Source organism: Zootoca vivipara, chromosome 15 (assembly GCF_965207765.1).
Source record: "Zootoca vivipara chromosome 15, rZooViv2.hap1.1, whole genome shotgun sequence".
NCBI lineage: Eukaryota > Metazoa > Chordata > Lepidosauria > Squamata > Lacertidae > Zootoca > Zootoca vivipara.
The window spans coordinates 23,880,000-24,168,357 of NC_142598.1; the positions used below are offsets into that span (position 1 = coordinate 23,880,000).

General features: G+C 41.6%; 2 protein-coding genes across 12 annotated transcripts; both read right to left on the reverse strand.

The window, feature by feature from the left end:
* Positions 1-25,904: 25,904 nt before the first annotated feature.
* Positions 25,905-209,663, reverse strand: NRG1 (neuregulin 1). Of its 11 annotated transcripts, XM_088658479.1 has the most exons (13): positions 209,003-209,663; positions 169,570-169,753; positions 161,968-162,092; positions 149,825-149,875; positions 147,993-148,043; positions 53,745-53,871; positions 47,667-47,725; positions 40,892-40,915; positions 35,827-35,929; positions 32,669-32,795; positions 30,685-30,815; positions 28,755-28,962; positions 25,905-26,756 (listed from the first exon to the last, which is right to left on the reverse strand). In XM_088658479.1, exons 1-13 carry the CDS (start codon positions 209,148-209,150, stop codon positions 26,106-26,108), a joined length of 1,989 nt encoding a protein of 662 aa, XP_088514605.1. In that variant the 5' UTR covers positions 209,151-209,663; the 3' UTR covers positions 25,905-26,105. The 11 variants fall into 11 exon arrangements, with proteins under 11 accessions (XP_088514605.1, XP_088514608.1, XP_088514607.1 ...); XM_088658482.1 differs by lacking the exon at positions 149,825-149,875; XM_088658481.1 differs by lacking the exon at positions 40,892-40,915.
* Positions 122,896-123,338, reverse strand: LOC148683420 (uncharacterized). The gene has a single exon (XM_088658490.1). The coding sequence runs from the start codon at positions 123,208-123,210 to the stop codon at positions 123,025-123,027; it is 186 nt and encodes a 61-aa protein (XP_088514616.1). The 5' UTR covers positions 123,211-123,338; the 3' UTR covers positions 122,896-123,024.
* Positions 209,664-288,358: the final 78,695 nt, after the last annotated feature.

Below are 288,358 nucleotides of genomic sequence, written 5' to 3' on the forward strand. Positions count from 1 at the left end.
AGCAAGCCCTAGACTCTGTGGTTTAACCCACAGCGCCACCTGGGTCCCTTAAAACCACTGCTAAACATTAGTAAATACACCTTGCGTTTTGCAAACACATGTTCTGGACTTCCACCCCTCCCTTCTCTGATGATTGTCAAATCAAGTGAAGGAGGAGATTGCCATCTTCTCGCCTGCCCCCTGTTCTGTCATGTTCGTCCTATTTTCAGATTTATATTCTTGACTGTTGCTGCAAATCCTCCTCCCTTTAATCTGGCACCAGTATGGCTTCTCCTAGGTCACCCAGTAAGCTTCATGACTGAGTGGAAACTAGGACCCTGGTCTCCCAGATCTTAGTCCAACACTCTTAACCACTATACCACACTGTCTCCTATAGAAGTATAGCTGGATAGGGAGCAGTGTATGCTTGGGTGTCAGAGAGAAGGAGAGAATTTTATGGAATTATAAAATGTTTGTGTTCTTTTTTTTTTTAAATACATTTTTATTCCATTTTCCAAATTCAAAAAATTAACAAAACCAATCTTTTATACAAAATCTTATATTCACATCTTTTACCTTGCTCCGCCGAGCTATGACTCCCCCCCCCTCCCTTCATACGGGTTTCTTATTAATTCCCTTTTTTGCAGTTCCTTTTTTTGACATATTGGTCAGTTCGTAAGGTTTATTTTAATCCTGCGAGAGTTTTTAACGATCTACAGTTTTTCTCCATATAGTCCACATATTTACTCCAGTCCTTTTGAAACCTTGTCTCCCCCTGGTCACGAATCTTGCATGTCAATCTAGCAAGTTCAGCATAGTCCATCATTTTTGTCTGCCACTCCACAATTGTAGGTAATTCCTGTAATTTCCATTTTTGGGCTAACAAAGTCCTAGCCGCGGTTGTTGCGTACATAAACAGTGTTTGATCTTCTTTTCTAATCTCTCCTCCCATAAAAAAATGTTTGTGTTCAGTGTGCAAGGGAGCTGTCCATATGTATGGATGGATGGATGTTTGAGGATCATAGCTTGCAGGCCTGGACAGATTGCAAATAGGTGATCAGCTCCCATAAATGAACGATGATGCGAGAGGAGCGTGGGGTAGATGAGATACAAAGCATCTGTGCTTCTAACCATATCATCCTACCGCTGTCGACAGAGCCATTTTTAACATTTCCTGCATGGATCAAAGTAAGCATTTTCCCTTCACTTGGTCATTGCTAAGGGAAGGTGGGAATTATTCAGCCTGTCATCTTTCATTGGCATTTTCCAGCCTGCCACCTCAGCTAGATGGGAAAACAACAGGCTGGCAAATGACAGGTTCTGGCTCCAGGATGCCCTAGACGCCACCTGCTTTTGCAAGTGACAGGTGACTCCCCTGCCAAAATGTATGCTACAGCTGCTAGAAGCAATGATCTTTGAATGGTACCCAGTCTCGCCATCAAACCATTGCAAGTTTCATCAAGGCCAGTGAAAGGAGGGTGCTTGTCAACTAATGCTGGAGGAAAAAAAACTTGCCTCCAGATTAATTATATGCGTTCCCAGACTCTTCCCCCCCCCCGCTGTTTTACAGACCGCCAAAATTCCATGAAAAATGAGTGTTTGGGTCAAATCAGGCCACAACTTTTATTGACTACAGATATGACAGGTTTAGCATAGGCATTGGATAGAACCAACCATTTCTGGCCTGCCTGCTGGAAGAACTTGAATTTTTGGGGTCAACCGGAAATGAGGGTGTTCCTGACCTACATCAAAGAGTAACACAACCCCCCCCCCCCAACTGAATTGCACCTGGGTAGTGTTGCGGCCTCCAGATTAATCATGTGCAGAGATTTCCCTTTTTAAATAACAAAGGAAGATTTCAGGAACAAATCTTCCACCCAGGAGTAGCCCTGGCTTCTTGTGATTCTGCAACCCTATCATTCTGGTACTCGGAGGTACAGTATATTGCATCTGTATGTGCAGGCTCCATGTAGCTACTATGGCTAATGGCCATTATTAGACCTGTACTCCATTAATTTTCCAGCTCTTAAAAAAGAAGAAGAGGCTAAGCTAATGGCCATCATCATAACTTTGGCCTTGGCCCAGTACAGTATACCTGAAGGAGCGTCTCCACCCCCATCGTTCATCCCGGACACTGAGGTCCAGCGCCGAGGGCCTTCTGGTGGTTCCTTCCCTGCGAGATGCAAAGCTACAGGGAACCAGGCAGAGGGCCTTCTTGGTAGTGGTGCCCGCCCTGTGGAATGCCCTCCCATCAGATGTCAAAGAAATAAACAAATACACAAGTTTTAGAAAGCAGCCCTGTTTTTAATTTTTTGTGTTCTAACATGTTTTTAATATTCTATTGGGAGCCACCCAGAGTGGCTGGGGAGTCCTGGCCAGATTGGGGTGTGTGTGTAAAAGTAATAAATTATTAATATATTATTATTATTATGAAGAATCATGGGACGAAAGAGAAGCATTTATCTCCATTCAGGAAGCAACGTCCCTTAATTCTCATAACTCAAACTGCTTAACTCTGAGGTGGGGTGGGGGCTCTTTCAAAATTAAGTGAAATAATAATAATAATAATAATAATAATAATAATAATAATAATAAATTTATTATTTATACCCCGCCCATCTGGCTGGGTTTCCCCAGCCACTCTGGGCGGCTTCCAACCGAATATTAAAAACAGTACAGCATCAAACATTAAAAACTTCCCTAAACAGGTCCACCTTCAGTTGTCTTCTAAAAGTAAAATAGTTACTTATTGCCTTGACATCTGCTGGGAGGGCGTTCCACAGGGCGGGTGCCACTACTGAGAAGGCCCTCTGTCTGGTTCCCTGCAACTTGGCTTCTCGCAACAAGGGAACCACCAGAAGGCCCTCGGCACTGGACCTCAGTGTATACAAATGGCATTGTATACGTTCATTATTCCTTAGCTGGTTCTCCTCCATCATACACACACCTTTATTGGCTAGAGCTGCTCTTTATGAAGAGTTGGGTTTTTGCCATTTGCTGCAGTACTAATGCAACATGTTCTTATTACAGCCTTATGTTAGAGTGGACTCTGAGTGCATGGGGGTACTGGGCCTAAAGCCTGCAGCATATATGAGGTCTTAGCAAAGATTAAAAATCCTGACAGCATGGATGAAACTGAACAAGATGATCTCATCCCAATCCCTGAGTGGATATTCATCCACCACGCAGAATGAACCATACCACTTGGCAGCGTTGCAAATTCCTCCTTGGGGAATGTCTAAGAATAGCAGGTGTGTGTGTGTGTTGTGGAGGGAGGGGGTGGGAAAGGAGCCTGCAGGTGTACTGGCAAAAGTACAGCTCCCTGTACTAAAGCCGATTCGATGAATAATCCCTTTACTTGTCATCGGATTAACCCCTCCAAATGGGGATTGTAGGTGTGTGGCGGGGAGGGGGAAGTTTAGAAAATGTACAAGCAACCTTCGAGAGACTCTTCGCTTTCCTAGCCGGTAGTCCCTTGAGAGCAGGATTTGAGCTAGAGCTTGCCAATAGATGAAACGGCTCGTTCCTGTTTCAGCACTGAAGTGTCACCCAGAAATGCAGTGTAGAATCCTAAAAGACGCAGATTTGAGGTTTTCCCGTCAGGCCCCTATCATGCCTTTTTGGCATGCAGAGCTGGCTGCTAAAAAGCACACTATTGATACTATTGTTGAGGTTCATTGGGTTGCCTTTATGTAGGTGGAGGAAGCTGCTTGCCCAACTCATCCTTGTGTTCTGCAGGTGAGCAGTGCCTCTGGATGTTGATTCATTGAAAGGTCCTTTCCACACAATATAGGAATCGGGCCTTTAGCGTTGTGGAAGTCCCTCCCCTTGAATAGTAGACAGTTGAATTATTGTCTTTTCAGTGTCTGCTGGAGAGTGTTATTGGTCTGCTTTGTTTTTATTCTTGTTTTTATTGTGTAATTTTTTTAATCTTGTATTTTTAATGCCGTGACGTCTTTGGAAGAAGGGTGGCATACAAATTTAATAAATGAAATGAAATACAGTCGTACCTTGGAAGTTGAACGGAATCCATTCTGGAAGTCCGTTCAACTTCCGAAACGTTCGGAAACCAAAGCACGGCTTCTGATTGGCTGCAGGAAGCTTCTGCCGCATAGCTGTCAAGTTCTCCCTTTTTTAAAGGGAAATTCCCTTATGCCGAATAGGATTCCTCGCGAGAAAAGGGAAAACTTGACAGCTATGTTCTGCAGTCAGTTGGAAGCCACAGAAGCCCGGTCGGACATTCGGCTTCCAAAAGTAGCTTGCAAACCGGAACGCTCACTTTCGGGTTTGCGACAAGCTGTTCGAATACCAAGGTACAGCTGTATAAATAAACAAAATAAAGTATTGAAGACCTTCCTCTTTCAACAAGCCTTCTAAGATGAGATTTATATATCAGATTTGCCTAATATAACCTTGAGTCTAATTAATGCACAAAGGGGTTAAAACCATAGAGTAAACTGTCCTGTTTTAGGAGGTGTCTTCATGTTGCTGTCACTTCTAGCACCAGGGTCTAGAAACACCCACAGTGAGCTTCATATCAGAACAGGGAACTGAGCCAAAGTTTCCCTACACACAACCTCAGCACACTTGCTTAAACTCATGTTGTTTGGATTTTTAAATAATCAGCACTGATTATTTAAGAATACGGTACAGCCCATGTGTACTGTATGTACCTGGCTGAAAGGAATGCTGCAGGACTACCTACAGCCTGTTCTTGTGCATGGAAGGAAGTCCCATAGAGCACAATGTACCTTATTCTTCTGCAACTGAGCATAGAATTCCAGCCTTCCTGAAGATCCCTAAGCAAGTTTACTCGGAAGTCGCATTCAGTTCAATAGGATTTGCTGCTAGCATGTTTAGGATTGCAGTCTGGATCAGTTATAAAACCATTACAGTATTTGCACGGCGCTTGCCTGGAGGTCCTAAACATTGTTTTTTACATCATTGACCTCAGACAAATTAGTGGATAATTTATATTTTTTCTCCCCTACATTGACGGTTTGTTATCAGAGGAAATGTCCTTGGAATCAGGGCTGGCTGTTGTTTGAGAGCTTTATCTGTGCGACAAATTCCATTCTGTAGGCTCTTATGCCAAAAATGGTTAGATGTGCATTCTTAGGGAATGACTGTTTGGGGCACTGAGTATGAACTCATTGGATAGTTTAAATAATAACAAAATTCTTTCAGATTGTCCAAAGTGTTCAGAGCACCCATACATGCTATCTTATTTCATGCTCACAACAACCAGCTGAGGTAGGTTAGGCTAAGACAGGGGTCAGCAAACTTTTTCAGCAGGGGATCAAGTCCACTGTCCCTCAGACCTTGTGGGGGGCCGGACTATATTTTGAAAAAAAAATATGAACGAATTCCTATGTCCCACAAATAACCCAGAGATGTATTTTAAATAAAAGGACACATTTTACTCATGTAAAAACACCAGGCAGGCCCCACAAATAACCCAGAGATGCATTTTAAATAAAAGGACACATTCTACTCATGTAAAAACATGCTGATTCCCGGACCGTCCGCGGGCCGGATTTAGAAGGCGATTGGGCCGCATCCGGCCCTTGGGCCTTAGTTTGGGGAAAGTTGCTAGCCGAAAGTCACGCAGACACAAACTCTTAGCAGATTGAGTGTTTAGACTTGGACTGGAAAGACCCAACTGAAACCCTCTTGCCTGCTGTACTGAATGTGGTTAAGATGTGTAGTCCACTTTTCAGGGATCAGCTCACTAAACAATTTGAGGCCAAGATATTTGAAGGGCTGGCTTCTTCTGCATGAACTGTCCTTTACAGTCACCTCCATGTCTAGTTGGCTGGGAAATGGGACATGGGACAGAGCCTTCTTAGTAGTGGCTCCAAGGTTGTAGAATGCCCTTCCATGGGAAGTTGGGGTTCCCATACAGTGGTACCTCTACTTATGAATGACTCAACTTACGAATGTTTCTACTTACGAATGGAGCTCCGTCCGCCATCTTGGATGCTGTTTAGATGGGATTTTTTCTACTTACGAATTTTTAGATAGGGTTGCTTCGACTTACGAATTTTTTTCTCCCAATTCATTCCTATGGGATTCGACTTGCAATTTTTTTCGACTTATGAATGTGTGTTCAGAACGCATTAAATTCATAAGTAGAGGTGCCACTGTATTTGGAAGCTGTGAGGCAGGCATGGGGAGGAGAGGGAGAGGAAGTTCTGTTGTGCAAGCGGAAGTCACATATTGTGAAGTGACTTAATTGGATACAATCCACTGTCACAGAATATGTCAGATTTGTCAAGTTGCTTTGTTGCTCAAATTTGGGTATTATGGATTAGATTCCACCTACTAATCCAGAATGCAGCAGCTAGACTGGTGACTGGGAGCGGCCGCCGAGACCACATAACACCAGTCTTGAAAGATCTACATTGGCTCCCAGTACGTTTCCGAGCGCAGTTCAAAGTGTTGGTGCTGACCTTTAAAGCCCTAAATGGCCTCGGTGCAGTATACCTGAAGGAGCGTCTCCACCTCCATCGTTCTGCCCGGACACTGAGGTCCAGTACCAAGGGCCTTCTGGTGGTTCCCTCGTTGCGAGAAGCCAAGTTGCAGGGAACCAGGCCGAGGGCCTTCTCGGTGGTGTCACCTGCCCTGTGGAACGCCCTCCCATCAGATGTCAAAGAGAAAAACAGCTACCAGATTTTTAGAAGACATCTGAAGGCAGCCCTGTTTAGGGAGGCTTTTAATGTTTAATAGATTATTTTATTTCATTTTTCTGTTGGAAGCCGCCCAGAGTGGCTGGGGAAACCCAGCCAGATGGGCGGGGTATAAATAAATTGTTGTTGTTGTTGTTGTTGTTGTTGTTGTTATTACTGTTTTACCCAACCAAGGTGTTTTTTCAGTGAAAGCTACCCATTACTGCCAGCATGTCTATAATTCTACTAAGGTCATAAGTCTATAAAAACAATTTAGTTTAGTTCCTCAATATGGTACCAACCACCCCATTTTAAATTGGAATTGTGCTGACGACAGATGAAAGTAGAATATTGTTTTCCGCTAGCAATGTTTTCTCAATAAAGAGATGTTTAATCGCTCGTAAGTGTTGGAAAGCAGGCTAAGTGAGGAACATTTTGCTGTATTAAATGCAGAAGACAGTTCAATTTTATCCATAAGTGAAATATAAAGAATAAGATTTTTCCATCACATTCTTTACAGCGTTTACACTTTTCATTCTGCATTCTTTTCAGTGAAGCTCCACAAAATTATTGCCCTCTGGGGCAAAAGGCATACAACACTTGAATACAGTGGTACCTCAGGTTAAGAACTTAATTCGTTCTGGAGGTCTGTTCTTAACCTGAAACTGTTCTTAACCTGAGGTACCACTTTAGCTAATGGGGCCTCCTGCCGCCACCACGCGATTTCTGTTCTCATCCTGAAGCAAAGTTCTTAACCCGAGGTACTATTTCTGGGTTAGCAGAGTCTGTAACCTGAAGCGTCTGTAACCCGAGGTACCACTGTATTAGATTTTTAAAAATTATCTATTATTGACTTTTTTTTTTAAAAAAAAAACACAATTAAGGCTGTGATCGTTTGGATGCTGACCTGGGAGTAATTTAACAGATTGAGAGCTACTTCTGAGTAGGTATGTATAGGATTACATTGTATTGTGGTGTCCCCCCCGGTGAAAGCTACTCATTTTCAACGGCCAACATGGCTCGTCATTTTATTAGACTCATAGACTGACAAAAAAGGGGCTACCTTATTTTTTTTCACTCCAGATAGTAACACTAAGGGATTCTGCACCATTAATGTCAGTAGATGGGCGAATCTGGGCAGGAGTAGTTTCTCAAATCCCTTCAGCCCTGTGGCGTGACAAACTCCACTTGCAGAAATCCCTCTCCTGCACGGCTACTAATGATACAACTGCTCTGCGCTCTCTCTCATGTTGTACCTCATGAAAATTGCATGGGGGAGAATATACTCCATTTAAATTGAAACAGCTTTGGATAAAAGAAGAGAATAGAACACTCAAATCATGTAGGAGTTTTTTTTTTTTTTTTAGGGTAGCGTAGGGTGATATTGTTTCCTTCTAATCCAAAGAAGAAGGGATCTTTCATCTGTTATTAAAGTTGACTTGCTAAACAGGCAAGAACATAAGAAAATAGAGTTGAAAGGGACCACGATGGTCATCTAGTCCAGGCATCACCAAACTGTGGCCCTCCAGGTGTTTTGGCCTACAACTCCCATGATCCCTAGCTAACAGGACCAGTGGTCAGGGATGATGGGAATTGTAGTCCAAAACATCTGGAGGGCTGAAGTTTGGGGATGCCTGATCTAGTCCATCTAGATCTTTGGCCCAATGTGGGGACCCTGAGATTAAGTGTATCATGCTCTACTAACTGAGCTATCTCTCTGCTGCTCTCAAATATCAGGCCAATGGCCCATCTTACTCCCACATCCTGTTCCCACAGTGGCCAACCAGGGATGCTATGGCTGCAGTCCTACACCCACTTACCTAGGGATTTACTTCTAAGGAGGCATGCATAGGATTGTGCTGTAAGCGGGCTTTGGGCTCTTGCAGCAGATATTAAAATGCCAGCCACGTGGAAAGGGGCAGTGATGTTTGCTTGCTTGCTTGCTTGCTTGTTCCATGTGGCTTTTAAAATGGCTTTTTTAATCTCTCCAGGCGGCTTCTCTGCTTCTTACACAATCCAATCAGCTGTGCTGCACTTTGAATATGGTCTGCCTGGGAACAGTTAGCTGCTGCTCAGAAAAAGCGAGTGTTTGCTGGCTGCTCTGTTTGATTGAATGAACACAACTGCTGTAGAACAGCCCAGCTCTGTTCCCAGCTATGTTTTGTTGTTTACGAACTTGGTTCATACTTTTGCCATTAGCTTTTTCATGGGTCATGCATGCAACCATTTCCACTCCATCATCAAACAAGCATTCTGGGCTACGAACCGACCTTCTTGGATCTAGCTGGGTGTTCAGCTGCCTTTGCTAATTGCTGGAGAGGTAAGGGAGGGAAAAGCTGTACAATTCTAAAGCAATGCGCAGAGAGTTGAGCTGTTCCAAATTCCCTCCCTCTTTCACACAAACAGAAACAAAGATGTTACATCAAGACAGAGAGATTTCCCACACATCCCAGAGGAAAGGATTCCTCTCTCTGTAATTACTGAGTAGCACCCTTGCCGACAAAGGTCCATATAGTTAAAGCTATGGTTTCCCCAGTAGTGATGTATGGAAGTGAGAGCTGGACCATAAAGAAGGCTGATCACCGAAGAATTGATGCTTGTGAATTATGGTGGTGGAGGAGACTCTTGAGAGTCCCATGGACTGCAAGAAGATCAAACCTATCCATTCTGAAGGAAATCAGCCCTGAGTGCTCACTGGAAGGACAGATCCTGAAGCTGAGGCTCCAATACTTTGGCCACCTCATGAGACGAGAAGACTCCCTGGAAAAGACCCTGATGCTGGGAAAGATTGAGGGCACAAGGAGAAGGGGACAACAGAGGATGAGATGGTTGGACAGTGTTCTTGAAGCTACGAACATGAGTTTGACCAAACTGCGGGAGGCAGTGGAAGACAGGAGTGCTTGGCGTGCTCTGGTCCATGGGGTCACGAAGAGTCGGGCACGACTAAACGACTAAACAACAACAACCCTGGATTTGTATGGGAACTTGTGCCGTTTCAGTAATTATTCGACTCCAGCTCCTATCATTCCCAGGCATCAAGGTCAGGGATGATGAAAGTTATCATAAAGCAACATCTATAAGACTGCAAGTTCCCCATCTTTGATGTAAACAAGATGCAATGGGGTTGTTTCTGCTTAGGCATGCATAGGATTTCACTGTAAATCCCACCGAGTCAAACTTTACCTATTTATTGCAAGTAAATGTGTATAAGACTTCGACACCAGCCCGCAATAAGGCTTGTCTAGTGGAAAGTCAGAAGCTGCAGAAGTGACTGTAGAATTTGTCTATTCATCAGACAACTCTGTGTCTTTACCTGGCTCCATGAACAAAAGAAGCAGAACTGGAAAAAAGAGTAAAATTAATAAGTAATAAAAATGTCTTTGTTTTGCATACTGGGTTCAGTTTGCAGCACTTTGCCTTTCTTGACTCAGAATATGTGAGCACACTAAGCTCTGCATATAAACTATCCATTATACAGAAGAACAGTGCAGAAGATGCTGGACTCAAATGTGAATCGCAGAGAAACTGCAGGAAGTGCTCTTACTTGGAACATAAAAGGCAGCTGTTCTAGCTATTTAATGGCCCTTTTGCTGTGTCACCAGAAGATGCTGCGCCACAGCTACAGATGGAACTAATTGACCTGAACGACTCACAGATGTTGACAAACAAAAGAGAAAATATCCAGCGTATTGCCATTGTCTGAGCCAACAAAGCCGGGGGAACTTAACGAAGCACTGATTAAGATTTCCCTCTATTTTAAAATAAAATCCCCCAATCTGATGTTCTCCATCTTCAGTGTAATCCTGAGAAACATATTCTTATTTTGAAATGGCATTAAAAAAAGCCCTAATCCCCACCTCCAGAAGAAGAGGAGGAGTATGGATTTGATATCCCACTTTATCACTACCCTAAGAAGTTTCAAAGCAGCTCACAATCTCCTTTCCCTTCCTCCCCCACAACAAACACTCTGTGAGGTGAGTGGGGCTGAGAGACTTCAGAGAAGTGTGACTAGCCCAAGGTCACCCAACAGCTGCATATGGAGGAGTGGGGAAGCGAACCCGGTTCACCAGGTTACGAGTCCACTGCTCTTAACCACTACACCACATTGCACAGCAGGGCCTTACAGTAAAAGTACTTCGTATCACAGGGACGCGGGTGGCGCTGTGGGTTAAACCACAGAGCCTAGGGCTTGCCGATCAGAAGGACGGTGGTTCGAATCCCCGCAACGGGGTGAGCTCCCGTTGCTCGGTCCCAGCTCCTGCCAACCTAGCAGTTCGAAAGCACGTCAAAGTGCAAGTAGATAAATAGGTACCGCTACAGCGGGAAGGTAAACGGTGTTTCCATGTGCTGCTCTGGTTCGCCAGAAGCGGCTTTGTCATGCTGGCCACAAGCTGTACGCTGGCTCCCTTGGCCAATAACGCGAGATGAGTGCCACAACCCCAGAGTAGGTCACGACTGGACCTAATGGTCAGGGGTCCCTTTACCTTTACTTCGTATCACATACCCTCCAACATTTCTCTGATGAAAATAGGGACGTCCTAAGGAAAAGCAGGACATTCCGGGATCAAAGCAGAAACTGGAATGGCGTCTGCAAATCTGGGACTGTTCTTGTACTGGAAAATAGGGGCATTTGGAAAGTCTGATTTCAATTAATCCTGACAACAACTCTACAATATCTTCATGGTGTAGTGTCGGGGGGAGTTTCATTGACAGCGTGGTGGCTTACCTAATACTACCCAGTGAGTTCATCTTGTGAGGAATTCCTAAGACCACAAGATGAGCTCTGCTCCGACAGTGGTCACCCAGATGCCTGCAGGAAAGCTTGAAGCAGGACATGCGTACCAGAGCTCTCTCCCCTCCTGTAGCTTCCAGCAACTGGTTTGCAGAAACTTGACTGCCTCCATAGCCACCGATTTCCCATCTCTTGAGCTGTAATCCTATGCAGTGGTACCTTCGTTCTCAAACTTAATCTGTTCTGGAAATCTGTTCCAAAACCAAAGTGTTCCAAAACCAAGGCACGCTTTCCCATAGAAAGTAATGCAAAATGGATTAATCCATTCCAGACTTTTAAAAACAACCCCTAAAACAGCAATTTAACATGAATTTTGCTATCTAACGAGGCCATTGATCCATAAAATGAAAGCAATAATCAATGTACTGCAGTCACACAATAAATCAATCTGTAGCTGAACTGGGTTCCACACAGTCACAAAAACAAAAAAGAGCTGCAAAAAAAAACCAACACAAAATACTGTAAATAGCAAAAACTGACAGACCTCTGTGTAACGCTCAAATTGGAAGTGTGGCACTCAAAATGGAAGCGTAACACTCAAACTGGAGCACGTTCGGTTTCCAAAAAAAGTTTGCAAGCCAGAACACTTACTTCCAGGTTTGCAGTGTGTGGGTTCCAAGTTGTTTGAGTACCAAGGCGTTTACGAAAGTAGAGCAGCAGAGCATACCATCTGGAGAACCTCAGCTTTTGCTGCTACTTTTTAAACTTGAAGTACAGTACGTTGCTATAGTGCCTGATGCAAACTCAAAAGCCAGAGGGGAGCCAGAGCAGGATTTTCATATTTAGGAATTAGAACTTCACTGTCCCTGGCTAACAAAACCATAAATGTTTTGCTGTGCAAAAGTTTCACTGCGGTGTGTAAACAAGTGTTGGGAACTTGGCTTTGTTAGTGCAGCAGCACTCACTTTTTTCTTTTCTTTTCTTGGCTAAATGTGAAAATAGTTTTTCCAGGCCCCTTCATGGCTTTGTCAGCATCTGCCCCATCCTTTATAGTTAGTATAAAGCTGAGAGAGCTTATCAGCACAGCTCTTGCGGGGGAGTTCGTATTTTTTAAAGCAATTTGTGTGAAGGATTTGTCGTTTCCCTGTTGCTGCGGGGAAACTGGAGCTTGCTATCATGAAATTAACCTCCCCGCCTTCTCTCTTGTTTTTCTGGCTGCAGCAGTTTTCCGAATCGGAAGGGGGCACATCCAGTGTTCCTTGTCAGTAGGCTTTCCCTTGGATGGAGTGGTACCCGCAGGCCACCATCCATTTCATGCTGCTTTGTCCTCCAATTGGACTCACACCGGGCTAATTTCTCAGTAAGTACGTTTCAAGCAGCCCTTCACAATCGCCTGAATTGGAAGAGTAAATACAGTTTGTTTTCCCCCCAACATCACTCCATTGCCTTATTGATTGAGAGAATTTAGAGAGATGCAGTTGAGGTTTCTCTCTCTCTCTTTTCTGTATAGTAATTGAAATTGTTATCCTTGTTAAATGGATTGAGTGGGGTTGGGGGGGGGGAGAGAATGACTGTGATTTTTCAGGCTTGGATCTGAAGTTGGAGTAGCAAATCTATAGTTAGAAGGGGAGAGAGATTGAAATTAAAGCATCCCCTCTCTTTTTTGGAGATACTTCTGAGCAAGGACATTTTAGACACAATGGCATAGGAATGTCACAGTCGCAAAAATTGGGAGCCACATTCTGGTAGAGGCGGGGAAGCTAATTCTTCCAACAGGAGCTTTCTGGCATGGCTTCTGTCGTGTGCATTTAACAAGGTCTCCGTAAGTGGAGCTTTCCCCTCCCTGCATCATCTGCCAAATGTCTGCTTGTCTAAAGCGGGCTTCCCTGATATTTCTGAGCCTGGGGAGTCATTTGGAAAGCTGCAAGTCTGCTGTGAGCAGCACAAAATATCCATTTCTGAGAAGGAAAACTGGTAATTCTGAGAAGCAATACCCCATGAAAAGCAATTTACCTACCTGCAACAAAAAACAAACAGAACACAGACTAAAACAAAAACAAAAATACCCACCCCCCAACCAGGCAGCCCTTCTTTACCAAACCATCAAAATAAAAAGCAAAATCCCCCGCCCCCCAAAAAAACCTTATTTTAAAGAAATTGTGAGGGGAGTGGGCCTTGGGGGCTGCTAAGGAGAGTGCTTGGGGGAATCAGGGCACACCACATTGGGCACCCTAAGGCTAAATAGCACAGGAGCTTTGCCCCCCCCCCAAAAGCAAAAAGCTGGCAACTCTAACTATAGGCTGTGGCAGCCTGCTGATAGGTTGTGCCAGCAGTCTCCTCCTGCTAAACGCCCTATCAGAGTTCAGCTGGTTGTCCCTCAGCTCCCGCCCCCACCCTCAACATGTCCTTGAAATCTATCCACTAAGCTTTTGTAAAGGTCAGAAGACAAATGGGGCCCTTCAGCATTTTGCAATTAGCGTGCTCTCTATTTGCATATGCTAATCGGGCTCTGCATAAGCCCAATTGGCCGAACAGATTAACATTTTGTTTCCTATTAGATAAGAGGCACTTCTCTAATAAAGCAAGCTGCGAGGTCTGTAGTAGCTGACATTTATAGAACTGTTTGGGTCAGTGCCAACCAGTAACATGAAGATTAAATAGCAGAACAGAATCCCACTAACACTGTTAAAATGGAAAGGAATAGCAGCCTTATATAAAGGTAAAGGGACCCCTGACCATTAGGTCCAGTCGTGACCGACTCTGGGGTTGCGCACTCATCTCGCATTATTGGCCGAGGGAGCCGACGTACAGCTTCCAGGTCATGTGGCCAGCATGACAAAGCTGCTTCTGGCAATCCAGAGCAGCACATGGAAACGCCGTTTACCTTCCCGCTGTAGCGGTTCCTATTTATCTACTTGCATTTTGACGTGCTTTCGAACTGCTAGGTTGGCAGGAGCTGGGACCAAGCAACGGGAGCTCACCCCGTCACAGGGATTCAAACCGCCGACCTTCTGATCAGCAAGCCCTAGGCTCAGTGGTTTAACCCACAGCGCCACCTGGGTCCCCAGCAGCCTTATATAGTGCCACCCTAACCTCCTTGCTTCTCATGCTTCACATCTCAACCTGCATTTGCCTATATTATATCTCTAATCTGAAAAAGAGATGTCTTGCCTTATTTTTGCTATACAGGGCAGGCTGCAGTCTCATTTTCTAAGGCTGTAGGACCAAGCAGCTGTCTTGTAATATACGGGTCTGGGCTTCTCTTGAGTGCTGTGTAGGACAGGGCAGGAAGGTGATGAACAGCAAAACGCTCCCCCCTCCCTTTGTGCGCATGAACCCGAGAAGCACTTGCATCTTTATCACAGTAATTTCCATTCCAGAGGCAGTGTGAAGGATAAATGGCAAAGTGCCAGGGGCAAAAATGAGGCTATCAGCAATTCCGCTTAGCCTAACAGAGCTGCTCAGACTGTAAGTTCTCCTCTTGGGTCAGCCAAGAGCTGTCCATTCTGGGCATCTACATCCTTACTCTTCTGTTAAATCTGGGAGTTCCCAGCTGTAGCAAGGGGATCGAACAAGAGGCCTGGACACTTGTTCTTTGTATCTACAGGCAATGCGCATGAGCCTAGGGCAGGTGGAATTGTACCTGTATGCTCGGTTAGAAATGGGCACACCAGTCAATTTCAGTTTCTAGCCTTCCAGGCTTGTTTCCACCACATTTCCACATCAGTTTCCGTGGGTGTATTTTTCAAAGGCCGAACAAGCATTTGCCAACATTTTATTGTTCGTTACTCCCAACATACAATTTTGTATGCAAATTTGCCTACTGTGCCCAAGCATTTACAAGCGATTTCTCCTAGCAAAATGCATTTTTAATGCTATTTTTCACTCTGCATTTTAATACAAACTTTTCCCTAATATGTATTAGCAGGCGACAATGTTTATCTCCTTCTTGAGAAAAGCTATAGCTGTTGAATCCCCACCCCCAGGCCAAGCTGCCCCCCCCCCCCGACCACTTAGCAGATCCTATTCAAGCATGTGAGCGGATCAATCTGATTTGCTAATTAAATCTTCTGCTTCTGTGCTCACTCCCATTGCTTCCCAGGCAAATGCAGTATTGGCTGATGTGCATAAACAATAGCTTTTAGTGTTCCTGAATCATACCACTTGTTGCAGGTGTGTACATGTGCTGGGGAAGAGACATGTTTGCCTGAATGTTTCTCCCCTGAAAGAAAATCCCCACACAAAGAAAATTAGCATGTCAGGGAGTTTAGGTGAGAACTCTTCTCCCTGACCATTGTTTTCAATCTACATATGGTTACAGGCTTACACTTGGTTACATGATTAAAGGTAAAGGGACCCCTGACCATTAGGTCCAGTTGTGACCGACTCTGGGGTTGCGCGCTCATCTCGCATTATTGGCCGAGGGAGCCGGCGTATAGCTTCCAGGTCATGTGGCCAGCATGACAAAGCCGCTTCTGGCAAACCAGAGCAGCACATGGAAACGCCGTTTACCTTCCCGCTGTAGCGGTTCCTATTTATCTACTTGCACTTTGATGTGCTTTCGAACTGGTAGGTTGGCAGGAGCTGGGACCAAGCAACGGGAGCTCACCCCGTCGCAGGGATTCGAACCACCGACCTACTGATCAGCAAGCCCTAGACTCAGTGGTTTAACCACAGCGCCACCTGGGTCCCGGTTACATGATTACAGGCACATTTTCTTGGATTCATGTGACTGTGCGTGAAGAGTGTGCAATCTCTGTGCATTGATGAGAAAATAAAAATAAAAAAATCCTTCCAGTAGCATCTTAGCGACCAACTAAGTTTGTCATTGGTATGAGTTTTTGTGTGCACGCACACTTCTTCAGATACACTGAAACAGAATTCACCAGATCCCCACATATAGTGAGAAGGTGGGGAGGGGCACCACTCAAAGGGTGGTGGGAAACCGGACTGTTTATGGCTGCATTTGGTCTTACAGGAAGAATTTCTGACTGTTTACTACTGCAATTGGTTCCACAGGAAAAGCAAGGGGTGAGATGGCTAAAGATAGCTTTATCATGTATAATGAGATAAGAATCCAATGTCTTTATTTAGATCAGGTTTCTGTGTGGTTGTAAGTTTGGTGATAAATTGCAGTTCAGCAACTTCTCTTTCCAGTCTATTTCTGAAATTCTTTTGTAATAAGACAGCTACTTTGAGATCTTGTATAGAATGCCCTGGGAGATTGAAGTGTTCTCCTACTGGTTTCTCTGTCTTGTGATTCCTGATGTCAGATTTATGTCCATTTGGCGCTGTGGTTAAACCACTGAGCCTAGGGCTTGCTGATCAGAAGGTCGGTGGTTCGAATCCCTTTGACGGGGTGAGCTCCTGTTGCTTGGTCCCAGCTCCTGCCAACCTAGCAGTTCAAAAGCACGTCAAAATGCAAGTAGATAAATAGGAACCGCTACAGCGGGAAGGTAAACGGCGTTTCCGTGTGCTGCTCTGGTTTGCCAGAAGCGGCTTTGTCATGCTGGCCACATGACCTGGAAGCTATACGCTGGCTCCCTCGGCCAATAATGCGAGATGAGCGCGCAACCCCAGAGTCGGTCACGACTGGACCTAATGGTCAGGGGTCCCTTTACCTTTACCTTTATCCTTTGGCGTAGGGTTTGGCTTTTTTGTCCTATATAGAGAGCTGAAGGGCACTGTTGGCATTTGATGGCATACACAATGTTAGAAGATGAGGAATTAAATAGTCCTGAGATGGTATGTGCCATGCACACAAAAGCTCATACCAATGACAAACTTAGTTGGTCTCTAAGGTGCTACTGGAAGGAATTTTTTTATTTTGTTTTGACTACACCAGACCAACACGGCTACCTACCTGTAACTATGGCTGTTTGTGTATATTTTACACATATCTGAGTGCAGATATGTGTTTGCGCATAGTGCATACTTATTGGGTTCAATGAGAAGAAGTTCATGAACATGGTTTGGGGCTTTTTAAGACAAAATGCCATTTACTGTTGTACAGCCAATCAGAAGTCGTGAAAGCCCCATCGGACGTTCGGGTTCCAAAGTACATTCATAAACTGGAACACACACTTCTGGGTTTGTGGCGTTCGAGAGCCAAGGCATTTGGGATCCAAGGTACAACTGTATTTAATGAATAGATCTTAAGCTTGAATAACGTACTGTCATGTCACCACATCTAAGAAGAAGAAGAGTTTGGATTTGATATCCCACTTTATCACTACCCGAAGGAGTCTCAAAGCGGCTAACAATCTCCTTTCCCTTCCTCCCCCACAACAAACACTCTGTGAGGTGAGTGGGGCTGAGAGACTTCAGAGAAGTGTGACTAGCCCAAGGTCACCCAGCAGCTGCATGTGGAGGAGCGGGGAAGCGAACCCGGTTCACCAGGTTACGAGTCCACTGCTCTTAACCACAATACCACACTGGCTCTCTAACTCTATTTAATCTGCTCTGGGGCCTGTTCTTTCCTGATTTCGTTTGCTCTCCATTGGAATCAGAATTGTAGAGTTGGAAGGGACCACAAGAGTCATCTAGTCCAACCTACTCTTTCATCCAATGTGAGTTTGAAGCCACAACCCTGAGATAAAGAGCCTCATACTCTACCGATCCCAGCCAATAATGCCATGTTCCCTATTTTTCAGCCAGGTGGGTTGAGCAAATGCCTTTGTCTCCTGTGTGTAATTGTGATGCCAATCTACCACAAGAGCATGTCATAAATATGCTGTTTCTATGGGATAGTTATGAATAACTGTGTCTCCCAAGAGGGCTTTTCCTTTAAATCACTGGGTTTTTGAAAAATGCACACTTTCCCTGACCAGCCCTGATGTGTGTGGATATTTGTGGAGAAAATATACCCTGGGTCGAATAATAGAATGATGATGGTCTGGATGGGCAGCATCTTGTCAGCCAATTATCTGAACCAGGGTAATGTGTAGCAATGAGTGGCTCACAAGCATTGTTAAGTAACCTACTGTATAGTGCATATGGACCCGGTGCTGGAATTAAGCTTCACAAAGGGATGCTGTTGTCATAGTGAGAATTGGTTCCGTTGCTTTTCAGGATATGAACCGGTTTGCAATTATGTGACAGTCTTCTTCACCCCTCTCCTTTCAAGGTGCACAGCTATTATTTTTGACAATGTAAAAGTGAATTATGTAGGTGTATACAAATGTGAGAAGCAGGTACAGTCATACCTCGGTTTAAGTACGCTTCGGTTTGAGTACTTCCAGTTTAAGTACTCCGCGGACCCGTCTGGAACGGATTAATCCACTTTCCATTACTTTCAATGGGAAAGTTCACTTCAAGTTAAGTACGCTTCAGGTTAAGTACAGATTTCCAGAACCAATTGTGTCCTTAAACTGAGGTACCACTGTATTTGAAAAGGAGCATGCACACAGGTGCACTTGTCAGGAAGATGGGATTGGCTGTAGCTTCTTGAAATGTGCCTTTGTTACCATGAAATGGTCGCACTTAGCCATGTAAACACAACACTGCAGTTTGTGGGTTCTTGTTCTCCCTTTCCACATTCCTACCACCGCCGCTATTATTTTTGCGCTCTTTCCGCTAGTGACATTAAGGGCATGTCAGACATGTCACTGAATTATTGTTAATTGTTTTATTGAACCCTGATTAATGCCAAACTGCTTAGCAGCAATCAGACATGTGATCTCTAAGAACACAGGCAACAAGTAACAGACTTGGATGGTCAACTCTACTCCAGAAATAAGGACAGAGGAAACTGGGAAGGGGAGGGGGAACTGATAACAAAGAATCAAACTTTTTTTTTTCTCAAACAGATGTCTGAACATAGATGACATTAGAACTCTGCCATTATATTTGGACACAAGTGCCAGGAACTAGAGAAGCAAGTGGTGTTGGGAGAACTCTCATGGACTGAAATGGTCTACAGAGCAACTGTGCCAATACTGCACAGTAGCAATTTATTCCAGCACCTCTTTACTGAAAATAAACAACAAAACGTTAAATAAATCAACAATTGCTTATTGCTTAATATTTGGGATTATAGATTCTTTAGTTTATCAGTACCTTTCGGCCTTCCACTGTGCATTCCTTGTACATTTTCCATTACAGATACATTCTCTCCAAACCAATAAATTATATATATACATATATGAAAATTATATATAATTTTCACATATATATGAAAATTAATGGATACATTATAGGGTTTTTTGGGGAGGGGGGGGGAGAAGGTATAACCAAACATTTTTTTGACATTTATCTTAAAATAAAAGACTTCCTCTTTTCTTTCTCTTAAATGCCTAAATATAAATAATAAAGAACATTGTTATTTACAGTGATATAACTGATTTATAACTCATAAAGACAACAAAGACAATAAATGATTGTGGGGGAACATCCACGTATGTACAAGATGTATTTACAGAAAAAAAAAAGAATATATACTTAAAATGGTATGTGGCCATTTCATTGTCTACATTTCTCTGCAGCATTTCGTATATATGTTTGATTTGTTGGATATTGCCACGGCTGGTAGGAATTCAGCCAGTGCTGGAAAAGGGTGAGAACAGCCTTTGCTATGTCTCCAAGTGAAAGATGTGCACTTTTAGCCAGGCATCAAGTTAAGCTTTCTAAATGCTTAAGGTGCCACTCTTTAGCTGGATTAAGATGCAGGAGCCGAGGGAAAATATGGACATGGCGGCGGCTTTGGGATCAAGAAATAAGAGGTAAAGGAAACACGTAAGAGTAGACCCACTGAAACAAATGAACTTAGGCCAATTGATTTCAATGGGTATACTCCAATGTTGGACATCACCTATATTGTTGGTTGTGCATTAATGGCGGGGGTGAGATGGGATACAAAACAAGGATGCAGACGAATTATCAGTTGGCAGATATTTACTTGTGCGGAGGACTCTGATGCCCCATAGCAGCTGCAGAGCTGTGTCTGCCATGCTCTTTCTTACGAGATAGGGTACTATTTGCCACAGGGGGGCATGAACTACATTCAGAATAGGAGTTCTTTTATTTTGACTGCTGTTTCGTTCAGGACAAGTTTTTAGCAAACATTAAGTGGGAGACAGGAGACTATACACTTAATCAACACAGGGAAATGTTGCAAAGGTTGAACGCATTAGAACAGAGTGCCCTGAGAATTGATGTTGCTAATAATAATAATAATAATAATAATAATAATAATAATAGCAGCTTTTTTCTAGAGCTTGCTTTGATGGGTCAGAAATTCTTGCTCATAACCACAGCGGTTGTCTAAGTGTTTGATTTATTTCCTCATGTTTCTCTGTCATGGGTGCAGCATTGCTGCAAATGTGCAAATGTGCCGTTGCCGATTAATAACCCAGATGGAATGTTCCTGTCATCCAAAATAAACTCTTTTAACATAATACATTTAACAAGTAACGAGAGACCAAACTATTAACAAGAGACCAAAGTTCATGTATATATGAACGAACGGGAAGCTTTATGCTGATCAGAATGTTTTGTTACCCTCTCTTTGTGCCCTCTGTTCTTACACACTTCCTCTAGCATCTGCATGACTGTCACTGGTCACTGGCCAGTGGTCAGCGATGATTAGATTAGAAGTTCCATGACTCCTGGATGGTTGCAAGATCCCCATTCCTGTCTTAAGCCAGTCTGTATACAGTGGGACCTCGGTTTTCAAACATAATCTGTTCCGGAAGACCGTTCGACTTCCGAAACGTTCGAAAACCGAAAACTCGATGCAGAAGCCTCAATACAATAGGGGAACTCAAAACGGAAACCGCCTTGGAATTTTGCCTTCCTAGGCTTCTACGGAAGCATTTACTTCTGGGTTTTTGGCGTTCAGGTTACGAAATGTTCGTCAACAGATACGTTTGAAACCCGAGGTTCTGCTGTATTGTCTCAGGGTTGTAATGCTGAGATTTTTTTTAAAAGTCTAAAAGGCCTTAAAACCAGTTTTTCATTGAACTTAAGCTACTTCAAAAAATTGTGCCTAAATTTTAAACCACTAGAATCAGCTTAGCACTGCAGGCTTTTCTCTTTTTTTAGATTTCAATGGCTGTGGGCCCCTTAGCAAACACAACCTGGGAAAAAGCTGTTTTAAAACAGATTCTTTTGTACTGTTCCCATTTTGGAAATTTATGTTCCCATTTTGGAAATTTATGACCTCATGTGCTTCAGAGAACAGAACAGAGAGAGGCTACTACATTTCAGAGGACTATTGTTAACGTACAGCACATTCCAGGTATTTTTTAAGCAAAGGTATGTGGTGATACATAGGTAACCCATTTTTACTTAGGTGCATGGAAGTATTACCAATCCCCTTGTCGTCTAACCACTTAAAATCAGATGTAGTACTTTGTACACAAGACTGTCTTCAGAAGAAAGACACCTAATTCTCTGCAGCCTTTCTGTGATTCGGTTATAAACATCCGCTTCACAAATATTTTACTCATCCATAGGTGTTTGCTCTCATTAACTAACTGATCGTTCCAAAATGCAAAATAATAGTAAATGAAAGGGCCACCTTAAAATGCATAGATACTCCCCCCCCCCCCATTTTACCTACTGACTTTCTCACCTCTTTAGTCCATTCTTTTCAGAATTTATCTAGTAACTTTTAATTAATTATATTATTGCACAGCAACTAATGACAGATGCTTGAGCATAGCTGAGGGTATATTGTCAATATAGAAACAATGATAAAACTGGCGCATAAAAATGAGTCCTACTTTCTATATTGTAGTTGCAGATAGAATGAACAACAAAATGCATTTGCTCTGACATTTCAAATTGATAATTCCTCTACCATGGCATTCAAATCCATGGTAGTGCATACAGACCTTGGAAATGCTGACCTCATCTGTAGCAAAGAACTTTTTGTTTTATTTTACATCAATAAAATGTCAGCATAAGTGATGCAATAACCGTTCTGAATGCTTGCTACTTTTGGTGGAACTCTTTAACTTTTATCACCTTGCCAGGGGAAAGTCACATTTAGCTTTTACTTTAAAATATCCTTTGGTAATATATCACCAAATATATTTTTTATATCGTATATACTCACGATTTACCCTCCAAGATATTATTACAATACTGTACTGGGATAATATTAAGCCCTTAAACTCTTTCCCCACTTTTATGATTTTAACAGGCAGTTTCTAGTGGCGACTTGTCAGCTGCAGCGGGGTGCTAAATGGAGAAAAGTGACAGCTCCTTGCCTAGATACGAGCTTAACAGAGCAGTTTGAGATCCTGCAGCCCTTACCAACAATGACACTAGCTAGCAGAAAGGGACAAAGGAAATAAAAGTATGTGCTTTTTCTTCTTCGGTTTTTGGATGGGCTGATGTACCACATTCAGTTTTCACCTTGCAGTAGTCTGCACAACATATTTCGAGAAATCGTGATGCTCAGCGTTAAAGGGGATGGGCAGGTACACAAAACATCATGTAACTGGTAATATTTTCTGGACTTGCAGGTGTGCACTGCAGCACAGAATAATGGTAAAATTCTGTACAATCATGCACTAAGAGTTTTTCTGATTGCCCTGCCCTTTTCCCTGGGAAAATTCACTATTTAGTGCTGAATTGTCAATCACCGGAAAACCTGATGAGGTTTACTCCATTTCAGAGGTAAAGATTGGGTGGGGGTGGGAAGTGGCAAGACAAGCAAAAGTCTGCCATGAGTCCTAGGTTAGGAAGGGTGAATTTAGTTAGCATCAGAACTGACATGGGTGAAGAGCGAGGTCCAGTGATTTCCCTTTCTGTCATGTGTCAAAATGGAGCAAAACAAACACAGCTGAAAGGAAGACATGTACAACGAAGAAATCTATTGGGAATATTAATGGAAAGTTTGCAGCTTCTATTGATGCCTTTTTAACTGCAAAGTATTGTACTCATTCCAAACATTGTGGTTTGACATCAGCTGCTCTGTAAAGTGGATTAAAGCTGATCCGTTTTCAGTTTAAACTCTCTTCTCTCAGATCCACACAGTAGCAGGGCCTAACTCTCACTAGAGCTCAAAACTGAAGTAGTAGCTCACCTTGATACATGTGAAACCTTAGTAAGTGGAATAAAGATGAATGCGCAAGGTATGCATTTCCAAGGCCAGTGGCAGAGTTTAGGTTTAATGTTGGGGATTGGTAAAGAATCATCTTGCTTCTGCCTTCTTACTGTTACACTGCATTGGCCAAATTAGTCACAAAAGTATAACTTTTATAGCCATGTAATGTTTTGAGCTGGCTTAGGAGACTGTGTAGGTTTTCTGGGTAACAGAGCAATGCTTTCTCTTGCCTTGAGAAAACAAGATTTTCACCAGTAAAGGAAGACAATACTGCTGAATCCCAGGGTGCCAGGAAGCTAATGCTAGAAAACATTCCCTTGTTAGGTTCTGAACTGGCAGCCAATACTCAGCAAAGCACTTAAACATGCACTTGAAGTTGGAAACTTCAAGCTTGTGTTCATGTAAATTACATTGCAGGAAACTTGTTTCAATGTGTGCCCCCCCCCCCCGGTAATATAACTTAATCAACAGTTACAACATGGTTCTAAATAGCTTTATGCAGAAGTAAATCCTACTGATTAAGTTTCTCCTGGTACATAGGATTAGGACTGCAGCTTTAAGACTATGGTGCACTCAAGTTGCATGGGAGTTGCAAACATCTCAGCCTCATACATCAGTGTTAACTGAACTCAAAGGACTAGTTATGAACTGTGAACAGATTTGTTTTTCCTAACCCTCTCATGAGAGTCAATGTCAGCACAACCAATCTTATTTTTTCATTCATAAAAATGAATGAAAATACCACCTTCGGTCACAAGCCTGTGCTGCATAAACTGAGATGTATAAAGGCCAGGACTCTCATTCTGGCCCAAACTCAGGTCCAACAGGGGGCTGTTGGCTTGTAAAGTGAGAAGTTGAAATAACTCTATTCCTGGTGCCTAAGGACCAAACTAGGTGGGGTAACTATTTGTTTAAACCAGAGACTGCCTCACTCACACATTAAAATCAGGCCCACACTTTAAGGATACAATGGAGGAGAGGGCTACCTCCAGCATATCTCCATACAGCCTCCCCTACCCCCAGCTCTTTGATCCTCAGTTGAGCTCTAAGGAATAAGTTTGGCTAGGTGAAAAGTGATGTGGGGAGACGATCCCCTTTTGCACTCTCCTTTTCTCTAAACATAGGGTCTCGTGTAGCTCACCTTCTAGGTGACTGGGGCAAAAAAGTCATTAGATTAGTGGCATTATCTATCTAACAAAATGCATGCTTGACAAATGTACCATTTTTTTGCCTTACAGATACTTAGAAGAAAACCAATATAGATCAACATTTTCTTTCTGTTTAACTAAATGTTTAGCCTTTCCCCACCAGACCTCTCATTCTAGCTCATTTGGGTTTCATCTTGTATGTAAGTTGTATTGGCAATGGCAGTTTTGGGCTCAATCCAAATCTAACCCAAATTAAGCATGTTTAAGTCCCAATGATTGCAAAGGAAGAGATATCCCGCCCCCCTCCGGTAGAATAGACATTTGTTTTCCAGTTTGAACGTAAAAAAAAGTTACCTGTTTGAAGTGCACCACATTTCACTCCATGGTAGGGGTACAAATACAGGTTCAAAATGAATGTGGTTTTATCATTGGCATTTTAATTCCCCGCACTATGAGTCCCCCTTTTTCTGTTTGGTTACAAAAGCTGCTCTAATATTTTACCCAGGAACTTCAAGCAACTTACCTTGGGCACAATGCAAACAGGGTGTTCTCCTGCATAAACCACACCGAAATAAATAGGAGTTGGTCAAAAGGGCTATGACATAGATCCCATTTATTTCAAAGTTGATTGCACAGGAGGACTTCCCTGCTCCCGGATTATGACGCATTTACTTTTTCTGATCAAGCAAGCCTAAACTTGTGTTTCAAAGAAACACGATTACAAAAAAATTTTTATAGAGGTTCAGGGAGATTCTTGGTTAATTATATTAAACTTAAAGCCCACAGTATTTCTGTCAAATATTCAATATAGCTTTACGTCTTTTGTTATCTTTTGGTATTGGCCTGTCGTAAACAATGGCATAACGGTTGGATCTACCATTTTCTTCAAGGCTCCCAAAGCAAACCGTGGTCCTGTGAGAGAGCAGACAAAACCCAGCTCATACAAGGTAAGGATATAACCACCTCTTATAAAAGAAAGGCATGTGCTCTGTTCTTTAGGTAGCTATGCCAGTACAGAACGTTTTTGATCAGGGGCTACAGCAAGCAAACACAGGGACTGTTGCAATTCTTGCAGGTTGTACAGCCAGTCGCCACTAATGCAATGCACGAAGGAGAAAAAAAGGGGCCGGGTTGTGGGCAGAGGTTGTGGGGGAAGATAATAACCCAGAATGTTAGAGACTTCTGCGAAATACTGTGGAACAGCAATCACTTGTAACTTTTACAAAACTTGCTCTCAACATAACATAACAAAAAAGGCACCATTGATATCGTTCTCATTTTTGAAATACTGTAAAAAAAATGCTACATATGGCACATAACACTTTTTGTATATACATTATATATTTAATTTATAAAAGTTTTTTTTCCTGTTTTGTCATTTTTAATCCTAATAGCGGAACTGCTAAAATAAAATAAATTGTTTTTAATTTAAAGGTGGAGTACTTCAATATATAAAATAAAGTTTTACATGTGAATCTATGTGGGTTTTTTTTTTTTAAAGTGTTTCTTTCTCTCTCTCTCTCTTATACAGCGATGGGATCTTGGTTAGCTATCACACTGGACAATCTTGCTTGCAATTCTTCCTGTGTTGAGAACCGACTGTTTTGGGTAGTCCTGCTGTCAGCCAGTCGATATGCAGTAGCTGATTCCAGGTTGACTGTTATGGGGTTTTGTATGCTCAGAAAAGGTGTATCCTCCCCTATCCTTTCATCTTCTGTTTCACTCTCTGAGCTACTGTTCTCACAGCTTGTGTCGGTGTTCATTTCCAACCTATTGGAGATATGGCCATTGGGCTTTGTTCTTTTTGCCCTCCGACTGTTGACTAGTTTTTTGGGGGGCTCTTGCGTCGGTTCATACTCTTGTGTGGTTTCGTATTCCTCGTCCTCCACTATCCTCAGCGGACTTGGTGGCAGGCTGCCGCTTTCATGCGCGGGGTTATGGTGGTAAGAGGAGTTGAACTGTTGTATGTGATGCTCATATTTTTCCCGTAACCGGGGTGGTGTCACCAGAAGGAGAGGCCTCTCCTCTTCTATAAACGGGCTGACTGCCACAGAAGGGACAGACATTGTTAAACTGGAGACCTGTGGAGACATTTCTGAGGCAGGCGACTTTGGAGAACTTGGAGTATGGAAATCTACAGGTGACATGCGAGCTGGTGTTGTCATTGCAGATACGTACCTAAAGAAGTACAGATAAAATTGAGCTGGAGAAGAATTAAGTGAAAGAACAAAAACGTGACAGCATTAAGAAAAATAAATTTCTTGGAGGTTCCCAAGCCATTTGGATTCTGACGCACAGCCTGCCAAATTGCCACTACAGTGGATGCTCGGGTTGCGAACACTGCGGGTTGCAAACGTGCCTCCCACACGCGTCTCTGCAGGTCGCGATTTGGTGCTTCTGCGCATGTGCAAAGCGCGATTTAGTGCTTCTGCGCATGTGCCGAAACCCGGAAGTAACCCGTTCCGGTACTTCCGGGTTCGGCGCGGAGCACAACCCGAAAAGACACAACCTGAAGCAGCTATAACCCAAGGTATGACTGTAATACTGAATTAAATTAGTGGGGCTGCAGTGATACAACTTCTTCATTTTCTAAAATAAAATACTTGCATTCCTAAACTCCAAATCTGTACAACCAAATTGGCTTGAGACAAAACCGATTAGCAAGTATAATTAAATTTTATATATTAATGTTCCTCAGTTTCACAAGTTTTCATGAAAATTAATAGCAACCCCTTGATGAAATATAGATAAGATCTCCAGCGATATTCATTTCCATCGGATTCAGAGAAGAGAAAATTTAATCTTTAGCGCCGAAAGATTTCAAGGCTGGGAAGTGCAAATTGGTTGTCTGGATGTCAAAGGAATGACAAGGTTTTACACCAAGGATCTTCATCATGGTTCTCATTTACATATGAATTCGGAAGGATTCAAGGCTAAGTTTAAGAATAGAAGCACAATGGGAGCACTCTTCCCAGTTAATTAATCTACTGTAAGGCCCCTCAGCATTTCAGAAATCTCTATATGACCACATGCAAATAATACTGCAAAGGTTATTCAGAGGTGCGTGTCTCACATTTATATGATTTAGTTAGGTATCTATCATTACTATTGATTTATTTCCTCCATGTGTGTCTTCCATTTGCTGTGCCATGCTGGGTATGAGTCATGGGAGCATATTCCAGATACAGTGGTACCTCGCGCAACGAAAAACTCGCTAGACGAAAGCGCCTAGCGATTCTTTGTTGCCTCGCAAGACGAAGCTTTTTATGGCCGCGTCTCGCAAGACGATTCCCCCCCGTTTTTCTTTTTTTGCTGTCTGCCGTTTGTTTCTGCAAGACAAAATTTTTCGTAAGATGCCACGACCCGCGGAACGAATTATTTTCGTCTTGCGAGGTACCACTGTATCTGCTTTCCAGAAAGGAAGTTAATAGAGACCTCCTGGAGAAGAACCAAGTGGGCCCTACTCTGATAATAAATAGTCACATAAACAATAATTCAGTGATGCTTATTCTATATTCCGGATTTCTCTTAATAGGAATTGATGCACATTAAATATATGGTTGAATTGCGGCAATTTTGACTACGACATCAATTAGTGGCATCTTAAAGTGAGTGGAGTTTTCTTCTCAACTGAGGGAAGGGATCTTTTGCTCTTTGAAAGAGGTTGAGAATAAATCAACCGAAATTTCTTATTAAAATAAGGAGAAGGCTGTGTATTTCTGTTACAGTTTAAGCACACCTCTCTCACACACATGGTGCATCAAGCTGGAGGTTGGAAAAAGCAGACCAGACTTTCATAATTCCTAGTAGGAACCTTTTCCTGGTTATTCTGATCACCTGCTTTATTCACAGTCTACTTAGGCTGCATTTGCACTGAAGCTGCACTTTCCTCCAAAAGACATTGTGCCATGGGAGGGATCAACATCTTTGGCTAATAATTCAGAAGATCATAAAATCCCCTTATAAAGAAGTCTGCTCTCAACTTAGAATTTCTCTCTCCCCCTCCCCAACTCCCATCTATGAATGAGTTTTGAATTTGAGGTGAATAAACAAACATACAATCAAAAAAACCTAAGGATTTCTTGAAAGACTGAAAAAGCAGTTTTAAAAATGAACTCATTTATGCCTGCTTGTATCCCAGATAGTCACACCTTTCGAATTATTGGCTGTAGGTACCTCTCACTGTGTGGTGAATCGCGGTAGGAGTCGGGTGTCTCTCGGGCGTGCCTGAGAAAACTATTACATTCCCGTGGCCCTCCAATGCCATTGAGACGCCCTCGGGGGCCTGACGGACTTGCATGCCGGCTGTTCTCAACTGAGGAGCTCACAAGCACAGAATGGCTTTCAGAGATTATGCTTTCGGTCCGACCGTTGCTCCAACTAATAAAAAGCCGTTGGGAAGAAGGGAAGAGAATATTTTAAAATTTAACACTGGAAAGAGAAAACTAAGCAATGCATGATCCAGGAATGTGCATAGAGGTAAAGTTCTAATGCTGCTGAACAAGAAGATAATTTTTTTAAATAAAAAAACCTACTTATGTACATAAAATGGGGGGGGGGGAAGTACCCTGAAACTTTCAGCCTTCAACTGACATAGTCTTCAAGATTTTACTGTTATACAAAGGAACAAATGGTACTGCTCTGTGTCAAGGAAAGCCAAATTATATGAACAAATAAGAAATTATATGCTCTGAATAAATCATGATGTTCACTAAAAGCATATTTACTTGGAATTTATTCGGAATATCAGTACACGCATGACCCCCACCATATTTAGCTTTTCACCAACGGTCTTGCACATCCTCATTAAAACCTAATTGTTGGATAAACAGCCCACAGATAAGAGGGGAAAGGGTTGCTGTGGGAGAGAGGGGGGATACTGTAGCTTACCTCTTATCAAATAAAACCACTGGAGAGGAATACACACATTTAAAAAACAGTAAATTAAACAAAATAAGAGCAAATGGTTTTTAAAATAGGCTACGGAGCTGAATAGCCTGGCTAGCGTCCACCAGATTTTTAAAATTTCTTTAAAGGCAAGATGAAGACACTTGGACGTGAGTGTGATCATCTAGCCTTGAGTGGTAAACTGTGGTAACACCTTACAGTATCTATACAGGGTTACGCAGAAGTAAAGTGCACAGGGCTTATTCCCAGGTAAGTGGGCTTTGCCATCATGCAAAGGAATAAATGGCCAGATCTTCGCAACCAGTGACCCACCAAGCTGAACTGCCTGCCCCCACCCATGTATGGAAGTGTCCAAGGGGATTTGGGGGCCACTAATAGTTTTCTGTAAGAAAACTGGGTTGTCAAGCACATGGCAAGAAGCTAAATATGGTTGGTGGGAAATGTTCAGTTCTGCGGGTCACACATCGGGCAGGAATTACGCTGCTCTACATTGCTCTCATTGGAAGCATCACTGAGAAGGTGATATCTGCATATCCTAATTTCGCACAACAACTTAATAGCAATTAATCTATTATTCAAAAGAAGAATTGTAACATCCCAGGAACAAAAAATTGATTTATCTTGTTACTTTGATTACCTTGTTACTCATATGATGTATTAGTCATTAACAATAATAGTGTGATCAAGGTGTGAGATTACTGCAGCACAGAGCTTTCCGAACTTTTCACATTGGTGACACACTTTTTAGACATGCATCATTTTGAGATACAGTAATTCAGTTTTACTAGCAAACCAGAGGTTAAACTAACCCCTTTCCAGCCCTGGGACGAGCGTAGGGAGCGTTTGTGTGAAACACCTACGCACTCCGGCCGACACGTTAACCTGTAACGACACACAGTTTGGAAAGCTCTTCTGCAACAGACATGGACTCTAAAATCATGGAAGGTTGATGCTTGCTTTAGGCCTTCCCCATAGCCAACAAAAGCTGCTTTTTAATATGGTTTAGACTAAGGAATATGTGAACATTTCAGCAACCGGTAAAAGTCTCTGTGATAAAAGATTTGTTGCAATCACAGGAAAGATCCATCATGGTTATAAGTTTATCAAGATGCACCTTTTCTTTTTAAAAAAACAAAAACCCTTTTTTTGCTTTGATAGAACAGAGAGAATGTAGGTTTTATTTCAGCCTCCTACCTGTGACTAGGTGTCTGGGTGACCGTCGTGGAATGGTGAGTCGTTGAGGTATAATGGCTTGTAGAAAATGATGTCTCTGTTTCTCTCTCAACAGCATGCTCACTGGATATTACATTTTTTGATACATATTGCTAAATAAAAGGGAGACATAACTCATATTTGTAAGCACAACTCATACATCATGGATGGGATTCACCCAATGTGTCCTTTAAATGGAAGGGCTTCTACTTGTGTAACTGGCCTTTCTCCCCTCCCTCTTGGCCCCCCCCACCAGTGGCTGGTTTGCGTGTCAGGTGAACCCTATGTACAAGATGGGGGGATCATTTGGTCTGCCAAGTTAATGTGCTTGAATATTCCCACTGAGACCTCAGGAGGTCTTTAATAAAGAATGGGGAAAGTTTATGATTTATTAGAAAAGCTATTGTAAACCATTACACACATTGGTAAAGGTGAAGGGACCCCTGACTATTAGGTCCAGTCATGACTGACTCTGGGGTTGCGGCGCTCATCTTGCATTATTGGCCGAGGGAGCCGGCATACAGCTTCCAGGTCATGTGGCCAGCATGACGAAGCCACTTCTAGCGAACCAGAGCAGCACACAGAAATGCCGTTTACCTTCCCGCCAGAGCGGTACCTATTTATCTACTTGCAATTTGACGTGCTTTTGAAATGCTAGGTTGGCAGGAGCTGGGACCGAGCAATGGGAGCTCACCCCATCGCGGGTATTTGAACTGCTGGCCTTCTGATCGGCAAGCCCTAGGCGTTTAACCCACAGCGCCACCCGCATCCACACACATTAGTAGGATTGACAGAAAACTTCTAGTAAAATTTTGAACTATGACAAAGGATTTATAAAAATAAGAGTTATGAAAGAGATGCAGAGGGGAAAATCATTACATTAAGATCCAAAATTGGGTGTGTGTGTGTGTGTGTCAAAAAGGATTATATATTTATGTATTTAATTTGTTTATGTAGAATAGAAATGCAAAATTAAAATTTATGAATACGCCAACTGAAACTCCATCTTACAAACTAGTCAATAAGAGTTTTGCTGCCAATTCCAGTGGACAAAGGATTTCACCTGTTCTGTGTGTTTAAACAATGCAGATATTTATCATATTACATCATTCCCTGAGAGAGCCAATTTGTAGACAAACTATGCCTGTTACTTAGGCACCACACAGGCAAACTATTTCTTCTGCCAATTGCTTTTTTGAGCCATTAGGAAAGAATATTCCAGAATTCAGACTCTATTGTTCCTATATAAGTCCCCAAATGATGGCCAAACTAAATATTTTGTAAAAATACAAGAAATTTATGCTGCCCCTAACACACTTCACAAAGAACTTAAGAACAGATTGCCTCCTCACCACTAAAATTCAGGGGACCAGCTTTTTTTTTTTTAAAGTTATGGGTGTAGAGAGAAAGTATTTGAAAAGGGAAGTCAAAATATATCCATAGCCCCTACTCAGAAGTCTACCCTTGGTTGGCCAGAGCGTTAGGAGAAAGCCAGTCCATATTCTGGCCTGATGTGCTGTTATCGGAGAAGGATGCTTTAGAAAAAACGAGGAGAAATCACCTTTGGTGTTGTAATTATAGAAAGCTAAACCTTTCTCCCTGACAAAGAGCCTTAGGATTACCCCCAAGGTCCCCATAAAATATTTGAGGGGGCTGAGCCAAAAGTTAATGGGCATTGTTATTCAAATGGTGTGCATGTGCCACATCTTGTGATCGATTATACGGGGTGGGGCTTACCTAGCCTCCCCCCATATTTTACTCAGGTTGGCACACCAGTTACATTGGAAAACGTTCAACACTCTTACAATTGCTTTTTTAGGCAGTCGTGGTAGAGTAACAAGTTATTTGGGGGGAGAGGGAAGCATGCTTATCATTTCTATCTGATAACTGATTAAATGGCTGTCAAGTAAAAAGTGGTGATGAAGTGATGAGCGACACTTCGCGGTGCCACTTGTGTAAAACTTACATTCACCAGCTGGACGTTTTCTGGCGGCGGGTGAGGATGGTGAGGCCCATTTGCCATATTGACTCTATGGTTGCGCTCAGATCGAAGGCCTTGCCGGAGGCGGTCGTGCAACTTTTTCCGCTGTTTCCTGCGTTTCAAATAAAGAACAGCTTTAATAGTCTAACGGACGAAGCTGTTCTGCTGTGCAACCATATCTGACCAGCACAATCCCATACATGGATTATCTGAACGACAAGAAACTGCAAGAGCTATAGGACGTGAAGGGTTCAGGACTTCCAGAACTCTGTCATGCTTATGAGGAGACAAGATTTATCGGAAAACCTTCCAAAATGAATTGCCATTCTGAAACTTTCACAGTCTGTTGCTCTTTTGAGATCAAAGGGGGGGGCAGCTATGGATTTTAATTCAAAAGCAAGACCCTATGACATATACATTATCTATTCACATTCACCCTTGTTTCTTCGTCTCTATCCAAAATGTGCACTTCATATGTTTTGGAAGGTGCTTGGCATAATGCACAAGGACTTTCTATGGAGTATGATCATGTTTCTCCCCTTGTCAGTGTGCCTATGACTTTAATAGGTGGGCTCTAGGAAACTCAGGTGGCAGATTGGGTCAGTGCATCTGGTTGTTAACCCACCCAGGGATCGGCAGGATTCCTGCACTGCGGGGAGTTGGGCTAGATGCCCCTCTGGGTCCCTTACAATCCAGTGAAAACAATGCTCTTATCCAGGCATCTCCAAACTTCGGCCCTCCAGATGTTTTGGACTACAATTCCCATCTTCCCTGACCACTGGTCCTGGTAGCTAGGGATCATGGGAGTTGAAGGCCAAAACATCTGGAGGGCCGCAGTTTGGGGATGCCTGCTCTTATCACTTATCTTTACAGGACAGCACCATTTGCAGCAGCTAGTTTGTTGCACAGGCTTTATTCTGAATTATTGTGCATCTTATCATTTTTCTGAAATAACCTGGTTAAACTGATTCCAGCCTACAATGCAATGCAATGCAATGCAATGTACAGCTGTGGACTTGTACTCACTTTAGCTGTGCAAGGAAAAGAAAAGAAAGTCTTTTTGCACACCAGTCATATATTTTAAAAATTTAAGCTGTTTAGAAATGCTTTTAAAGTAAATATCAATAAAGTAAAATCAAAAGGTTGTAATTCTTATGGTTTTAAGGCATGAACTCCATTCAGAAAGATGCAACTGTTTTTTTACTGAGTTTTTCCCCAAGCTCTGCTGTCACAGAAAATGCTGAATCACTCGCTGGCCTGTGGGGAGGAGGATTCTGCATCAATTGCAAATTCACCTGAGTCAAGGGATACAGCTGCAGCGAAGAAATCTGCTTTATGTTAGCACCAGAACAAATAATATTATAGTGTATATTTATATTGGTTTGACTCTGTGCACGAAGGTTAACGCTGACATTCCCTTGATTAAGAATAGGTATTCTCATAGCAGGAAATGACTGAATGATCCCTTACTAAAACCTTTACTAGCTGCAAGATAAGTGTATGCGTTTTTCTTACTTAAATTTCATTAAATAGGAAAGCGGTGGTGGCATTTCCAGTGGCAATGTTAATAAAGCGATAAGGTGACATCCCAGAACCCCGACTCTTCCAAAATGTTCCATCTGTACAGCAGTTAATTCAATGACGAGGCACTGATGCAAGGAACAGAATGCGCATTTAGTTTTTGCAATACTTTTTTCTTTTCTGTTTCCCTTTAGTGATTTGCTTTTGTGTTTCTTTTTGTTAGTGAGTGCCCTTCATGTGCAGAAAAAAAAATGGCCCATTTCCAGTACAGAGATGAAACAGAATTACCTACCCTCAGCAAGTAAACACAAGGATGGGCTGCTCTAAGAATAAGCAATTCTTATTCCTATATGCTTTAAATTCCTATATTTTTCTAAGAACGAAGTGCACCTCCACTTTCAGTTTGCAAAGAAGTGCGGCTCTGTCATCAGATTAGGAAACACTGCAATTAGATTACGACCCATTCTGCATGTAAAATTTAGCCAGCCCATGGCTTAGCATGAGCAAATGTGCAGGTTCCCAGAATGACGTTCACACCCCAGTGCTCTTCCCCTAGTCCAGCTGCTGCCATGCAATTTAGGCTGAGGGTTATGTTCAGACTGGTTATATGTATTTCAGAATGTCAAGAGCAGGCATCCCCAGACTTCGGCCCTCCAGATGTTTTGGACTACAAATCCCATCTTCCCCGACCACTGATCCTGTTAGCTAGGGATCATGGGAGTTGTAGGCCAAAACATCTGGAGGGCCGCAGTTTTGGGGGGGATGCCTGGTCAAGAGGCACAAAAATAGATCAGAGTTTAACTATGGGTCAGGTGTACAACACAGCTTTGAAGCCATTTTTGTTTGAAGTAATCAATCTTAAGTAATAAGACTTTTGTGGTTCAACTGAATATTTAAGTCTGGCAGTTCATGGGGTGGCAGATCAATTACCTATTGACATGCATTTTGACATTCATTATTAACATACTGAGCTAGTATAGTTTGGATGAGATTTTTGAATTTAAACCTGGTTCGGGAGTCATCCTACAGTAGGATTAAGAACTTTCTAACTTAATGAATTTTAATTCTGAAGCCCTTCAGAACAAATGGGACAAATGGGAAATTAGGCAGTTATCTCAGTGGGTCATGAGTTAGATTAATCTAAGAAAAATCTAAGGGATCATCTCCTTATGGACAAACAATCCCAGTAAACTACCTGCCTTGTTGGTAGTAGCAACTGCCCTGTGGAATGCCCTCCCATCAGACGTCAAGGAAATAAGGAAATAAACAACTATCTGACTTTCAGAAGACATCTGAAGGCAGCATTCTGCCCAGAGTGGCTCATTCAGATGGGTGGCATAATAATAATAATAATAATAATAATAATAATAATAATAATAATAACAATAACAATAATAGCAACAACAGTCTTCTGAGGGGTCATCTCCATAGGAATTTGTTTATACAATATATACAATATAGCACACTCTAGCTTCACTATAAGGCTGCAAATAAATTCTTGAGTTTATTTAGCTGCTTAACTTGCATCAACAGTTGCAAGGACATTTCTTAGCCTTTTGTTTTGACAGGGGCCCGATCCCTCAGTGATAAACACAAATATAGAAAGGAAGAGGAAAGTTTACTTGGTTTTGCAGTAGGCCACAACACACATGATTCCAACTACTAGGAGAGCAATGCAGATGCCAGTTATTGTCAACACTCTTTTCTGGTAGAGTTCCTCAGCTTCTAGAAAGGGGCAAAAAGGAGGTGGTTACAAAATGTACACTAGATAATAAAAGACCGAGCAACCAATGCCACAAACCGTTATTTTACAATCTCACACAGTGAAATCAATCTCACAATCACCATACAAAATTTAAGTGTAGAAATTAAGATCTAAATGCAATACTAGGGAATGGAGGAATATGAAGTTTAAAATAAATATAATTCAAATTAATTTGTACTTGTAGTTCAAAAATTCTGCTTTTAAACATAATTTTAATTAAAATTTACAAAACTATGAAAAGTAAAATGCACTGATAGAGCAACAATGCATGTAGTGTAGAAACAGGTTTTTTCTCCTTGCAAAGACAGCTGGATGAAGATAGCTTTACAGCAATCTCTCCCCCGAACCCAGCAATTTTCTCCCCACTTTCTTATTTGGCATTTTAAAACACACTGCTGCTTTTCCAGTATTGACTTAGATCACAGCAATCTTTACATGAGAAAAGTTACCATTGTCCTTTTGAGTTTGGCTTGCAATTTTGCCACCGGTGAAAATTGCACCGCTTTTAGAGGATTGCTAATGCTGTTTATTTGCTAACCCCAATTCTTTCCACTGGCCTCAGAGTGGCTGCTGCAATAGGCAGCAATGCATTGTATCACATAGATATTGCTGTGCTTACTCAAATGTCATAACTGTAGCAAAAGGAACAGTTGCGTGAAGATCTGTTCCACTGCAATGATCTCACTCAAATGGTATTTTATCACTATTAAGTAATTTTTAGGGCAAACAAAATGTTTGGTTTGGGAAAAACCCACCACATTCCATTGTCTGTCACCCTCGGCAAAACATCATTTTGTATGTTGAACAAAGGAAACCTTACAATTAGAACATTGATACTAACTGTACACTGGCCTCATGTAGCTAGTATGGGCCCGAACGTTTTGTTTCCTTTACTGTACTCCTTTTGTGGTTTATATGTTCAGTACAAAATTGTGAAACTGTTACATCATCCTGATAGAACAAAATTAATGTAACCAAGGTGTGAGGATCTAACAAGGAGTTGCACCCAACTCCCACTAGGTTCAGCCAGTCAGGAATGCTGTAGTCCAACAACCTCTGGAAAATCACAGGTTCCCTATCCCTGAATGAATGGAGCACTGCTGATAAACATGAATGCTTAATTTTTTTGGGGGGGGGGAAATAACTTCGTTTTCTTTGGGAAATGAGGTTACCATCAATGGGACAGAATCTGAAAGTCTGCAACTTTTATGCTTAAGAGTCTGTTAGTGTTTGGCAATTTCCTGGTCTGCTGATCTTTGTATGTTTGCAGATAAGACATCTGCTAGGACTTGCTTTGCCTTAGTCTGTTCTCTCCAACTGATTTCTGGCACTAGCCTGTTAGGTCCCAAATTCTTCACCTCTGCCGTCACTGTTGCTCCCAAGAGCATAAATATTTGCTTAGACATTGACCCAGCATATAGTTTGATTACATCATAGTGGGCACTGACCAATTGGCAGCATGCGCTGATATGCTGTGGAGTATCAGTTTGGGAGGAAGGAACTTCCATGAAGTGCTGACTGTGCCTGGAAGAAATTTTGCTTTCCTTTCATGGCATTTTGGGAAATGTAGAGTTTGGCTTCTACATGTGCACTGGTGTTTTTGCATAGATAGTTTTGTTTTTCATGGCACATCTTTCTAAGTGATTTTTTTTCTCTGCCCATTTCTTTCGAGACAAATAGATTAAATGAAGATTTTTTTTTCTTGCACTTATCTTTTATCCTCAGGCTTTGCCTGTGTGGACTTTTATTTGTATCATAGATTAAACAACAGTTACCAAAATGTTTAATGGATAATTGAGATTTCTAGGCTCTCTAGCAAGACTGCTTCATTTTTTATTAGATTTGGTATTGCCCCTTTTGCTGTGATCTCTTACGTTCCTTAAAATGAATTAAATTCAATGGGATTTAGTCATTGAGGACTGCACAGAGGATCACGGGCATACTCTCTCTCCCTTCCCACAACCATAACCCCTCTGAAAATAGTTTTTCTAATTAAAAAAAAAAGCCATGAGAGCCATTACACACACTTTGTGGATATCGTCTAGTTTGTTTCTGAGAGATACTTCGAAGAAATAGTGCAGCTTGAAATTCACTATGAACAAAGACTGGATTTTTTTTTTTTAAAAAAACCCCTTTCATCTCTATGATACAATGCATCCTATTGTCGGAGGAGTTATTTCCTACAAGCCAATCCCAATGTAAACATCAGTTAACAGGCTTCTGGACATATTCAGACAAAAATTAATAGCACTACTTATTAAAAGAGGGAAGGAAGGGTCAGTTTTGTGAGAAAAGGAAAACTAGAACATTGAACTGATTATACAAATAAAAATCCAAGGAAAGGAAGTTAAGGTAGGGAAGCAATCACAAATATATGGGAGAGATGAAAAAGAGAGGAAGTGAAGGGAAAGAGAAAGTTAAAAGTTTGAGAAGTCAACTACAAGCCTGGCACAGCATGCTTGATAACTGGAAAAAAGAGTGAAGGAAAATGCTTGAAAATAAGATTGAAGCAGAGTTTGAAGGGATTTCACATACAGCATAACTCCTAACCTATGCTCACCTGTAAGCACTGATTGAGCAGCCAAGCACCTGGAGTCTTATAATGTTACAATACAACAAGAGACAGAAAGGTCATGCTAAATGCAATCCGGTTAATTAGTGCAGTTCAGAAAGGGTTAACATAGAATTCTGTTTGTAGTTATCAGTTATTAACTTGTGAAAATAGTGTTTTCTCCTCCCTCCTGCCCACGACAGACCAGGGTTACGGTTACACCAACGCCAGGGATACCATCGCCAATGGCATCACCTATGGCAATCTCTCCCTGCAATAATGTGTTGCATGATGCAGAACTGCCATGTGGCAAGTACTCCTAGATATTACTGCATGCAGAGGCTGTTTCATGGGGATGCTGGCTTTGGTGGCAATCCCATGTCCAGCTTAAGATATAACATGGCTGTGACTATGGAAAAGACTGGAAAACATTTGTAAAAACTTAAACCGTTTTGCTACTGTTTCAAGTCAGCCTCTGTCTTATTAAGAAGAAGTCTCTCAGGCTGTGTGGCATTCTCAAGGCATACAACATGCTACGTGTGGTGAACTGTGTATCTTCTTGTGATATTTTCTGGAAAGCTTTTATTATTACTTAAAAGCCAGTAATCTGAACAAATGTGTTACAAACGTCCTTCCTGGTGGATCTGCGCTCCCCTTCCTTGTCCTTTCACTTCCTCTTGCAATGTCCTCGACAATTTACAAGTTTATAACCATGCAGCTCATTCTCACACCTGCCCACTCTCTCTTGGTGCCAAAATGGAGGAAATGTTTTGCAAACCCTCCTAGGGTTGCCAGGCTCAACAGAGGACAGGACTGGTGTGCCTTTAATTGCCCTGCTCTCTTTTGAGTCTGGAAACCTTAAAGAGAAACCAGCAGACCCGTTGCTTGGAAATTAAACAAAGGGTCTGCTGGTTTCTCTTTAAGGTTTCCAGACTCAAAAGAGAGCAGGGGCGATTAAAGGCACAGAAGTCCTGTCCTCTATTGAGTCTGGCAACCCTAAACCCTCCATAAAACCATTCCCCCACTTTTTGAACCCTTTTAGAAAGAGTCACAAAATCACCAATCAGCTTTGCAAGGAGTGGGTGCCATGAGGAAGAACGCTTACTTGCCCCCATTCCAGCTGTACGTGTTACAGGTTGATTGTAGTAGACTTTGGATGGGGATGTAAATCTGAATATACATCACCCAGCTGATAATGAGGAACAGATGGACCTCATCTACATTCTGCTGCATCTGATTAGCGCTGTGCTGAAAACTCCTCCTGCAGCATTACTACTACTACTACTACACTGGGGTGGCCAGTGTAAGGCTTTTATTGTCCTTATCCTACTTTCAAAATCATCAAGCAGGTGCGTCCTTTCATGCTACAAATAATCTCTCCTGCGGTTTGCACGCTCCAGTAGTCTGGAATTCTCTTTAAGCGTTGGTGCTTCCAATACTACATTATGGGCTGGTGCTCAGAAACACAAGCAGTGCAGCACACACAACATGTATATTCATTATCACAGAGAACATTATCTTGTTTTAATGACATCAGGATCTGAGCCCACAGAGGGCCCCGACGTGGAGCAAGAAGAATGTCAAGTAGGCTGTTTGTGCACAGTCACCAAGCTGTTGGAAAAAACAGGGGACCCAAGGATAGCATACGTATCCTGCAAAAAGCCTTTTGGCAAAGCAATAGGCCACAGCAAGTCACGTGAAAAGGCTTCAAATTGAGGTCTCTGGTCTGTACTAAAACTGCTGCAGATGTTCCTTGCTTTAGGCCTGCTCCACTTTCCCTGTGCTTTGCCTCACATTGCCTGTGTTTTACCTGGTTTTGCTTCACATGCTAGGCATTGCCCACGCCTGCCAAATACATGGAAGAAGTTAAGTCCACAAGTGCTTCAATCTGCAATCCTCAAATCCTCTAGTAAAGCGTTCACTTCAGCAGGATTTGTGGTGGTAGAATGGTGCAAGCTTCAAAGTTTTTCCTAACAAAACAGCTTTCCTATGCCCTAAATAGGGGCACAGTAATCCTGCCATTCTACAGAATGGCCATTCTTTCTCGTTTTCCGAAAGGTTTTCCATCAACCAATGTGACAGATGGAAATGGCACAGCAGCAATACTAGATTGTAGCAAAAGCAAGTTAGCCAAGCACTCGAACAGGAAAAGTAAATTTCCAGTCTTTTATGGCGACCTCAAGAACAACCCACAGTTTATACGTGTTTATGTTAAGTGCAGATAGGGAGCTGGCAAAAACTGTTATAGCTGTATGATCCCTTCTAAAGCATAAGGAAGTTGGTTAGGAATTGAAAGGGGGGGGGAAATAAAAAGGTTTTCAATCTCTCAGGGTCTAAAATCTGCAAGCTAAAAGGAATGATTGGTCCATACCCATAAATTCAATCCCAAGATGCTCTGCCAATGCAGAAAGTTGACATAAAAAGAAAGAAAAAGGAAAAGAGTTTCAGAAAAGAGCAATTCACTGTGCTGAAAAAAACAAGTTACACATGGATATTATATCTATTTGGTGTTTGCACACGGAGACAGGACAAATGGCATGAGGTTAGTGTGGCAAGGTTCATGTAAGCTTTGGCAGGCTCTTGTGTCCATTTGTGAAATGATTGTTTACAGCAAATACACACTGGCATCCGTATATAATCTGGAAGAACATTGGTGAATACACCAGTATATGTGAACCCTTAAATATATTTCTGATATATTATGGTGATGGACTATTTGAACTGTTTGTTGTAACGCCTGGCTATTGTACCATCTGCCCATCACGTGGATCTAAAAACCATACCTGCCAAGTTCCGGACGTAAAGATCCGGGATCGGCAGTGCGCGCAGAAAATGGCGGCGGCAGCACCGGAAGTCGCTTCCGCGCATGACCGGAAACACGTAAAAGCGACTTCCGGAGCCGCCGCCGCCATTTTCTGATGCCCATAGAAGGGCAAACCGCAACCGGAAGTCGCGTCACGCAACTTCCGGTCATGCGCGGAAGCGACTTCCGGCGCCGGCGCCGCCATTTTCTGGTGCCCATAGAAGGGCAAAGCGGCACCAGAAAAATGGCCGCCGGGCCGAAGCTGATTTAAGGGACAATACCGGGATTTTAACCTAAACGGGAGACCGCCGGGAAACGGTAAGAAAAAAGGGGTTTTCCCGGCGGATACGGGATACTTGGCAGCTATGAAAAACATCTACCGTATATGTGAAATCTGTTAGTCTGTATGCCTGTAACTCATAGTGGGCATTTAAAATAGTGACTCTAGCAGGGCAACATCTTCCTGCTTATATTTCTATATTTCCTTCTTACACTGGGCTGTATCAAATTGACTTTCAGTCTATTACACAGAGTGATAATTTGAACACGGGGAGTTTACTAGTTAAAATAGAACCAAGTTACATTTTCACAGTGGGTACGTCTGAAAGGAAAGTGCCATCTTCCTTGTCCATTGCCTTGTGGAGCTAATTGGTTTCACATGCTGGTCAACTAGGTAGATTTATATTTTAAAGGCACAAATGTGAAAAACACTACTTTATCTTATCGTCTGGGGTGGAAGCCTCAGAAGAGGAATAAGGAACAGAGGAAACTGCCTGAATAGGAATAGAGTTGCTAGGATCTCATTTTAAAAACAGCATTCCTCATTGCAAAACATTATGGCACCAGAACATTTCGACTGTGCTGAAAATTACTGGCGATACAACTCATTTTCCCGTGTTCTTTACATTTTATTATAAACTGGAAATGTAAAGAACACGGGAAAATGAGTTGTATCCCCAGTAATTTTCAGCACAGTCGAAATGTTCTGGTGTTTGTGACAAGATTAGGCAGAGCAAATTTTGGAGTGGGAGTGAATTAGACAGAGCAAATTTTGGAGTGCTTAGGTCTATCACACTGGTACTCTGGCTAATCAATGAAGCAACACCTAAATAATAGTACCCATGGTGTTAGTTTATATGGATCCTTTGAAATTGTCTTTGACCAGTGCTTTTTTTCTGGGGGTATGCAGGGGTACGCATACCCCTAAACATTTTGTGAATCTAAGTTTGACCACACTGAGGGGCAGTATTTCAATATGAGTAGGAAAAGGAAAGTACCCCTAAACATTTTTTAAAAGAAAAAAAGCACTTCGACAGGCTGATACAGTCTGGAAGGCTAACAATAGTTACATGTGTGTGTAGCGTGCACAAGAGCATATTTTAATAAAACATATGGTTGCCCACATTACATTTAATCCTTATTTCCTGCACCAAAATTTTACTACTCTGCTTACCTCTGGATCCCCACTATACATCTTTAAAAACAACCACCTATTCTGTCCCTCTGTGTTTAAATAAGACCAACATTTATTTACCCTGTTTTAGAAACCTACGGTAAAAAATTATACATGGTAAGGGAGTGGGGGGGGCAGAGATCATTTGCCCTCCCAGCAATCAGTAACATTTTAAGGGTTAAACGAATCTGAATTCATAGATTTCCCCCTACAGAGCCAGTATTACATGCCTACATGAACACTACTAACAATATATATTAGTTGCATAGAAAGCTTGGTTGAGTCTTCAATAGAATTAGTGACATGCTCATGCATATATATTACTGCATTTACACTAGTTTGTAGGCAAGGTGGGCAGGCTGAATGGAAATTAATTCCAGTGAAAGTAACTCATTTCAGACAGCTTCTATTTGAAATAATTCAATGGGAGATCGGTACTTAAAGAAAATATATTCTGGCAGGTAAACCATGGCCAAAAAGCATGCAAACAAAACATGCACCGCTCATTCTGACTCCAGAATAATATGTGTAGCATTCCAATTTATATTTTATATTCATGGTAACATTCCCCTGATTTTAGAAAAGGAACCCAGACAGCCATGCTTTGTTATATATGTATTCTAATTTACTCTGCTCCTGTTCTCTTATATTTCATCATTTGTGATACATTAGCAACAAAACATTACTTTAAATACAGTGAACAAAATCCATCACCACGAGGGGTACAGCACCCAATGCATGCAAGGGTTGAATGTAGATTCAACTGAGCACTTTTTGCACGTTTCTGGCAGCACACACACAACTATCAGTTTCTGAAGTCAGCTGTGCCCATGTGGTGATGGCTCATTGTCCAACAGCTTTCAATCATGTTGACTGTGATAATAAGGATAATTATAATAAATGATGATGATAATAATAAAAATCCAGCTATGATTAAAACTAGGAAATACTGGTATAATAATAATAATAATTTATACCCCACCCATCTGGCTGGGTTTCCCCAGCCACTCTGGGCGGCTTCCAACAGAAATATTAAAATACACTAATTTCTTAAAGATTAAAAGCTTCCCTAAACAGGGCTGCCTTCAGATGTCCTCTAAAAGTCTGGTAGTTATTTTTCTTTTTGACATCTGGTAGGAGGGCGTTCCACAGGGCGGGTGCCACTGCTGAGAAGGCCCTCTGCCTGGTTCCCTGTAACTTGGCTTCTTGCAGCGAGGGAACCACCAGAAGGCCCTCGGCCCTGGACCTCAGTGTCCGTGCAGAGCGATGGAGGTGGAGACGCTCCTTCAGGTATACTGGACCGAGGCCGTTTAGGGCTTTAAAGGTCAGCACCAACACTTTGAATTGTGCTCGGAAACGTACTGGGAGCCAATGCAGGTCTTTCAAGACCGGTGTTATGTGGTCTCGGCGGCTGCTCCCAATCACCAGTCTAGCTGCTGCATTCTGGATTATACCATCTATGTACGTTCATATTTAACATAATAAAGTCTTAACTTTGAATGTCAAATGCAATATTTAAGACATTTGCAACAAAGTGCTGCCTCTTTTTGAAACACCCTATTTCATATACCAAAATTATGTAAATTTAAACCAAATAATGATCAACATGTTCATAGTTTTGCTGGCTCTCTGGCCATGGGTTTAGGATTCATGGCTAGCTACCGTGTTTCTCATATTATAAGACACGTCTTATATTTATTTTTTCCTCAAAAAAACACACTATGGCTTATTTTCAAGGGATGTCTTATTTTTTTCCTCCTCCTCCTGCCGTGGCCGGCATTGCTGCTGCGCTTATCACTATGTCTTATTTTCGGGGTATGGCTTATATTCCTTGAATGCTTAAAAATCCTGCTATGGCTTATTTTATGGGTATGCCTTAAAATATGAGAAACAGGGTAACACTGATGATGGAATTCTCTATGCCAACAAAATAAAAATTGCTATTCATATATTTTCAACCCAGTTGAAGATAGAACATCTAGCACATGAATGGCATCCATCTCTATTTAATATCCATATTTGAACTACATTAGGTTGAATAAAAATATAGAGAATATGGATTGGCCACATCAGTTAATACTGTTTCTGGGCTCTGCCCTTTGCAGTTTATAGTAACATAGCGCACTTTTTAGTTCTTGTTGTAAATTTGTTTCTAAATTATGCTTTAGTTGAGATTTCTGCATTGCAGGGGGTTGGGGTCTCTTCCAGCTCTAATATTCTATGGTTCTCCGATTGTTCAAACTTCTCAGAATTTGAGGGAGCTAAGAAGTAGGAGTAGGTGTGGCTTTGAAAATATCTTAAGACATTTCATAGCAGAGCATCTTAGAAACAAAAACCCAAAACGTAGCACTGTATATCCGTCAAAATGGGTCAGTGTTGACCACCATGTGTTTTATAGTGGGAGGATTTCACTATGAGATTCACTGTAACATACAAAAAGGAAATGTATGTTTGTATTAAAAGGTAAAGGTAAAGGGACCCCTGACCATTAGGTCCAGTCGGGACGACTCTGGGGTTGCGGAACTCATCTCGCTTTACTGGCCGAGGGAGCCGGCGTACAGCTTCCGGGTCATGTGGCCAGCATGACTAAGCCACTTCTGGCGAACCAGAGCAGCGCACGGAAACGCCGTTTACCTTCCTGCTGGAGTGGTACCTATTTATCTACTTGCACTTTGAGGTGCTTTCGAACTGCTAGGTGGGCAGGAGCTGGGACCGAGCAATGGGAGCTCACCCCGTCACGGGGATTCGAACCGCCGACCTTCTGATCAGCAAGCCCTAGGCTCTGGGGTTTAACCCACAGCGCCACCCGCGTCCCATATGTTTGTATTACAAAGCATTATCAATAAAGTTGTGTGGTGCATGCATTCTATGTAAATATAAAGGGTGGAATCCTATGTAGCATGAGCAAGTGACCCCTTCATGCAACAGGGGTTCTCCTTCATCTCCTCCCCCAAAGAGGCTGACCTGGACCCTTCATTACATATCTTTAGGCACCAGGCAAAAACTTTTCTCTGTAACCAGGCCTTTGGCTGATTAACACAGTGTTTCTCAACCAGTGTGCCTCCAGATGTTTTGGGACTACAACTCCCATCATTCCTGACCACTGGTCTTGCTAGCCAGGGATGATGGGAGCTGTAGTCCCAAAACATCTGGAGGCACACTGGTTGAGAAACACTGGATTAACATTTGATAGCCTTTTAAAATGTGTTTGTGGAAGAGGGATTATTTGGTTTGTTTTTGTTTTATCATTATGTATTTTGTGTTCTCATTTTGTATTTTTATGTTTTGAATCGCCCCTGTGGTCTTCAGATGAATGGCAGGAAAGCAATTTAACAAATTGATAAATTGCTCTGGAGAAGATTTTGAGGGATATGCAGGTGACGGGAGTAGAGTAAAGAGAAGACAAATCAGGGGTTCTGTTGGGCAAGAGGATTTCTGTTGCGCAAGTGAGTGGACATTGTTCATTGTTGTCCACAGTAACTGTGATCTGGAATTCAAAAGAAGTAATGGTCTACGTAAGTAGAACTATTTAGGTCTATATTTTAGGAGAGCAACACTCAAGTCAAAATCAATTATTTTAATGGCTAACACATAAAATGCAGCAAATGAATAAAATATTCAATCTTTTAATCTAATTAGGCAAACAACTCTATTTTAATATTATGTCTTCATATACTCTTGACCATCAAAATACTTTTTTTAAAAAAAAGCAATAGAAAATAAATTAGAAAATAGTTTCATATTATTTGGGGAATACAATTGTCAAGAAAACTTTTAAAGCACTATGACATAGAGTCTATAGAAATGAGCTTTTTAGTACTTAAGATAAACATCTGGCCAATGTGGAATCTAACTACCTCCATTCCCAACAGAAAACTTGAAATACGTGAGAGGCAATACTTAGGAGGGTTACTGTAGATTATTCATATACATTTTTGTTCATAGATGAGGAAGTTGGAACTGTATGTCCACACTGTATTAGTGCACGCTGTACACTAATGGAAATTAAACTGAACTAGCATACAGTATATTAGTTGGTTCCATCTTTTCTAGTTAGTTTTAGGGGGGAAAACTGTACAACTTAGCACAAACATAGGACACTCACTCCATGAGTGGATCCAGTATTTTATAAGAACATATAAAATTATATTTCTATTGACATTCAAGGGGTTTTCTCAGTCTCAGCTTTATATGAGGGTGTTTTTTTTAATCCTTGTTAGGATAAAAAATTGTCTGGCATCTAAGGCGGTACTTTAAATGCTTAGTGAGATTTTGAGGGACACTGCAGAGCTCTTGATATTTTCATACCTTTTTTGATACATTATTTGAAGCTAAACACCCTTTGAGAAAAAAGACTAGTGTGATATAAAATATCTTTATGTATCTCAGCTTACATGCTTTTTCACATGGTCATGGCTGATAAAATCGGACCACCTAAATTCACCTTTCAAAACGTGCTTGCTACATGGTTATTTTTTTGGATAACTACTATGGTTGAAATCTAATTTGCTCAAGCTAACTGGTTTCAGTGGGCTTAAGTTTGCCTAGCTCTGTGTTGGATTTGGCATATGGGTGTGGCTCCATTAGCGCAGTGCTACATTTTATTTATTATTTAGGCTTATTTCATATTGCAGCAGCTGAGTTCAACTGTTGAGGTACCATTACAATTTGCCTAATCTTGCCAACTCAAATCTAGTTGAATTCTTGAAATTTCTTGTGCCGTCACTTTTCCATGCAAACAAGGCAGAGGCAAATCTACACCAGAGTTTGTGTAATCCATTTGGTTAACAGATTAAAAAAAAAAATCTGAGGAAAGATGAAGCGATAAGAAAAGCAGCACCGACTGAGCATGCTCCTATTCAAGCAGAGACAGAAAGGAAGTGGACGTACTGTAGAAGCTTGCCATTACGTAGTTTTGACAGCGATCACCAGTAAATTCATTTGGGCACCTGAGAGTAAAAACAAAAACAAAAAGGTAGAGAAAACAGAGAAAAAGAGAAGAGGTGAATACACGCTAAGAGAGAAGCTTCTTTAGTGTGCACGGCCTGGACTTGGTGTGTTCATCTCCAGCAACCGATTCTGTTTATCGCTGCCATCAAAGCTCAAAAGTGAAGTGAACTGAGGTGAACATTCCAAATGAAAACATCACTTTTGTTATACACTTACAGCAAAAATGAGATCAGTCCACACCAGCAAGCTTTCTTTTTATGTCAAAGTTTCAGAACACATATAGGATAGCTTGCAGTTTTAATAATGGGGAAAAATTGCATTGAAGAGGGGAAAAAATATTGCACTGATTTATAATGTACATATGACAATGTACAGCCCAAGGCAGAAGAAAAAGAACCCAGTTCAAACTGAAGGATGAAAACACCAAGTGACACTGATTTTGACTGCTGCAGTTGGAGGAGAAAGCAGATTCCATATTATTTTACAACATACGTTCTGGGTTCTGGCTTCTCATGGGCACAACGTCAGTACATCTTTTCCCAGTGTATCCATGTAGGCACCTAAAGGGCAAAAGCGGGGTCAGCAATCGAAAAACAGCAAAACCCAGAAAAAAACAGAGAGAATGCTGCTCTGTTTCCTATGGAACATAAAAACTCCTCGCAAAGACATCTGGGGGAGAAAAAAACAATAATGGAAAAAGACAAAATATCCAAGTCTGTTTTATAGACACTCTATATCAGGCATAGGAAACCTTGGCTCTCCAGATGTTTTGGAACTACAACTCCCATGATCCCTGACCACTGGCCCTGTTAGCTAGGGATCATGGGAGTTGTAGTTCCAAAACATCTGGAGAGCCAAGGTTGTCTATGCCTGCTCTATATTCAAGTAGGTAGCCATCTTGGTCTGACGCAGTCTAAATAAATGAATGAATGAATGAAATTGTCCAGTAGCACCTTATAGACCAACTAAGTTTGTTCTGGGTATAAGTTTTTGTGTGCATGCATGAAAGGAGAAGAAAAAGTCTGCATGCACACGAAAGCTTATACCCAGAACAAACTTAGTTGGTCTCTAAGGTGCCACTGGACAATTTATTTATTTATTTTTATTTATTATAGATACTCTGATTGCATAGATTTAATTTGCAATTTTATTACAAAAAATCTACATCATGAAAAAAAGCACCATATATTCAGAATGGACCATCTCATCACTTGCTGATTAGTTAATTTATTATTAGATCACATTTCCTCTTTGCATTAGTTTCCAACAACAAATTCATAATCTTGACATTGCAATGTAAATGATAAACAACGACAAAAAAATTCTGTCAATTCATTTGAGTTCATTTTTTTAAAAAGTAAAGTAAGTTGAGGTTTATTTAAATGCCACGTTAAACAGGGGACATACTTAGAAGCACCTCTGTCATGTTTGGATTAAATCTCAGTTTGTTAGCTCACATTTAGCCTATCACAGCCTCCAGACACTGGTTATGGGTTTTCACTGCCTCTTCAGAATCTTAATGGAAAAGGAAGGCAGTGTCATCTACATACTGATGGCACCATACCCCAAGACCTACAGATAACCTCTCCCAGTGGTTTCATGTAGAAACTCCCTCTGGAACCTTTAAGTAACCAGAATGGGCATGTGTTAAGCACAAAGTCACCCTTAAACTTCCAAATCAGATGCAATGGTGTTATTTTTTTTCTTTTCTTTTGCTATTACTGCCATGGGGTAGACGCAAAGATAAGCACTAGCCAGTGTTTGGTTGGATTTATCATTTACATTCAGTACTATGTTGAACCCAAGACAGAAATAATGTCTTGGAAGAAGTACAGAAAAAGTCAAATGGATGTCTTGATTCAAACTATGAAAGAACCCCCTTCTGGACAGCCTCAGTGGGCCATTGGCCTGATCCAGCAAGCTTTTCTTATGTGCTTATCCGGTGCTTTTTTACTGGGGGGTACGCATACCCCTAAACATTTTGTGAATCTAAGTTTGGTCTCATTGAGAGGCAGTATTTCAATATGAGTAGGAAAATGAGAGTACCCCTAAACATTTTTTTTAAAGAAAAAAAGCACTGCTCTTATCTATAGTCATGCTGATGCTAATTAAACTCTCCTATGAGATTGAAAGCTTCCCACACAATTACGGTAGTGAAAAACCACTAACTCCCAACATGTTTCCAACATGTAAATAAGGTACGTATTGTGACCTTTCCATTCAATTACATTGTATAAATAAATGATAAAAAGAAAAGCTATCTTAACCTGTTGCAGCAAACAGACAAAATTTCATGTGGTACCATCAGATTTGTAGGCTTCTTGTTTATACGGTAGAACACGTGTCATATTTTGCAAAGGGCACGAAGCAACTTGCAGCATGAAACGCATAAAGAATCCTGAGTGGTGCAACAAACACTAACATAGTTGTAGTGTTGCAGGCGTTCATTGGCTGGAATTCAGTTCATCAGATACATCGTAAAGGTGCATAACTGGACTCTTGGTTATTTTTGCTGCAACAGGCTAATTTTATAATATAATGTTTATTGTGACATGAATACTACTTTACCAGATGCAAAAAGTGGACAGAAATGGTTTTAGATATAAAATATACATCCATAGAAACTTTGGAGACAAGTTCAAGTTCAACAACAACACAGAGGTTTTTCCATGTGCCTCCATATTTTGTAATGCATACAGTTGTTCTTTTATTATTAGCACTATTGCCAATTTATTGACACAAGTATATATGTAGCAAACACAGAAGTAATACTTAAAGGAAGAAATAGCAAGCAATTAAAATCAAATGTCAGTTTGCCGTTCATTCCAAGGGGGTTGTGCAACATTTGGTTAACTTTTCCACCTCACATACTACTCAAAAAGACCCGGCTGCTTCCCATGGTACGCTATAGGTCTGTCTCTGCAGCAACCAAAATAATTTATCCGTATCTGTTTCACTCTGACCCAATAGAAATTGTGATATCACATAGGAAACCCAAACCGTATTGTGCTATTGATATAATTGCTTCCATTAAATAAAAGATGTGTATTTAATAATCCATCAATTAACACACTCATTGAAATTTTAAATAATTTGCTTATATCTGAAGGGTTGCTTCTCAGATTGAGTGAGTGGGGGCCAGGGGCAAAATTGGATGAAGCAATGGATGCAAATTGCAACTCTGAAGCATTCACACAACCTTGACTGTAATCCATCCATCCATGAAGCATTATCAGAGTGCTAGGGAAGAGTCTAGCTAGGCAAGAAAACTCAGGGCGTGAAAAGGGCCCAGTGAAGGGTGTGGCTGGAGATGGGTTCTAAAGACCTGATAGAGTACTCTAGAGACTAAGGTTCCCTACCTCTGCTCTAGAGGATTCCCTGCCCTGGTCATTGAAGGGTCTCACCTACTTACTCAAAAAACTCGTCTCTTTCCTAGTAATCAATGCATGTTTAGAGGAGATGCTCACAAACCAACTGCTTCTACAATTCTGCCTGATATTTGTGTCAGCTTGTTTGATCTGCCTTCCCCCGCTTTTTGAAGACAAGCAGAAGCTGACCCTGCCTTCAGTCTTCCAGCAGTTCACCCATTATCCTCAGTCATTACAGAAATAACACTTGCAAGTGTCTTCAGCACCCTGAGGCATAATCAGTGTCCCCCCCCCCCTGGGGGTACGCATACCTCTAAACGTTTTGTGAATCTAACGGGAGAGGAAACTATTAATTTTTTTAAAAGTTTTTTTAGTTTCTTCTCTAGCTCGGTGAATCGTCAGTTCTGTTGCTACCCCCGATGGCGGCCTCATTTCCTGTCACACAGTGTTTCCTGAGTCTCAGATGGAAGTGAGCATTTAATGTGTGAAGGAGTGTGGAATGTGGATGTGTGGTGTTTTACTGATGAAAGTTTTGCCTTGTTGAGGGACAGTATTTCAATATGAGTAGGAAGATGTTAGTGCCCACAATCTCATGCAAATATGGAAGTTACTGTAACCTGTCAGCTGTGTAATATGAGGTAATGCATGTTCTTTGTACTTTTGTCCATTTTCTGTATTTATTTTCCCCGATTTGAACTATAAAATGGTTATTTTCCAGAGTCAAAACGAGAGTACCCCTAAACATTTTTTTTAAAAAAAAGCACTGGACATAATTCATCTTGTCCTGGAGACCTGAACTAATTCCCAGTGTCTAGCTGTTCTCTAACCATCTCCTTCGCGATTCTAGGCTGCAAGTTTCTCCTTTTATCATTTGTTCTACTTTTCCTAGGTAGAAGAATTCCCACTGCAGGAAATGACTGAGACAAAATAGACATTCAAGTAGTTTTGCCATCTTCCTCAAGTTGCAGTCCTTCCATGCTCCTTTTCTTGCTCCAAACATAAGCAAGTTGGTTGTTGTTGTTTTCCATCCCCTGTAAGCCTTAGCTAATTATTCCTGACACTGCATTTAGACGTTCAGCCTACTCCACTGAGCTCATATTTGGCGATCTGTTCCTCTTGCTATTCTTCCACACATGCCTCCTTTAAGTCTCTTGTTGGAGAGCTCCTTGTGAGGAATCACAAGCTTCTTTAACTGCCTTCCATTTTCCCTTCTCAATGGAACAGTTTGTGATAGTGCCGTCCACAACTTACTTTTCAGAATCTCTCATCCCCTTTGAACTATTTCCTCATTCAAGTATTTCTAGCCCAACTTTTCTCTGAGCCTTTTGAATATTGGCTTTCCCAAAGTCCACGGCAGATGTCCACTTATGCTCATTTTTCACCTCCCTTCCCCTTATGAATTCCAAGGTGACATGGTCACTTTCCCTCAGAGTTTCCTCTGCTCTCAATTCATCAACCAGTTCTCCCCTGTTCATCAGGATTAAATCCAGAATTGCAGACACCCTTGTTACTCTTTCCACTTTCTGAAATATGAAGTTGTCGTCAGCAAGGCATGGCAAGACTCTATTGGATAGTTCATTCTTAGCAGAACTAGGCTGATATCAGATGTCAGGATGGTTGAAATACCCCGGTATTACTATGACTCTTCTCTGTGAAAGTTTTGTAACCTGTTTTAGGAAAGCATCGTCCATGTCTTCTGGTTGGCTGGACATAATACACTGACATAGCAATATCAGTTTTGTTCCTCAGTCCTCATATCTTTAATCAGATGCATTTGGCAGGGTTTTCAATCTCAGATTCACAGCTATCTTTACATATAATGCTAATCCAAATCCTCCCCTTTCTGAAGAGAAATCTATAATTTGACTGGGAAACCTGCCAATATCACTGCAGCGTTGTGACCTGGCAACATTAAGGGGACGGTGTGGCCAAGAGGTAGGAAGGAACAGCGGATGTGAATTTCATCTATTGATTTCAGCTAATGAGATAATACTTTGCTTGCAGACTTCCATTTTCTAAAGGTCATCTTTTAAGGAACATGATTAGATACATTTTAATTTTCTTCTAGGTATTGTTTATGTTGGTTTTGGGATGAACTTTAATTGTGTTTATTACAGGGACAGGAATACTATGTCTGATAAGAATTCATTATCAGTTAAACTGTTTTCGGTCAGCTCTGTTATTAAATGCTAATATGGATAGCCATAAAACGAAAAAGAAGATGCATTTCTTAAAGACTGCAAGGTGTTCCTGCTGACAAGTTTACTGGATAGTTCAGTTTGAAATGGAAGCAAAACAGATCTTGTATTTTACACTTCCTGGTTTATTAAGCATCATTTCAGTAGCAATTGCATTCAAAACCTTTTATGTAAGTGTCACTCCTGATACATCATTCCCAATAATGCACATGATTGTTGCCAAACCAACCCTGGGTCTAACAATAGATCTAAGGTTAATATTAGTAAATTGTTGAGATGACTCTGGGAACCAGACCATAATATAATGTGTTTTGGAGGTTAAATAAATGCAGTGACTCTGCTGTTCATTTGCGAAGTAAATTATCCATGTTGAACAATTTACCAGGTAACACAGAAAAATGTTTGTCAATAGATGCTGCAACTCTACTAAAGAAAAGTTTTGGTTTTTTTACCTGCACAAATATCGTGGATTTGGGAGATCTGTGACCATGAAGCACTCGCCTCCATTTACACAGAAGTCTTTCTTATTCACACCACACTTTGTGAGATGACTTGTCCCAGTGGTAGATGTAGATGTGGCTGGAATAAACACAGGGGGGATGTTAATACTGTTGCACACTTTATAGAACAGCAGCTGTCTTATTACAAAAGAATTTCAGAAGCAGACTTGAAAGAGAAGTTGCTGAATTACAACTTATCACTAAACTGAAAACTATGGAGACACCTGGTCTTAATAGAGATATTGGATTCCTGTCTCATTACATATGCTAATCATCTGCATACTGTCCCTTGCTTTCTCCTGTAGGACTAATTGCAGTCGTTAACAGTCATCAACAGAATTCCTTCCATTAGCACCTTAGAGACCAACTAATTTTGTTATTGGTATGAGCTTTCATGTGCATGCACACGAAAGCTCATACCAATGACAAACTTAGTTGGTCTCTAAGGTGCTAATGGAAGGAATCTTTTTATTTCGTTTCGACTACAGCAGACCAACATGGCTACCTACCTGTAACTAGTCATCAACAGGTTTACCATATCCATTGAGTCAATCACCTATCTCCTACTACCTTCCTGAGAAAAACCCCACCCCACCCTCCCACTATAGGGTCTGGTGACTTCTGTTTCAGTATATCTGAAGAAGTGTGCATGCACACGAAAGCTTCTACCAAGAACAAACTTAGTTGGTCTCTAAGGTGCTACTGGACAATTTTTTAAAAAGTTTTTTTATAGAACAGCGTCAAACTAGAATGACAGCACTTGCATTTTAGTGTTTGAAATATTACTGCAATAAACATTCAGCTTCTTGATTACAAAGAAAAACAACTATGACCCTGTCCAGAATATTTTTGGATACTCCTATGATCTCTACATCCTCACTTACACCCGCTGTACACGTTGCAATCATGTCACCTAGCCTGGGTTTAAATATAGAACTGAACCAGTCACAAAGAAAGAGGAAGTGGTGTGATCAGATTTTTCTCCCAACTAAGTTCACCTCCATGAGTTCTGCAGAAGGCGAAAATGATCACCTGTGTGTTTAAATGAATCCCCACCTCACTCTCTTGAGGAGAGTGGGGCAGCTCAGGCACAAAAACACACCCAGTGGCACATTGCATTAGTTTTAAAAGCCCCAAAGGAAAGCACTCCAGCTGGGAATGTTTAAAGAAAAGACGAACTATATCGTACTATAGTTCAGCTATAATATATACACAGCAATAAAATGGATTGATTTATTTTAAAAAAAAACAAATAACAGTGAAATTAAAGCAATTGGTAAACTTATGCTTTGCATGTAACAAAGTCACTGTACAAATTTGCAAATGTATATACTGTACAATGTAAAGCCAAAAAACAGAGTTCTATTACACATGAGCTGGGTCTACAATGATCTGTAAAACATCATTAAAAACAATGTTATAAAACGCTCAATGCATTTTCACTGCTGAAGGCTCACTGCTCTACAGCGCCCTCTGGTGTCACATTTTAATAACACATTTTAAATAATATAAACGGGTGTGGATGAGCCCATGGTATCTTGCATGTCTCCTTTCTTTGCAAAACAACAACAACAACAAAACACCCAACTATCCTGATCCTGGATCTAGCAGTGACCAGGGCATTAAATTGGAGACTATGCACTGGCTAAGGAACCAGCCTGAGAACTTGCTGGTGATCCACTGAACTATAGACTGCCAAGTAGGAACCAACTGAATCTGATGTCACAACCCCCTGGCACACAGAACCAGAATGAGGAGGCTCACAGTCCTCTTCCCCTTGGTTCAAGTGCCTCACCACCTCACCAGTTCAGCCCTGCAGGCCAAAAGGCCCTGAATATAGGAGAATTGTCCATTTTCAGGCTGACAGGTTGGCCCTTCAAGATATCCTAGTTTTGAAACAGGCCTCAGTTCATGGGAGCAAAGTGTTCACTAGGAGCTCTCCTTGGTGCTGCCTTGCTCCATTGGTTCTCATGCATAAGCAGAACAAGATATTAATAGCCTGGCAACCTCTTGGCCTCACATACATTTCACCGGTTGTAAAGGAAAACAATCAAATACAGAATTATGTTGGTGATCCTGCAAATAGGCTCATTGCAATTATTTTGCTATTGTCAGACACTACAGTGTGAAAAATACATCGCCAACACTCCAATGAAGAATTTAGTTGAGTCTGCAATCCTATGCACACTGCCCTGGAAGTTTGCTCCACTGAACATGTGCACTTCTGAGTAAATAGGAATAGCTTTGCTGCCATTGTATGAGACAATTTTATAGAGGGGCAAAGCAGGCAGAGAAGGCTGGTGAAGGAAAAGGAAGGAACAGAAGTGAAGATGGTTGTATTATTTTGAAATGGCTGAATATTTTGCTTGAGGCCTCTAATAATTTTTTATTTATAATGCTGTAAGAGGATCACCTGGGAAGGAAGCTAATAATACCATACCACCAATGCTATAACCATTAATTTTATAACTGACCTTCAAAGTGCTCACACATGTATGATCTTAACACTGGTACTTGTTCAGTGTTCTCTTAGCTAGGTGGGAGCTGCTTCATAATGAGGAAATTCCATGTAGCTTGGAGAATGTAAGCTTACGTGCCAATCCCATACAAAAGACTTGGGTGACCTGACTCGTTCCATGCAGCTGGGACACTGAAATGTCTTCCCAGGAAAGCAGCAGGAATTGTTCATAGATAGGTGGCCCCCACATGGCTAGGATAATGTCTAGATGGCACCCACCACATGAGAAATAACAGGTAGTAGGAGAGCCATTATTCACCATCTCAGCTCTCTGTCTCTCTCTCATATGTGAACTGCTAGTTGCTCTACTCCCAATTCCAAGGCGTCTGCCAATTCTCCAGATCGCTGGACTACTGATTTCCAAGGTTTAGCAATCTGGGGGCTGGCATGGTTTCTGCGTAGTTCTGCAGAATCGCTCAGCAAGCATATGGTTAAGCCTTTAGGAGGGAGAGGCTCCAGGAGGTCTTCCCTGACTCAAAGTCCTCTAAGGAACTCCACATCTTATCTTCAATATGTGGAAGAGATGTTGTTAAGTAACTCCAGGTTGGAAAGCAATTTCTCCTAATATAATCTTCTTTCTCCTTTTACTTAGACATCGGTTTAATAATCCACAGGCTGTGTTAAGAAGTCTGAGCATGTCAAAATATTTATTGCATATGCCTACCTAGAATCACATGTGAATTCCATTTCCCACTCCTCCCACTTTAACCCTCTAAAATGTTTCCTCCCGAAAGCAGACTACAGGTATTACTCTGGAGACGCCCTGCAGTTCAGAAAGTGAATGCATTAATTTGAAAAAGAAAAGCAATATTGTCTGCTTGAGCTCCTGCAGACAAAGCTTATTACTGCCACAAAGGCTAATGGAATGCTTTAAATTGAATTACAAGGATGGTTGTAGAGGAGTCAAGCCTAAAGCTATCTATAATTGCTGCGGCCTTCTTGCTTTGCACTTTTTCTCCCAGCAGCTGTGAGATCAGAACTGATCACCCTGGGAGTTTCAGAGTAACAATTAGCTCTTAGCTGATACAAACTTGTGGACAAATCTAGGCTGCAGACGAAACTGGTTTAACAGCCATTTCCTCTCTTTAGGGAATCCTGGGAACTGTGGTGCAAGCCAAGGGCCTCCATCAGAGAATTTTCAGCATCCCCACCAAAGTACAATTCCCACGATATATGGGAGAAGCCATGTTTGTTAAAGTGGTACAAAATCTATGCAAGTTTATAGTGTAAACCTGTGCTAAGTGGTTGCCTTGTTGTCTTCAGACTTAAATCCTCCACAGACATACACCTAAATTAATCTGCACCAACTCTGATACATTACCAAGTTCAATACTTCCTAACATGGCTAATAAAGCAGAAATCCTTCTATGTAACATCAATGCATCACCTCTATGCAATTCTTTTTTATTTTATTTTTACTAATGCCCCCTTAATGCTGATTCTTTTAACCTCATTAGTCTGACTTCAACTGCTAACACCCCCAAAACAGTATCCATAAAACAATACTGAGTGATAAAAACACATCCTTCTAAATTAGAACGAATAATTTCATTCCAAACAGGAATTGAGTAAATAGCACTGATCTTGACTTCAGTTCGATAGTCTTGGCTATTATATTCCATGAATCTATGCAAAGCAGTCATATTCACTCCAAAAGAAGAAAACTTAAGTTCTAAATATTTAGAAATACAGAATTACTAACTAGTTGTCTTAAGTGTCACAGGATGAAATGTCACAAGCAACAATTTTACTTTTACTCAGTTCTTTCTCTGTCTCTTTAGATTTTCAAAGTATAATATTTTAAGGCAGCCAGAAAATCCCAGAAGGATTTGTACTTTACCAAAAGGAAATAAAAAGAGCTCTCATCTCTGAGAATATTCATCTATTCTTCTAAATATTTCTTTACCTCTGCGTTTAACAGAGCACCTAACAATTCTCCGAATAAAACCAATTTAATAATTCATCATAATACATTCTCTGCAAAAAAAGGTGAATTTTTGCTTACCTGAAGCATTGTCGACCTTTTTGTGCCTTAACTTAGGGAAATACATTCTATATTCAATTATTTCTCTTAAAAAAAAACAAAAAAAAAACCGCACTGCACCGCAAGTCCCTTTTGAGTATCTTTTATACTGCCTTAATCGTCTTTGAAAAGTCCCATGTTCCCTAGGCTACTTGTGTGAACTCAAGTACAAGATCTACTTGTACGTATTTTAGTAGGATTTCTGCCGATATCAGGTGTAATTTCAAGTGGATACACGATCAGACCCATAAGGTACGATGTCATTGCTCAGTGAAAAGAAAATGTGCAAGTCTCAGAACTTATGGGTCATGAACAAGACTCCTTTGCTGAATTGTAAGTAGACAAGGGTGTCTCCTTTGGCAAAAAAAGAGATGACTGAAAGAAGAAAGAGCTCACTCTATCACATGTTTCAGTGAATAAGTACTGCTGTCACTGCTGTCAGCAAACGCCTCGCTGTAACTCACTCCACTTCAAGAGGTGCAGGCAGAGATGCAAGGAAGCAGTAAGAGGAGGAGAATAACATAATGAGAAATCACGACACCTTATTTCCATATGCTTACTTTCTCCACAACATCTCCCATTTATCAGCTTCCTAAATCACAGAATAAACCATTGTGCGACAGAATCCATATATAAAAGCCCTTCCGGCATCACCGGAGAGGGAGGTTGCAGGCAGTCACGGCCCTTTCATGTGCCGGGGGGATGGCTGCCATCCCTCCGGCTATAGGGCGGGTCCCGGACGCGTCACCCCCGGCGCGTCCAATCCGGACGCTTCAGGGGCGTGGCTTGCGTCCTTAAATGCAAGCGCGCGGCCGGGGCCTGGTCTCTTTGGTTCCTGCCCCCAGCCGCTTCAGATCTTCTGTTTAGCAGCTGCCTCCTTCGCTCGCCTCCTTGCCTTCTGCTTGGAAGGTGAGGGCCAAAGGCACGCCCTCTACCGGTGACCCCAGGGTGAGTTCCTAGTGGATCCGCATTGCAGGTCTCACCCAACGGTGGTTAACCCTTCTCAGACTGCCAGCACAACGGGCTGGAGTCAGGTATAGTCAGTTAGATCCAATGCCTAATGCCAATACCTCTCTACAATCTGTAATCAATAAAGTTGTGGCCTTTTTATGCCCATTAACCTTATATCATTGTGTCCTGCGTTTTTATTCATTCGGGGAAGGTCGGGGTTTCGCCACACAATGGGCTTTCTGGAGAAACCAACATGCAATGGATTGGGCTTCACTACTTTGATTCTTTCAAGAAGCGGTATTTAGAACCTTGAGAACTGCCAATTTTCTAGAAAATGGAAAAAAACACCAAGAAACAACTTTGAATCAGGTAACAACTTAGATGGGTGGGAGTCCACCTGTTAATTCCTTAGCATGAAAACAATAACCCCACTGCAAAGGGTTCCTCATCCACCATAGATGTTTCCAGCACAGAGATAATGGCACATTATTCTAGCTTCGTTAAGGAGCTTTGCGTGGGTACGAAGTACAGCTTATGCCTGTTGGTTATCTAGGACAGGTGTGGAGAACCTCAGAGCCAATGGCCAACTGCAGCCCTCCACTTCCTTCTAACTGTACCTTGAGATTCTCCCTAGACCACACACCCCTACTTCATATCCTTCTTGAGTATTTTTGCAAGGGTGTAATGTGTGCTTTCTGTGATCATGCTGCTTGGATGCCTAGATGGGAGAGGTGTGAATGTAGAAACTGTGGTAGTCTACAAAAGTAAAATTCACACCTGCTGTTCTGCCATGTTTACCTCTGGAAAAAAGATCAACCCCTATTTCTTATTCCGAAAGAAACTGATTGTTGAACTGGGATAATACAGGTGGCACTGTGGGTTAAACCACAGAGCCTAGTGCTTGCTGATCGGGTGGTCAGCGGTTCGAATCCCTGCGATGGGATGAGCTCCCATTGCTCGGTCCCAGCTCCTGCCAACCTAGCAGTTCAAAAGCATGTCAAAGTGCAAGTAGATAAATAGGTACCGCTACGGCGATTCCGTGTGCTGCTCTGGTTCGCCAGAAGCGGCTTTGTCATGCTGGCCACATGACCTCGAAGCTGTACGCCGGCTCCCTTGGCCAATAGAGCAAGATGAGCGCCGCAACCCCAGAGTCGGTCACTACTAGACCTAATGGTCAGGGGCCCCTTTACCTTTCAATACAGGTTTACAATACAGTTTTAGCATATGAACATTAGACGTCTCTTTTTAAAGATTCCATTCAACTCCTAAGGAAAACAGGAAATCACTGGGGCTGGAAGATAGACACCTCAGGAAAAAGCAAGGGTATGTAAACTTGTTGAAACAACTTCATGTGTCTTATTGCAGAACATGACTCAAAGTCAGGACTGATTTCCTTTCAAAGTTCAATCTGGAAAAAGGAAAGGAAATACAAAAGACAAACACTTTGTTTTAGTGTGCCAGATTGCCTTCTCACTGATAGACTTGAGACTGACCCATTTGGCAGCAGTGCTGGCTCTGCAAAGCATCTAAACCTGCAGAAGAGGCCGGCTAGGTTAATTTATGGTGTAGGCAGCACGACCAGAAACATTTGGGTTGTGTTGGCTTTTGAGATGAGAGGGGGCAGATAATGGAGCAGAGGCTGTTTTGAAAGGAAGTTGAGCAATGTTTAAGGTTGAATCCTGACAAGACAGAAGTACTGTTTTTGGGAGACAGAGGGCGGGTGGGTGTGGGTGACTCCCTGGTCCGGAATGGGGCAACTGTGCCCCTGAAGTACCAGGTGCCCAGCCTGGGAGTCATTTTGGACTCACAGCTGCCCATGGAGGCGCAGGTTAATTCTGTGTCCAGGGCAGCTGTCTATCAGCTCCATCTGCTATGCAGGCTGAGTCCCTACCTGCCCGCGGACTGTCTCGCCAGAGTGGTGCATGCTCTAGTTATCTCTCGCTTGGACTACTGCAATGCACTCTACGTGGTGCTACCTTTGAAGGTGACCCGGAAACTACAACTAATCCAGAATGTGGCAGCTAGACTGGTGACTGGGAGCGGCCGCCAAGACCACATAACACCGGTCTTGAAAGATCTGCATTGGCTTCCAGTACGTTTCCAAGCACAATTCAAAGTGTTGGTGCTGACCTTTAAAGCCCTAAATGGCCTTGGTCCAGTATACCTGAAGGAGCATCTCCACCCCCATCATTCTGCCTGGACACTGAGGTCAAGCTCTGAAGGCCTACTGGTGGTTCCCTCAATGTGAGAAGTGAAGTTACAGGGAATCAGGCAGAGGGCCTTCTTGGTAGTGGCACCCACCCTGTGGAATGCCCTCCCATCAGATGTCAAAGAAATAAACAACAATCTGATGTTTAGAAGACATCTGAAGACAGCCCTGTTTAAGGGAGTTTTTAATGACTGGTGTTTTAATGTATTTTTAATCTTTTGTTGGAAGCCGCCCAGAGTGGCTGGGGAAACCCCGCCAGATGGCCAGGGTATAAATAAAATATTATTATTATTATTATTATTATTATTATTATTATTATTATTATGTACCAAAGACACAGTTTATTTGGGAATTCATTCACCTCCACCAAATGTGAACAGCAAGCAAAATGGAAAAAGTGGTGCTTCACTTTACTGGATAGCACCCACATCTGTATCACTATTATGCTACTACTATTCCTTCCAGCAAGCTTACAATCTGTTTGATATGGTATAAAAAGAAAAAGGGAAGAGGGAAGCAGATTCAGGCCTTCATTCTTAATGTTGCTCTGAAGTTAGTGTGGAAGAAGCAATTCTGAAATCTCAAATGTAATCTGAGGCATAGAACCATTCAAGAAATTTTAGTTATTTCTAGGCTTATATTTTAAACCTAGTTTGCCCCTGATCTTGATGCATGGTGACCTCTCACTGAACTCAGTGGGGCACTGGAGCCAAAGACTAAAATAATGCAATTTATTATTAATATTATTATTCTAAGAAATGTATGTCCTCATAACTTAAATACTCCTAAGGGCAGCTGAACACACGAAATAAATAAAACATACAATTTTATCAGTAAATATTTTACATATGAAAACAGAAATACCATCGTCATGATAAAAAAGGCAATCGTAAAGCTTTCCTCTAACACACTAATGTCTGGATTTTGTTTTTATGTTCGCTAAAATAAATGGCATTCACTAGCTTCAATAAGAGTATAATCAGGGTCTTTGGGGGGCAGCGAGCCCCACTGAACGCAATCCAACATGCTTGGTAGACTATTACAACTGCCACATCTATGTGGTTAAAACGTTTTAAGAGCCTATAAGCAGAAAGGTTTTTAATATATCCCAATATAAGGAAAACCAGACTACCCTTCTGCACAGCATAAATAAGTAAGCTCTGTGGAAAAAAAGGAATGCAAGATATGGTGGCAATTGCATATGCTAAGACAATAAAGATTTTTTAAAAAACCCTAAACAACAATGAAATTAATGCTTCTCACTCTCACTTACACTAACATCCTGATCTTTATAATTTTTGCCGGCTTATGTTCCTGTAATAGCATGGTTACGTCATTGTCATGCCAGTTTAAGGCCCTGATTTGTGATACTGCATTGCCGCTGAAATGCTGCTTCTGTTCCATTTTTAAGCATCCGTGAGCTGGCACCGCAAGGCAGTCTTATCTATCCTATGGATGTACATACCAAGCTTCAACCAGATGGTTCCCCAGTCAGTTTACAAGAAGACAGAATCAACAATAAAAAAATAAGTATAAAAACAGACCAAAACAAGACCAAGCAGGTCCCGAATCACTGAGAAAAGACCCACCTGACAATCTCCTGAAGGTGCCATGGCGAGGCCAAATATTGATTTTTCTGCCATCAGTGGCACAAAGTAGGTGTGATTGCAATTTGCTCTTACTTGTGTTTCTGCCAGCATGATATTTTCTGCCACTTGGATTCAAGCCATTTCCCTTATCTGCTTCAATGCCCCCAGCTCTCTAGCAAATTAGGAGCAAGACTCTGTGCACTGTGTGTGTGGGGGGGGCGGCACTTGCAAGTAATTGTGAAACAACTGGAATCATTTCTGTATTCTGCAGAGTAACTTGGGCTTTGAGAGAGTGACAGCCATGCTAGGTGGAAACAAGACCCCAAAGAATCTATCAGATTCCATCAACCTTCAGGGACAAAGCATTTTAACTACCCGGGAAGAGCGGAAGTAGCTGCAAGCCTAAGTCTCACCAGGAAATGGTCTGACCATGACAATGGGGTCTAGAAAGATTTTCATACTTCCATTTCAACAGAACTGCAATACTGAAAGAAGACTCTTAGTACTACAGTCGTACCTTGGGTTACGACCACCTCGGTTTGCGAGCAGTTCGGGTTACGAACTGCGCAAACCCGGAAGTGTTTTCGCCGCACGCGCGTGCGCAGAAGCGTCGCGCGCGCGATCGCGCGATCTGCGCATGCGCAAAGCGCGAAAATCACGCTTTGCGCATGTGCAAAATGGCGGCGCCCATTGCGTTCGGTTTACGAACTATTCGGGTTACGAACTGCGTTCCGGAACGGATCGCGTTCGTAACCCGAGGTATTACTGTACGGTACATACCATATTGGCCTGAATATAAGCCTCACTTCCCCCCAAATTCTGACTGTGAAAAGTTAAAGTGCAGCTTATATTCGCGACCTTTACAGGTTGCAGCCAGGAGCGTGGGTTAAACAGCACCAGGAGCATGGCAAAGTAGCGCCTGCCCCACGCATAGTCCACCGTCCTCTCCCCCAAGGCCAGAAAGGGAGAGAGCGAGGAATGGAGTGGCTTATATTTGAGAATTTTTCTCTTTCCCCCCCCCTCCAGGTTTAAAGGTGCAGCTTATATTTGAGTGTGGCTTATATTTGGGCCAATACAGTATAACAAATGAGAAGCAAGTGTACATTTATAAAATGATTGTTCAGAAAAGACCATGATCTTTTATTTATTTAAACCACACACACACACACACACACACACACACACACACACACACACACACACACTACTACTACTACTACATCATCATCATCATCATCAGACAAGACATCCTTTACTGATTCTGAACGGAATCAAATCTTATCTCTTGAGTCTTAAAAAGCCCCTAATTCTAACAAGGTCAAACACAGCAGAAAAGAGAAACATTTTTCTCTCCTAAAGCTGGACATGAATCATTTCACTTGGGTTAAAAAACAAAAACAATCATCTGCAGATTTTGTATCATGTTCTAAGAAATAAATATAGAAATCATTCTATTACTAAAATTATTTGATGGTCAGCTCTACCTAAAATAACAATTTACATCTTCAGAGAGAACAACAGTGTGATATAATAATTCTTTATATGCTGTATGTGATGGGTGGCAGCAACATAAGAGGGGAAAAGAAAATTGGAAGGATGATAAGCATACATTTATCTCTCCGTAAGAAGATAATATCTCTCCGTAAGAAGGAGCTTTTGCCCCTTCATGGATCAATGCCTTGTCGTGGCGAAGGGGCTTGAATAACTCAGAGAAGCTATGAGCTAGGCCATGCAGGGCCACCCAAGATGGACAGGTCATAGTGGAGAGTTTTGACTAAACGTGATCCACCTGGAGAAGGAACTGGCAAGCCACTCCAGTATCCCTGCCAAGAAAACTCCATGGACAAAGACAACAGGCATATAAAAGTTATGACGCTGGAAGATGAGCCCCTCAGGTCGGAAGGCGTCCAACATGCTACTGAGGAAGAGCGGAGGACAAGTACAAATAGATTCAGAGCTGATGAAGCGGCTGGGCCAAAGCCGAAAGGACGCTCAGTTGCGGATATGCCTGGAAGCGAAAGGAAAGTCCGATGCTGTAAAGAAAAATATTGCATAGGAACCTGGAATGTAAGAACCATGAATAGAGGTAAGCTGGATGTGGTCAAAAATGAGATGACAAGAATAAATATCGACATCCTGGGCATCAGTGAACTAAAATGGAAGGGAATGGGTGAATTCAGTTCGGGTGACTATCATATCTACTACTGTGGGCAAGAATCCTGTAGAAGAAATGGAGTGGCCCTCATAGTCAACAAAAGAGTGGCAAAAGCTGTAATAGGATGCAATCTCAAAAATGACAGAATGATCTCGATACGAATCCAAGGCAGACCTTTTAACATCACAGTAATCCAAGTTTATGCACCAACTACTGGTGCTGAAGAAAGTGAAATTGACCAATTCTATGAAGACCTACAACACCTTCTAGAAATGACACCAAAGAAGGATGTTCTTCTCATTACAGGGGATTGGAATGCTAAAGTAGGGAATCAAGAGATAAAAGGAACAACTGGCAAGTTTGGCCTTGGAGTTCAAAATGAAGCAGGGCAAAGGCTAATAGAGTTCTGTCAAGAGAACAAGCTGGTCATCACAAACACTCTCTTCCAACAACACAAGAGACGACTCTACACATGGATATCACCAAATGGGCAGCATCGAAATCAGATTGATTATATTCTCTGCAGCCAAAGATGGAGAAGCTCTATACAGTCAGCAAAAACAAGACCTGGAGCTGACTGTAACTCAGATCATCAGCTTCTTATAGCAAAATTCCAGCTTAAACTGAAGAAAGTAGGAAAAACCACTGGGCCAGTAAGATACAATCTGAATCAAATCCCTTATGAATACACAGTGGAAGTGAGGAACAGGTTTAAGGATTTAGATTTGGTGGACAGAGTGCCTGAAGAACTATGGATGGAGGCTCGTAACATTATACAGGAGGCAGCAACGAAAACCATCCCAAGGAAAAGGAAATGCAAGAAGGCAAAATGGCTGTCCAACGAGGCCTTACGAATAGCGGAGGAGAGGAGGCAAGCAAAATGCAAGGGAGATAGGGAAAGATACAGGAAACTGAATGCAGATTTCCAAAAAACAGCAAGGAGAGATAAGAGGGTCTTCTTAAATGAGCAATGCAAAGAAATAGAGGAAAACAATAGAATGGGGAAAACCAGAGATCTGTTCAAGAAAATTGGAGATATGAAAGGAACATTTCGTACAAAGATTACCATAATCAAGGACAAAAGTGGTAAGGACCTAACAGAAGCAGAAGACATCAAGAAGAGGTGGCAAGAATACACAGAGGAATTATACCAGAAAGATATGGAGATCTCGTACACCCCAGGTAGTGTGGTTGCTGACCTTGAGCCAGACATCTTGGAGAGTGAAGTCAAATGGGCCTTAGAAAGCACTGCTAATAACAAAGCCAGTGGAAGTGATGATATTCCAGCTGAACTATTTAAAATTTTAAAAGATGATGCTGTTAAGGTGCTACACCCAATATGCCAGCAAGTTTGGAAAACTCAGCAATGGCCAGAGGATTGGAGAAGATCAGTCTACATCCCAATTCCAAAGAAGGGCAGTGCCAAAGAATGCTCCAACTACCGCACAATTGCGCTCATTTCACACGCTAGCAAGGTTATGCTTAAAATTCTACAAGGCAGGCTTAGGCAGTATGTGGACCGAGAACTCCCAGAAGTGCAAGCTGGATTTCGAAAGGGCAGAGGAACCAGAGACCAAATAGCAAACATGCGCTGGATTATGGAGAAAGCTAGAGAGTTCCAGAAAAACGTCTACTTCTGCTTCATTGACTATGCAAAAGCCTTTGACTGTGTCGACCACAGCAAACTATGGCAAGTTCTTAAAGAAATGGGAGTGCCTGATCACCTCATCTGTCTCCTGAGAAATCTCTATGTGGAACAAGGAGCTACAGTTAGAACTGGATATGGAACAACTGATTGGTTCAAAATTGGGAAAGGAGTACGACAAGGTTGTATATTGTCTCCCTGCTTATTTAACTTATATGCAGAATTCATCATGCGAAAGGCTGGACTAGATGAATCCCAAGCAGGAATTAAGATTGCCGGAAGAAATATCAACAACCTCAGATATGCAGATGACACAACCTTGATGGCAGAAAGTGAGGAGGAATTAAAGAACCTTTTAATGAGGGTGAAAGAGGAGAGCGCAAAATATGGTCTGAAGCTCAACATCAAAAAAACCAAGATCATGGCCACTGGTCCCATCACCTCCTGGCAAATAGAAGGGGAAGAAATGGAGGCAGTGAGAGATTTTACTTTCTTGGGCTCCTTGATCACTGCAGATGGTGACAGCAGTCACGAAATTAAAAGACGCCTGCTTCTTGGGAGAAAAGCAATGATAAACCTAGACAGCATCTTAAAAAGCAGAGACATCACCTTGCCGACAAAGGTCCGTATAGTTAAAGCTATGGTTTTCCCAGTAGTGATGTATGGAAGTGAGAGCTGGACCATAAAGAAGGCTGATCGCCGAAGAATTGATGCTTTTGAATTATGGTGCTGGAGGAGACTCTTGAGAGTCCCATGGACTGCTAGAAGATCAAACCTATCAATTCTTAAGGAAATCAGCCCTGAGTGCTCCCTGGAAGGACAGATCGTGAAGCTGAGGCTCCAATACTTTGGCCACCTCATGAGAAGAGAAGAATCCTTGGAAAAGACCCTGATGTTGGGAAAGATTGAGGGCACTAGGAGAAGGGGACGACAGAGGACAAGATGGTTGGACAGTGTTCTCGAAGCTACGAACATGAGTTTGACCAAACTACGGGAGGCAGTGCAAGACAGGAGTGCCTGGCGTGCTATGGTCCATGGGGTCACGAAGAGTCGGACACGACTAAACGACTAAACAACAACAACAAAGAAGATAAATACAGTGGTACCTTGGTTTACGAACTTGAGAAGTCCCTTCTCAAACCAAAGCATTCTTAAACCAAGGCATGCTTTCCCATAGCAGCGGGGGGACTCAATTTACACTCCAGGAAGTGGAACATGTTCTGCTTCCAAGGCAAAGTTAATAAACCAAAACACCTACTTCCAGGTTTGCAGCGTTCTTAATCCAAGTTGTTCATAAACTAAGCTGTTCTTAAACCAAGGTACCACTGCACTCATATTTGGATAGATCATTCTGAGTGCTCTAACTCCAAAATGTTTTTTTTAACTGCCTAGAGCACACATATTTCTCAGCTTGCCATAAGACCCAAAACAGCATGAATTTAAGACAGTCAAAATTCATATTTGTTAGCAGAAGCCATAACTGAAGCAGAAATGCCCTGTCCAAAGGAATGGTTCCAGTGCTACTTACACTGGATATATAAAAATCTAAATGGGAAAACAGAAAAACAGATACCAAAGAGCTCTGGACACCAAACTTTGGGAAACTCAGCCTCAGAATATTGTACTAGAATACAGCCCCATTAATGCAAACAAAACCATTGCATATTCAGCGTCTTTTGTAATATCAATTAAAGGCCAAAATATGGTGCTGAATGCTTTTTTGCATTTAATATGCAGATTTAAAAAGTACAAATAGCACGGGGGGGGGGCTCATATTCATAGGAACAGCAGCAGGTGTGGAGGAGGAATTTAACTCTTTACTCCCCTGCTCTGGTCCTGAGGAAGATAAGCTCTAGGAAGAAATTCCCCCCTTTGCTGCCTTGGTTTGGACCCCACTAGTTTGATTGGGTTTCTTCTTTTTCTTTATGGCATATATTTAGTAACACATTGCATTAAAACAGTAAGGCAAAAATGTCAGCAAGCTGTTCAACAGATAGGATAAGGAAAGAACACTTGGGAGAATCTGAGTTGTTGTACAAAAAACTGAAATGATAATTGTCAGGGGTTACACCAATAAATGCTGAATGAATGAATGAATGGACAGGGATAGATCCTGCTTTTTCTTAATATACTGTTGGCATCCATCTGTCAATGGAAGAGTGCGCCTTTGAGGGCCAGATCAAACCATTGGGAGAGTTACAGCGCCTGCTGTGGCTGTAGAAACCAATAGGCGAGAGACATGTTTTAATGCAGGGGGGACAGGTGAAGGTGTCTGGTTTTGGTGCTACAGGTGCTCCATGGCATTTCTTCTCTCTGCACTCCTCCCAGTGGGTTGTAATGACTATGTGTGTGTATAGTTCAATCTTAAAAGCAGTCACCTAAAAAGGAAATACAGATTCATCTAATTTCCTCATAGCATCTCTGCCCTATCACCCAAAGGGAAGAATTACTGGAGTCAGAAAGAGATTCCTCCTAGGAAAACTAAAAACTCTGACAATGCAGTTCCTAATCTGAGAATCACCCAGCAGTTCTCTGTGAGCTACTAATCATTTCAACAGTGAAATCAGATTTTCTGCATGGGCATGCTGCACATTGCAAACTCAAGAAGATGGACGGTCTCCCTCTTTTGAAAAAAAATGCACCCTTTTCATCTCAACCATCTTCCTCCAAATCTCATCACAGTTGCAGAATGGCATGATTGGGATTTTCCTTTCAGCCACATAAGGAACATTTACAATAAAATGTCACTGACACACTGAAGCTATTCATCAAATAGAATATTTTATATTTTAAAGCTACTTCTTTTCTCCTGCTTACTCTTACCCCCAAGCGTCTAACTGTAGGCAGAATTCTCTAGACTAGAGATCATGGAATAGTGAACATATATCGTTAACAGTCAGTGACACCACCTAGCTTTGTTGTTTAGTCGTGTCCGACTCTTCGTGACCCCATGGACCAGAGCATGCCAGGCACTCCTGTCTTCCACTGCCTCCCGCAGTATGGTCAGACTCATATTGGTCAGACCCTCAGCTAGCTATAGTATTAAGGAGGCTAGCAGTGGACAGTCTGGGGCAGGCTGACCTAATGGGGAAGCACTGCATTCTCCATAATGGATTAACCTCCCCTGTTGTGTGTGATGCTTTGAAATGTACAAAAAAAGAGAGAAAGAGATTCTTGTAACAGAAGAGTTACATTTAACAAACAGTGAATTCTTGGCTCTCTATTCTCTTTCTGTGGTTATCTTATTTCATCGACAGAAGTGATTCCATAGATATCTCTAGCAGAGACTAAATGATACTTTTCTGTTATTTAATATTTATAGAATGCATTTAGGTTGTCAAAAATAAGATTTATAATGAAATGCTAAAAAGTTCCCTCGCTGTAGTATTCCTAATGTAATGGTGCTGCAATAATAAATCTATATCCCTCCCTCCCTTACTTATTACTCACAGTAAACAAAATGAACAAGAATTCATTTAAATAATCTATTTAAATCTGTATTGGTCAATCATTGGCTACTCTGAGAATATTTATTTTACAAGGCAGATATAAAGCTTTGCCCTAAAGTATTAAAATCTAAGGCTGCTTACACATGACTGAAGTACAGTACTTGGTTTTTTCCCCTATGCAGTCCACACACTATCTAGATCAGGCACCCCCAAACTGCGGCCCTCCAGATGTTTTGGCCTACAACTCCCATGATCCCTAGCTAACAGGACAAGTAGTAAGGGATGATGGGAATTGTAGTCCAAAACATCTGGAGGGCCGAAGTTTGGGGGTGCCTGATCCAGATCTATTGCAGATTATTTGCTCCTGAAAGTACTTTTTGAGAAACTGGTTTCATTCCAAAAATAAAAGCTCATTGCAGATTGATTCCTTGCAGTGTGTCCATTTGAAAACAGATGTAGGCAGATCTGGCAATAGGGGAGAGTATATCCTCAACTGCCCAATAATGTTGCAGGTGAGTGTATACCAAGATGACAATCACTACTTCCTTCTTCATTCCCCTGGGGCATATTTAGGGAGTAGGAAGAAGTGTGGATAATCTAATCAAGGGGATGATTTTCAAGGATGGTAGGATCTAGAATTAATCTACAATGGTACCTCGACATCCGAACGATTCGACTTCCGAAGGTTTCGACTTCCGAAGTCGACAACCCCGGAAGTCTTTTTGCCATGTGCGTCCCGTGTGCACATTCTGCGCCTGCGCAAAGCGGCTCGCACAGTCGGCGCATGCGCAGAAGCGCAAAATCGCGCTTCGCGCATGCGCAGAAGCGGCACTTTGACAACCGAAGACTTCGACGAAGGCGGTTGCGGAACGGATTGTCTTCGTAAGTCGAGGTACCACTGTATATTGAAAGCATCTGAAGCAGAGCATGAATGATTTCAGTGTGAAAAAAACTACATTTTTGTGCTACAAACAGATTAGCATGTGCACAGCCTAAGTTATTTTGTGTGGGGTCTTTTTTGTCCTTTGGCTACGATAAAGATAGGAACAAGAGGAATGGAAATACTACAGCTAATAAAGGGAGTATGACTTCTCTGACCAGAGGGAGTCAACAGGATGACAAGAAAAAACAATATATACAAGTTCAAATGCATTGAAGGAACCTCATTAGCTGAGACTTAGCTCTACATATCTTCCCTTATTCAAATTTGGAGCAGCATTGCATTAAATTCCAGCTGAGGATAGGTTACCTAAGATATTTTGGTCTTAAGAACTTAAACTTTATTCTCCCGCATAGATTCCATGGGTAGTCAACTGATGGTGTTTTTTTTGGTAGAACATTTTTTTATAATGAAATTTTACGCTGCCAAAATAGAATTTGGGAATAAAATCCACAATACTTTTATTCAACAAGATCCATCACCCATGCCAATTTCTAAGATGGTTCCTTAGTATTCATTGATAAAAATTTTTATCATGGCTACGAATCCTCTTTATTGGGCCTTTGTAAATTTCCCCTGAGGAACGATTTCACTTTACTCAGCATTCAGTAAGTGCTATCTACAGCCAAGACAAGCATTTCCATATTATTCCATTTAACCTTCACCACTGAATCTTTGGAGCAGGTGAGGATGTCCCTCATGACATTTTTCATTGCTCTGTTTCCAAAGAGGTTCAGTTAAAGTTACTCAGCTACAGGTAAGATACACCCTTTGATAAAATAAAGACCAATTATAACACCTAATTGGAAACAGCAGTAAAAACATTGTATGGGTAGATGGTATTGTCTTACTGTGGTTATTATTATAGTTTGCTGTTGTTTGTATTAACCCCCTTTAAGGTAACAACTGCATTTTGTCATCTTAATAATATTTTATGGGGGAAATGAAAAATTTGTTGTACAAACCTCTCCTCATGAACTTCTCTAAGCAGCACTGCTTCTTCATTGTTTATCTTCACAAACTGGGAACTTCCTAGGCTGTCAGGGTTAACTTATTTTGACTGGGACACAATTGTGTGTCATAATGGACCAATCAAATGTATTTTGAAAAATTGTTTGTCAGAACATTTATACACAGTTTAATATATCCAACATGATGGTCATGGAGCATGGTTTAGTCTATTTTTGGATAACCTGGGTACCATTTTGAAACAAAAAACAACGTTTCAAAAATGCACATATTTGGAGAACTGTTAAGACATTGTAACCAAATTTGGCACAATAGCCACTGAAGTTGAGGAGCTGGTTTTGGTCTGCCAGACACTCCCTCCTAGTTAAAGTTAACACAATCTGTGACCCTCCAAATTTCACTGGATTCCAACTCTAAAAATTCCAGCTAGCATGGTCAATGGCCAGGGACATTAGGAACCAGTGTTTAATAACATCTGGAGTGCCACAAAAAGATGCCTACTCCTGGTATATACAGTCCTCTATAATGTTGGTGCTTTTTATTTAATACCCCAGGTTTAAAATGCCCAACCTTGACCGTCTGAAGTCAGAGTGCCCTTTTCTATAAGTATTGTAAGCTGCTGTATTATTGTAATAGAAAAGTGTAGTAAATTTTATCTAATCTAAAAAATAACCCCAATGAAGTTGTAACAGGATAAAGAGCTGCAACATAACTTTACAAACACGAGTAGTCTTGCATAGTCATGCTACAAAACAAATAACAATTCTTCTTTTTTCCCTGTTTTAACTACATAAAGTTTGAGGCAACTTCCTTGTCAACGCTTCTTTAGGAGGACCTGATAGCTGACTACATTGCAAAATTATATTTTTAGTCATGTAACATTATTTCCTGAGTTTCAGCTGCTAATTTAATAATGGACAAATGACACTCAAAGCCAGGATGAGAATCTTCTATTTTAACTCTGCTCAATTATAATTTTGGACTCGGACCAAATGCTGAAATTATCTCACATGCAATCATTATTAAGAGTGATTTGATTGTTTTTCATGTTGACTCTCATCCTATGAGGCAAGCCTGATTTCTAAAAGATCTAATGGGTAAGTTAAAGCTAGTGATATTATATCTGTAACAGGGAAGCAATAGATATTAGTCCATACGTGAAAACTAAAACATTTGTCAGGTTAGGGGGCTACTGGTCCATTTTGATATTTGATACAGAAAAAAAGGGAATATGATCTTTAAAAATGTATAGAAGTCTGCACAACATGATGTGCAGTGTCAGACACATTATGCTTCTGAATGCCAATTACATACAGCTGTTTATAAGCCTCCTATAGGTATCTGATTGGTCACTGTTCCTGGACTAGGTGTTTCCTTGGTCTGATCCAGCAGGGCTCTTAAGTCCTTAACAGAAACACAATGTGGATTTTGTTGATTGTGTAGGCCCAATTCCAGTTATGAGAAGATTGCTTTGTAGAACACCCATGCACATTCACGAGATTAATTGTGCCTCTCTGCTGCTCATTCTAGAAGCCAAACCCCCATCACCAGCCTCACTGAAATGAAGCTAACATACTATGTCCCCTCCCATCAGCTCACCTCTGAGCAGAGCTGTCCCAATACATTTTACTGAACATCTAGAGACCCTAAATGACTGAGACCTAGAACAATTTGTCATAAAGCTCACCAGAGGAGTGGTGACCCTGGAACTTGGGGTGGCACCTAAGAGCAGGAGCAAGATGTAAATGCTGTTGAATTGACTGTGAATAGTTATCAGAGTCAATATATATGTAAATGGACAGTTGCTAATAATATGAACACAAGTCACATTTCGATTCAAAAAGAAGAAACTTCTGGAGACTGGTAAATATGAAGTTGAAACACAAAGTCACACGGGTCAAATATCTCCAAAATGCTTGGAAATTCTTTAAAACCACAGTATTAGAAGCTCAGCTAGGATGTATACCACAGATCAAGAAAAGTATCATTGAGGAGAAGAGGATTCCTGTGTGGTTAATGAAGCAGAGTCAAAGAAGCTATTAGAGGCAAGAAGGCTTCCTTTAGAAAATGAAAGCCTTGTCAAAACAGGAGAGCAAAAAAGGAACTCAAACTTCGGCAAAAGAAATGCAAGCAGACAATTTGGGATGTTAAAAAAAAGAATCTGAGGTGCACATTACCAAAAACAGAGCAAGAGAGGAAAATGTTTTAAATACAGTACTAGAAGGAGATAGGCTAGTGAAGCCGTTGGACCATTGGGATCTACTTCAAAGCCAATATGTGCAATGTGTTAGGAGCATCCTACTCTCGTGTAGGATTCTGGCAGAGACACATGCCTGACTGGCATGTTCTCTCCCTCCTGGCCAAGTGTTCGGGAGCTTCAAAAGCTTTCTTCTGCCGAACATCACAGCGACTGATGCCAACAGACATCAGCACACTTAGGGATCCGCAGAGTGTTCGCAGTTCGCCTAACAGACCTCAGCAACTCAGCATTTGGCTAATCTACTTTATTTACATATAAGCACACACAGAGCACTGCAACATGGCTCCCTCTCTTTTTAGCATCAGACAGCAAAGAGAGAGAACAAAGGACAATAATCCCATTTCACAGAACACAGTAACACAAACATCCTGTCTCCGTCACTTCCCACTCTGTGGAATGAAAACATACACCGTTATGTGATAGACAACAATCCCATGACTCCAGACACGGGGAATGAATCTCCAACATGATACCAGATCAGTTCTTACACAGCATTCCAGCAGGACACCAGAGTGATGGCCAATGCTGGAGCTAGGATGGAGCTTTAAGCAGTGCTGATTCCATGCCATGCTTCTGTTCAAGGATATTCATACATTCATTACATCAATATCTCTGTTCAAGGATATTCATAAATTCATTACAGTTGTTGAAGTGGGAAGTGCAGTGAGAGCCCATAAAAATATTGTATGAATGAATCCATTACATAGGTGTGCTCCTGCCTTCATGGCACTCAATAAAAAGGTCATTGAGTTGAATTAAATCATATATGTTCAATTGATTAAATACGTGCTTGTGCTGATTTTCAGTATTTTTATCTGGACCTTACCACTCATGTTGATGCTTCTTACTACATAGGTTTGTTCAAGTGACTTAAGTGATTATATGCCATAAGAAATATAATATCATTGGCTGTTTTCACTCAGTGGGCCAAGCACGATTATATTTCTTCAGGAAAAAGTTTTGTCAAGGTCAGCTAAGATATAACCAAATTTGACTAGGTAAGGGCAAAATTGTAAGCAGAATCTTTCTCCGGGCTATTCCATTACAACTCAGCAGAGCTGACTTTAGGGCTTTCCTGGGAGCTATACATCTAGATCAATCATGTACATCTTAATCACAGCTGAGAAGGGTATGGCATCTCAGTGGTAAGGTCAACACAATTGCTGGCATTTCTCCGCAGGATTAGAGAAGAACTTTGTTGTTCCTTCCTGATACCAGAGCTATGCAATTTTAGACAAAACAAACTCCTCCAAAGAGTCAATCCATTATAGGAAATGCCTTGCTTGAAAAGTGATGGTGTGAATTAGTCAGTTGTGAAGATACTGCTGAAAGAATTATAAGAATGATCTGCCCACTTACATACACCATAACATCTTATCTCCGTAGCATGTAAAATGCTTACAGTGTGTGAAGGACACCAGGAGAGGATGCAAGCCACTTAATTCCTCTCACTGGCCCCCTGATCTTAATCATCTGTGCTGGCATATCTGCCTACTATACAAAAACTGTATGCTGCATTCTTGTGTCAGTGACTAAGTGCAACAATTCAGTCCAGTCTAAATTCTTATTTGTTGCTGCACCAAATCTTATGATTGCAGTGCAAGGTCATTTCTTCATGGTTGTTTCAAGCCTTAATTATTCAGATCACAAAAAAAGATATTATTCAGTGGATAGTAGCTGTGATTAAATGACTTCTCCCATAACCAAATTGGTGTAATAATAGACAATACAAAATGTACTTCCATTATATTCCACAATCTCCCAGATTCTTAATTCTCCTTCCTCTACTAAAAACCTTGTGCTAAGTCATTTGGAAATGCAAAACAAAAGAGGGTGTCTTTATTTATTTTGCTGATACCAAGTAAAAAGAAATTAGGATTTAAAATGGAACAGTACTACTAAATGAATCCATTTTCTGAAAGCAGTTAAGTTCACAAACGTGACTAAAATATTGGCAGAAAATTGTGTCTTTAAAAGCACAATTTACATCTTCTGTTTTTAAAGAAGGGTCCCACTAAGGCAGGCTTGAAATATCAAGAAATCAATGAAAAGTAATTAAGTTAAGTGCTCAATGACCTTGGAAAGACTGAAGGCAAACTAGGATGTGTAATAAATAAGGAAATATAAAGTAGCATAATATTACATTGTTTCAGCTTTCATGAAACATTTGGTATACTGGTATTTAACTTTAGTAAAACTAATTTTAAAGTCTTTTAAAAAATTTTTTAAGCAAAAATGATTTAGACACTGAAAAATACCTGTGGTCAACTTCAGCGAAGAATATTTGATAAATGTACCTTTTTATAACTATTAACATTTGTACTATCAATTCTTTGTTTTTTATTAGAACCTGTACAATAAATTATATTACAATAATTTATACTTAATGAATAAGAATCTAACAATCAAATCATCATTTAATATCATTCCTATGAGATGCTGAATTTTCTCAAGGGTCTTCAATACTTGCTCTTCATAGAAACTGCATATCCTGCTCTAATCTTCACTGCCTTTCTCCACTGTGGTCATGTCTTCTTGTCATCCTCCAGTCTTGATTGGCCACCTCCAGTGTTGGGCATGGCCAGGCATGCCAACTCTATGTGGCAGAAGTAACACCAGCTCCTTCAATAATCCTTAGGGCAGAGGAGGTCAAACAACTGAGCCGAGCGTGGCGTAACATCAAAGGCAGGCTCTTCCTAAGTGTGCGAGAGGAGGAACTGTGGCCACTGAAGCTGCGTGGCACTGGGCAAGGCCTCCCATCGACACACATGTGACATCACAGACATGTGCCACGTTTCTGGGCCCTACCAATCACTGGCCCAAGGCGGTGTCACTGGGCATGGCTAAAAGTAGCTCCCCTTCTCAGCAAGTCTGTGCAGACCAGGTGACGACAGGTGGTTATTGTAGATCAGGTGAGGACAAGCATTATTGTCTCCTCTCCTCTCATTAAATCATTGATTTGATGACTGGGGAGGGGGGTGATTTGCACCCCCCCATCATGGAGCTGGACTCTGCCTAACCCAGTGCTATGCCCACCTTAATTTTTGCTGCTGCTGTCAAAATTTGAGGTAGTATCTCATTTAGAATTGCCTTGTTGGGTTTGACCAAGAGCCATTTAGTTTAGTGTTCTGTTTCCTTCAGTGGCTAGTTAGATGCCCCTGGAAAGCTCACACATAGGGAAGCTGGAGAAGGCCTTCTTTTGTTGTTTGTCCCCAGGAAGTGAGATATTACTTTCTTTGTAAATGGTGGCAAGGGGTGGGGGTGGCGGCATTACTTGAGATGACAGTATAACCATGATCTCTCAGCCTATCCTAAGTCACAGGATGACTGTGAGCTTAAAATGAAAGAGGTAAAAGGTAAAGGTAAAGGGACCCCTGACCATTAGGTCCAGTCGTGACCGACTCTGGGGTTGCGGCGCTCATCTCGTGTTATTGGCCGAGGGAGCTGGCGTACAACTTCCAGGTCATGTGGCCAGCATGACAAAGCTGCTTCTGGCAAACCAGAGCAGCACATGGAAACGCCGTTTACCTTCCCGCTGTAGCGGTTCCTATTTATCTACTTGCACTTTGACGTGCTTTCGAACTGCTAGGTTGGCAGGAGCTGGGACCAAGCAACGGGAGCTCACCCCGTCACAGGGATTCGAACCGCCAACCTTCTGATCAGCAAGCCCTAGGCTCAGTGGTTTAACCACAGCGCCACCTGGGTCCCAGAATCACAAAGAACACGCTGAGTTCCTAGGGGGAAGGTGGGATACAAATTTAACAATCCATCAATGCATTCACTTAGTCAAAGTGGCTTAGAGGCAGGAGCTTATGAGAGTGGCAGATGAAGCATTCACACACACAGAGGAACCTACACACACAGATGACCTTGGGCCTATCTTGTGCCATTACATAGACTCCACCACTGTAGCAGACCAGCTCTGGTTAGGTAAAGTTAGGAACAGAGAAAGTGGAAAGCACCTCCTGGTTATTCAAATTATAGGCCTGAGCTGCAGAGTATGCACATAGTGTGTGTATACATATATACATATACATATACATATACGTGTGTGTGTGTGTGTGTGTGTGTGTGTGTGTGTGTGTGTTGCATGGTGGCAGAACCTTTTCTGACATTCTGAATATTCTACCAGTTGTTTCATGTAACACAATAGGGATCCCTCCCCCTCAAATTGACTGTCTCAGTGTGCTTCATAATTTTAACAGTCTCTGCCACCTCTTCCCCTTAGATTAAAGCAGCTAAATTTGCCCAAACCGCTGCTAAGTCTGCTCCAAAATATTGAGATTAATTTGAGAGCCATTCTACTGATTTTAGCAGAATTGTTATTGATTTATGCTCAGGTATATGAATTTTGCGCAAAGTCAATAGTTCACAAATTTCACCAAATGAGCCACAAAACAAATAACAAAAACTGTTCATTACCTTCCATCATCCACACATATTCTATGAATAGGTAAGTCACTGCCAAAACCGATAAAAAGATCATAAAATACAGTAGTAAGTAGCAAGGGAAAAGTTTCAATTGCAACTAATTACACTTAATAATTGAATCCCAAGTATGTACGGACCAAAAGTGTGGGAGTGGCTGGCCTGGCTTCCTCAGCCTCCATCCAAGAAATGCTTTAAGAATAAAACAACTGCAACTTGAAAAGAATATCCTTCCCAAGATCTAGCCTCCTTATGATCTTTGACAATATGCCTCTCTGGGAACTCACAGACTTTTGAGCAAGAGAGCAGGGAACAGGAGGCATATATACCACCTCTGTTCCCTTTGCTATCGGCCAAGGTCTATCAAAAGGCAAACACATGACCGCATCTGCTGAAGCCTCAAATAAACCCGCCAGCATTGCAAGGGCATCTCCTTCTAACATTTCAAAAGAGAAATGTTTAGAGCTCTTTTCAGAACTTGTTTCAACAACTGACAATCCCAGTTTAACATTCCTTTGTCAGTTCCAAGTCTTTCACCACAACTTCCTGCAGGACCAACACCCAATGACCTCTAATAGGTAGGGTGCATAGGAATTCGTTCATTTCCCCCCAAAAATGTATTCCAGTTCCCCACAAGGTCTGAGGGACCTTGCTGAAAAGGTTTGCTGACCCCTGATCTAAACTGTAGGGCTGCAACCAATGAGAACCTCGCCTTACCAAATAGTAAGAAACCACCTGAACAACTATACAATTATAAAATGTTAATGAATTTCATACAGTATATAAAGTATAGACAAAGTAACAAATAATGCTTGTAATGCTTGTCAAAACATAGATAATCACATATGAATTTACATCAGGTAGTCATACATTTCGATTCCGTATGTGACTGCTCTTTCAATATTGTACTCCAAAAATTAGAGGCATGACTAAATCAATGGCATTTATTCTGCATGTTAATTGTACCACTGGTCTGTTATTCCACAATCTAATATTGTGGATTTGGTTGCACTAATAAGTTTTTAAGGATCGATTTTTAAATGTTAAATCTATTATTATTATTATTATTATTATTATTATTATTATTATTATTAACATTTAAAAAAATCGATCCGTAAAAACGTCCCTAATCAGGGCTGCCCTGTTATGCTGAATGGTTATTTTGAATGTTTGTCCATGGCTTATAAAACTGTCCATGCTCATACAAACACATATTAAAGAAAAAACTTGTAGAAACTTGGTATGTCACACAAATCTGACACTCAATTGTTAATTAAAACCTGGAGCAGAAAACCCCATCAAAAATTTGTGAACGTGGGTCTTTTCCTCATTCCACATCCATTCCACAACTCCCTCTTTGATTTTTGTATGATGCATTATTCACCAAATTGTTAATATGCAGAAGCAAAAATCAGTCCTACTGTATTCCCTCTACTCTGAACAAATCCAGGCAGAGCTATCAGCCAAGAGACAGCAAAACTTAAATGACCTAGATTCAACCAAAGTTTAGAAAGGAAATTGTTTTTTTTTAATTCTTTTGATCCAAGTATTCAAGGAAAAAAAGATAGGAAGAAAAATGAAAAGATGAAAGTAAGCTAGTCATTGTCCTTGGAATTCATAACATGGTTGGCATATTATATTATCATTTTTAAGGGAATGTAGTGTGTGTGTGTGTAGTAGTAGTAGGAACAAGATGGAATTCTGTCTTGTTTCTCCATTACATTTTCTGTATGATAGATTCCCCAGTGGTATTGTATTACATTCTTTAGTTTAATAGCCAGGCTAAGATATAAAGAGCTGCATGTTTCTCGCATCTTTTTCTTATTGAAACACATTTGAAGGAAGGATGGCTACAAGAAAAGGAAATGGTGTACATGCTACACCAAATCTGTCATTAGCATGATAATTCTCTACCAATCAGTCTCATGTTGTGAATCATAAGGGAATAGGCTAAGTGAAAGAAGACCCTCCAATTTCCTTTTCCCATCATTGATTTTCTGATTTATCATATTCACCTTCCTGATATCCTCATTTTAGAAAGGAAAGGTTCCGGTATTGCTCTTATCGTCTCTACAGGTTTTATTTGCAGATGGCTACACTGTTCAGTATCAACTGCAGACAGCAAGGTTGGAAATGTGGGAACACCAGGGCCAGGAGATTAATTTTATGTATTTATTTATTTTTAAAACCCTTGGCAAGACAATCACAAAACATTTGAGATTTCTTGAAAATAGAATTGTGTATAGTCTCCCTCAATGGAGCTACAATAAATGACAGATACAACTGAGCTGGCCTAGGAAAACGTGACAGAGCTACCATTAAAAAAAATGACACATTTGTTCAGTATGTGTGTGGTTGTTGTTGTTTTTTGGTCTGATGTAGACAATGTTTAAAGTGTGCTTTAGGGTAGGGAAGATTTTGGAATGCATTATCTCCAGGCATTAATTAATTAATTACCTCCAGTACATTACCGGGACACGGGTGGCACTGTGGTCTAAACCACAGAGTCTAGGACAGGCATCCCCAAACTTTGGCCCTCTAGATGTTTTGGACTACAATTCCCATCTTCCCCGACCACTGGTTCTGTTAGCTAGGGATCATGGGAGTTGTAGGCCAAAACATCTAGAGGGCCGCAGTTTGGGGATGCCTGGTCTAGGACATGCCGATCAGAAGGTCGGTGGTTCAAATCCCCGCAATGGGGTGAGCTCCCGTTGCTCGGTCCCTGCTCCTGCCAACCTAGCAGTTCGAAAGCACGTCAAAGTGCAAGTAGATAAATAGGTGAAGGTAAACGGTGGGAAGGTAAACGGCGGGAAGGTAAACGGCGTTTCCGTGTGCTCTGGTTCGCCATGCTGGCCACATGACCACTGTCTGCGGACAAACGCCGGCTCCCTTGGCCTATAGAGCGAGATGAGCGCACAACCCCAGAGTCGTCTGCGACTGGACCTAACGGTCAGGGGTCCCTTTCCCTTTCCCTTCAGCCACGTTTCTACCCAGGATCTCAGAAACCCTATTTCACTTTGGCATTTAGTTGAGAAGCTGATCTCCCCTACTGTAATCTCAGTTGACACAGAAATGAGTCAAGGAACTAAGCTACCATTGGGCAGAAATCATAACTATTTTGGATTCTGAGTAAGAGACGAGATCAAATGATAGAAACAAACTCGAAATTAAATGTTTTTAATTAACGTCCATTTAGAATTCAAACAATGGGATCTTCTTTGGGTGTTGTACACTTTGCCCTGTTTGACCAATTATGAACATGAACATGCATAGGCAAGCTCTGGTCGAAAGGCAAGTGTCTACTGCTATAAGCTTGACTCTGCTCATTGGAAGAAGGTACCAAGTGCAACAAACAAACAAACAAACAAGAATTTGCAGCTTGGCTGGATGGCAACTCCAGTAGAGATCATCTAAGACTTCACCCCCTTATTTCAATTCCTGAAGTGATTGCTACAAATCATTCAGTGTTATGTGACAATAATGGACAACAACAACACAACGAAGGCTGTGTGTTCCCAAAATAAGATGCATTTTTATTGTTGTTGCAACATCTCCACATCTGTTTGTGCGCACACATTCTAATCACCATTCAGGCAACTCTCTCTTTTAAGGGGGGGGATCAGATCTGATTCTTGCAATCCCATTAATCACTAAGCAAAGCAAGCTGTTTAACTAATCAGGATAGAGGTCTTTACAAGTCCTTTAATTTAATGATTCAATTTCTGCACCATCATGGGCATGCTGGGCCCTTCCATCATTGTCACTTTCTGAACAAGAGGAAGTGAAAAGTGTTTCATTTTTAATGACTACTTAATTAAAGGCAAGGGTATAACAGTTACAGCAGTTTCTGTCACACCAAGTCACAGTGCCAGTGGTACCCAGGTTTAAAATCAAAGGACAAACTTGCTGCAATAGAAGTAGAGCAACAGACACTCCCAACAGTTCAGGGCAATTGATAATTATTCCTACTGGGTCAGAAAATAAAGACAAATGCTTGGCTATCATCTAATCCAGGCATCCCCAAACTTCGGCCCGCCTGATGTTTTGGACTACAATTCCCATCATCCCTGACCACTGGTCCTGTTAGCTAGGGATCATGGGAGTTGTAGGCCAAAACATCTGGAGGGCTGCAGTTTGGGGATGCCTGATCTAATCTATGAAAAAATTACAGATACAGAACTTTAAATTAAATTAAGAGAAATACATACCCGAGAATACTTCAGAACAATCACTTCAAATACTTCAAAACAAATGGGGTAGTATGTTTTGCTGTATACTTACAAGCTTAACTATTAATGACAAATTTTAATTTTGTGTTATCTGTGTTATATGGAACGGGGGGGGGGGGATGTCCAAGAACACCTTTTTCTCATCAACAGAAGCACAGGTCGTTGTTCACAGACAATCCTATACCTCTGCTCGCCCAATGACTCCACTGAACTATAACTCCATTTACATTCTATTTCTCATTAGTCTTAGGCTCATTTTAAGAGAAACATCCATTGTATACGGAGAAATGAAATGTACAGGATAGTCAGGTGATGAGTACTTTCAAAGACAGGCATGGAGATCTGACTGGCCTTTTTGCCACTATCTGCTCAAAAACCTATCTGTAACCACGAGCATTGTAAAAATGAAGGCTGCTATTTTCAGGATGCTAAACAAGAGCTCTTGCAGGTCTGGTTGTATGTACCGGTATGGTACACAGACTGTAAGACACTTTTAAGTGGACTTGATGAAGGGAAAAAAAGTGTGTGTGTGTGTGTGTGTGTGTGTGTGTGTGTGTGTTTTAAACAGAAGTATCTTTTAACTCTCAAATTTGATCTCAACAAGGATAGCACAATGTCTGTATGAGCAGTGTCAATTCCCCCTCCCCCCAAGCAAGGAGTTCCCTGGGAGTCTTCTTCATTGGAGGAGCAAGTATGTCAATTTTAAAACTGTATGTAAGAAGCTAAGGTAAAACATCAGACCTGACATTGTGCAGCTGATAAGATATCGAGCAAATTTACCTGATAAACACATTTCCCTGGTTTTACAGACGCCATACGTTTCACTCACTTGCTCTGATAAGAAAGATGAAATGCTAAAATTGAGAAAATTTCTCAATGGCAAAAGCTCATGACAGCATCAAAAGGTGCCGGAAGACTTTACACAAGACCTCTTTGTAGTTCTCACAGATGAGGAGTAATTTTTTTTAATAGAAAAAAAATGTCTACAAAAGGGGAAAGAAGAAGATAGTTTTTTAACAGACCTTTCGATCAGGCATAAAGATAACTAGGGAACTGTAGGCACCCTATTTTAAAATGCCTTTCGTGCTACTCATTTATTTCAAAGTGCTTGTGGAAATTCCAGAGGGAATTTCCTTTAATGGCGAACAAAACCAATCCCACGCCAATGCTATTCCACTTAACAACTCTGTGACTACCTTTACTTTGTGATGTATTTGAAGTTTATTATTTATGTCCTAGCTTCCCTTTGAAGGACTTTCATTTCCAGAGAACATCTCAATGCTGCAGTGAGCCTGCTTATCAAAGGAAGGCTAATCAAGGCAGCCCTGTTTAGGGAAGCTTTTAATTTTTGATGGATTTCTGTATTTTAGAATTTCTGTTTTTTTGGAAGCTGCCCAGAGTGGCTGGGGGAACCCGGCCAGATGGGCGGGGTATAAATAATAAATTATTATTAAATTATTATTATTATAATTTGGATTTCTAACTATCGTCCCAGCACTTATTATAACTTCTTCCACTTTTATCCTACCTTGGCCAACCTAGTTTTCAAACTGAACCAGAAATTGTATTTGTAAGCCCTGATCCATGAGAGTAAAAGTAATGTGGAGAGGGAGGATGAACTTATGACGGAATTTGCACCCTACCCCACCCCCACCCCCACCGATGGTTTACAGAGGAGCCCTGCTCTTCTATGTGGGCTAACCCATGACAAAGCTCCAAATTTCTTACTGGAAATGGAGAGTAAATCTGATTTAAATAAAGTAAATCAGACATACTTTCTTATAGAAGATATGGTGCTGTGAATGAGAGCTCAGAAAAGAGCAGAGTTTGGTGGTGCAGTGCAGCAGAATTCCACCACAGTGCTGAGCTGTAACCTCATTCTGATTTGCTTTGAGTACAGCTAACCAGAGTTTGGTGGATTTGGGGGGGGGGAGAGAAGCAGCACTTTAGAAGGGGAAAAGAGGAGAGCTGAGGTCCCCACCCAGGTTTAAAAATTAACTTTATTTCTTATTAAAAGCAAGAAGAAGAAGAAGAAGAAGAAGAAGAAGAAGAAGAAGAAGAAGAAGAAGAAGAAGAAGAAGAAGAGTAGTTTGGATTTGATATCCCGCTTTATCACTACCCGAAGGAGTCTCAAAGCGGCTAACATTCTCCTTTCCCTTCCTCCCCCACAACAAACACTCTGTGAGGTGAGTGGGGCTGAGAGACTTCAAAGAAGTGTGACTAGCCCAAGGTCACCCAGCAGCTGCATGTGGAGGAGCGGAGACGTGAACCCGGTTCCCCAGATTACAAGTCTATCGCTCTTAACCACTACACCACACTGGCTCTCAACAAATCAACAAATCATAACCACCAGACAAACACAAACCAAAAGGTAATTATAACAAATCATATCAAATCATATTAAATAACATCATAAAAAATTTCCCCAGATCATAACAAACAAACACATACAAAAAGCAAAATTCTAACAAATCATATCAGATCCAATCATAAGGAGAGAAGAAAAGAAAAAAAAGTGAGAAAAAAAAGAAAAAGAAAAGGGACAGAAAAAGAAAAGGGACAGAAAAGAAGAGAAAGAGAAATTTGAAAAGAAAAAAAAGGAAAAAAATCAACTTGTTGTTGGCTCAAAATTGGAAGGGGGGTAAAATACCATCAATTCAGGAGTGGCATATTAAATTGGCAGAATTCATGAAGTTAGCAAGAATGACGGCAGTAATTAGGAGGGTCCCAAAACAAAAATTGAAAGAAGAATGGAGATATGTAGAGGGTTATTTTCACAAGGAGGGTATAAATTCGAAATGGGTGATTTGCTTAGACAGATCCGCAAGAAGACAAATACATAGACATATAATGTAAGAAAAATATGAAAAGTTTTTTTAATTACATGCAATAAGGAAGAGGCATGGTAAATGTTATATATTGAAAGGGAACCGATATTAAAATGCTTGGAAGTTGAGGAGAGCTGAGGTTATTGGTGTTCAGCTTGTAAGGGGTATAGCTCATAAGCCTAAAGTACTCTGGGTGGTTTTTAAAATTATCTCTTCTTTTGTAACGCTAAATCTGTAATGCATACATGACTTAACAGATTATACGAAGAAATACATCCTTTGAGTTAAAATTATTATTTCGGCAGTACAAAATGCTTAGCAGATTCAATCAGAGCTCACCATGCAGAGGGTGACACGATCCTACTGTAGGCCTACTCATCCTTTATTCTCTCCATAAAAAACATCATTAAGGCTGAATCAAAAGTCTTGTCAAAAGTGAAACATGTCTTTAATATTCCCTTAGACATTAATCTTATCCATAGCCAGTGGGAATTATTTCCCCTTTGAACTGTTCTTTGAGAGCAGAAGTACCAAAAGTGACTGCAATAACTAATTTTCCTACAAGGCACTCACTAAATTATCTGTTCTGTTTCTGTCAATCTCTCTTCTCTTCAGTTGTAGTACCTCCGCCCCTCCTCCTTACTCAATGTGTACTGGCCTCCAGACTTAGGACATTGAGAATACCAAGCAACCACTAGGAGTCCAGCATTGAAACAAATAGCACACTATTTCACTTTGCCAAATGTCAGAGTAAAAAAGACTCTGTTGTGATATATTAAAATCTAGAATGCAGGAATCTATCCAGATAAGAACACAAGAAAGAGGCCATCCCAGTAGTGGAAGGAGGGCTGGCATTGACCTGACCTCCCAGTAGCAGTGTCACCGCTGCTTCCTGGGAGGGAGATTGGGAGAGGTAAAGTGGTGGGGAGGTTTGCAAACACACCAGCGTAGCCAACAAAGCACACTTGTCAGGATTCATCAATTACAGAGCTTTAGCAGACAGAACCAGGGCCGTCCCTAGGCCTGGGCTGGGTGGCGCCAGGGCGCCTGCCCATCAGGGGTGCGGAAGGGGCGCCGAATGCTGGTGTCTGCCTCCGTGTGCCTCTGCTGTTGAGCGGCTTCAGGCAGCTCTCTGGAGGCGCACGGGGAGCGTGAGCCTGGGGCCTCCTCCTCCACGCCTCTCAGTTTTTGAGCGGCTTCAGGCCGCTTTCCGGAGGCGCGCAGGGAGCACGAGCCTGGGGCTGCCTCCTCCGCGCCTCTCAGCTCCCCGCGCGCCCCTCCTGCCTGCCTCACTCACGGGGGGCGCCGGAGGGATCTTGGCACCAGGGTGCCAGATATGGTTAAGACAGCCCTGGACAGAACCATATAATGTCAGGGCCGCAAACTAGCCCAGTGAGCTAATGTGGACTGTATGTGACTTGGGGTGCTGGAACCTCCAGGCACAGAAGAAACCAGAAGTGTACAGTGGAACCTCAGGTTACGTACCGTCCTCCTTACGAACGCTTTGGGTAATGAGCTCCGCTAACCCGGAAGTAGATGCCCCTAGTTGCGAACTTTGCCCCGAGATATGAGCAGAAGTGGCGTGGCAGACCACATTAGCGAAAGCGTGCCTCATGTTAAGAATAGTTTCGGCTTAAGAACGGACCTCCGGAACGAATTCAGTTCATAACCGGAGGTACCACTGTACAATACTGCCTCTGAATGGTAGGTGGGAAGGCAGCCTCTGCATTAACTAACCAGGTTAAGTAATCTTCTGCCTTTGCGCCGTCAGCTGAGCAGTATTTTCTGCATGCTGGATGTCAGGTGGTGGAGGAAGAAATATTTTCTTTTTTGTTGTATGAGGAAGAGCAGGAAAAGGGGCCCATCTGCTGGGGATAATGTCAGACTGCCTGCCCTGGGATTGTTGTTCAGTACTTTCACATATTCATTGCAGTTTTCAGGCTGATGCTAATTTAGATCACAGTGAGCTTATGCAGTCAACAGACAAATATATATGTACCTCCTTCAGTTATGAAAAGGCTTATCTGCTTGAGAAAAGGCTAATATCTGCTTGAGAAATAGACACAGTTTACAAAAATCTATGAAGTAAAAAATGTTATCATGAAGGGGGGGAACCACACAGAGAAGGATTTGGATTAAAAACAACACCCGTTTTACAATTTGTGTGTTCACATTTCCTCATGCAACTAGAAGACTGGCTGTGCAGATGTTTTCCGTAACATCAAGTCCCTGTGTGTATTCAAGATACCATCTTGCTTATTTTGGCTGCTGTATCCTTTTCTGGAAGACATCTGGGACGCAAGGCATATGTTGTATTTAAGAGTGGGGTGTCAGAACGCCAGGATGGTGGAGGCAGTATTGGACAATAAGCTGCAAAGCAGAGTGAATGACAGAGCGGCTTTCCATTAAGGTTAAAAGCCAGCAAGTTCATCTCTTCTGTGTCAAGCTGTGTAGAGACATGGGCATTTACAGGCACAAATCTGTCGCTGCTCTAGATGTATTTGAAACCAAATTAACAAATGTGTATAATCTCCTTTGTATATGGGCCACTTTTAGCCACCTCACAGCCAACTATTGGCATTATTTGCTGCCAGTCTTTTAACCTTGATGTAACGTGCATTGGCGGGTGGCGCTGTGGTCTAAACCACAGAGCCTAGGGCTTGCCGATCAGAAGGTCGGCGGTTCAAATCCCTGCGGCGGGGTGAGCTCCCGTTGTTCGGTCCCAGCTCCTGCCAACCTAGCAGTTCAAAAGCACGTCAAAGTGCAAGTAGATAAATAGGTACCACTCCAGCGGGAAGGTAAACGGCGGTTCCGTGGGCTGCCCTGGTTTGCCAGAAGCGGCTTACTCATGCTGGCCACATGACCCGGAAGCTGTACACCGGCTCCCTCGGCCAGTAAAGCGAGATGAGCGCCGTAACCCCAGAGTTGTTCGCGACTGGACTTAACTGTCAGGGGTCCTTTACCTTTACCTTTACCATGCACTGGAAGCAACACCAAGCTGAACAGCTTTTACTACAGCTGCACTTCACCAACGAAGCAGAAGTGCTGCAAACATGCCTCTTCCTTTCATAGAAGTCTGAAGAATTAGATGCCAGCTGTCTCAAGCTAACTTAATGAATGGTGCCGCAGTAGCTTTCAATTTCTATACCCTAAAATGCTTTCTTAAGCTTGCTGTGCTCCCTAGTCTTCATCTATTCTTCACATTTATGTCAGCCGTACTTTGTCTTTTGGGGTTTATAAGGCCCCTTTACCAAGAAGGTTATTTTCTTATCTTATTGTCTAACTAAACAGGCTTATCCTTACTCACATTTCCAGGGTGTTCCAAATGTCTGTAATTACTATTATACCAGCTTAATGTTCTCTTACCCTTTAAATTGGTCTTCAAAGACATTCTGGATCTATAATTTCGGCGACTGACCTTTTCAAAAATAGTTGTATGTGTATATGTCTGCAGCTGCAAGGAGATTGAGAACATTTGCTTTCAGCTAACTACAGTACGTTTTTATGACTGAAACAGGAAACAAGTTAGTTGTAACAATTGTTTATTCAAACAAGCCAGGATCACAAACCATAGGGTGAAGTTGGCTTGTTCACACAAACCATTGCAAATACTAACTATAGTCCTTGTTTAAACGTAATGTTTGCCAGCATCCCAGATCATCAGCAATCTCTTCCAACAGCATATAGCACAATCTGGCGAGTATAGCTTTCTCCAGCCTTTTATACAAACTACACCTCTTGTGATACAAAAGAAAGCAAATGAACTTAACCTTTTTTTTTAACCTGTTCTAGAGAACTAGTGGAATACTTATTACTGTTATCAACGTAGCTGCCAAGTCTCGGTTATGTTTATGGTTAAGACTGTAACTTTGTTGCAATTTTATTATTTATTATCAGAAGTGTAGCTTTGGATCTTGGTTTTATTTTCATTTTCTGTGTCTGTTGAAAAGCTGTTGAATATCACCCAGGCTTAGAATTCTTACTGTAACCAAACCAGCATCATTGTGAGAGCGGTACTGAACATTTTGTCTACAATTTCAAAAATTCAATAAAATTATAATTAAAAAAGCACACTTAATGACAAACCAGAGAGGGCTAAAAACAGAAGCAAAGCACCTGATCTCTCCACAGGTAAATGCAGTCATTGTTTGTTACCTGTCAACCCTCTCTTTCCACCCAAACTTTCCTTACATTAAGTCGTGTTCCCTCCGTAAATCTAAATGACCAAGGCTGAAACCTGTACAACTATTCCTGGGGAGTAAATCTCATTGAATACCGTGGAACTGCTAGGTTGGCAGGAGCAGGGACCGAACAACGGGAGCTCATTCCATTGCCGGGATTCGAACCGCCGACCTTCTGATCGGCAAGCCCTAGGCTCAGTGGTTTAACCCACAGCGCCACCTGCATCCCTACTTTTACTATTACTGCAAAGTAATAGGCTGCAAATGGTTCCTCCTGCAGTTAAGCTGCCACTGCCAACAGTTAACTAATTTGAGAAACACAGTTGCTGCAGTTATATTAAAGGGTTGTCAAGTTTTTCTTCAACCCTATATATCTTCTGAGTCCCTGAGTTGTTTAGCACTCTTTGGGGATCCACTTTGACTTTCAGAGTCTCGAGCATGAACAGCCATACATGTTCTTTTGCCATTGAACTGGACATTGCTTTGTGGTAGGTATATTTAATATACCATGCTGCATGAATTCTGCTCTAGTATCTTTGTTCTATTGTTGCAACTCCCCCCCCCCCCCCAAATCTAATATGGACTTCAGTTTTTCTGATCCTGCCAGCTGGTCAAATCACTCTTTCTGAAATGATTTTCAGCATTTACCAAATGTCTCTATTGTACTTATATATTTCTAAAATTTGGTATCATTTCATCCAATGGTCAGAGATTTTGTTTATATATTTACAATGTGGGGGTGAATACTTCAATGGCCACTAATGATTTCTAATTTTGAAAACTTGGTGGCATTAACATAGGCAGTACCAGTCTATTTAACTTCACAATGCAGTTTTCCCTCAAGCTTTTCTCCTACGCTTCCGGAATATACAGCCTCTACATTTTGCTGTGAGATTGCAGTGCATATATATGGGGGCTGAATGTAGTTAATATTTAATTACTCTTTGTCTGCATAATGCTACAGCTAAGTAACTCAAGTAATTCTTCCATTTTACTCCTCACAACACAACTCACCCAGAAATATCCTCCCCCAAATTGGCACTCATCCCCTTGAAACCTATGAAAACTGTGCCAGCTTTTTAGTATATTTTTGCTTTCTTGGGTTTTGAATACAACCACTGCTTGTAACTGAAAATCAGTTCTATTCTTCACTGACTCCAATATCAACAGAACATATAATTGTTACAAGGTGGCAGTACACCTCGTAGCAATTATATTTTCTGTTTCTTTTTCGTGATAAGTTCCATATTCACTTACAATCTACAGCAAAGCCTATTTATAACATGTAGAAGGTAAACTATGCCTAATTTAGATTTGCTAAACAAAACAATCCCCCCCAAACAACACCACCCACAGTTGTCTGCTTTCAGCAATTGGGATTCAGAGAGATGTTTTCTCTAACACTGGAGGCATAGCATACTCATAATGGCTAGTAGGTAATGACAGCCTTATCCTCTATGACAGACAAAAGGAAAGACTTATTCCTTGGCACAAAGTTAAAACATGGAATTCACTATGAGATGTGGTGGTGGCCACCAAACTGGACAGCTTTAAAAGGAGTTTGGACAAATTCATGGAGAGGACAATGGCTTCTAGTCATCATGCCTCTACGCAACTTCCACTCACTAACGGAAAAGCAGCATGCTTCTGCATACCAGCCGTTGTGGGCACATCTGTGGAAGAGGGATGTTGTTTTCATGTCCCGCTTCTGCGTTTCCCATATGCCACCACAGTGAGAACGGGCGCTGGACTAGATGGGACTTTTGGTCTGATCTAGCGGGCCTCTACTTTGCAAATTTAGTGCAAAGTTCTGCATAACTTCCCTAAAACATTTCCAGCTCACAATCATCTTCATCGTCTTTTTTCCCCTTCCGTTTTATCTTATACTTTAGTAGCTGTATCTGATAGCTGAAGCTCTTCGTGGCAAAAGAGAGGAAGGAGATGGCTACTTTGCTGTTTAATGTTCTTGTTTCATAGCAAACCTTGAGACTCCATGAAGTCTCTACATTTCTCTGTATTGGAGAAACTGTAAGCTTTAATGCACCCGTTTGGTGTCGATAGGTTCTGAGCGTTCTCTCACACAGTGTTCTGCTAAGAATAAAAATGACAACTACTACAGAACAGGACTACACTGAAAAGTGCTAGACAGACAATAAAATGTGCCATTCCTTTCAGACATGGAAGTGCTTCCGTGGGTCATGCCATGTCTTAAAATCATAAGGGGGGGGGCCTTTCCTAAGACATGCAATAATGAGGAAGGCCCACAAAGCAGCATTTGAAATTATGACAGCTATAAGCACATGAAAAAAAGAGGTGGATGATTACACTACAAAGAAAGGCTTGCCTTTTGTTAAGAAGAATCTCTTCCTTTGGAGAGAGGAGTGGGACACCTTCTGTCAAATGCTTTAAAAGAAGAAATGCTGGTAATCAAAACCAAAGCATGATATCCCCAAGACATTTTATTCAGAGAAGTGCAAGGCAGCCAGACCCCATCTTTCATTCTCATTCCCATCCTGCTCTTACTTTCATTGCAGAATTTATTGGATGAAGTAGATGGGATGTCACTACAGCTTCCTATCACAGATTTCCCCCCCCCTTTTTTTCCTGCTGCTGTGGCTGCCAGCAGTGAGTCAGCAGCAGAGACTAAGGGCCAGATCCTGTGCCATTCGGCTAACTGCCGATGAAGCTGCTTTGATTTACACAGCCAGGCATCTATTGTTTATGAAATGTCATGTTCCTGACCTGCATTCACAGTGGCATCTCAGAAAAAGTATGCATGTTTTAAGTTAGTCTGATATTCATGGATGCAAAATCTCTATTACCATTGCCAGACAGGTGTGTGTGTGTGTGTGTGTGTGTGTGTAGAACCTACATATAAAATCCCAAGGATAATAATAATAATATCCTGCCATTTATAGTTATGCAGACATGTTAAAAATCAGAGGTGGTGGAGGGAAGAGAAACAGAGAAGGAAACCAAAAGGGCAATTCAAATACCTACATCTTACTGTTATAGGCATTCAAGCCATTCTTTTTCTTTTGCTGGTTTTTTGTAAAATCCACACAGAACCTCATTTCAAGTCAGCCTGAATATCTACTTCACACACACCTATTTTTGGCCCCAGTGATAGGCGCTACACCATATCTGTCACTCTGCAGTGTCAAAACATTTCTTTCTCTCCTCCTACGTATATGCCCTCATTATTTCTCTCTTACACATGTTCCTCAGCTCCCTTCTAGTTGAAGAAGACCCCCTTAAAAATACAGTTAAATTTTGCAATGACGTTCTACCCTTAATACTGTGGCAATGAATCACCCAGATAAAGGCTTCCTTGCTTTTACATTTTCACAACACTGAATTTCATTGGCAGTGCCCATGTTAAAATAGTTAAGCCTTGTGTCATAACTACAAGGCGTTGTTCAAACATTACATCAAATTTTTGTTGAAATGAGGAAATCAGCTCTTTTAAATTGCTTCTCCCTTATATACTGCTCCTAGTATCCCATTTTACATTTACCAACTGATGCTCAACACCTGCAAGTGTGAAACTAAGTATTTGACTATTGATATTTGGCTCCACGATTAGGACATATGCATATTCCATATTTTCTCAGGAATGGCATTTTAGTATCTATAATTCAGGTGGGGGGAAACAGGTATGGCTTGGGGGAATGGAATGGCACTGATCAGGATCCTAAAAGGCCCATGAGTTTTCCTGAGTGCCAACATTTATATGTACAGTTATGTACAACAAATATGCACAACAATTTTTTAAAAAACCCCTCTGAAAAATGAATTATTTCATGATCTTCCTAAGACTGCCAATCATATGCAGTAGCTAAGTAGTTAAGTGTGTAAACTACTCTGAATTAAATGTTGCACTTTCCAAGACCAGCAGTGGCATTTGTGGCTCCAACATGTTTTATTAGTACCCTCCATCCAGTTTTGTGGTAATGTTATAGAGATGTGAAAGAGGGTCAAAGAGTTTCGTGAAGTTAAGATACTCAGCATTCCATATGAATTATGCAATTCCACACCAATAACACAAAATGAGAAGGTCACAACACAAATTTTTACAGGTTTCTGCCCACTGCAATTCCTGTTGCAGACACAGAATGTTAGTTTTACAGAGTCTGACAAGTGCCATTGTTCAGAAAGGTTTTGTAGAGATTTGCCAAAGAAAGATATAGCAATTTCCTTCCTTTCCTTATCACTACACAACATTGCAAACCACTTCATTGCATTGTTCAGTGTCTCCCGATTCAAGGTTGTTTTTTTTAAAAAAAACTAAAATAAGAAGATTGACTCATGATATGCAGAAAGAAGGGGAAGATTTTCTAAGGTGGTAGCGTAAGGGAAGCTAGTTTGGGCAACTGAGAGGCAAATTATTATTTAATAAATAAATAAATAAATAAATAAATAAGATAAATGGCCACATTTTTGCTGAGTCAATTTTAGTCTTATATTTCATTGCTCTTGTAATTTATGTAAGTAAGAATTATTCTAACAATGCAATCTTAAAAACAATACAAGAAATTAACTGATGTTGAGGTACTCACACACATTTAAATCTGCCATTACGTACTAGTAAAGTAGTGTGATAACTTTTAGTAGATCTCCAAGCTGCATATGTATCTCTCTAAAGAATACTGATCTACTGTATTTTTCGCTCCATGAGATGCACTTTTTTCCTCCTAAAAAGTAAGAGGAAATGTCTGTGCATCTTATGGAGCGAATACATGGTCCCTGGAGCCGAATTGCTCAGGGGTGAAAAGCAGATCGTGTGTTTCTTTTTCTTTTAGAAAGAGCAAAAGGCTAACAAGAGAGAAAGAGAACCCGCTCAGCAGCTGATTGCAAGAGATCAGGAGGGAGATAAGAGAAGCTAGCTCCCTTCCCGGCCCCACCCCCTTGCCTAGGCCTCCATTGTTGTGTTTCCCCAGCGACATGTGACTGGCTGATTAGATTATCTGTTTGGAAACTGTAGAAATGGCTCCCCTCCCTTTCCTTTCCTAAAGAAGCTGCAGAACTGTGAGTTGAACTCCATAAAAACAGGTTTTTTTCCCTTTTGCAAGGTAAGCTGCACAACTGTGAGCTGATCCCCAAAAATGGAGCTTCCCTCCTTTGCAAAAAACAAAAACAAAAAACTGCACAACTGTGAGCGGATCCCCCAAAAATGGGGCTTTTACCATTTGCAAAAGAAGCTGCACAACTGTGAGCTGATCCCCCCCCCCAAAAAACAGGGCTTCCCCCCTTTCCTCCTCTAAAAATTAGGTGCGTTTTTTGGTCAAGTGCGTCTTATGGAGCAAAAAATACATAGTAAAAGGATACTATGTTTTCTGTAATGTCTTAGTTGAAATGCACCAACTACCTACAAAGGGTAGCAGTTTAAAAGTGCAGCCCTAAAGATGCCTACGCAAAAGTTCAATTGAATTCAATGGGGCTTTTTCCCAGATAAGTGGAGTTAGGATGACCACCAGTTCCAACCGAAATCAAGGGATATCCATTCAACTAATCACTCCAATGTTTTCAGAAAGTAGGTGTCACTTTCTAAACTGTTTTACATTTTCTGCTTTGAAGTTATTTGCTCCTGCTCTATTATTGCTTATAAGTAGGGATGAAAATATTTGTTAATGTTGGTTCTTTCCATTTCTCATTTTTTCCAATCTTAATTTGTTCAGTTTTCTACAGCAATTTGCAATTTTTATTTAAAAATTCTGTTAAAATTCCTCAGCATTTTAGTGTGAAATTTTCCTAATAAACACATTTCCATGTGCAGTTTTGACTAACATGTGCAGTTTTTGCCACAGAAGCTACAACATGATTTTGTAGGAAATAGCTCTTCAGGCTCAGGTTTAAAACTAACCTGGTCTTGTGATCTTTGTCTCCAGGCGCTTAGTGTTAATGGACTAAACACTAAAACTCCAGCTAGTGATAGGCTGTAAAATATTCTTAAAGACCATTTCTTAGAAGGGATTTTATTACAAAACAGATATTTCCCAAGGAGAGCAATCTTAATTATCATATGAGAGCACAGTTGGTCAATATTCATTAGTTTAGTATGTTGTGAAAAGAGATGAATAAATCAAGGGACACATTTATATATAGAGAGAGACAGTTTTGATGACACTATTGAGAACTGTAGGCACTTTGATCCATCACGGCTGAAGTTGAATGTAGGGAGCGGGGAGGAATTTGTTTAGTAGACTTTTGCAGTGGACCAACCTGATCTGATAGATGTTTCCTCTCAAACATGCAATTGAATTGGAACAAAATTCCCTATTGGATTATGAGAGAGAGAGAGAGAGAGAGAAGGCATTGAATGCCCTCACACCCAAAAAGTCATTTGAGTAGAGCAAAGCCTCAAACCAAATAAATATGCACATGCCTGTTTAGATGCATGCATAAGGATGATGGAGAGATGCCAAATAACAGCAATGGGGATAGGTGGAAATTAGAATTTTGGAAGTATTTTATGGTGAGCATATTTGGCCATTCTGGAAATATTTCTGCAGAGAAGTTATTTGCATTTCTTCAAATTGCATAAACATTACCATTTATTGACTTTATGGTTTAACTGGCAAAGAAAGTGGAATAATGAGATGATTTTAAAGGGTTGATTCTAAATTTATACTTAGTAAGTCTCACTGGGTAGGACCGATAAATATGCTTCAGACTGCATTAATGCTCCCAATGATACGCTTTTCCTTCTGTTTGCTCCCAGTTGATATGAGGCAGTAACCAACAGCATTCTATTTTATAGCAGTATGCCATTTTGGCCCTGTAAAAGCTCAGAAAACAAATCCACAATTGAAAGATGTTTTTTATTCATGTCCAGTGGCAATTGATAAAGATTCTCTACTACAAAGTGATTTTGTGCTAATATCAGATAACTTTAAGCATGATACAAGGCATACAGAATATCGCACAATAACCTTCTAATGTGCAAGTTACCACATGCCTCTTAGAAGTCTCATAAATCATACACAAATTATAGAACAGATGAAAGCAAGAAAAAGCTTTCATTTACCCCTGATATTTCAGGCTGCGATTGCAAAGCTGCTAGCTTTACAATGTTTATATGGTTGTCCCTGCCATTTAAACAATTTCTTTTAAGATCTACTTGTGATCGTCCAAAATCAGTTGGTAGGCAATATTCCTAACCAAATGTAGTTTTCAACTGTTTGGATTTAATGTACCCAGCAATCTTGTGCTAATTCTGGGGAACATATGAACACTGAAAATAGTAGGAGGTACTTGGAAGTTCCAAAAGGCTTGTTAATGGCTTTTCATCCTGATGTACAAACAATGGCTACATTAGATGGGCATTAACTTGTGAATACACACTGCTAGTAATAACCCCCAAGAGAGTACATATCATTATATTTTTAAAGCTATTTGATGATGTATTCCTTCCTCTGTGGTTCCATTTCACCCCAGTACCCCATTAATACATTCAGAATGTTAAATGTGGGTGGGGGGTTGCAGCAAAGTTGAAAACAACAGACATACTCCAGCTAAAGTGTTTTCCCCCCTTAAGCTTTCTGATTTCATTCAAGCATGTGCCTAACTCCCCCACTGAAATCAGTGAAATTAAAAGTGCTTAATTTTGATTGGATTGTATCCTACCTTTGCAACACCAAGTAAGAATAAGGGAGAGCAGATTGGCTGTGATGTGCTACTGGAAACATACTACAGTGGGACCTCGACTTACAAATTTAATCCGTTCCGAATGCACACTCGTAGGTCGAAAACTTCGTAAGTCGAGTTTCCCATAGGAAACGCTGTTTCCCATAGGAATGCATTGGAAACGGAAAAATTCGTAAGTCGAGGAAACCACATCTAAAAACTCGTAAGTCGAGGAAACCGCATCTAGCCACGAATGGGTTTTCCGTTCGGATGTCGAAAAAACTGTAAGCGCGCGGCCACTTTTCCCACTCGTAACTCGAAAACGTCGGATGTCGAATACCTCGTAAGTTGAGGTCCCACTGTATACAGTACTATTCTACACTGAATAGTGCATTGAAACACACCTTGATTACGGAAATTATATACAGGGTATGTTTGCAGAATGAGACAAGAGTTATTGTCAGAGCAACTGCAAAAAGAAAATGACCAGGAAGGGATCAAAACATTTTGCTAACAAGGGCTAACAGGTACATTATCATAGTACCTGAGGACACAGAATCGGCCAGTCATGTACCAATGTAAGTTTCTAGCTCCAATATTTAGATGTGAAAACAATACACAGACATGGGTGGCTACATATATATTATGACAAGCTTGACTTGTCTATCTCCTGATATCATTGCTTGGGTAAAAAGGACCCTCCTTATGCCTGTGACTAAGTTGTTTTAAACTGTTTTTTAATATTGTGCTTTAATTGTTGCAACTGGGACCGTAGAGTGGAGAGGTGGGCAAATAATAATAATAAGTAATAACAACAATAACATTTTGTTGGCACAACAGTTTATATACCCCACCCTAAACATTTATTTTTCAGATCAGCAATCTTTGTTATGCTTAAAAGGAGATAAAACCTTGCTCAGCTGAAGCAGTACAGTGCAGGAGGCCTGAAAATAAACACCAACTGGAGAGACAGTAGAAAATACATCAGCTGCATATAATTGGATTGTATATGTATGATGGTAATTCCTTTCCGTTTACTCCAAGGTCATCCAAAGGTTGAACAACTGAATGACTTATTATACTCAATATGTTTCTTATTGGTTAACATTTCCAAAACTCAAGAGACAGCAAATTAAGGATAGGTAGGATGCAACTGCTGAGATCTACCACAATCCAGAGACCAACCCTACTATTCTTGGTTCTGAAGGTGCAGGTAGGCCAAATGAACCAACACAATCTGTTTTTCATTTACAGTTTATGTTATCTATCTATATAAAAATGTAAAAGGGACATGTGGGTGTGTTTCCACTTTTCACCAAAACCGCTTGACCGATTGAGGTGAAATTTTGACACAACATCACATGCGAATGTCCGAAGGCTACAGGACAGTTTGCTAAGATGGATGGCACACCTGGGCTACGTAAAAAAAAACCAAACCCCATGTTTCAGGACACACAGATCAGATAAAAGTGCATGCTGAGAAATAGAATGGAGAATCTGTGTCTCCATTGGCTGCAGACCATTGGTGACATCACAAAATTCCACAGCAACCAACTGAAAACAAGGCCCAGCATTCCGCAGCCGACTGACTAGGCCGCAGCATAGCCTAGCCAGGATAGCTGACTACACCACAGGCAAGAATCAACTGAATACAGTGGAACCTCGGTTTACGAACACCTTGGTTTACGAATTTTCAGTTTACAAATGCTGCGGACTCATCTGGAACGGATTAATTCACTTTCCATTACTTTCAATGGGAAAGTTCACTTCAGTTTATGAACAGCCTTCCGGAACCAATTACACCCATGCTTCGGGTTAAGTACGCTTCAGGTTGAGTACTCCGCGGACCCATCTGGAACGGATTAATCCACTTTCCATTACTTTCAATGGGAAAGTTCGCTTCAGTTTATGAACGCTTCAGTTTATGAATGCTTCAGTTTATGAACAGACTTCTGGAACCAATTGTGTTCATAAACCGAGGTACCACTGTATGGGCCTTTTACAGGGCCGTGCCTTTGGGTAGGATAAATGTGTCTGGGCAGGGCGGGATGATTTCACAGAACACGCATGGGTAGGGGAGTCAGGGTTGGGACAGGGCAAAATTTAACAGAACACGCGTATTGGGAGGAATGATTGTGTGCAAAATGAAGGGGGACACTGAAGGTGATGGGACTCTGAAGGGAGACTCTGAAGGTCTACTTAACAGAAAAAGGTCCATTTAACACAAAAAGCCACTGCAACACATGGCATGGACAGCTAGTCATTAATATATCTCTTTGAATGTGTGACATCTTCAATAAGATATTTTGCTATGTCACAAAGTCGACGTCGACACACTGGAGGCAGATGAGGCCTTTAGAAATATGAGTCAGTGGGAACCCACGGATCCCAAAGCTGGCCCTCGTTTTACTCCAAGGAAGCTTGCTCTGTGCCCCCCAAAACAGAGGATTCACATTCTTCAGTTAGGTAACCAGAATTCACACCTCCATTATTTCTCTACCCTCATAATTGCATTCATTCGCAGTTGCTCTCAAGGAGTAGGTGAATAGGCAGGCACTGAATAGTCAGGCTATGCTATTTAGGTGCTCAAACCTATTCAATTAACAGCCTTCTTCTTTGTGAGATTGTACCAATAGTTCTCCCAGATCAGGGGTCCCCAAACTTACCCGGCTTCGGGCCAGATGCCCGCCGCGCCGAATTTGTGGTGGGCTGGAGCGTGGGGGAGCGGGGTGTGAGCGGATGTGTGCGCCCATGTGCATGCACAAACACTATTTCTGGCACACTCCCGACCTGGAAAGCGTCGGAAATAGCTTGTGCGCATGTGCAGAAGCCTCCTCTGACCCCGAAGTACACCGGAAATGATGCTTGCGCGTGCTTTTCCGGGTTGGAAGTCGGCAGCCATGCCGTCGGTAAGAGCGGGTGGCGGGGGTCCCCAGGGGCAACATAAAAGAGCCTCGGGGCTGTATGTGGCCCCCGGGCTGTAGTCTGGGGACCCCTGTCCCAGATGCTGTACAGTCTGACCTTGCCCTAGCCACCTGAAACTGCTGTACATTATTCACTGTAGGCTTCTAATCCCTGTTCAATCTTCTCCAAGCTCTGTGTAGACTCATACTCTGGCTTCAACAAGGGAAAGTGGCTATTTCTGCCAATAATTTTATAATCATGGAGACCAATGAATCATCCAGCTGTTGCCATCCCTATCTCTGCAATAGATGAATAGATGCTGACTACAGTGGATGGGAACTGGAGTCAAGCAACATGTAGAGGACACAGATTCGCCATCCTTGATCAATTGCCCCCTGTGCAAGCCTTCTATTTAGCATGAGAGATATACAGAAAACAACGATTTCTCTTGATTAGAAATACAATTCACAATCCATCCATATCTTTGAGCATGTCTGACACTTCTTACGGGGGTTGACAGACAGGGACTGAAAAAATACAGGACTAATTCAGAATTTTTTAAAAAAATCCCATTGAAAAGCAGCAACAATGGAAAATTATTGACCTTTCTTGATTAGTTAACTCTTATGTTGGAGCAGAGGGCTAAATGTGCAGGAAAAGCATACAGGGTGCATATAACATTTATAACTAGTCATACAGCACTTTCTCAACATGGCTGGAAGACTTAAGATTCCCTAGCTCGAATATACTATGATGTATTATTTCTGCGTTCCTGCAGCTGTCTTGGTAAATTGGAGCCCACAGTCCAGTGAGGAGTCTGGGCTAGAATGAGATTAATGGAATGCAGGATTCAGTGAAGATTAGAATTCCTGAAAGCAAGGGAGGTTGGTGATAGAATTTTCAGGACCCCGGACAGAGCTCAGCTTCAGGGCTCAACACTTTCGTTCTGGAGTGATCCATTTTATGTTCCCAGAGACTGACTACACACCTTTCATGTTCTACTTCCCTGCTGAGGTCGGAGCCTTCCTAACCTAGAGCCTAGCATTATGTCAACTTTCCACAAGCAGCAGCATTGCCTACATTGTCACACTAGCACTGCAGAGTGCAAAAGGTCCTTGGCAGGGAGTATTCTGGCTCTTTGATGGTAATGGGCTCAAGGACTGCAGTTTCTGCGGGCCTAGGGATGGAGGTCTTAGCAATGTCTAGTTCTTAAAACCTATGTCTCCTTGGGATCATGACAGAAGCCTAGAGGCAGCTTTTACAGCTTCTCTTCCTGACATCATATGGAATCCACACAGGGAAAGTCATGGTAATTTTATTGTCCCAAACCTTGTTGCAGCCTAGCGAAAGTGTGTTTCGATAGAGTACAAGCTTAATCAAATAAATCCTGAATTTCTAGCTGAGGCAAGTGTTTCGTGACTGTTTTTGCTCATGGCAGCCGAAACAATTAAATGGGATGCAATGGCATCTATGATTATTAAGAGGCAAACTGGCACAGGAAGAAAGGCTTATTTCTAGCTTCCTCTCCTCAATTTCTGCTTTAAAGGTAACATACTTGCAGTGCACCAGAGTTATTAAATGGACCAAAGCAATGACAACATCAGCCAAGGACAAAGCTAAGAGAGAGTGTTCTCGGTGTCTTCATGCCATGGAAACAGCCACCTTTTTCCACATTCCTAACTAATAGCTTCTCTGTCAAGCCAATATTGATGAAAAGGGAATATTTTTCTATGTTTTACACAGACTGATATTAGTCTCTCACTAAGATTGTTCGGATTAGGGATGGAGTAGAACTGCATTCGGTCTGATTTGAAGCATTCCTTCTATTCCCAGTGGTGCTGCTTCCCAGTATTTGGAAATTTGTTAAGTCTTTTCTGACCTGTACCAATCTGTGCAAACTAATAATGACAATAAAATGATGTCCAGAACATAAGATTATTTTCTTTGCATATGAAGGCAAAAACCTGCTGCTTCTAAAGCAAGGATAAACAAAAGCTCCTCAGCCGTTATACCATTTGGTGGTATACAGCTCACAAATATCTCAGGGAGAAGGAGAGACCAATCTCTCCAAGATCTCAGTCCCATTTAGCATGCAGCTCAAAGGGCTAACTCTGCAGTGACATTTCAATCACCAACACTATTTTTTCTCTGAGACTGAAGCCCATTAGTGTTCTAAACTGGACTACTTCCCAATGCTCGGTTGAAGCAACCACTTTGCTGACAGTTAGGGGCATAATAAATCTTACCACAAAACTCAGGCTGATATTCTTTTAGATGATTAAATAGTTAGGCCCAGGGAAAAAAATGACACAATTCAAGGGTTGCTTTTAACCCAGCTAACACATAAAAAATGAAAAGTGGCAGTATATCTCATACCTCCCCCTTCTTTCCACCATCACCCCCCAACAAGAATATGAAGTGCTGCCCCCATATTATAGCCTAATGCATAATTCAAAAAGCCAACTGTATTTAGGAGCAGACAGGCAGCCTCGCCTACCTTCAGAATGTCAAACAGCATATGTCTGATCTGAAGGCTTTTGAGTCACGTTTGTCTAGCACTGTTTGAAAAAAAAATTAAATAAAGCACAAATCCTGCAATACAGATTTATTCATTTTTATATCCCATCCTTCTTCCCAAACAGGATCACATAATGGCTAACATAAAACACTACACTAGTCTTGAAAAATAAAAATAAAACATCCTAAAAAACAACAGGAAAAAAAAAACCCCATAGCACCAATCTCTCCTCAAAGGACTGGGCAAATGGGTGAGTTTTCACATTGCACCTGAACATAGCTGGAGTGGGGGACCACCTGATTTTACCTGGGAGGGAGTTCCACAGGCAGCATCTCTCCCAATGATTTCAAAGTCTGGGTCAGAAGGTACTGGAGAAGTGCTGCTTCACGTAATTCATTCTATGTAACAAAACTGCGGTGACAGTTTACATTCCAAAACCATTTTAGCTTCCAGCTACTCCTAGTTGCATTACAGCATTGTTTTCATTGACTGTTACTCTTAATTGACACCTTTCCCATGAAAGTTCATCTGAAAAGATTTTTCCAGAACCCTTCAGTATTTCATTCATCTTCCTTGAATGCCTTTCTTAATCATAGTGCCACTAATTGTGCTTTAAAATTAACCAAGTCAAGTGAGACACTAGGAGGCTTGGGGAGAGAAGAACAATTGTGAGAACAATTACCCTTGTAGGCTGTGTATTAAAATTAAGCAGGATAAAACCATTTGAGCTCATTTTGCAGCTGGATTGCATGTTTCTCTCTCTCTAATAGTAAACTGGTAACAAATGAAGTGAAGGGGTGTTTATGCTGCTCTTCATGAATAGTGAATGTTTGTGATGGCGCTACTGTCAGTCACAGTACTGTCTCACTATTTAAGAAGGAAGTTGCATACTGTATTACAGTATTGACATGATGGCTAATACAAAACATTATGTTTTAGGACTCACATTTAATTGGACAATTGAGGACTAATGCAGAAAAAGCTGTTAATGCCTAAGGTGGAATCACTCATTCCAAAGTTCCCCATGGGGGGGGGGTCCCCTCATATTTTAAGGAGACTTTTTCGCTCCATAGGATGCACCTAGTTTTTAGAGTAGGGAAACAAGAATTTTTTTTTTGCTTTCTTCAATTGTCCTAGGCATGGCAGCCAACTCCTAGAGGCTTAGGTGCCTTTGCCCCCCCCCCCATTAAATATTTGAGGAAGCTTCTTTTGCAAAGTGGGAAAGCTCCATTTTTTGAGGATCAGTTCAAAGTTGTGCAGCTTTTTTTGCAAATGGGAAAAGCCTTGTTTTTTTGGGGGGGGGGTTCAGCAGTTGTGCATCTTTTTTTGCAAAGGGGGAAAGCTCCATTTTTGAGGATCAGCTCAAAGTTGTTGAGCTTACCTTGCAAAGGGAAAAAAATCCTGTTTTATGGGGTTCAACTCACAGTTCTGCAGCTTCTCTAGGAAAGGAAAGGGACCCATTTCTACAGTTTCCAGACAGATAATCTAATCAGCCAGTCACATGTCACTGGGGAAACAAGCAACCTCTCTCTGCAGACAACATTTGAGGCCTGGGCAAGGGGCCTGGGCAGGCGGGAAGGGAGCTAGCTCCCTTATCTCCCTCCCCGATCTCTTGCTATCAGCTGCTGAGCAGATCCTTTCAACACTCTCTTTCCCTCTTGTTAGCCTTTAGCTCTTTCTAAAAAAACACACACACAAAAACACGATCTGCCTTTCGCCTCTGGGCAATTCAGCTCCAGGGACCACACATTCGCGCCATAAGACGCACATACACTTCCTCTTACTTTTTAGGAGGAAAAAAAATGTGTCTTATGGAGCGAAAAATATGGTACACTGAGCTTTTTTAAAAAAATTAAAAAGTAGTAAGGGGGAACAGTCAAACTTGTAATTGCCCAGCCTCTAGTTCTCAAGCAGTGAAGTCCAAAATATATTGTTTGTGCAAAATAGCCCCGGGGTAGCTTAAATCGAGACGTGTACAATGTAAGGTTTGTGGGCAAACCTCTGGGATAATTCCAAGCGGAGAAATGGGGGTATAGGAAAAGTGTGATGTGAGCAAAGAGAAAACAGATTAGGTTAACAGATGGGAATGCGTAGGGACTGAGCACATTGGCTATATAGCATAGTGAAAAATGCTATGATCACAGAGAACCTAACCAAAAGAACCTGTGGTGGCACATGGACAGAAGGGAGGGGTAACAGAGCCTGAGCTAGAACCCAGACCAGTACTATTCTCTAAATGCCAAGCTCCAGCAGCATTCATCTAGTTTATAAAATGCAAGCCAACCCCCAGCCCAAATCAATAATCTCTGTATTTGAATGAAACATGGGAACATATAAAGCTGCTTTACAATGAGCGAGATCAATGGACCATCTAACACTATGCGGTTGACACTGAAGGGCGATTTTTTAAGCAGGACTCTCTTTCTAGAGATGCTGGGACTGCGTGAAAGGATGTGCTGTGCCACCGAGCTATGGGCCTCCCCTGAAATGTTTTCAAATTGTAGTCCTACTGATTGACACATAGGCTCTAAAATAGTGCAGATTATATATTTTATCCCTTCTTCCTTCCTTCAAACAGGAAATAACTTGGTGCAACCAAAATGATTCCTATCCTACCGTTATCAATACAGCTAAGAAATCCAATGAAAGTTATTTTTCAAATCTATTTTTGATTCAAAGAATTCTCTGATATCCAGCGTATCGTGCTACTTATCCCCCAATTAATAGTGGTAGTAATATATAGCTGCAGATGCAGAGAAACTGTCAGGAATCTTAACCATGGTTATTTAAGCAACTACATTACCTCCTGCCCTCTTTTTTTAGCATTGATGATCTATCTTTCCTTCTCATGAGAAAATGGCACAATGCATCATAATGTTAATGAAGTTCATAAGCTTAACTCTCCACTACGCAAATGCTGCTATATGTTCTGTTTTACGCCCCAGCATGCTCTCAACTGGGCACTTGATGCAGGAGGTGGTGTGGTGTGGGAAAAGCTTGATCAGATTGAAACCATCAAATTCCATGCCCTACTCTTGAAAATGGTTCCTGTTTTATCACTTTGGGCTTCAGCTACTGCAGTGTGAGGTGCTGAGATATATCATGTAACCTACTTAGTTAACTATGTCAATATTCAGCTCTGACTTTTGTTTGTTTGTTTGAACTGCATCCAACAAATCAATTTCTAAAACAGAGTCACAATAAAAATAAAAATTCTGAGAGTCAAATACCCTGGGGGAAATCGCAGATGACATCTAAAAGTAAAGGTGAGTCTTCTAGGTAGCAAGAAAACTTACTTTTCCACAAAGGTACAAAATGTTACTAGCCCACATCTGCCCCCCCGCACATCTGCCATCTTGCCTGTGTTGAGTATTTGTGGCTTAAACTAAAGTAAAACAACATGATAATCAATGATTAGGAAAAAGGTCATTTAAAAGCATGAATGGAGGTTTCAAACATGTTTGCTTCATGACGTTAATCTCTCTCTCTCTCTCTCTCTCTCTCTCTCTCTCTCTCTCTCTCTCTCACACACACACACACACACACACACGTTATAATGTAAAACAAGTTTTACCTCAATACATGTTAATTATATTCCATACCCCGATGACAGCAAAGAATTTCCAGATGCTTTTCTTTCTATCACATGGGTTATATTTTAAGCTGAAATAATATACAGCTGAAAAGGGCTATTGAATACACACACACACACACACACACACACAGAGAGAGAGAGAGAGAGAGAGAGAGAGAGAGAGAGAGAGAGAGAGAGAGACTGTGGCCTTTTAATGATGAAAATTACTAGCAATACTTTCGTGTTATTGTTCCCATTTTTATTAACACAAAGAGGGATCTATACATAAATTTTCAGTTAACTAGCATTGAAAAATACTCTTTGTGCTAACATATTGATTGCTTCTTTGATCCTGAAATACTGCTTCTCTTTAAACATAATGGAATATACCTATAGCCATAGATCACTAAAATTACACGGATGAAGTATCTACAAATTGGGAATATTGTTATTGATATCTTGCGAAATTCTATTAACAATGAAACAAAGTTGATTCCCTGCAAGATACTAAAGCAATGTCAGGGCTTGGAATGTTCTGACAGAGGAGATATGAAGGAAATATAATGACATAATGACAGAGGGGGATGGTCAGGGCCGGCTCTAAGGCAAGGCTGCGTGGCGCAAGGCGCCAGGCTGCCAGGGGGGCGCCGTGCTGGGAAACCGGGGGGGGGGCGCCGGACGGATCTTCGCACCATGGTGCCAGGGCGCCAGATTTGCTTAACACGGCCCTGGGGATTGTATAGTAATGGAGGGTGAATTCCTTTTTCTGGTGCTCAATAAATCATGTGTTATAGCTGGAACTTCATTAGTGATGGTGTGTGAGAAAAGAAAGTAAAGTTTATTTGGTAGTACAAAATGATTCTCTGTGCACCTTGCTGAATCTAGGCTAGAACAAAGAGACAGTGTTAGGTGATGCCTAATGGATGAGAGTTTTATCTTTCCCTCCACACAGCCAAAAAAAAAATGCATGGGAAACATAATATTATCACACACTATGCTGAGGATAAATTGTTTTGTTATTAAAATGCAGGCTTTAATATTCAATAAATAAAATAAATAAACATTGAATAGCTTGCCCTAATGTTATACAAAATTATATACATTCTCAAATAAATGTACATATACATAAGCTGCATATAATAGGCAGTAGCCCAAATGTGATGTGCATATATTAGCTTGGCTTCTGCTGCTGGGAATCTGCCCAATATCATCATATTTGAACATGTGTGACAGTCCACATGTTGGATTACCAAATGGTACCTAGAATGATTTGCTAAACGAACAGAATGTTTTAATTCATTCTGAATCTCTGATGCATTCACCAAATATGCCTTCTCTTTTCTAATGCTCTTTTAACTAAGTAATCAAACTAAATGTACATCATTCACAATTTATTCCTCCCCTGGAAGTCAGGCCTCTATAAAAAGCATCTCTTTGCACATCTGGTAAAGTCACCAGGACCTTATACTGTCTAATTGTGGTTAAAGGATATACAACAAGTTTGTGAAGCTAATAACACTAGTTTTGCATGAATGACAGTTAATTGAGAAAGGGTGGGGTGGGAAAGATTGATAGAAGTCTTACAAAGAAAAGTGAGGAATATCATTTCTTGGATGTTTAGCACAGAATAGAAATCACATTTCAAAAAGAAGTCGATTAACTCATGAGTTTTAAGGTCATAAATTATCTCTCTTTTATTGGCTTCTGCCTGAAGAGTCTGAGAGATGTAGCCAGGCTCAGGGAGTGCCGGGAGCCCTCCTTGGAACACCAAGTGTGTTGCCTGGGCTCTGTCCGTGGTCCTGAAAGTCCTACCCCCAACCTCCCTCACTTTCAGGATTTGGAATCTTGACTAAATTCTGCCTGTCTTCTCATTTTGGTCCAGATTTCCAAACTTCCGACCTGCCTATGAACTCCTGATTATCATTATGATTATCACCATCAGATTTCTTACCTACAATAAAGGTAAAGGACCCCTGACAGTTAAGTCCAGTCCCGAATGACTCTGGGGTTGTGGTGCTCATCTCGCTTTATAGGCCGAGGGAGCCGGTGTTTGTCCGCAGACAGTTTTCCCAGGTCATGTGGCCAGCATGACTAAGCCACTTCTTGTGAAACCAGAACAGCGCACGGAAACGCTGTTTACCTTCCCACCGGAGCGGGACCTATTTATCTACTTGCACTTTGACGTGCTTTCGAACTGCTAGGTTGGCAGGAGCTGGGACTGAGCAACAGGAGCTCACCCTGCCACGGGGATTCGAACTGCCAACCTTCCGGTCCAAGCCCTAGGCTCAGTGGTTTAGACCACAGCGCCACCTGCATCCCTCGCCCTTCACTATAAGGTGACAATAATGTAAAAAATTCAATACTAAAATTAATCAAAACAAATTATAGTCAAACTAATGGGGTGGGCTGTAAAATACAGCAATCCCTCATCTTATGCACATTTGACTTGCATCATTTCCACCACACATGTCTGAAGGCGGGCTGGTTGAAATTGTACAAGTCCCCAGCAAGGTGGAGAGCTTAAAAGCTCTTATCATGCCGGGTTTACCCAGCAAGGTGGAGAGCTTTTAAGCCCTCTACCTTGCTTGCTGGGCAAGGCCCACTCAGTGCACTGGATCTGTGAGTGCTGGGAATGCTCCCCCTCTTCCCTTCACCTGTTTGTCATGGGGAAGCTATAAGGGTTTGGGTATACACACTTTTCATGTAATACATGGAACCGAAACCCTGTGTAAGCTGTATATACATCTCAGAAGTTAAATGTGGCAAGTCTTCTGCATACGACAAAAACAGCATAAAGAGGATGCCAGTTGCACCTCTGTACAGAGGAATTCCACAGGTTAGGGACTGCCATTTTTTTTTTATGGGGAAAAAATCCCTCACTTTCAAAATACCATATTTGTCAGCAGTCTAACCTAGCTGTTGTGAAAAACTGTAAACATCACAGCAGAGACCTAGTTCTCGTACCTTCATGGAGGTTTCAGCTAACATCTTAGAAAAATCAAGCCATTTTAAGACTCTGGGTTTGTGTGGTTGAGAAACATTTGCATATACCTGGTGCCTTCTCTTCCCCTTTGATGTGTCTCATCGTCAGATTTAATTGACTGGTGAAAGAGTAACAGCAAAGACTCTAATCAGAGCTGGGATTTGTTTTGCATGTTGCCTGCCACAGCTTACTACATGAATGAGCCATTGCTGGTTTCTCTTTATCTCAAAAATGATCTGCTACCAAATTATTGAAAACCATATACCACGAAGCACCAATGTACAAATTGTTGAGGAAAAAGTCATATGCAGTTAGAAGAAGAGGGGAAAATATTATAAAGTATGAAAAATCATTAATGTAGTCCCAGTAAAACTGAAGATTAATGTCTGTCTATGCCTATTTCATGGGGCCTACATCACAAGGGGACATCAATTTCTTAGATGCTGTTTATCTAATGATGTCAATATGCCTTACTGGGCATTAATAACTTTGTCAACAAGTGTGCTAAGTTAAAATACTGTGAATTGTCAATGGTGAAATTTCCAGGATGAGATATGAGCCAATGTAAGGGACCCAGGTGGCACTGTGGTTAAACCACTGAGCCTAGGGCTTGCTGATCAGAAGGTCGGCGGTTCGAATCCCTGTGACGGGGTGAGCTCCCGTTGCTTGGTCCCAGCTCCTGCCAACCTAGCAGTTCGAAAGCACGTCAAAAATGCAAGTAGATAAATAGGAACTGCTACAGCGGGAAGGTAAACAGCGTTTCCATGTGCTGCTCTGGTTTGCCAGAAGCGGCTTTGAAATGCTGGCCACATGACCTGGAAGCTATACGCCGGCTCCCTCGGCCAATAATGCGAGATGAGCGCGCAACCCCAGAGTCGGTCATGACTGGACCTAATGGTCAGGGGTCCCTTTACCTTTACCATTATCAGTAACTAGCAAAATCTGCAGTCCTATCAAGGCCTATATTGTGTAACAATATTTTCCCCTCTCTCCCCATGCACACCGCTCACCCCCCCCCCATTATCTGCTCAAAAGTGTTGGGGAACCCAGATTTAAGGGGTGCATGGAGGGAGGGAGGGGGAGAACATTCTGTTGCACAAGCAGAACTCCATGTATTGATGAAATGTTGCCTTATTGCCACATTGGATTCCTCCCCTTGATAATGTGGTTGTCAGTGACATATCTGCACTCTATTTTGGCCTGTACTAGTGGATTATTTTTTTAGTAACTTATCATACAAGTGGGTTAGACACCCATCAAGAGTCTGCATCAGGGTTTTCCATACTTGGGGGGCATATTTGCCAACCAGATACTGTCCTGGGCATAACACCAACACCACAACCTATTCTACTGGCTTCCAAAGAAAGCTTCTTTCAAATAAAATTTCATGAACCCATGTACACCTGTGGGTATCACACTGGCGACCTACTTTTTGTGGAAAACAACAAGTCTTGGTCCCATTACTATGTATAAGAATTCATATGTAGGCTGGATGTGTCTGCATTGCTCTGCAAGTCAAGTGGCCGACTATTATGCATTACACACAAACTTTACACACAAGCCCATTCAAGATAATCCATCAGATAGCCTTTAGGAGTTTAGCAGCAGTCAAGAGCTAACTGGAGCATCAGTCAATATGCAATTAGCTTGTGAGAGCATAGGGAGTAAAACCAAAACCCCAAAACCAGGCTACTGCAGCACTGAGGATGATCATGGGATGGTGACAAAACTTGTGTGGGGACCCAGGTGGCGCTGTGGGTTAAACCACAGAGTCTAGGGCTTGCTGATCAGAAGGTCGGCGGTTCGAATCCCTGCATCGGGGTGAGCTCCCATTGTTCGGTCCCAGCTCCTGCCCACCTATCAGTTCGAAAGCACATCAAAGTGCAAGTAGATAAATAGGGACCGCTCCGGCGGGAAGGTAAACAGCATTTCCGTGTGCTCCTCTAGTTCGCCAGAAGCAGCTTTGTCATGCTGGCCACATGACCCGGAAGCTGTCTGCGGACAAACGCTGGCTCCCTCAGCCTATAGAGCGAGATGAGCACCGCAACCCCAGAGTTGGACATGACTGGACCTGATGGTCAGGGGCCCCTTTACCTATATATTTTATACAATTACATACATACATGGTTTGTGAACAAATATTTAACTTTTGCTGACCTCTGATATTCATTATTCATTATGCTGTGCTGGTGCTAGATATAGTATAGGAATAGTTGCAGGAAGGATAGAACATGGCAAGCACAATTACCAAAGCATTATCCAGCTGTATCCAGAAACTACATTGCTCCTAACGTCACATGCACTAACCCTCAGTGATTTATGGAATAGTGAAGTTATTTCCCCCTCAATTCCCACTCCTCCATTTCATCCATCAATGAGGCCATATGAAGGAATGGGTGGGGCCAAACCTGCTTCCCAAGCTTGGTTGAGCCTTGTTATCCCAAATTAATACGGACTCCATGAGCCTGTATAGCTGGGTTCTATCTCTTTCTATAGATACATGCTCCACTGCTGAACCAGCTGGTTCACTGCATCAGTATTGATTCCGAGTTAGGTTTCTGCAGCAAAATCTATTGCATTTCCATTAGCAAATGTTCAAAGCATAAAAGCTTCCATTTATATCTTTCTAGCTGCATACTGCAGAATAAATGCACAACTACACATCAACTTGAAACATTGCCCTATTGGAAACACCATTTTGTCTTGCTGTCAGCTGTTGGGAAAGACTCTTTTTTCCCTGTTCCAAAATAAAAATCTCTGTATTGCAAACTGAAAGGAAATTCATTCGTACATATCTGCAATGCACAAAAGCAAATAAAGCACCACCAAAACAGTGAAAAAGGATAATTGATGGCAGCTATTTCTAGTAAATTTCTAAATGGGAGTGGGGTACAATGACACTTTATGACACTTGCGTCTACAATATCGCCTAGTTATTCAAAATGGCATAGCACAATTTTATGCCACCAGCTGGTTAACTGCAGTATTATTAATTTACTCTGCTGCTACTAATTCAAGAAATTTAAGATACTTATTGTTCTGATATGTGACAGCTTCCTCCCAAATACTTGGCTATTTCACTCAAGGTCACACTCACATATATGATCTAGAAAGAGAGGATTCCAGTTTTCAAATGTGATTTAGATATGTTGAAGCCTTTCCATTTATAGAAAGGCTCACACAGAGGCTGTGTAGTTAGGCATTTGCTTACTTGACTTTTGCAGATTCAACTCTAATTTTGACTATATGCCTAAATTTGAAGTTTGTGTCTGCATCATAGTCTCTGCCTTTCCCGAATCTTGTGTGGAGGGTTAAGGAAGAGACAGTCAATGCACAACTTCCGAAACAGTATGGAAGGGAGATTCCTTTTTCTTCCTTCCTGACTTAAGGCTGTTCTCGGGGGACTTAGTGCAAGATGGAGAACAGCTGCCATTTGTTCTGTACAATGAAAAGGCAGAGAAATGATAATGACAGCTGCCCATTCTAATTCCCTCCTCGTCTTTTGGGAGTTGGGTGATGGGAACAGGGGTGTAGTTGGAGAGGCAAAAGGGGACTGTGCGTGATGGAGGATAAGCCCAGGGGAAATGGATGAAAGGACAACCATACCCTCCATTCATATTTACCAGGCTGCTTTTATTTCCACTTTTATGTTTTCATTTTTCACTCCCAGGAGATCAACTAGGCCCACATGCCACACCCCGCCTTTTTAAACAAATAAGCAATAGTAGAATTAAAATATATACATATATAAGATCACATACAGATGGTTGCAATGAAAATATCACAGCACCAGCCCTTGCCTTACCAATTCACTTGCATTTGACTTTTACTGCAGCAAAGATACTTGTGAAAGGATGGCAAGCAATGTAGGATGGCACACAGACACTGAACTATCAAGTGTTATTTCCCCACCTTTTAACAAAGTTTAAACTTTAAAGCAACTAACAACATTATTATACAACAGAACGGAACACACTGCATTATGCTAACCTGGACCTTGCTAGGTTGGCAGAACCATTAACTGCAGCAAACATCAAGCACAAAGTAGAGAAATATTTAAGGACCAAAGTGGATGAAAAGTTTCTGTGATACTATGTGTAGGTTTGCTGGAAGTTTGTGCTAGATGTCATTGACCACCATGTGAGACCTTGGCATCTTGGATGAGGATAAGACTAAAGATAACATAAAGATATGAGAAGAATGGAACAAGAGTGCCACAATGGACATGGAATTATAAACATTGTTGAAATGCTTCAAATGAATGTGATGGAAAAAACAGGGGTCCCAGTTATAATCTCTCCCCCCCCCCAACGGATTACAGCAATCCATAGCCAACAATTTCTGTAGGTTCACCTACGTAAGTAACAAAATCAATGGAAATGATGGAAAATTCCATCCTCCTTGTGCAGTTTCTTATTGATATATAATGTTGAGTAAATACCACAGTCTCTCCACTTGCTCTCTACCCAACTTGCTTTACTTGCTTTCACCCAGCGGAAAGCCAAAGGATCTTGACCCACAGCCCTAGATGGGCAACTATTAACTTGATTCCAGAATACTAGTATACTAGGAAACTTACAAATTCTGTTTTACAACTAGATAGAGGGGCTGGAGGAAGTTAGAATGCGATGTTAATTGCTCTAATTGATTGCTTTGTCAATGCAATTAGTACGGTACTAATGCAATTAGTACCTGTAGGCTTCTGAGCCCAATCCAAAGTGCTGGTTTTGACTTTTAAAGCTCTTCATGCCTCAGGACTCCAATATTTTTGAGCCATAGATCAACTTCTGAGACCCTTATCCAGGTCCCTACTCTGAGGGAAGCTTGAATGGTGATGTTAAAGGAGAGGGCTTTTCAGCTGTGGCTCTTCTTCTGTGGAATGTTCTCTCAATTGTGATCCACCTGGCACCTTCATGAACATCATTTCGGCAACAGGTAAAGGTTTACTTTCCCCCCCTGGTAATAGGGTTGCCAGACTCAATAGAGGACAGGACTTCTGTGCCTTTAATTGCCCTGCTCTCTTTTGAGTCTGGAAACCTTAAAGAGAAACCAGCAGACCCTTTGCTTGGAAATTAAAAATGTTTTTAAATGTAAGATGCTTAGAGGCCTTTCAGGTAACAAACAACTAATGCATTTACAGGTGAAACTCGGAAAATTAGAATATCGCCGAAAAGTGCATTCATTTCAGTAATGCAACTTATTATTTTTTTATTTTTATTTTAATTTTTACAAATGCTTTCTTTTGGAAATTGCACAGTAATAAAACAAATAGTTACAACAATGCAAAAATAAACAAAAATAAGCATCACTATTACATTTCATTAATTACATTCCATTTATAATTGACCCACCTAATGACAACTAATTACAATTACAACAAATAAAGGCTTGACATATCTTGCTTTGCATGTCATGCATCTATCTCATATATTGGTTTCACCTATTAAGTTGGTTTCACCTATTAAGTTGCATTACTGAAACAAATGCACTCTAATTTTCCAAGTTTCACCTGTAAGTAATACACTTAAACTTATGCCACTTTTAAACTCTACTATCTTCCGTAGGTACTTTAAATGCTTTACTTTATTTTTGTTTCTTAAAAAATCCTAATAAAATTATATTCTGTTTGAAGGGAACAATGCATCTTAAATGAAGCACTGAACTCCAATAAAGAATTTATTTGTTTCCTAGTACAATATTGAGTTTGCACTTTTTAATCACTGGTTATCACCTGTTTCACTGGGTTGCCAATGAATGAATACGAACACTCATTGGAGGACCCAGTGGACGCTGCCATGGATAAGCACTGACACTGATTGGTTTAGTAATAGGTGACATCCACTACTCTCAGACAGACTGGGTACATGTGAGTTCTAGGCAAGACAAAGAAAGAAAATTTCTAGATACTCTAAATCAGGCATCCCCAAACTGCGGCCCTCCAGATGTTTTGGCCTACAACTCCCATGATTACTAGCTAACAGGACCAGTGGTCAGGGATGATGGGAATTGTAGTCCAAAACATCAGGAGGGCCTAAGTTTGGGGATGCCTGCTCTAAATGATTGTGCCCTAGAACATTGGTCATGGAGCCAACCAGAGGGGTGGCGACCCTGAACTTAATCTTGAGTGGCACCCAGGACCAGGTGTGAGATGTAAGTGTTGCTGAACCACTTGGTAATAGTGACCATAGTGCTATCAAAAACTGATATTCAGTTAGAATGTATACTGCAGATCAAGAAATGTGGTGGTACCTAGCTGGTTAGTGAACAGAGTCACGTAAGCTGTTGGAGGCAAGATGGCTTCCTTTAGAAAATGTAAGTCTTATGCAAAGGAGAACAAAAAGGAACACAAACTTTGGCAAAAGAAATGCTAGTGGACAACAACAAGGGATGCTAAAAGAGCTTAAGGAGCATATTGCTAAAAGCACAAATACCCCAACCACTATAATTATTTAAATGCATTAGCCAGCAGGAGACTGCCTAGGGAGATGGTCCTTTGGATAATAATGGAGACAAAAAGAGATTGAATGCCACACAGAGGAAGATGCAAATTGAGGTCCCTTTTCCCGAACTAACTAACGTTCACAGGAAGGGAGTCTGAGGAACTGATGCAGATAGTGGTGATGAGAGACCAAGTTCTAGGCCTGATAGACAAAATTAAAAGCTGACGAATTGCTGGGTCTGGAAGGCATTCCCACATGAGTTCTTAAAGAACTCGAATGTGATATTGCTGATCTACTAATAAAAATGCATAGCTTATCTCTAAATTCAGCCCCTGCATTTATGCTAGAGGATAAAGCTATCAAGCTATCAATGGCTACTAGCCATAATGGGTAGGATCTGCCTTCACTGCCACAGGCAGTATATGCCTCTAAATATCAGTTGCTGGTATTGGCAGGTTGGTAGAGGGCAGTTGTGCTCTGGGTCCTGCTTTTGAGCTTCCCATAGGGTTGCTGCTGTGGGAATACTAGACCAGTGTTTCTAAACCTTTTTTGGGCCAAGGCACACTTGTTCCATGAAAAAAATCACGAGGCACACCACCATTAAAAAAGTTAAAAAATTTAACTCTGTGCCGCCCTATATTGACTATATAATTATGACTGTAAGAAACACTTGCCAATTGCTGTATTCACAAGCCGCTGATTTCTCTGCCAGCACAATCCTTTGCTCAGCAAGTTTCAGGTTGACCTCATCCAGCCAGCTTCTTTAAGTTTGTCTAAAACCACCCTCCCGTGGTGGTGGCTGTTGAGAGCTGCGCTCGCCCCGCGTCGTGACCCGGCCGGCTTCCTTTCCGGCGGGTTAGTGCTGTATATTGGCGGCCGCCAGGCACGTGACAATGCAAATAGCCCTTCTCGTCGCCGCACGTCGCGGCACACCAGCCAGCGTCTCGCGGCACACTAGTGTGCCGCGGAACAGCGGATGAAACATTGTACTAGACTATTGGCCTGACCCAACAAGTTCCTCTTATGGACATTTCAAAAAAGGGAAAGGGAAAAGGAAGTGCTTATTCTTCTTTTACTGGGGAGGATGAGTTTACGGTTGAAGACTCCACTTGCATCTACAAGGTGAAGTTGGTGTGCTGTTCAAAACAGCTCTATTAGTAGAAAAAGTTAAAATGAATTCTGAAGCAAAGTATTATCAGATGAAAAGCATTCCATCCCCAGAATTGAACACAACAAATTGCGGAAACAATATCTAAGTTGTGTTGTAGTATAATTAGGATGTAGCAGCAGGTACCCTAGTATGAAGCTTTATCATATATACTAATGCAGTTTTTGTCAAAGACCATCTCAGGGTGTGAGGAAGCAGATAGCAAAGTTGTGAAAACAGCAGTGGGCATTAGCTAAAATGAACCAAAGGATGCCAAGGTGCAGGGTATAACACACTTTATGGAGGTTGAGCCATTATTAAATTAAAGAGATTAATCTCACCCACTTTTGTCTATCTCGTATACCGAGACACAATGATTAAATTAATAAAGCTTGTAGTAGAGTTCTGTTCACAAATGAAAAGTTAATATGGCTACATTTCACACCTCCTTGGCTGGCTGTCTATTCTTAAGTTATCTGGGAGTAAGACTCACCGAAAATAAGTCACACTTGCTGCACAATGATTACCTTTAGTGTTGAGTGAGTTTTACTGCTCTCAAACTTTGTACGTTTGAGAAAAGTCATCCTTAGCATTGCAGTTTTGCCTGTGAATAAAATAGCTCTGTTCAAGATCCTAATTCAACTTTGGTTTCATCTTTACAATAAATAATCTATTTGCTTTAGATTTATTAAGTCTATTTCCCACCTACTCAAGAAGGTTCTAGATTTGCCTAGAGCCTAGATTGGAGCACAGCCATTGCTTCTTAAAACCATGTAAGGTTCTAGATTTGCCTAGAGCCTAGATTGGAGCACAGCCATTGCTTCTTAAAACCTTGCAAGCTTAGATTTAGTTAGGCCTTCCTCAATAGTAACTTAAATAGGACTGAAGGTACCACTTTAAAAAGCACTGCTTTGTCCTTCTGCTGATCACGTATCAAAGGGACTCTTTAAGTAGGGCCGTTCCTGCTGGCCAACAGGGACACGAAGTCTTCTGATAGAAATTATTGAGCTTTTTTATTTTATTTACTGTGCCTTTCTGTTATTCATTATGCACATGCAAAGAAACAAAGAGTCAGAATCTGGCAGGTAAAACCAGACAGGTAAAAAGTCACTATCAAATATTTGGGCTGTTTGAAGCTAGTGATCAAATGTTGCACAGGAACTCCTTACAGTTCATTCAAATAGAAAATGAAAAAAGCTCAAACCTCTAATAAGCTCTAATAACAGGGGGGAAATGTTGACGATATTAATACAATACAGCTAATACCACAAAAATGATTGCAGCGTCCTGAACATAACCATGATAGTAACGAAGGTGTTTTTGTGGGTTCTGTATAAAGCACTATTTCATCTGAGCATGATTAGTAATCATGAAACCGACACATCTTCACAGATAGATTGCAGGTTATGGCAAGAATATAATGTAAACCATAGATACATCATTCAGATGTATATATGAATATGCCCTATAGTTGATTGCATAAAACACTAGGTTTTATTTCCTATTTCAACAGAACCAGGGTGACATTTAATTTAGAATGAGAATGCATAGGGAAGAAAAGGGATTATTTCTATATTGAAAAAATACAAAGTGTATGGTACTAAAAGGTATGAGAGTTCTCGAGACAGCGGAGACAATTACTAGGATTGCTTCTCCCCCAGACTCCAGTACAGAGAAGAATCAATTAGCCGTTGTCAGACTACGACCTTGAAAGATAGAGCCCCAAACAGAATATGCTGAGTTGGATGAAAAGGAGAGGAGAAAATGGGATTCTGTAACCACAAAAAGTCTGGTTCAAAAATGACATGTCAGTCTCAAACTATGAACGATGACAGCACATATTTAGCCCTGAAGGAGTGCTGGTATGAAGCCTCACAATCTTACTAGGAATAAATATCTACTTGCTTAAGTGTCCACCCGGCTCTTACAACCCACCTAGAGGATTAAATAAATAAAATCTTCCCTTACCCAAATGACTTGCACTGCATGAAATAGGTAATGCACATGGTAAGTTCAGAGCCATGGCTAGTATCTTGCAGAATTGCTTCCCCCATACGAATTCTAGAGGGATCTTCATAGTTCTAAAGCTTTTACTGGCTTATTCTTCTAGGTAAATATTCTTACTCAACGCAAACTGAAGACAAATCAGTTACAAGTTCCTTACTCCTTCTGTAAATATCTATATGGAATTTTAAGACTTAAAGAACAAAACACTTGCTGCAATCCTCCAAAATTTCCTCCACTGCCTCCCTTCTGCAAATGTGAGCTGAGAGGAATGCAGACAATGATTTGCTGTTAGGCCACCTCCCCCCCCCACTCCTCTTAAGAAACCCACTAGATGGGTGGGCTATGAGCAAATTCTGTCTCAATTTCAAATTATTAAATTCATAAACTCTTCTCTGTTGTACAGAATTTTGCCGGCTGTGTATACATTTGGTTTTGCTTCATTACAGGTCTCTCCTACGGGAAGCCGCTTTTTGTAAATGATGTTCAGTTTGCCAACTGCAGAGAGATGGCAACATTCAAAGGAGACATCTCCCCCCCCAAAAAAAAGGCGAGAAAGAAGCTTGCTCTCCCCATGCCCCCCATCTACCTAAAATTGGTTAAGCTCAGTAAGTCAACATGGCAATTACATGACCAATCTTTGTTATACTAATCAACTTTACTTGCTCAGCAATCTGACAGACTATCAACTCAGGCAAGTTATGCTTCAGCCAGTATTTCTGTAATAGATTCTCATGCAAAGGATCTCTGAAGGAGCTGTAATGTTGTGCCTTTTGAACCCTGTCTCAGCAGAACTCACATATGGACTATTATAATAACTGGTCAAGATCCACAGCTCCTGCAGATGGGTGTAGCTGCACTGCTAGCAATGGAGATTTCTCATGATACCGTTCAAATCATCTGGTGCATGAAGACTCAATCCTGAACATACTTACTAGACAGAAAAGTCCAAATGAGCAAACATGCATAGGATCAGTCTGTAAATCAGTGGTATAACTGCTAATCTTTTTCCATTTGACATACACCTCCCAGATATGACCATGTGGTTGATTTAAGATGCTCTTGAAATAACATCTCAAAAGTATATTAGCCAAAAAGAGGGTGAAGAGATAGGGAATGAAGCTTATAATGTTTCAAGAACAAACAAATCAAAGGAAACAAATCAGTTTTCACCATTCACATCTCTGTTAAATATCATCACCCTCTCAAAACACACCCCCTTTGCATGTTTAATAGACGTTCACTATTTATGTGTCATTTCAGCGATTTGCATTTCAAAAAAATCTTGGCAATTTTATTTTCCAACATAGCATTTTATTCTCTTAAATATGTTAATAGCAAGAAATTCAAGTGAAAGCTAAAAACTTGTTCCTGCCCAGTCTCCTACATAGAGGAATAAAAGAAAAGGAAACTTTAGAGTTTAGATGTTCCAGTTTAAGCTATTTTGCGGAGCTTAGATGCAAGTCAGTAAAGGGTGGGGTGAATTTCAATAAATTTGTTGATGTATTATCTCGAACCTTTCAGAATGGGCAAGCTTATACATCTAAACAAATTGATAGATTTTTTTTTACTCCAATGCTCCCAGGGATTTTCTAAAAAACCGTAAGTTCTCAGGCTAAAAGCAACATCCTCCAAGCAGAAAATGGTTTGTCCTGATCCCAGATATTGGAACATGGCTGAAATTACTCAGTGGCAAAGGAAATGCACTCCACACATGCTTAGAGGCTATTTCATCTTTATCATTACACCACACTCTCCAAGACAGAGCTCCCAATATGAAGAGATTCCCAATATGAAGAGATTCTATGGCAAGCTATTGCTCAAATTTAGCCATGAATGGAGGGGTTATACACAATGGCAAGAGATACTGGGCCACAGAGACGCTGGTGATAGTAGCTCATATCTGTACAGGTTAGTACCAGGCTCTAACTGGAAATATAAATGATCAGAATTACTGACAAATTTCCAGAGGGATAGTCATGCTTGGCACCTCTGCTGTAACAGACTAAGAGTCTTGTGGTACCTTGAAGACCTAACTGATTTTATGGGCATAAGCTTTTATGGACTGGAGCCCAGTTCATCATATGCTAGGAGTGCAGGCTCACGTTCCATGCATCTGATGAAGCAGACTGTGGCCATGAAAGCTCATGCCATAATAAAATTGGTTAGACTTTAAAGTGCCACAGGACTTCATTGCTTTTGCCAAATTAACAGTGATTCCCCCCCCTCTTTGCACTAACCAGCTAACTTAAGGGGAGGGAGTATGAACAAGTGTTGAAGGGCATGATCTGTCAGGGTCACAAAAGAATCAAGATCAAAAGGGAGTGATGCTAGCAGTCATATACAATTCGTTACTTAAATGGACCAGCTGAATTGCTCGTAAAGTACCATCAGTTGAACAAAGTTATTGTCAGTACTACATGACTAGCACCCCCGCTTCCTCAAGCATCTCTTTTTGCAACTTTAACAAAGGGACAGGCTAAAGCTAATAACGCCTGAGCTAACACGCTCCTCTTTAATTATTAGCAAATCTGTTAGTCTCAATCATATCATCACAATATGAATACTCTTTAATATAGATTGCACCTGTATTGTATGCTTACGAATGACAATTCTGCACAGGGAATAGGACTGAATGCTTACCTAGTTTTGGTGGAGCTGTTTGGATATTAGTTTCGAATTCTTGTGGCAGAGATGTTGTCGTGGACCCTTTCACTTCAGGTTCTATACTAGGTGGGGGTAACGAGGGCACCGGAGAGAGTAAAAACTGATCCTCTAACTGATCACCCCTAGATGGAGACGGCTTAGAAGCAACCTCAGAGGGAACGGGTGAACCAGCAGGCTGCCCTGTTACTTCAAAGTTAGCTACATTGGTGGGCACTGGAAAGTAAGAAGTATGCACTACAGACGGCACCCAAGCAGAGAGTGCGGTAGGATCCACGGCAGTCACTGGATCTTGCCCAATCCTGTCTGGGTCAAGATGTGTTGGAGAATCATATTCAAAAATCTTGTCCACAAACACCCACTTGAGGCCAGCAATGCAGAGGCAGAGGCTGATCAGGCAAGCCAAGATTGGGACAATGCAGATCTTTTCAGAGTTGAGGCAGCCTGTCAGCCGCTCTGCCTCCAGACACACACAGCAAGTAGCAGCAAGGCCTGCTATTCCCTGCACCCTTGTGTCTGCTGCTTGATTCTCTGGTATGTCCTCTTCAGCAGGAAGCCCCTCAAGTGATGGAGTGGGACTCAGCTGGTTCGAGGGGTTGGGGAAACTCTCCAGAGTAGCTTCAGACATATTTAAGCATGTATTTCTTCAGTTGAGCTCTCTTCTAGAAGGCCTCAAAAAATCTTCCCATTATCACTAACAAGCAAGCCAAAAGATTGGGAAAAAAAGATCCAGAGAAATCTTACCGGATCACAGCACAGGTATCAAGAGTTCAAGTGTCAGAACACGATCCCAATAAACAGAATGCAAAGGGGGGAAATCCTTCCAAATATTCAGAAAGGAGAAAAGCCTCTCATAATGATTCAGCTCCTCCTCCTCCTTGCTCACTTTCAAAAAATTTGTTTATAATTCCTCTCAAGCCATCTCAGTTCTCCACGGAGCCAAAAAATAAGAAGATTAAGGGAAAAGAAGAAGGATCTGAAATCCTGAGCAAAATTGTTTAAGTGAACGAACAGCCCAGAGCAAGAGGCTGGCTTCTCACCTTGAGCATCTGAGGCGGGTGGCTGCTTAGATGGAGGAAAACACAGCCGTCATGCAGCAGAAGCAAAAGGGAAATCAGTAAGAACGGCAGTAGCAGCGGCGGCGGCAGCAGCAGCAGTAGCAGCAATGACAGTAGCAACAGCATCCTGTTGTGTGAAAGAGCCGGCAGAAAGAGGCTGAATCATTACAGAGCAGCAGGTGCCTGCTCCCTGGGCATCACCGCAACCAATATCATTACAGAGAGATTGGAAAAGGAGATAATGGCAACTCTGTGCTCAGTCCTTACCACCTCCTCTTCTTTTGTCCCTCCCCAGTATTCCTTCCCTTTAGTTCTTCCCTTTCTTCTTCCCTTCACTCTGTTCTTCTGACATACAGATTCCCTTTCTCTCTCCCCACCCCCACCCCTCTCTGCAGGGCTGGTCCGAGTTAAATCAGCACACCCAGCAACGCAGGACTGCTAGTGACTTCCTATTTCATCCAATTAGATGGAGGAGAGGCCATAAAATCTCAGGGAGGAATGGAGGAGCCAGTTAGGCTCTCTCTCTTTCTCCCACTGTGTGGCCACGAAAGGATGACAATCGATTAGAGCAATCTAACAAAGCTGCATTGAGGATGAGGGTGGGGAAGGTTGTAGGTGGCAGCCTTATGGGCTGGACTTAATGCTAAGACTGTCGGATATCCAATCCCTCCCAAGGGACATAGGCCTTTCAGCTGCAGTTTCTTTCTGCCTGCTACCTAGAGATAAAGTTTGCCTTCTCATCAGTCTAGTAAGTAGAATTCATCACAGGCAACACAATTATGATTTAAAGGACAGGGTTTGTTTGCTTTTGTTTATTTAAATAGAACCTTTTCAAGCATACGGCCCACGTGTTTGATTTCGGAATAAATATTTTAAACGCAATTCTATATTGGTATTGCATTAGCTTTGTGTATGTGCGTGCACACGCAAAAAAAAAAATTGCTTTAAAAATACTATGTTTTGTCTTCCAAAATTAAAGAGGACCAAAGCTAAAGTTTATTCAGTTTTGACATCTTCCACTATTTCTTAGTATTTACAAACCATTTACTAATTATATTGAGTAAAATGTCATCAGCTCCAAAGTATACACTTTCAAGGACTATAAATTTGAGTAGAAACCAAACACAATTAACTGGCAAATAAAATCCATATTTGGTTTCCCAATTGAAAATGGTCAAAGGTTTTCTATCAGTGAGGATTGCAACAGACCGAGTAATTCCTATAGATGGTTCATGACTTTCATGACAAAGACATGCCAAATAGAACTATTAATATATATTTGTAAGAAAATGAATTTTGGGATACAGACCTCACTGCCCATTGCTTTCTGTGCAGTTGTTTACACCAATAATTTACTTTTTTTTTTAAATGGCCAGGGACACCATTTTTGGAAGGTAGCCCCACACCATATCCTTATTATTATTCGTTACCATAACAATGATTTTAAAATGTACATCTCTTTTAGAATTTCCTATTGAATATATCAAAGGGCATGCATTTGTCCCGTGCTGGGAATCTTGTCCTCCCACTTTCAGATCTCTGCTGGATCCATACTACTGAAATATATGCAAAAGTTGTTCTCCTGATTTTAATAATAATAATAATAATAATAATAATAATAATAATAATAATAATAATTTTTTATACCCCGCCCTTCCCAGTCAAGACCGGGCTCAGGGCGGCTAACAACAAGAATATCAAAGCAAGCATAAAATTCAATTAAAATGCAGATTAAATATAATGTTAAAATTCAATTTTAAAATTAGGAATCTACAAGTGCAACCTCATTTAAATATCTGTAGGATAAAGCCTTAGGGGAGGGGAACACCGGGGTCAGACTGAGTCAGTCCAAAGGCCAAGCGGAACAGCTCTGTCTTGCAGGCCCTACGAAAAGATGACAACTCCCGCTGGGCCCTAGTCTCCTGAGAGAGAGCGTTCCACCAGGTTGGGGCTAGTACTGAGAAGGCCCTGGTCCTGGTCGAGTGACTGTCATTTTACGTAAGATGAGAAGCAATGAAGTTATCAGGACACCGAACTCATCCACCCTAATCTTAGTATTCGATGCTATTTCAGCAAAATATTAAAATGCAGCTCTCCCTCTTTATTGCTTCATATTGGATCCTTATTGCGCAAAAGAATAGCCTAAGTACGGCCATGGAAATGTAAGTAACATTTGCATAAAGCAGATTTATTGGCACTGTAGGAGCTTCTTTGGAGATTTTGCAACTCAATGTGTCAATATATAGTGATGGAACGTGCTAGGAACCCTTAATCAGCAGCTGCTTGAGACTGAACACTGCATCAGCTTTCCTGGCACCGCTGAGCCTACTGCGTCTCTAGGAGCTTTAATCAAAAGACACCAGGGAGGAATTTTGGTTAATACTGATAATTCATCCACTCCAATGTAAGCCTGTAGAAAACGACATACCTTCCGTTCAATGCAGGCAAGCTTAACCACTAAAGGAGGGGGTGGGTGGCCACCAAATTTGTGGATGTTGAACATTCTTTGCAGTAAGTGAATAAAACAATCAGAATTCTTCCATGCGAAGTAGCTTCACTTGGTTTCAAGGCTTTGGGGTCAGGGCGGTCAGCTTTTACTTCCAGTGCTTTAAATTTCCAGTTTTCATAGGAAACACTGGTACTCTTGTGGAATAATAATAAGGATATGGTGTGGGGCTACCTTCCAAAAATGGTGTCCCTGGCCATTTCCATTTCCAGTTCCAGTAGATGAAAAGGCCACCGTAGAGCCTTACGGAGTCGGCTCACCCACCAGGTGGAGGAAGTGCAAGACACGGTGCTGACAAAGGTGCCCCCCCCCAATCGCTTCTGCCACTGGTGGACAAGCAACCCAGGTAAGGAAAGCTTCAGCAGCAGCAGAGCAGCACAGCCTTGCTTGCTGGTCTGCCCCACCTTAAGGAGTGGAGAGAGACCAGCAACAAAGCCTTGTAGAATGTCCCCATCTCGCTGAGGGAGGGAGGCATTCTGGTGCACAGCATTGCACACGAGGCTATGCAAGTGTTTTTCCTTAAGGAGAAGCCCTTAAGGAACCTGGGAACCTGGTGCCTACAGAAGTGTTAGGTGATTTGTTGGGCTTTTGTCATCATTCTTTGCAAAAAGCTATGAAATGAAATTTTCCACAAGGATCTGTGCCTTGGATAGGTTTTCTGGTGATGTTGGCATGAACCAGCTCTGTGATTCTTCTGTACAGTATACTCATGTAAGCTTTAATTTGACTGTGGTTTAATAGGACCGTGATTCCACATGTTCTCCTGGTAAAAAAAATTAGGCAGTGAGCAGGATAAATAATAGCTGAAGTTTCATGTTTTTCCTGAACCTTAGAAATCAAAACCCTGTTCTCGAATAATGTAAGCAAATGATAAAATCTGCCCAAGATTTAGGTTCCCCCACTCCTGATAATTCAGTAATTGAAGGCACACATTAGGGCAGCAGTAGTAAAGAAGAAAAATGAAGATTGATACAAGTGATAGTTAGATGACGTTCAAGGCAAGGTGGACAAGAGTTTTATGAGAGGAATACAAAGCTATGCAAATCACTGACACCCTGTATCCTTGATAACTCGAAGTTCTGGTCAATGTTTGGATGGGAGAGCACCTGGGATTAAAGCAATTAAATGAAGAAGTCAGCTGATATTAAGCAGAGGTGTACCTAGGGGTTGTTAAAACCACCCCCCACCAGCGATGCAGGCTCGGGGGGGGGGGCACCATGCAAAAATCACTTATCAGGCTATGGAGTGTATGACATATGTGTGGCAATAAGCTTCCCATCCTCGCACTGTGGCACAAGACATGCACTTTTTTGCCCTTCCTCTTTGCTTCACCTGCACTCTAGATGCTTTGAGTACCTGGATAAAATACAGTAATTTCTAATGTAGCTATTGTAGTAAAGTGATTTTTTTCCAGGGGGTGGGAAGGCGCAGATACAGCTCCTTGGTGAGGGTGCAAGAGACCCTAGGTATGACTCTGCCGTTTACTGAGATTTAGCATGGTAGGGCTGGACTCGGCTAGACTCCTCCTCCTCTCTCAAGTGATTGAAATGCAGAAGGGAACATGATAGTCTTAGTCATTGCTTCACAACCTTGCTTACATAAGTGGCAACATACAGTCATACCTCGATTTAAGTACGCCTCGGTTTGAGTATTTTCAGTTTAAGTACTCTTCGGACCTGTCTGGAACGGATTAATCCACTTTCCTTTACTTTCAATGGGAAAGTTCGCTTCAGGTTAAGCACGCTTCAGGTTGAGTACAGACTTCTGGAACCAATTGTGTTTGTAAACCGAGGTACCACTGTACAGAGAACTCTCACCGCACTAAAAACTCTTTGTATTCTATGGTTTGTGGACTGCAGCCACTGAATCAAGCATTTTCAATCTGTTAATAAACTTTCAGATTAAAACCTGCTTTTATAGAAGGGCATATGGCTTGTGGTGAAGATTCCCAGGAAATACTGTAGTGTGACTGTCTAGTAGTTGATGATAAGCTATACTGAAGAAAGCTCATGGGTAACAGAGAAGCTTTGTTAATCTCTAACGTGCTGCAGTGGTTTTTTTGTTTTTTGTTTGCTTTTCTTTGCTGTAAACCAAATTTCCCCCCTCAAATTATGTGATTTTTTTATTTAAAAAATACATAAAAATATGTTCTATTTCTGGCCCACTTTATAGTGACTGTTCTCAGTGGAACAAATTAGTCTTGCAAATCCACAATTTTACTAGCACATCTGCCTCCCCCTGTCTGTCTGTCTGTCTGTCTGTGAGAGAGAGAGAGAGAGAGAGAGAGAGAGAGAGAGAGAGAGAGAGAGAGAGAGAGAGAAGGTACTGTATCTGTATCATATAAACCACTGGAGAGAGATAGAGAGAAATTAGAATTAAGCCATCTTTCATTTACAAAAGCTTCCTTGCATGATTGCTCAGACATGATTCTCTTCCCCTAGGTTATCAGGCCTCTGCTACCCCATCTCCTCTGCACAGCACCCTTTTGAGCAAACTGCACATACTTCACTCTTTCAATCTTTTCTCCTGTCAGCCCATGCAGCCTATGCATCATTTCAGTCAGTTTGTTCTGAATCAGTTCTGCTTTACTAACATCAATCTGGAACTGAACAGAACTGAACAAAGCATGCCAAGGGACCTCTCACTAGACATAATGTAGAAACAACTTCCAGAGACCATGACTGAACGCAACCTCAGAACCACATGCTCACTTTAAAACAAAACTCAATCCTTGAGTTGCATGCTGTACAATTGCCACCAGTTGTTAACACTGGCATTTGGCGGCATAGACAGAAACTATTATCAAATGGGTTAAGATCTATGAGATTTAATAAAGTAAACCATGTTAGGTGAGGGGGCTATAATTTTACTTTAGGACTGCAAAGTCAGTCTTAGAAAGAAATCCTTTTGTGAAATCATAGAATGGGGAAGAAAGGATATAAAGTGAAAAGGGTATAACAGAAAATGCAGAAGGAAAAGCTATTTAATGACCTGCATTCAGTGACATTAAGAGAAAACCACTGCACACTGAAATATTGCATAAAGTGTAAGATTTTGCAGTAAACTTGCTGCTGGTAACAATGCTTTATTATTGGCTTAAGAACTATTCCCAAGTTCTTGACCTTTTACAACACAGTCCTTTGTTCAAATTCTTTTTGATGATTCCCAAGGCTTTGCAACAGCTACATCAATAAGAAAAACGAAATACATTATCCATACCTTAACCCTGCTAAGCTATGATGCAAGTAACTACAGGCAAAAGAGAAAGAAGGAAAGTAGTTTTTCACCGAAATTCTATTTAAAGTAGTGGAGTAAGTTAAATTCACATGAAAGAACAAACATGGCTGCCAGACTATCATGGAATTCCACTTTTGCAGACCTGCTTTGCACACTTAAACGCTCTTCTCAATTTCATCTCAATGGACCTTTTTATATTATTATATTCTTTCCTTACAGTCACACTGTAACAAAAAAAAAACCCTCCTTCTGCTTTCCTTGTTGTGAGGTAGGACACTTGAGATATGTCCTTGCATAATTTATTACTATTTATTATTTCTAATGTATAACCTGCCCTTTCTCCCCAAGGGGAGCCCAGGGCAGATCATAATAATAAAATTCAGAAGTTAATAATATAGACAGGAACTAAAATTTCATTAAAATATTGGCCAAAAGCCTGGATAAATGAAAATGTTTTTACCTATTTCCTTAATGCAGATAAAAAGGGGGACTGGCAGATCTTCCTTGTGAGGGAGTTACATATCTGAGATGTTGTCACTGAGAATGACCTATCCCGTGTCCTCATTCTTCACACTGGTGAGACCACAAGTAAGGCCTCTCTCCCAGACAGCAGTTTTTGGGTCAGGAGGTATTGGAGAAAATGTTCTTTCAAGCGCTTGGGACCCAAGCCATTTAGTGATGAATTAGCAAGGGTTCTGAGCAGTGCTATTTTTCTAGAAGAAGTGGTGCCAGATCACTTCTCTCATTCTCTTAGAATGGCAAGTGGTGCTTGTTTGAGAGGTGCCGGAACTGAGTTCTTGCCTTTGAAAAAAATCCCTGGTTCCCGAGTGTATCAGGTAGAACATGCATGAAGCATGACAAGCCTTAGTCCAGGAAAGCAATTTTTGACATATAAACATGAGATCTTTTGCCTTCCTGCCAGACAGTATATGAAGAGGGATGCGTTTGAATATAACTTGCTCTGCTTTCTATAATGGACTAGATAAGTGTCATGGCTGAGAACAACTTAAAGGGAAAAAGGGACTTACTCAACCGAAGACCCAGGCAGGCAAGTAGTGCTATTCTATAAGATTGTACCGGAAATTATGTATGATTCCACATACAATTTGTGACTGCTGTAAAAGAGAGAATGTAATGACAACTGTGCATACTGTTAGTGACCTACAACACCCCCACCCCCACACAAAAGGGCTGGATAATTTTCAGATTTACTTTATTTTGTGGCCAAATTGTGAACACTAATCAAGATCTGTCCCAGTTTAAATTTATATTATTGCCAAGAGTTAAGCAGGGAAACAATCTGTTAGCATCAAGGATTCTGTTGGAAGGAAGATAGAGAAAGTAGCTTTCCAACATTCCAGTACAGGGGACTATTTTTACAAGAAAACTATTCTAGAAGAAAAATACTGTTTTAAAAGGAGAAATTGCTCAAAGAACCCTTCCACTGCCCATGAGAATGCAACAAATGTTTACTACCATTAATCTCGGTTGGCCACCCAGACCTAAATCTGTTTACTTTTCAGAATTAGCACAATTAGTCTTATTCTTGCCACTAAAAGCTGTCAGATTTTAAATATCCAGCAGCTGCTCCTTAAATTAGATTCAATGCACTCCCTAAATTGATTCCTCAATAGCCCAGTATATCCTTGAATGCAACAACCTCCAAAAGATGAAGCATTTGTCCAAAGACAATTCTACATTATGCACCTACCAGATGAAATAAACAATTGAAGCAAAGCAAGGAGTCTACAGGACGTGGGTGATGCTATGGGTTAAACCACAGAGCCTAGGGCTTGCCGATCAGAAGGTCGGCGGTTCGAATCCCCGCGACGGGGTGAGCTCCCGTTGCTCGGGCCCAGCTCCTGTCCACCTAGCAGTTCGAAAGCACGTCAAAGTACAAGTAGATAAATAGGTACCGCTCTGGCAGGAAAGTTAACGGCAGTTCCGTGCGCTACTCTGGTTCACCAGAAGCGGCTTAGTCATGCTGGCCACATGACCTGGAAGCTTAACGCCGGCTCCCTCGGCCAATAACATGAGATGAGCGCCGCAACCCCAGAGTCGGTCACGACTGGACCTAATGGTCAGGGGTCCCTTTACCTTTACTCAGTCTTCAGGAATGTGCACCAGTACCTTGTTCATTCACATAAAACTACAGGTAAACATCTACTGTATTGCCTCAAATATTAGCTGCACCCGCAAATAAGCCGCACCTTTAAAATTCAAGGCGAAAATAGAAGAAAAGACAAAACAGTGGCACCTCGCAAGACGAATGCTTCGCGCAACGAAAAACTCGCAAGACGAAAGTGTTTTGCGATGTTTTTGGTGTCTTGCAAGACAAAGTTTTCCAATGCACAAATGCAATGCATTATTCAGAGGTGGAGCTAGCTGCTCTGGCACCCAGAGCGGCACACATGCTGTGCACCTGGGGGCGGGGCTAGCAGCCCATGACGAGCGTCCCAGGGGGGTGCCGCCCACGGCGAGCATCCCAGGGGGGCAGTGCGGCGATGTCACCCCCCTCAGGGATGACACCTGGGACAGGGTGCACCCACCGCACCCCCTTCCTCTGCCTGTGGCACTCTTACTTCCAAATCAACAGTAGGAGTTTTAAAAGCTACACTTCTGCCATACAACTCTAAACTTTGTTACCCCTTTTGCAATTTTGGTATGTACACATCTCCTGGCAATAAAAATTGAAACCACAGACCCCTCCACCTGACAGGTGGCTGTGACATTCCAAGTTGGCTCTTTGTGGATGTAAGGCAGCCTAATTGATCTTCAATGATCAAGCCATATCAAATCCAAGGAAGCTTGCATAATCAGGTAAGTCATTAAGAAGTTGCTGATTCTACTAAGAAAGAGGTATGGTAGGAAGAAGAAGGAAAGAGAGGTCAAATTCAATGTCTTCACAGCTATGATGGGTAAAAGACAATTCCAAGCATGTTCTAACTGTGTTTTAAATGTTACATTCCGTACGTACAACCCTTCGCAGAATTCTAACCTTGCTTTGACCGAGCGCCAGTAAGGTGAGCTGAAAGGAAAGCTGAACCTCCCCTGCCCTGTATCAGTACAACAAGCTTCTGAACTGCTGCAAAGAACACAGTGCAATGCATCAACAAAAACAAAAATAGAATCACCAACCAGGTTATTTTAGTCCATCAAGCGGATGGACAATAGTCACTTCCAGAACTGCTGCAGCAAGAAAAACGAAAGTGTTATAAAGATCCAGTGTAAAACGGGGAGGGGCAGAATTAATCATTTAAGCTCTTGCCATTTTTAAAAAAGCACCAAATATATTTCAATAATTTTTTCAGTAGTAGATGTTGATGAGATGAAAGAAAAACATTTGCCTAGGGGGTAATAATTGTGTGCAGCCAGTTCTACTACAGCTGATTGCCCACCCACTCCTTCCCCCACCCTCCATGCACCAACCAGCATCCATCAGTACAGGAAGCCTAATACATTATTTATGTGGATGCAGCAACTAGAAAGTCTACGTATGCCGTTTACTTTTGAAATAGTAAGTTATAGTTATTGGCAGAGGGAAGCATGAGGCTGTACATTAAGGTGATGAGATAGACCTAGAGTCTTGCCAAATAGAATAGCTAAGTAATAACAAATGATATTTAGGAAGGGGAAAAAACCAACCCCACCCATGTTTGATTTTGTGGGGATAGCAGAGCTCTGCAGAGCCCCGGCAGACAACCTCAAATTATTCTATAGCAATTAACTGATTGTAATAGGCTTGCACATTTCCTTTGATCTATTAATGTGATTAAGTGCAAGTGTATTTACTCAGCAATTTCCAGAAGGCACGTGGTGTGAGCAGTGACCAAATTTAGTGTCTGTATGAAAACTGAATGAGTAAAAGCAAGAAGTAAAAAACAAACAAACCCCCAAACCCTATCTTTTAAGATTTCAAGAAAGGTGAAACCGACATACATAGGACAGTGATGCTCGTTTCCAAGCACATCTAGGAGCATCATGTGTAGCCGTTATATTTCATACTTTTTATTCTAGTAAAGTAACTCCAGCCCTGGGAGGAAATTCACAAGACCAGGGATCGGCAAACTTTTTCAGCAGGGGGCGGGTCCACTGTCCCTCAGACCGGGCCGGACTATATTTTTTTGGGGGGGGGGAGGGGGCGGACTATATTTTGAAGGGGGGGAATGAACGAATTCCTATGCCCCACAAATAACCCAGAGATGCATTTTAAATAAAAGCACACATTCTACTCGTGTAAAAACAGGCTGATTCCCAGACCATCTGCGGGCCAAATTTAGAAGGCGATTGGGCCAGATCCGCCCCCAGGTCTTAAGTTTGCCTACCCATGCACAAGACGCTTAATATGGCTTCTGATATCTAAGTATTAATTTTAAACCAACAGTATTCAACACTTTAAACCAGGAGTGAGGTGAGCTTCTGTCGTAGCAGCATAGTAAACCGCTTGGAAGCCCATTTTGGCATTAAGCAGTATGTAAATGAAATAGCAGCAGCAGTAGCATCATCATCAGCAACAACAACAACAACAACAACAACAGGGTAGCTACGTTTGTCTGCCGTAGAAGAAGCTGAGTAGAATTCTACTAGAAGCAATTTCATCTTCCAAAAAATGTTGCTTAAAAAGTGCGGAAGCCAACAAATTTCAGTGCTCAGGTTTTTCTCCTTTATCTTATGCACTTTCACCTTTTATCCAAGTTCTTATTAGTGGTGTACCATTAATAGCTGGTGGCACTTAACAAGTCATTATTTTTCCTTCTTGTCCATGTGAATCTGAGAACCATGGCAGGAAAAGCTGCAGTCTTCCATTTGAATGATGGCTCTGTCTCTCCCATGTGGCCATTGATTACCAGCAACCTCTTTAGCTAGGCTCCTACAGCTGACATATACTTTCCATACAAATGCCCTTCAGTGTCTGTGGCGTATGGAACAAAAGTGCTGGATGATAAGGAGATCCTTTATAATTCTTCGCACTAATCCTATTAGGGAAAAGGGCTGCTGACTAATGAAGCTAATATATTTTATGCAACTAGAAAAATAATAATGATAATCCACTATTTGCTTTATTACACATGTGAATCCCACCCACCCTCCACCTTACAAGGTGGCTGATGAATTCCAGAAAGGTAAGTCATGTTCGCCTGATGTGGAAAGAACAGAAAGGGATCTTGTGCCACCCCCCATCCCCCGCTTTATCAGACCCCTTGAAGTGTTTCATTTTGTTGGCAGATATATTTATACACACACAAGTACAGGGGATGCGGGTGGCGCTGTGGGTTAAACCACAGAGCCTAGGGCTTGCCGATCAGAAGGTCAGCGGTTTGATGGGGTGAGCTCCCGTTACTCGGTCCCAGCTCCTGCCAACCTAGCAGTTCGAAAGCACATCAAAGTGCAAGTAGGTAAATAGGTACCGCTACAGCGGAAAGGTAAATGGTGTTTCCATGTGCTGCTCTGGTTCGCCAGAGGTGGCTTCGTCATGCTTGCCACATGACCTGGAAGCTGGACGCTGGCTCCCTTGGCCAATAACGCGAGATAAGCGCTGCAACCCCAGAGTCGGTCACGACTGGACCTAGTGGTCAGGGGAAATATATCTAAAACAGCCTTAAAAGGCAGTAAGAAGTCTGCAATCCCAAACAGATACAATCAGTATTGATGGATATGATTAAACTAAAATAAGGTCAACTTGTATTTGTTCTACTGCTTTAAATCAACAATCCTTCTAACTCTTCTCATTATTGTATTACAGGAGAACAAAGCAATAAAGGGACTCCTGTAGTACTTAAAGATTAGAATTTATTGTTGCTTTTGCTGCAGTAGTCTAACACAGCTACCTCTCTGGAATATAAAGATATGAACCTACCCAGACTCTGAGATCATTTTCTGAGGCCCTTCTTCCTGTGCCTCCTCCTTGAGAGTTCTGGAGGGTGGCAACATGAGAATGGGCCTTCTCCCCATATGTAGAATGTTCTCCCCAGGGAAGTTCACCTGGCACCTTTGTTATATACCTTTAGGTGCCAGGCAAAAACATTCCTTTTAAACAAGGCCTTTGGTTGATTTGATTGACAACCTATGCCCTTTTAAAATGTGAGGGTTTTGGGGGGGAGTTGAGTTGCTTTTATTTTGATTATGTATTTTGTGGTTTTATATTTTGATTGTATTCTGTGAATTGCCCTGAGACCTCCAGGTATAGGGCAGTATATAAATTCAATGAATGAATGAATGAATGAATGAATGAATGAAGATGATGATGATGATTAATTTATACCCCACCCATCTGGCTGGGTTTCCCCAGCCACTCTGGCTGGCTTCCAACAAAAGATTAAAAATACATTAAAACACCAGTCATTAAAAACTTCCCTAAACAGGGCTGCCTTCAGATGTTTTCTAAACGTCAGATACAGTGAAACCTCGGTTTATGAACACCTCGGTTTACGAATTTTACCCATCTGGAACAGATTAATTCACTTTCCATTACTTTCAATGGAAAAGTTTGCTTCAGTTTATGAACAGACTTCCGGAACCAATTGTGTTCATAAACTGAGGTACCACTTGTAGTTGTTTATTTCTTTGACATCTGATGGGAGGCAATTCTACAGGGTGGGCACCACTACCGAGAAGGCCCTCTGGCTGGTTCCCTGTAGCTTCGCTTCTCACAGTGAGGGAACCGCCAAAAGGCCCTCAGAGCTGGACCTCAGTGTCCGGGTTGCACGATGGGGGTGGAGACGCTCCTTCAGGTATACTGGAGTGAGTGAGTGAATGAGTGAATGAATGAGTGTGTAAGCATCGTGGGTTTATAAGACAAGCATGTTAAATGGAAGCAAGGGAGAAGCCCTGCATGAGTTGGCTATTGCAAATGAACGTGTATATGTTGACAGACTATCTAATTCATTTTCTTCTATGGCCAGGCAAATGAATGATAAAACAGTGTGATAGTTTCGTAACAAACCAATGTCTATTTTGATCATTCAGCAATTATTTACAGCTGAAAGATGAATTTGAACTCAAATAAACTCAAATAATAAAAACACTCCTGGCGCACTGTTATTTTGCCAATACTGTAGCTTCATAAGTTCATAAGGCAAATCCTAGCTTTTATAGGCATTTTCTCTTAATATTCCCCCCTCCCTCATAGCCAGAGATTACCCTCATTTCTGAATTAGCACTGTGGTCAGGAGGATTCTATTGCTATGCTTCCAGAATTAGGAAGGTTCGCTGTGGTAAACTCTGAGCCAAAAATTAATATTCACAACGAACAACCACAGTGGTACCTCTGGTTACGTACTTAATTCGTTCCGGAGGTCCATTCTTAACCTGAAACCGTACTTAACCTGAGGTACCACTTTAGCTAATGGGGCCTCCCGCTGCCACTGCACGATTTCTGTTCTCATCCTGAGGTAAAGTTCTTAACCCAAGGTACTACTTCCGGGTTAGTGGAGCCTGTAACCCAAGGTGTTTGCAACCCGAGGTACCACTGTACTACTAAGATGCAGGCAGACAGCATAAAAAGGGCAATTGGAAGAAGAAACATCCATGTGTTTAGATATGTATGTACTCAATGAAGAAACACTGACATCACCCAAGTATTCATAAATCACGATGACTCAAAGGCCACAACTTCCTTTCTGACAATCTAAACGAGCTTCTTGTGCCCACTCACCATGCATTTTTAACAGACTGAAGATGCGAAACAATTATGAACTAGCAAGCTATGCTTAAGGATGAAATACAGCAGGGAAAGTATTATAAAAGTGAGGGAAATCAGACATTGCTGCCATTAAAAAAACAGAATAATTTTCCCTGCCTTGCATAAATCACAACCTTGCAAGCACCAGCTCTATAAATTACGTTTAAAAACAACAACAAAGCAACCTGTCACCTGTTACACAATTTTCAACTGCAAAGCACAGGCGGTAAATAATCTGCATCTAGTTTGGAAGCCAACTCAAACTAGTCACTTGAATCAGAGCACATTAAGTACAAAGTGATATACTGAGACCCAAAAGCTGGAAGAGAAATCAGCAGCAGCCTGTACGAGGAAGCCCCATACCGTGAGGGCTAAACATTCTTACGTATTGTCCATTTTCTGTTTTTCAAATATACTATAAAGATTAGAACTTTAGTTTGTAGATGCGGTACCAATGGAAACACACTTTGCTAGTAACACTTTCTGTATAGGAACTAGAATTCTATGACCATGCATGCCTCAGTTAAAGAAATCAGAAGAACTACTCTGAAGTCTACTCCTATGAGTGGACATTTTCACAGCAATGTAAGAGATTCAAAATATTGTAGTAACAATCCTTCTCAAATCCCTGCACTGGTTTTCCATCATGTTACCATGCATTCAACTCAAGCTGCTTATTATCTTTAAATGTCTCCACTTATTTCCAACTACGGTACATCCCTCCAGTGAATCCAATGTATAAATAAGTAAGTAAGTAAATAAATAAAGTATATAACACCGTATAAATAAACATCTATAATGTGTACAAGTTGTTTTTTATATTTTAAAAAAAATCTAGGATCACAATCTCATACTGTCATGGGACTGCCAAGGAATGCCCTTGGGTCGGGGGGGAGGAGAAGAGTCGGAATGGGAACAGTTAGAAAGTGACGGGCAGGCCCCAAGTAAAGAATTTCTGGGAAATTATTTACAGTATAATGAAATGAAAAAAAGTGTTGAAAAACACATTTATTAAGAAACCAGCTTTTTTACTTGGGATAGTTAGAGAGGAATTACCAAGATATCACGTTTTTTCTGTATGCCACAACAGCAGCAAGGATTCTTTTAGCTAAGAATTGGAAGACTGAAGATATACCTACAGTGGACGGATAGCAGTTGAATATGATTGAATTTATGGAACTGGCTGAGCTGACCGGGAGAATTCGGGAACAGAGGGAAGAGTCAGTGGAAGAAGATTGGAATAAATTTAAAATTTATTTAAGAAATAATTGTAATATAAGAAATGTTTAAGACAAGATTCGGAAGTATAGGGAGGCTGTAGAGGTGGATTTGTAGAGGTAGAGTAGAATATTAAGATTTAGATAATTAAGTTATAATAAGAATTGTTTTTAAAGAATTAATATGAAAAAATAGTATGATTGAAGTATAATATAGAAAGTGTTACTAGTTAAGGTAATAATAAGATAATTGAAGCATGATATAGAAATTACTAAGGATGATATATAATGAAAAGCAGAAAGGAGGGACTTGAGGAAGTCAACAACATTAAGACATATGAGTGATTTAAAATGGTTTCTTCTTCTTTTTGTAATGTGTATTTGTATTTTTATGTTTTGTGATTCATGTGATTTTTTATTGTATTTGTGTATTTTTGTGTTTTTTATGTTTGCTTTGTTCTTGTTTTTATAAAATTAATAAATATATTGGGGGGGGGGGAAGAAGGTGACAAGCAGGAAATGACGGAGGAGGGAGAGGGGGAGGGGAATAGAGCAGGAGAAAGCCAGGAGGAGTTAGGGCTCTCTGATGCTGCAGCAGATGGACAACACTGCACCAGGAGCTCAGGGACAGACGGAGAGCCTATGCCGGTGCCTTCAGCCCAGAGAACGGAGAGGGTTAAAAAGGAGGGCTCAGAGGTGTCCCATGAGGCTTCCTCAGCTCTTATGTTGGGGGAGAAGCTGGAGGAAGCCACTCCCTGAATCTGGCTTGGAGGATTCAGACACATGATTGTAACTGCGCTGCTTGTATGTAAAATAAAGAACTGTAAATATCTCTCAGTGATTCCTATTGCCAATCTGCAGTCTCAGCTGCCAACCCCAGATATCTATTTTTTTACACACAGAAAAAAAGCAGATAGTGATCATTCCTTAATACCTTTCCAATTCTACCAAGTATATTTAATCATTATATATCCTTTCACTTAGACCTCTGTGACTACAGCATCAGGTTTCCCCCCCCCCTGCAATATTGTTCACACTTAATCATTGCCTCTTTATCACTTGGGTCTCCACTGGAGAGGCCATACCACTAGCTGTGTTTTAATTGTTTTATCTCAAAAGGACAGTGCATATAAGACTATCCAATGAAACTGAATAACCTGGACCACAGCTATTATGTTAGCATGAAGTCCTTTATCTATTCTATGGAATTAAAAAATGAAAGCTCCGAGGTGACGGCATGTACGTTCTGCTCCCTATTAACAGGTTTTTCTACCCAAAGCCTTTTTTCCTTAGCTGCTCTGTTCTTCCCACACAGACATTTCAGTAGGTGTTACTAAATAGAGCAATGGCATGTTGTTAAGTGCATCTTCTATACTTGAAAACAAAAGCCACATATTTTCACAGAACCCAAACAGTGCCAAAGGATCCCTATGAACAAAGTTGCCTGAGAAGAGTTGTAAGGCCTATTGACTTTAGCAATCTAGTTTATATCAGCAAAGCATAGGGAAATTTTGAACTATGTCACATTTTTATGGTATTTGTGGAGGGGAAGGTGGTTTTCTTTTTTCAACATCTATTGCCCATCCCGAACATTCAGGATGAACAAGATATCCTTCTAAATAGTTAAATAAAAGATCAAGCTGAGTTAAAGCTGCTTCACACATTATCTTTTTAAGGTATAAATGCAATATGCTTTGTGTGCATACTTAAAGCTGCAAAGTGTGAATGTGCCAAACTGATTTATAACCACAGATGTCACAGAAATAAATTTGTCAAGAATCAAGTATTAGTTGCAGCTCCCTCCTGAGCACATATTTGCTATCACATTATGTGTGATAAAGTTCTCAGTGATAGGAGACATATTGATTTTAAGGTACAAGTGGCCCAAGGCCAGCTCTGTTGACATACTAGGCCAGTCAAATTGGATGGGAAAGCACAAAAAGGGAATTTCTCAAACTCAAAAAGCATGCAGTGTAGCAAACAAAGAGTTGCAAGTTAGGAAGTCCTGGTTCAAATCTCATCTCAGTCACAAACTTACTGTGGCCTTGGGCAAGACTTGGCTACCCTGCAATAAAGGAATAATAATGCCCTATCTTTCATGTCTAGAACTACTGAGATAACGCATGTGAAGAACTCTGATTTATTGAAAAGTGGTAAAAATGTTAAGTATTTCATATTCAGAAAATACCTGCCTTGGGATTACTGGGGTGTTTAAGACTTTTTTAAGGATATGACCGTGTGGAGCGCAGTCTGCCTTTGTGTGATTTCTGCATAAAATATATTCCCCAGAGAGATCTGCATCAGGGACAAGAGCGCAGGGTTTTGCCATCACTGCAATATGACTCTCAAGTGCAGTGTTTCACATTCCACTAGCTTTGCAAGAATGAATGTCAGTCATTGTAAGGTGCCAGAGAATTTGGACCAGGAACACAGGCAGGAAGGCACCTCACATGTTTCAATTGCATCATGCCAGTGCTGTAGCAGCTTAGTCCATAAAGTGCTGGTTTTGCCTATTGATAAGCTTGGGACCATGTCAGCTTGGGGCCACCAAATGAAACAAGGCCAAGGAGAGAGGACCTTCTCACTGGTGGCCGTAATTGAAATACCCTCCTCCAGAAAGGTTCGCAAGTTTACAGAAACATGGCACAGAGAGACTCGGGCTCAGACACTCCTCCCCCCCACCACCAGTGCAAGGGGATGAATGTAAAGTGTTTGATCGTGGTTGCAACAAGCCTGAGATTTGCATTTCATTCAAATATGGTGCAAAACAACAGCTGGCTAATATAGAAACTTTTGCAAAATAGTAAAAGTTACACATTAAGCAATTCATTGTGTTTCCATTGCAGACTTGTTGGATCCCAGAACTAGGAAGACGCCACAGGCATTAGGATCTGCACAGGAATTCCATATGGGTGATATTCAGTGCCCTTCAACTACTGCAGCTCTGCAATGTGTTCAGTTCTCTATGAATATTTATCATGCTAATAACTAAACAGCCTGTACATTTACTTTCCATACCTGCTGCCTGAGAAAAGTAATTGTGTGGCAGGGAAAACCCTGTGCTCCTGGCTATGATGTTGTTGTTACCTGTTGTGCCTCTGTGTCTGGTATGGGTGGAGATGCTTCCAGGGGAGAGTGACTCTTTGTCCCACTGCCAAGGCAGTCAGAACTACCTCTGACATTGGTAAGGAAGGGGGAGGGAAGGAATCCAGGTGCTAATTACATCACCATAGGCTTCGTCCTCTTTAAGAGATGTTGAGTAGGCTTTTAACTGCAGGCTTTGAATCAGCTTGTGGCCCCTTCAGCTTTTGAGCAAATTTCTCTTCTCCCTCCATGTTTCTTCTCTCTCTTTAATATAATAGTAAATATTTCAAGAGAAGAGAAGACTCCCTGGAAAAGTCCCTGATGCTGGGAAAGATGGAGGGCACAAGGAGAAGGGGACGACAGAGGACGAGATGGTTGGACAGTGTTCTCGAAGCTACCAACGTGAGTCTGACCAAACTGCGGGAGGTAGTGGAAGACAGGAGTGCCTGGCGTGCTAAGGTCCATTGGGGTCACGAAGAATTGGACACGACTAAACAACAACAAATATTTCAAACAGAATCTCTGAAAAGTACAAAGCAATGAATTTTCCTTAATGGCTAATTTCAGCCTCAAATGGTCTATATGTTTTGAGATGCAGATAAACCAGATAAATATCAATGAGTCTTAACCAAACAATATGCACTTGATTGATTCTTTACCGAAAGCTCAGTGGCTATAAACACAGACAATAAAGTATATTCTTACAGAAATATAAAGAGTTGGATAAGAGCAGCATTTCTGAACCCCAAAATAAACTATTATTTGAACTTAAATTTATGAAGGACTTATTCCTGACTCTGTGTCTACAAGTTATCTATACTGATATTTGGTATGTATATTTTTGTCCTTCCGCACACTATCCAATTACGTATGTACAAGTTAGGTGAATATTTGTTTAGGTTTTGAACCAATATTTTTTATGTCAAAGAAGGAACAAAGTGTTGACAGAGGTAGTAATGGAAAAACCCATACTATCTATTTTTTGTACCAAAATGGGTTTGGGCTGAAAGCAAATAGTCCAACCCGTTTCAGTACACTGCTGTTCCACAGAAGGCCACATGTAACATGCACCAGCTTCAATATATACAGATCTGATAAACATTTTTTTGTATTTTGAAAATTAGAAGGCTATTTGTTTTAGTTCTTTTCCAGAGATTCAGGAATGGTGCCCCTAGAACAGGCACGTCCAACAGGTAGATCGTGATCTACCGGTAGATCACTGGACGCCTTTGGTAGATTACTGGTAGATCACTGGCTCCCCCCCAAAGAAGCTCAACAGCTTTGGCTCCCCTAAAAAAAAGCTAAATATTTTTGCCCTGCACCCCCCCAAAAAGGGGGCTTTCCTCCTCCCTAAGAAAAACTCAACAACTTTAACCTGAACCCCCCAAAAGAGGTTAGATCACTGCCAGTTTTTAAACTCTGCGAGTAGATCGCAGTCTCTTGGGAGTTGGCCACCCCTGCCCTAGAAAAATAAACTCACTACTCAATGATTCCTACAACACTTTCTGAGTACAAAGTTACCTATACTGAATGTTTAATCTTCAAAATTCTGTGATATAGCACATTGGTCTGCTAGATATAGTGTCTTGCTCAAGACAAGCTATGTTATACTTCTACTACTGGGGATAGTGTGCCTCTGAATATCAATGGCTGGGAATTGCAAGTGGGCAGGATGCTTTTGCAGGACTTCTGTCCTGCTTGTAGGCTCTCCATAGGCAGTTGGTTAGTGATGCATCAACACTTGCTTGAACAGAAGGCGGGGCACTCTCATTGTTCATATCCCAATGCTGAGAGCTACTTAAGTGTGTCCAATAAAACTTGAAAACTCTAAAGAGGATTCTGCATATTAGAGACACCAACTTCCAAAGTTTGCTATGGCTTGTGTAGGGCTGCTGCCCAAGTTAAAAGCATTCACCTTCCATTGGGAGTACAGTTGTACCTTGGTTGTGAAACTTAATAAACCGGAACACTCATTTCCGGGTTTGTGGTGTTCAGGAACCAATTTGTTCAGGAACCAAGCTGATTGACAACCAAGGTACCACTGTATAGCCAATCACACATGGCTGCCTTGATGATGGCCTTGGATTCAATTCCACCATTGCACTAAAAAGTTTAAACTTTTAGTACATGCTTTGATTTTAAAACAACTTGTGTTTAGAAAGCACAGCTTATAGTTATTTTCTTGGGATGTTGAAGCAGTGTGTTTCTATGAGCTCCTCCTTTAACATCACAAAATGACATCATTTCCCTTTTAGGTGTAAAAGCAGCCAGCTAACTTTAAAATTCATGAAATCAAGCCACCAAGGCCCTAGGGTGTAGGATTTCAGAACTACTACTCCCTTACCAGCAAAATGCAAAAGAACTGGAGATTGCAAGATATTTGTTCCAGGTCACTGCAACCCTGAACACACAAGACAAATTGCACCTACTGCTTAACTAATTCAAAGACTTTAAGGAAGAACTTGGAAGTTATGTTTAATGAAAAACGCAGCAAGTTTTAAATCTCGGCTATTTGTTCACTTGCAGGGAAAGTTCTATCCTGCAACAAGCAAGGAGGAAAAAGGCCCTATATTACTCAGTTTTCCGCAATATACGCTGTACTAAGTGGATTCTTTTCTCAAAGGGATAGCCATGTTGGTTTGCTGCAGCAAAAAAACAGAACCTGTGGCACCATAATGGGTACTGTCACTTTTCTTCACTCCAAACAAATTGCAATATTGAAAAACAATAAAGTAGTTTGTAGTTATTGTGGGATTAATTAAAACCATACATGAATATTTTCACATTGTCTTGTACTCCCTAACAATTCAAAAGTAGTCAGTTATCATCCTAATCAATCTGTTGACCAGGGATGGTTATAGCGAGCATATGACTTCCTGGTTACTGGTCTGTTTCCAGGCACAATTCAAAGTGCTGGTTATGACCTACAAAGACCTCCACGGCCTAGGTCCAAGCAGTCGGAAAGACTGTATTCCCTGCCTGGGTTTTGAGATCTTCAGGGGAGGCTCTTTTCTCAGTCCTGCCACCTTCACAGGCATGCTTGGTAGGGATGTGGGAGACGGCATTATCAATGGCTGCTGCTCCCAGACTTTGGAACCACCTTCCTAAAGGAGTCAGACTGGCTCCCTCTTCTCTTTCCACCGGCAGGTGAAGACTCTTTTGTTCCAACAGGCTTTTGGGGAAACTGGCTGCTTTTAATGAAAGGGCTTTGTAATGGTGTTGTTGCAGCTACTCTCAAGTAAAGACACCCAAGTCCGTGCTTGTTTTTAACGGTTTTATTATGCATAATATTTACAGTGGAGAGCAGCAGAAAACATGACCTCGTAGTCACTCGCAGAATCCGGGAGTGGACGTTTCCTGTTGCATGACCAGCATAAGAGCTTGGGCACCCTGAAACGCCTCCTCCCGACCTTACGTTTAGTGGCGCACCTTAATTCGGGCGCTGGAAGGGGCTGCCTGTTCCCCTCCACCTCTTGGTCGAGGTGGCGCAAGGGCTCTCCCACATCACTGAGCTTTGCCTCCTCCATCCCGCTAACTTCCTCATTCCTCCCACCTGACCCATTGCTGCTGCTCTCACTGGGCGAAGTGCTGGTCAGCAGGATGGGGGGAGGTTCCCTGTAGGAAGGTCCCCTGACAGGCTGGGACTGTGCTGTTTTTTATTGCAATTATTCAGGCATCCCCAAACTTCGGCCCTCCAGATGTTTTGGAATACAATTCCCATCTTCCCTGACCACGGGTCCTGTTAGCTAGGGATCATGGGAGTTGTAGGCAAAAACATCTGGAGGGCCGCAGTTTGGGGATGCCTGCAATTATTGGTATAGTTTTAATATATTTTATATATGTATATAGTTTTAATTCTCTCCATGTATAATTGTTTTTAAGGATTACTTTTTCTATGTTTTTGTTTTTACAGTATTTGTAAACTGCCTTGAGTCCCATAAAAGGGGGGGGGGGGAGAGGGCAGGGTATAAATAAATATATAATAATAAAATAAAAGTACTTCAATTAAAGCACTGGAGTGATACTGCATCAAACACCTTTCTGTAAAATTAGATAATTATGGGTTTTAAATGTTTTCCAAAGCCCAAAGCAATTCCATAAAAACATTAAACAAAAGAACTCTGGAAAATTAGCTACTTAAACATGTTTTGCAAGAAGACTTAGATAGCCATGGGTTTTGTTTTTTTTAAGTTTCTTTAAAAGTGTCATCTAGAAGCTTTCCCCTTATTTTTTTTCTAATGGTCTTAAGGCAATTTTCTAACATTTGGTGCAAAGGTGTTATTAATATGTAATTTTCTAAAATAAGCTCCCATATTGTCATAGAAGGGAAAGAAAGTTACTTTGTTCTCATGGTGGCTGTTACAAGTTGTACGTAACTGTGAAATACCAATCAGCATGCAATGTTCTTGTGAAACTTTAAGAATAGTCATTCTGCTCTCAGCCATGCTTACTTTGGTGCAAGGGGGGGGGGGGAGAGACAAGCTGAAATCCATTAGGCATTTTCAGATAGTTGTGTTTAGAATGAGAAAATCAGTTTCTTAAGAGGCCAATTCCATTTCCCCCTGTCTTTCGGTCATTTTTTAAAAATAACATCTTTGCAGTATGACACACAACTGCAAATGTTGAGCTCATCAGTTTTATAACGTGGACCCCCAACGTATTTCTATCTTACATTAGACTAGAAGGATGAAATTTAGCTTGAACCTCAAAACTGTGTTGGATACCTTTGAAAATGCTAACTTTCTTATTGTTGTTGGTAGAGACTTATTTATGGTACTATATGCACCTGAAAACAAATATTGTGTGACCCACAATAATATATATATTGTGTGACCCACAATAAATGAAATTTAGCTTGAACCTCAAAATGCTGTTGGATACCTTTGAAAATGCTAACTTTCTTATTGTTGTTGGTAGAGACTTATTTACTATATGCACCTGAAAATAAATATTGTGTGACCCAGTTAAAATCAGGAAACAATCCAATAGCTAGTATAATATGCAAGCAGAATCTTAATACTAATTTTAAGACATATTTCCCTCAATTCTCCTCATAGCAAGGTCAAGATGTTTTGGAAAAAATTAGATATTTCACTTCTGCTGTAGTTACCAGTGTGAATTAAGGTCAGTTATATATAGATCATCTGCAGTTTAGCACAGTAGGTTTTACAGAACACGGGAGCTGTCATAATGTATCAGTCAAATGGTCTATCTAATATAGAGCACTAGGTCTGGGCTATCGTTAAAAGAGGAATAATTAATTAATTAGTGCTGGGAAGCAGAGATGAACTCCAGGCTCCCAAGATCACACTCAATCAGTAAAGTGCTGTTTAAAGTTGTCATGCCGATGGGCTACTAGAGTAGCTTCAATGGGCAAAGAGAGCCCTCTGAAGCGTTGCTTGCAGACAACTACCATCCATGCCAGCAGGTGGAATATATGACACATTTCTGACATTTCAATCCCACTCTTGTTCCAAGGAGCCATGGATGGTCTCCCCACCATTTTATCTTCGCACCCTCCATGTGAGTTAAGCATACCAAAATGACACCCCCAAGCACAACAGAACACCCTCATCCCATGATGGAAAGCCCGCAATGCAATGCAATGCAATGCAATGCAATGCAATGCAATGCAATGCAATGCAATGCAATGCAATGCAATGCAATGCAATGCAATGCAATACACCACCTGCCCCTATAAGGCAGGACTACCAGAATCTGAGATAAGGAGCAAATGTGGTTGAGGGGGAGTATACACTTATATTCTTACTTCTGCTACAATGAAACGTGCTGCATCACAACCTTTCCTCCAATATGAGATGTCGCATCCTTGCACACTAACTTGACTGACCAAACCCCAAGAGTGCTCATTAATGGTTCCTCATCATCCTGGGAAAAAGTTCTGCCCAGGACCTGTTGTTGCTCATCGTCTTTAAAAATGACTTGGATGAAGGAATTGAGAGGATGCTTATCAATTTTGCAGATGACATCATACCAGGAGGTGTAGCTAATGCCGCAGAATACAGAATCAGAATTCAAGGTAACATTAACAGACTGGAGAACTGGGCCCAAACTAACAAAATGAATTTCAGTAGGAACAAATGTCAGGTTCTACACATAGGCAGGAAGCACCAGCTGTAACAAATACAGCTGGATTGCCAGTAGTACATGTGAAAAGGACCTAGGGGGGTCTTGGTAGACCACAAGCTTAACCTGAGTCAACAGCAGCAAATAAAGCTAGCGCTGCATCAACAGACAGTAGTGTCCTAATCAAGGGAAGAGTACCACTCTATTCTGCCTTGGTCAGACCACACCTGGAGTACTGTGTCCAATTCTGGGTACCACAATTGAAAAAGGATACTGACAAGCTGGAACGTGTGCTGAGTGTGACCAAGATGATAAAAGAGTCTGGAGGAGTTGCTTAGCCTGACTAAGAGGGGTATGTTTAGCCCGACTGAGTCAGAGAGGACTGACAGGTGATATGATAACCATCTTCAAATATCTAAAGGGCTGTCACACGGAATTCAAGTTATGAGAAAGGATATTCCAACTAATCATCATGAAGAATTCTATGATGGTAAGACTGGTTCGACAGTGGAATGGACTCCCTCAGAAGGGAAGGACTGTCTTTCATTGGGAGTTTTCAAGCAGAGGTTGGATGGCATCTGTCATGGATGCTGTAGTTAAGATTCCGGTATTGTGGGGGGTTGTACTATCTAATCCATGGGGTCCCTTACAACTCTATGATTCCGTGTCAGAAAAACACCGCTCCACATTGTATGCAACATTTTCAGAGATGTTATGTCGCTTTGTGTACAACTTTTGCCTGCAATCATCACATCCGCCATTCTAACTTCCACAATCCATTTTGTAGCCTTAGCAGAATTATATTATTCACTTCTGCCAAATCTTTGTAGAATGGAAGTCTGCCCATCCCTTCTGTAAGCAGGGGAAAAGACTAAAACATGCCGGGGGGAGGGGGAAGACCCCTCCTCTCAACGGCACACTTAGGTCTCCATTACTCTCTCCCTCTGAAACCTGGAGCCAAACTCATGTCTAGAAAATCTCATTGTTGCTTATGTTTTGGAAAGCTTTTGCAGCCCTGAATATTTATTTTGTACTAACCAAACCAGAAAGAAAGCATTGTATGAACTCAGTAAGATTGCTATTAGTGTGTACTTACAAGAAGATGTATTTGTTCCTTCCGTCGATGCTGGAATCTTGTCTATAAGTTCTGCAATACACAGAAGGCAATATGATAGATAATAGAGATGCTCTGCCTTCCTATTGGAGCCCACAGTGGATTCCCAGAAAAATCAAATACTTCTCTCCTTAAAAAGAAGGAAAAGCAGCTCTGGAAAGCAAGAATCTTGAAAAGCTGGTTGATATTCCATATCTTCAAAAATGTGTTTGTGCGTGTGGGGGGGGGGGGAGTTGTTATCACTTTGTCTTGTATTTAGCATGTTTTTTGTGTTTTTATTTTGTATTTTTATGCTGTGAAGCTCCCTGAGATCCAAGGATGAAAGGTGGTATATAAATTCAATATATAATAATAGAGAAAGCAATTTGATGATGTCTTAGGCACACTATGAATAACCCATTAAATAAATAAACAAATAAGCAAGCTCCATCGGCACAAAACAGGTAGAGCTTTGGAAATGTTTTCAGCTGTTTGTAACAGGCCACCCAGAAATTCAAGGGCTGAAAAGAATCACTTTGTTTTATTACATAAATTGGCAGAAAGTGCAAGAAATATAACACTTCCTGGCTCATGACAATTGGACTTTCGGTTTCACAAGAAAAAATGCTATGTTTAGATGGTTCGACAAACAAAGAACTTGTAACATGTAGCTCTTTTGAAAATATCCATGCTAGGACGGGAAGGCCAAACCAAGAGGCAGGTTTAAAGAAGCTTCAGATTAGCCAGTGTAACATGCGGAAGATTTAGATTGAATAGAAACTCAACTTGAATTAGTTTAAAATGTAAATCGTAAGAACTGAAACAGACCAGCTGACAAAAAAAAAAGACTCTGAAGACTAGCTGAAATAAAGAGAACTAGGAAAGGAATCAGGATTGTTTAGGCTTCTGAAACTGTGTGGAAAATGGGCACAGGACCGATTAAAAACGAGCCAAGAATAGGCTGAAGACAATTTCAAAATAGAATAGAATAGAATAATTTATTGGCCAAGTATCAACCATACTTGGAATTTTGCTTCGACTACATTGCAATGTAAAGAAAATAAAAATTGTTAATGTTGCGAAGGAATCCTTTTGCTCTAGTTCAGAATGTCATTCTATAGCCAGGCTCTGTTAAACAGAGGCATCTCAGAAAACTGGAAGTCCTACGAAGTTGACAAATTAGCAGAACAAGCAGCTGCATGCACTTCGCACAGGGAGTGGGGAACTCAATCTTGTGATATCATAAAGAAAAGTTCATAGAAAACCTGAATGTGGTCCCCATTATAAATACCCTGAGAACCATCCCAAGGAAGGCAACATAAGGACAGATCTAAAATGCTTCCACTAATATAATATTTTATAAAGCATGCATGTTCCTAGAAGGGAAGCATATGCGATATTAACTATAGAAGCAAAAGACCTATTCTGAGATTGCCTTTTCATAACTTCCAAAAACACTAAAATTCAGCACTGCCATGCTACAAGAAGGCACATGCGACAGCAGAAGAAATTAGATGCATTTACATACTGGGACATTATTAAGGAAGAAGAAAGGATGAACACCTAGCAGGTTCCAAGTTATAAACAGTGATCTCTAGAGCCCTACTGTAAATGACTGGCTGTTGCAATGGGCAACCTAGGACCACATTTAAAGATGGAGGCATTAAACTCCAGCTGAGGTCTCAATACTGCATTAAACAAAGTCCAGGAAATCAGATTGATTTCTTTTTTCTCCCACATGCCGAAGATCCAGTAAGGTAAAACTGTAAAGATGTAGAGAAAGACTGAGCCTGCAGAATTTGCTTCAAGGAGGCAAACATTTCAACTTGACTTACGTGAGGATGTGTTTGATGCTTTTGTCAAAACTGGTATCATGTTGGTGGGTTCTGCAAAACAAAACAAAGATGAGAAGCAGTTACACATGCCAGGGCATTGCCATGTGTAAAAGGTTGTGTCCTGATGAAACTTGCAGGGTTTCTTGCAACTCTTCATTTGCCTTAAGAAAATTACATCTTATAAGTGGATGGATCAGAAAAAGTATCATATCAATTAAGTATCATAAATGGCAAAACTGAAAGGGGTTGACATAAGTTAAGGCTGTGTGGAGTTTGGCAAGCCATGTCTTGGTGAATTAATTACTCGATTGCTATTTTGCCTTTGTCTGTTCCACATGGGGAATTATACTAGAACTTGGAAAATGATAGATATGTTCTCGAACTGGAACACAGAGTTGAATCACATAAGATAGAATTCAACAGAAATAGATGTGTGCAAATGTCCTGTACAAAAAAGGGAGGGGGGGGACAAGGCACACGTATAAGATATGGGAGACCTGGTTTCACAGAAGTGTTTATTGTCGGCATCCATTGATCCTGAGAGACAATGGAAAAGTGTACCATCCAAGTCAAACCAGTATGGGAAAGACATGTTTTATTGCCACCAGGGCAGATGAAGGTGTCTGGTTTCACTGGTGCAGATGCACCACAGCGTTTCTTCTCTCTGCGCTCTTCCCAGTCATTTCTCCTCTGGTCATGCAGAACGCATCTAGGTATCTTAGATGATCACAAGCTGAAGCTGAGCCAACACTGCAATATGACTACTAAAAAAACCTAATGCAGTTTTAAGTTGTGTAAATAGAACTGTACAAAGTAGCAAGAGTTTCACCCTATTCTGCGTAGGTCAAGCCACATCTGGAGTACTGTGTTGAGGTTTGGGCACCAAATTTTAAAGAGGGCACTGATAAGTTGGAGCACACCTAGAGGAGGGGGACAAGGATGCCAATGACCTGAAACCTATGAGGAGCAGTTGAAAGAGTTGGGTATGCATAGCCTGGAGAGAAAAGGCATTCGAGGGGAAAACATGGTAACAGCTTTCAAATATCTGAAGGCCTGTCACATAGAAGATGCAACAGACTTGTTCTTTGTTGCTCCAGAAGACAAGACTAGGAGCAGGACTAGACCTTCTAGGTAGAAATTGCAGGAAAGCTGATATTTGGATACATTTTCTGTTTGACAGTGTAATCATGAAGAGAATGTAGACTCCTTAATAACTGAAGCTATTTAAGTACATGGTGGATAGCCATCCAGAAGTAGCCATCTGTTAGGGATGCTGTCATTGCATCTGCATTGATCAAGAGGTTGGGCTAGATGACACCCCCCCCCCCACCCAAGACCTAGAATTCTATTCATACAGAAGTGGCACCAAAGAAAAAGTTTTTTTTTCAGGATTGGTTTTTTTTAAAGCTAATGTGGTATCTCAATGAGCACACACACACACACACAAACACTTCAGTTAATTCTGGACACATAACTCTTGTGCAACACATGAACCCTTTGACAAGGCAACTATATATAACTAATAGTCACCTTCCAAGATGATTGCTAGGGTTGTTCTTAGTGATACCTGAATAGAGAGTCTTTCAATTAAACTGTAAACTTCCAACTTGTAGTATGAAAAGCCACAATGCATGTGTATCCCACCTCTCTATATGAGCTATATGGTGTCTATAGTGCAACATGAAATATAAGAAAAGACACAGGTAATCTTATTTCAAGATGCATCAGGATTTTCTGGCTTAGAATGGTAAGAGCAGGCCGAAGAAATTTCAGACATTTGAAGGAATGAATATGCCAGATGGAATATGATACATGTAGTTATGGTAATCCAATTCTTCAGATCTGCCAGACTCTTAGAAATACTGAATGCTATGCAAAATACAAGGAAGTACCTCTATTAATTGTACCCATTCCCAGTCATACAAAGCCACTAGGTGTCCACACATAATACTTTTACTACTTCTATCCAATGTACAGTTTAAGGCTTCCAAGACATACAGCCTCTCTTCCATCCTTGGGGATGCTGTTGAGGGCTCCAGATTACCTGTTTATTGAAAATTCATCCTGATTTAATTGCACAATGCTTATGCAGAGCTTAGAATGTGTCCGGTCTTTATTGAACATCTGTTCTTATTTGTTTTCAGGAAAGTTATGCAACAATGAGCATTCTTCGTGATTTGCTTGTGCAGTGTCTTCGAATTAATCATTTGTTCATCCCACATTTTTCAGTGCATTTCCCCATCACTTTCCTAACAAAAAGTCCAGGTTTTTTTTTTAGGAAGCACATTTCTTACAGGAAACAAATGTACCATTCAGCCAAATAAAGGCCAAGCTTATAGAACCAACTTAAATATTAGTGAGCTAATAATATACATCAAGTATTTAATTTGATAGTCACATGAAGTTGAGTCACATAGACCCTGAGACAGTAACTACTAAACTCTATCATTACCACATTTATGTTACAGCTGGTGTAAAATCACTGTTTTAGGAAAAGCTAGTTCTTGGCTCCATTAGAAGAAAACCGGAATGGGATAAACAGAAAACAGGAAGAAGTTACTTGAAGGAGTGCAATACTTGCTCCAGTGCTTGCCAAAGGCAGATGGCAACAAAATTTCTGGAAGAGCTACAATTGCCTTCTAAATATTTGCCAGCCTTCAAGAAATACACAGAACCATTGTCTTCCTTCATCTATGTTCACAACAGCAAAGCATTTCTTCTAAGGGAGCCAATTCCTAATTCAATCTTTGATTGAAGCACCACAAAATTCCCTGGAAATGTTCACCCATGCTTCTTCCCCTTCTACAGGTGAGCAGAAGGAATAAGCATATATTTAGAAGAAAACGAGAAAACAGATTAAAGATGGTATTTGTAGCCTAAGAAATCCTCAGAAAAGTTCAGCCACCCTAGATACAATCGATTGTTCTAGCACATAGATTTGGCTAGCTGATGGAGATGAGTTCCTTACTCCCACAGGAAACTCAGCAGGCATGACTCCTGGAATCCGAACAAGTCCTCTGCTCAAGTCCTCAAATAATCTGTTTTTTTGTTTTCTTAAAACCCTAATCCATAGAGGAGGAAGAATGATCTTTGGTCAGCTCCCTGTTAACAGCTGGTTAATAATTTAAACTTATTTACAAGCCACATTTCATACTTTTCTGAGGGGCAAGGATCGGTTCATTTTATAGGCAGGCATGGCATACTAGAACTATCAATATTATTCTAGCTTTAAGCTCTCGAAGCTGTCAATACAGTAGGTAACCAACCCAGTAATTATCTTATTCAAGACAAGATATAAAGCTGTAGCTCAATGGTAGAGCACTCTGTTTTGCATGCAAAAGGTAAAGGGCCCCTAGATAGTTAAGTCCAGTCAAATTTGATTATGGGGTGCAGCACACCATCTCCGCTTTCAGGCCAAGGGAGCCAGAGTTTCTCCGCAGACAGTTTTTCCGGGTCATGTGGCCAAAATGACTAAACTGCTTCTGGCGCACAGAACACAGTGTCCTTTACCTCCCAGGTCGTTCTTCTTCTTTGGCGATCACTCGTAGCCGAGTAAGATTGTCTTCCATAAACACGATTTTAACCATGGGTCCATAAGTGACTGTGGAGGCCAATTCTGGATCCACATGTCCTTCCACAGTTGGGACATTGGTTTCCAGGCGGGAGTTGATCATGGTGTGGATTTGACAAGCGTGCCTTCCTCTTAGCACGGCAAAGAGATAGAAACTGTGCCACTAAGAAAAAAACCTGTGCCAACGCTAAGGCTGAGGTTGAAAGAAGAACCAGAGAAATAAAAAACACCTGGTGGATAAAAAAAAGCTCAAGAGATCCAGCACTTAGCCGACCCTCATGATGCACAGAGTTTCTTTAAAGCCACAAAGACCATCTTCCAGGTTCAACACCACCCATGCTAAATACTACTACAGTGGTACCTCACAAGATGAATGCCCTGCAAGACGAATTTTTCGCAAGACGAATGCGTCTTGCGATCTGATGGTGACTCGCAAGACGAATTCGTTTTGCGAACAATTCATCTTGCAAATCATGGTTTCCCATAGGAATGCATTGAAATTTAATTAATGCGTTCCTATGGGCAAAAAAAAAGGAATTTCAATGCATTCCTATGGGAAACCGTGATTCGCAAGACGAATTTTTTGCAAAATGAATTGACTCACGGAACGAATTAAATTCATCTTGCGAGGCACCACTGTATGTATTTTGTTGCTCAGCATGCATTTGGACACTTTGCATCATGGTCCTTAGGGCAAGGAGGCCCTTGCCTATGTTAGGAAACAAGTGGATGACAATTTTGATCAAAATGGAGGACTGAACCTTATAAAACAGCACTGATTTTAACTACTCATTGATTTGCTGGTTTCTTGGAATTCTCAAGCAATGCTGGGTATGAGGCTGCTAGCCCTTTCCATACAAGTCTAAATATAGATTAAAATTTATTACCGTATGTTTGGCACACATACTTGAAAACGTTGTCCTTAATTTATAAGAGATGTTATCAGTGCCCTTCATTAGAGTTTCATAAGATACTTACAGTGTGACAAAGCCCACACAATAAAGGTGTAGCAAGACTCTTTGTAGAGAGAAAAAGTGACAAATTAGTTGGCGAAAAGCAATTATCATAAATGTACCCAAGCCTCAGTGTCTGCTATTTATATCACCCTCTTGTAGAACTTCACACATCTTTCCCGACCTCAATTACTCTCTCCTAAGGAGGGCTGCATTTTGAAACATGGCAAAATAACACTCTTTACTATAGTTTTTAAGAACAGAGGACCTATTAGCATTAAAAAGCTAAATATGTATGTGACCTTTAGTCCCCCCCCCGATTCTATTAATTGGTTTCAAAATATTATTTATTTGAAGGTGACCTAGGTGAGATATCCAAATACTTGCTAGTAAGGCAACCTTATCAGAAATACCTGGCTAAATGGAAATAATATTCCTGGGAGGACAATAAGCTGAAGGGTAGACCAGACTGCCAACATCACAATAGCTAGCAGAAAAAGGAGAAATAACCTGTGATAAAAACAGAATGAACAGCAGCCTTATTAAGGAAAAATCTTTCAAATATAGATGGAAAAGGCAGCCTCTAGAACATTCACATGCCCGTGTTGGGAAGGAAACCCCAAACAGAGCTTGCCTTCATGCGGATCCTCAACCCTTAAAACCTAAAGAACAAGATGGTGGTGAAAGAAAAAATAAAGAAGAAGAAGAAGAGTTTGGATTTGATATCCCGCTTTATCACTACCGGAAGGAGACTCAAAGCGGCTAACAATCTCCTTTCCTTTCCTCCCCCACAACAGACACCCTGTGAGGTGAGTAGGGCCGAGAGACTTCAAAGAAGTGTGACTAGCCCAAGGTCAACCAGCAGCTGCATATGGAGGAGCGGAGACGCGAACCCGGTTCCCCAGATTACGAGTCTACTGCTCTTAACCACTACGCCACACTGCCAGGCATCATCTGCTCCACATGCAATAACATGTGTCTTTTCCTATACTGGGGCAGTATAGCCACAGCAGGAGCAGTAACTTACCAACAGTTTGACTTCACCCCCAATGGCACACCTGCCCTGGCTCGTCCCGCCTTGTGGGCGGCTGGCCCCGCCCCTGGGTGCAGGGCACCCGTACCGCCCTTGGTGCCCAATCATCTTGCTCCACCATTGACCTTACTCGATGGTTTTAGCTCACCCAGCCTTAGGACAAACCTTTCTTACAGCTTGTTTAGGTAATTACAACACAAGCCTGAGATTGCTTGGCATGCTATGCCAAAGAGTGGCTTAGCTCAGTGTGGCACAGCAGCAGAACTATTGGGCTACGAGTGAAATGACCACAACTACCCAACCCCGGCAGGACCCTTCATGCAAAGCTGTGGATTGGAGCAAGTGTGCTGTGCAAACCAGATTGCAGTGGTACCTCAGTTTAAGTACACAATTGGTTCCGGAAGTCTGTACTTAACCTGAAGCGAACTTAACCTGAAGCGAACTTTCCCATTGAAAGTAATGGAAAGTGGATTAATCCTTTCCAGATGTTCCGCAGAGTACTTAAGCTGAAGCAAACTTCCCATTGAAAGTAATGGAAAGTGGATTAATCTGTTCCAGACGGGTCCGTGGAGTACTTAAACTGAAAGTACTCAAACCGAAGCGTACTTAAACTGAGGTATGACTGTAATGGACAGCAACATCACTTTAATGTACATCACTTTCTTTGAGATTAATGGAGATGAGTACCACTTTCTTGAGATGAGATAGCCACCTTCAGAAAAACAATACAAGGCATTCGCAATGATAACCGGGAGTGTTAACTTTTGACAAGCAAAATCACAGAGCAATACAGAGCTATCTTGAAACAACTCTCTTTTCTGTTCAAGAGAGAGTGGAATGTTCCACAGTTATTCAGAGATTTTTCAGAGTGAACAGGGCTGAGCAACAAGGGGTCTGTAATTGTCAAAAATCAACTGACAACTACAGCATTACTATGTTACTATTCTCTCTATGTGCACACCAACCTTCCAATTGTTGTGAACACAGTTATCCCTCTGATCTTTTACTTCATCATCATCATCACTTTTAATTTGTATACCGCCTTTCTATCATACAATACTCAAGGCGGTTTACACTTGCTCAGCCCCTGACCAATTGTCTTGAAACAGCCCTCTCAAACTGTGTACAATTTCACCAGTTCTCCAATTAGATGTTGAGAGAAAATAATAGCATATACTGTTACAAAAAAAAGGGTAAAGGTGAAGGACCCCTGGACAGTTAATTCCAGCCAAAGGTGACTATGGGGTTGCAGTGCTCATCTCGTTTCAAGGTTAAGGGAGCTGGCATTTATCCACAGACAGCTTTCTGGGTCATGTGGCCAGCCTGACTAAACTGCTTCTGGTGCAACGGGACACCGTGACGGAAACCAGAGCGCACGGAAACGCCGTTTACCTTCCCGCCACAGCAGTGCCTAATTATCTACTTGCTTTCTAACCGCTAGGTTGGCAGGAGCTGGGACAGAGCAATGGGAGCTCACTCTGTCACAGGGATTCAAACCGCTGACCTTTAGACCACAGCGCCACCCGTGTCCCTAGCATATCCTGAACAGAGTCTGCAAAAGTAATGTCAGAATGCAGGGCAGTATGATAAGTTCCACAATTGCAAGAGACCAGTGGGCATGTCTCTAGATAGCCTAGCCCTACCCAATGCAAGGGTTCCTTTTAACCTACTCTTTATTATTGTCATAATATAAATCCAATCATAACCACTACAAGTAATTATTTTACCATCATACTCTGGGTGTCCACTGATAAATCTGGCTCAGTTTTAATCTTACCATATCCAAGTCTTTCTCTCATACACAAAAACAAATTTTAGCCTGCTTCCTCAAAAGAGTCTGAAACAGCAAGTGCCAAGTATTATTGTTATTAACGTGAAAGCTGGTTGCTATGGTTGTACCAGCAAGCAGTTATGGAAAATCAGAACCTTTTAACTGGAAAAATGTATTGTACAAAGTATTTTCTTTACTACTGGGAAAACTATAGCTTTAACTATACGGACCTTTGTAGGCAAGGTGATGTCTCTGCTTTTTAAGATGCTGTCTAGGTTTGTCATTGCTTTTCTCCCAAGAAGCAGGCATCTTTTAATTTCGTGACTGCTGTCACCATCTGCAGTGATCAAGGAGCCCAAGAAAGTAAAATCTCTCACTGCCTCCATTTGCCTACAAAGGTCCGTATAGTTAAAGCTATGGTTTTCCCAGTAGTGATGTATGGAAGTGAGAGCTGGACCATAAAGAAGGCTGATCGCCGAAGAATTGCTGCTTTTGAATTATGGTGCTGGAGGAGACTCTTCAGAGTCCCATGGACTGCAAGAAGATCAAATCTATCCATTCTTAAGGAAATCAGCCCTGAGTGCTCACTGGAAGGACAGATCGTGAAGCTGAGGCTCCAATACTTTGGCCACCTCATGAGAAGAGAAGAATCCTTGGAAAAGACCCTGATGTTGGGAAAGATTGAGGGTACTAGGAGAAGGGGACGACAGAGGACGAGATGGTTGGACAGTGTTCTCGAAGCTACGAACATGAGTTTGACCAAACTGTGGGAGGCAGTGCAAGTCAGGAGTGCCTGGCGTGCTCTGCTCCATGGGGTCACGAAGAGTTGGACATGACTAAACGACTAAACAACAACAACAACAACATTTTCTTTACACAATCAAAAACTTGTCATCTTGGTTAGTTAGTTTGCATTTCTTAGTAATTATGCCAATTTTATTTAGCTATAGTATCTTCAAGGCCCTCACTGTTCCAAAAATGCAACTGTAACAAATGATGTATGTATTCTGATTGAATTTTTTGATGTACATTTTAGGTTTCTGAATGAGATCCCCCACATATTCTATGATTCTTTCCCCATATCTTTGGCTGGAACACAGTATGGGAATAATCTTATGCTCAGACATGTGTCCATTTATCTGAGTCACTACTTGAGCCTAGCATGTCTGGCTTAGTCCTGACTCTCTGGGATATTGCTTGGAACTGGTAAATCTATTCCAAGTGTGAAACTGTGCAGATTTATGAGCAAACAACTCCTTTATGCATGGGAACTATGTACGTTTACAAAGAAAAAGAAAAATCTGCTCAACCCATCATTCCATTATTTGTACAACAGTAACCCAGCACAATAATTAATGTAGTAGCAGTCTAAAGTACCATGAATATTGTTACATTATTTTTAGGTATCTTTTTATAGTTCATCTGGATTACATGTTTACAGATCAACACTTTAATAGCTTGCAGCCATTAATGGTCTGCATGGAATCTACCTTATTAATATTTGAGACATGAAAGCAACAGTGAACAAGTTGAACAAGAACTTCAGGAGAAACTCCTCAATACCTTCATCCTTGAAAATACTGTAATTTGTTTTTTTTTTTGTTTTACAATATATCTTTATTGATTTTTTTCCATAACAAGAAAAGAAAAAGAAAAGAAAAAAGACAACAACCAAGACACTGCAAACACCTACCAAACACCTACAAGACCTAAACAAAACAAGAGGGAAAACACACACCAAACCAAACATAAATATGAACATGCAAGAGCCATATTTCTAAAATATTGTAATTTGAATAAGAAAAAAATGAAGAATCAATTAATATGCTACCAAACTGATGCCCGGTGGGACGTGGGTGGCACTGTGGGTTAAATCACAGAGCCTAGGGCTTGCCGATCAGAAGGTCGGCGGTTCAAATCCCCACGACGGGGTGAGCTCCCATTGATCGGTCCCAGCTCTTCCCAACCTAGCAGTTCGAAAGCACGTCAAAGTGCAAGTAGATAAATAGGTATACCGCTACAGCGAGAAGGTAAACGGTATTTCCATGCGCTGCTCTGGTTCGCCAGAAGCGGCTTAGTCATGCTGGCCACATGACCTGGAAGCTGTATGCCGGCTCCCTCGGCCAGTAACGCGAGATGAGCGCTGCAACCCCAGAGTCAGTCACGGCTCCCTTTACCATTACCTTACACCAGGCATGTCAAACCTGCGGCCCTCCAGATGTTTTGGACTACAATTCCCATCTTCCCCAACCACTGGTCCTGCTAGCTAGGGATCATGGGAGTTGTAGGCCAAAACATCTGGAGGGCCGCAGGTTTGACATGCCTGCCTTACACTGATGCCCAAGCCACCTGCATACCTGATTGCTTAGCACCTTTGACAATATTCAATAATATTTACAAGGTAATGATGACAGACTTCATTCTTCCTTATGGCAATGTATGGATTGGTTTAAAGATTTGAAGGAGGTTGGGGAAGGGTTGCTGCTAATAATCAAATGTGTATACAGGTAGATCACATCTTATGTCAATTTCACTTATGCCATTTGCAACCTTATGTGGATCGCCAAAAATTAATTAAATTAAAAGGGGGGTGGGGAGTGGAAAACTCACCTGGAAAGGCCACCTGATATCGCACAAGACCTTGCCAGAGCCCAGTAAGCAATGGGGTTACAAAAGCTATTCAGGTTTCTCTTAATTGGTTCTCTGGGAAACAATCAGACTCTTGCTTCTCAAACTAATAACTCTGGGAGTCAATTAAGACTGGGCAGAAAGCCAAGTTCTGCCAGAGACATAGCAACTACTCTCTCATTGGTTGAAGGTCAGCACTGAACTCTGTTATTAAGGAATGCTAGCACATTTGTTCTGTGTGGTGGTGTAGGTGAGAGTTAGGAGACATGCTGCATCAGATGGTTGTGTGTGTGAGAGAGAGTAAGGATTTATTTTGCTTTGCTTTGTATATAGAAACTCTGTTTTTTCTTTTATTTAATAAATCCTATATATAGTTATTCTGCGTCCAGACGTTGAAACCTCTGGAAGTTTCCGTGTTGTGCAGCGATACTCTGCTACGTTTGGGCTAAAGCCGCTAGAGCTACGCCTGACACTTTATCAAAATTCTAAGAAAAGCTGCCTGCTTTGCAAGGGAGGGAGAAAAGCCTGCTCAGTGCCGGGTTCAAACAGGTTGGAATGGTAGCAGAGGGCTCTTTCCTAGGGCAGTCTGGCTTTTTCCCTTGTACATACAATGGGCAGCAACATAATCCTGCATAATATGTAATCTACCTGCATGTGGTCCAGTATTTCAGTGATGGGAGAACAACGTAAACAAATTCTGGGAAAGGTAATACAGTGGTATCTCGGTTCTCAAACGAAATCCGTTCCAGAAGCCCGTTCGGCTTCCAAAATGTTCAAAAACAGAGGTGTGGTTTCCCATTGGTTGCAAGAGCTTCTTGCACTCAGCGGAAGCCACGTCGCACATTCGGGTTCCAAAAAACGTTCGAAAACGGAAGCATTTACTTCTGGGTTTTTGGTCTTCAGGAACCGAAATGTACGGCAATGGAGGTGTTCGGGAACCGAGGTCCCACTGTAGTAATGAAATAAAAGTATTAAAATTTCAGATGTTTAGTTCAGAGCTTTAGTTTATGAAAATTATAGAACACATTAGCACCACTTCCTATTAAATTTCAGCTACTTAAATGGAGCTGCGACCATAACTGTAAACTTTGTATCAAGCATGTACTCATAAGCTATACACTAAAAAAATTGTAGAATTACAGTAATGACCAAAGAGTCTAGTATGTGGCTTTCCCTTCTAAACTATGTTTTAGAAAGGAGCATTTCATAAGAGTTAAATTCTTTCAGGTTTTACGAAGCTTAATGAGCCCAAGGTTCCATTGTGTTCTGGTGTGTTTAAATACAGACATATTGCTGCTGTCAGTATGTCTGAGTTAGCCTACTTAAAGAAACAACATGGCAACTTGTATATTCCAGGAGGCTCGTAACCAGAAGTACTGGTATAAAGATTATGCATATTGATGGAGTAAACAGAACCTTTAGTATCTGCTGAGATAAGTAAAGCAGAACAAAGGTTTAAACATACATGCTTCTTATTTCAGAAAGACCTATTTTCGGCCTATTTTCTGCTCTTCACAATCACAAATCTAAATTACATTCCTCAAGAAAAGGCAATGCATTTAACAATTCCCTTTATCCCTCATATAACTTGTACTGCAATAATTCACCTAATGAGGACAGTAAACCGACCAAGCGCCCACATGCTTAGAGATAAATTTGTCAATTTTGTTACCTGCCCAGAAACCAGAGACACACCGAGAAAAGGGGGTATGCCTTTTAGCAGCTAGGTTGAAGACAAGTACAGCATGAGAAGATGGCCTAGATTCTAAATGCCTACCCTGACAGACTGATTCCACACTTAAGAAACATGCACACACTTAACTGCAGAATATAACAGATATGGTCAAATACCCAGTTCTAAAAAGTGTATTTTTCATGAGTGCTAAATATATATTTAAGTTAGGTTTTCAGAGTTCCAAGTAGCTTCAAGTTATTAATAAATAAACTAATGCAGACAGCACTCAATTACATTACTCATATTTTGAATAATAGCATGCCATTTGGAATTTATTTGTACCTACATTAGGTGCTTTTTACTACATTCAGTAAACAAGTATTTTTCATTTCAGCGTTTTTTTCCCCTCAATTAGGATTCTCCCATGTGATCTTCCTCCCATGTTTTGCAAGAAAGCCTACTTCTGAAAGCACTTCCAGATAAAAACAAACAAAAAAACACTGGTGTCTTACCATTGGTGTCTGTGATTGTTACCCGAGCTCTCGTGCTGTCATTCCCAAGCTTGTTGCTTGCTTTGCATGTATATTCCCCAGCATCAGCCAGTGAAGCCCTAGAAATGCGAAGTTCTGAGATTGTCCTAAGGGAAAAGAGGAACAATAAGGATTACACCACTTATACATTACAACAGCCTCCTCCAACTACAGATGTTTTGGATGACAAGTAAAATTGTGCCTGACCATGGGCCATGGTGGCTAGGTCTGATGGGAATTGTAGTCTAAAACATCTGGAGGGAACTAGGCTGTGGAAGTTTGCACTATAACACAAGCAGTTTCTTTGCAGTGTTAATTAATTTCCATTGGAGTTGGGAGAAAAAAAAGAGAAAAGCTGGTATTTTACCCATCTAATCAAAACCAAGCATTTAGGAAGGTTAGCACATTTAACTCTCTCACTGAAATACAGTGGTACCGCTTACTAATTTAATGCGTTCTGAACGCACATTTGTAAGTCGAAAAAATGTGTAAGTAGAAAAAATCCTATCTAAACCGCATCCAAGATGGCGGACGGAGCTCCGTTCGTAAGTAGAAATATTCGTAAGTAGAGTTATTCGTAAGTAGATGTACCACTGTAAATGGGATTGCTGGAGAGTTTTACAACATTAGTTTCAGGCTTCCAGTTTTGGAAACTTTAAAAAAATGAAAGCTGATTCTTAGGATTGTCTTCTGCACTGGACAGCATGGTTATCCACCATGATTTATACATCTTCATAAAACTATTCCTCAAAATTATTCAATGCTTCATTTCCAGCTTCTCCTAGTGACCTACTAAGCCCTCCAAATCCATATTGGAAACCACTTAACAGTTGTTGTTATGTTGTTCAGATAATTTGGGTTGCATGCTTGATAAATGTACAAAAACAGCACTGACAGTCAGTGCCATCTAATATATTCTATTTCGATGCAGCAGTCTGAAAAACCTGTTTGTAGTATATGCTAAGGCACAGAAACAAAAAAAGGGAAACACTTGCTTACAATATCCCCCAAACCCACCACAACCTTACCTCTCTCCTCTCATTTTCTTTGCAAGCTTCCCATCTTAAAGACTTATACTGACTTCTTTATATATATATATATATATAAAGACAAACCTCTATGAAGTAAGAACTCAGAGAGGCACCCCAATAGTTTGGCCATTACAGATATTACAAGTGAAGAATAATCCACAGGTACATACAGTGGTACCTATACTTACAAATTTAATGCGTTCCGAACGCACATTCGTAAGTAAAAAAAAATTGTCAAATCCCATAGGAATGCATTGGGAGAAAAAATCCGTAAGTCGAAGCAACCCTATCTAAAAATTCGTAAGTAGAAAAAATCCTATCTAAACCGCATCCAAGATGGCGGACGGAGCTCCGTTCGTAAGTAGAAACATTCGTAAGTAGAGTTATTTGTAAGTAGAGGTACCACTGTAAATGGGGTTGCTGGAGAGTGTTACAACATTAGTTTCAGGCTTTCAGTTTTGTAAACTTTAAAAAAATGAAAGCTGATTCTTAGGATTGTCTTCTGCACTGGACAGCATGGTTATCCACCATGATTCCATTCGTAAGTAGAAACATTCGTAAGTAGAGTTATTTGTAAGTAGAGGTACCACTGTATTCTTACATTTGGCAGGAATCTATCGACAAAAGCTTCAAAGGAAGTACAGTACGTCCTTGAAAAAGCAACTCCAGCTGATTGGCAAGTATGCATTGCACCAAGAACCAGGCATATACCGTACCTGGGCTGCTTTCCTAATGGCTTGCCAACTTTAAAGATGTTTGCAGTCAGTAAACCAACAAGAAAGCATCCCATCCTTCAAGGAATAGCCAACATGCTATTGTGCATACATCTGTCAAGTGAATAGTGACAAGCTACAGCCTAGTGAGGCCTTGTTTTCCACAAACCGCAGCTGTGTCACTTTGGTTGAAAACACCTCCGCAAACACTAACAGTACAATCCTATGCATGTCCACTCAGACATGTAGTTAATTGAAGCTTACAGGTAGGTGTGCATAACAGGATCTCAAACTTAGATGTACTGGTATCTATTCACTGCAGAGCAGGCAATGTTCAAAGAAGAAAAGGCAGCTAAAAGATTGTATATGTGAGTAGCCACAGTCACTTTCCCGTCACCCTTGAACTCTGGGGGCCTGTCAACTGGAATAAGTGTCTCTGAGGAAGAATTAAAAGGAAACTACTTTGACTGTGCAACGTTTTGGGATTCTCGCGTGCCATCCTTCCTCAGTGGTTTCATTTCTAATTTTCACCAGCCAGGTGAAGCAGTACTAACAAGTAAAGGCTTCTGGGAATTCTGCTCGGAAATGGGGGCAGGGGAAGAAATCACCACTTTTGGCTTATTTTTGCTTTTGAAAAGATAACACATAATTGTACTAAAAGTTCAGTACAGTTATTTTACACGTCATCCTCTGCTGGTTTCCAAGTAACAGTGTGTCATTCGTTTTGCATTTTAAGGGTTCAACAAACCAATAGCCTTTTGCGGGGATATATTTTGCTCGCCCTTAAAAAATAATAATAATGAAAACAAATGGTCGCTTCAATGCTGCAGATAATTCAAATAGAGATGCTAAAAAGTAGGTGTGCTCCATCCATGCAGGGCAACACCACTACTAACATGCCACAAAACCATCTACTGGTCTCATTTGCAAAAAAACAAAAACAAAAACCCCCCAAAAATAAATAAATTCCAAATATGTCATCTTATTTGAACTGGGCCCATGATATATGGATTTTTGTTAGAATTTTTCAATACAGAAAAAGAGAAAATAAATGACAACAGGGACAACTCCATGTTTTCATGGTGGCCATGACATCCCAAAGCAACCCTCCTAAGGTGATCTCAGGATGCAGGTTGTTGTTGTTTAGTCGTTTAGTCGTGTCCGACTCTTCGTGACCCCATGGACCATAGCACGCCAGGCACTCCTGTCTTCCACTGCCTCCCGTAGTTTGGTCAAACTCATGTTCGTAGCTTCGAGAACACTGTCCAACCATCTTGTCCTCTGTCGTCCCCTTCTCCTAGTGCCCTCAATCTTTCCCAACATCAGGGTCTTTTCCAAGGATTCTTCTCTTCTCATGAGGTGGCCAAAGTATTGGAGCCTCAGCTTCACGATCTGTCCTTCCAGGGAGCACTCAGGGCTGATTTCCTTCAGAATGGATAGGTTTGATCTTCTAGCAGTCCATGGGACTCTCAAGAGTCTCCTCCAGCACCATAACTCAAAAGCATCAATTCTTCGGCGATCAGCCTTCTTTATGGTCCAGCTCTCACTTCCATACATTACTACTGGGAAAACCATAGCTTTAACTATACGGACCTTTGTCGGCAAGGTGATGTCTCTGCTTTTTAAGATGCTGTCTAGGTTTGTCATTGCTTTTCTCCCAAGAAGCAGGCGTCTTTTAATTTCGTGACTGCTGTCACCATCTGCAGTGATCAAGGAGCCCAAGAAAGTAAAATCTCTCACTGCCTCCATTTCTTCCCCTTCTATTTGCCAGGAGGTGATGGGACCAGTGGCCATGATCTTGGTTTTTTTGATGTTGAGCTTCAGACCATATTTTGCGCTCTCCTCTTTCACCCTCATTAAAAGGTTCTTTAATTCCTCCTCACTTTCTGCCATCAAGGTTGTGTCATCTGCATATCTGAGGTTGTTGATATTTCTTCCGGCGATGCAGGTTGTAATCCCCTGGAATTAAACTCTGCCCCCCCCCAAACCTTCCTCCCAGAACCAAGTCACCCTTGCCAGCTCAGAGAGGGAGAATGTTGGCCACTTGTGGTTGGTGGTACATCCCTGCTCTGTCTTTCTCTGGCTCAATACGAGGTACAAATTATTGCACCTGACTCCTAGGGAGACTAGTTCACTAGTGGGAGATTGCATCCCTATGAACAATGGCAATGCCCTTCCTGGCCCTCCCATCTACATTGGTAGTGCATGAAGTATCCAGGAGGAGGCACGGTTGAGAAACTACAGGTGTGGTGTCTCCTCCACCCACCCTCCCTGCATAGGCATGGAGCAAAGTTCTCAAAAATACTTTTGCCGCAATCAATCAGACTCAGTTTGTGGTTGCAGACTCTTACCAAACCATTTGTCACTACCTTTGACACAATGACAGATGAGGATAACAGAGCAGCTATCTGGTTTTAATTGTAGGAAGCAAAAAAGTTTTGTGTACCACAAAAAAGGTTAAGTAAGTGCTTTCTTTGATTCTGGCTGCTGTGTGGGATTGAGTACTGCAGCCATGAAAATAAGCACGGTAATCTTTCCATATGTTAGTTCTTCGAAATGAAGCTACGAAAGCTCTGTTCTTTCTCCCTCTAGCAAATGACATATGCCAAGATTAGCAGCATGGAGGACATATGTGCCTTGATACTTGATCCAATAGCATTTGAACAGGCAGAATTCACTAAAAACACCAATCTTTCATGAATATGCTTTCATGAATCTGGGAATCCAATGACATGAAACTAAAGTATAAGCCATCTCCTGCCCCTCCCCTGAACATGCTGACTAGGGTGGGTCATAAAAAACTTTTTTTGGAAAATGTTTCCTCCCTTGATCTTATATCAGGCATATGGTATAAACATAGTCAAATTTCAAATTTGGGACAAATCGGTTAATATTTAGACCCTGCTCCTACAGATTGAAATTTTGCCTCACTACGAGTGATGAAAATATAGGGATTTGACTCATTTATTCTCAGTATGTTAAATTGTGATCTAATAAACATAAATTTTAGGTTTTATGTAGAGCAATAATAGTTGCATACTATTATTTTCTGCAATATTTATTTATTTAAGATAAAACATGTTGATAATTTACATGAAAAACCAATGGTTTTGAACAAATTATATGGAACAATTAAGCAAACGGTGTACTAAACAAGTAAACATAAACAATAAACAATAAAACACCACTCATATTATGTGTTGCGTCAAAATATCACATTATACTTAATTACTTAGGTATAAATTGTACTAAATGCTTACATTTTGTGTAATTAATAAAATTTAACAGAGGAGCATATTTCAATTGTTTCATTGCCTGATGGAAATTACACTGGTGGTCATGTTACACCGGTTGATAGCAAGGTGAAAGACCTAGAGTGAGTCAACTTGCAGCAGTTGCTTGTGATGGGAAAAACACAAACATAGGTGCCCCGGGAGGAATTAACCATCTTTTTGAAATTGACATTGGCCGGCCATTGCAATACAATATTTGCCTCCTTCCTGCTAATGAACTGCCTCTACAACATCTCATCATTGAACTAGATGGACCCACATCTGGGGCTAACACCTTTTCATGGCATATTGGGAAATTACTGCCCAGTGTCACCGATTTGCCAGTTGTTGAATATAAATGCTTTGCACAATCAGATTCAATCCCAGAAATGCCATAAGTAGTTTGGAAAAATCTATCTACTGACAAAAAGTATTTGTGGCAAGTTACATCTGCACTCATCTCTGGAGAATTAAGCAGTGACTTACAGCTGCTCAGAATTGGCCCATGCAGCCATAGCAGGTGGCTCACTAGTGCCTGTCGTATCTGCCGGCTGTATGGAACAAATGATAAAATGGTCGGATACTGACACGTATGAGCCACCAATAATCAGGAACATGACAAACAATGAACTGTTAAATATTGTGACCACTCCATTAACAATTCCAAAATTCAAGTGCCATTCACAAATGGTTGAACATGCAGTGAAGGAGGTTACTAGAGCATCTGGGATAGTTATTGGAGAGAAAAGACGTGATGCTACCATCAAAACAACAATGAAAAATCGCTCTAAATTCCCAAAACAAGAGACAAATAAGGACTTTGCACCAAAATAGACGTTTAGTGTAAGGCATAAAAGCATATTTTTAGCATGATATAATATGGTGTACATGTACAATGTATAATATTGCATAAGGCATAATTTTATTAATTACACAAAATCAAAATGTAAGCATTTAGTACAAGTTATACCTAAGTAATTAAGTATAATGTGATGTTTTGATGCAACACATAAAATGAGTGGTGTTTTATTGTTTATGTTTACTTGTTTAGTACACCGTTTGCTTAATTGTTCCATATAATTTGTTCAAAACCATTGGTTTTTCATGTAAATTATCAACATGTTTTATCTTAAATAAATAAATATTGCAGAAAATAATAGTATGCAACTATCATTGCTCTACATAAAACCTAAAAATTATGTTTATTAGATCACAATTTAACATACTGAGAATAAATGAGTCAAATTCCTATGTTTTCATCACTTGTAGTGAGGCAAAATTTCAATCTGTAGGAGCAGGGTCTAAATATTAACCGATTTGTCCCAAATTTGAAATTTGACTATGTTTATACCATACGCCTGATATAAGATCAAGGGAGGAAACATTTTCCAAAAAAGTTTTTTTATGACCCACCCTAATGCTGACAGTACTTTGGGAAAGGCAATCTTCAATAGCTTTGCTTCTCATCATCTGTGAGAGCCAGTCTCTAGAAGAGGAATAGCTTCTGCCAAGTTAGGAGGAGGTTAATTAGAAAAATCACCATCTTTCTGGTCCACTGTTCAGGTGAGGCATATGACTGGGTTTAAGTTATAAAATGTAACTGCTGTAAAGGAAGAACCTGACAGATGGATATCCGTTAGTGTTGGATCCCGTGGCGGAGGCGGGGTTTGTGTGTGTGGCGTAGACTCCATGGGGAGGGAGGGGGTGTAGGAGGAGGAGCTGAGGAAATAACGCCACTTGAGGGCGCTGTTTTACTTTGTGGAAAAGCAGGTGTTTCTACATGCCCAGGTGTGAAATTTGAGGGATTTTCTTTTCCAACAACGCTCGGGGAGCGGCATGGATCGTTGCGTCAAAATTTCAGGACAATTGAGCAAGCGGTTACGGAGAAAAGTGGAACACACACTTTCACGATTTTTACATACAGTGGTACCTCGGTTTATGAACACAATTGGTTCCGGAAGTCTGTTCATAAACTGAAGCGTTCATAAACTGAAGCGAACTTTCCCATTGAAAGTAATGGAAAGTGGATTAATCCGTTCCAGATGGTCCGCGGAGTAACCGTTCATAAACTGAAGCGAACTTTTCCATTGAAAGTAATGGAAAGTGGATTAATCTGTTCCAGACGGGTCCGCAAAGTACTTAAACTGAAGCGTTCATAAACTGAAACATGGGTGTAATTGGTTCCGGAAGTCTGTTCATAAACTGAAGCATTCATAAACTGAAGCGAACTTTCCCATTAAAAGTAATGGAAAGTGAATTAATCCGTTCCAGATAGGTCCGCGGCGTTCATAAACCGAAAATTCATAAACCGAGGTGTTCATAAACCGAGGTTCCACTGTATAGATGTATGCTCCTTGGAACAAATATAAGGATTATATAAGAGCTACAATGTTATTATTATGAAGCAAGATATAACAGCAGCACCATCTTAAAACCATTCAGTGAAACTGAAGTGATAACCTATTTCCATTAATTTGCACACATCACAATACACTGTTGGGCTCTGTGGTGAATAATTCAATTTTCCTCCTACAACTCAGCTTCTTAGATACATCACTGTATACTTACTTTTGTTTTTTGGGGCTCTTGATTTTGATGTTCTCCGGTCTATCTTTTTTTGTTATTTCCTTTTCATTTTTTAACCATTTGAATTTGAGAGAAGTGTGCTCAGAAATGGCTTCACATCTGAGAATTAATGTTTGACCCACAACTGATTCCTGGCTTTTCATCTCCTTCAATTTAGGAGGCACAGCTAAAAAGAAAGAAAGAAAAAAGAATGTTTAAGTGACTAGTTAGCTCTTGTTTCTCCCCTTTCAAAGACAAAAGGTGACTCATCTGAACAATTCAGGGTGTTCTAAGATTCATAAAGATCATTTGACATATATTTTTTTAACAAGAATAATGAGGAGAGGGGTGGAGGAGTCAAGCATCAAGAGCCAGGGAACAAATGAGAACCACTAATTCATGGTAGCCATGTGGATATACCAAGAGTATTATCACATACAAAGAAGAAATTGTAGTTTAACAAAAAGGAAAAGGAAAGTTTATGCAGATGTTCAGTTTAACGAAAGCTGCATAGGTTCAAAAATAATGTTCTTTTTAGCATGTCTTTAAAACATCTAATTTCTACTTGGGGAGGTGAAATATTTTGTAGGGAGACTAACTTCATTGGATTATAAAGCCACATATTTATACAAGCATATACTGCAAAGTAGCAATGAATAGATGGGAGATACAGATATATTCTCACTACTTCATCCTAAGGTGATATCGGTTAGTAGTATACCCATGAACATATGGGCAAAAGTAAGGGTACAGCTAGTGAATTAGGTTTTACACTAACCTTTTAAACAACACATATAAAGCATGATTGCCCCCTCTAATCTGATGAACGCATCATAAACACTCCGCTAAAGAAACCTAGGTGAATTGGGATGTGCTTCATTTCTAGTTGGTGGCTTTGGCTTCAGAACCCCACAAACCCAAAGCACTTGAAAACTTTTTTTAAAAAACCCCTCTGTAAACTTTTAAGAATACAAACCATGCAGATGGATCTTAAACATTTTGTGTTGATGTTGACCAGTGTTTCCCAAACTTGGGTCTCCAGCTGTTTTTTGTGGACTATACAACTCCCATCATCCCTAGCTAGCAGGACCAGTGGTCAGGGATGATTGGAAATGTATTCCAAAAACAGCTGGAGACCCACGTTTGGGAAACACTGATGTAGGCAATCAGCCTGTAGCACCATAGCTGCCAAGTCTCCCGTATTCCCCGGGAAACCCCCGTTTTTCCAGCCGTTTCCCCCCCCCTCAGTTTACTTACTGGCCAGGGGAGGCTCCTTCTGCGCATGTCTGGAGTCTCGGGACATGCGCAGAAGTGATTTCTGGCATGGTGGGCATTTTGGAACTGGACGGAGCATGCTCAGAAGCGACTTCCGATGCTGCTCTGCCCAGTTCCAAAATGGCGGCAGCGCTACTTCCGGTCTGCTGATCCCTTATTTTTCCGGCAAAACTTGGCAGGTATGCTGTAGCACATGGGCATACAAAACCAACAGCTAATGGTGCATTCAAACTGGAAAGAAGTATGTCAGTTGATTGTAGTGTATACAAAGGGAAGGTCAGGCCTATCCTTGTGGAAGAGAAAAAAATGAGGGGGCTCTGGATCTAATTGATCCCTGGCAACCCCAAACTTCTCTTGAACACCTCTGTTTACCCCTTCCTGCTGCTTGGGGAATAAAGGCAGCTTTTTCAGGGTTCAGGAATATTCAGTAGTGTATGCAGCATTTTCTCTGCAGACCTCCACCAGAACTTAAACCACTTCTCAATGCCCTCAACTAGCCCTTAATGGTAAGATTGCAGCCTTAATCCGTTATTCAGCATTGAAACAAACGAAAGAAAATGTTTCTAGGTTCAATATATCCTATTAATAATAAATTAGGTGAGAATGGTTTACATTTTTGATATAATAAATTTGTTGTTTAGGCTGTCACTCAATTCACATAGCAAATGCAATATTCTGAACAGAAATCTATTTGGGTTAAGTCTTGATGGTTCATATTCGTTTGTTACAGAAAACTCTCTACAGTACTTTAAGCTCTTCACTTTTGCAGTAATATTATCAGGCTTCAAATGTTTTGCAACCACTTTAATCAATTCCCACTACTATAATGTTGACATTTACCAGCATTTGTTAAAAAGAGCACATGCCAAAATGATCTGATTTTTTTAAAATTACTATTATGCACCAATTAATAAGCAAAATCATTTATAGTTTTCACCAACTAAAATAACAATTAGTGAACACCAGGAACGACATCATAAGAGTAAAGCTTTTCAGCTTCTAGAAAAATAGCTCCCTTTAAAGCAAATGTTGCTGGCAATCAACTTGCTTATAATGTAAATACACCATTTATGGAGTTCTGATCCTTTGCAGAGCAAAAAAGACATTGGACAGAGTTGTTTGAAAATATGTTTTGTAACTTTACATGATATGCCGTCAGACAGTCAAAAACAAACTCATAGAGAAAGAAGAAAGAAAGAAAAGCCTTTACGAATGCCCAAGGGACTATCCTCAAAGCAGCAGTGTTCATATTAAGGTAAAGTGAGCTATGCTTCATACACATTCCATGTCTGAAAATTCACTGAAATACTGCACAGTCTCATGTGTAAGGGGGGAGTAGACAGACAGACATCCAAATCTACCTTAGAGATTTCTTACTTCCCCCTCAATATGTCCCTCCTTTAACATGATTAATTTCCAAAGAAACAAGCAGCCTGGGTTACCCAGGAAGAAATGAGAGAAATGATCTTGCAGAAATCAGCCCCGAACTTGGCAGACCACCGTTCTATTCTTTGCTCCACCGTGAGTCATTGACTGACCTTGTACTAGTCACTTAGCTGCTGTGGTTTTACAATACTGCAAGGCCAGATCAGTTAAACTTCAAAGGAAGGTGCATGGGAAGAAAGTGTGCTGCAAATTACAAAGGCAGCTTGGCTGCCTTTGCAGACCTAAGTTGAGAGGAAGTCCTTCTGAACTCAGTGAAGCCAACTTCTGAATACAAGTAAGATTGTGCAGCTCAAACAGTCAGCCACCATATCATGAACTTCTCTGGTTGTAAACCCCCTGCAGCCATTGTTTCATAGACAAATGGTCTTTTCTAAGGCACCACATTTCATCGTGCTCATTTAACATGACAAACCTTGACTGCAGCTTGTGGTTAGTAAAGATACTTTAACCACAAATCTGGGTTTGGACAAGTTGTGGAACTCCCTCCCTACAGAGGTGTGTGTCTTTCAGAGAAAGCTGAAGATGTACTTCTTTACCCTGACCTTTGACACCTGGTGAAAAATTTGTTTCCACTATGCAAATAGCAAATCCCCTAATTTTTTAAGATAAAATAATGGAGGATCCAGCTTGATACTTAACATGAACTGGGATTAAGTCTCATAATTTATTTCACTGAACACACTGTCAGTCACTAGCACTCAAATCATTTTTATGATATACTGTCCTTAGCCTAAAAATCTGCAAGGCTGTATACAATAAAAATAAAATAATTCATAATGCAATATTTAAAACCAATTCTCATAAAACACCATATTTATTTGCTATATAAGTTGACTAATCATAATACTGTAGCTGAGATTGTATACACAGAAAAAACATTTGCTATATAGAGAAGAGATGTTTTGCATGTGCCTCCGTATTAAAGTTACTTAAGCCAAATCTTCATACAGTCATACCTCGGTTTAAGTACGCTTTGGTTTGAGTACTTTCAGTTTAAGTACTCCGCGGACCTGTCTGGAACGGATTAATCCACTTCCCATTACTTTCAACGGGAAAGTGCGCTTCAGGTTAAGTACGCTTCAGGTTAAGTACTCTGCGGACCGTCTAGAATAGATTAATCCACTTTCCATTACTTTCAATGGGAAATTTCGCTTCAGGTTATGTACGCTTCAGGTTAAGTACAGACTTCCAGAACCAATTGTGTACTTAAACCGAGGTACCACTGTATCAGGGATAGATAACAGAACTTTCAGAGCTGAAGGTGGTTTCCACTGAGACTTAACCCTAGGCGCATCCCCCTCTCCCAATTACGCATTACTGCCCAGTACATTTATGTGCCTCAACTCTCTGCTTTAGCTGCCAAACTCTCTGGTTTCTCCAATGAACCTCTGAAACATTCACAGTAGGTAAAGTGATTCCTTTTATTGGACTATACAGAATATTGCTATATGCAGTAAAACATAAATCTCTCCAGATGAAAATGGAAAATTCACAGAGAGCTTCAGATATAAATTATGTGACTTAGGCCATATTTAACCTTCAAAACAAACAAAGCAAGCAATAAAGTCAATAAAGAACTCTTTAAGTCCCAGATGCTGGGCACCCAAACCACATGAGGAGCTCCTAAATCCATATTTAAGACTTAGCAACTTACCATATATTAAGGAATGCAAAGCAAGCACATAATCTATTTCCTCTTTTGAGAGCTACAAACACTCTGAAGTATCTGAAGAAGTGTGCATGTACACGAAAGCTCATACCAATGACAAACATAGTTGGTCTCTAAGGTGCTACTGGAAGGATTTTTTTTATTTTGACTCAAAAACAAAGAAGGGGGGGTCTGCATTTCTCATAAGAGGTGTGCTTGCTTTGCATTCCTTAACGTTTGGTAAATTGTTATGTTTTACACAGTTCATAGGCGAATAGGTTGCTATAGGATTAATACATTGCCTCTTTTCAAATCAAGACATGATCCAGAAGCCATTTATCTGTGCAGAATGTTAAAAGGAGTTGTGCCTAAGTACCACGTGGCCAGACTGCCAATCTTCATGACTGCTTAAAAAACCAACCCCTCTTAATTTTGTTCAGTTATTTTGATGGGAGAAAAATAACAGGCCTTATAATCATTCCAAAAACTTACGTAATAAGCCCCTGTATGATAAAGGTAGAGGGACCCCTGACCATTAGGTCCAGTCGTGGATGACTCTGGGGTTGCGGCGCTCATCTCGCTTTATTGGCTGAGGAAGCCGGCGTACAGCTTCCGGGTCATGTGGCCAGCATGACTAAGCTGCTTCTGGTGAACCAGAGCAGCGCACGGAAACACCGTTTACCTTCCCGCTGGAGCGGTACCTATTTATCTACTTGCACTTTGATGTGCTTTCGAACTGCTAGGTTGGCATGAGCCCTGTATGATAGTGAGGGGTAAAACTCAACTTTTTACCAAATTTGCAAACTGTTTAGGTAACGATCTCAAGACTTAGTAAGAACCAAGATAAGAACCAAGACTTCCGAGGAGAAAATGCTTCCAAGGTCTAGAGATGCTTTGGTTATGTACAGGAGACTAATAATCTAAATGGTTGGCTACTTTTGCTTTGTAGAGGGAAATAACCATTCAGCTTCTTCCTATTAAACCCTCTCAATGCATTTTTAAAAGTTACTCATATAGTCTCAGAGTCAGTTCTACATTTTTCTATCCATTCCTGAGCAAGAGACTTGTATTGGGTCTTTCCTGGAACAGGAGACCTATGCCTCTTGTCTCCAGAGTCCTTAATGTCCTTCACACTTGTCTTTGAAACACAGAGAGAAGCTGGATGGACCAATTAAAGAACAAGTCTCATGTTTGGGGTAGTGACCCCTAAGTTCAATGTGTGCCTCACATAGCTGTCTAACCTTGCTGAGTGTTGGTATGGGCAGCATTCATTAAAATTGTTAACCTACATCCATGTCTCTACATGGCAAAAGTACCGGTATATATTTAGAATCCAAAACAAGCTCGAGGGAATGAGTTCTTTTAAACCATTCTGGTATGGAAATAAAGCAACATTAATTTCAGACCTGCTTAAATCCATGTGGTGTTTGCATTTCAAAATATCAAGCCTGAGACTTTAAATACACTCATAATTAAATTCATGAGTGTGTAAATGAGCACCTGATTCAGAGACAAGTTTACCCTTGCTAGGTGAATTACTACCTGCGATAAAGCCACAAAAAATCCATAGTACAGGATCAATATACTCTTAACAGATTTCTTAGAAGAGGTTCAGGCAGACACCAGGAAACGACTATAGAGAAAGTTTCCAACATAACATTATGAGGGGGGGGGGAATGTATCCTCTTTTAAAGTCATCCAAGTTGGTGGCCATCACTGCCTCTTGGGGAAGTGAGTTCTATAGTTTAACTATGTGCTGCATGAATTAGTACAGTGGTACCTTGGTTGTCGAACTGCTTGGCTCCTGAACAAATCAGCTCCCGGACGCCACAAACCTGGAAGTGAGTGTTCCGGTTTGCAAACGTTTTTTGGAAGCCGAATGTCCGACACAGCTTCCGATTGAGTGCAGGAAGCTCCTGCAGCCAATCAGAAGCTGTGTCTTGGTTTTCGAACGGTTCCGGAACTCCTGGAACAGATTAAGTTGGACAACCAAGGTACCACTGTACTTTATTTTATCCACCCTGACACTTCCAACACTCAGCATCATTGGATGTCCAACAGTTCTAGTGTTGTGAGAGAGGGAAAGAAAACATTTATGTATCAACTTTCTCTGTGTGATGCAGTGGCGGAGCTTCATGCTCCGGCACGGGGGGCGGGGCTGGCGCCCGTTCCGGGGCCGTGGCGCACCTACTGGAGGGGCATGGCGCGCATTCTGGGGGCGGGGTGCGCGTTTTGGGGGTGGGCTCCAAGGGGTGCCCCTTGGAGCCCGCCCCTTCCTTCCTTCCTTCCTTCCTTCCTTCCTTCCTTCCTTCCTTCCTTCCTTCCTTCCTTCCTGGTGTGATGTATTATTTTATGAACTTCTGTCCCCTCTTACACACCTTTTCTCTAAACTAAAAAGTCCCAAATGTTGCAACCTTACTTAAGGGAGTCGCTCCATCCCCTTTATCATTTTGGTAGCACTTTTTCTGAACCTTTCTCAACACTACAATATCCTTTTTGAGGTGAGGTGACCAGAACTGTAAACAGTATTCCAAATGTGGTCGCACCATAGATTTGTATAATGGCATAATTATACTGACAGTCTTATTTTCAATTCATTTTATAATGATCCCTAGCATGGGTCAGTCGTTATCATGCCACAAAAAAGTATTAAGAACTGGCCAACAGCTGCTGAATGTCTACATGTAATCATTTAAGGAGACACATAACTGCATAGAGAAAGCTACTGTGAATCAGCCTGTACAGTATTTTACAATTAAAGCGACAGCATTATTGCAAAAAAGGGTAGCTATGATAGAAATGTTTGTAAACTTACTGTATCTGTAGCCCATTTTGTACATTGAGGTACCTCTATGCAGTTGTGTCTGTGTACCTGATCACAATGAGAAACTCAGCAGTGTGAATCAGCTACAGTTTACCTCCCAAGTTAAACAATATTGTTCACACAATTTTAACTTAATTTATTTACTGGCGCCTTGAATATAAACATACATTAAGCCACATTTACTTGCAATGCCAGCACAACACCCCTGCAACGCTGGTGTAATGTAATTGTTGGCATAGTATTGCTGATGTTGTAGTAAGTATTTTCTCTCTAAATGCTCCAATTCAGCAAAAGCCATGCATTTAGAAAACTGTTTTTACTTTGGGGCAATTAGGATGTTATGGGTTGGGAGGGAAGAGAAATGGTAACAAATATCTGCTCCACTGCTTCCCAACATAGTATTTTAAATACGCATACAGTACATGATTCAAGGGGCTTTTTCTACGAGAATGTATCCTGCTCTAATTCCCTTAATGGTTTATGAAGCTGCCTTAACTTATATCTTTGGGGGTTCATGGTTGTAAAGATGCTTCTGAAAAGGACACTGAAGGGGATTACTAGGAATGCTATGCATTTATCTGCAGCAAAAAACAGTTTATTAGGAAATCAATATGAGCACCACTGCTAACTTGGCTGGTGGCTCAGTTACTAGAGCAGTTTATAATCTTATTGAGCCTGTATATTTAAAGCTTAAATATAGGCAACGTAAGCAACATGAAGATATGGACGATTCTAGTTTTACTGGAATATACATTGCAACCTTATTTTATCGAAGATAGCTTAGTTTTTAATCAACATTACTTTCTTCCCTATATATAGTTAACAAGGTAGGACGCAGATTACTTACACCGAGTTCTCAATGAGTGTGTGTGCCTTTTCCATAGCTCAGTGTGGAGCCCCAGTTAGATAAAGCAAGGAAAAGCCTGGGACAGCTCAGCTGCACGAGACTCTTAATCACAGGGTCATGGGTTCAAGCCCCACGTTGGGCGAAAGATTCCTGCATTGAAGGGGGTTGGACTAGATGCCCCTCGTGTTCCCTTCCAATTCTACAAATTATGTGAGTCTATGATCCAACAGTCATTAATTCTCCAGCATTTTGTTTCAGTAAACCTGATCAATAAACCGATATTGATCGCACAAAAGTGAAATGGGAAGATGCTTGGAAGTGATTAGAAGGAGAAATGTGAGGGCAAGGGATAGAAATGTTTTTGGGTGGTTGGTGTTTTTTTCTAAAAGGAAAAGCAGCTCTGCTAATTTCACACATCCTTAGCCCCCTGCTGGTAGAATTATGAATCCACACACAGAGAGAAGCAGAGGGGGACAAACACTGCTCAGGTCAACTATTTATTGCAGTAAAATAAAAAAATTCCTTCAGTAGCACCTTAAAGACCAACTAAGTTTATATTTTGGTATGAGCTTTCGTGTGCATGCACACTTCTTCAGATACACAAGCCCCACGTTGTGTATCTGAAGAAGTGTGCATGCACACGAAAGCTCATACCAAAATATAAACTTAGTTGGTCTTAAAGGTGCTACTGAAGGAATTTTTTTATTTTGTTTCGACTCAGACCAACACGGCTACCTACCTGTAACTATTTATTGCAGTGTAGATCAAGCCATTATCTAGGCTGTGGTTCTGTCTGGAATTTGTAGATGATATAATGAAGCAGCATAGCACTATTTTTTAAAATCTTGACAGGATTAAACCAAATTTAATGCTTTAGAAGAAATTCAAAAGCACTTTTCGAGAGTTATTCTGTTATTTTATTCTTATTAGTTGTTTTTCTGGGTTACCCAGGGGGCCTGTGCTGTATAAGAGCAATAAAGATTTTTTTTAAAAAAAAAACTAGTATGAAAGTAGGTTTGTAAAGCCTCAAAAGGAAATGCAAATTCCTGCAATTCATGCAATTCATCACAGGAAAGAAAGAAGTTTATAAGATTACAAAAACTTGCACTGAGATAGAGGCTGCTAAATATAGTTACTGTCAGAGATGCTTTCTGTCAATAAGACAGCAATATATCATTAGGGGCAAGGTCTGCACTTCTGCATTAGAAACTCAAATTTTTCAACTATATAAATCCATCTCATGCAAACCAGAGTTAGTTAAAAAAAAAGCCTAGCCAGTTTTCTCCAATTTGATGTTTAAAATGTAGACAATACGCAAGAGGAAGTGAAAAAGGGGGGAGATAATGAGATGAAGATGGGCAAGGGTACAATTCCTATCAAGATTTAGAACTATGAAAGCTAACATAGTTAGTGGTTTAAACTAGAGATTCTCTCGGTTTTATATACGCCACCCAGTTTTATGCTAGATTCTTTGTAGTGTAATATAGAAGATTTAGCATATCAAGCTGTCTATATATCAGTGTGACACAGAAATGGAAACCTGCTTTTTGGTGGTTTTTGTATTAGCTATGGCTAAATAAAGGTAAAGGTAAAGGGACCCCTGACCATTAGGTCCAGTCGTGACCGACTCTGGGGTTGCGCGCTCATCTCGCATTATTGGCCGAGGGAGCCGGCGTATAGCTTCCAGGTCATGTGGCCAGCATGACAAAGCCACTTCTGGCAAACCAGAGCAGCACATGGAAACGCCGTTTACCTTCCCGCTGTAGCGGTTCCTATTTATCTACTTGCATTTTGAGGTGCTTTCGAACTGCTAGGTTGGCAGGAGCTGGGACCAAGCAACGGGAGCTCACCCCGTCACAGGGATTCGAACCGCTGACCTTCTGATCAGCAAGCCCTAGGCTCAGTGGTTTAACCACAGCGCCACCTGTGTCCCAATTACAAATCCTGAACTGTAAAATCTAAAGTTTCTAGAGTGTTATGCATGTGTTCACATGAAATGAAAATTGAATGGCTTATTCTGGGGACATGCCACAAGTACGGAATATACTGAAAGGGTTCTATTTCAAGCAGGCAGCCATCAGTGCTAAGAAGGGATATATACAGTACAGAAAAGGCAGTTCTTAAGGAATAAACAGCTATTCTCACTCACCCTGGTAAAATGCTCGTTTTTAGGCTTATGCAGAACATATACACTGAAAGTAGAGGAAACATCTGGGGGTTATTATAACACCACTTTGCTAGCCCACAGCATTGTACAAATCCCCGCAGGCAAGGAATCACCCTTGACCTGCCAAACACGATTACTGCAGTCAAGCAACTTCCTTCTGCCGCACAGCTGCTCTCCCCACAGTCAGGCGGACTTGCCATGCTCACACTGGCTTCAGGAGGAAACAAGCAAAGAGTCCTTGTTGCCATAGTGAGCACACATAAAGACTTCTTGGCTAGGTAAAGTAAATTAAGGATGAGGTCTAGCAGAATAATTTTGGCTTCAGTACAGTAGGGGGGAGCACAACAAGGCCCCCTGAAATGATTTCAGCCCCATCCTCCCCTTACAGAGCCCCCAACTCTCATAAGCAATGCATACCTCCCACAATTGCTGCTGCATTTCCAGTTTCTACTCCCTTGCATTCGCTTATCCTCGCTACAGATCTTTCCTCACTCACACATCCCTTTCTTTTTCCCTCATGCTCCCAAGGAGCTCCCTCTTCCTGCTTCAACCTCCTCCAAGTTGTTCATACATAGTCTTCTTAGTTTCCTTCCCCTTCGCTACATGTCTAATTTCATTACAACTTGTGTCACTGCTGCCCCCAAGAACTATGTACGGATGTATCTCCTTCACATTTCCTCCTTGGGTCACTATGCGAGTCCTAAAAGACCCTACCTAAACCACTCAGTCAGAGTCCATAAATTTACTTCGCCCTGAACTAGTTTTGAATACTGGTCTCTCAAGTTTAGTATTATGTTCTTTTAAATTTAAGGGGGGGGGGAGAGAAATGTGGCTTGTAGAGTTCTCTGTCATGTGTAGATAAAGGTAAATGTCTCTTCCCATAGACCCAGAATCTAAATAATAAGAAAGGGGGGGAAAGGATAGAGGCAAACACTGAGCTTGCTGTATGGGATATGATAATTCCCTCCCCATCATAATCAAGCATACATTACCTGATGTGGTACAGTCTTCTCAAAATACATCTAAAGCTACACATGACTTGCTTCTTTGAAAGCACTTCTACGGTATGTGAAAAATCTCTACCCCTAACAAAACTTCAAGAGTATGGATCCTATTATAGTATGCTTTCAAATAAGCATGTCCCACATGAAGAGATAGGACTGTGCAGTTGCTGATCAACTTAATGAGTCCACAGAGAGGCTAGAAGGAGGATATACAGTGAGGGAAAACCAAGAAGATACAAAGCAATATAAGGAAATAAAAGAGTAAAACTTTCAAGCTCCCCAGTTGCAAGAGCAAACAAGCTTCTGAGCATACTGTATAGGATAATTGCTTTCTCCAATGGAAGGTTCTTCTCTAGCACAGAAGACATGTAGCTAGTCCATCTAGAATCTGGTGTATAGTTCCCATATGCTCTTGATTCATGAATTAAATGCTCTCATCAGGTTGAGAATTTGGTTTCTGTGCCAGACTCAAACTTATGGCCCTGATTAGGCTTTGAGTTCATCTACAGTTTTGGGGAGTGGGTTGTGAAGAATGGTGGGAATTACTATGAAGTTGCTTGCTAATTTTCCACAGCCTTTTCTGTAGAATATGCTATTCCAATGTAGCTTTCATGTGGTTGTTCATTGCTTTGATTACTCAGAGGTAAGAGTATGGTTGTTGTTTTCCATTGAGAATCTTTACTTCCATATTTATTTGAAGTGATAATGAAAATTCTGTGGTGTTTGATCTATAATGGCTGTTTCATTATTGCATCACAGTCAACAAATGTTGAACATGCATGCTCACCAATCTATGCAATGTCTTTTAAATAGCAGATCTACCTAGATGTTTATGTGAACTGAACTAAGGAGAAAAGGTCAAGGTTGTCTTTTAAACATACTGTATGAAGTCACTTATTTTTGGGAAGGTAACAATTTCCCTGTAATCAACCCTTGATTTTCAATATTTCTCAAATTAAGAATACAAATGTCTTGATGCAGCACTGTATCAATTTTCAGAAGACTATTCTGCAGAGTTTACTTATTAAGAGGCAATGAATTAACTATCCTCATCTTAGTGGTAGATTGATGGAATGTACTTGCTGACTATGATGCTCTTAAGTCTTTCATGCAGTCTAAAATCGAGAGAAATGCATTTCTGAAAGTAACTGAAAGGACTTGTAGTGCTTTTTAAAGCTTTCACTACTGAATAGCTTGGTTTAAGACCTCTATTATATTTGTAGCAATACACAGCTTTCAGTGTGTGTGTGTGTGTGTGTGTGTGTGTGTGTGTGTGTGTGTGTTAAATTGAATTCACCAATCAATTAAAACAGCTTTTTGGAATTATGCCATAGTACAATAAAAGTATACTCAAGAAAAATATGAATTGATTCTCCAATGGAACAATATTAAATAAGTTTCTATTTGATATACTTAAATGGAATGCCAGCCCTTCTTTTACAAAGAGTTTGCCATAAAATGTCCTTTTCACAGTCCTCCTTCAAACATTTGCAGCATTGTGCTTTCAACTGAAGGGCCAAACTAAGACCCGGGGGCCGGATGCAGCCCAATTGCCTTCTAAATCCAACCCGCGGATGGCCCAGGAATCAGCATGCTTTTACATGAGTAGAATGTGTCCTTTTATTTAAAATGCATCTCTGGGTTATTTGTGGGGCATAAAAATTTGTTCATTTCGTTCAAAATATAGTCCGGCCCCCCACAAGGCCTGAGGGACAGTAGACCGGCCCTCTGCTGAAAAAGTTTGCTGACCCCTGGGTTAATGTTTTAAAAAGGTACAGCAGTGGGCAAACCTATTGTTCTCGAACAAAATTTTGAGCCAGTCAGTACTGTAGTTTAAAAGATACTCTCTGCCTATACAAAACTAAACTTGCTACTGAAAATTAAAAGTTTCACGAAAGTTGCAACAATATCTAAGCACTGCTGACAAGGCTGAGAATGACAAGCAGTGTCATAAATTAGCCAGGTGCCAGGTGCGTTTTTGCAACTGGCATGGCTCCAACTGCGACTTCATGGAGATTTCCGGGCACCAGGTTGGCGACCACAGTTAAAAAACCACTGCCTTAGTCCATAGTTAATACCATTTCCATTTCCACTGTGTGTGTTTCTCCTTCTTGCATACTGGGACAAGTAAACTGTTTTAAGAGCAGGCTACAGTCAAGCAATGTAGCTGAGATCGTAGAATTGTAGAATGTTGGAAGAAACCCAATGGGCATCTAGACCAACCCCCTTGGCAAATAGATAGTCTGTTGTGGCGACCATAACCTAGGTTTAAGGTGCCATTTGGAACCTAGTTTATATATCTGAGTTTCTAACGCTGACAAGGCTGGGTAATTATGAAAGTCGTTATTATGGAAGACCACATAACACCAGTCCTGAAAGACCTACATTGGCTCCCAGTACGTTTCCGAGCACAATTCAAAGTGTTGGCGCTGACCTTTAAAGCCCTAAACGGCCTCGGCCCAGTATATCTGAAGGAGCGTCTCCACCCCCATCATTCTGCCCGGACACCGAGGTCCAGCTCCAAGAGCCTTCTGGCGGTTCCCTTGCTGTGAGAAGTGAGGTTACAGAGAACCAGCAAGAGGGCCTTCTCGGTAGTGGCGCCCGCCCTGTGGAAACGCCCTCCCATCAGAAGTCAAAGAAACAAACAACTACCAGACTTTTAGAAGACATTTGAAGGCAGCCCTGTTTAGGGAAGTTTTTAATGTTTGATGTTTTATTGTATTTTAAATATTTTGTTGGGAGCCACCCAGAGTGGCCGGGGAAACCCAGCCAGATGGGTATGTATGTATAAATAAATAAATATCAGTAATTCTTCAACAGTGTGCTCTGTTAACTCCACACAAATAAGGTTCACATGAGACCAAAGTAATGAGCAACAGAGGACATGACCACTGCACCTCTGCATGATTTCTTAGCAGGCTGTCCTAGGGGCAGGTATTTATTGTGGCTTTCTGTACTGGATGGGATTGAATCATTCATTCACTCCCAATGCAGACACACTTAGAATTATCTGTCCTCAGAGGAGGCTAACCGCTGTATCTCTGCATGAGCTCTGGGCTAGTAATAATAATAATAATAATAATAATAATAATAACAACAATAATTTATATCCCACCTTTTTCCATGACAAGAAGCTATGACCAAAGCAGCTGGTTTTTCTGCTCCAAACAGCCAGCTTCTCCGAAGCAAGGTGATTCTTATTCCAGGCATCCCCAAACTGCGGCCCTCCAGATGTTTTGGCCTACAACTCCCATGATCCCTAGCTAACAGGACCAGTGGTCAGGGATGACGGGAATTGTAGTCCAAAACATCTGGAGGGCCGAAGTTTGGGGATGCCTGTCTTATTCTGATACACACAAAAAGCTAACATTTAGGTATAAAATGTGAAGAGCCGGATCAATTTTAATTCAGAAAAGTAAACTTTATAAAACACAGCCCCAAGTCATTTCAAATGCCACCAAGAGTGAAAGAAGAAAAACAGGAAGAAAATTAGAGGTGATTCCCCCCCCCCCGATTCTGGCAGAAGTCCATACAGCTTTCACAAATGGGTTATGTTTCCTCCAGGAGGTAGCAGTTGCCACCTTTTTATGATACATGTATTCGGAAATGAACGTGGATACCAGTTCCTAATAGGTGCAGAAGGTGTGAAAACAAACAAATGCATGTCATGAATCTGAGGCCTGAGACAGTTTCCCAATCCAGGTTCAAGTCCCATCACAAAAAAAGGCAAAAACAACCCTGCTATACTTGGGGCGAGGGGAGAGAAGGCAAAATTAATATTGATGTTAACAATGACAGATGATTTTCCTATTTATCAATGAGAAAATAACTCCACTAGGCTACCTAAAGGTAAAGGGTAAAGGGACCCCTGACCATTAGGTCCAGTCGTGACTGACTCTGGGGTTGCGCGCTCATCTCGCATTATTGGCTGAGGGAGCCGGCGTATAGCTTCCAGGTCATGTGGCCAGCATGACAAAGCCGCTTCTGGCAAACCAGAGCAGCACATGGAAACGGCGTTTACCTTCCCGCTATAGCGGTTCCTATTTATCTACTTGCATTTTGATGTGCTTTCGAACTGCTAGGTTGGCAGGAGCTGGGACCAAGCAACGGGAGCTCACCCCGTCACAGGGATTCGAACCGCTGACCTTCTGATCAGCAAGCCCTAGGCTCAGTGGTTTAACCACAGCGCCACCTGGGTCCCCAGGCTACCTATATTACTTAAAATATTATTGCCTATACAGTACTACTGTTGACAGTTTTTGCAGGACAAGATTTTTTGAATTTAAGTGGCCTCAGACCTTTCTCTCAGTACCTCAAGCTTTTTCTCTGGGGCAAGCTGGGGGTGGGGTAGGGAGAACATGTTCAAAGCATTTCACTAAGTAATTTTGTTTATTCTCTTTCTGTTCTGGACTGTGTTTTTTTTCCATGAAAACTGATAGTCACTGCTCAGAATGGGAGTCATTAGTCACAAATTCACCATGAAACTAGCCAGTCCTAATGATGCCTGACATCTAATTTGTCAAGGGAAATCTGAATCAATTTCAGTTCAAAGGAAGGGGGTATTTTCAGAAATAGAAATTTTTGCTTTTGAGCAGGATTGGATGACTTTCCACATCACCCTAGGAAAAAAGAGAGGTTATTATTCCAGAATTAATGCAGAAATAGAGTAAAACATGAAACTGTTTCAGTAGTCCTTATTTTTCTTCATTAAGAAGGGTAACATTTTCCAAATCTGTGCGATTCAGCTGTTGACAAATTTCACAGAACCATTCCCAGAGGGAGCCTGGCTCACTAAAGTGCCAAAGGTTTAATGAAATAGTAAATTTAACAGAGTTTTAAAACACAGGCTTTTCTTCCACCACCACCCCCAACCTAGGTGGTGACAGAGTCTATGATGTAATTAAATTACCTTCTACATAGTCCTGAAAATAGTTTCAGAATTAGCTCCTCTTCCTTCTGCAGATAGTGTGAGGAAAACAATATGTGCACACAATGTGGAAATATTAAGCAACATTGGCAAATAAAATGTGAACAAGATGGGGTTCATGAGGGTAGCCCTTGGGTCTCAAACCCTTGGTGAGTTAGGGTAGGGGTTGGCCGGTTCATGGTCCCGCAGACGCCATGGTGGGCTGGAGTGTGTGTGTGTGCGCGCACACGCATGCACAAATGCTATTTCCGGCGTTCTTTCTGGCGTGGAGGTGTGTGCAGGTTCCCATTGGCTGCAGGAGCTTCCTGCAGGAGCTTCCTGCAGCCAATGGGAAGCCGACCAGTGTCGCAGAAGGTGGTCCCCACTCTGCTCCATGCCGGTTTAGCACGGTGCACGGGAGCTGACCGAGCGGGCGGTGGGGGTCCATGGGGTGGTTAAACGACCCCCATGGGCCGCTTGTGGCTTATAGGCCTTAGGTTGCTAACGTGAGTTAGGGACTTCCCCTGCATGCAAAGACAGACTCCGGCGGATTGAGCGAACAAGTGCAATAGTGGGTCCAAACAGTCAAGAAGACCATCACTGCACAAGCTTTAGAGGAAAATGTGGGGAAGGTAGCTCATCTAGGAGAGAGAAAACTCTGGTCCTAACCCCCCCCCCTGCCTTGCGGCTATACTCATTTGTGAGAAAGGCTTTGGGAGTAAACTCTCGAGGCAAAATCTGCACTCACTGCCTTGTGGGACATTTTCAGAAGAAGGTGAGGCGAAGGAGTAAACCCTACACAAATCTGGAATGGAGTCCCTAAGATGGTTGGGTGGCACCTTGCATGCTTCCTTCTGGCAACTCCTGAAGCCAAGCTGGTGCTAAATGTATTGCTCTGCATTCCTTTGGACCACATCAGTGAGGCTGAGAAGAAGGTCTTGCCATCTGGGCAGCCCAGGCTTGCACCCTGACAAGGTCACTTCAGTACTGCAAACGTAGCAAAAAAACATGAGTGGCAAGTTACTGGTCTCTGCAGCCACAGAAAGCACTGTGATTCTCCAGCGTTTGCCTTCACACTCGAAACAGACAAATGCCAACAAATTTACCCAAATGCAATAGACTAGGGATGGTTTTCTTGGGTCACTAAGCTCCAAAAACTTGACTGGAGTCTGAAAGTGTCTGACCAATTTCATGGATGGCATCAGCTACTGTGTTTCTCCTAAAATAAGACACGTCTTATATTTATTTTTCCTCCCAAAAAACACACCACGGCTTATTTTCAGGGGATGTCTTATTTTGCCGGCTCCTGCTCAGTCGGGGTTCGGCGGGGTGCGCTGTTGCCGGCTCTCACCGGGTCCCGCTGGGTTGGGCTCGGGGAGGCGCGCTGTTGCAGGCTCCCACTGGGTCGGAGCTCGGGGAGGCGAACGCTGCGCCTCTTGCCGGCTCCCGCTCAGTCGGGGCTTGGTGCGGCGCGCGCTACGCCTCTCACCGGGTCCCGCTGGGTCGGGGCTCGGGGAGGCACGCTGTTGCAGTCTCCCGCTGGGTTGGAGCTCGGCGAGCGCTGCGCCGACAGGCATCTTCCTTTTCCTCCTCCTTGGCGCCATCCAGACCTGCTCCCCCCACGGCTTATTTTCGGGGTATGTCTTATATTTATTCATCTCATGAAAAGCCTGCCATGGCTTATTTTTTAGGCCCGTCTTATTTTGTGAGAAACACGGGTAGTAGTAAGGGATTCACAGATACAGATGGCACAGTGTCGCTGATTTGATGGTAGGGCAGCTGAGGAATTAAATGTCCTACCTAGAATCATAGAATCATAGAGTTGGAAGAGACCACAAGGGCCATCCAGTCCAACCCCCTGCCAAGCAGGAAACACCATCAAAGCATTCCTGACAGATGGCTGTCAAGCCTCTGCTTAAAGACCTCCAAAGAAGGAGACTCCACCACACTCCTTGGCAGCAAATTCCACTGCCGAACAGCTCTTACTGTCAGGAAGTTCTTCCTAATGTTTAGGTGGAATTTTCTTTCTTGTAGTTTGAATCCGTTGCTCCGTGTCCGCTTCTCTGGAGCAGCAGAAAATAACCTTTCTCCCAACTCTATATGACATCCTTTTATATATTTGAACATGGTTATCATATCACCCCTTAACCTTCTCTTCTCCAGGCTAAACATACCCAGCTCCCTAAGCCGTTCCTCATAAGGCATCGTTTCCAGGCCTTTGACCATTTTGGTTGCCCTCTTCTGGACACGTTCCAGCTTATCAGTATCCTTCTTGAACTGTGGTGCCCAGAACTGGACACAGTACTCCAGGTGAGGTCTGACCAGAGCAGAATACAGTGGTACTATTACTTCCCTTGATCTAGATGCTATACTCCTATTGATGCAGCCCAGAATTGCATTGGCTTTTTTAGCTGCTGCATCACACTGCTGACTCATGTCAAGTTTGTGGTCTACCAAGACTCCTAGATCCTTTTCACATGTACTGCTCTCAAGCCAGGTGTCTCCCATCCTGTATTTGTGCCTTTCATTTTTTTTTGCCCAAGTGTAGTACTTTACATTTCTCCTTGTTAAAATTCATCTTGTTTGCTTTGGCCCAGTTGTCTAATCTGTTAAGGTCATTCTGAAGTGTGATCCTGTCCTCTGGGGTGTTAGCCACCCCTCCCAATTTGGTGTCATCTGCAAACTTGCTCAGGATGCCCTCAAGCCCATCATCCAAGTCATTGATAAAGATGTTGAACAAGACTGGGCCCAAGACAGAACCCTGTGGCACCCCACTAGTCACTACTCTCCAGGATGAGGAGGAGCCATTGATGAGCACCCTTTGGGTTCGGTCAGTAAGCCAGTTACAAATCCACTGAATGGTAGCATTGTCTAGCCCACATTTTACCAGCTTCTTTACAAGAATATACCTGAAAGATTTGAGGCAGATTGGCAATTAAAGGTGTCACATCAAGGTACCACATATACAGCAAAATGTATATGAAAAACACCAAAAAATGAAACATATCCTTATCTGGGGCTAGTTAACAGTGTCACCAGGCAACTGAGCGGAAAATATTTTTGACCTCAATTCCTTCATTCCAAAAATGAATTGGAAGAAGGGTTGGGGCAGGCAAGCCTTTTGTGCACCAATACAATGAGAAACCTCCCCCCTCCCCTTATTGAACCACACTTGGATACAAATTTGGCACAGGGAGCCATTAAAATTCCTTTGAAGACAAGATATAGCTCAAGGGGCCTCAAAGCAGCCACACCTAAACTAACGTATTAGCTACATTGGGTTGTACATTGCTGTTATACTTAAGTACGTTTTAATAAACAAACTATGCATATATCCCACTAATTAATCTCAGTTAACTTGTTACAACAAAGCAAAATATTGGTAAGAGTTTGCCAAAAAGATGAAATTAGCCAGGAGAAAAAGAAATGTTTAATTATTCTACGGCTCTCCTGCCAAATGCTCTGCGGAAGAGACACATCTTTGCAACATGGTGAAAGGCCAACAGCAACAGTGCCAAATTGGCTTTTCTTAAAAGGTGCTCTGCAACTACACCTGAAAAGGCCCTGTCCCCTTATATCTCATATTGGAAGGAGGAAGCGCATAGAAGGGCCAATTACGCTGCTCTAAGCAGCTAGGCAGAAGCAACGTACAAATAAAATGAACAAAATTTAAAAACATGCACACATATTTACATGTTTTAGACAGGCTTGCTGAAACCAAGGTTTTTTAGCAAGCATCTAAAACAGCACAACAGAAGCATCTGGTGTCAGACAGAACATAAAGTGCCCTGCTACAATGACTTGCAGATGTGAAGTGGACAAGCGCAAGGCTGCAAAGTTCTGCTGATCAAAGCTATTAAACAGGGGGGCAATGTCACTCCTTATGTAAACTGGCCCCAGGCTGTTAAGAGCTTTATATGCTAGTATGATATTGACCTTGGCCTGCCAGCAAATTGCCAGCCAATGCAGATCTTTGGGCAGAGGTGTAATATGCCGACAAGATCTTGCTCCTGTCAGTAATCACACTCCAGAGTGGAATCTACACACATATAAAAACTGTTCTGATTTTAAAATGTATTTTAAAAAATACATTGAGTTTTCCATAAGGCTCACCATCGCCATCTAGTGCCATGTTATATATTGTACTTAAAACACACTTAAAAGGTTTTATTTGTAGCTGTATAACTGAGACTCAGGATTTCTCATTAACTGCTGCTTCCATACCAACCACATAGAGTGCATTTGCATGTGGTGCTATGGTCTAAACCACTGAGCCTCTTGGGCTTGCCAATCAGAAGGTTGGCGGTTCGAATCCCCGTGACGGGGTGAGCTCCCTTTGTTCGGTCCCAGCTCCTGCCAACCTAGCAGTTCGAAAGCACGCCAAAACTGCAAGTAGATAAGTAGGTACCACTCGGGCGGAAAGGTAAAAGGCATTTCTGTGGTGTGGCTGCTCTGGTTTCGCCAGAAGCAGCTCAGTCATGCTGGCCCCATGACCTGGAAAAACTGTCTGCGGACGAACGCCAGCTCCCTCAGCCTGTAAAGCAAGATGAGCATCACAACCCCAGAGTCATCTGCGACTGGACTTAACTGTCAGGGGTCCTTTACCTTTACCTTTTTAAAATAATATTAAGGAAAATACGTAATAGCAGATTGCAGCTACCTATGATAGGTTACCAAAGCAATGGAAACCTCACTTTCAAAATACAACCATTTTGGTATTAAAACCAGGAGGCAACTCTGAAGTTCCCCGTGTCAAATTTCACGTCAGGCCAACAACTGTATTGCTGAGGAATTACTCTCCTTATTAGCTGAAGCTCTGGCTAGTATTGCTGATCTAAGCACATAATGCCTAAACTTGGTCTGGGAAAAGCAGCTTGTGCATAATAACTTCAGAATCACACCCTCAAGTGGCTAAGGTAGAGATCAATACCTATACACTTTGATCAGCCAAAGTTAAGACTATTAAAAAACACACAGATGAAGTGGCTGGAATAAAGTTGTTAGAGATATGAAATTTACAGGAAATTTAAGTCATGGGGTGGTTTTATACATTGGCACTGTAAAAAAATGTAACTATATAAAATCGCTATTACTTTATTAAGCCTCAGCTTACTTTAGTGTTTTAAAGAACGTGAAATATATTATGCGTACCATAACAAGGACATAAATTTGCACTGTGAAAGATGGCTCCTGGCAAAAGTGTCAGCAGATTTAAGACAGAATTATGAAGAACATGAGACATATCTATCTACGACTGCTCCTTTCAAGAGGTTTCCTAGCTCACTGCAATAATCTCTGCTACCGTAAAAGGTTGAAGATTGCCAGTGTAACATATTTTAAAGTTCTAATTATCCTGTTATTTCGTATCTCATTGTCATTCAATTCTGACCATACCATTTTCGCCTTTATATACCTGCTAATTAAGATTTCATTTTATGTATCGATTTCATTTTATGTTGGGCTTAAGTCTGGAAACTTGTTTTTAAGGTGTCACAGGACTCCTGATAAGATTTTCCTGGAAGGGATTAACATGGCTACCCCACTGGAATATGTGTGTGTGTGTGTGTGTGCGCGCGCGCATACCGGTATATAGATTGTCTTGTGTCTGTACAGATAAAGGCAAAGAAGAAAGGAAACTGGCCACACACTCAGCAATCCCTGATGGGTTTTCTTTCCCCTTAGCAGACATATAAAGTAAACATAAATACCAGAGCGGAGCTGGAAAAAAATGAATCTGAAATGAAAAAGGACAGCATGTTCATGAACATCCCTTTGACCTCACATTGAACCTATTCTATAATCATATTGCATGAGATCGGATCAGAATGCATGCCAAGACCTGTGTTTCTATCCAGTCCACCTGTGCGTGCATGTGTATGTGAAAGCACATGTATGCACATGCGCACCAGCATAGATCTGTTGAGCTTTTTAACTTTTTTTAAAATGGCAACTTTAAAAAAAACAGTCTTTTAATAAACTTTCCTGATGCACATAAAACAAATGCAAAAACCCCATGGAACTATATGGTTCCAGAAAAATACGCAAGGCTAACTCTACAGCAGAACAGCTGTCTAGTGAAAACAGCTGCCTCCTTGCTGTCACAGTGATCTGAAAGGCCTGGCATGTCCTGGCAATGTGACCAAAATCCTGCAGTTGTATACACTAATGATTTAAAATGTTTGCTTAGGCACTTCCTCATGCAATGAGCAAATGTTCACAATGGGTTTTAAAAAGCGTATGTGGAAACTAGCAAGGACTCTTCCACTACCCCTACATTACAGAATACCAACTGTTGCAAGAACCTACAGTTACACTCTTACTTTATCATATTAAGAGTTCCCCATCTGCTTGGTTACTGGTTTAAACACATTTCTTTCTTTGTTTTAAGTATTTAAGCTAGCTATAAACTTCATGTGCTCCACAATTTTAACCAGGGGAGGCAGGAAAACTTTAAAAAACATTGTTTCAACTGAAAACAACACACTAAGCCTTATTGCCTGCCAGATAACAATTGCAGTAAGGAAACAAATTGTGTTTCCCTCTCAATATTAAGAACAATACACAAGGATTTCCTAACCCCTTCGAACTAAAGTAAAGGCAGTAGACTATCGTATAAAAAGGCAAGACTTAAAGGAAAAAGTAGTCCAAGATCTCTATGTGGATAAATATTACAGTTAGTGACTGGGAATGGATTAAAAATCTTCCAACAATCTTAAGACACAAGGTGTGGAACATGCAAGGCCTGGCCTTTGAATTCTTATTTCACATGAGTACAGTATAGGAAAAGCAAGCGCATAAAAGGTTGCATTTGGTATGTGCTGCTCCTGGAGCACCCTCTGGTGGCCAGAAAAATGTGCCAGGGGAGTAGCTACATTAAAAGATTATGTGATAGCCAGACTGCAATAAGAGAAATGCCATTCTAGTTTCCTAGACATCTTACTTAAAACAACAACAACCCCATTTTTATGCTATGTGAATTGTTTCCACCAGGAGATTTCACCAGGAAAAGGCAAATTGATCCAGATGATACACATTTGCACTACCCTATATGCCTGAAAATGTTTGTCCTGAATGTTTTGTGACACTGCAGCAGTGGGACAGATCTTAGGAAGCTATAAGAGAGGGATGCAGGTGGCGATGTGGTCTAAACCACTGAGCCTCTTGGGCTTGCCGATCAGAAGGTTGGCGGTTTGAATCCCCGCGACAAGGTGAACTCCTGTTGCTCTGTCCCTTAACCTAGCAGTTCGAAAGCACTCCAGTACAAGTATACGGTATAAATGGGTACCGCTGTAGTCAGAAGTGGTTTAGTCATGCTGGCCACATGACCTAGAAAGCTGTCTGTGGACAAACACCGGCTCCCTTGGCCTGAAAGCGAGATGAGTGCCACAACCCCATAGTCGCCTTTGACTGGACCTAACTATCCCGGGGTCCTTTACCTTTTTAGCTTTACCAAACATATTCCTTTCTTGACAGAAAAATCCGTGACACATCATTTGGAGACAGGCACTCTCTTTCCAGTTTGGCACCAGGCCAACCGTGATGTACAACTTCGCAAGGAAACCCACAAGTGTTACTAGCCCACCTGCTCAAAGAACACGTTCTTAATGAAGTAAAATAAAAAAAAACATTTTAAAATCTTTCCTACATGGTTACCTGGAGCAAATTCTCTGTTAGCCACAGGCAGCAGCAGATGTAGGTATTTATAATCCCTAATTTTCATATAACTTACATATGAAGTTATGGTATAATAGAAAAAGATTATATTATCTATAATTAGTACTAAGACCAATGTCCAATACAGCAAGTTGTACGTTGCCTAACACAGCAAGTGGCACTCCCTTTCAGGTCCCATACGTAGAAGACTACTTTAAGGTTTCTTACAACTTACAAACACAACGTTCTCATAAGGATACAAGGCATGCACAGTCCAAGTTAAATATGAGGAGCATCTCTACTTTTCAAACAATCTCAAAGACACCAACCTCCCCTCTACACAAAGCCTGCATGCATCACTAAAAGGGAAGATAAAAATAAAGTAAGGCGTTCCGATGCAATGCTGAGAAGATGAATTGAAAGCAAAAACAACTCCAGCAGGCAAGACATTCAAGCAGAATGTGCCTCCAGCTTTCATATTAACTATAAAAGAAAGGACAAATTCATCCCAGCATTGTGACATTGCAACAATACTTAACGCAGAAACAAACCAAATCCACAACAGTGCAGCATGCAGAGGAAAGAAACTCAGGGTTAAATGAAAGCAGATAATTGACATCCATGTAGGGGTTTTTTTTTGTGTGTGCTGCCTGAATGACTCACATAAACTATTGACACTTGGTTTGCTTTCTTGTATCAAAACGGAACATGATAAACTATCAGTACTGTTAAAGTTGCATTCAGTCTTGTTACTTTTGGAATGTTAACAGCACACTGATTTGCTAAGAATTCATAGCATTTCCAGAACACTCAGCACTCTGCTGAAAGTATTGTTCCTCACTGTCTACTGTTAAGCACCTGCCACAGACACACTATTACACAATTATTTTTTTTAAAGAGGCTCACTGGGTGCCACATTTTCCCTGAACCTTAAAAAATACAAGTAACAGGGATTTATTTTGTCCACCCCCACCCCAAAAAATCTGGCTTTATTTGGAAATTATTGAGTTAGAGGTTTTTGTAAAATAAAATTAGATGCTTCTAATTTTGGGGGGTGGGAGTGGGGTAAGAATTTCATTTTCCCAGAAGAAGAAAAAAAGCTTGTAGTGTCAACTTTTTATCTCTTTTTTTTTTTAAAAAAAAAACCTTACATAAGCTAACAAACCTCAACTTTTTACACCAGACACAAAATATGCTCTGCCTTTCTCTCCTATCAATATTTGCACAATGTCCAGAATAGTTTCTGGGCCTATTGCACAGGGACTGTCTTTCTGTACACAAATATTATTGACTGTAGAGCTGGGCTGCAACAGTACTGGTATGTCCTTACCACTTTATTTGCATTCCATTGGCTGTAGCCAAGAGTAGCTCTTGTCATTTCCAGGCAAAATAAGATTGAGCGGTAAAGTCAGTTCTCAAACGATGCCTGTATTCAAACGCTTCAGGGAAGACTAATTATCAAATTGTTTTTTACCCTTTTCATGACATATTTGAAGTCGTTCATGTGTTACATCCAGGTTAAAGGCTTTTATTTTCCCTCCTCAAACAAAACAGGGCAGGCATGCCAAGAGCATATAAATATTTTTACTAGGGGAAAAAAAACCTCCGAGATTAATTTGTCACTCATTTCAAAAGATTATTTCTCCTCAACAATTAGCCATATCTTATTTGAGAGTACGGTTGCTCTTCCTCTACACTAGACCAATGGTATCATGACTTGTTTGTTTTTAATTCCAAATGCCCACTACTGAGTCACAGAAAAGTGTGCGTGTGGGGGGGGGACCTTTGGAAGAGAGAAAACAAGGTTCTAAATCTTGTACCTGCAACCTACTCACTCTTTATCCTGGTTTACACAAGAATGAGATGGCCCTTGCGGTCCCTTCCAACACTGTGATTCTATGATTTGAAGTATTATCCTGCTCAAGGTTGCAGCCAAGGATAAAGTCAATAGGACAAACCACCGTTCTCTGCTTCTTTGTGGAAACAATACTTGAAAGGCCTAACATTCTCAGAGAGGTAACTATCTCGCCCGTTAGGATAATGTTCCTATTATTGTCTTAAATTGTGAATATAAAGCAGTCAGAATATGGCCACACAGAATGAGGCACACACCTGACAAAGCTCTCCCGATTTTTCTAGAGTTCTGCACCTTTGACATATTTTTATATTCCAGATGGCATATTAGAAGCCAACTGTAGCCCACCTTCTAACATTAATTTAACAGCACAAGGAAGGAAAAGTATCATGGAAAGGCTAGAGAGATTGGCAACTGCTTAGCAAGTGCAAATATGTTCTTTTCATTCAGATCACAGACTGAACAACGCCTTATTGTCCATTGAACCCTTGGTGGAAGATAGTTGGCTGGCCATTCTATAGGCATTATTGCTTTGCTGCACTACATGTGTAAATTATAGGGGTTTTTTTTAGGTTTTAGTACATCTAGTACACCTTTTTTAGCAAGCATTTTAAGTAAATGTTTTAACTGATTTTATTTTATCGCTTGTAATCTTACTGTACACTGCTTAGATACCAAGCTGTTAAGCTGTACATAAACTGATGAAATGAATAAAGATACGTAAGATGGTAAAACCAACTGTAAAAAAAATCACCTCCTCCTCCCTGGTTATCTATTTCATATTTTTAAGTAGTAGAAGAACTTTTTATTATGACCTTAGGTAAAAAACATAACATTAAAACATTAAGACTATATTTAATAGTCTATGTAAATGGTCAGCCTTCACCTGTTTGCATCTACAGTGGGTCCTGGAGAGTCATCTAATCTTGGCACCCCAGAAGTCACTAGAAGAGCCAAATAAGGGCCTAATTTTCGCACATTTATGACTGGGGCTAAACCAACAATAAATGAGGCCAACAGAGCAGCAGCAATTCCATTGCTATGGGCTGAAAAAGTCTCACACAAGTGGATTGAGTCATCATTTTGTCAGTTCCCAATCTCTGCTCACCAACCGGTAACTCTCCAAGAGAGGTCAGCACTCATTCACTCTTAAAGGATATTGGCTAGGTTTACATAAGTACGTTAATTAGAGAAGCCTTGGATCAGACCACACCACTTGTAATTAACTGAACAAGTAGATTTACTGGCCTAACACAAACTGCAGTCAGTTAAATAAACTTAGAAAATAATCATTTCTAAACTAGCTGGCATAATAAGAAAGCACAACCATATCTTACATGCTGAAGAAAATCCTAAAATAAAAGGCAATTGCTGAGTCAGCAAATCAACACGCTCTACCTTCCAGCCAAAAGCAGCTAGCTGTGCTCTCTCAAGTCCACACTGCTAACTCCCAACTGAAGGCACATAGCTCTACAATTTATAAGTTTTTTCCTGTGGAACGCACATAGAGGCCTGATCAGAATATTATACCGAACTGGGGTGAAACAGAAGGCAAGCCTGGTTGTGACATGCACCCAGAAAGAAAGACAGTAATAAAGTCTGGGGTCTGGATGTAACAGATTTAAAGACCCTCGACTTTCTACAGTTATTTTATATTATTAATTTGATTTATTTGTTGCATTAGTCAACTAATAAATAAAAAAGGCTAAATGACCCAGAAACAATAAAAACAGTGTTAAAACACATGGCAACCAATACACTAAGAAAACAACAACCTCAAGGACCATGCAACCACCAACAGATTAAAAATATCAACAGTAGGGTAACTTGTCACAATCCACCAAATGCCTGGAAAGAGTGTATTAACGTGGAACTGGAAATATATTAAAGTCAGTGCCAGGTGGCTTACTAGGAAGAGCATTCCGTAGCTGGAGGGGGGGGGGCAATTGAAAAAGCGCTCTCCCATGTTACCACCATTTAGATGTCTCAAAAAAGGAGCACGTGGAGAAGGGCCTCAGGTGATGAACATAGAGTTTGGATAGGTTCATGTTGGGAGAGGTGTTCTGTGCAGTATTTGGGCCCTGAGGCATACAAGGTCCTGTACATTAAAACCAGAATTTTGAATTTGGCTTAGAAATATATACATAGCTGCCAAGTTCTCCCTTTTTTTAAGGGAAATTCCCTTATGCTGAATAGGCTTCCTCGCGAGAAAAGGGAAAGCTTGGCAGCTATGAATATATAGGCAGCTATAGCAGCACTGCCAGAACTGATGCTTCATTCTGGCTGGTAATTTGGCCAGAATGCAACCACCTGCATTCCAGGACTCCATGACAGTGCCATTATAGCAACTATTTCCATAATAAATAAGAATGGCTTTGGGTACCTTGCTTCATATACGATTGGAGAAAAAAGCAGTTCCACTATCTATTGCAGGCATCCCCAAACTGTGGCCCTCCAGATGTTTTGGCCTACAACTCCCATGTTCCCTAGCTGACAGGACCAATGGTCAGGGAAGATGGGAATTGTAGTCCTAAACATCTGGAGGGCCGAAGTTTGGGGATGACTGATCTATTGGTTTATAACAGGCTTCCTCAGCCTCAGCCCTCCAGATATTTTTGGCCTACAACTCCCATGATCCCAGTGGTCAGGGATGATGGGAATTGTAGTCTCAAAACATCTGGAGGTCCAAGGTTGAGGAAGCCTGGTTTATAATACAGGAGTGTGCATTACTTTTCCATCCCAGGAATGCCCTCGGCTCAAGTAAAATGAACCCCCCACAACTCAGATGTAAAGAGATTTAAAACTGAGTTTTAAAGTTTGATGTAATATATTAACAGAAATATCAAAAAGAGGTTATCATTAGACATATCTTTACCAGATCGTGTAAGTTGGCCTCTTCAGCAATTATCTCACATGAGACATCTTTCTTCTAACATTTAAAGAAGATCCAACGGTTGCTTATCATTAGTTTACTGATTTAGTTACAGGAAACTGCCTGAGCGGGTTTGAGTACATAAGCCAGTGACGATTCAGTTAGATTTCCCAATGTCCTGTGTCTAATGCATCTCTTAAGGAGTCAGCAAACAGTTTTTGTTGATGATGACGGTGGTGGTGTTCGCAATTAAATCTTTCACCCACTTAGCTTCTATCAATTATCTATAGGACCATCCTCCATGACCACACACAGTATATCTTTTCACTTTCCATATGTCCATTTTTGGTAACCATTCATTTTTTAGTCCACCCCACCCCCTCCAGCCATCTTCAGACTTCAGACCTCATATTTGAAGATTCAGGAGGCACAGTGGCTAATTGTAAGTTCATCATATAAATAATACAATTATACGGAGAACCTGGATCATTCAGACTACAGTGGTACCCTCAGGTTACAGACAGTTCAGGTTACAGACGCTTCAGGTTACAGACTCCGCTAACCCAGAAATAGTACCTCGGGTTAAGAACTTTGCTTCAGGATGAGAACAGAAATCGTGCAGTGTCAGCGTGACAGCAGAAGGAGGCCCCATTAGCTAAAGTGGTACCTCAGGTTAAGAACAGTTTCAGGTTAAGAACGGACCTCCGGAATGAATTAAGTTCGTAACCCGAGGTACCACTGTATAGTGAAGTAAACTTTACTGTGATCCCACAAGTGGGCAGATATTCAATGTAGGGATTTGACAAAGCGCACTTGACTGCATAGTCATACCCTGGAGAGGAATTGTTCATAATGCACTTATGTTCTGTCTTATGCTGATAGACACGAGGATGCTTTGCTACTTGGTGATTAGTTGCTGGCATTCCTACAACCTCAACTTATGATTCCAGATATGCCCTTGTCCTTTTACAATCCTTTCCTCTTTTTTTCTAAACCCTCTCACTTCATATTCCCCCCCCCTGAACTGTATTTATAATGGAAATATTATAACACACTTGGTGGTCAAGGAGTATTCACTGGTTTCAAGGAAATGCAAACCACATGCATATGATGAATCACTGGAGTTACCTTGGACTTATACCAGACAGAAGGAAAAACTGTGTTATGTACAGTCCAAGTCTGATAAGCACTTGGGTCCCTACTATGAACAAATCTACTTGTAATTTCCATTAAGCTTAAATACTTCTACATGAATAAAAGTGATAAATATTAATGGAACAGGGGCTTCTAAGACCGCCGTACACCTGTGATTTGCACTCTATGGGTTGCTGTACAAGCCTGGTATCAGCATGGAGCGTGAATAGCATGGAGACAAATTTGTCCAACACAGAGACTGAATGCAAAGTAGAAATCAGTACACATGGAGCTGATTTGGTTGCAAGCGTTTCCCATAAAGTCTATATAAAGTATTGCCTACCTCACGGGATTCTACTCTCTCCTCACAACCTGTATATTTAGATCAGATTTACTACTATCTGGAGTAAATTACATCAACTTTTGCGTATTATAAGAACCTCTTTACTAAGTTTTATTTGTGGTTCAAGTAGAAAACACTGAACTATGTTTATAGGTTTAAGTGTATTTGTCATTTCAATAGGCTGCTTTTTCTTAGCAAATGATTTGGTATACCCTCTCCTTGAGCCTAAAAATTTGAAAGAGTTACAGTGTAACCCTATACATATCTGCTCAGAATTCAAAGGGTCTTGTTGTGAGATATACACGTACAGAACTGCAGCATATATGAAATTCTGCACCTACATAAATCTAGCATACACAGTTATAGAACCAGTCATTGTGATGAATCTCAACTGTCTATACTGGGTGCTCTACTGAAGTTCAAAGATACCCAGCAAAACTGTTGAGCTTATTTACAAACTTGGTTAGAATAACAGTTTGATGATATCATTTGGAGAGAAGGAGTCAAATGATTTGCAGTTCCAAGCCTCTCAGTTTTTCCGCCACCTGTACTTACAAGTGCTAATATGTCCCACTGAATGGACACACAATTTTTTCCAGATTTAAGAACAAGCCAAGCTAAATCCATTTGTTCAAGAACATTTGAGGGCAAGAGAAGTATTAGCAACAAATAAAACACAGCAACAAACCCTGCTTCCACATTTCCTCACATTAAAGTCTGACATTTATTTCAATGTACTACTGCCAATTCAGAAAAGTGCTTACAAGTTGGTTTTTCTCCCCCTCTGGACTACTGTGGACCATGCATGCATATTCTCTGTAAGAAAGGAGCTGTTGCCTCACAAAGTCAGAGCTGTATCTTAGGGATCACACCTAGTGTAACAATGTTTTGTAAAGGTAAAGGTATCCCTGACCGTTAGGTCCAGTCGCGGACAACTCTGGGACTGTGGCGCTCACCTTGCTTTACTGGCCATGTAGCCAGCATGACTAAGCCGCTTCTGGCAAACCAGAGCAGTGCACGGAAACACCGTTTACCTTCCCACTGTAGTGGTACCTATTTATCTACTTGCACTTTGACGTGCTTTCAAACTGCTAGGTGGACAGGAGCTGGGACCGAGCAACGAGAGCTCACCCCGTCACAGGGATTCAAACCACTGACCGTCCTGAGAACCTGAACATTCACTTCGATATAGAAAGACTCACAGAAAATATGTGGGTCTCTAGTAATAGTGGACAAAATTGATATCCAACTTGATTAGAGCATAAGGTCTTATCTTGAACCTCTTTGAGGGGATGGGTAGGTTTGAAACTTTTTCAAGTAAGTAGCTAGGTGGGTCATCCATTGTCTGGAAGAAGTCAACAAAAAAGAAAGGGGGAAACTAACACAATATGTGTTAAGGCCCACAAAAGACTTCTAGGGAATGAGAAAGTTAATGGGGTGCCTTCATGGTTTTACATTCTTCCTAAATTGTTAGTACTATGACAGAAATGGGAAGAGGTACACAGATTATCCACTCTTTGCACTGTGTTGAATGAACAGGTGGAGCAATGGAGAACGTCCCTTCCATACGGTATCGAGCTACATAAAGGAACTGCTGTAACACAGAATCACTTCCAACGTGCCACCGCTCCCTAACTGAGTAGCTTAGCAGGGGAAGAAAGAAGAAAACTTCAGTCTGGAAGTGGTGGCTGCTGACATCCACACTAAATATCTCTGCCTTTGCAAATGGCCCTAGAAATATTACATCGAATATTTGAAATGTGCCCTATACTATCATATAATCTCATATATGAAGGAAAAGTTAAGCGCAAACTTACTCAAACAGTGACATATGTACAGCATTATGCCATGTCTCACTGATTTCAATGAAACTCAGGCTCCACTGAACCTGAGATAGTGCCCCTTACCTAGTACCTGTTACGTAAAATGACCAAACAATTCCAAGGACTACAAAAATGGTTTTTATTAACCACCAACTTTGATTCATAAGTTAATTTTTTATAGACGTTTTATGGATGGATTCACATGACTAGTCTCTCCGCTCGGTCAGCTGTAGAGAGAGCTGTGTGGAACTCAAGTCTTCTTCAACACACATTTTACTCCTTGGGAGTGTCTGCATGATAGCTTGGAAGCCACCGATAAATAATTGAATGCCTTTATTAATCCATATTCCAAAAGGATCTCACCACGGAACAGAGTAAGAAAATCTATGTATAATCTGCAATTTTTAAAGTGGCTTTCCCCCCCTAATTGTCTAAATAAAGCTTTATTTTTAAGAAATGAGTTTAAATAACTTAGGTGGACAAGTAGAGCATGCATGTATGGAACAAGGTCCTCTTTTGCAATGAAACTTTCCTCCTTCTCCACTCCACACATGCTCCCTAAACCTGTTCCCCAAACCACAAAATAAAGGGGTCCCAGGGGTTTGAAAGCGTGAGTGAGAGGGGCAGTCCCACTGAATTAATGGACCTTGTTCCACTCATGCAACAACTCAGTTGAATCCCACCCCTTATATCTGTGTCACTGAAATAACTTGGAATACAGCAGATAATGGCACAAACAGTAGGGCTGCCATATTTCAAAAGTGAAAACCCAGACACAAAAGTTGTTGAGCTTTTTACGAGGGCCGAATACTGGCTGTGTCCAGAATATTCCGGACATATGACAACCCTACAAATAGAAACACACAATGCTAAAGGTATGCTGGCTCCACCCTTGTCCCAGTGGAAGCAAGATGCCTCCTGTATTTGTGGCAGCTCCCCACATGGTGCAGAACATCACATGGGGAGCCCTACACAAACAGAAGTGGGCTTCCCATTTCATACGGTCATCTTCCAACTCATAGAGAGGGTTAGAGATAGGAGATAGCATTGCACCTAGCACACACATCCTTCTCACATGATATACAGTCATACCTCGGGTTGCATCCGCTGCGGGTTGCGTTCTTTCAGGATACAAACGTGGCGGACCTGGAAGTGTTTGCTTCTGGGTTCCGCCACGCGCGCATGCGCTGAAGCGCTCTATCACACTTTCACGCATGCGCTCTATCACCGCTCGGGTTGCAGACTTTTCAGGGTGCGAACGGCACCCTGGAACGGATTGGATCCGCAACCCGAGGTACCACTGTATTTCCAGAATGCCTGAAGAGGTTTAATAATTTGAGATGGCAAATGAAATCTCTGTTTACCTGAATATCCTGGGATATATGTGTTTTCAGTAATTCCTATAACTCTTGGCAGAATCAAAAGTGTGTCACCTCCACACAACTATTACATTTCATCTTGGGTAGAGAGCCAGGAATCATAAGGAAACAACAGGCAAGAGGAATACAGAAGCTGATGGCTACAATTTTAAGGAAATCCTCTAAGCACAGAAGAACAGGACAAGCTAAAGGAAAAGAGGACTTGCATGCTAACTAGGAATGGCTGTGGCCCAAGAAAGGCCATGTGTGGAGCAAGTTCCCTTTTTCCTGATAGAACATATTCCCTCCAATTTAGTAGCACTGTGAAGTCCTTGCAACATTTACATGAGTGGGAGGTGGGGGTCTTGGGTCAAACAAGGAAGAAAAATATTCTTATGCATGTGCGGAGTGTTTTGTGCATGCATAAATGGATTGTCGGGATTACAGCATCTATCAGACACATTATATGCCCAGATGGATACAGCAGGTATCCAACTTCAAATGCAATGTTTTCAAAGTATTCTTTCATACTAGGCCCCTGCAACATAGTCTGCTCTTTCACCTGCTATGTCAGATTCCCCCTCTTCGGTTTTATTGGAATATCAGGCAGTGCAGTTGGAGTGTCATATTTAATGATACTTAATCTTTCCCTCTCCCTCAAAAGGAAAGAAATATGATTATAGTTAAAACAGGCATAGGCTTTTGGTGTTTGTTTTTTTAATACTAAGTTTAGCGTTTGAGTACACTTGACCATGCTAGTACATAAAACTGAGCAAATGTTGCAACTTGGCACAAGTCATTGGCTTTCAGTTGCTTAGAAAAAGTATTTAATTCTTTTGTATTTTGAATGGGTGTGATCCTGTGAACTACTCTGTATGTACATATGAGATGCCCTACTTAGTTCTGGAAGACAGCAAAAGCACAACTGTATTCAGGGATAACTAGATGAGTTTGTTAGTCTCTTTTGCTTATATGAACTTTTAATGCTCCCTTATTTATATAAATGAAAATGTGTACATTGTTTAGAAATACTGTAGCTGTAGATCAATTAAAATTACATGTAGAAAGAGGGACAAGTCTCCTTCCTACTTGAATATATTACATTATATGACAATGTTCTAGGTATACTTTATGGCGAAGCTTGCATGCACCCAACCATCTGAGCATGCCATGTCATGTCCAAAGATGAATAACCACAAGCTAAAACCCACCTCCCTTCAGAACTATCAATTCAAAATAGATCATCTTCTTGGGTAACATTAGCATTCAGATAAATTTGGAGTGATGTTCCAATACAAAATATCCTATCCTCAAACTATTGCACTGCCTTGTAGTCTCAAGGTATCTAAGCTGAACTGTTTATCTGTGACTAACAAAGATTTTATAAGCATTGTCAAGAATTTACAGCTTGTTTGTTGTTCTTTTGCTGTAACAGCAAGGGTTTAGAACTGCCTCATTAGTTTCTTGCACGCTATTGACCTCAAACCAACACTAAAATCAGGACTTACTTCCAAATGATGGAGGCTTAAACCTGAATTACTTTTTTAGTTATTTTAGTTGGAGTTATTTCTTTAGATTGATAAAATGCTACATTGCTGAATTTTTCTACTGTCTGATTGTTTAATCTCAATTGTGTATCTTTTTTTAGTTTTAAAGGTTTTTACACTGTGGTTTTCAACCTATTGAAGATAAGTATGATGGTCCCATCCTTGTATGATGGTCCCTCCTTCCATACATACAATACTGTATCCTTTTTAATAACCCACTCTATTTTCTTAATGGTTAATTCTCCATTGCCTTGCACTTCTTAAAAACACAGAGTATATATAAACTGCTGTTCTAAATAAGCTTGCTCACTTCAGAACTTTATTTCCATAGATTTCATTACTTAGCAGCAGTATACGTTGCCGTCACCTGAAAATGATATCATGAAACGTAAGAATAATAATAAAAAATACTATCTGAAATTATTTTCAGCTTACAACTTAAAAGCTGCTAAAGGCAAAAGAGTGACATCTCTCCCGCCTCTGTTTAATATAAATAAGTATTTAGTAATATACTGTTTCATCAAAACAAACAATATTATATGTGTATACTAGGTTCAGGATCAAATCTACTTGTCCCCATGGATTTGCTTACTGTCTAGTACAATGGCATATTGGCTTCTGAAATGTTGGCATTGTTATATTAACACAGTTTGAGAAAACAACAGGGGAGGGCAGTATTTTACAACTTTATCTTGCAAAGCTGTTCCTACACAGAAAACACCATTAAAAATTAAATAAAAAAATTCCTTCAGTAGCACCTTAAAGACCAACTAAGTTTTTATTTTGGTATGAGCTTTCGTGTGCATGCACACTTCTTCAGATACTTCGATCCAGACCAACACGGCTACCTACCTGTAACCATTAAAAATTGTTCCTTATCTAGAAGTGTTCCCCAAGGTCCTCTATAGTGACCATCTATTGGCATAATATTTACATATTCTTACTGGCATTAATATAAACAGCTTGGTCCTACTGGCAGTCTGTCTTGAAACACCTCAAAATGCACTGAAGTCCACCAATTTAGGATTTACATTAAACAGAGCACAACGAAAGCCATCTATATATCTATATCTATATCTATATCTATATCTATATCTATATCCATATCTAATCTATCTCCTTCATTATTTGACAAGAAACTGCCAGTTCAAAGTTTTTCAGTTATGAGTGTTGGAGACATGAACCTACTTGGCCATGCTACTAAAGGTTAACACCAATACACAAGCAAGAAGTAGGGCTGTACTGCTTAGACCAGAGTGGTCCAAGTTTTCATATCAAGTGGACTGCAAGAGTACTTGGACACAGAACCCACCAGCTGCACACTGCTTTGTAATGCTGGAGGGGGGGGATTAGGCCAAAATTGGACACACAACCCAGCCCTTGCACCTCCTTCCCAAAGCTAGGCGCAAGGCTTGGGGAAGGAGGTGCAAGGCTCCTCGCAGGGGCCTAGAGTGCCTCCGCTTCCTTCCCAAAGCTAGGAAAATGCTAACTAGGCTTTAGGAAGTCCACATGCCTCTTTCCCCAAGACTAGTGCCTTGCTCACCCGGCTTTGGGAAGGCAGCACAAGGGCTGGGAGGGGGTTGTCAAATGTTGCCAAGGGCTGCCAAAAAAAGGCCACATGTTGGACCACCCTGCCTTAGACCTTCCTCTGGGTGTTTCTGTGTCCAAGTGACTGAAGTGAGTAGTAGCTTTCTCCTAAACAAGCTTCTATACAATCTGGAACCTAAGCAGTTGGGATTCCAGATCACATGGCAGTTTGTAGACACCAAAGTATCTCACTCCAGATGTTTAGCCTATTACACATACACCAGTGGAAGGGGCTACTCAGTACAACCCGACTCTCTGTTTATGCGTTGGTGTTAACCATAAGATGAACGCCTAAAAAGGGGCTTGGATTTATGAGCAAATCTATGATTTTCTAAATTAAAAGGCAGCTCCTTGTGTAGCTTTACTTTCTATCATTAAGTTTCCCCAGCCTTGTAAGTTTTAAAGCTTTGGACCACAACAATTAAACAGTTTTTCATATTGATACGGTTCCTATCAAACTTCCAGTACGTTGGAGATTGACATTGTGTGACTTTTAAACTCCATTGTCTGCTGACAGAAACACTGCTTACCTACACTGAGCAGAGTTTGCCTTATTTTTGAGTAAATGTTCACAGGACTGGGCTGTCACACAATAAGATTTTAAGTCACACTGTGGCAAAACTCCTAAGAAGCTCATGGATGGAAAGTTCCCATCTCTTCCTGCCACCCAGCAGCCTCCTCTTCCTGCATTGCTCTGGAAGCCCCCCCCCCAAAAGAGACTTTTTAGGGGACTGGAGGGTGAAGGAGGGGTCAGATGAACTTCCTTAAGTTAACATATTTTGGAATCCACATCTGTGAGCCTGAAAAAATTAAGAATAAACCAAGTGAAAGGGCAACTGCTGTTTTTGGTCTTGGGAAATACAATACCCAAAATATAAAAAATAGTATTTAGCATTTAGTTGCCACATTTCAAACGTTCAAAGTGCTTAACTTAAATCATTTCAGTCCTGCATGATAGGTCCGTATTATCTCCATACTGTACTGTAATTGCAGTGCTGAGGCTGAGAGAATATTGCTTCCCCAAGGCTACCAGGAGTTTGAGGTGAGATTTCAAACAAGGACTTCCCTGCTCACATGCTTAACTACGCCACCAGCTCTCTCTATCAGACTAATGCTACAATCCTGGGAGGAGCCTCGCTGAACTCAAGGGACCGTGCTGCAAAATTATGTTGGAGTTATGACTTTTCAAGGTTTAAAGTCACACAGAAGTAAAATCAATTGAGGATCACTTTACTGATTTTGCATCTCGGTGGAAATGATGAAATATACTTTGGCTGCAACCCCAAACACACTTGCTTGAAGTAAAACCATTGGAATTAATGGGACGAACTTTCAAGTAAATGTTTCAGCTGGTGTGTCGTCGTCCCCCCCCCCCCCCGGCGTGTTATTGTCTACTATGGTGTCTGTTGACTTGGGAGATACTGTATTCTCACAAAACCATGTATTTTCTTGAATAGAAGACTGCTGACTCTTACCAGTGTTTTCAGTAGCACAGTACAGGTGTTGTGCAGCTAGAACTATTTCTGGAAGAGTCCCAGCAGTGTAGCATTTGCTCTAGCCCAGTTTTTAATGTAAAATTTATATGCCACTAGCAAAGTATTTATAGATATAATGGGCATAAGAGAGGCAGTGCTGGTGGTTGTTAATTCATCAGTTCTTAAGAATGTGGACCTCTTGTTCCACATCCATCCAGTTATTAGAGTCCAAACTTCAACAAAAAGCTTGCATTGATATGGCAATATCCACTTTGTGCCCACAGCAACTGGCGTAACACCACATGCACACAATCCACACCTTTCCGTAACTCTGTGCTAATTAAATTGGAGCTGCTACCTGTGGTTCTGCATGCGTAATCACAGACTCTTCCTACTTCATCCAGAGAAATATATAAAAACTGGAGAAAAGTCAAGAGTGGCAGAGTAAAAGCTGTTGAATATGGAAGGCCCGAGTCAAAATCCTTAAAGATGGGATCACACTAGGTCATACTCAGAGCAGACCTGCTGAAATCAATGGACCTAAAAGAGTCACAACCTAATCAAATGAAGTAACTGGACTTGTTAGTCCATTAATTTCAAAGGATCTCCTTCGAATAGGATTTAGGCAGATCCCACATTGAGTTATGCCGCACAGGTAAGCCTGGCCATGTCACCATCTACCTCATGGGGCTAAGAGAACAAAGTGAGATCATCTCAAATAGGCTGCCCTGAGCTCCTAAGGGGAAAGGGCAGGTAACAAATGCGATCCATTAATACTTTTTATCACTTTGTGAATACAGAATGGAGGCTAGAGAACATTGTGGGATTGTGGCAATGCATCCAAGTCAGGTAACCACACTAGGTGTTACACACCAGATACTTGAAAGATGCTGAAGGGGAAGAATACGTTCCCTGGCTGCGCTGCGCAATCCTTAGGATGCATGATAAAAAGTTCTGCTGGGTGCAACGTGGCTTGCTCCCTAGCAAGTTACTTTAGGGCTGGTGGCTTAAAAGGTACGCAGGAAGGCTAGGCTGTGGGGGTGGGGAGATGAGAACCAGACTTGTTCAGACATGATCCCTCAATCCAAGAGGAAAAAGAGTATTAGTATCAAAGGGTAAATACACATCACCCCTTATCACAGCCGACTCCTTCCTAAGGGATCCGTGCAGCAGCTCCCTAAAGCTACTCGCCTGCATTTATCCTGCCAAGTGGCGAGGATAATAACCTCGCGCCGCCTGGTTTATTTTGCCACCTGGACGAGCACCTGGCTTAGGGGCTCCATAGGCGCGCCGCTGCAGGCGGGCTATGACTGGAGGAACCGATATCTCCACAGACCCAGCAACGTTGGTAGAAAGGAAGAGGCCGAAGGAGAGTGTGGGGACGCTCACGGGGGGGGGGAGAGCACCGGCTTCCCCAAAAAGTTGTGAACAGAAGCTCTCTCGCCTTCTTCCCCCCAGAGGGGCTTGTGGAGTAGGAAGGAAAAAAGTTTTTTTTTGGGGGGGGGAGATAGAAAGTTAACGTGCGGCTCAGCCCTCAGAGCCCCCCCCCCCCGCGACGGAGCAGCTACCCCTCGCCGCCGCCGCCGCCGCCGCCGCCACCTGTGTGCTCAAACCCAGCCCAGCCAGGCACCTTCACCTCTCCTTCTATCTCTCGCCTCCATGAAAGACGTACCTGGCCCGCTTTCCTCGCGAGCAGCGCCTCTCCGGCCGGCGCCCCCTTTGCCCTTGCCTCTCCGCTTCTTCGCGGGACCCTCGAGCGGAGGCGAGGCGGTGGCGGCCCCGCGCTCCTTCCCCGCTGCCCGGCGGCGCGACTCGCTCATATCCAGCGCTGCTGCTGCTGCTGCGCCTCGCAACCTTCGCTCCTCTGTGGCAACGGCGCGCGGACGGAGCGAGCGATCCTCCAGTCGAGAGCGGCGGGGCAAAGCGAGAAGAAGTTTCCTCTCTCTCTCTCTCTCTCTCTCTCGGCTATTCTCCGCTTTCGCTTCGGGGGTGGTTGAGCCCCCCGCGCTTTCCTCCGCTCCTCTTTGCGCGCACACACGCAGCTGCCTCGGCGGCTCTCACTCTGCTGCTGCCCTGGCTTCCATCCCTCTGACTGCAGCCTGTGAGAGAGGAAACTCGGGGCAAGGAGTTCTTGCTTGGTTTCAAACTCCCCCCCCCCTCCGCGTTTTGGGTTTTTCTTTTTTTTTGGAGGGGGAGCGAGTGAGTGCAAAGGAGGAAGGAAAAGTTGCGTGGGGGGGATTCCTTTCTGCCCGCCCCAGGCACCCACACGCACGCAAGCAAGCACCGCTTGCCGGGGACAGGAGGAGCCTCGTCCAGCCCCTGGGGGCAAGGAGGGTGTGGGAATGTGGGCGGGCGGGGAGGAGCGGCGGCGGCGGCGGGCGGCTCTTCCCGAGGCAGGCAGAGCCCGGCAGAGGTCGCCTCAGCTGCGCCTGGAAAGCGACGCCGGGCAGGGCTTGACATTAAACGCGGTCCAGCTGGTGCCGAGGGAAACACCTTGTGGTTTCAGTTGCAGCTGGATAAGGCAGTTCTTAAACCAGTGATGGGGGGGGGTTCTACTTTTCAGCCAGGGTCTCTTCTTCTCTTTCTACCCCCCTCCCCCCAAAAAAACCCCACTCTGGAGTAAGCAAACAAAAAACTAGTACAACCTAACAGGACAGGGGCCAAGTTCTCTCTCTCTCTCCCAGCCCACCCCATACTAGACCCGTGTCTCGGCTGCATCACGTCGGAATGCAGGGGAACGCTTCTCCATTCGAAATAAAATATTACCCTTGGGCATTGCTAGAGAGAAGAGTGTGAGGATGGCCACTGTCACCTAGCTTTCTGTGCCCTTCGTCCCCTCCTAATAAAATATTTGAGGGGGCTGTCCCTGCCCCCAAGTTGATAGGAATTGCCATTCAAATGTTGTGCGCACACCACATCGTGTGATTGATTATGTGGGGTGGGACTTGACTGCCCTCCCCCCAATAGTTTATTTAAGTTGGCACCCCTGTCCTGCCCCAGGGATAAGTGGAAAAGTGTTGGTATAATAGCGGAGCTGGAAAGGGTTTGAACACCCTCTAATTGCACAGTAGGGCTGTCCAGTTCTCTTCTCTGCCCTTGACCAAAATTTAAAGACACAGAAGGGTTGCTTCATCTAGCCTGGTCTTTTACGGGAAATCTTAGAGGCCTAACTGGATAAGGCCAGAAGACCTGCACCTACTATTGCCTTTTGGCTAAGGCAGCAAATCACATGATTTTATTTAGAACAAGCCTCAATCAGCAAACAGAATTAGAGTAAGTAACAATATTACACTTCCCAGTGTAAACTGGAGATTTTTGTGAGCTGTGAATCAGATAATGCTTTTGTTTCAAAAGTTCACCTTCTTAACCACAAACTACCCTTGGTGGACTACTATATCGTGCGAGGTTCTCTATGTGAGTGCGGATTGCCATGTGAGGATAGCAATATTGAGCAACAGGGTTGTTGTAGGGCACATAAATCACTTTTAGTACTTAGAAAAACTTGTATTGCTCTAAACACAGCATCATCTTCGCCCATCCTTTATCTCTCTCCCCAGCATGGAAATTTCCATGCATTTAGTAGAATTTCCTTTCCCCACCCTCTCTTGCATAAAATTGTGCCAATTTCGTGGGTGTTACAAGGGAGCTTTGGAACCTGTGGATTAGCAGTCATGCTTAAAAAACTCTCCAGAATGCACCATTTTGTGACATCATGGTTTCTTTGGGCATACTGGGGGGGGCAGAAAAGTGTTGTCCCCCCCCCCCCGGTGGATTTCATCCTGAACCAAAATGGGGATACTTATGGTACTTCCTATCTCTAGAATTTCAGTTTTAAAGTGCAATCCTAGTAATGATGCATGCGGGTGTACACCTTTATTGATGACAGAATTGCTCCAGCAAGTATAACTGTTTCATAAGTTTTGATGTTCTCACAGTAACCTACCTACGCAACACTGCAAGGCGTTTAATATGTCCTTTCCACTGCTCTTGTTCCATTTTGAATTCCTAAGCACTGAAAGCTAGCTTTACTCTATATTTCCCCACCCCCACCCCACTTCAACACATCAATTTCAGCACACATTACTGAGGATTGAGGAGGAGGGAACTGCAGCAAGGTTATCTCTGTCCTTTTCTACTGTATTAGGATGGTATACCACTTGCTGTGTCTAACACAGGCTTCCTCAACCTTGGCCCTCCAGATGTTTTGAGGCTACAATTCCCATCATCCCTGACCACTGGTCCTGCTAGCTAGAGATCATGGGAGTTGTAGGCCAAAAACATCTGGAGGGCTGAGTGTGAGGAAGCCTGGTCTAACATGAATAAAGCACAGGAGAAAAAAAGGCCTTCTTTTGGGGAAAATACCATACTCTGAAAAGATCCTGAGCCTCATTCATAGAACCATTCTATTGATTAAAATTATTTATAAAACAGTCCTATACAGAGCTGTTTCGTGGATCAATCTATCCCGGTAATTTAATTTAATGTATTTATTTATGAAATTTGCATAGCTGCCCATTGTTACACTTCTCTAGCTGGCTTTAAAAAGCTCACAACCATACTATTTACAACTACAAAATAAAATACTTAAAAACAACTACAACCAATACAAAATATGAACACCAGACTTAGGTGAGATAGAATAATAGTAGTACCTGAACTAGGAGTGTTGCATGCTTTAACATGGAACTTCATTTGCATTTACAGTGAAGTGTTGTCGTTTTTAATCAAGATGTGTAAGAAGTTAGAGTGACTTTATCTTTTAGTACTTGGACTCATGTTTCTCATACTTTTCACACATAGGGCACAGTGTGTGTGTGTGTGTGTGTGTGTGTGTGTGTGTGTTAAGATTAATAGATGAACTGTTTCTAGTTCATGGAAGTTCATGCCATACAAAATTTGTTGATTTTTAAGGTGACACAGGACTCAGTTGTTTTTGTTGTAGCAGACTAATCCAGTTACCTGTCTAGAAAGAAATATACCATATTTTCCATGTATAAGATGCCCCCCATGTATAAGACGACCCCCCCTTTTAAAGCCAAAATTAAGAAATTAAGTTGTTTAGCTTTTGTGTGTGTGTGTGTGTGTGTGTGTGTGTGTGTGTGTGTGGAGGAGGTCACTTCCGCCAATCGTTCACCTGCCTGCCCGCCACTGCCGATCGCTTGCCACTGAAGATCGCACACCTTGCTGCAATCGCCAATTGTCTGCCCACTCGCTGCCACCGACAGCCTACCCGCCTACTTCCCGCAGCCGCCAATCGTCTGCCTGCCTTGTCACATCCGCCAATTGCCTGCCCAACTGCCATAGCCACAGCCAATCACCAGCAGCCTTGCCGCAGCCACCAATCACTCACCCCCTAATCGCCGCTGCCAATCTCCTGCTTGCTGCTGCCATTAATCACACGTCCCCCCCTCTGCATTCACTATGCATGTATAAGACAACACCCAATTTTTGCCTATTTTTAAAATAGCAAAAAGCATAGTCTTATACACAGAAAAATAGGGTATATGTATACTCTTTTGACTAGCCCACAAAGCAATAGTCAGACATCCGCTTTGCCAGATACATAGATTAGTAATGCATCACTGTATCCTGCCCGCTCTTCTACCCAGTTATTTAGAATTCAAAGATAAGACTGCTTTCTGCATAATGATGGCTGGGATTTCCGTGTGCCTGTCAGTCGTTGTATCAGGGTATCCTTGTTCATCCTTACTGTCTCACGCAGGATGATGTCAGATCCCTATTTTGGCAGAGAGAAGGGAGTGTCAATGCTCATTTAATCTGTTCTCCACATTCAGAGTGTACCAAATGGTGTATGCACCCAACATAGTTTATTTTTTCAAGGCATGCCTTTTTCATAGTCGTAGGACATCAGAGTGTCCCAACTCACAGTCTGATAATCACTCATTTCGGCAATGTGACCTATAACCTTTGGGTAATGTAAACAAGTTATGCAAACTTGCTATTAGCAGAAGAGCGGTCTAAAATAAGTTAGCAGAGCAGCTTTTGTTTTGAACCTATAATAATGGTATTCCATTTCTGATCCTACATATAATACAGGATTTCTTAAATATAATAATGTTCCTACTCCTGAACATTTTTGAAGATAATGTGCATTATATGCTAAGAGGGAACATGATATAGGTAAAAGACCCCTGGATGGTTAAGTCCAGTCAAAGGAGACTATGGGGTTGCGGCGCTCATCTCACTTTCAGGCCGAGGGAGCTGGCGTTTGTCCACAGACAGCTTTCCGGGTCATGTGGCCAGCATGACTAAACCACTACTGGCGCAGTGGAACACCGTCATGGAAACCAGAATGCATGGAAATGCAGTTTACCTTCCTGCCACAGCTGTACCTATTTATCTACAGTACTTGCACTGGAGTGCTTTTGAACTCCTAGGTTGGCAGGAGCTGAGACAGAGCAACGGGAGCTCACCCTGTCGCATGGATTTGAGCTGCCGACCTTCCAGTCAGCAAGCCCAAGAGGCTCAGTGGTTTCAACATTTGAGAGAATTCTGAGCTACCTTCAGGATAAGATCCTGGTTTGTAGTGCAACAGAAGTTTCTTGATTTTGACGTAACAGAAAAGTGGTGCTGTAGACCGAATTGGGGCAGAAAAGGTGGACATTTTTCTACAATCTGGCAAATGTGGGCTACCATTTGTTTTTAAAAGACAAATAAAATATACAACCCAGTTGCAAGTTTGATAAGGTGGTCTCATGGAGAGAGAGAAAAGAATAACCAGAGTTACATTAGATGCCATTGCATTTTTCAAGTAAAGAAGGTTAAAACCCTCAAATTAGCTGAGCTGACATTTTACCTTTATATTAATCAACAGATGTTGAACACCAAAGAAACTTTACTACCTTTAACTACCAATACTGTATCTCACTATGGTAACCAATATCGGAATTATTATTTACAGTATGATGAGAAAAAAGAAAGCAGTCACAAAAATTGAATCCATCTAATTGGAAGCTTTACTGTGAATTCAATTCATATGTTAGTATCTCATGCAACAAGGAACAGGGGATATGACTGCAGAATGCTTTAAAAGAGAAATTATGACATAAGGCTCAGTTCTGCAATCTTCAATGCTTTCAAGTTGTGTTTGAATTCCCGGTGCATAATACTGTGAAATCATTTCCTGAGCTATCAAAATGCAGAATCATCCAAAGAACAGAAAACAAATTGGAGCTTAAGTAATATTTGCAGAGTGGGGGCACTGGGAAAGGGGATTTCTATTATGAGATGTAATATCTCTCTATTTCCTTAAGAGGTCAGTGCTCAGTAAGCAGCAAATAGTTTGGCTGAATGTGTGTGTCTTTATAAATATAATTCTAAAACAGATGTGAGGATTTTCATAGTTAAATTTTTCCACAAGTTTTATTTTTTCCCCTACACAGCAGGGTTAAAAGAGATCGTTTCTTTTTGAAACAATCAGAAATGCTTGGGTTCACTGCTTTTTAAAATGATGAAAATGCCCATCATTAGCAAGGCACAGAAGTGTATGTTTCAAGGATCATTTGAGTGTTAAGATTTCCTTTGTGACAAAGACACATTGCATTGCTCAAAATGATTGTCATCACAGAGCCAACCAACAATTGAAGGGCTGTTTTTGTCCTCTACTTTCTCCCCTACATGTGAATGGGAATCATTCATTCATATGGGATAAGGTAAAGGGACCCCTGACCATTAGGTCCAGTCGTGACCGACTCTGGGGTTGCACGCTCATCTCACATTATTGGCCGAGGGAGCCGGCATACAGCTTCCAGGTCATGTGGCCAGCATGACAAATCCGCTTCTGGCAAACCAGAGCAGCACATAGAAACGCTGTTTACCTTCCCGCTGTAGCGGTTCCTATTTATCTACTTGCACTTTGACGTGCTTTCGAACTGCTAGGTTGGCAGGAGCTGGGACCAAGCAACGGGAGCTCACTCCGTCACAGGGATTCGAACTGCTGACCTTCTGATCAGCAAGCCCTAGGCTCAGTGGTATAACCCACAGCACCACCTGGGTCCCAGTAAAAGTGTGCAGTTGAGTTGGCAATACCATTGGGGCAAAGGCTGAACCTGTTCACTGCCTCTGCTGTCTCCAGCTACTCAGACACATTCTGCATTCTGTTTGCTGGTAATGCTAGAATGCAGTGGAATGTTAGGTACTGACTTTTATACATATGTAGATAATAATTTATGAATTAAATCACATCACTGGCCAGTTCAAATAAAGGGAAATATATCTTTGGTCATTCAAAAAACGTGCTTGGTTATGGAAAGGGGTGATTGCGTTTATCAAATACATTTATAACTGGTTGTTGTATTATTAAGCTAAGGCACATGCAATTGTGTGGTCCAATGATACTTCTGTCTCTTTAAAACTGCAAAGCCCCATTGAATTCAATGGGTTATACTTCCAACTGAAAATACACAGATCTGAGCCTCTCCAGAACTTTGATGGAAGACTTCTTCAGTTAATGGCGTGGTATCTACGGTAATGTCCCAAGACTTGCAATAGCAGAATGGAACTGTTCCCTCCTTTCCCCAGCAGCCCCCTGGGCACCCTTGAGAGGGTTGGGGGGGGGGGTCATCCCGAGAAGATGGGGGAATGGAAACGTTATTGCATCAGTGGAACTTCACTGACACTGCTTTAAATATTGCCAATATTTTTAGCACTGGACAAATAGCAATTTGTAAATTCTGAAACATTGTGGTGAGGATTCTCAGCCTGGCACCCCTTGAGAGTCTGGCGCCTGGGTGCCCTGCACCCCTAGCACCTATGGGTAAGACGGTCCTGTATGTAACTACCTCCACAAGCAAGAGGGAGCATGTAGTTAGGACAATGTTGATTATTTTTCATCATTCATTGTTGCTGGTCAGTTCTTCTGAGTTCATATTCCAATTCAGTATTTTTTTCCCATGTACTGATTTTGTTAATCCTTATATCATATTGATCATATTGCACTCTCTCTGTGTGCATAACTGGTATGCATATACATATGTTTTATTCTGGTTGGGTTTCTCATCCCAAACTGTATGACTTGCTCTTTATAGATGAAAATAAATTATTGCCATGTTTGCCTCTCATTTTTTGGCATCTAGATTGAAGTCCAGGGTGATTTTCTTCTACCTTTCCATCAGGTTATCATGTGTCTCTCTATATTGGGATTCTAAGCCAACAGGGACTTAGCTGATATGAAAAGAATCAAATTTACCAAATTTATTTTGCTTTACAATCCCAACCTAGTACAAAAAGGATGGTGGTGTGGGGAACAGTCATGTTTATATCCACATGATGTGGTGTATCTGTCTAGGATTGATTGATGAGAAGTTGAGGGTCTGGCCAGAAGAAAACAGTATTTCTGTGTTTTGCCGGAAATTAAACATTTCCAAGCTTAATAAAAATCTTTTGCACCTACTCAGCTGAATCAGTCTAAAAGTGGCTTTTATTCTATTGACATTTATAAAGTTCCAGATTATATAAAATATCTAAACACTGGTGTAAGGGAACATTGGGAGGGGGGTCATGGAGGGAATCAGGCTTTTAAACTAGTGACTCGGCAGCAGTAATACTTGTGGAAGCGGCTGACGTTTCGTTAGCGTATTTTCTGCGGTGGTGGCAGACTTTTGAGCTGTTTGTATATCTGCTTTTGTATACACAAAGCTATGTGAAAGATCTAACATCATCTGATTTATCACCAATTTTATGGACCTGATCTGCCAAAGTTCAGGAAAATGTCATCATGTGGGCAGAAAAGTTTTAATATTTATTATTTCTGAGCTCTCGAGGTCTTAAAACCAGTAACCTCTAGTTATGTTAACAAGCAGGAAATGGCTACATCCCAGCAAGACACTTCATAAGAATTTCTGATCATGGAAGGGATTTATGGGGAACAATTTCTGTGTTTTAAAGAGAGCGCTTGCCCCACCATGTTATAGTTAAACAAACCTATCCAAAACAGTTGGATAAGCAATTATCTGGACCCATGAGAGTGCTACCTTACACATCGTATTGTGACATGGACCTATCGGGGATAATACAGTGCAGGACGTAAGTTTTCGGGGGTTGGTGTTATTGGACACACCTGCAAGGCCCATGGGGGGTTACTACCAATACTTGGGAACCTAATGCTCCTTGCTATTGAAACCTTCTCCTTTGCATTGCCCAAGTGAGCAAACAGTGGGAGGTGCTTGCATCTGAGAGGTGCTGCAAGGCAGACCCAGAGGAAGATGCAAGAGAAAGAGCAACGGCTGGAGTGGTAGAGAGAAGAAAATAGGTGCTCTCAGGGATGAGGGACACTGAAATAACCTTTCCCGTGGGCCCCTCAAAACCTGTAACTCTCAGAAGTGTTCTACCCCAAAGAAACTCCATGTGTCGGAGGGATATCTAACAGAATCATAGAATTGCAGAGTTGAGAGGGACCCAAGGAGTCAATCTAGTCCGGCCCCCTGCGATGCAAGAATCCTGCCCACAGCCGTAGCGCCCTCACCAAACTACAGTTCTCAAGATACTTTGGGGAAAGCCATGGCCATTAAATAGGTATAAAGGTAGACATGACCTTTCAGTCAGGTTGAAAGAGTTTAAGGCCATATTCCCAAGGGTTTAAACATTTTTAACTCTTTCTTGCCACAGCTAATAATAATAATAATAATAATAATAATAATAATAATATTTTTATACCCCGCCCTCCCCAGTCAAAACCAATAACAACTCCATGAGATGGAACATCCGTTGTGCTGTGAGTTGGTTCACTTTAACCACCCCGCTGATGTGAGATAAGGACGAGATGACACATGGTGCAATGACCCCACATCGTATGTTGATTGCATTCAATGTGGTAAGAGAGACAAGAGATAATAGCAGCTGCATTTCTCTTTAAACATCTAATTTGGCCTGAAAAAAACCCCTGTTATTTGAATCTTACTCAGTGCATGCTAACCTGCCCTGTGAGTTAAATGTGGAACACGCTGGATATGTTGACATTCTGTCTTTTTTTTTTAAAAAAAAGGACACAAGCCTCACAAGTGCAAATTTCCCACACGCTTCCTGAAAGAAGCAGCAGCAGCAATGTTTAAAAATGTATTTCAACAGGTTTACTTCTTCTTCCTCTTTTGCAGTGTAACTGAGTTGCCACAGAAGTCTCATACAGTAACTGAGGTATGCAAGCGTATGAGAATTGCCTGAGCTTCCCTCCGAATGGGAAATACGCTGTGTGGGGATATCATATTATTTCATGCTGTGAAATGGGGATTAAAGTGAAAGTTTACCCAGGAAACGACTCATGTGTTAAATTAAAGCCATAAAAGCTTGGTCATGACAACCCCCAAATAACCATTCTACAGAATTGCTTTATATGTATATTAATACGTGAACATTCTCTCTCACACATTTTTTTTCACAATTCAGCATGTACTATGTATATTTGTGTAGCTTCTGCTTAAGCTTAGCCAGTAAGGCTATCTTTAAAATCCTGAAAATGAGAAAAGAAAAAGGATTCAAGGGCTCATCTGAAATCACCCAGTTCATATATCACTGATTAACAATTGTTTGTAAGCAGGAGGGTGGGGGATAACATTGTATTTTTAATTGACCCAAGGGTGGATGGGGTCAGTGGCATTTGCTGTGCTAACTGCCTCACAGGGAAAGGGGGTATGAAGCATAGCTGCCAAGTTCTCCCTTTTTTTAAGGGATTTTCCCTTATGCTGAATAGGCTTCCTCGCGAGAAAAGGGAAAACTTGGCAGCTATGGTATGAAGTGTTTGCCTGTTTCTTGGGGTGAGAGACTGAGGTACATAGTGAGAGGAAGGTTCTGCTCCTGCCCAAGCTCCTGTTACAATTCACAGTGGGGGCAGTTGGGGGGGGGAGAGTTCAAGAGCCAATTGCTTGTGCCTTTATTGAGTCATGCCCAAGGTGCATGGAGCAGATTGCTGCAATGCCAGATTTACGTACTGCATAAGCTAAACAAGCTATAGCTTAGGGCCCCACTCTCTTGGGGCCCCCCAAAAAATGTAAAGGAAAAAACCAACTGGATGTACATTTCCAAAATATAGGAGATAAAAAACAAATAAAATAAAACCTACATACAGCAACAGTGTTTTGTGTTGTGTAGTCTCCTATGATGTAAGCAATGGGCCCCACCTGCCAGCCTGCTCCCTAAAATATCACTGGTTTGCTCATTTCTATATACAGTGGTACCTCGACTTACGAACAACTCGACAACCGAATTTTTCGACTTACGAATGGGGCAAATGGTCAAACGCTTACGAATTTCTCGACATCTGAACGGGTTTTCTCGACTTACAAATTTTTAGATGGGGTTGCTTCGACTTACGAGTTTTTCTGTTTCCAATGCATTCCTATGGGAAATCGCGTTTCCAATGGTGCTTTTCGACTTACGAATTTTTCGACCTACGAAGGTGCCTTCGGAATGGATTAAATTCATAAGTCGAGGCACCACTGTATAGGGTGCCTACATTCTGCATGTGCAAATGGCTTTAGATGTCTATTAGGTGCATAAATTACCATATAGCATATATTCAAAAAACAAAAACAAAAAAAACCAGCGACAATTGTTGTTGACAAAGGACAGCTGGACATATAAAGGGTCCCATTACCTTCAGTAGCTTAGGGCCTCATCAAACCTCAATCCGACCCTATTGGGTCAGTTTGGACTTGGAGGGTATGTTGAGGACCTGATGGGAAGCTCCCAGGGCCTAAATTAATGCCTCATACTGCCAGTTGCCCGGTTACAGATGGTGTAACGTAGTGACTACATGGCCGAGCTACACACAAAGTCTGGATGTCTCCAGTCTGAATCTTTCTCCTACTATTAACTCAGTAGGTGGTCATAGAAAAGTCTCTCTGTCAGCCTTGGTTTCCCAGTGTGCAATGTGGGGGATAATATAATACTGACTTATTTGATAGGGTTGTTATAAGCATCACAACTAGATAATGTATGCAAGGGGATTTGAGCACTTGCAAAGTGCTATGCAAAATGCTACTACATTGCCTTTGTTAATATTGTTGTTGTTGTTGTTTAGTCGTTCAGTCGTGTTCGACTCTTCGTGACCCCGTGGACCAGACCACGCCAGGCACTCCTGTCTTCCACTGCCTCCCGCAGTTTGGTCAAACTCATGTTCGTAGCTTCGAGAACACTGTCCAACCATCTCGTCTTCTGTCGTCCCCTTCTCCTAATGCCCTCCATCTTTCCCAACATCAAGGTCTTTTCCAAGGATTCTTCTCTTCTCATGAGGTGGCCAAAGTATTGGAGCCTCAGCTTCACGATCTGTCCTTCCAGTGAGCACTCAGGGCTGATTTCCTTCAGAATGGATAGGTTTGATTGTTTTAATATTGCCTTTGATTTACTAGTCTGTGAGTCAATACAGACAGTTAACTTAGAAACAGAGTAATGTGACCTCAGCATCAGCATCTTGGTGCCAACAGGTGGTCCCAGTTGGGGTCACTTCATGTATGATGGGAAGCAAACATATCTTTGAAGAAATCAAGACAGGCAGGGAACCCCAAATACCGTAGTTGTATTTCTAGCACATCTACAATCTTATGTCAATGAACACCCTTTTCAAAATGTGTTTTAGCATATGTACTATGGTATAAGTTGGTGACGTCTTACGTGGTAGAGCATCATCTGCGGCCAGCTGCAGTGGAAGATGCCTTAAGATGTGCTGGGATACAAAGTCCCCTTTAAATGAATTAATAAAATTGGGTTATACCATAAAGTGTTTTTGTTGTTTAGTCATTTAGTCGTGTCCGACTCTTCGTGACCCCATGGACCAGAGCACGCCAGGCACTCCTGTCTTCCACTGCCTCCCACAGTTTGTTCAGACTCATGTTCGTAGCTTCGAGAACACTGTCCAACCATCTCGTCCTCTGTCGTCCCCTTCTCCTAGTGCCCTCAATCTTTCCCAACATCAGTGTCTTTTCCAGGGAGTCTTCTCTTCTCATGAGGTGCCCAAAGTATTGGAGCCTCAGCTTCAGGACCTGTCCTTCCAGTGAGCACTCAGGGCTGACTTCCTTCAGAGTGGATAGGTTTGATCTTCTTGCAGTCCATGGGACTCTCAAGAGTCTCCTCCAGCACCAAAATTCAAAAGCATCCATTCTTCGGCGATCAGCCTTCTTTATGGTCCATAAAAGTGTACATTAATCTTATTCCTAGGAAAACAATTTTAACTAGGCTGCTGGAGCCCCAAGATGTGTGGTGCCTATATTTCTAATCTTTATGAAGTGGTTAAACTTGGATTGAGCTAAGTATTCGATTCTCTTGGAATCTGAACAAAACCTTAGTTAACTGGAAACCACTGGCCTATCTCATTGGCTTAAAAGAGGGAATAACTTTACTTGATTGGTCACAGGAGCTTTTGATTTTGTTTTGTAGCTTGTGTTTTGTAATGAATTCTTTAGATTATTATTTTTTAATAATTTGGTTGTTGTGAGCGTATCCAGCAGCGTCACCCTTGAGATTAACATTTGTCCCAAACTCAAGAAATTGACAGATGCCTCTGAACTGAGAGGTTATTGCAGAGAGTTTGGTGATGAAACAAAGGCCTCCTACTATAGGTGATTGCTCATGTCCTGAAGGGAGGGGAACCTGGCATGCAAACTTGCATGCTGCAGTGAGAGCCCTTTCCTGCCTTTGAGGTCTCTGTGATGCTTGAAGAATTCAGAAAAGGGGAGGGAAGTCTCTCGACTTGTGCTGGGCAATCAGGGTCAGGTGGTCACCAGAAAAAAAGATTTATGGTGGCCACTTGCCACCTGGCAACTGCATTTCTGGACTTATATTCTCTCTCAAGATATACTTAGTCATAGATCTCCAAACACACTGGAAATAAAGGATACTGCCTTTCCTTACACAGCTGTTTATTGTCCTCCCCTGTGATTGTAGCCTCCTTTGAACTCTTGTGAACATATTTTAATGTATTCTGTTATTAATTACTGTACAGCCTATGTCTGGCTACTGTTAGCACATTTTTAAAAGACTGATGTATGTGCACCAGCAGAGCTATTTTTTTTAAGAACCCAAAGACAGTTGTTTCCATTGTCGTATTCCTTAAGAATACTGCTCAACAACCTCTGAGACTATAAAAGGAAAAGACTTAGTTAAAGTCAGTGAGATAACATGACAAAAAGGAAATGTATCCTGTCTGAGTAGGCAAAGAGAAGTGTATAGAAGGCATGCCTCGACCAAGCTAAGCTGCACCCTTGTGTAACTGTGATGGAAATATTTTTACTCATATTCCTCTAGTAGTAAGCATTACAATTCTCTGTTGCTAGTCTTCTGCGGAGCACACAACATTGTTAATGGTGATAAAGTCATTTTGCTAGGAGTTCTAATATTTCCCCCCTGACATGGTACATATGTATTTTCCAAATATAAATCTGTGAACACGACCCAAATGGAATTAAGAACAAACTCTTATCTTGTTCTTCCCCCACATGTTAGTGATTAATATTCTCGGACAATAAGACTGTGCACACAGCCCCTCATGCAATTCAGGACCGGATTCAAAAATTCACATTGGCCTCAATTTGATCCGGAACAATCTGGACACAGCCTGACCTGACATCCATATCCAATAAAAAAAAAATCTTCAGAAATCCCGTTGACTCGTATTGAAAAACTACCCTGGTCCTAACTTCCTTGGGTTTTTTCCACGTAAGTGCATGTAATGTAAAGACATGATATACCCTCAAGAGGGGGTTAACCCTACCAATTTCAGACAGGTAACTCCTGGGGGTTTCATGCTAGCCACCTTTAGAGTTTGCTTTTTCAAAGAATAAAATGTGTTTTTTGTTTAAATGAGCTACACTGCAGTCTGTGATATTGCACTGTTTGTGTGCCACTTGTGCACTGACTCTGTACCACGTGAAGTACCATTCTATGTACATATTGTACAGTACAGGAAAAGCTGTTATCATGTGATTCTTCTGAATGTATAGATCAGCCCAAAGCATAGCTGCCAAGTTATCCCTTTTTTAAAGGGATATTCCATTATGCTGAATAGGCTTCCTCGCGAGAAAAGGGAAAACTTGGCAGCTATGGCCCAAAGATGCAGCAGTGGTTTACTAGACCTGTGAACATGTTACAGCTGTCAAATGGAAGATGCTTTCAATTACTTATAATTAAACCTCATGTTTCTAATGTTGTTCTTTGTTTGGCAGCAGCTACACATCTCTGGGAACATCCAGAACTCCCATAAAGGACCTTATCAGATGGTCTCCTTAGGCAGCAAACATGATGGATCTGCTATAAATTATTCAGGAATTTACAGGCAGGCTTATTCATGTATATCCTGCCATTCTGCCTTCAAAAAGGACGCATAGTACCCAATAATACAAACAGACAATAACAAATATTAAAAGCAGAATTCTAATAGTCAAGTTCATGGTTCTGAAACTTTAAAAATTACAAACTTTAAAAATTGCTTATCAGACAGCTTCGTGATTTTTTTCTGCCGTTTGTAGCAATTGTAACGCACTGTGCTAGGTGTTGTATGGTTTTAAATTGTATAAAAATTGTTCCTTTTATTTCTCATATACAGTATTGTATTGCAATTTGAATACAACATGAGAAATAAAAGAAGCAATAAAAATGCAATTAAAAATCAAGGTGGGTATTTATTGCAATGGATGTGCCATCTCCTATCTTCAACCCCAAGACCACAGCACAGCGTGGTCCACCTGAATGAAACTCGTGGATCACTGGTGGTCAATGATCCACAGTTTGGGAACAACTGGTCTACTTAACATCATAACACGATAATCAAAATCCATTATCAAGGCCTTAAGTCACATCTATTAGAACTATACAAAAAGTCTGTTACCTCCAGAAAAGCTTGTATAAACAATGTTTCATATTAACATTTTCTTTTAACATTTTATGTTTGCAATTCCACAGGTAGGAACTTAAATAGTCAGTTGCCCCAATGGAATTCTGTGAAAACTGTTAAATGCTTACACCTTTAGTTGAACTCAGAGTGGTGAAATGTCTGAGATACGTGTGTCCCAGGATATTTAGCAAATAAAGACTAATGCCGAAACTTTTCAAACAGGGAAGTACTAGTTACAGGTAGGTAGCCGTGTTGGTCTGGATCGAAGTAAAATAAAAAAATTCCTTCAGTAGCACCTTAAAGACCAACTAAGTTTTTATTTTGGTATGAGCTTTTGGTATCTGAAGAAGTGTGCATGCACACGAAAGCTCATACCAAAATAAAAACTTAGTTGGTCTTTAAGGGAAGTACTACATACTGCTAAAATTGCATGTAATGTTCACATTAGGTTGGCAAAAGTGGAGATGAGACTTGTAAACTGCAAAATCTATAATTTCAGCTTTGTTGCAACTTCAGTGGTTATAAATAGGCAGACTAATAATGACTGTGCCAAATTCTGAACATTTATTCCATTTTTAAAATTTAGTTTTAAATATGGCTAATAAATGATTTTATACTTTCTAGTCTGTTAATCTGCTGGTTTATGAGCAACTAATTCATAAAATTTAAATAAATGGAATATTAGAGATAACAAAGGTTAGCGTATAATAATTGAAAGTCTAATAAAGAAGAATAATCACTCATTGCTAAAAGGAAAGAAAATTTAAGACATTTCCCCTTCTCTTCCCTGTGACAGCAACATGCCAGAACCAAAATAGCCTCAAAAACTGTATTAGGTGTGCCATTAGTTTGAAATTCCATTCTAGTTAACTAAACCTTTAGTTAATTAATCTGCCAATTAAATGATTAAAGCTTGCCTCTCTAGCCCTAAAATAACAGGATCAGTTCCGATTTTGAACAATTTCTTTAATAAAAAAATGTATAAATATTTTAGTGTCACAGTGTATTTGAAGATATCTGATTGTAGTTTCAAAAATCTAGCTACGGTGTTAAAATTTTGATGCAATGTTCAGATTGGGAGTGGGTTGAAATTAAAATTACGTTGTTTTATTGTCTTTTAAGGATAAATCTGGATTGAAAATAGACTGGATGGATAGAAAAATAATAATGTTTAAATATGTTAATTTTTTTATGGAACGAACTGATTTGAAGGGGGAATGCTAGAAAATCGGAATAAGTAAATTTCAGTTTTAAAATATGGAAATATTGGAATGATGGATATCAGTGGAGGTGGATATAGGCTGTAGGGTTAAAGATGATATTTTAGAATAAAAAAGACAATTGTTAATGTTATGATGTGATGAATTTATAGTAAAGGACAGAATTTTAAGAATATTTTAAGCCATGATTTATGAAAACTGCTAAAGATGATTTAAAATGAAGTTCAGAAGGAGAGGGGTGGGGACCGAGGCATAGCTGCCAAGTTCTCCCTTTTTTTTAAGGGAAATTCCATTATGCTGAATAGGCTTCCTCATGAGAAAAGGGAAAACTTGGCAGCTATGGACCGAGGAAGTCCACATAGCAATGTTTAGGAAAATATGATTCATTGGTTTCAGATGTTTTTTTGTAATTTTGTTTGTTTGTTGTTTTTCTTTGTTGGTAGTTGTATTGTGTCTAGTGTGTTGTTTTATTATGTGTTATATTATAAAACGAATAAAAACTTTTGAAAAAAAGAGGAAATTTTGATGCAATGTAATTTGGGACTTTAAAGCGCCACAGATTTTTAAATGTCTTATCTAAAAGTATATATATATATATATATATATATATATATATATATATATATATATATTGCAATTAAGGCAATCCAGGCTGCTACCCCACCAACAACAGTTCTGACAAGAGAGTTAACGGACCCATTCCTAATGAGAAACCATAAACAGCTGAAACAGAGAAGCTTGTGGTGATTTAACGAGCCCCACTTTACTGATCTAGACACTCCTTTGGCAGCAGCAGCTTGTCAACTATGCATGGTCTCAGGATCAAGCATGCATTTGCTTCAGAAAGGTGGAAGATTTATAACTACAGCTGTTTAGCAACAGATCACCTTATGGGTGCATGCTAAAGGATGGATATTTGCAGAGCTAATTTGCTGGTGCTTGACACCATATGATTCTAGTAGGGCTGTTTCCCATACTATTTGGTACCATTGGTCCATGCTTACTCCTGACAGGTCTCTCCAGTGTCTGGTTATGGTGCTTCTGGTTGCTGAGAGCAGGGCTGGCCCTACGACCAGACTGGGTGGTGCAGGGCACCACGGCGCCGGCCCGCCAGGAGGGCGCCACGAGCTGTGCCTGCCCGCTGGCCGGATGACCGGCCGCGCAGCTGTGCCCACGGCAACCACACTGCGCCCACCCACCGCGCTGGGAAACGGGGCGGGGGGGGGGCGCCGGAGGGATCTGTCGCTCCATGGCGCCAGGGGTGCTTAAGACGGCCCTGGCTGAGAGTAAGTGGGTTATGAGTTCTTTGTGATGCAGGTGGGCATTATTGTACTGGAAGATGTTTAGCAAGGCCCTACCCCACTCACAAACAAAACAAAGACCACCACAGCTAACCACAAAGGAACAACCATATCCTAGGCCAACCCCAACATCTCTCACCATCAAAGGAAAACAAGCGAACAACAGAGAACATACACATACAAACTATGGAGTGTAACCTGGAAATTTACAGCATCAGAGGCAATCAGAGAAAATTCAATCAAAATGTTCTATAGGTGGTATTTGACACCAGTCAAAATTAGTAAAATGTATAAAAATAAAAATAATCAGTGCTGGAGATGCCAGAAAGAAGTAGGCTCATTCACACATATATGGTGGCACTGTGCTAAGATTAAGCCTTTTTGGAGTGGGATATTAGAAGAGCTTAAGAAAATATTTAAATACAATATCAAGAAAACTCCTGAGTCTTTCCTACTACGAATGGTTGATAAAGAAGTGGATAAAAAGGATGAAAAGATATTTCTATATTCAATAGCGGCAGCAAGAATTTTAATTGCTAAACTATGGAGAAGCAAGGAAGTCCCAACTATAAGAGAGTGGCAGGAGAAAGTAATCAGCTACATAGATTTGGCCAAATTGACAAACTTGATAAGGGGTGGTTCGAACAAAAAATTTAAGGAAAATTGGGAAAAATTTGGAACATATATAAAGGAACTTGGGTTTAAGACAAATATCTTGTAAAGTCTCCAAGAGGAAGATAAGTAGAAGCAGCAAAAACGATTATAAATTTGAAGTCAGGAAGGAAGAGAAGGGGAAGTCGAAGTATATAAGAAGATAAGATTATAGGTGATTATGAAAAGGTATAAGTTAAGAATATTGTAGAAGATAGATTAAACCATATTATATGATGGATTATTTGTGTAATTACTTTGTTTTATCTTAGTTGGATGTATTGTTTTATTTTATAATATATTTCTTTTAATCAATAAAGTTTAATTAAAATTTATAAAAAAGAGAACATACACATTGTCACCCCACCCCACCCTCCCCTCCCCCCATCTACTTTCCTTCCCCTCTCCTCACCAATGTCTCAACAAATGAAACTGATTTGTAAAAATGCTAAAAGAGACATTGCACTTATCTTTGTAAACCAAGAAAACCACACACACACACACACACACACACACACACACACATATATATATAATTATCATGCTTTTCTGCAACAGCATTTAAAAGCCTAAAAAGTGATGTATGGTAAGCCGCTGTGAGGTCAGTTATCCAAAGAAAACCAAGCCAAAAAGAAAGAAAGACAAAAGGAACTAAAGGCTGGAGGGTCTAGTATCCTAAAGAGCCCAGGTAGTGTTGCCAGTAAGACTGGGATGACTAATTAATCTGCATTGTGGCAGAAACCAGTATGAAAATCTGAACGAACACTATACTTTAGAGCTAATCTGACATCTGGATGTGGTAATCGCCACAGAAATATACAGAAGGCAAACCAAAGGGCAGACATATGGCAGGTTTCTTACTAAATGGTTTTCAACTTTCCCAGCACATTTTGAACGAAAAATATGCCAACCAAATGGAGAAGACAACATCTCTATGCTAAATGGGAGCTACTCATGTATTGAGTCAGCACTAAGCAGCACTAAGCAATAATAGCCTGGAATACTGCATGAGATTTAGAAAGCTGTTGTTTGAGCGAATCCAATTTATACATGGAACCATTTCCCCCTCTATAGCATTTGTGTTTGAGCTGGGAAATATGGAAACTCATTTCAACCATTGCTTCTGCCTTTTCTTAATTCTGTTGCTGTTGTTTTTGCACTGCAGTATCAGAACATTTTCTGGGTGCCCTGGCTTACCCTTGGGCCTGCAGATCAACCTTAATTCAGTTCCAGCCCACCAGGTTCCCTCCTAGCTCTGCCCCTAACTAGGTAGATTCCACTAAGTTCAGCCCCTTAAGATGCCAGGTAAGTACAGTGGCTCTTGCCTTAGGCTGGAAACCCAGTGAGTCATCTTAGGCACCTGGGAGCAGCAGTGCAGGTACCGGTATAATAAAAGTTTCTACAGGAGAGATCACCTCTGTGCTTTGTAGTAGAATGATTTGGGGCCTCTTAAGTTACAGGGCTGACATAATGTCATTACCTCAAAGAAAATAACACTCTTTTTTATTGCAACATTTCATTCTCTAGTTTGGACAAAGCCCTTGGTTAAAAAAAGAAACATGAATGAAAACAAATGTGAACTTACCTTCTGTGAAGTGTGAAATTAAATTCAGTGTTCTGTATTACAGTATCAGGTTGTTCAGTGAGTACATCTAGGTATAACTTATCTTTGGCTGATGTGTGACCATAAGCCAGGAAAAAGACGACTTCTAAACATTTTAGGTACCAATAATACACTTTTAGAAGTCATCTTCTAAGGATGTTTTCTTCGGCCGACTGCGGTCCTACGTTCAGCCACAGCCGGCTTTTATTGGCTAGGAGAGGACTAGAGCGAAGCCTGCTTCACTCCTGTTCGCCCCCAACCACCTGGCTTGGCCCAAAATTCAATCAATCAATCAATCAATTAATTGAAATGGAGGCAGTGAGAGATTTTACTTTCTTGGGTTCCATGATCACTGCAGATGGTGACAGCAGTCATGAAATTAAAAGACGCTTACTTCTTGGGAGAAAAGCAATGACAAACTTAGACAGCATCTGAAAAAGCAGAGACATCACCTTGCCGACAAAGGTCCGTATAGTTAAAGCTATGGTTTTCCCAGTAGTGATGTATGGAAGTGAGAACTGGACCATGAAGAAGGCTGATTGCCGAAGAATTGATGCTTTTGAAATATGGTGTTGGAGGAGACTCTTGAGAGTCCCATGGACTGCAAGAAGATCAAACCTATCCATTCTGAAGGAAATCAGCCCTGAGTGCTCACTGGAAGGACAGATCCTGAAGCTGAGACTCCAATACTTTGGCCACCTCATGAGAAGAGAAGACTCCCTGGAAAAGACCCTGATGTTGGGAAAGATGGAGGGCACAAGGAGAAGGGGACGACAGAGGACGAGATGGTTGGACAATGTTCTCGAAGCTACCAACATGAGTCTGACCAAACTGCGGGAGGCAGTGGAAGACAGGAGTGCCTGGCGTGCTCTGATCCATGGGGTCACAAAGAGTCGGACACGATTGAACGACTAAACAACAACAATGGCTATTAGTTCCCTGGTTGCTACAAATATTTGGAGTTGGACAGGCCTTGTCCAACTATTGCTAACATCCATTCACCCTTCTGCCAGAAGGAAATCAATACTGTTGAATTAGGCACTGTACACACTTTACGTTTAGAGCACATTCAAGGCAGTCTTTCCCCCACTGAAGTTTAAGAGTTGCTGGGAATTAACACCCAGAATTCTTTGAGAAAGAGTGTGCTTCAAATGTGCTTTAAAGGCATCAGGTGTATACAGCATTACCCTTTTCTCTTTGACTTGGCTTTTGCTTCCCCCCCCCCAGTGAGGTATGAGCCTGACCACAGACCATGTGAACAGTACTATACAACATGCAGTACCTTGGATAGGGAGAGTTGGGAATGGCTCAGTTGGAAGCAAGCTTTCTTGGTGCCCCGCAACACTTTTACTTAAAGCAAACTTCTGAAGCAGATTTAGGGAGCCCTTTCACCAAACAAAATATTTGAAATATTAAGAACCAGCAAAACTCCTCATCGGGGTCCTCATTTTTGCATTTTCTGTATTTGCAAATCAATTTTATAAAGCTACACGGACTGGAACGGACATTTAATTTTAATATGAATCATCTGTTTTCTTTACTCTTAACAGCAGTCATGTGATATATACCAGACTGACCACCATTCCTGGTGTCACTTGTAAAAATGCTTCAAGTTAAGGCGGGGAGTGAGGTGGTGTAGCTAAAATGGCAAGAATTTCTGTTACTCTGGCCTGTACTACTTGCGATCCAGGAGCTTAACACAGCCTACTAAGTCATATTTGGCAGCCTATTGGTTGCATCTCTAGTTTTTTTCTGTCTGCTTGAGACTGCTAAAACAAGACAGATTTCAAGCAGCTGGCCTGCTGCTACAACATGGTAGGTACTCCACAGGTAATAAGTTGTCCAGGCTGGATATGGCCAAATATAACGGCACAAAGTGAGAAGATGTTAGTTCCAGACAGTGCTGGAAGCAGCCTCAATAGAACGCGAGAACCCTGCTGAATAACAACAAATGCCCTTCCAGTTCAACATTCTGTTCTCACAGTAGTTAACTACGAACACATATATCCCCCCCCTCATTGATAGTACCATACCTTTAAAGAGGACCCCTGACCATTAGGTCCAGTCGCGGACGACTCTGGGGTTGCGGCACTCATCTTGCGTTATTGGCCAAGGGAGCCAGCGTACAGCTTCCAGATCATGTGGCCAGCATGACAAAGCCGCTTCTGGCAGACCAGAGCAGCACACGGAAATGCCATTTACCTTCCCGCTGTAGCGGTACCTATTTATCTACTTGCACTTTGATGTGCTTTCGAACTGCTTGGTTGGCAGGAGCTAGGACCGAGCAACGGGAGCTCAGCCCATCGCAGGGATTCGAACCACCAACCTTCTGATCGGCAAGCCCTAGGCTCTGTGGTTTAACCCACAGCGCCACCCACGTCCCTACCATACCTTTAGAAGTGACCAATAAATAAATAAAATATCTGTGCCATTTTACCATGGAAACCAATGGAACTCTTTCAGTTGCCTTTAATTCTGGATTTAGAGTGAGTGACTCTCGTAAGATGTAGAATAATTCATATTTTTAATCAACAAATATTCCTTAAAAGAGGATTCCTATTCAAGCCTGTCCACATTGAAAGTGGGTTCGTTTTATATTCATGCCATGCAGTTCTGGTGTTCAGAGATGATTAGTGCTCAGATTTCTTGCACTAACTCAAAGCAATGTCACAAGTTGAGACAGCTGCGCCGTCTGTACCACTCGGTCTTCAATTATAGCTGCTAAAGAGTGTCACACACTCATTCTTGAGCTGTAGCTCCAGCCTGTGGATGTTAGATGTATACGGAGGATGACTGAATTCCACTTTGTTATCTTTATAATCTGACTTTGCAAACAGTTTGGATAATACGTTGACCAAAACGAGGGCCCAGCTGCTCCCGTGTTTCGCTTACTGATATTCCCACCTACTCCTTCCTCTTTCTTTTCCTTTCAAGAGCAGATTGCTAAACTTCCTTGCTGTTTGGCATCTTATTATTGCATCAGTGCTTTTTTTCTGGAGGAGTGACAATAAATTTGCAGCTGCTCTCAAGGGTGACTGATGGGTGACTGCCTCTCTGGGGTGACTTGAAGGTGAGACGGGAAAACGCTAGGAGAACACCTAGGCCTCAGTGTCTCAAAATATGAATTAGGCATCCCTAAGGTGCAATGGGTCATTGGTAAGGGAAGCACAGTTTGGCAGGAATTTTAGCTGGGTGGGGTGGGGCTTGTCTTTCCTGGAGCAGGACGTTTACTGGCATATGCCTCCCAGTTTGTGTACATGGTGAATACTTGGGTGTCTCACACCTTGGTCATTTTCTGAATATGTTCCTGCTTATTGCTTCTAGCCTGCTAAATTCCATTGCAAACTATATCATTTTTGCGGCTGCCTTCACATTGGTACAATCTTGTCTGTACAGAACATTGTGGCTTACAAACAACCTCAGTTTATATATTGTGGTTTCCCATTTTATAGGAAAATTGTGTGTGAGTCATTATTGCAGGGTTTGTGCTTCCAGGGTAATACTGCAAAGTGGGAAAATTACATGTCCCTATTTTTTTAGGGAGGTAAGTGAACTAAATAGGCACTCCCCCCTGCCCCCGGGAAGATATTCAAGCTCCAGTCATTGCTATAGCTCACACACTTTCTCCTAGGAAATTTGTGTGGCTTTCCCCATATGAGTTACCCCTGAATTTCAAAAATTGCAGATGTGAGGGTCTCTTTAGACACATCTTTAATATTCCATTATCTGAACACTTTAAGGCATTCTTTCTGGGTAGAATGAGCACCCTGGCATCACATATTTTACTGCACTTTCTGTGCATAGCTTTCCACAACCTGCATGTCATTGTTCTGAAGCAATGAATCCCATGTTAGACCTTTAATGAAAGTGATCCTAGAAAAAATTATCTCATGAATTGTCTATTCATTGGCCCTTGGAGAGTGGAACTATCTGGTTCCTGGTTTGCCACATACAAAGGTTCTTGCACACTTTCAATAATATAGGGCCTGTCTGACTCAGCACCTGCCAAGTAATTGACCGCAAGGACCAAAGAGAGAAGGCATACAAGGCTGGGTTGGGCCTGGCAAGACAAAGTCAGAGAAGACACAGCAAGATTGGAGCAGGGAGCAGCAGCAAACTACTCTGACCAAATCCTAGACCAGCTTCCACTGGAGTCACAAGCTTTGGCATACAGCCTACTTTGACCTATTGATATCCAAGAGGCGCTGGCAAAGAAAGCTTGTGGTTTCTTACCCTGGCCAGATACATGCTTCACAGTCCTCATTCTAGAGTTGGAAGAGACCACAAGGGCCATCCAGCCAAGCAGGAAACACCATCAAAGCATTCTTGACATATGGCTGTCAAGCCTCTGCTTAAAGACCTCCAAAGAAGGAGACTCCACCACACTCCTTGGTAGCAAATTCCACTGCCAAACAGCTCTTACTGTCAGGAAGTTCTTCCTAATGTTTAGGTGGAATCTTCTTTCTTGTAGCTTGAATCCATTGCTCCGTGTCCGCTTCTCTGGAGCAGCAGAAAACAATCTTTCAGCATGTCCCTCAGCACTCGCTCTTGGGACATGCTCAGGGTGGTTAAAAAAATGAAAACGGGCTGAAGGGGATACTAAGATATATATGCAGCCCCTTCTTCCTCTTTTAACCTATTACCTCCCCCACTGTGTAAAACAGCTTTTCAGAGTAGGTCACATGTAGTTTTTGTGGGGAGGAGGCAGCCAAAAGTGTTGAGGTGTTTTTTTGTTTTAGGAAATCAAAGTTGTTGTAAATAGTACATTGCGGGGGGCAGGCTTCTGCTGGGGTGGGGTGGGGCAGAACCTCAGATAACTGAGTACTTTCAATACTTTTCAATAATATTTGTGGATTGACCATGGTTGGTCATTGTCACTTTTCTTAAGTCACTGAAAGAAACATTGGGATGGGAGACGGAGGTGTCATTGACACCTTTTGAGCATTAGTGGGGGTAAAAAAAAAAGCAGTCGAAGCAATTATAGGTATCTTGTACCATGTGGTGGACATAGAAAGCTGTCTTATACCAAGTCAGGTCTTTGGTCCAGCTAGTTCACTCTTGAGAGTCCCATGGACTGCAATAAGATCAAACCTCTCCATTCTGAAGGAAATCAGCCCTGAGTGCTCACTGGAAGGACAGATCGTGAAGTTGAGGCTCCAATACTTTGGCCACCTCATGAGAAGAGAAGACTCCCTGGAAAAGACCCTGATGTTGGGAAAGATGGAGGGCACAAGGAGAAGGGGACGACAGAGGATGAGATGGTTGCGCAGTGGTCTCGAAGCTACGAACATGAGTTTGACCAAACTGCGGGAGGCAGTGGAAGACAGGAGTGCCTTGCGTGCTCTGGCCCATGGGGTCATGAAGAGTCGGACACGACTAAATGACTAAACAACAACAGTTCACTATTGCCTGCACTGACTTGCACCAGATCTCCTGAGGTCTTTCTAAGCCCTACCGGGAGATGACAGAGAATGAACCTAGAACCTTTTGCTGAGCGGTGGCCCCTTCCAAAGCTTGGAGAAGTGCTGACGGGAAACAGCTGTATCATTCGAATGTATCTAAATATTATGATTCCCACAACCCTTAAAAAACCTCGTTGCATCTGCCACTCTTCACAGCTTCCAGAGAGAAGTACTGGACAGGAAATGTGGGGAACGAAGTTTATAAATGCATTTTTGTTACCTTTCAGTAGATTTTGTTTGTGTTACCACATGAAGGATATTAAGTGTTGCCTGTGTTGTCAGAGTCTGCTACTGGTGATCAACTCCCTCCACCCCCCACAAATTTAATTGTTAAGATGGTTTAGCAACTCACAGAATTTTAGAGCTGGAATTGCTCTTAAGGCCAATTAGTTTCATTTTTATACAATGGGGCTGCTTCTTGTCACAGCTGGATTTGTTATGTATAAGAAAAATAATAATTCCACACAATTACAGAATGGGCATTCAGTTTGGTTCCGCTCCTTTCAGTTTAGCTCTTGGTACTTTTGTCTTCCTAAATTTTTTATTTTCTAAATTTAAGCTGTCACCTGGAACACAGGATACTTGGAAGGGGACAGAGGTTTCACAATTTTGGCTGGCCAACTAAAGAACAATATTTGCCAACCCTGACCTTGTACTATGTCTCTGAAACACAACATGAAGTCAGGAGAAAACCGCCTACTCCTCATTCCCGCTTCAATCTTGGAGCTAACCAGGAGAGTTCTGGAGACTGCAAGAAGCCATAAATAGGAGGTCAAACAGGAGAATATTATCTGCACTGCGGTTGGATGTTTGCTGGTGTGTTAATTTATACTGGGATGCTAGCTATAGTCACATGAAATAATCAGTGACTTATATCTCATATATTATTTGAGACTGGTTAAGACAAAATGCTTTGATAGCCCTTATCTGGCTGCTTTAAGAGCTTTTCTAAGTAAAGCAGGGCAGATCTCTAATTACTGAATGATTTGGTAGTATATTGTGAGCATGTTTTAAGTTATATATCTTTAGTAGAAAGGGCTTGAGGTTTTTCCTTTTCAAAATGGAAGCTGAAATTTAGGGAGGGCCTTGTAGAGTCCCCCATGAATTTGGCTCAAGCCAGAAAGTAACTGTAGAACAAGGAATAAAATCCCACCCTGTGGAATGCCCTCCCATCAGATGTGAAGGAGACATCTGAAGGCAGCCCTGAATAGGGAAGCTTTTTAAGGTTTTATGTTCTACTATGTTTTTATATATGCTAAAAGCAGCCCAGGGTGGCTGGGGCAACCCAATCAGATGGGCTGGGTACAAATAATAAATTACTACTGTACTACTACTGCTGCTGCTGCTATTACTAATTCACGAATATTTTTAAAATATGAATTGACAGCAAATCTACTGTTCATTTCATTAGGTTTACAGAAATTGAGCAGCATGTGTTTGCATGTGAATCCCATAATACTGTTCTCCTCCACCTCTCTGTCAGACATTGCTGGGCGAATATTAACCTAATTGGTTTTCTGATCCCATGGCCATCAATCCTTTGCTGTGCTCACTTTCACGTTTTATGAACTCCTCGTTTCTCCTTTGCTTTGATGTACATCTATTGTATCCTAGAGGTGCTACCCTCAACAGGTTATCTTACAGAGTCCTCCTCAATAAAGTGTTACAGAAGAACTCTGTATTTCCAAAATAACAAAAGATAGGCTTGCATGCTTCAGTTCCCCAGGAGAGAAGGAAAGGACCATCAATCTAGCTGGCTGCTACAGAGGTCAACAGACTGCTTAGTCAGCTGTCCAATCCATTATCTCCTTCAAATAGTCACAGATTTTTAGAAAAGGAGACTGTATACTCTCCTGCTGGACAGCAAAACTGCAGATACTTAAAACCAATTTAAAGAATTTGGGGGCAACCCAGATTCAGTTAAGTGTGTAACTTGAAAACCAAAGACTCTTTTCTTTCCCATTGACCAAATGGCAGTTTTCTTTCCCAACATGTCAAGTTTTGGTACAATGACACCGACATAGAAGAAATGATGATGATGATGATGATGATACAGCCCCTGAGTCATTTCGCAAAATGTTTACCAAATGGTTTAGCAGTCCTAAAAATCCTTTATTAATCGCCATTAGTGTTACCAATGTTGCAAAAAGTGCTTATACTGCGCTGAGTTCACTGGAAGCACTGAACTAATAACTCAATAACTGTGTGCCCCCTGTCGATGTCAGTACTGCCAGGTGATTAGATTGGTAGAATTTTTTGCAAATTTAACCACTTCCTTGTGGTAGGTTCTGTGGGGCAACTTCCTTGAGGGAAGTTTTCAGCCTGTTACTCCATGAAACATTTCCAGGAATCAGTGGCTGAACCTATTGTATTGGGGCTAAGTTCACATACAACAATTCCTGCGAATGTGAATGCATAAGAACAGGCATAGGCAAAGTCGGCCCTCCAGCTGTTTTGGGGCTACAACTCCCACCATCCCTAGCTAACGGGACCAGTGGTCAGGGATGATGGGAGTTGTAGTCCCAAAAACACCTGGAGGGCTGAGTTTGCCTATGCCTGCATAAGAATCATAGTTAGTGTGCATAACAAGAGAGCTGGTCTTTTCCATACATCCATTACACAACTCCATAATTTCACATGATTCTTTATAACAAGGATACCTAGACAGCACAAAGCCTATCCAAGCTCAATTAATAGATTTCCTCAGAAAATGAATCCATTGCCAGAATAAAAAATTCCATAGTCCCATGTGCTGCCACTATCCATAGCTATCTCAACTGATTTAATAAAACCTGTAATCTTATACACGCTTACCTGGGAGTAAGTCCCATTGCACTAAATCCAGCTTATTCCTAGGTAGACACATAGGGAATTGCACTGTAAAGATTTGCCATTCTCAGCAAAGCTCAGTTCATGATGGTAACAGGAGTGTCAAGGCAATAATTTTGCAGGGCTGTATGATTTTGAGCTAAGAGTTGTTAGAAGACCCTTTAACAAACCACAGTTCCTAGAAGCATTAAGTGGTGTAAGAGTGCTTAGATGACCACTATCTTGTTACCCTGAAGCCATTTTTGAAGCACTTTTGTAGATTTCAGAGTAAACATTTGAATATGGCACTCTTCTGGATTCTGTTCTGGGAAAGGGCTTTTGATGAGCTATACAATTCCATAGCTGCCAAGTTTTCCCTTTTCTCGCGAGGAAGCCTATTCAGCATAAGGGAAAATCCCTTAAAAAAAGGGATAACTTGGCAGCTATGCAATTCTAAGGAGACTAAAGCACAGGAGTTGCAGGTGATTTAGAGGTTGGGAGAGAAGTTCTGTGAGGAGATGTGAAAAGAGTGAATGGTCTTTTGCCCCCATCCAACTGGCAACATGCCACAGCTGTCCAACTATCTAGACCAGGCACCCCGAAACTTGGCCCTCCAGATGTTTTGGGACTACAACTCCCATCATCCCTAGCTAACAGGATCAGTGGTCAGGGATGATGGGAATTGTAGTCCCAAAACATCTGGAGGGCCGAGTTTGGGGGTGCCTGATCTACATAGCTGCCAAGTTTTCCCTTTTCTCGCGAGGAAGCCTATTCAGCATAAGGGAAAATCCCTTTAAAAAAGGGATAACTTGGCAGCTATGCTGATCTAGCCAACCAGCAACAGACAGACAGATTGAAGAAATCTGAGGTTCTAATTGAAAAAGGGTATGTATTTAATATTCTATTTATTGTAAACCACTTGAAATCATTGAAGAAACACTGGTATAAACATTTTCTAAACTAAACTAAATAATTGGTTCTTGACTGGCGGTTTGAGGGGAAAGACTCTGGGTATTAAAATGCTGTTATTGTTCTAATAATAATAATAATAATAATAATAATAATAATTTATTATTTATACCCCGCCCATCTGGCCGGGTTCCCCCAGCCACTCTGGGTGGCTTCCAACAAAACACCAAAATACAGAAATCCATCAAACATTAAAAGCTTCCCTAAACAGGGCTGCCTTAAGATGCCTTCTAAAGGTCTGGTAATTGTTGTTCTCTTTGACCTCTGGTGGGAGGGCATATTTGATAATGTGTGCATATATCAGTTTAAATTTTCTCCACCCCCACTATTTTTGTTGAATACATTTTATCCTTACAACCGGTATGTGAAGAAGGTTGGCCTGAATTATCTGCATATATGTTATTTTGCTTATTGCTAATTCCATTCCACTAGTGGTTGGAAACAGTGGAATTTAGTGGTCCATTAGCTCTTCCAAGTAATTTAAGGGCCCTGGTGTTATCTCTTTCACTCACCTCACCTCATTAATGGACCCAGGCTTCATGGCTTCCTTCATAACGGGGCGGGGTTTGAGGTTACAGCATAATCAGACCAGGATTCTAATTTAACTGATTTGCATATTTCAACTTTTACAGTGGTACGTACCACATGACTTCACAGTATTCCATAAAACGAAATGCCTTCTAATTCCAAATATTTTTTAAAATTGCAGTTTGATAGACTACTTAGAGCATAGCTGCCAAGTTATCCCTTTTTTAAAGGGATTTTCCCTTATGCTGAATAGGCTTCCTCGCGAGAAAAGGGAAAACTTGGCAGCTATGACTTAGAGAAACCTAAGGCTCTAAAATGCTAATTTCCCTCCACTTTGATCTTCCAACTTCTCTTTTAACCTCCAGCAGCAGAACCAATTTCTTAGCTTCCAGTGGATGTTGCTTGCTCAACAGCTGCCAAAATAGAGCCGTTTAATACTGTTCCTGTCAATCAGAATTGTGTTCTGTGTTCAACACTGATGCCGAAACACAGCCTCAGATTAATAAACATCCTGAAATGAATCATGAAAAAGCTTGACAAATGTGTTGAGATTAGCATTTGAAAAGATGGAAGGTATTGTATTGTTTGTTCAATGCTATATAGTATTTTATATGTAGTTATGTTACTTTCGACAAAACTATCACTTTGAAATTTACAACAGTCACAACAATTAATGCAGTTATGTGAGAGGTCTCTAAAAACTCTTCTAAGAAAAATTAAGAATATCATCCCTCTTTTAAATGAAAACACAAGAAAAGAACTAAATAATTCATGTAAAACTGGGAGTCTGGAGGATTTAGAGGTGGAACATGTGTGGGATATAAAACTAGGTGCAGTCAAGTCACAACAGTTCCTAGAGTGACCACATGGAGGAACACCTGACCAGGTCAGTTTCCTGTTATTGATCTGGGATGGACTTCCTCTACATGCAAATGAGATGGGTAAGCTGCCAGGTAAATTTACTGGCCAGCGGCCATTTCGCCCTTTTTGGATTTTGACTTCAGAGAAGCAACATCTCTAGTGAGGAATGTTCCCTCAAGGCTTCCAGCCTAGAGAGAACAAAAGGGATCCATGGCCCATAAGGCATGGACTCTACCTCTAAATACATTTATCTAAGCTAGCCTGCCTTTCTGAGATTGTGCTGTTAACTCAGGATGTCTCGTGAGTAAACTCTTTTTACTTTTAAAGAGCATTGTGTCATGTATTTTCTTTTAAGAGGGATAAAGGGGGAATACCAGGAAATATATATATTATTCTAGAGGCTTCAGCATGCCTGAGCAACCGTTTCTGCTGTGCATTAAAGGGGAATGTAACTCTGCTAAGTTTGGAGCTTGTTAACACAAGCTAGGATAGGACATATTAAACAATATCTCCTCATCCACATTCCTGAACATTCCCACAACATGGCGGGTCTGCCATGGCAGGAAACTGCTAAGAAGTTCCTGAGCTCCATGTTCTTGGGGAACATTTCATATGAAGCCACGAAGGAGCAGTTAAAGGACATGTTGTGATAGGTTGAGGCTGTTGCTGGTTAGATTATGACCCAGGCCCGGCTCGCCCATTGACTCTAGTGGTGCGTTGCGCCAGGGTGCCTGCGTGATCAGGGAGAGCTGAGGGGTGCCCCAACAAGTGGGGGAGCTGCACGGCAGCCTCTCTTTTCCCTCCACCAGCCGCGCCGGGAGAGCAGGGAGGTAAGCGAGCGGAACAGGGGCACTAGGAACCTGTTCCGCACTGCAGCGCCAGGGTCATCCCTCACCCCGGCACTCCGTTTCATTGGTAGAGGCAACACCACATGGCAGCAGCTCTACCAATGAAACGCAGCGCCCTGTTGGCGGGAAGGAAATGGCCGTGGACCCAGCAAGTGCCGGAGACGGCCGGGAGAAGGGAGGAAGGCCGCACGGAGCAGTGGCGCCCCCTCCCCCACTCAATCCCCCCCGTCCCCGCTGCTCGGCACGCCAGGTAAGAGCTTTCCTTTTTTTTAAAGAGTGGGGGGGGCGCCCGAGGGATCCCTGCACCAGGGCGCCTGATGACCTTAAGACGGCCCTGTTAGGACCAAAATGAAAGGTTTTGGGATTCTGTGAGATTTTCAACCAGCAAACGGCACTCAGTAAACCAGTTCAGTGGGAGATTGCTGCATGTGTACAATGCAGTCAGAAAGAACAAAAGAAAGAAAGAACAAAAAAGGAGTGCAAAACCTGGGCACTGGTGCCCCCCCCCCAATTTTCCCAAGGAGACGCTGCAAACCTGAAAAGGATTACCTGTGGAGAATTGTGATGTTGTGAAAATGAGTCTCTTTTTCCTACAATGTTAAACTTAAGTATACCAAATAAAAAGTTCCTGCACCTTAGAGACCAACTAAGTTTGTCATTGGTATGAGCTTTCGTATGCATGCACACTTCTTCAGATACACTGAACAGTTGTGCTTATAATTATATCTAGGTTATTTTTTGTGGGTATATATGTATGCATATATCTCTGAACCATACCCATTTTATTTATAACCCTGTAAAAAGGAAATACACTGTTTTTGGCAAGAAAAAAAGGGAAAGCTCTATAACCTGCCCCCTCCATTGAAAAAAAGTTAGGTATTTTTAAAAGCAGGAGTCCAAGTTCAATATTGTTATGTTCTGCATAGTAACATGCTCATCAATTGAATATACTTTCTTATTCCTCCCTGGACTGGATAAAACCCATCAATTATGTTGCTTAAATGTGATTGACACCAACGAGAAATGCGCAATCAGCATCTCTGAAGTGACAAGTCATTTATTTCAGCTGTTGGTTCAGCAAGATAGGCACATTTTGAGCTTAGGGACATAAGTGTAGTGTTAAGAATTTGCAGGAGGAGGGGGTGAGTAGGCTGTATGTGAGATCCTCCTAACTCTTGCATCCAGCAAGTGTTGAAATATAAGCCAGACCAGCTTCCTGTGTTGAGGTGATCGCCTGGGCGATGTGCCATTAATAGAGTAAAGGAAAGGGGGCTCTGTGAGAGATGGCAATTGAGTGAGGACCCTCCCTCAACTCATAGATAGAAGAAGGACAAAGCCTGAGTTTAGAGATTGCAGTGATGTGACCTAGAAGTAAAGCAGCAAGCTAAAGAGAGAGAGAGAGAGAGCGCAACATTTGAGAGCAACGTTTGATTTCTGTTTGAATCCAAGGCTGCGACTGTGGGAGAAACAAGACCCATTTGGGGTGCTGATACTGTGAACCCCTCCATCGTAGGCTCATGTGTAAATGAACCATATACTGTATCATAAAGACAAAACGGCATCTGTTGTGTCTCATTTCCAAAAAGAAACACGAACCCAGGGTCAGAGCCTGCAAACTCTGGAATCTCATGCTGCTTGGAGATTGGGGTGGCATGCAGCAGTATGTTTTAAAAGTTCAGCATAGATATTAACTTGCTTTATCAGGATAATAAATACATATTTGGGGACTAATAAATACATGTTTGGGCACTAACAGCTTGTGTTTTAATTTTCCGGGGTATATTATTATTATTATTATTATTAAATTTGTTCCACCAGTACATAAGCACTTGGAGAGCATAGGGTGTAAATGAGCTCTATGATATGACAAATGCCATGCGAGACAAGAGTTGAGATATTATATAAGAACAAAAAGGATATTAGTAGCAAATTAATACACAGAATGTCTATTAAAGAATAAGAAAATCAGAGCATAAGTTGACCTCATTTCCTATTTCTGTCCTTGTCTGCTCCCAACCATGTATGAGAGTCCTCTGTACTTTGCATGGCTAAGATCTTTAGCTCAAGCTGTCCATATCATGCCTCTCAAGAGTCTCTACCAGGGGTAGGAAAACTAAGGCCCGGGGGCCAGATGCAGCCCAATCGCCTTCTCAATCTGGCCCGCGGACGGTCCAGAAATCAGTGTGTTTTTATATGAGTAGAATGTGTGCTTTTATTTAAAATGCACCTCTGGGTTATTTGCGGGGCATAGGAATGCGTTCATTTCCCCCCCCCCAAAAAAAATATAGTCCGACCCACAACATGGTCTGAGGGATGGTGGATCGGCCCATGGCTGAAAAAGGTTGCTGACCCCTGGGGCTCTCCACCTTTTTATCCCATGCTGTCACTTATGCCTGGATTTCCCTCCTATTTGCTGTATGCTATTGCTTCCCTTTCTTGTTTAAAATTCCACCTCAAATCTCAACTCTTCCTGGAGGTCTATTGCCAAATTGCTTAGTTTTTCTCACTCACTACTGAAGCATCCAAGTTATCACATACAGTGGTACCTCGGTTTATGAACACAATTGGTTCCGGAAGTCTGCTCATAAACTGAAGCGTTCATAAACTGAAGCGAACTTTCCCATTGAAAGTAATGGAAAGTGGATTAATCCGTTCCAGACGGTCCGCGGAGTAACCGTTCATAAACTGAAGCGAACTTTTCCATTGAAAGTAATGGAAAGTGGATTAATCCGTTCCAGACGGGTCCACGAAGTACTTAAACTGAAGCGTTCATAAACTGAAACATGGGTGTAATTGGTTCCGGAAGTCTGTTCATAAACTGAAGCATTCATAAACTGAAGCGAACTTTCCCATTAAAAGTAACGGAAAGTGAATTAATCCGTTCCAGATGGGTCTGCGGTGTTCATAAACCGAAAATTCATAAACCGAGGTGTTCATAAACCGAGGTTCCACTGTACTCTTCTTGCAACAGCACAGTAAAGTAGATTAAAGTAGATTTCTCTTAGCCTAAAGAGAAATGATTGCCTCAAGGTAACCTAGCAAGCCTAGCTATTGCATTTGTGCATATTCACCCTGTTGCCCTCTGCTGACCTGCTTCTTCTCTTATGTCTCTTCCCTCCTTCCCCTGTCTGTTCCCTCACACTATGGAAATGTGCATAGCAGCCCTATGTACATTTTCTTGGAAGCAAGCCCCACTTTGCTCAATGGAACTTTCTCTTTGTAAAATGGAGCCCTGGCTAGTTTGGTCTCAGAAGATCTTATTAAAATAGGGCTTTGGTCCATAAACAGACATGTAAATATTCTGTGCAGCAGCAAAACTGGAAGCCTTCATTTGCCCCAGCTGGCTTCCACTCCATTATCTCCCAAGACAGACAGATGCCAACCCAGTGTGGTTTTTAGTGGTTGCTTTTACCTAAGTTTACTTAATTTTTTAAAATTGTATTTATTTTATTTTATTGCATTACTGCTGTTAGCTACCTTGAGCATCATTTGATGGGAAGGCAGGATATAAAGTTAACAAAGAAATAGTGAATTGTGTTTTAAGACTGCAGCCTTAGATTGTAATCTCATTTTTCGCTTGTTAGGTGCCATGAAGTGATAAGTAAGATGGATAGCAGATATCAGTCACATAAGTACTTTGGTCATCTGCCTTTGGTCATCTGCCTTTGGTCATCTGCCTTTTCTATATCTGAACAAAGTAGTTGCGTGTCGAGGTACCAAGACTTCCCACCAAATAACTCACACTTCACACAGAATTTAAGTTTAAGGTTTTTGGCATTAATTTTGGCCACAACTTTATTTAAATACAACTAATGTGAGTGGTTGCTTAGGCGTTGGTTCCCATGCCATCTGTCCCCCGCCTGGGACAGATCTGACTCCCCTAGCATACTGGGGAAGCCAGGATAGGTAAACACCCTCTGAGAGAGGCCGGGGCCACCAAGCCCTTGACCTCTCCCCCAGATGCTCCCCGAGGCTCATGCACGGTCCTAGCCCCTACTGGGGGTATGGACAAACATGTGGAGCCCCAGGATTCCTTTAACGGAATACCCCTAAAGGCAGCAGCAATTTTGAGGGGCAGGCCCAGCCAAATCTGTACCCCTCCACCATCCAATTTGAACCAATGCCTAACCACAACCTTACAAGTTGTGACATTTTGCTATGTAGTAGGCAAAAACCACAAGGCACCAGCCAATCAGCCAAGTGGCAAAATTCCTACTAGCCCCCCGCATCAATACGGATGACCCCATGACAGGCACAGCAATGTCATGCACAAACAAACCCCCCTAAATATAGGGCGGGCGGGCGGGAGATCCGTTGCAAGCACCAAAAGTGAAACCACAAGCTGCTTGCCCAGCATATATAGGCTGTGGCTGTCAGTCAAATAATTGCAACTGACCCACCCCAACAAACCAGGGAACGTCTTGTTAACCCTTCCGCAACCCATGCTCTCCTTAAGGGGAGAACCTGCCAACTCTTTGGCCAACAAATGCAGTGATAATGACAATGGAAAAGTGCAGGTTCTTTCAGTATTTGACAGTGGGTTGTCATTTCCCCTAATTACCAACCTAGCAATTTTAAAAGCCTAAAATTGCAAAAAAATGATCACATATCTATGAATATTTTAGTTAAGAACAACAGCATGATTTTTGGAGCTGGCAGAAAAGCACAAATACATCACATGTTTTTTTCCTGATCAAGAGATAACTAGTTGTGCCAGTTGACAATAATGGGATTTAAAATAGAGCTATTTCTTGCATGAATGTCTTGGTGTAACAGATGTTTCTATTGCATGCTGCAATGGTAACATCTGCTAACAGGATACCACATCGTTGAAGCATCTGACATGATAATTTCCCACACTGGTGTTGCTCTCTCCATGTCGTATCCTGTCTGCAGATGTTGCTGTTTCATCATTCAATGGGCTCATGTGGAAGTGATTACTTGTGCCCATTAACATTTGAAGCTGTCATGCTAAGTGGCTCTAGCATCAGTCCAACCGCATCTTTCCAAGCTATTTCCCAACGCTATTGCTTGAGTTCCTCTTAAATGTGAGTTGTCATGGATTCACACAATGCTGAGTGTTTCTATGGCTAAGGAGCTATAGGGTCATGCGTATGCTCCTACTGACTAACAAGTTTACTTGCCACCCACTGATCATGACATTCTTTACTAACAGTACCCCTCTCCCGTCAATTATGTGCCAGTCAATATGTGGCTGTAGCAGGAACACTGAGGTAAAATCTGGTTCATACTCCTTTCCACACACAACACCCACACACCATTATAGGAAGATTCCATAGCACCTCTCAGAATTGACCTACGCAACCAAGTGGTCATAAGGACAATCACTTATACTTACAGTCCTAAAATGCAGGGCTTCTTTCTAATAGGGTTTGATTTCCTGGCAGCTCAAATATAGCCTACAAACAATCCTTTCAGCAAGATGCAGAAAAAAATGTTCGGCAGGGAAGGAGAGGGTGTCATAATACCGGTAGCCTAGAGGTGACAAACCCCCCTCCCCCCAAGAAAATGCTTTTAATTCTACGGTGGTGTTTAAAATTTTGCAGATAGCACATTTGCTTTGCTATCTTAGTGAGGGGGGAAATATTTCTGCAAGGGAAGCAGCAGTGTAGCAACACCTGCATAGCTGCCAAGTCTCCCATATTCCCCGGGAAACCCCCGTTTTTCCAGCTGTCCCCAGCCGAAAAAACTGATTTTTTTGTTTTCCCCCGGTTTATTCTGGCACGGCGGCCATTTTGGAACAGTGCAGAGCAGCATCAAAAGTAGCTTCTGAGCATGCTCCGCCCAGTTCCAAAATGGCTGCAGCGTGACTTCTGGTGCGGCGGCCATTTTGGAACAGGGCAGAGCAGCAGCAAAAGTAGCTTCTGAGCATGCTCCGCCCAGTCCCAAAATGGCGGCAGCGCTACTTCCGGTCTGCTACTTCCGGTCCAGTCCCTTACTTCTCAGGCCGGAACTTGGCAGCTATGCACCTGCCATCGCCAGGGGTTAGTCAAATTTGTTGACCTTTTTAAGGGAAATCCAAGTTACTGAGGTTTTTGTAGGGGAACCGCCTAAATTCCATAGCTGCCAATTTTGGGGGATGGGATCTTGCAGTAGCAACCTAAGCCCCCACCCACCTGGTACAGCATGCCCACCCCCCACCTAGCTACACTACTGAAGGGAGGGTGGATAAAGTAGCTAAGCACTAGAATAGCAATGTCAGGAGCAGGAACTGTAATCTGCATGTAGTTCAGTGAAAATAAATAAATAACAGGATGCAGGTTCAAGTCCCGCTACTGTGGATATAAATGTGGCTAAAACCACCAGCAGTGAGGCCAACCTTTTGGGTATCCTTCTGGCAACAATGATTTGGGATGGAACAGAAAATGTAGCAGAAGGACTAAAGTTAATTCTTTTATTCACTGAAGAGCGCTGCTACTGTTCATACAGTCAATGAGGCATTCAGAAAAAACAACCACATCTCCTACTTTATGGGGAAACGTTAGATGAAATGGTACAGTCAGCACAAATAAAGTGGGCTCAGGATTTAGGTCATAATATACAATTTGAAGATTGGGAAAAGATGTGGAAGGTGAATCTAAAATTTACAGATTGTATCTTACTAAAAGAGAATAAAATGAAAATGATGTATAGATGGTATATAACACCAGAGAAAGTGGTCAAAATGTATTAAAAGGGTTCAAAAACTTGTTAGAAATGTAAAGAAAAAGATGGCACATTCTATCATATGTGATGGGAATGCAAAAAGATTAGAAATTATTGGGAAATGATATATAATGAATTGAAAAAGAAGTTTAAAAAGACTTTTGTTAAGAAACCAAAAGCATTCCTCCTAGGAATTTTAGACCGAGATGTAATTGGAAATTATTTATGTATGCAACAACAGCGGAAAGAATTATATTAGCACAAACTTGGAAGACAGAAGAAATACCAACAAAAGAACAATGTTATAGAATATGCAGAACTGGCAAAACTAACAGAAAAATTACATGAAAAGGACAACAAAGGCTTCAAAAGAGAATGAGAACCATTTACAACATATGTGAAGGGGCAACATAAAGAAATGGACTCATTGGCAGGGTTTGAGTAAACAATCACAACTGTCTACAACAAAAAATAAGACTATGTATTGGGAAAATTTTGGGGAAACAATACGCAGGGTGAACAATATGGAAATAAAACAAAATGGGAGTATGAGGGAAGTCTAGGGGAGGAGGGTGGAAATAGGAAAAATTGTTAAAGATATATTGTTAGAAGTATACATGGAAAAATCAATAAAAATATTTAAAAAAAGAAAAACAACCACAAATCACATTTGGGACATTTGTAGTCTCTAAGGTGAGATAGGATTGCTCTGTTAATTTTGGAAACTCTTGGGGGCACCCAAGGCATGTTCACTGATCTTTTTATAAGCAAATGCCTTGAAGTTTTAAAATTAGGAGAGAGAGAGTATATGAGGATGTTCAAAGGTCATTAATCTGAAGTAGGTAGTCCATCTACCATTGATAATTACTTTGGCCTTTGTTCTAGCTAAAGAGGCAAAATCTAATTTCACTGATTGAGTTTGTCAATTGATGATTAATTGCCTCTCACTTACAAATGAATTGCAAAGCAACTCAAGCATAGTTTTTGTTATTATTTGAATGGCAAAAGCAATCTCCATTCTGGTAGTAGCATAATTGCCCTATGTTGTTCACATATTTTAAGACATTTCTCTGAACAGCTTTGTTAAGGGCACCAAATTCTAGGAATATAATATCTGTTTAGGAGTCCTTAATGTTTTTACAAAATTCTTATGATAATTTTAATGCATTAATCTTGAGTCCATATTGCTTGAATCTTGATTGTGACACTCATACATATTGCTGTAGAATATAACCGTGTGTGTGTATATGTGTGTCTGTGTTTTAAAAATTAATTTATTAATTTATTGATTTATTAAACGTGTATATCATCATCTCATAAGAGGTGCCTGCAATTCTGTGTATGCATTTTGTAATGTGGGAAATTGCACTCTATGTCTTACAGTCATGAGAAAAGTAAGCAAAAAATAAGCAGTTTTCTTCTAGTTAACAGTGTAATCTTAGACATGTCTGCTCTGAAACAAGTCCCAGTAAGTTCAGTCTGTGTAAGCTATGTATAAAACTACACTTTTAAAATGCATCCTTTGCTCCTTTTGCTTAGCATTCCTGACTTTTTGCCTTTTCCCCTTATGCCACATTATTTGCTGGAGGCACAGATTGAAGGAATGGGGTAAAAAAACCACAAAAAAACTGAGGAGCCTGCAAAGTTAGGATGCCTATTTCTAAATTTGCATCTATACATAAAAATTATGCAAATGTTATGCAAGCCTGTGTTCTCTCATTTGACAATTCTCTACTTTCTGTTCCTTGATCCACAATGGGTTGGATCCAGACTGAATTACAGTAATTGAACTCATGTCGTAACTAACGCTCCCACTGATATCAATGGGAACTAAGGTAAACTAATTTAGCCTGGATGCAGCCCAATGTAAGCAGCTATGGCCAATAGCCTTCAAAGCACTACTCCATCCTAAGACATACTGTTCCAGGAATTTGCAAAAGGTGGTAGACTACCGGGGGGGGGGGCACCTTTGCAATGAATTCTAGCCAAGCAGAGTATATTCATATATGTGGAGAGCACCACACCCTGAAATGCTCACTGTTTCTATGCGGATGAAATGGCAGAAAGTTATGTCAGAAGGCTGGCCCTTATCCATGGTTATATAGGGAATCTGGGCTATGAGGGAACTGATGGAGGGTCTCCAGAGAACCAACTGACCTCTTATTCCCTTCCCACATCTGTTTTATTTAATCCATTCATATTTTGAGGAGTTTTGAAATGTTTAGCTATGCATTATTCCTTTTCTTTCTTACTACTGCTCTGCCAAATGCAGTCTTCTTGTGTTTAAAATAGATTCCAAACAGTCGATTTGATGCTCTTTTGAACTGCTGTGAGACCTAAATTATACCCCTAAAGCTGAATGGACAAATGTGATAGGAACAAACACTGGGAAAAACAGGATCTATTGATGCAAGATTCTTATTTTACAATAAGAACTAATCTGTGACCAGTGAAGGACACACCGTAGTTAGCATATAACCATACAAATGCAATGCAGCTGGGTGCGCTGACTGTGAGAGATTGTAACATCTTCATTGGCACTGGGTTTTGTTTTGTTTGAAAATACATTTGCTGTACATCTTGTTCTGAAACAAAACAAGTATGAACTTAAAAGAAGAAAACTAAGAGAGAGGAAAAAATTCTGGTGGTTCCCTTACTTCGAGAAGCGAAGTTACAGGGAACCAGACAGAGGGCCTTCTTGGCAGTGGCATCCTCCCTGTGGAACGCCGTCTCACCATATGTCAAGGAGATAAAGAACTACGCAACCTTTAGAAGACATCTGAAGGCAGCCCAGTATTGGGTAGGTTTTAATGTTTGACTATTATGTTTCTGTATGTACCTCTACTTACGGACATGATCTGTTCCGGGGTGCCATTCACACCCCGAAAAGTCTGTAAGTAGAGTGCCGCTTCTGCGCGTGCCACGATAGAGTGCTCTTGCGCATGTGTGAAGTGTGCAGATCACTCCTGCGGATGCGTGAAGTGTGCAAATTGCTCCTGCGCATGCACAAAGCGGCGAACCCAGAAGCAAACACCTCCGGGTTTGCTGCGTTCGTAACCAGAAAAAATGCAATGTGAAGCAAACACAACTTGAGGTATGGCTGTACTGGAAGCCGCCTAGAGTGGGTGGGGTATAAGTAATAAAACCATCATCATCATCGAAAAGTGATGATCCATCTGGAAACCTATGTCCCTACTGTGGAAGGATGTGTGGATCCAGAATTGGCCTCCACAGTCACTTACAGACTCACTGCTAAGACCGTGTTCATGGAAGACAATCTTACTTGGCTACGAGTGATCGCCAAAGAAGAAGAATTGCTGTTGTTTTTACTGAAGACAATAGTAAACTGTTTGTGGGCAGAAAAGTGAGATAAAAAGCAACTGTTGTCATCAGTAAAACAACAGCAATATAGTACATTCTCATCAGTGAGTATAAACATGTTAAGAAGCTCAACAGATGAAACAGAAATTAGAAACAATATCCATGTGAATGTTTCAGTGTTTTGCACAAGCAAGTATGAGAAAGTCCACTTTATCTTGGCCATTTTTTCTTTTCCCCAGGTGAAAAGTTGTGCAGACATTATCCTTATAAACAACAACAAAACCCCAACCTTTAGAGATAAATTATGATGAAGATCTCTACAGCTGAGTTCATAATTTTTTTACTGGGGCCTTTGTCTTATAGGACCATAGCTACAGGTAGGTAGCTGTGTTGGTCTGAGTCGAAACAAAATAAAAAAATTCCTTCAGTAGCACCTTAAAGACCAACTAAGTTTTTATTTTGGTATGAGCTTTCGTGTGCATGCACAGGTATCTGATGAAGTGTGCATGCACACGAAAGCTCATACCAAAATAAAAACTTAGTTGGTCTTTAAGGTGCTACTGAAGGAATTTTTTTATTTTGTTTCGACAGACCATCACGGCTACCTACCTGTAACTAGAACTATGGAAGGCACCACATTGAGCCGCATGAAATGGAAGTCCATCAACCTCACCGGTATCTGATGAAGTGTGCATGCACACGAAAGCTCATACCAAAATAAAAACTTAGTTGGTCTTTAAGGTGCTACTGAAGGACCATAGCTGTTAAGTTCTCCATTTTTAAAAGGAAATTACCTTATGCTGAATAGGCTTCCTCACGAGAAAAGGGAAAACTTGACAGCTATGTATAGGACACATGTGCCCATGAAGTGGGGTGGTGCATTCCATCTCAACCATTAAGCCTCCCTTTGCAAACTGCTGGGGAGCTGAATGCTTGGGATCTCTGATAATGTTATGTGGGCAGAGAAAGCATTATCCACACACCTTCTCAGGGCAAACTAGTGATTCAAAAGGGCATGTGAGGTACTCAAACAGTCACAAGCATGTAACAAATGCAAGTTAAGCTTTGGACCTGTCTAATAGCTTTTAAATCCTCATATTGCTAGAATAATTAGAAACATTGCAAGTTATCATAACAGTTAAATGTTAGCCACAACATGGATGCAAAAAATAATGACCACGTGTCCCTCTGAACTAGGTTTCATTTTTTTAAAACAACAACAACAAGCCAAAACCACCCCATATGGCTTTGCCCACTCCCTTGAAGGACGTCCAAAGTGCTCCCCTTCCTATAAACAGTTTAAAGTCATAATGATAAACAGGCCTAAACTTGCATTTGTTACACTCTTGTTGATGTTTACCGATTCCAGCCAAGTGAGTTTACATAAGAAACCCCCCACACACGTACCTCATGTGCCCTGATGAATGGCCAGTTTACTTTGGAAATGAACATGGATAATGCTTTTTTAAAAGCAAAAAAACAAAAACCGAAACAAAACCCACACGACATTGTGAGAACTCCCGTGTGTGAAGCTTTAGCAGTTTGAAAGAGGAAACACAATGCTTGAGTTCAAACCACCACCCTGGATGCTCATTCATCGTAGCACTTTAATAGGAGGCCCCCAGAGCAGGGCTTCTCCTTGTAGACCTGAGGTTGAGGGGGAATAAGCGCTACCTTGGATACATGAGCCTCGGCTGTTTGAGCTTTGAGGGTATAAACCAGGAGCAACTGGGATGCAAACATGCTCCTTCAGGAAGTATGTGACCTCATCTGGGATAGATGATCCCATCCCCCCAGAGTTCAAGAAGCTACAAACAGAAGTATATGTTGGAACAACAGCAGCAGCAGCAGCAACAACAACAACAACAACAACAACAACAACTGATTGGAGAATGGTTGAGTAAAATCTAGTAGTGCCATAATTAAGTCTCAGATGATATACAGCTACCGTGTTCCCCTGAAAATAAGATACTGTCTTATATTTATTTTTCCTCAAGAAGACACACTATGGCTTATTTTCAGGGGATGTCTTATTTTTATTACACGTCCAGCCTCTCCTGTTCCTTGGCGCCCTCCAGAGCTGCACCTATCACAAATGCTTAGAAATCCTGCTACGGTTTATTTTATGGGTATGTCTTATTTTCGGGGAAACAGGGCATATATTATTTTCTAGAAGACTGGGGAAATGCATAAATTCCTGGATTACCATTTCCAGAGCTATGTTGATCTGTTGCAGCAAAACCCATGAAAATCTTACAGCACCTTAAAAACCAGCACAATTCTTATGGTGGGAGCTTTCATTGACTAGAGTTCATTTAATCCAATGGACAAAATGTTATCCTTAGTAGACTTGTACATGTGTATGTGGCTGTAGATTATTTTTTTATGTAAACAACAGGGTCAAAGGGCAATAACATGAGTAACTAAAAGCTATTGGGAAATGATTTATAATGAACTGAAAAAAATGCTTAAGATAACCTTTGTTAGAAGACCAGAAGCATTTTTGCTAGGCATTATAGAAATAGAAATATTTTATTGTCACTGTACCACTTGTTTACAGTGAGATTAAATTAGCCCCCATCCCCCAATCTCTCAGTCCTTGTTACACTCTGTGTGCTGTCGTACGACCACCAACCCCGAACGTTGGCTGCAATGTTGCTGTCTTCCATTCAGCAGCCTCACGGCCCATGGGTAGAAACGGTTCTTTAACCTGTTGGTGCGGCTTATCATGCTTCTATATCTCCTGCCCAAGGGCAGGAGATTTAAAAAGGTGCTGGCCAGGGTGTGAGTCATCCCTGAGAATGTTCCTCGCTCTTCTGAGGCAACGGCGATAACATCTAGCGGACTCAGGGGACAGCCCACAATATCGTGTGCTGTCTTCACCACCCTCCATAGGGACTCTCTGTCCATGGCTGTCAAACCAGCATACCACACCGTAATGCAGTAGGAGAGAACACTTTCTATCGTGGACTTGCCAAAAGAATGGAAGAAACCATTTATGTACACTACAACAGCTGCTAGGATATTACTAGCCCCAAAATGGAAAGATGACAAGATACCAACGAAAGAAGAATGGCGAGAAAAAATGATGGAACACGCTGAAATGGTGAAACTCACTGGAAAACTTAAGAGACAAGCACAATAGAGACTTTAAAAAGGACTGGGAACCATTTATGGTGTATTTACAGAAACGTTGTAAAGAAGTGGACTCACTAGCAGGGTTTGAGTAAACACTTACAATTAAGAAAATAAGCATAAAAGTTAAGAGGTAATAATTGGGTAAATAACAAAATGTAAGATGTGATTTAGGAAATATGGTATAAAAATGATAAGAATATAACAATATTTAATTAAAAGATTACAAAATTAAGGTATAATAAATTAGGCAGGAAAACCAAATATTTAAAGAACCAGAAGGGGGAGTTGAGGGAAGTCATGGGGGTGGCGGTGGGGAGGAAATTGGTCCACCAGAGGTTGTATTTTCTGCGTCAACTAAGGAAATTTAAATTGCCCCAGGAAGTGTTGATCCAGTTTTACAGAAGCATCATTGAAACTGTTCTCTGTAATTCTATTACTGCTTGGTATGGTACAGCCTCCAAGACAGACAAGAAAAGGCTCCAATGAGCTGTAAGAATTGCAGAAAGGGTAACTGGTGCTAGATTGCCTACAATAGAGTCAATCTATACTACCAGAGTTAAGAAGAGAGCAGAGAGAATTGCAGCAGATCCTTTACATCCCTATCATCATCTGTTAGATTTACTCCCATCTGGATGTCACTACAGGTCTTCATGTACAAAATTGGCCAGGCACAGGAACAGTTTTTTCCCCTTGTGCCATTAAATTGTTAAATCTGTAGACGTGTAGCTGACGGGGAGGTCAATTATGGGTGGGTTTCTTTGCTTATTTGTATTGTGAGTGGAACAGTGTGTGTGTATGTTTACATTGCAATCTAGCCGAAACAAATTCCAATTATGTTGGAAAATGTACTTGGCCAATAAATAATAATAATAATAATAATAATAATAATAATAATAATAATAATAATTTACAGTATTTTGTATGTGATAATGATGATTGTGTTGAATATAAAATAGTAAAACTTAATAAAAGTTATTATTAAGCATTAACATGAAGAAGAAGAAAACAGTCTGAGACAAGTGCAATGGCCACAAAGTCACAATAAAAATTCACGGACTCAGTTGTTAATATTAATATTTTTACAGATATAAATATCATCCTAGGAATGCTAGGGTAGCTAACACCTTTAGTGGGACAGGAAAACCATGGTCTGCATTCCTGCCCAAACTGACCAAAGTTCTTGGTGAGATTTAATTCCAGGGTTCCATGCTGGAATCACTCTTTAAAATATATTTCCTGAAGAATGGCAGTTTGGATGGCATAGGTGGAATGGCAACAATGGAATAGTACAAAACCAAATAAAAAACGTGTGCTCACGATTGCTAGTAAAGTTTAGCAAGATACAGCTTGCAACCTATCCTAACTATCTAGAGTTTGCTGTGGAAGGTTTCTGAATGAAAGAATAATGAATGAGAGACTGTCTTCTCATTTCATCTGCAACGCCCCCCCCCCGCAAAAAATAATAATAATCTGGATAATGAAACATTTTGCTTATTTGGATGTTTTTATGTGGAATGTAAAATCTCCCTGGTGGCTATTTGCACTTAAGGGACACGGGTGGTGCTGTGGGTTTAACCACAGAGCCTAGGGCTTGCTGATCAGAAGGTCGGTGGTTCGAATCCCCGCGACAGGGTGAGCTCCCATTGCTCGGTCCCAGCTCCTGCCAACCTAGTAGTTCGAAAGCATGTCAAAGTGAAAGTAGATAAATAGGTACTGCTTCGGCGGGAAGCTAAACAGCATTTCCGTGCACTGCTGTTTCGCCAGAAGTGGCTTTGTCATGCTGGCCACATGACCTGGAAGCTGTACGCCGGCTCCCTCGGCCAGTAAAGCGAGATGAGAGCCACAACCCCAGAGTCGTCCGTGACTGGACCTAATGGTCAGGGGCCCCTTTACCTTTACCTTTACCATCCTGGTAGCAATGAGACTTGAGTCGGCCAAACTCAGCACTGCTTGTAATATATTGATTGAAACAGAACCATGTTCCAATGCCTAAAAATGTGTTTGCTACCAGATAGAGTGAATATATCCTATGATTCCTGCAACGTGATTTACAGACTGTGGATGCAAAGGGCAACTGAAACACAGGGACATGGAACAAGTGTCACTTGTCCTTTAGTCTCTGCAAAAGACTAGATTAGCGAAGTGCAAGCCTAAGGAAAGGAAGTGACTTTCCATTTCCTCTCTCCTACTAAAGCCACAATAATGATTGTGGCTGCTGCTGCTCCTAGTATTTTCCATGCCCTCTTGTTTTTGAAAGTGTCTCCTTTTCCTGGTCCACCAAAACACAAATAGAGCCTGTGCTGCCACAGTATCTTTACTGCCCTTTAGAGTGATTATCACCTCTTCCCAAAATGCCTATATGGGAGGGCACTCCCATGGATCACATATTTTCCTCTTGCGTCACCCAGCTATTCCTGACATTTGAAAAAAATATGTATTTTGCAGGTTCAAAAATTACAACATTGGAAGGTAACAGGGTGTTCCTGCTTTCTACTAATTTTGGAATGATTTCTGAGTAAATTGATGGATATGGTTTACAATCAGTTATTTTAAAAAGCAAATGAATCTGTGTTGGTCTGTAAAAACAGAATTGTGAGCAAATTTTTGATTTTCCTAAAACTAAAAATGGAGTTTAGAAAGAGATAAATCATGTACTTGCATTGGGTTCTACTATATCAGGCATCTCCAAACTTCGGCCCTCCAGATGTTTTGGACTACAATTCCCATATTCCCCGACCACTGGTCCTGTTAGCTAGGGATCATGGGATTTGTAGGCCAAAACATCTGGAGGGCCGCAGTTTGGGGATGCCTGTACTAGATGCTATACAAGTTCCAGATTGCACCTTGGATTTCTGGTACATAGAAACACACAATGACTGACCCCCTATTTTTTAGAATATAAATTCCAGGAGGCAGAATAAGCAGTATTAAAACAGATTGGTTTTTCTTAATGAGGGGAATAAAATGAAAGCAAAGAAACATGACAGATCCTAACAAATACCTCATGTAAAAGTTAGTATAAAATCTTAAACTGAATCTGTGTACGATGGGTAACCAATGGAGATAATCTAAAAATGCAATTTAAGAAGGATATTGATCAGCTGGAATATGTGCAGAGGGTGACCAAGATGACAAAGGTCCGGAAACCAAGCCTTATGAGGAACGGTTGAGGAAGTTGGGTCTGTTTAGCCTAGATAACAGGAGACTGGCAGGAGATATAATAGCTATCTTCATATATCTAAAGGGCTGCCACATTGGAAGGTGGAGCAAGCTTGCTTTCTCCTGCTCCAGAGGGTAGGACCCGAACCAATGGCTTCAAGTTACAAGAAAGGAGATTCCGACTAAACATTAGGAAGAACTTTCTGGTGCTAAGAGCTGTTCAATTCCCTCAGTAGGTGGTGAACTCTAATTCCTTGGACCTTTTTAAGCAGAGGTTGGATGCTCACCTGTCATGGGTGCTTTTGTTGAGATTCTTGCATTGCAGGGGGTCAGACTAGATGACCCTCAGGGTTCCCTCCCAACTCTACAATTCTATGATATGATCACACTCACAACCAAAGCAGAAAAACTGAGCAGAATGCATAATTGAAATAGGAGGTAGAACATGAGATAGGTAAATCAATGAATTAAGAAAATAGTCCTATGAGACAGGTCAATCAATGAGTAAGAACTAGGATAGAAGAGGTCTACACAAATTAAACAATTGTTAGTGACAGCCAATTACCTCCCCCACCCTGTCCCTGATATTCAATTTTTCTTTCCCAGAAGTCACTCCACATCAAAATGGCCCTCTGCGGGTCATTTTAACAGGTAACACGACATCATATGTGTTCAAGCTGGCAGGGGGGGGGGGAGAGGCAAGCAGAGGCTTATCTCTAATGTTAGCACTGTGGGGGCAGTATTTGCCTACAACTCAAGAGTCAGCTTTACTTCTATGTTTAACTTTTCAGAGTCAGAGGCCTCTGCATTGAAAGCCTTACCCATTTATACTTGAGAAGAAGTAACATATTTTTGAATCAGGTTAGCCAGTTTGATTCGTATGCTGTCAGGGGGATTCTTGTTGTTGCCTTGTTGGGCTGTGTATGTGATAAAGGGGAACCAAACCGGGGTGAAGGTGTCTTCTTCTATTTGTCCCCGTGTCAGTTTCAGTTCATTGGTTAGTTTTTCTAATAAGAAACCATTGATACCATTGGTCCATGCTAAGCCACACCTAACCTCTCTCACCACCAAGGAAATACAACAAGTAAACAGTAAGAGAACCCATACAAGTAACACTGGCACGACCCCTCACACACTAAGTAGAAATATATTTTAAAAAATAAAAAAAGGTTGTGGTTTATACCAAGAGCAAACTTAGTTGGTCTCTAACTGCGTCAGACCAACATGGCTACCTACCTGAATCTAGAACACACTAAGTAGAATAATAGAATCATAACCACTCCCTTCCCCCTCTTTCCTCCTCCTCCTCCTCCTCCTCCTCCTCCTCCTCCTCCTCCTCTTCCTCCTCTTCTTCTTCTTCCTCTTCCTCTTCCTAATGGTTGAAACCAATTCATAAACCAAGAACTCACACATTGACCACTAATAATGAAACGTAAGTTGTAGATATTTTCCCACATTTATTGAGCTATCTATGTGATATACGGTACATATGACATGAGGAAACTTTGTATACTTATTTGTATAACGTTACTCTTGTTTATAAAACCCAATTTTTTAAAAAGTAACATATTTTGCACTAATATACAGGTCACACCCCATTGTCCTAGTTTCCAGACCAAAAAATATATCAGCAAAAGTATAAGGAACCCAGTGCATTCCCAATTTTTCCTACCGTCCATTTGCTCTTTGAGCAACAGTGGAATAAACCAGGACCTCATAGGAGAACTGAAGTCAAGTAATATAAGGCACTATGAACGGAATTATATTACCAATTCTGCTGCTGACTGAGAAGCAGAGTATAGTATCACATACTATTTAACATACTGTGCAAGCAAGCTGTATCGTCTGCTTATAGATGGTAGAAGAGGTAGCAGGTCCTGCAGTTGACCCAACTGTCTTCAGACCATGTCCTAAACACCCTCATTGATTTGCAGATGCATATTGGTTCCTGAGAAGCAAAGCCATATTGTGAATTTTACTGCGTGCAACTTACGTAAATTGGTCTGCTGACATTTGTTATTCAGGCACTAATTTGCGTAAGCTGTCCTTGTTGTCTGCAATTATCTAAATAGTGGCTGTAGTGAGGTAAACCATGAATTTTCAGCTTGGAGAGAGAAAGCTTTTAACATGTGAAATAAGGCTCTTTTGCCCCAAATATTGAGTGTGGGTTTTTCTCAGAGTAGACCCACTGAAACTAATGGACTTAACTTAGGCCTGCTTTGAGTAAAACATGCTTGAATACCAGCCTGAACACTAAAAACATCAGGACAGCTCATACATACACACAGGGAGGAGTGCACTGCTTCAGACTGGGGTCTTCCGATGTAATGCCAGTGATTTCACATCTACTGCCTCTGACCACTCCACTTCCTTCACAGTAGTATTATATATAAAGTAATGTTTCTCTTGAAACTCAAGAAGAGAACTATCAGAAAGTTGGATTCCTATGTGTTTTGGCAAGTTCTTGTGTGCCTATGAAATCAGCATAAGAATATATGCAGCAAATACTTGCTCATACATTGCATTCATTTTTAGTATGGTGATACTAATGTATGGTATTGAAACCAGCATTGAGACTCTAAATTCTTCTTCTTCTTCTTCTTCTTCTTCTTCTTCTTCTTCTTCTTCTTCTTCTTCTTCTTCTTCTTCTTCTTCTTCTTCTTCTTCTTCTTCTTCTTCTTCTTCTTCTTCTTCTTCTCCTCCTCCTCCTCCTCCTCCTCCTCCTCCTCCTCCTCCTCCTCCTCCTCCTCCTCCTCCTCCTCTTCTTCTTCTTCTTCTTCTTCTTCTTCTTCTTCTTCTTCTTCTTCTTCTTCTTCTTCTTCTTCTTCTTCTTCTTCTTCATAACTTTATTCACACACACACACACACACACACACCAAAGGGAGCCTGGTTAGTATTTTCAATGTATGCAGGATGATGCCATTGGGAAAGAGGCTTCTGCACTCTGATCCCATGCAGATGTGTGTTTCGATCTAGAACTGAATGACAGCTCACCCGAGCCACAATAAACTGGCTGCATAACTATAAATAGGAATATAGAACCCTGTTAAGCAGACATATACTGACTGGAACTTAATTAATTCACTGCAGCATTCAATAGCTTGATGTCTTCTAGATGTTTTGGACCACAATCCTTATCAGCAGCAGCAAACATGGCTATCTTGGTTGGGGCTGATGGGAGTTGTAGTCCAAACAGCTAGAGGGCACCAGGGTAGTGAATGCTAATGTACTTTCTGCATGTGTGCCTTTATCTTTTAAATCCACAATTCCCTCCGCAGTGCACAAAAACTTGATGGGTAATAGGTGTGTGTGAGAGAGGTTAGCACATGGATCACAAATTGGGGACAGGGGCCTGCAGAGGGAAGGATGAGGTACGGAAGTCGCATCCTGTGGATGCGACCTCTGTTCTGTTCCTGGAAGGGAAAGGGCTACTACTTAATGTATCCAATGGAGAAGACAATGCAGTCTGCAAAAGATCATGCCTCAAGAAACACATTTAAGGTGCCCACAACTCTGTCCCCAGAGAACATACTGTATAATCATAAATCACTTAATAAAAGTAGTTTGGACAAAATTGATGGAGGAGAGGTCTACTGGTGGCCATGGCAACTATAGAGAACCTCCATGTTCTGAGATAATCTACCTCTAATGAAGAGATGCAAAGGACAAGTAGGGGAGGAATTATCTCCCTTGTGCTCTGTTGGTAACTGGTCACAGTTGAATACAGAATGTTGGACTAGCTGGAACCATGGTCTGATCCAGAAAGGACTTAGAATTTTCTTAAAGATTTCATTGAGATGTTATTCTCAAGATGCCCAAGTCTACTTTGGCTTTCTGCCATAAATGAATAAGCCTTCTATAAGATGGTGGTTCCACTTGAAAATTGCTGAGAGCTTTAGGGGCCCACTTGATGATTTTTCTGCCTGTTGTAGCAATTGTCCTACATGTTTTATGGGTTTTTAAAAATTGTATTTTTATTTGCTTCTTTTATTTCTTATAAATTGTATTTCATACAACACAACATAAGAAACAAAAGAAGCAATAAAATACAATTTAAAAACTCGATATGAGTATTTACTGTGATGGATGTTTCAACTTCCGTCTTCAAACACAAATACACAGGCATGCTGCAGATCACCTGAATGAGGCTTGCAGGTCACTTGAGGTCCATGGACATCAGTTTGGGAAGCCCTGTTCAAACAACTTAATACCTATTTCTTTCTTGTTTGTTTGTTTGTGGTGAGATTTAGAAGATAGCCACAAAGTACTAGTTTGCTCTCTTGCCACTAAAGAACACATACAATTAGCATCTAACAGAACACTAACGAGCAACTGGTAATATTCATATGTTTGCTGCTACAATACCCATCTCCAAAAATGTATTACGCCAAGGAGCGACTAGAGTTGCTGGTTTCCTGGGCAGCTCCTAAAGTGACTCAAAGATGCTAGCAATGGCGTAAGGCAGCGAGAGGAGAAGAGGTGAGAGGGAACAAAACTGGTAAACACACTGCAGTAATTTCCTTGCAATAATTAATGACTGCAAGGAGGGAGCATTTGTGGTTCCAGATGTGAAAGAGCAACAGATGGGCAGTTCTCTATTGTACTGATAATAAAAAGTGAGCTAACACTCTATTTAGGGAAGTAGAGCTCCTACTCATCGGCTGTTTACAGACTTGGAAATATCACGATAAGCAAACTCATCCAGCTCAAAGCAAAGCAAAGAAAAAAGAAAGAAAAGAAGGATAAGTAGATAAATAATGACCCAACTTTGTTACAAAACATGGTGCAACCCAGTATTTTTTAATATAAACACAGATGACCTTTAAGTTTGTTCAACTTTTCGTCCCCAGTACAGGAAGCCACAGATGATCTTTATCAGGAGCTGAGTCTGTTTCTTCTATAGAACTAAGGGATTGATTTTATGCCACATTTAGGAGCCTGACAGAGCCACTGCAATCTCTTCAGAGCACATGCTGTAAACATGACACATGACTAACATAAAATTGAGAACTGGTGTAGCAAAATTGTGAGGGAGGTGCACCATGAGGATACCCCGAGGCAAGCCATTACAGTGGAACCTCGACTTAAATACAGCTCTACTTACATACCATTCCAGTTACGACCTTCAGTAGGTGCTTCAACTTATGAACTTTCCTCAGCCTGGAGCTCGCCCGGCCAGCTGCGGGGCAGCGCTGGAGCCTCCGCCACTGGGGAGAGGGCTCCGGTTCGCCGGAGCTCACCCCGCCGGCTGTGGAGCTGCGTTGAGGGCTCTGCTGCCAGAGAGAGGGCCCCCATCCTACCCCCGAAGCTGTAGAAGAGGTGCCACCTGCAAGAGGCACTGCAGGGCGCACTGCAGCCCCAAACCCCGCCGAGGAACTAACCTGAGGAAGTCCAGAGAAGAACCTGGCCTGGCAAGAAAAAAAAGTGACCCTGGCTGAAGTGAATCAGCTCTTTACTGACCCTTGCCCCACCCCCAGTTTGTAGCCAGGTAAGCCCACTCACCCTCACTGCACATAAGAAAAAAAATGTTAATTTTTTTCATCTACAATACTGTCTTGTTTATTTTATAGTACAGTACATTGATTATTGCCTTCATTTTATGGATCTATGGTCTTGTTAGACAGTAAAATCTGTGTTAAATTGCTGTTTTAGGGGGTGTTTTTCATCGTCTAGAATGGATCAAGCCACTTTTCCATTACTTTTTATGGAAAAGTGCACCTCTACTTATGTACATTTCTAGTTATGACCGGACCTCCAGAAAGGATTACGGTTGTAAGTAGAGGCTCCACTGTACTGCCACCCTTTCCCCAACTTTTGTAACATGGATATAATAATTCTGTTCCACTCCACAGGGGTGTTATAAAGGCCATTAAGATAGAATTGTAGGGTTCGAAGAGGCAATGAGGGTCACCTAGTCCAACCCACTCCAATGCTGGAATATTTTGCCCATTGTGGGGGCTCAAACCCACAACCCTGTACTCTGTCTTCTTCCCCATGTGTAACCCTGCACTCCCCACAGATCTGCTCTGGACTTAGAGGGCACAAGGGGGAGGTGTCCCATTCCACAAGCATAAATCCTTGCACTGATGTAACAGTTGCCTGGTGCTAAATTAGATACAAGCCAATGGTGCAAATGCAGGTGAATTATGGTCAGAAACCAAAGCACTCAGGGTGTGTGTGTTTGCCACAGGGCATGGCCGCAGATGGTCCAGGGAAGCCATCAGCATCCTGCGCAACCAGGGAGGGGATGGCAACCCAGTGCAAATCACCTTGGCCGCGCAGCACCTTCCAGGTGGGTTGGCCTTGCACTCTAGGCCAATTGGAGCATGGCCATGGGGGCCATGCCCTACTCACCCCTGGCACATACCTGCCAAGTCTCCCGCTGAAAAATGTGGGATCAGCAGTGGCGTGGCACCGGAAGTTGCTTCTATGCAACTTCTGGACATGCGTAGAAGCGACTTCCGGTACCACTCCGCCCATGCCTGGGCACCGAAAATCAGGAAGAGCGGCACCGGAAGTCACTTCTACGCATGTCCGGAAGTTGCATAGAAGCAACTTCCGGTGCCGCTCTACCCGATTTTCGGTAGTTGCGTAGAAGCAACCTCCGGTGCCACTCTACCCGATTTTCGGTGCCCAGGCATGGGCGGAGCGGCACCGGAAAGCGGGTGGCGCCAGCACCCAAAATGGAGCCTCCCTGGCAGGTAGGAAATCCAGGGGATTTCCGGGATTTTTTTCAATTCAGGAGACCAGCGGGAAATGGATTAAAATCTGGGGGTTTCCCGTGAAAAACGGGAGACTTGGCAGCTATGCCCTGGCATATTTAAGATGAAATTATGGTCATAAACCAAAGGCCATTAACTGCCCTTAATGTGGGTAACCGTCAACAATCACTTTTCTTTTCTTTCTTTTTTACATTTACACTTACACATTCATAGTTCTCCTGTTGGGACTTATGCCTAAGAGTTATGCTTAAGTGTCCACATGCACAGCAGCATATGACTAGATGTGAGTTGAAATAAGTTTCTTTAAGAACCTAAGAGCCCTGCAGGATCAGGCCAAGTGTCTGTCTAGTCCAAATAAAGTGCCTACTCTAAATGGAGCATTAAATACATGCACATCCGTTGCGGGAGGCGAAGAACTAATTTGGTGTATTCCATGCCCATGTTTATCTAAAAGCAACTCCTCAAGCACATTGCTTATTCTTTTAGGTCTGTTTTTCCTCCCCCATCATGTAACAAACAAACAACAACAACCTAAAACAAAACAAAATGCAAATGAAACACACCTGGCTGTTAGTTTAATGAAAATCTTTCAGAATTGCATTTACAGAATTAACATGATACAGTTTGCTCACATAAAGCATTTTCTCCATAGTAATTACTGCTGCTTAGGTTTTTCAAGTCAGAAGAAATCAAATTACAAACATTTTGGGTTGTATCCAGTGCTGCTGTTCCCCCAGCACAACAGATGTCTGTTTGCACAACAGAACTTTCACCTCCTTTCCCCTGCAGCCCCTCCCCCCCCCGTGCACTCTCAAAATCTGCTCCAGGAGGTTGGTTGGTGTACCCTCTGGAGCAGATTTTGAGGCTGGGCAGTAGAAGGAGAAGAAAGGAATTGGAAGTTGTAGTGTGTGCAAGCAGAATTCAACACACACACAGCATTGGATGCTATTCAAGGTTGTAGTCCATTCAATGGTGCCAGTTCACGAGCCTTTAGCTGTCAGTCTGGAGCAACTCTATTACAGCCCAGATTGGGTGGGATGCTTCAGGCACCAATGCGCGCGCACACACACACACACAGCTGTTCTTGGACTCTCCATAGCATCAGGGCTATAGGCTCTTCCTGGAAGCATGACTGTTTGGACTGTGAAGATGGCAGGTGTAGGACCTTGCAAAGTATTCCCTGGGATTCCCTGGGATAGAGCACAATACTCCTAATCTCGGTCAATAATTCCCAAGTTATTTCTAAAACATCTCCAAGCTAAAAAAGCCTTGTCTGTTGAACGTCTGCCTGCTATCCAGATGTTTAATGCACAGACTTTCTGTCCAGGAGAAAAAGGTGACAAAGCTTTATTGCAAAGTTCTAGCATTAAATAACCATACTTATTCCAGCCATCACCATAATGAGCTGCATTTATCTTTCAAATGGCGGTGGTTTAATTTCCTTTTAGGAGCGTTAGGAATAACCAATTTTGTTTCTCATGGCAATTCAATTAAAAGAAAGAGAATTGTTCTGCTTTTTCACTGTTTCTCTTAGTTAAACATCTTCTTGAGCATAATTCCGATTATAGCGACAATTACATACTTGGAATTAGGAACTTTGTCCTTCCCTCAAATGGCCTCAAATATTATAGAAAAGAAGGCACACATTTATAAAGGAAGTACAACAGTCCCACAGTGCTTGGTGACTAACATTCTCTAAATTATCCAGTCAATCTCTTCTCCATTGTCTGTATCTCATGCCTTTAGATTTCAGTGTTTATTTAGAGACTGGCCTTATGCAAGCTGCACATTTGATGCCTATCCAAAGGTCAAAGGAGAAAAGTAGGGAGATACAAAAGTGAAGATCAAGCAATGAAGCAGCAGTCATCCCAACACCAGCCCCATGCATAACTTATCGAGTCTTGATAGTTTATCATTAAAAGCTTTGCCACGTGAAAATGATGTAATCAGCCACATGCCACTATCCTCAGATGAGTTAATTATAAAAGAGTACACATCTGACGCCCGTTTTCTTATTTTGGTTATGCTTTAACATCAAGGGCCATTTATTACAGCAAATTCCAGCAGCCTGGGAAGTAATGCAAGCACTGGGCACACCCCCAAGGCTGGCTTGAAGTTTTCTTCAGCCACCTCCAGGGAAAACAATGATTCTGCAGTAGTCTCTCAGTTCATGAAGGGACATTAACAGCTGCCTAGTACAGTATGTCTGCGTGGCACAATCCATTAGACAGTTTTCCTGTGCTATCCTTCTCTGTTTAAATAGCTCTTTTAAACTGTTAGTTTAGCAATTAAGAGTGAAAGTATATCCCTGAAGGGTAAAGTATATATTTAATATTAAAAAAACTGCATTAAAATGAAAGCAGCAAAATGTTTTGTGGCACCTTCAAGACTACGAACACGCAAACATGGCTACACATTGAAATGAATGAGAGATGCAAAGAGCAAGCTTTCATTCTAGCACAGATCCCATTCATTTCAATGGGGCTTACACTCTGCCCAGTGGGTTGCGGTCACTGTCTTGGGCTTCTTTTTGACTCCTGGGTGAGTTCTCAGCTGTTCTCATATTAGCAGAACAAGTGTCAAAGTGCATATTTTGGGGGCTCTAAATCAACAGCTGCTCCATTCCAGAGGGGACACAAAGGTCAAACTTTCACAACCATCCCAAAACAGCATTTGAGTAAGAAAAATGCTTTTGACACAGTCGGTCCTTTACTGTGAACATACTTAATGCCACTTTGCTGTTCAGGCTAACTGAGGAATGAAAAGGGAATGGGCCTGAGATGACCACACTTTTCAAACATACAGCTGAGAAACGCATTAGAATGTCACTTTCTAACGTTTAAAAAGAGTCAGTAGGCAAACCAATTTCATTTTAGAGCTGAATATTGTATTTAGCTTTCTTAGAAAAACAAAAGAATTTGCTATGGGAATTCATTTCTGACTCCCCCACCAGCATCCAGACTCCTCTTCTTTTGCGGGATTGAATCTGTTTGAGAATTCTTTTGGGAGAAAATTTTGTACCATATCAGGGGCAGCTCCCATGAATTTTCAAATTGCTTGTCTAAAAGCCAGGAACAAATGGAAATGGTGTCTGGTTTGTGCTTTCTCCTTTTGCTTGGTTCCACACTTCGTGCTGTTCCACAGTGTATAGGTAAAGGGACCCCTGACCATTAGGTCCAGTCATGACCGACTCTGGGGTTGCGGCACTCATCTCGCGTTATTGGCCGAGGGAGCCGGCGTACAGCTTCCAGGTCATGTGGCCAGCGTGACTAAGCCGCTTCTGGCGAACCAGAGCAGCACACGGAAACACTGTTTACCTTCCCGCTGGAGCGGTACCTATTTATCTACTTGCACTTTGACGTGCTTTCGAACTGCTAGGTTGGCAGGAGCTGGGACCAAACAACGGGAGCTCACCCCGTCACGGGGATTCAAAACGCTGACCTTCTGATCGGCAAGCCCTAGGCTCTGTGGTTTAACCCACACCGCCACCCGCGTCCCTTAAGTGCAAATAGCCAGTGTATAGGTACATAAATTAAATAATCCCTGACTACTTTTCCTCTTTGTGAAGTGGGATATTGTCACAAATTTGCAATGGTGGCTGACAACAAACAGTCTGACAACAAAAAATCTGATGCAACATTTTTAAACAGTTACTTATAGAAAATTCTGGACATAGTAAATTGCACTGTTTGGCAGCAGGAGAATTAGGCTGAAATCCCGAGCTTGCTAACTGGAAACAACAGCCTTTGAAATCAATGGAAAATACTACAGGGTAAATGTGACAAGTTCTGACATGTCAAAACAATTTTATCTCCTCCTCCTCCTCCTTCCTCCACCTCTTAGAAACTTCATAACAAGCCTACATGCATTTTCAGAGTGCCACCCTCTTGACACTTTAATGTGCATTATATTTCTAGGAATAAAACATGCTTCTAATGCGAAGATAAAACATGAACCCTTATCTGTCTCTAGCAGCAAAGTGAGTGCAAATCATGTGTAAACCAATCTACATCTTATTTATTTAACCAAGAAAATAACTCATGCCAGACAAGTCAAACTGAACAGAATAGTCAAGAAATTACAGCCTTAAGTGGCTGTTTCCTGATTTCTCATCGACAAACTGCCCACTAGAGTTATTGTTTCAGTGGAAAGGAAATCATTTACAATTCCACTTGTAAAGATTTTTGTCAAAAGCCTGCTTCACTACACAGAAACTATTTGAAGGGATGTGATTATTTGGATTGCGAAGCAGGCAGAAGTTTGCGTGACTCAATAACTGTAGCTTGCTATGACGGCATGGATTGTGCCATCCTTGAGAGGGGAATGTGCTCATAGCAACTTTGCTCCTCTGCTGTTTATTGCTGTGTCAGGGGGACTCCATACAGGGACCCTCCCCCAGTCATCCTGACCAGCACTTCGCCCATACCTGCCAAGTTCCTGCCTGAAAAATAAGGGATTGGACCGGAAGTAGCAGACCAGAAGTCGCGCTGCAGCCATTTTGGAACTGGGCAGAGCAGCATCAAAAGTTGCTTCTGAGCATGCTCCGCCCAGTTCCAAAATGGCCGCCATGCCAGACTAAACCGGGGAAAAACAAAAAAAATATCCATTTTTTTCAGCTGGGAACAGCCAGAAAAACGGGAGTTTCCCAGGGAATATGGGAGACTTGGGAGCTATGACTTCGCCCAGTGACAGCGCTAGCAGCGGGTCAGGAGGAGGGAATGAGGAATGGGGCGGAGTGGAAAGGGGGCTCCAAGACGTGTCAGAGCCAAGGCACCGACCCAGCTGGTCAAAGGAGGAAGGACAGCGCAGTGAGGTGCCGGAGCCTCTGCAACGCTCCAGCCAAAGGACGGGAGAAGGAACGCAGCCCCTTCTGGCACCCGAATTGAGGCGCGCGCCCACACACAGGGGTAGGGGTAGGCCCTTTGGGGTGCCCAGGCTTTTATGCTGGTCCAAGACATGACGTAAGCCATTGCCGGGTTCTCTGCACTGTAAATAATATGCACAATAAAGCTCTTAAAGACAGAGCGGACTGGAGCGTCTTTACTCGAGAGTAGCCGCAACAATCCCCTGACAGCAAGGTTTCACTAAGTGTGTTAGTCTGACCAAGGCCTCATGGTTAAGCTCACTAGCCGCAAGCTGTAGCCAACCAAAGCTCAGTAAAATGGCCCAGGGAGTAGCAAAGAGACTGTGAGCTCCATTCAAGGAGACTCCATGGTCACATGGTCACATACCCTCCAACATTTATCTGAAGAAATTAGAGCGAGATGAGCGTGCAACCCCAGAGCCGTTCACAACTGGACCTAACGGTCAGGGGTCCTTTGCAGGACATTCCAGGATCAAATCAGAAAATGGGGTGGCTTCTGTAAATCTGGGACTAGCCCTGGAAAACTGGGACATTTGGAGGGTCTGTGGTCATGATAAATCCATAGGCTGGTTTACCATCTTCAGCACTATATACCACCATCTTGTTTCCTGCATCTTATTCAAAGGAGAACCTTCTAATCTACAACCTCTGTTGAAATGGACTGTCAAAGGCCACAAAAAAGGCTCATCTCCCATATGTACCGGTAGTAAGACAATTTCTGTGTGTCAGATGGCAAATGCACAGGAGCAGGCCCAGTTTAAAAGTTGGGAGCCACAGTGCAAAACGAATCTGAGCCATTGATTTTCTGTCGCTCACCAAGTTACTAATGTTCTGTCACCCATCCCAACCTGTTAGATGCCAGTTCCCAAAAGAGTTGATGCTGGGATTTGACTAGTAATAAATAAATAAATGGCTCAAGTGATATGTCAATTTTTTTGTTTCATCGTTTAGTCGTGTCCGACTCTTCATGACCCCATGGACCAGAGCACGCCAGGCACTCCTGTCTTCCACTGCCTCCCGCAGTTTGGTCAAATTCATGTTGGTAGCTTCGAGAACACTGTCCAACCATCTCGTCCTCTGTCGTCCCCTTCTCCTAGTGCCCTCAATCTTTCCCAGCATCAGGGTCTTTTCCAGGGAGTCTTCTCTTCTCATTAGGTGGCCAAAGTATTAGAGCCTCAGCTTCACGATCTGTCCTTCCAGTGAGCACTCAGGGCTGATTTCCTTAAGAATGGATAGGTTTGATCTTTTTGCAGTCCATGGGACTCTCAAGAGTCTCCTCCAGCACCATAATTTAAAAGCATAAATTCTTTGGCGATCGGCCTTCTTTATGGTCCAATTCTCACTTCCATACATCACTACTGGGATATGTCAAATAGCAGTCAAATATTTAAGCCATGTTGGTTCATTTACAAAAAGCAGAAAAAGGTATGCTAGTTATAAAAACTGCTATCTTCTACAAGAATTACAGAAGCTTTGTAGGCATAATTTTAGATTCCTCCTATGCACAGCAAGTACAAAGAACTTGGTGATAGCCATCGATTGTGGGGACTTGTGTGTATTTCTTTCATGCTTCTTCTTGAACCCTGAGTTCCTGTCCTGGCCAGGGCTCTCTGTAGTTATAGGTTATGGACAGAGGTTTATATAACTAGCAGAAGCTGGACCCTGAGACTTAACTGGGAAGAGCGAAGGAAATAGATTTTGAGTGGGTTGCAGTATAGAGGGTGCTTGTCTGCTCCAATGCATATAGAATCATAGAACTGCAGAGCTGGAAAGGATCACGGGGGTCATCTAGTCCAACCCCTAGCAATGCAGGAATCTTTTGCCCAATGTGGGGCTCGATCCCATGGCCCTGCGATTAAGAGTCTCATGCTCTACTGACTGAACTAGAACTCTGAGTGCTGCAGGGCAAAGAAGAAAGGCTTTGCTACCAGATGACCCCATATTGAGAAATTAGTCCAAGTCCAACTAACACCAGGCTGTTCTTAATTTCATGGATTTTTTTTTTTACATTATGTGATACTATAACAATCAAATAGGCAGTCAACTGATAATATTTTGTTAGACCATTGGCTGCCATCATGGAGCTAGTTTTTACAAGATAAACCAGAGGACATCAAGTGAACTGCAAAACACACTGCACTAAAGCCACAATCTATTGCAGACTGAGGTGTATAGTACTTAGCTTAAACCAGAGCATTTCAACCTTTTTGGGTGCACGGCCTCCTTGACCAACTATGTTCTTTCTGCTGCACCCCTGTGGGGCTCAGGAGCCCAGTTATGTCACCCCTTGCCTGCAGAGCTGGCAGCCTCTCACCCCTTTTCAAACACCCTCACTTGTAGAGTGTTCTCTCAGCCTCCTCTCCTCTCCCTTCTCCTTGGGAATATTATGAGCAGCCGCCACCGCCACCCATGGCCTCTGAGCTGCCTCCCCTGCCCCAAAGAGAGGTGCCTCCTCACACACTACAGGGGCCTGGAAAGCAACCCCCTGGCCAGCCCCAGAGACACCATTCACCTGCGGAGCTTGTGGCCAGGGCTGCTGCAACAAACAGCTGTGCAAACCTTTGGGAGGCAGAGATGAAAGACGACATCAGAGGAGAGAGGGAAGGAAAGAGGGACAGAGGCCAGTGTTGCCCGCAGCACCCCTGACCATCATTCAAGGCACCCCAGTTTGCCACGGCACACTGGTTGAAAACTACTAACTTAAACACCTAACTCTGCGCTACATTGTGATGTTAAGGGCTATGTGAAAAGTTTAGTTTGGTGTTGCATCATACAAATGTGAAGGATCAATTGGCTTTTCCATTATAATAACTTTTTTCTCCAGTAGTTTTTTAATATGTATCTTAATTTCTTTCGGTCTAAAGCTGATATATGAGCCTGCGTGTAATTTCCCTCCTGATTTACTAAATGCAATCCCTTCAATTGCTTTCTGACTTTCTATATTTAGAAAGAGCAGACATGTTTTTATTACCACCTTGAGCAAAATGTTGTCCTAATTTTTCAACCACTTAATTCATTGTGTGGATGGCTGCTCCCTGCAATTAAAATCCGCACAGCAGGATTATTCAACCTGGACCAAATATCCAATAAGAAGCTTTTAATGTTACTATTAAAACACAATGGCTATGCAAATGGTGCTTACTAGAATTCAAGGTATAAAATCAAAAAGGGAAAGAAGACAAATCAAGAAGAAGAAGAAGAGTTTGGATTTGATATCCCGCTTTATCACTACCTGAAGGAGTCTCAAAGCGGCTAACAATCTCCTTTCCCCTCCTCCCCCACAACAAACACTCTGTGAGGTGAGTGGGGCTGAGAGACTTCAAAGAAGTGTGACTGGCCCAAAGTCACCCAACAGCTGCATGTGGAGGAGCGGAGACACGAACCCAGTTCCCCAGATTATGAGTCTACCGCTCTTAACCACTACACCACACTGACAAGAAGAAGAAGAAGAAGAAGAAGAAGAAGAAGAAGAAGAAGAAGAAGAAGAAGAAGAAGAAGAAGAAGAAGAAGAAGAAGAAGAGAGTTTGGATTTGATATCCTGCTTTATCACTACCTGAAGGAGTCTCAAAGCGGCTAACAATCTCCTTTCCCCTCCTCCCCCACAACAGACACCCTGTGAGGTGGGTGGGGCTGAGAGACTTCAGAGAAGTGTGACTAGCCCAAGGTCACCCAGCAGCTGCATGTGGAGGAGCGGAGACGCGAACCCGGTTCACCAGTTTACAAGTCCACCGCTCTTAACCACTACACCACACTGGCTCAAGAGTTTGGGGATGTTTATATATATTTTTCAGCATGGTTACACAAACAAAAACCATGAAAGGAAGGAACAACCAAGAAATACAACCTTCCAGGAGAAGAGGACAACTGCAAAATATGGCAGGAGGATCAGGAAGGGCTGTGCCAACTCATATTATTTGGGCGCTGTCACTGCTAAACCAGAAGATGTATGGCAAGTCATTGGTGTAGACAGATGTCTTAAAAAGTGTTAAGTAGTCAACAGAGGCCCATTCACACTCACCTTATGTCAGCTTGTACATGCTATCAACACCAGGAGACTGATACTTCCCCTAACTAGAATGTGGTGTGTTCCAGATGTTTCTGGAAAAGACACCTTAGATATCTTTTAAAAAAATAAATCACCATTTTTGACATTGTAATCCTTATGAAAAGGAAGCAGGTTGATTGCTTGTATGAGCTCAGGGCCCGGAGCAAGGTGAAGCACATTTATCTTTTTTGAAGCACACATTTCAAAAAATAAAATAAAAATGGGATCCCATCCAATACCATTGTAATAAGCTTGACCTTCTGAGCTGCACATAACATAAAAGAAACTGTGGATCCCGGGCCAGCTCTTGTACTGGGTTAGATCAACAGAGCTTCAGCTTAAGTCATTTCACCTTTGAAGTCAATGAAACAGGTTTGATTCAGACCAGCTGAAGATCTGATTCCAATGTTCAGGAAATGTCTCTGTCTGCTTTGGAAAACTAAATCCAGCATCCAACACCTGCAGCCTTCCAGATGGTAATTATTAAGGATCTCACGGGTGTTTCTCCCCCTGCTTCAAGATTAGTAACATAATAAACTAATAGTTTTCCTTCAGGTCAGTGTGCACATTGTGAACTTAGCACATAGACACCACCCTTGGTGGTTCGTTGTCCATCTTCAATGGTTAGTTGCATATATTGGCTAGTTTTATCAAGACCATAATATATGCACGGTGAAATAGAGAAAATCTCATTTATTTGCTTAACTCATTTATTTGGTTGCACATTGAAATGGGAATCTCATTTATTTGCTTAGCAGCTGTATATAAATACTTCTAGGTGAAGATACCCTCAGAAACGAGAAGTTCTGAGGTACTGAAACGAAAATAAGGTAGGCACCAGGCAAAATTCTTTGAGGAGAGAATTCCACCACTTGGGATAACACTGCCAAGAAGGCCATCCACTAAAAACTTTAATGTATGGGTGTGTACTTCTTAACTCTTACAAAAATGAACTAGGTATATGGTTGCATTGCTTAGAAACTGAAATTTTACTTCTCTAGAAAAAGCATGCAAGCGAAACCTGTCTGATTCATCAGCTCAATTATCTCATTATTTTTGTGGATCTGGGCCTTGGATTTTTGGCAACGGATCCTAGCAACCCTGAGCTGTGCAAACCTATTGTACCTGTAAATTCTTGTGTAGAGTCTAGAGCTGTGACACCTGGCATATATCCCCACCCTCTTTTCTGGTTTATACACTCATGCACTCATTTCACTCCTGGAAATGAGTTTTCAACAGGGGACATGTTTTTGACTGAACAAAGGCTGGAGGGCTGGCAACGTTGGCTCCACCTACTGACTCACTTCCACTCATGCTGAGCCTGAGACACAGGCAAAGGACTTTTTAATCCCCTCTCTCATGCTATGAACAGCAAAAGCTTGCCTGTAGGACAGGGCCCCTCAATTGTTTCTGGACTACAGCTCCCAATACTCCTGTCCATTGGCCATGTTGGCTGGGACTGGTAGAAGTTGGGCCCCCACAACATCTGGAGGGTCACAGGCTCCTCAACCCAGAGGTAGGAAGAGGGTTGGAGAACCTTGTGCCCTCCAGAAGTTACATAGGGACCACACATGTCTGTATCTCTTGCTTTGTATATGGGAAACAGCTGAGGTCCACAAAGGGTGGTGGTGATTCTGCTCCTTTCAAAGCCTCTCTTGATGCAAGAGATGGGGTTAAAGAACATCTGTGCCTCAACTTCCGAAAAAATGTGTCAGAGCTACATGAAAGTATGCAGAGGGAATGCTATTCTGGTGAAGTCAGAAGGGAAGTGTGTGTGTTTTATGTAGCCAGACTCCCAGCTGAGATTTGATTGTGTGTCATGATTGCAAAATATATAGCGCTTGTTTCACTAATTTCATCCTTTCTTCCTAATCTCCTATCTGAGAGCTGACCAGACATAGTACATACATACCATACATTTAAAGCACATGACTTCCCCCAAAGAATCCTGGGTACAGGTTGTTGTTGTTGTTGTTTAGTCGTTTAGTCGTGTCCGACTCTTCATGACCCCATGGACCAGAGCACGCCAGGCACTCCTGTCTTGCACTGCCTCCCGCAGTTTATTGAAACTCATGTTCGTAGCTTCAAGACCATCCATCTCATCATCTGCCGTCCCCTTCTCCTTGTGCCCTCCATCTTTCCCAACATCAGGGTCTTTTCCAGGGAGTCTTCTCTTCTCATGAGGTGGCCAAAGTATTGGAGCCTCAGCTTCACGATCTGTCCTTCCAGAGAGCACTCAGAGCTGATTTCCTTCAGAATGGATAGGTTTGATCTTCTTGCAGTCCATGGGACTCTCAAGAGTCTCATCCAGCACCATAATTCAAAAGCATCAATTTTTCGGCGATCAGCCTTCTTTATGGTCCAGCTCTCACTTCCATACATCACTACTGGGAAAACCATAGCTTTAACTATACGGACCTTTGTCAGCAAGGTGATGTCTCTGCTTTTTAAGATGCTGTCTAGGTTTGTCCTGGGGAAGGAACTAGCAAGCCACTCCAGTATCCCTGCCAAGAAAACTCCATGGAAAAAGACAACAGGCATATAAAAGATCCAGGTAGGACAGAAATATTAGTGAGCCAGCTAAAAGTTGGGTGTGGCAAAGTCAGTTAGTATCTGCTTACAGCAGGCACCCCCAAACTCGGCCCTCCAGATGTTTTGGGACTACAGCTCCCATGGTCCCTAGCTAACAGGACCAGTGGTCAGGGATTATGGGAATTGTAGTCTCGAAACATCTGGAGGGCCGAGTTTGCCTAGTGACCAAACCCAATGTTGTAGTTAGGGCTGGGTGATAGATATATCATCCCAAACTGGTTTGAAGTCCATATCGTTATATCGGTTTCATAATTTCTGATCTGGAAATATGTCGGGAATCATGATGTGTGTGTGTGTGTGTGTGTGGTATGCAAAAATAATGATGCAGGAAAAACTGTGAAGCCAGCCAATGCCTGTACATAGCTCCATCCTTATTTCAGACACTGTGATAAATCAGCATATTGTGGTGTTTAGCTGGTGATATATCACAACGCTGGAAACCAGATATCTGCCAGACCTACTAGTTGCCATACCACTGAGATCTGGAATGTGTGCAATTAGACAACAAACTGGAATTTTAAATATAAGGGAGCAACCAAAGTGAAGAAAAATACATTTCTCTAATTTTCACTGCCCCCCTTTTATGTAAGGAAGTGGGTTAGTGTATCCTCTGACTCTTGTTTTCAATTAACCTAATAAACTGGGAACCTTGTGCTTAAATGTCTCTTATGAGTAACAAGAGAATAGGCATTTTTTTTGCTGGATATTTGTGGACATGCTGTTGCATATGAGTTGTATAATTGCTCATAATATAAACAATTATACTCAAATTCTAGTTTGCAAGAGGATTGCGCCAGAAAAGGCCAATATGGGTTGCTTGTCAGTCACTGGTGAAACAACTTGTATTCATGCTAGTCATTACCAGCGGCTGACTCACCATAGTAGATTTGAAATCCCCTAAGGATAGTAATTCTAGAAAGAACAGTCACTTCCTATCCAATAGAGTAGCAGACATATTTCATGTTATCATTTTAATTGTTATAGATCCTGGGGGGTAGAGGGAAACATTCATGAACTAATAGTGATATATACAGTTATTCAAATCTGTATGAAACAGCTCCAAAGAACCCAGGGTCAAAGCAGGTGATTCATTAAATGTGTGGGTTGCATTTAAATATTACAGTACAGTACTTTGTCTTGTCCCCTAATTTTATTTCCTTTTTAAAATTGCAGTGTAGGGGAAGGAAGGTGTTCAGCATTTGACCATGAAATGAGGGGGGATTTAACACTTGAACACAGGGGTCCCCAAACTAAGGCCCCAATCACCTTCTAAATCCAGCCCGCGGACGGTCCGGGAATCAGCATGTTTTTACATTAGTAGAATGTGCCCTTTTATTTAAAATGCATCTCTGGGTTATTTGTGGGGTCTGCCTGGTGTTTTTACATGAGTAGAATGTGTCCTTTTATTTAAAATGCATCTCTGGGTTATTTGTGGGGCATAGAATCCGTTCATATTTTTTTCCCCAAAATATAGGCTGGCCCCCCACAAGTTTTCTGACCCCTGCATTTAACACTTTCCCACCTACACCGTGCTTCCGATGAAAATAACCCTCCCCAATTGCAAAAGAATTATGGCAGTGGGTAACCCTGAAACAAGATTATGAAGGGACAAAGCTCTGGGAGCTTGAAGCTACATGGCTGAGCTTCTGAAAAAAGAAATTACTATACATCTGTTGTGAATGGATATACCAGTGGAAAGGTGCAAATGAAGCATTAAACATAAATTTTAAAAAGCTCTGGCAGCACACTATCCTGGTGAGAGGGCTTCTCTATTACATGCAAAATCCTAACAGAGAATCAGATCACCTATGAAAGATTTAGCAAGACAAAAATAATTATGCGAGGGACATGTTGCAGCCGCTTTCTGGTTCAGGAGCTGCTTCAGGAGTCCACTCACGAGATGCATATTCTTGCACGCCATGATATACACCTTAACTATTTAGAATTTTCTGAGATGCTCCAAGGGGTGTGGTGGTATCTTATTTTTAGGGAGGGATACTGACTTGAATAGCAAATCCAGCCATGTCTGTTAAGAAGCAAGTCGCATTGAATTTAGTGGGGTTTACTCCAAGTTAAGAAGGCTTCGGATTGCAGCTTTAGCCATTAGAGCAGGGGTCGGCAACCTAAGGCCCATGAGCCACAAGCAGCCCATGGGGGATGTTTAACTGGCCCATGGACCACCACCGCCCGCTTGGTTGGCTCCTGTGCACCGTGCTAAACCGGCACAGAACAGAGCGGGGGCCGCCTTCCACGACACTGGCCAGCTTCCCATTGGCTGCAGGAAGCTCCTACAGCCAATGGGAAGCTGTGCATGCCTCCTCCGCACCGGAAGGAGTGCCAGAAATAGCATTTGCATGTGCACGCATGTGCATGCACACACTCTGGCCTACCGCGGCGTCTGTGGAACCATGAACTGATCCAAGCCACAAAACCTTTGCCAACCCCTGCATTAGATGGAAGTGAAAGACCTCTATTCAAGAGCAATCACTGGAGGATTTGCACATCTTTAATAGAGAACAACCTTTTTCATGGCAGAAGTTGGAAATAAGGAATGCTATGACGTAAGACACTATTTAAGGGCTAGTGACAATTGTTCAGGATATATCACATGCTGAGAGTCTATATAACTGCCTGGCCCTATGTGCATTCATTCAGAAATAACTCCTTATGCATTTGGCTGGGTCTTACACTCAAGTAAGAGTGTACAGGTCTGCAGCCTAAATTTAGGTTTTGGGTCTTAAGGAATGTATACACGAGAGTCTGGAACTCGGCCAGAGGCCAACTTCTCAAAACACTTTGTCACTGCAAGCTGCACTTGTGTTTCAAACATTCATTTCAACAAGGCTTGCACCACAGAATTCCCCACAGCACTGTGGGAAAGGTATCTACAATCTCAAGATGTCATGCACTTGGGCCTCTTGGGTGCTCAAGTGGAAGAAATGAAAAGCAAATCCAAAACAAAGGGCTCAGGAGGCATCCTTGCTTGTTTATAACTATTGAATTTCAACAATGCTCAGGAGTTGCCGTATTATGTGGCCAGGATTTAGAACACCAGAAGTATAAAGGGCTGCCCTTAAGAGTTTCTATTACTGCTACATACCTTTGAGAAAGTTACTGTTTCGTTCTCTATAATTACTCTTCCAGGCCCGGGCGCTGTTGAAGATACTACAGTTTAGGAACAATTGCTTTCTTAGTCCACATGTAACTTACAGGCAAAATAACCACCCAAGAGCAACATAAAAATAGTTTTGGCAAATATGTAATGGGCTCATGAGAAAAATTACACTTATTTGTGGAAAAACAATGTGGGAAACCTGGACTTATATAAAAGCGAGGCCGGGGGGGGAGGGGAAGAGGAGTGGTGTTTAGGGACATTGAGGCAAGAACACAAAACAAGTAGTATTACGCCGTGATGGTGTTAAAGAAAACATTCCTCAGCTAAAGATGACATTTAAAGCAATCATTTGAAGGAAACTCTCGGTGGGTATAATTAAGCAACTCTGCACCATCTAGATTGCGAAAGGTAAGTATAATAATTATATTTCTAATGCTCCTAACCATTCATTTTGGACTGGCTCAACATGGCTTTATTTTCCCCCATAACCCATTTCACCTCCCACACCTATTAAAAAATACCATGTTTATGGGTCTTTGGAGTGCTTGCAATGAAATCCAAAGTTCTGATTTTGCTGCTGAATGGCTTTAGAGTTTCAGCTCAGAGGAGCTGAGGCTCGCTTGTGCATGGTGTTGCATGCATGAGCAGCACAGTTCTTGGGTTGGGGGGTGGACATGAATTGGTCTTACATGAGATGTGCACTGACACACGGTTGATATACACAGGCAGAAATACAGGGTGGAGGAACCAGATGTTACTGTGCACTTAAGCTATGACGGAAAGCAACAGCTCCCTGTCTCTCCATGCTCTCCCCACTGTCTCATACAATGACTCAGAATGTATGGCATGATGTGATAAATATCACAGAGTTGGAGAGGGCCTTGAGGACCAACTTAGAGCATTCCCAAAAGATGGCCGATCGGTCTTTGTTTCAATACTTCTGGTGAGGGAAAGCTGCTTCCCAGGTAGTTTATTTCACTGTAGAACTGCACTACCTACTAAATGTTCCCCCTAACCTTCAACAGAAATCTATCCTCTTGTACCTTAAGACCATTAGCCCTGTCCCCTTTTCCAGTATCATAGGACAGTTAAAACCTTTTTCAATAGTTCTGGAATATCTCCATGTATCTGGCATCAAATGTTCAACACTTTATTTACTGTACAACCCAATTTTGAATGTGAAATAGAAGGGGAGGAGATATTCCAGAACTATTGAAAAAGGTTTTTGAAAATGTGGAATAAAAGGAAGGCACTCCATGGCATTTGCCTCTCAGAATCTCTCAAATGGTGACAGCCTCTGAATATATATGATGTTTACATAAGAACAAAGTCAAAACCCTTTTCCAAAACATTTTACTTACATATGCAAAAATAGTGCCGCCTAACTGTCTGGTGGTTGACCAAAATAAACAATTTGCCCTAATAAAACTGAAGTCTTGCACATCTCTTTAACAATCTGCAAATAAATCTTTCATAGGTGAGGTTAGAGGTTTCTCATAAAGAGCCACTGATTCATAACTACCACCGCACCATTCCCTTAAAAAAAAAAAAGACCTCTCCTTTTACTTCTTACTGCCAGGATCTCAATAGTTTTCTGACCTAGAGCTTTCTCCAGCCACTCGCTGTAGCTTGCAGAGGACTTCGTTGATAATAGCTGCTTGGCTACCTAATATAGCAACATCAGCCAACCAGAGGTGATTAATGGAATGTGGACCTCACCAAATTTATGGCCAGCAGCTGCCACTGAGTCTCTGGGACCAGCCAATGGTAGTTCTTAGAAAGTCCATAGCTCGGTGGTACAGCACAAGAGCTTAACCCCAATTTCAATCTCCAGTTAAAAAGATTTCAGGCAACACAGTATGAAAATACTGTTTGATGCCATCTCAGTCAAATGGAGTAATGCCAAGCCAGATGGACCAATGGCCTGACTCAGTTAAAGGCAGCTTCATGTGGCTTTTGCTAGCAGTTGCCTACCCAGTTCAGTTCCTTAGGGAAACCTTCTTACCCTTACATAGCCTGACTGAAAACAAAAGAACCTCGAAAAGCTTTCCTCTCTGGTCACCTGGAAGTGAACATTCCTTGTCATGGAGAATGAATGGAGTGTATCTGCATACCTTCTCATTTGATTTGTACCTTTCTGCTTACCTGATGGGAAAATATGGCTTGTATGGTTTGAAGCCTGTGCTTAAGCCAGCTATTAAGTACCACTTTTCAAGGATACTAACATTTATTGCACACTCACGTAGTGCTAATGGACTATTAAATACATATTTACTAGGAATTAAAAAACTAATTTGTCCTCATTAGCTTTTCAAGAACGCAAACAGTATTGAAGGTGCCTAATGTGTTCACAAGTTAACCAAGACTGACAGGGCAATCCTATACTCAAGTAATTCCCTGTGAGACGCAATGGTATTTTTTTAAGAGGCCTCATTACATGAGCAGAATACCCAAGCCATGACAAGTATGCTGGTGGAACTCCACCCATATGCTGGTGGAAGACGTTCTGCTGGTGTAGCTGTTCCACTGGCATATCTTGACAGGTAGAACAGCCAGAGAAGGGTTGAGTCAGCTGCATGATGAAGACAGTACAGGAGAGGAGAACTCATAAGCCATACTCATATTCTGTGCTTCCCCGTATCACATTTATGTTCAGTTTGATAGTGGACCCGGTGTAAGGAATCTCATTTCCATTGGTTGCAATGGGAGGGGGAAAATTAGAAACTAGCCGCCCCTGTCATTATGACCACCCTGCCCATTTGACCACAACAAAGCATAGTGTCAGAGGTCATTATGGCTACTCTAGAGTAACTCCGCTTGAATCCAGTTTGTCTTTAAAGACTTTTATTGTGCAAAGTATTTACAGTGCGGAGACAGCTTAAACATGACCTCTCATTCCGAATCAAAATCCGGCAATGGCGTACGTCTGTTCTTACGCCAGCAAAGTAGTCGGGGCACCCCAAAACGCCTCCCCCTTGACCTGCGTTGCGGTGCTCTCCTTAACTCTTGCGCTGGAAGCAGCGATGCCCTCTCAGTCTCCTCCCTGTCAAGGCGGTGGAGGGGCTCTCCAGCATCCTTGAGCCCTTGCCTGCATCTCTCCTCCCCTGAGCTTTCCCATAGTTCCGCATGCTGGTTTCTCTCTCCCTCTGAGTCTTTCCCCTCCCCCCCTGGCTGCTTCAGACCCACTGCTGCTCCCTGTGCTTGGCGAGGTGGACGTTAGGATGATGGGGGCTGGCTCCCTGTAGGGAGTCACCCTTACACATAGGATATAGTGTAGCTTAGCACCCAATCACAGCACTCCACCACAAGCCTATAAACCCCATGTAGGAAGTGAAAAACTCTAAGGATTGGTGCAGGACTCAGACTCTGGCACACCTAAAGAGCTCTGAATAGGGGACTCTGGTAGCAAGGAACAATGAAGAATGGATGCTCTGCATAAAAAGAGAGCAGTTTTGTCTGATCGTATGAATGAACTACAGTGGTACCTCGGTTTATGAACACAATTGGTTCCGGAAGCCTGTTCATAAACTGAAGCATTCATAAACTGAAGCGAACTTGCCCATTGAAAGTAATGGAAAGTGGATTAATCCGTTCCAGGCGGTCCGCAGAGTACTTAAACTGAAGCGTTCATAAACTGAAGCGAACTTTCCCATTGAAAGTAATGGAAAGTGGATTAATCCGTTCCAGACGGGTCCGTGGAGTACTCAACCTGAAGCGTACTTAACCCGAGGTATGAGTGTAATTGGTTCCGGAAGTCTGTTCATAAACTGAAATGTTCATAAACTGAAGCAAACTTTCTCACTGAAAGTAATGGAAAGTGAATTAATCCGTTCCAGATGGGTCCGCGGCGTTCGTAAACCGAAAATTCATAAACCGAGGTGTTCATAAACCGAGGTTCCACTGTATATGAATGACCAGAATGAATGAATGCATGAGAAGAAACCACATTCATTACTGAACTGTGTGCAAAACAAAAATGTAAATGTAGTTAATTAAAATTTAAGTTAAATCTAATTAACAGGTCATGATGGTGATGCTGCTGCCAAACAGTCCGAGTCCATATTCACCAAGGGCAAAGGGTCTCACGCCTCTGAAGATTCGAAAACACTTCCGTGTTAATTCCTAGGGAAAACACTGTCTTAGAATGTGGAATAGTGACTGAGCAGGGGAAAGCTACTGACTAATTCTTGGAAGCCTCCATAAAGTCATAGTCCTGGTGTATTGAAAAACGAGATTCCTGGCTTCCACAGGGACTCTGAACCATCCCAAATAATGGGACCAAATTCACCAAATGGTCAGTTCCTATGATCTGCGTATAAATGATTTATGGTCTGTAATAACGTCCTGCAGGGCCAGCCCAAGGCATGTTTGCTGAGGCAAAGGACAGGATAGTGCCCACTCTCCATTCCATGTACAGTGGTGCCTCGGGTTAAGTACTTAATTGGTTCCGGAAGTCCATACTTAACCTGAAGTGTACTTAACCTGAAGCGAACTTTCCCATTGAAAGTAATGGAAAGTGGATTAATCTGTTCCAGACGGGTCCGTGGAGTACTTAAACTGAAAGTACCCAACCTGAAGCGTACTTAACCCGAGGTATGACTGTACTGAAGATAACTGAGCGGGCAGCTGACTCTTACTTCAGCAATGGGATACCATCCTCAACCGCATCCTGTGAAGCAGTTTTGGTTTAGGACAGGACATGTTGGTTTAGGACAGGACCCATTTGGCTCAGGACAGGACATGTTGCATATATAGCTCTGTTCTTCCGAAGAGGAGAATGGCTAAGGCGATCAGGAGGAACAGCCTAGTGTCTGTTATGTTAAGCAGTTGCTTCACTCTGTCTACTGGTGCCCTCCCAAATGAAGAGGTGTTTTTTTTTTAATTATTATATAAAAAACAACATTTTTCTTTGCCTTCCTTAATTTGATCTGGGTATGTGCCCATGGAACGCCCTATGCAACAGATTCACATCTAATCTTGATGGTCTCTCTTATAACAGCTGGTATGTGTTTCATCTCTCTGACATAGCAGATTGGGGCATCATGGATATATTCACAAGCAAACAGCAGCCAAATGACACCGTAACTGTGTCACTGTGACACAGTTTGAAATAGAAATTCACTGTTAAAACCAATGTTCAAAACACATTTCATAACCGAATAAAAAGAGCACTTTTATGAACCTTTATAAAGGAAGTACTGGCGGGTAACTTTAAAACTCTCAGGCTCAAACAAGAGATTACAAGTGCACAATAATTTGCAGTTTCAGAGCCTGCTTCAGAATTCTTCCACCTACTGCAGGAATTCATTCATCCCGTATGTACGTAGGAAGATACAAAAAGATACATAAACTTACTTTGTAGTCAAAACAACACCAAGATTACTTCCTTTCAAAACAAAAACAAAAAAACCACTGAGGATCTTGAAAATTATTGATGAGCCATGAGATTTCACTGTTCGTTTTAAAGGCATAGCATAACAAAGGGGACGATAAATTTTGGGTTTTCGTCCTTAGGGCTTTTTGGTCCAGTATATAAAAATGTCTCCTATGTCTGTGGACATTACAAAAACCTATAGAATAATAAATGATTTACTCCATAAAGATTAATGGGATTTCACTGTTGGCTGAGACCTGAAGCCGCCGATGCAGAAACTGTTCCCACACCCAATAATTTGCAATGGGAAAGTGGCAAGTGGAAGGGAAGGGTTAACCCATTCTGCAGCCACTGATTTTCCTCTGGCAATGCCCACCTTCTCCAAGGCCATTCCTATGCCTCCCAACACACCTACATAAACACAGTCCTCTGCCAAGCTTACTTCTGCTCTAGCTGAGGGAAGAATCGGCAGGTAGAAGGGAGTTTGTAACCCGCTCTTCCATCTACTGATTCTCTCTGGCACACATCTTGATTTTTTGAAGATTCAAGCTTTGTTGAACAACACCCAAATGCCATATTGTCTTTTCTAGTTGTGGATATCACCTCCATTGCATCACTCACCATTGTTTAGTCTGTTCATCGGTGAGCAATGAGATGTGGTTTCCCACTATGTACTAAACTGGCACGGCTCCAACAATTTTGCTTCTGCGCTGTCGTATGCTGGAAATGCCCCTAGCAGAAGCGAGTTAAACTGTGCCTTAGATGCCAATTATTTCAGAGCAGGACAGAATGCTTCAATGCAGCTGGATCATGCTCCATCTGCTCCTAATCCATGGGGACAGGGCACTTTATTTCAAGGATGTGCAGATGCCCAAAAAACAACCACAAGAATAAAGCCGTGTTTCAGTTCCTTCCTTTCCTTGTAGGAGCAGCTGTTGTAGCTTGTCACTAGGAATGACATTCTTTGCCCCAATCACTTGGCTGCAGCAATGTTTGAAGGTAATAATGATGATGGTAATTATTATTAAGCACCTAAGTAATTACACACTGTACACAGCAGCAAAAAAAAAGAGAAAAATGTTGTATGTAAACTGTTTAAGGGAAGTTTTAAAAGAAATGAAAGCAGGAAAATTATTCAAGAATTGTCAACATTCTTGAATAATTTTCCCGCTTTGAAAGGGAACATTGAAAGGGGGGAAAGTGTGTAAATTAATCTGCAAACAAGTATTATAGAGGGAAAGCATAATCTAAAACATGTTTTTTAAAAGTTGCCTCTTAAAAAACCAACAGTGGGGGATGAGCAAGAGAAGCCTGAATTTCTAACAGGTTATGAATTCAATAGTTATAATACAGCCATAGAAAAAGAGCAATGGTGTGATAATGAGAGAGAAAAACAATTTGTTGGAAAGTTGAAAAATGTATGCCTTTTCAGCCAAATTTCTAAGAGGAACAGGAAGTCCTAAATATTATTACCGTAGTTTATTAATAACAGTGTTTCCTTCTATAAGGGTCTGATGACTTCTGTTTCAGTGTATCTGAAGAAGTGTGCATGCACACGAAAGCTTATACCTAAAACAACTCAGTTGGTCTCTAAGGTGCTACTTTATATATTTTTTAATTCTTTTAGAAGGATTCTTTTAAAGACTTCCTTAGATCATATAACTTTTTTGAAGACTTGATTCTTTTAAGGTACCAGATATTTTCAAAGAACCCGGGGACACTTTTCAACTTCCTACCTACTAAATAGATGGATTTTGTCAGGGGACTGATTTATAAATCCAGGGACTGTCCCTGGGAAACACGGACATCTGGTAACCTTATTTTAAGGGAGTTTTTAGGTTTTTAAGAAGAGTCTTTTAAACTAACTTTTTAAAGAATTTATTTTGACTAAGGCAGACCAACACGGCTACCTACTGAATCATGTTTCCTTCTGTCTTCACTGTGCATTTTGCTTCTTATATCAATGTTCCAATATGCCTTGAAAAGGAAGGTGAAAAGTGAGTTAGCCACACATGAGACACTTGGTAAATGTGTGCTCAGGCAGCATTGCACCATAGTAAAGAATGAAAAAAATGTTTCATAATCACAACTATTTCATTTGTTTTGTTATGATTAAAGTCTGGTACATTTCTCTGTGTAGTTTTGCACAACTCTGTTAATGAACTACTTGAATACGGTACACTCTACTTCTCAGTCCTGGACCTTCAACTGATGAATACACATGATCACGCAAAAGGTGACTTCTTCCAGAACATAAAATTCTATACAGTGATGAGAAGGAACATTGAACCATTATTCTCATGTTCAGAAGTTGATAGATATTAATTCCTATTATGTTCACCCCAGGAAGCATAGCACCAAGACTGGGTTAAAATTAAATATTTTCTACCAGAACATGACAAAACTGTATCTGACAAGTTGAACTCTGAGGGGAGTTTTCGGATAATTCAGCGAGAGTATGTGGGTGCATGGAATTCTCTGCTCATTCCTTTATTGAATGCTCAAATACCCCCCCCCCCCAAAAAAAACAATTCACCAGATTTTCTTATATTTCCTCTTTGTCTGAGGACCAAATTACACATGATGCTCAGTAGCATGAAATTTCCCCTTCTGGCACTTTATCCTCCCTGCCACTCTGGCCCAATCCAGTTGTAGAAGGGATTCTTATCCCTTTGATAGTTTTCCTAAAGAAAATTTGCCTCTTCTCAACCTGCTCCCCCGTCCCACCAGAATAAAACACACATTTCTCCTCTGCAGAGGAGCTTCATGGATTTGTTTACTTGTTTTTAGGGGGAAAGTCCAGGAGCGGTAAAAGTTAAAATCCCTTCCCCATATTGGTTTTTCACTCTAAATTGCAACCTTCACAGCTGCATTTGTTTTGTTTTAAAGAAAGCATCCTACAATTAATACTCACCCCCAACTTCTCCTGATTTTAGCTGATTTATGGCCTTGCACGAACAATAATTTGGCCCCATCACAAAAGGTATGGGGGCCGGGCCCCCTCTGCCTCCACTTGTAATTTGAGCACTGGAGCGCATGCAGAAAGATGTCCAGTGTCAGTCCCCAGCCAGGTAGCAGGGATGGCCTTGACATACTGCTGCCAGTCAGAGCAGGTAATTGTGGTTTCAGAGACATCAGGGATGTGACACAGTATAGGGCCATTTGTTTTGATCTTGTTTTTTGTTTGGCCCTAAACAAATCTGCTCAACTGGCCAGAGCATGGGGTCAATATTAAGAGGCAGAAGTTTATCTATCTATCTATCTATCTATCTATCTATCTATCTATCTATCTATCTATCTATCATCATCTATCTACCTACCTATCATCTATCATGTTTTTCTCCGGCTTTTCTCCAGATAATACAGGGTACCTGCCACCTTTATGACACTGTGAAACACAATGATGTTGAGAGTTGGTTGGGCTGAGAGACAGCAAGTGGCCCATGACTACACCAGTGTGGTGTAGTGGTTAAGAACGGTAGACTCATAATCTGGGGAACCGGGTTCGCGACTCCGCTTCTCCACATGCAGCTGCTGGGTGACCTTGGGCTAGTCACACTTCTCTGAAGTCTCTCAGCCTCACCCACTTCGCAGGGTGTCTGTTCATGGGTGTAGACAGGGGGGGCAGGGGGGCAGTTGCCCCCCCCTAGAAGCAAAAAATTAATGTATTTTAAAGACCATAACCAGCACTTTTCCCCTCCAAAAACTGAAGTGGAAAGGGCTTTGCTTTAGCAAGAGTAGCTAAGTCTCCGCTTGCTGGGGGGGGGGGAACAGCTGTAACAAAAACACATCAAATAAATAAAGCAAAGTGGCTACCAGTAGTTAAGCAGTTAAGACAATGGAGCAGATATCTCCAGGCAAGTTTCGATAGCTGACCACTTCACCCTATTGTTCTTCAGTGGAAGTTGTTAATGAGCATTCAGGAATCACATTAAGAGTTCTATTGACGATTTAATGAGGGTGCAGAGGATTCAATTTGACTAAGGTGGCTCTGCAAGGCTAAAAGGAAGTGAATAAGAAAGGGGGGGCTGTAGCTTTGACAGACACAGTGATGTTTATAAAAAGCACAGGTGTTCCAGTCTGCCCCTCCTCCTGCATCTGTATACTGTAAATCAGGGGTGGCCACCTCCCAAGAGACTCTGATCTACTCACAGAGTTTAAAACTGGGAGTGATCTACCCCCTTTTGGGGGGTTCAGGTCAAAGCTGTTGAGTTTTTTTAAGGAAGGGAAGCCCTGTTTTGGGGGGTTTAGGTCAAACTTGTTGAGCTTCTTTTAGGAGGGAGGGAGGCCCATTTTTGTTTAGGGCTTCAGGTCATAGTTCAACTTTTTTTAGGGAGGAGGAAAATTTTGGGTGAGCTTTTTTTAGGGGTGCCAGTGACCTACCAGTGATCTACCACAGACATCCAGTGATCTACTGGTAGATCACAATCTACCTGTTGGACGTGCCTGCTGTAAATCAAGCAGAGAGAAAGCTGCTTACAAGGCTCCTGTACAGGCGTACCGGTATCTTCCTCTTGCTGCAGAGTTCCAGCATCACAGCGTCACCCAGAGGCACCCACAAATATGAGTTATCCCTCTCTCTATTTCTTCCTTCCTTCCCTCCCTCTTCCATTCTTAATAAAATACTGGGGGGGGGGGCAGATAAGCCCCACATAGAAAGCCCATCAACATGGGGGGATGATTCTTTCAAATATGGTATTTACCAGTAATTGGGGGTGGGGGTGGGAGAGGCACCTAGGCCTCTAGGAGTTGGCTGCTATGTCTAGGAGTAGGACAATTCAAGAAAGCAGAATGATGCATATGCTATGGTAATACAGTGGAACCTCGGTTTATGAACACCTCGGTTTATGAATTTTCGGTTTATGAACGCCGTGGACCCATCTGGAACGGATTAATTCACTTTCCATTACTTTTAATGGGAAAGTTCGCTTCAGTTTATGAACG

Excerpts from the sequence above, each read along its gene's own strand:
- NRG1 (XM_088658479.1), bottom strand. The coding sequence starts at position 209,150 with ATGAGCGAGTCGCGCCGCCGGGCAGCGGGGAAGGAGCGCGGGGCCGCC. Across the intron at positions 148,044-149,824 it reads AGCATCAAACACATCCTCAC|AACTTATAGACAAGATTCCA; the intron begins GTAAGTCAAGTT and ends TGTGTATTGCAG. Across the intron at positions 40,916-47,666 it reads CGTAATGGCAAGCTTCTACA|AGCATCTTGGGATTGAATTT; the intron begins GTACGTCCACTT and ends CTGCATTGGCAG.
- LOC148683420 (XM_088658490.1), bottom strand. The coding sequence starts at position 123,210 with ATGCTGTTGCTACTGTCATTGCTGCTACTGCTGCTGCTGCCGCCGCCG.